General features: G+C 46.3%; 9 protein-coding genes across 16 annotated transcripts; 2 read left to right on the top strand and 7 right to left on the bottom strand.

The window, feature by feature from the left end:
• Positions 1–35,483: 35,483 nt before the first annotated feature.
• On the top strand, positions 35,484–42,644 carry PITX1 (paired like homeodomain 1; the record flags this gene model as incomplete). The annotated part of the gene is made up of 3 exons (XM_084215713.1): positions 35,484–35,646; positions 38,394–38,599; positions 41,317–42,644. 3 exons carry the CDS (start codon positions 35,484–35,486, stop codon positions 41,854–41,856), a joined length of 909 nt encoding a protein of 302 aa, XP_084071839.1. The 3' UTR covers positions 41,857–42,644.
• A 33,943-nt stretch (positions 42,645–76,587) lies between these two features.
• Positions 76,588–100,868, bottom strand: PCBD2 (pterin-4 alpha-carbinolamine dehydratase 2). Of its 2 annotated transcripts, XM_084215690.1 has the most exons (5): positions 100,772–100,868; positions 97,996–98,127; positions 93,340–93,397; positions 80,014–80,094; positions 76,588–78,578 (listed from the first exon to the last, which is right to left on the bottom strand). In XM_084215690.1, exons 1-4 carry the CDS (start codon positions 100,853–100,855, stop codon positions 80,027–80,029), a joined length of 342 nt encoding a protein of 113 aa, XP_084071816.1. In that variant the 5' UTR covers positions 100,856–100,868; the 3' UTR covers positions 76,588–78,578; positions 80,014–80,026. The 2 variants fall into 2 exon arrangements, with proteins under 2 accessions (XP_084071816.1, XP_084071815.1); XM_084215689.1 differs by lacking the exon at positions 93,340–93,397.
• Positions 100,869–102,101: 1,233 nt separating this feature from the next.
• Positions 102,102–105,142, bottom strand: TXNDC15 (thioredoxin domain containing 15). The gene is made up of 5 exons (XM_084216110.1): positions 105,021–105,142; positions 104,566–104,933; positions 103,894–104,057; positions 103,574–103,704; positions 102,102–102,950 (listed from the first exon to the last, which is right to left on the bottom strand). Exons 1-5 carry the CDS (start codon positions 105,070–105,072, stop codon positions 102,754–102,756), a joined length of 912 nt encoding a protein of 303 aa, XP_084072236.1. The 5' UTR covers positions 105,073–105,142; the 3' UTR covers positions 102,102–102,753.
• A 1,863-nt stretch (positions 105,143–107,005) lies between these two features.
• On the bottom strand, positions 107,006–119,248 carry LOC311159789 (UPF0461 protein C5orf24 homolog). 2 transcript variants are annotated; one of them, XM_084216112.1, is made up of 3 exons: positions 119,118–119,248; positions 111,344–111,773; positions 107,015–109,483 (listed from the first exon to the last, which is right to left on the bottom strand). In XM_084216112.1, exons 2-3 carry the CDS (start codon positions 111,768–111,770, stop codon positions 109,443–109,445), a joined length of 468 nt encoding a protein of 155 aa, XP_084072238.1. In that variant the 5' UTR covers positions 111,771–111,773; positions 119,118–119,248; the 3' UTR covers positions 107,015–109,442. The 2 variants fall into 2 exon arrangements, with proteins under 2 accessions (XP_084072237.1, XP_084072238.1); XM_084216111.1 differs by having other exon boundaries at positions 107,006–111,773.
• Positions 119,249–120,519: 1,271 nt separating this feature from the next.
• Positions 120,520–143,495, bottom strand: DDX46 (DEAD-box helicase 46). 2 transcript variants are annotated; one of them, XM_084215669.1, is made up of 24 exons: positions 143,406–143,495; positions 140,914–141,096; positions 140,504–140,644; positions 139,497–139,611; positions 139,163–139,328; positions 138,716–138,867; positions 138,286–138,399; positions 137,521–137,686; positions 137,033–137,153; positions 136,514–136,689; positions 135,976–136,097; positions 135,090–135,168; positions 133,214–133,296; positions 132,215–132,379; positions 131,725–131,887; positions 130,648–130,841; positions 129,976–130,113; positions 129,136–129,285; positions 128,303–128,500; positions 127,497–127,715; positions 126,824–126,968; positions 126,123–126,196; positions 125,588–125,666; positions 120,520–121,292 (listed from the first exon to the last, which is right to left on the bottom strand). In XM_084215669.1, exons 1-23 carry the CDS (start codon positions 143,420–143,422, stop codon positions 125,619–125,621), a joined length of 3,129 nt encoding a protein of 1,042 aa, XP_084071795.1. In that variant the 5' UTR covers positions 143,423–143,495; the 3' UTR covers positions 120,520–121,292; positions 125,588–125,618. The 2 variants fall into 2 exon arrangements, with proteins under 2 accessions (XP_084071795.1, XP_084071794.1); XM_084215668.1 differs by lacking the exon at positions 120,520–121,292 and having other exon boundaries at positions 124,797–125,666.
• Positions 143,496–143,617: 122 nt separating this feature from the next.
• Positions 143,618–149,987, bottom strand: CAMLG (calcium modulating ligand). The gene is made up of 4 exons (XM_084215940.1): positions 149,823–149,987; positions 148,256–148,710; positions 147,289–147,354; positions 143,618–145,550 (listed from the first exon to the last, which is right to left on the bottom strand). The coding sequence occupies exons 1-4, from the start codon at positions 149,983–149,985 to the stop codon at positions 145,359–145,361; spliced, it is 876 nt and encodes a 291-aa protein (XP_084072066.1). The 5' UTR covers positions 149,986–149,987; the 3' UTR covers positions 143,618–145,358.
• A 3,892-nt stretch (positions 149,988–153,879) lies between these two features.
• On the bottom strand, positions 153,880–174,895 carry SEC24A (SEC24 homolog A, COPII coat complex component). Its single transcript, XM_084215994.1, has 23 exons — positions 174,765–174,895; positions 169,563–170,084; positions 168,045–168,203; positions 166,302–166,379; positions 165,812–165,978; positions 165,023–165,195; positions 163,942–164,044; positions 163,011–163,137; positions 162,535–162,644; positions 162,040–162,152; positions 161,269–161,387; positions 160,570–160,625; positions 160,040–160,246; positions 159,625–159,745; positions 158,896–159,054; positions 158,229–158,402; positions 158,034–158,144; positions 157,487–157,662; positions 156,364–156,501; positions 155,578–155,682; positions 155,347–155,439; positions 154,738–154,841; positions 153,880–154,340 (listed from the first exon to the last, which is right to left on the bottom strand). The coding sequence occupies exons 1-23, from the start codon at positions 174,811–174,813 to the stop codon at positions 154,226–154,228; spliced, it is 3,279 nt and encodes a 1,092-aa protein (XP_084072120.1). The 5' UTR covers positions 174,814–174,895; the 3' UTR covers positions 153,880–154,225.
• Positions 174,896–174,983: 88 nt separating this feature from the next.
• SAR1B (secretion associated Ras related GTPase 1B) lies at positions 174,984–189,780 on the top strand. Of its 2 annotated transcripts, none has more exons than XM_084215524.1 (7): positions 174,984–175,219; positions 179,626–179,696; positions 182,563–182,682; positions 183,482–183,547; positions 184,081–184,184; positions 184,335–184,466; positions 185,996–189,780. In XM_084215524.1, exons 2-7 carry the CDS (start codon positions 179,642–179,644, stop codon positions 186,110–186,112), a joined length of 594 nt encoding a protein of 197 aa, XP_084071650.1. In that variant the 5' UTR covers positions 174,984–175,219; positions 179,626–179,641; the 3' UTR covers positions 186,113–189,780. The 2 variants fall into 2 exon arrangements, with proteins under 2 accessions (XP_084071650.1, XP_084071651.1); XM_084215525.1 differs by having other exon boundaries at positions 174,984–175,281.
• Positions 189,781–206,526: 16,746 nt separating this feature from the next.
• Positions 206,527–280,486, bottom strand: JADE2 (jade family PHD finger 2). 4 transcript variants are annotated; one of them, XM_084215667.1, is made up of 13 exons: positions 279,426–279,568; positions 276,675–276,791; positions 272,962–273,019; positions 270,482–270,567; positions 259,378–259,535; positions 242,681–242,850; positions 232,888–233,099; positions 228,208–228,375; positions 227,589–227,705; positions 221,680–222,141; positions 217,236–217,353; positions 213,234–213,362; positions 206,527–211,053 (listed from the first exon to the last, which is right to left on the bottom strand). In XM_084215667.1, the coding sequence occupies exons 3-13, from the start codon at positions 273,017–273,019 to the stop codon at positions 210,188–210,190; spliced, it is 2,544 nt and encodes an 847-aa protein (XP_084071793.1). In that variant the 5' UTR covers positions 276,675–276,791; positions 279,426–279,568; the 3' UTR covers positions 206,527–210,187. The 4 variants fall into 4 exon arrangements, with proteins under 4 accessions (XP_084071793.1, XP_084071791.1, XP_084071790.1 ...); XM_084215665.1 differs by lacking the exons at positions 276,675–276,791; positions 279,426–279,568 and adding an exon at positions 280,225–280,486; XM_084215664.1 differs by lacking the exon at positions 276,675–276,791 and having other exon boundaries at positions 279,426–279,830.
• Positions 280,487–286,206: the final 5,720 nt, after the last annotated feature.

Here is a 286,206-nt window from a genome sequence, read left to right as displayed (position 1 = left end):
TGGTGCTGTGCCACCCTGCCCCTCACAGCCTCTGTGGGGTTGGTCTTCACCAAGGTCATGCACCCTGAAAAATCACCTTTGAGAGAATGACACCGAGACACACAGAGCTGTTCCTCCCTTCCCTGGATCTCTTTCTTTCGATTGTGGTGCACAGAAAGGAGCAAGCGAGGGCTTGCTGCTGACACGGTGATGGATGGCTCCGGGCAGCGGCTGCTGCGAGGGATGAGTGACACCCTCCCAGGACACAGAGCTCGTGGCAAACAGCCCAGGCTGCCAAGCTCCGCTGCTAAAGAGGTGGAGCTGCACTGCACAGCAGGGACCACTCACAGGCAGTTTGATTTCAGCAGTCTGAGGCCACTGGAAAGGCACTTTCTGGGAAATGTGAGATTTGTGGAGAGCTGTGCTCGGATCAGCCATCAGCAGGGACAGGGGTACATCACACAGCATGGTCTTGTCAAGGGGAGGTGACAAGCAGGCTCACATAACCCATGAGAGAGGGGTTGTAGCAGCTCACAATCCTTTGTGATAGCTATAAAGCACCATCAGTCTAGTTCACTGTGTGCCAAACACTGTGCGGCCTTTTTTTAAATAAATATAAACATGATCTTTAAGGAACAGCCAAGTATTCACAGAGAGCATGGGGATGGCATTGATTTACTAACAGTTGAAATTTCAATTCAGATTGATTTCCATTAAACATGCCAAAGGATATGGGGGTTTTATGGTTTTTTCCTGAAAATAAGATCTCCATGTCATGCGAGATCTAAGAATTCACAAAGAAAAAGGAATGACTGTGCTCTGAAGTTATTTACTTCACATTTAATTTCAAAGCTATTTAACCTGTTGTACACAGGAACTGCTTCAGACTTGATTTATTTTTTGCCACTTTCTTCAGAAGGCTGTTTTAGCAAAACAAAGAACACATAAGAAACGAGGGATCTTTTCTAACCATTGAATGACATTAAAAAGAAAACTGAATAAATTAACCTATACCCTTTTCTTCACACCACATGCGAACAAAGAACTTGTACAGGAGCCCCCAGAATCCAGCCCACACCTGGCATGTGATGGAAGAGCATCTCATTTACCCACTTTCTGTACTTCAACCACAGCAAAACAAAACCAGAATCTCCACACTAAACACTCTGCAGTGATGGAGAGCTGATGGCTGCTCAGGAGGGAAAAAAAAAGTAAATTAATAAATAAAGCTCTCTTTTTTGTTTTATGCCCATCCTGAATCTGCCGTTTCCAGATATCTTTGGGCTTGGTGAGTCATTCTTACATTGCAATGCCAAGGGTGACAAGCTGAAAAGCTTAGGGCAGGGCTTGGAGAGATGAAAACCAGCAGCAGTTTCACCAAATGCAGCTGGGTACCAAGACTGAGGGATAATTTTTTGCCAAAAGAATGTTGCCTCGCCAGCAAGCCAGGCAATGGCACCTGGAGCAGGGCAGCACCACCACCCTCCCTTGCCTCCCAGCAGAGCTGCACAGGAGGGACCCTGGTCCTTGGGGCCATCACGGTCTGTTTCTGGGTGCTGGTGGCTTTTTACTGTCTGGGAAAAAGCAGATTTGCTCTTGTTCTTGATTCTGGAACAAGGAGTACGTGCAATACCCCACCCATCACCAGAGCCTAAGCCTTGACCGTGGAACACCCATGGTTCAACAGCTCTGGAAAACATTCATTTACAGGGAGAAGAAGGTTGTTTCTGGAATAGAAATCCATTCCTACATCTTACCTCATTATTCAAAAAAGATTTCTGATTCGTGCTTAGTTCAACTCTGCCAGCACTCCCCAAAGCCACATGATCTCCAGGTCCCACTCCTTAGTGCAGCTACTGCAGGCTGAAAACCCAAGCCCTGCCCCAGCAGCTTTTTTTCTCAGCTGCTTTGCAAACATTTGCCATCCATCATTCATTACACTTACAACAACCCTGCGTGCTCCTTTTTAAACCACTGCCAAAGTCATCTGCAGGGGAACCCCAGGCAGGCAGGTACAGGAACACAGAGCTTCCTGCTTGTCTAGAATGCTACAGTACTTTTCACCCTGAATTCCCATCCATTGCACCTTGTCCTCAATTTTCAGGACCAGTCTTTGCTCTGAGACGTGTTGAATACCCATATGGTACAAATATAATTCGTGGAAAACCATAACACGTCTTCATTATCAACACCATCACTTCAGAAGGACACAGCCAAGTTTATGGTAAGATCCCATTACAGCATTAAACACAGATAGCTCCTGTACAGCGGCAAAGGAAGAGAAAAGGGGTAGAAACCAAGCCATTTAATCGAAAATGCACTATCTGATTGAAAAAATCTGTTTCTTGGGCAGCTCTTTGGGCCCAGGTTAAGTTAATGAAAAGAAGGCTCCCCCAGTACATGTGTGACTCTTTAGGCGACAGTAATCAAGCCGAGGTGCATTTCCTGGGGATTGGGAGCCAGCTGAGAGGAGCTGCCGTGCCTCGGGTCATTAAGCACAGCCAGGCAGTTATCCACTGCACCACTGCCATTACTGCCAATTCCCCTCAGCAGAAAAAAGCCCCTGTCCGGCTCAAAGGGGGAGAACCCTGGGGATTTTGCCCCTCTGCAGCATTTATGGAGTTCATGGGACGTCAGGAACCTGTGTGCAAACCTGGGTGACCGAGCAAACCACCCCACTGATGCTTCTTGTGGCAACACAGTTTGCAAATCTGGGCTTTTCACCAAAATAAGCAGTTTGCCACACTGAGGAATCCATAGACATCCTTTTATTTCCCTGTAGCCACTGGAAAAGGGTGTTTGCTTTCACCATCCTAAAGGCAGAATGACGTGGTTCAGTCATCCCTGAGTTTGTTCCTTTAAAGAAGTGCTGTAAGATCCTTCAGAAATGGTCTAGGAGAGGCAGCAACTGCTAATTTAACTATGCTTTTTTAATAAATACCAGAGTAAATAGACATAAATGTACGGGGTTTAAATAGCAACAGCCCTAAGGCAAAAGTAAATTATCTTTATCCTCTTTTAACTAAATGGTTTCTGAGGGGTCGGGAGGGTTTTGCACATAAATATGTATCTTAACAAATATTCAGCAGAACCCTTTGAATTTATGTCCTGCTTATGCAAAGAGAAAAAGGAGTCTTCCAATTCCCAGCACCTTCAGAGACAAAAGGAGGGGCAAGCACAAGGTTGCACAGTAGGAAAGCTGCACTCAGCACAGAAAATAAATTGTTCTCTGGTGCCAGTGTGGGTCCCAGTGAGACCAGGGACCTGCCAGGGACACAGCATAGCGGGTTCACACACCATGCTGTGTGAACCATGCCCAACCTGCAGATGGTATCAGCACTTGTACTCCTCATCTATCAGTGTGAAATCTGACATGATTCACAGCCCAAACATCACTCTTCAGGCTATAATTAAGCAGAAGTCTTGTTGCTGGTTTGCAATCTGATTTTAGGAAGGGGAGTGATGAGATTGTGGTTGGAGTCTCCAAGTGGCTTTGATGGGAGCGTATTCGCATCACATAATCGCATCCCAAAACTGCAGGAACAGCTTCTTAAACCTCCAGTGCCATTTACACTGAGCCTCATTCAACTTTCACCACGTTTATTTTTATCTTCAGAAAGTAAAATGATGCTTCACAAACAAAATTATAATTAAGCAACCCATTTGATCCTGCAGCCTCCCCAAGCGCTTTCCTCACTCCCACCACTCCCAGCCCAGACTCCAGAGGCATGAAGCGGTGCAGCACCTACTGCTCTGCAGAGGGGTGCTGGTGCCACCCTGTGATCCAGCCCCAGCTTGGGCATCTCTAATAGAAATATCTCTGCACATCTACTGGTTTTCACCAGCTCTTCAAACTGTGTCTCTGCATTTCAAGTCTAAAAGTCTTCACAAACATGAAGGGCACATGGAGATTTTATAATGTGGGTGTGAGCAGAAAGGAAGAGAGGTGAAAAGGATCTTTGTTTAGGGCAACCCCTGGCTCCAGAGCACTGTGTGTTTACCAGCCCTGTTTGATGCAGTCTCTAGTCCTGTCCCACGAAATCTGAGTGCAATCCAGTGGCCCCTCAAAACTCCTGGTGTGAATTATCTGTCCTTCAGGAAAGCCTGCTGATAAATCAGTCACTGGAACCCATTTTCTTTCTGGTGCTCAGTAATTGTTACAGTCTCTCCCTATGCCCGTGATGGCTGGGTTTCTCATTAGCATCTCAGTGAGCTGAAAGATGTGTAAACAGGTGTAGCTACAGAATTTCCTACTGGGTACACATCTGAGGAGACTCCAAAGCATAAATTACTCTTTCTAAAGTCAGTTTTAAATCATTCTCACTAACAGTCATCTCCTGCCCTTGATCCCTGCTCCTAGGATGGCAGTAGGAGTTTCACATATGGTTTGAGTGAAGCAGGAGCCCTTCAACAGCTCCACATCCACCTGTTTCAGATTGTGTCATAGGTATGTGCTTAAGCATTTCATTAACATTTCCCTTTTTTAATGTTAACCCGAGTGGTGCTAACTCCACACATGCATCTGGAAGTTTGCAGCAGAAATGCAACTTGCACCCAAACCTGACGCATTCCAGAGGCAGCAGAGTGTGAAGCCGGTGGGTGAGCAAGGCAGCTCTGAAATATTCCTCCTGAGAACAGGATGTTTTCTCCTACTTAAGTGAAATTAAAACTCTGTGGGTGCATGATGTGCAGTTTTAAAGATCCATCCCTAAATGTACAGATTTGGAGTATCATCATGCCCCTGTGAAACACACACTCTGCTCAAGGATCTCAGCTGCATTCCAAGGCCATATCCACGTTACTGCTTTCTCCTCATCAAAGCAGAACTGCACCCCACCTCCTTTATTTTGTGAGCTGGGAGGGTCCTTGCTATTTCATAATTGCTTTAGGAAAACCAATAGAGTACCTGTGATGGAAAGAGCCACCCATTGCTGAGCCTTTGTTCCACGAGCAACGTTACCCAGCAGCACAGCTCCAAAGCCTGGCTGGGAGCTGAACAGGTTTTAGCATGCTTTTTCATCTCATTTTTTCTGTCTCCTTTCAGTTGGAAGCTCAACTGTCAAGATTAAACCATCCACCTGTGTGGCATACCCCAGCATGGCTGAACTTGATAGATCTGCACAGTTGGATTCTGCAGCAAAGATCACAGATCTGAGACGTACACACTGAGAATAGTCTGCTAAGCTTTCCCTCCTCCACTCCTCCCCCCACAAAAGAGAAAACCCAAACCCAAACATGTGTTTTTCCTCGTGGTGCTTTCTTTTTAAGGTATCTCCTGTCAACAATGTCATGATGGGAATTCTCAGGGAATTCTCAAAGGGAAACCTTTGAAAAACTAGATTGCTGTTGTTGTCTCATGTCTCACACTCAGCATATTGCAGCAATTGAGGACAGAAATGTGTAAAAAATTATTTGCAATGGGGGAAAAAAGAGAAAAGTCAGCTATGCAAGACACAGGTAGGGAGGGTGTTCCAAGCCTGAAACCTCCAAGCACAGTTTGGAAATAATGAAAAACTCTGCAGAAAAAGGAACAGAACTGCAGGAATGGTGCAGGGTGAAGCGGGCTCGAGCACCAGGTTGTGCAGCAGGGAAGCCCAGAGGTGAAGGAGGTGAAGGCCTCTGCACAGATGATTTGGTGATTGTGAATTTTAAAGTAAGACATCCACCTGTACACTGCTGCCCTCCTTCATGGGAAAGCATGAGAGAAGTGACACAAACTGCTCAAGGACCTTAAACCCCCCTGAAAGGAAACTTAACATTCAGCCTTCTCAGGTCTGGGTCTGGGCTTGGAGTAACTCGTATTTCTCAGCATTTCCTCCACAAGGTGTTTTCTCCATGTTGTTCTCAGTTGCTGCCACACCACCTGCTATTCAGTTTTAGTAGTAAAACCTGGTGCATTCAAGTCCACCTTCACACCTGTGGTATAATGCTCCATGGCATCGAGTTCTGTATCCGATCTCCTTTCCATTCCCCAAACCAAGCTGCTGCCCCTTTGTCTTTTATTCTTACCTCATCTGTTGAACAAATGTCACAGCCACAGTTATTAGAAATATTTGAACCTGACAGCTGCAAATACTCAGAGGCAACTATACAGAGAACTATAATTAGTTGGAGCATTTAATTTTGTTTCTAAATCACAGAGATCCAGTATTGGAATCTCTGCAGACACAGACAATCAATACAGACAGTGTGACTTAGCGAGCTTTACGGTCATTTAATTTCCATGTATGAAAGGATAACTAATACACCCTGCCTACAATGACATATATTGTATTGCACGAGAAGGGATTTTGCTTCACTAAAACTCAGACCTGGATACATCCACTCACACCAGCTTTAGCAGTGAAACCACACTGAGTGCAGCAGTCAAAAAGTACCCCTGGGAGAGCAGAAAATACAGGCTTGGGCTGAAAAAAATTAGTGCATAATGATTACTTAGTGATTGCTGCAGGGTGCTCTAAAATCATCAGCTGGAATCTGTAATGTTGCCTAAAGTAGGTATCTCTCATCACTCCTGTCTTATGGAGGGTCAAGGCACAGAAGTGCCCCTTTTGCTGAAGGCAAAGAGATGAAGTTTGAGTCTACAAGCCCCAGACTCACATCTCATTATTCAAAGCCCTTCACAGTTCCTTGGTATTGACAGTAAATAAAAATTTCTGATTTGTTGCACTTCCTGCAGTTTGATTTCTCTGACTGGATGCAATCTTCTCCAAAGCTTCAGACCACCACCCCACTACCCCACCACCTTGTCCATACACAATAAATCCAGGGGTTTTATTACCTTCCTTTCTCCTACAGCCAAAGAAGCAGCAGTTGTTCTCAGAGCAGAACCTCTCCAAATAGCCCATCTTCAAATAATTCCAATCAAATTTAGGAGTAGATCCCAGTTTCCCGATTCAAGACATTCTTCTCTTTGCTTTTTTCCAAAGAATCCTTTCAGAACTGGGATATCACAAGTATCTTGTCATCTCTGTTTCTGCATTCATGACTGATCTAGCTGTGTGTAAAGTTACTTTGGGTTTCTAATTGTGATATTAATTCATTTATTTGAAGAGAATATAGTTGAAGTAATAAAAAGAAGAAGACAAAGAAGCAGCAGCCTATAAAATCATTATACCCTAGTAGTTTTATTGATAAGGATTAGGAGAAATAGCAGGAAGACAGAGAAGGAATAATATTTAGTTCAGATAATAAAATTATATGAGCTGCCATATTCATAATGTTAAACAAGACCTGAGGGAAGCTTAACTTGAAAGATTACACAGGTGGATTCTTTTCCTTTGGAGAACATGAAAGATTATTGTAAATGTCTTTTTACGCAGCTGCCTCTTCAAACACAGTCACAAGAAATTAGCCAAAGGCCCATTTTTCACCACATGGTCTGACACACACAGCAGCGTGGGGATGGAGCCCTTATTGCTGCCTCAGCTCAGAGCAGGGCTCAGGGATGCTATTCCAGCACATCAAAGGTTTGGGGGGGTTGTGTTGTACCAGCTCCCTGCCCCTGTCCTGCATCCCCTGGCTCAGGCACCACAGTTTGGCTCAGAGGGCACCACAGGCATCATGTACTGATGGTCAGGATCAGGGGATAAATGTCTAATGATATATTAAGATAAATCATGTAACCACTGCTCTTGGAACAGGCACTTGGGTTCTACAGGCAGCCAGGTAATACTTGCAGGCAGGGGTCTTTCCTTTCCCCAAAAAAAGGAGCACCTATGGATAAGGCACAAATGAGAAGAGGGAGAAAACAAGTCTCCATGCCCTCCCAAAGATGCTGCTGTAGCTGGCTACCAGTGGGTTTAATTCATTTAACAGTCTTATCCTGGTTGAAATTAGCAGTTTACCCCCAGAGACTTGCTGCTCAGTAACCAATTTCTTTGGGATCATATTCTGTTAAAATGCTCCAGCCAAGATCTCTTCAGGTGTTCTGGTCCTTGGTTTAAAAGTCGTTCAGTGATACACCAAGCTTGGCAAGCAAGCAAGCCTCATTTAATCTGAGAGACGATGCCTAAAATTTAAAAAATAAGGTGGAGAAAAATAGCAATGTTTCTGTCCTAGGAGCAGGAGGCATTCCCAAATAGTCCTTGCTCCGGGCTCGGGAATTTGTTTTGATTTTTACCTTGATGTTCACTCACTTTAAGCACCAAGATCCAAAGCCTATATGAGAGCAATAACCATTCCAAGACATTTACAAATGACCCTCTTAACTGTTTATGAGACATTATCTGAGGTAAAGCAGAGTAGGAGAAATAAACTTGAAGTAGGAAGAGCTGGCTCGCCTCCCAGATGGAGCATGATAAAGCACCAGTGTCAGTGTTTCTTCTCAGTTTTATGGCAGCCTTTAACTGCTTGGTGTTTAGGATTTTTTATCAGAAAACGGAAAGAAGAAGGAATGGATCCAAAGCAAAGAGGTTTTCACAAACAATATTCTCCAAATGACTTTATTGAGCAGATACTGTGTTATCTGGCTATCAAGATAGCACCATTTATTTTTTTACTTGCCACAACAGCCTGCTGCTCAGATTCCCAGTCCTGGGATGTACAAGGAATTCCTGAGCACAGCAATAAATTTTCAAAGGGATCTGGATGACCCCACTGCTTCTCTCCTATTAGAAAATATCCTGAACAAAGTTAATCTCTGGTCAGATTTAACTCATTAAATTGATTTCTATTGTCTCTCTTAAACAGTGTGCTAGTTTTCAGTTCCCATATTTAGAAAACCTCCCTGGATTTTGTTCATCTCCCACAAAAGTTTAATGAATGGCCCTTCATGAAACCATGGGAATGGAATACATTTTTTACACAGAAAGCTCTCCTGGTAGTTGAAATTGCATGAAAACTGCCTCACTTCTACTTTTTCTTAGCCCAAGGCAGAAATAAACTTAAATCACAATTTTTACTGCCCCTTCAAAACATTTTCAGCACTACTTTGAGGAAAGAAGAAAGGGTAAACCTCAGTTGTTCCAGTTTGTTCAAATTTTGAAATGTAAGATACAAATTAGAGCACCCATGCTGGGTTTGGAGGAAAGGTAAACAGAAACTGAAGGCTCTCAACTGGGATTTCTGCTTTTAACCACCTGCTTTAGGCAGCTCTTCAGCAAGGAAGAGCCTAAAATATGTGACAAGGCTCCAAACAAAAAAATATATCAATGAACCAGTGGCATTCAGTTCTGAAAGCACACACTAGTTTGCTATTAAAAGAAAAGACAGTAAGGCCTCACATTTACAAAGCTGGTGGTTGGATCTTGACTCCCTTCTATTGCTTACTCCTTGGTTATGAATGAGTAAAACCATTCATTTACACCATCCTCCACAGAACAGAAAACTGTCAGGTCTAGGGGAAAGGAAAAGTATATACTCCTTATACAGCAACAGAACACCCTGTAAAGGAAATATGTTCATTGTATTGGATATGTTGGATTAAAAGCTTCCCAGTTTTATGAAAACTTTATTGAAATGGTTGTCAAATTCACAGAGTGAACAGTTTTGACAAAAATGTCTAAATCCATTTAAATAACATTTTTTTTTCTCATGCTTCTGCAAAGAACTTGGAAATGTGTGAAAAAATTGATGGAAGAAATCCAGCAAACGGGGGAAAAAATTAAAATGTTTCAGCAGGAGAAAACTAAAGGTCATACTTTACACAAACAGAGGGTTTGGCTTTTCCAGGGTACCAGTGCTCACAACACCTCTGTCATGTGTCATGAAATGCCAGCAGGACTAAGAGATGGACGCTGGGAGGAGCAGAGCTGAGGGAGGTGCTGGAAAGATCTCTCATCTTCTCAGGCTACAGCTGAAATCAGCTCACGAGGACAGAGCCAAAGAGCTGAGGAAACTCCATGTCTCGGCACCCATGGAGCCAGTTTTTGTTTGGATTCAATATCACAGCCTTCTGCCAAGTCCAATGAAAATTTATCATCAGCTCTCTGAAAACGGGTGTTCTTCTTCTCCCTAATTGATTGATTTGGTTTAGCTCCCTCAGGCCGAGCTACTGTTCAGAGGCTAAAGAGGAAACTATTTCTCTTTGAGAATTTACCTGAAGATAAAGCATTTCCTGGGCTGCTCAAACACACAAGGAGCTGGAGAATCCAAGATCCAGCCATTCCCAGGTCATTAACCCTCCCAGCTCTGCTGTGTAACACAGCCCCATGGCTGATGCTGGCCTTTCCCTGGGGCAAGCTGCACCCCTGGGAGCAGGGCAGCATCCCTCCTGACCCCATCCCAGCACAGCTGGGCTCCAGCTGTGACCCAGGGCAGCTCGTTCCAGCTCTGCAGTGAGCTGTGAGGCTCAGGCTGCCCTGGTGGGCACACACAGAGCCCACAGCCACGGCACTGGGATGCCCCAGGGGTCCCTGTCAGTGGCACTGAGGCAGAGCTACTGCTCCAGCCAGGTACCACGTGCTGGAAATCCTGGATAAATATGTAAAATCCCCTGATTTCACAGGTATTAAATTTCCAGGCAAAAAAAGAAGACGTGTCCAGGGAAACCACGCAACAGCCTGAACTTCAAGTTTTCAGTTCCAGGGATTTGAGAAAACCCTGAATCAAAATTTCCACTAACACCATTTAAAAATATACCCTCCCCAGCCAGCAGGAACCCAAGTGAAGAGCTAAGAATTACTTGAGTCCACAGCAAGGCAAAAAAATTCATTGCTAGGTCCTGAAGGATCAGAATGGTTTTGGGCATCAAAGAGAGAAAAGTGATGCCACCCTGGCAGAGGTGGGACTTCCCTGTAGACACCACACATTTTAACTCACTCCAGCTTCTCTCACATTGAACCAGAGCTGGTCTAAGTCTTATTACAGCACTACTCAGGTTTATACTTGCAGCATGTCTGACCATGTTTTTCTTTTTTGCTTTCACCTTCTAGTTGCGTTTTTCTCCAGATGAGAATAAAGTTCGTGGCAATGCTCATGCAAGCCAACATCTTCAAGCTGAAATGACTAGAAAAGTTCATTTATTGAATACCTTTTAGCTGCAAGGGGGTAAGTTGTTCCTCCAAGTCCAGCCAGTAAAAGGTAAAGAACCAAATTTCTCTAAGAATTTCAATTGCAATCTGTTGCCTTCATTATTTACTGGTAGAATAAAACATAGCATCCAAGTGTGAGGTGGGCAATAAATCCTTATACTTAGCACAATTCCATTCCAAGCAAACCCCCAGATCTGCACTACTTGTGAGCGCAGCCTAATGGTTGCAAACATTATTTGAAGCATGTTAGCCTGTCTCCACTGGAAAAAAAAAATGAAGTACTTTGTTTGAGATCTGTGAGTCTGCTCTGAGCAGGCTGATGCCTCTATAAAACCTGTCACACTGCCCAGAGCCCAGTGCTTGGGTACCAAAAGCACAATGGCTCTGTTAATGCAGCCCTGAGCCCAGGATAACTCATTTGGAACAGCAACACTCTGTCTGTTTTGCTGCCTTTGGCTTGCTGTTTGCTTGGGTAGGTCTGGTTTGGGGGTATCTGCATCACAAACCTCTGCTCATATCAGATGTCTTTCCCAGACTAGACATCTTTCCCAACACAGAAAAGTTAACCTCAGCAAAATAAAAAATATTGGAAAATCTATTTCACAACATGGTGCAACTTTACAAGTTTTCATTCATATCATCCAACACAAGGATTTTTGGACATGGAAGTGTTATTTCCCCTTTGCCTCTTAGAGAAAAAGGAAAGGGGAGCCCATATGTTCAATGTGCTGCTCATGGATTAATGTTGAGAAGAGCAACTTGTAAAATAAAAATGGGGTCTTAAAAAATAAAATGGCTTGACAAGGAAATATTTGAGCTGTCTAAAGCAGATTTATTTATACTTTTTGGCAAAGATCACATTTTAATTGGGGTTATTACTCACATGAACCTGAAACTATATAATACTATCCAATAATATAGAGAATCTGACACCAAAATATGTCCCAGCACACGTTATATTTGCATTTGCCAGACATGGAATCCCATAAATTGTTGTCTGATAAAGGTCTGAAGTTCAATGGACAAGACTTTAAACAATTTGCAGGGGATTATGGATTTTGACGTACAACATTCAGTCACGGTTATTTGTAATCAGATGGTCCAGTGGGAAAGGGAATTAAGCCTCCCAAGCAGAGCCTGGCCTGAGGCTCTGCTGAACTTGAGAACAGCCCCTTCCAAACCTGGGCCATCCTCCACAAGAGCCTGACAGCCTCAGCTATTCAGACCTCCCAATGAAGGTGAAGCTGATCTAGATGTCTGTGAAGATGAGGCACAAATCATCTTACAGCATCAAAGATCCAAAACCTGGGATGTGCAGTTTGCTGCATGCATGATGCTATTGGGGGACAAAGGAGATGGAGATTTTATGGCAGCTGCTCATGTTTCCCATAAAATTCAAAGCTCACACAGGGAGACTCAGGAGGAAGCAAGGAGTAATTGTAACTTATTTCCTGGGGAAACAGGGACCTGAACTGGAAAAGGATACAACAAAACCACTGCAGGAGCAAAAAGAAGCAATAGGGATGAAAATGCTCCTTGGGGCATAAGCCCAAATACCCAGAACTCCTGAAAGATTCAGTAAGCTCTGACACAATAGTCACCATCACCATGCTCCCTGCAGCACACATAGTGAAAAATGTTCTGGCTTGTTATGAAAAGGGCGGGCTGGGTAATCCAGCACTGGTACCTAATGCTGCTGAGGGGGAGCTGATCCCAGTCAAGGACCCCCAGGCAATGCAAGAGAGATGCTCAACCTCCCTGGGGCACCTTTTTTTTCCAGGTCATGTCCAAAACTCTGAGGAAAAATGTCATGGAACTCTCCATTTTTTCCCATACTTCATTTGGTTTAATTTAGGCTGGGTCTTGTGGACCTAGTGGCTCCACCAAGGGGGTGATCATGGGGGAATGGGGACAAACCTCACCTTGGAGAAGCACAAACCCTTGGCAGCCATGCCTACTGTGAAATCACAGTTCCAGGCAGAAAGACCAGCTCTGGGGCTCAAGTTTTGAGTTCGGTTGTACTGAACCTCTACTAGCAGTCATAATTGGGGATTGCAGATGATTGCCAGGAACATGTGCAAAGAACCCAGTAAAATCCACATGTGTCAAGGTTTGGAATCATGTCATCATGGAACATTTCAGGAAGGAATGCATTTAATGGGGTGAAATAGAAGAAAAGGAATATAAACAGGTGTTGCTTTCAGACAGGTCTCTGCACACATTGAGAGCAATAAACAAAATACAGATGAAAAGGTGGACCTGGATGAGGAGGTGCACTTGGAAACAAGGACTCTCATTTAAGTACCTTAGAAAATCTTTGCCTTGGTCTTGCACTGTCATGGAGCTGTAGTAAAGAACAGCAAAACATAGCCTTGAATATCTTGGATGTCAGCTGAACACCAAGGTTATATTCAGTTCTTTACAAAATTTCCACAGGATCTTTCTTTTCCCCCTCTTTCTGTGGAGAGTACTGAAAACAACTTAAAAGAGTGTGTGCAATAAGGCCAAAGCTTTCCAAGTGAACTGAGTGCTGGCAAAACAATCCAGGCTGAGAGCAGTGGGAATTGCTCTGGTCCATTTAGTAAGAGTAGAAGAGCACCACACCAGTAGTACAAACAGCCCTGCATCCCACTGCCAGGAATCTCTGCTGGCCAAGGAAGGAAAAGAAAGAGAGTCTCCAAAGATGCCATCCACATGCTTATACTCCATGCTTTGGCAATATCTGGTTCCAGGTACTTCAATCATTTTCATGAATTAGAAAACCTAGTACTCACAGGCTGATCTTCCTTTTCTTCTTGGGAACTTATTTCCTTGAAAAAAAAAGGGACCCATTGTCTTCAGAGCGATTCTGTGAGCTTCCACAGAGCGCAGAGTGGAGCTCTGCAAATGATTAATTCTACAGAAGCCCACAGGTTAAGAGTCCAAAAAGAGACTGCAAGTCAATGAAAATTAATAAAGCTTGGTTAGTATGTGTCTTCATTTTTGCCAGTCTGCTGATTTAAGCAAAGTCAAAGTTCAGGTTTTTGTTCCTCGGTAAACTCAAAACACCAGGAGCTACGCCAAGAAGCCTTGAATTCACATGGAAGGGGAGCTCCTGGTTTTGCACTGCATGATGGCAAGGGCAAAGCAAGTGTTAAACAAAAGACGCTCCTTTTTTTCAAACAGCAAAGTCATTTCTCTCAATTTCTGCTGTGTAGATTACAATGTATACACATTTGAATCCTCTGATGTGAGAACTGGTCCTGTCCACTAGGACAGCTCAGATTTGGGTCATGGCAGGGGGTCAAATAAAACAATAAGAAATTAAAGTATATCCTGAGAAATAAAAACTGTATCCTTTTATTATTTGATAACAAAATTAGTCTAGTATAAGAGATGCCTGGAACTACTCTTGACAGCTACCAACACCTACGACAGCTACCACAGAGCATTTTGAAATGGGATACAGTGACATCTCTTTTACTGATGGGCTCCTGAGGCGAAGAAAAAGGCAAGAAGTGACAGTCCACACACTCACCCTGGAAAGCAACTGAATCTGGGGGCTTTGCAGGTGTAAAACCACCACAGAAGATTGACACATCCTCCTCAACTTACCAGAGCTCCGTGGAAGTTTTCTGGAGCAAAACTGACACCTGTGTAATTTCTACAGCATCTGTGCTGGGGATGAGATTGTGTCAGTATAAAATTAGTACAAGAGATAGGAGTCAAGCCTCGTAGGTAAAAGCCTTGAAATTCTTGTCTCTGATCCACCTGCCAGCATGAAAAACAAAATGGTCAGCTAGCATGAAATTCAGCTTTTTAGCTACTTTTGGCTTAAAAAGTGAATTTATAATAAGGGATTCTACAACTATTAAATGATTAATGTAGGACTTCCAAGAAGTCACGCAGATGGTGCCGCTTGAGGATTTTTTAATACCACTTGAGATTTTCACTGGGACTTTGGGATTTCCTGACAAATGACTCAAACTTTCAGGAAATAATTTCATTATCTAGAAATGGCACTAGGGAGAAGTGCACACCTCTCAGCCATCTGCATGTTGGGACATGGGTCACCTTAGTCCTTCCTGGAGCAGTGCTGGTTCCCAAGGGAGGACACCCAGGAGCTTTCACATCTGTGGTGCTTCCAGCCATTGCCCATCTTCTTACACAACTCTCCCTGTTTGGGGCCTGCAGTCAGCCTGGAACAAACACAGAGCTCATTTCCAAACTGGCTCCAGTACCTGACTTCCTCATTGGTGCCATAACAGCAAGGCATTCCTCACGGAGTGCTATTCTTCTTTCTGTTTTTTTTTAACATTATTAATTGTCCCCATTGACAGTTCTAAACGGTTGGTTGGTTTTTTTCCCCTCTGATAAGACAAACACATTTGAATCAAACAAGCCTTGACAAATGCTGGGGATACACATTGCACTGAAATAATGAGGGAGCTCTTTAATACAACACCACAATATGTATGGGCAAGTTGCTGCACTGGAGCAGTATGAGCTTGTCAGATCACAGTGAGAGAGTATTCATTGAAAGAATAGGTACAAGGAAGAACAGCAGAAAGTATTCTGCTGTACAAACATGCAGCTAAGCAAAACCTTTGGAAAAAACAGGACACATGCAACATTGAATTGTTTCTGTACAAAACTCCCTGATGTCAATAAAAGTAACAACAATAGAATTATTTCCCTGACAAAGACAAAAGCACAAATTAAATCTCAAATTTAGTCAGGTCCAGATACATAAAACAGAGAAAATTAATTAAGAGCTGTCAATGGATTTGCAAACCATAACGTTGAAATAAGCAAACAGAAAAGTGACAGCACGATGGTTGTTAAAATACACAGACTCACAGCAAATTCAGATAGATGTACAAAGTTACACTTCCCAAACCACCCACAATTAACTTGTCTGTATTCCTAATAATGTTAATTTGCTAAAATCAGGAAAAGGAGAGCGTGACAGCCATCCTTCCCACCCGTGTTTGCCTGTGTGTGCATAACAAGGGCAACGGCCTTCCTGCAGCACAGGGCAGCATGACTCACACTGTCAATATAACTTCATCATTAAAAGGAGGTGGCAGTTTCATGCTATTCAAAGCATATTTTGAAGGGCAAATGCTCTGTGGGCTGACAGCAGACCTGCCTGCAGTCCCAGGCAGCGTGTGCTGAGCTGTGCCTGTGGAGCTGAGCAGTTCTGCTGGCTGTGTGACAGGAGGGTGAGATGCTGTGAGCCTCTTCTCCACACCATGTAGGAGCAAGACCATGGAGCTGTGCCTGCCTGGTGTCCCTGGCACTGCCCTCTCCCTGTGTGACAGTGACAGCAGGAGTGCACAGCCCTTGGTGGGTGCTCTGGCATGAAGAGGCTTGCAGGGAGCTCCTGCCCTCGCTGGAGGGGTTAGCAATGGAAAGCTGTGAGACAGGGCTCTCCCAGGGCACTCCTTGTCTGGGGCTCACACAGATGTGAAGTGCAAGGAGCAGTGTCACCACCACCAGAACGAGAGGGGGTGGCTCTGATGGAAGGCTCTGCTTCAAAGAAGCTCTGTGTTTGTGACCACCCCTGGCAAGAGGAGGTCCTGGCAGAAGGAATGGATTCTGCCTGAGGCAGCTCCTCTCCAGCACAGTGACCACAGGCATTAGCCATCACTAGGCATGTACAAGTGGTGGTTTGCACTGAGTTCTCCCAGGCTGGTTTGATTGGACCAGAGGGCTCCAACCTGCTGGATTCGTGCCTTCAGGAGGAAGGTCATGCCCTGCCACCATGACCAGGGTGATTCTGAGTGTGACCTGGCTGCTGCAGCTCTGAGCCAGGGCTCAATCTCCCCTCCCAGCCCAGCTCCCCACTGCCTTCATGTAAAACACAAGAATCTGACCTCCAGAGACACTTTCTGGAGGACAGAGATCATCATCCAGAGGCTACACAAGCTGTGACCTTGCCCTTGGGCATTTGCCTGCTCCAGCGTGTGTCTCCTGTCACTGATAAAGCACATCTGAATGCTCCTCACATGCTGAAGGAGGAAGGCAAAAACCCCACTGCTGAGATTTCCAGTCCAGCATTGGCCCAGCAGTCCTGGAGGGAAAGGGCTTGCATGGAGCCAGCTGCCCCACTGCCACCAGCCAGGGCTCCCAGTCACCTGCTTGCTCCTGTTTTTGTCGTTGCTGCAGGCACTGCTGCTCAGGGGAAGATGATAGCTGCAACCCAACACAGAAATAATTAACTGTGGGACACCGAGGGGAACATGCCATGATGATCAAGAGCCTGCAGCCTGAGGCAGCCCAGCGTGTCAGGAGAAGGGAGCAGCATCCCTGCGAGAGCTGCCACTCAGCGCTCTAATTTGTAGCGGCTAGGCATCCCACACCGGCCCGCCCTCCGCCCGCTGTCAGGAAACAGCTCCGAGTGGGAATTTACACTGGGAGGAATTAACAGTCTGCCCTGGGCTGCGAGGAGGCGTTTCGGGTTTCACGGCCGCCGGTGGATGGAGCCGAGTGCGGCAAAGGGGGACACTGAGGCTCGCAGCATCCCGCAAGCTGCGGAAGGGCTCCGGGGAGCGCTGCTGGGCAGAGCTTCTCCAGCTGCAGACACCCCGGGACACCCCGGCCGCCAGCTTTAACACCAATAATCCCGCAAATAGCCACTGGGGTTTAACTTCTCTGGGGGAAAAAAGACTCACGAAAATGAAACAGCATGATGGTGTCTCTGCAGTAGCTCAGCAAGTCCTGCTGCTCAGGGAAGAGGGAAGAAGCGGCTCCTGACTCTCTTTTCCCTGGGATGGAAAGGAGATGAGAAAAGCTCTGGAAGAAGAAAAGCAAAGCAGGTCAGAAACATTGCTGGGTCCAAGAAGATGCATGAGATGGGAAAGGAGCACAAATGACAGCCCAGCCAGGTCATGGGGACTGGTGTGCATCCTGCACCCCACAGGGACAGCTCTTCTGATCCAGCTCTGTGAGCAGCACTCCAAGCAGAGTCCCTCATGGCAGAGCACTGGCAGGGAAGAGGCTGGAAGGAGGTTTGGAGCAGAGGACCATGGTAAGGCAGCTGGGATAGAGAGCGAGGGCTGAGCTATAGGAGAGGAAAGCAGAGCCAAATACATCTCAGTCAGCTGGAGGATAGCAAAGGAGACATGATAGGAGCCTAAAAGTATCTGGAGGTTGTAAACATCAAGGAGGGAGAGAAATTATCTGCAGTTGTATAGATGGCATAATTAAGAGTAATGGGATGAGATTAGGAAAGGAAGAGTTCAGGCTAAATATCAGGAAATATTTCCCAATGATGAAATGTGTATAATAATCCTTCCAGGGAAGACATGGGAGCACAGCAGTTTAGATGGTTACGACTACCCATGACTAAAGTCTGGGCTGTGTGCTGTCAGGCGTAATGGATAATGTAATTTTTTTCTCTGGCCTCCAAGGTTATTTCCTTTCCATCTCTGCAAGAGGAATATTTTATCAAGTAATACATGCTTTGAACGTGAGGCTCCTTTTGTCAGAGACAAAGAGGCTCCCAGTTCCCAGCCCCACCAGGAGCGTCACTGCAGCCAGCGGATTAGGGATGCACCCTGCTCTGCTGGTCACACCTCTTGCCTCTGGGGCACAGACACTTCTCCCAAATTCCAAACAAAACAAATACAACCTGCACTTTACCAAAACAAAAAGTGGACCTGGTTTCTTTTGCACTGATTGTCAGTTTGCAGTTAGATAACATGAAATGCATAAAAGTAAAACAAATTACCCAAACAAAGTGCTGGAAAATAGGGAATGGAAGCATTGCAAGTTTGCAGCAAATTTCCTTGTTCTGCCTTATTTGTCATGAGACAGATCTGGACTGACAGCATCAAACTACTCCTTCAGTCAAATCTAGGAAGCTCTTGTACCCCACAAAAACTGTACCTGTCCAGAAAACAGGATTTCCGGTCATTTTCAGGGGAGGGTTTCCATTCAGAACTTAATGAGGAAGAGTCAGTCATCCAGACAAGAGGAAGGCAGCACAGAAAAGCCATCCATTGAGATCTGACTCACTGCATTTCCAGTTGTAATTAGGGGGCTGGAAATGCAGCAGCAGTCAGTGACAGAACTAGAACAATATCACCTTTCATAGCTCTTGAGAAAAGCATCAGGTACAGTTCCTCAGCCTCAGCAGTGCCAGTGGGGTGACAGGACTGGGACAGGGAATGAGGGGACAGAGACACAAATTTTCTGAGGACAGGTGTACTAAAGCTTCAGTCATACCATGTTTCTCCTGCTTATTTACAGTGGACAGCAGGAGAGCAGCACAGGTCTGAGCTCCAGCATTAAATGGAGATCCCAGATGCTGAGCATCAGTGATGAGGCAGGAAGGGAGAAGTGGATTTCTGAGTTTTTTAGAGCCCCAAGGCTGGGACACGGTGGGAGGAGGAGGACTAGGGAGCTGTAATAAATAAACACTCTTTAACACTGGATCTCAGTGATAATAATCCATCAAATCCTAAAGGTTTGCCCTGAGCAACTACCCAGTTTATGTACAGTGGGTTACTTCCTTTGTACAAAATCTTTCATGCATCCTTATTTCCCATATACTGTTTCACCTCATGTTATACCTTGTAATCTTGGCTTGTAATGCAGTTTAGAGTTATTATATGTCACATAAGGGTTGAAGCCTAAAGAGACCAAACCGCAGCAGAGCTCAGACACACCGTAGCACTGGGAGGAGCTCTCAGAAACGCTGAAGTGAACCCGCGGAACGCTTTTCCCACCTGCAGACTTTAACACCAGCAATTTCCACAGGAGTGAGCCATGACCAAGGACCCCAGCACATCATGGGGAGCAAGAACAGAAACAACTGGAGGTTTCTCCTGGCAGAGTGTTGGTTCAGCCAAGGCCAAAAGACAGCAGCAGCTCTGCGGGCAGTGTTGATGAAGGCAATGAGGCTCCGGTGAAGAAGCATATCTAATACTTCATAGTGTTTTAACTAATGAAGATGTAACAATGTGAAACCAAAGGCTTTGCTGCCCGGGAGGGGCAGGATTGGAGGGTGCAGTACACAGCTGGTCCCTGCATCCCAGCCCATACCCACCCCTCATCCCCCATCCCTCTGAGCCTGCAGCAGCTTCTCCCACTATCAGATGTGAGTCACTGCCAGAGGCACCATGCCAGACCTGGTGAACCAGAGGTCTTATCCGGTCTGGAGGATCTGAACCTCCAGTGTTTACTTAAGAATGAAGAGGAATAAACTCTGGTTTTTAAAGCTAAACATCTAAATGTACTCACTAATCTGAAGAGGTACAGTAAGCAACTGTAAAAACACACCTTAAATGCTTCTTGGCAATTTTTGCAGTTCACCCAGAAAGACGTGTCATGTTTCAAAACATAAAACTCCATCTTCCCCAAATCCACAGGGAAGTATTCTGCTTTTCTCTTTTGCAGGTACCAAAAAGGTGAAGCAAGAAAATCTGCAGCTAGGTACACCTTCACAGAAAATACCAACCACTGTGAGCAACACAGAGGCAAAAATACCTCTGCAAACAGGACATGCAGGTGGATTTTCTCTGCAGGTCGGGGGAAACAAGGCAATTAAAGTACCTGACACCCTCATCTGTAGTGCTTGATTTTATGACCAGGAGCCTAAGCCGATACTTCTCCCTAATAGCCACATGTGATGCTTTTTAAAAAATATTTCACTCCAGCCACAGCATTAAAATATCATTCAAACACATTCTGAAAGTTTTGGGTTTGTTTGGTTTTTTTTTTCCCTGAAAACATGGGCAGTTACTGAATTTAATGTTTTGTAGAGCAAAACCACAAGGTTTCATTCAGTCCTCATATATAATTGTGGTAGACACTAAAAAATCCCTCAAGAGCTCCAGCACACACAGAGCCAGACCAGATCTTCCAAGTTCCTTCCACACACAAATCCTCCTGAATAAAAAATATTAATATATAGTAAATAATAATTGCAATACTTAGCACTTCCCACCCGTAGATCTCACAGTAATTCACTGAGCTGGATGAATGCCTTTAATTCTCTTGCTCCCAGGCAAACAAGGACTTCTCTTCTGCAAACATTTTCCATGCAGGTGTTTCATTTTAACCTTACACCTAGTTTTGGTGATTATGCTGTGGTCAGCCTGGGAGAGCTCCAGGTTAGTCTTCTTCTGTAAATGCTCCCCTCAGGAAAGCAAAATTACCAAATGTGTTTTTAACCTACAGACATGGATGATTCATCTGCTTTCTAAGCAGCAAATATTTGCACCCAAACTCAAAATCAGATGGGCTTTAAGGTCCCTTCCAACCCAAACCATTGTATGATTCCATGATTCTGTGATCTTTGGCAGGATGGTGCTCTCTGGAGCATGAGGACAGCCAGGATGGGGTGGCAGGAGTAGCACCATGAGTGCACAGGGGAGCTCTTTGAGGAAGCTCCTGAGATGCAAAGCTTTTGGGTGTAACACGATCCAACAGGTCTTTTCATGTGCAACTACCAAATCCACTTTGGGCATCCTCACCTCGATGCCTTGTTCTGCTGTAAGATACAGGAAAACATAAAGAATTATGGTTTTTCACATCAGCTCCACTGGACACTCTCAGGCTACCTCTGGAAGTCATCTCTCCTTCCTGCTCACTGAATGTGGGAGACCTTGACGATAGGTTTGGCAATTAAAAATCATCTAAGCACAGCTACATATGGTAGGTCCATGAATAATGAGATGCATATTTAGGAATTAGTGCAGAGTTGGTTGCATCCTTCCTGGAATCACACAGAAAGTGCAAACTCCCTCAGAAACACTGCCTCTAGTGCAAGTCCAGCCTGTCTTCAACCCCATCTGCAGACACTGGTGATGGGATGTGCCGGTGCTGAGCACAGCCAGGGCAAGGAGTGGGAACAGCAGGGGATCCCCCTGGCCCTGCTCCCTGGGTGACAGCTCAAGGCTAGCACAGGGCAGCCTGTCCCAGAATGAGAACACTCAACTGTTCAATCCATGCCTGCAATTAGGAGGCAATAACTCTTAGGGGGGGAATGTAGCAAAATATTAAGCCATCAGTTTTCATTTGTATGAAGCCCTGTGTTTGCTGCCAGAGCTCTATCCCATGTATAGCTCCTGCCAAATAACGTGCATTTACCTCATTTCCACCCACAAGCCAGCATAGTCACCTATAAAGATTAATGCTAGGGACCTGTGCACAGACTGGAGATGAGTTTCAGATGGATCATCAGGCACTTAAATAGTTTTAGAATGGCCTTGGAAGTCATTAATCTTAATAGATACAGCAATAACAATAGAAGACAGAGAAGGTCCCATGGGGCAGGGGAGGAGGTGGTCCTGGCTCTAAGAAAGTCTTGTTCCACTATTTAACTTCAGGAATCAAGACTGGCTGGGCCAAAGTCCCCTCTCCTTTCTCTCGCCTTGGCCCAAAGCCAATCTCTGGGGAAGACGGAGGAATAAAATACAGTGACAGATACATGTACTGCACCTCTCTGTCCTCAGCATCTCTTCAGGAATGAGTACAAATTTAACTTTGAGTACAAGCTCAGTCCCTGTTACAACCAAAGCTAAATGAATCTCAACTAAAGGTATGCTTGAGTATCTATATTATACCCATATTGGGTCTAAGAAGCTGGTTTGAGTAGATGCCAGGGTCTAATACAGGGCACATGCAGATCCAGTGTGGCATTCAGACTGTGAATGAGCTGAGACACTGCTGTGCTCTCAAAGCATCGGTGAATAATACCAAGCACAACACAGTATTTGTAGTCAGAGGTAGCAACTACCTTGTGAGAGCACAGGAAGCATCTGGGTTAATTTGAAGGTATATGGACCATTTATCCCCTTCCCCAAAACCCAGAATGCATGGAACAGAATGCACTAGAGATATTTGGATCGATGTCTAGATCTTAAGTAACTTTTCCCCAATGCCCAAATCCCCAAGACTCTGTTCTTTGGCAGTCAGTCCTCCAACAGATCTCTGGAACATCATTAAATGTGTGATTTCACTGGCAAGTAAACAACTGACCACAAGCTGAAGAATCAAAATATCCTGCAAGTGCAAAGATGAGAAATACATCAATATTTCATTGATGGAGATCTACTCCCATTAACATTTACATTGTATAAGAAAACATCTCCAAATGTCATCCTGAAGAATAGCAAGCAGTTTTATTGGAGTAAATGTGGCCTTTCCAGTTGTCACAAACAGGGCTATAATTATTTTTTAAGAGAATTAAGCTAAGTATTACCACTCTCTACAAAACTTTGTTTGTTTGTTTCTGTTTGTTGTGGGTGATCCTTGGTTTGCAGCTTGTTAGCAGCATGTCACCAGGGAATAAACACAACCACACACACAAAAGAAACTTCTTTCCCAACATCTTTCAAGGCTCTGGCTGCTGCTAATTGCTGACCACACAATTGCTGCAGTTTGGGTTTTTTTGTTGCATAGCTGTCACTATTAGTAGTTTGGGCTGCATTAATATCACGTGTGTTTATTACTCAAAGATGGCAATGATGTGAAAATTCAGTGATTTTAAAGGAGTGAAGGGATTTCCTTGCCACAACAAATGTTTCCTCTGTTTCCGTCTAACCACAAGGCAGAGATGCCCACCTCATTCTTTCCACAGAGGGTTTAGGTCTAGCTTTATTGATCCAGGGCAGCTGCAAGAGCCTTTCATAAGCATGATCAAAATGCCAATAAACTCTGCTCTTGTATAGCTTCTCCTATTTGTCCAACACCTTTTTCTGCCTTAACCTGCCCACGTCCTGGCGAGAGGTCAGCGTAGTTGGTTGCAAGCACATAAACCTCATACAACGTGCTGGAATCACACCAGGAGACTGGGCAGGGCTGGAAAAAGGACTTCTCCCAGTGCTCATGCTTAATTTCTCTTGCATAAACTCACATTTTTTAAGTGTCAGAGCTGCTCTGCTTTTCCTTCATGATGGACACGTTTTCCATCAGCGATGTCAGGCTGTGGATGAGGTTAGGGGGAAACGGGGACAGCACTGGGTCTCATCCCACTGCTCTTCCCATAAATCCGAGATGTAGACTTCTTTCAGTGGGGAATAAGAGTGAAGCAGGGAGGAGACTGAAGTTCTGGAAATATTGCCCTGAATGGATGATCTTGCAGGCCTGACTCACACCAAGCTCCCAGCGGAGTGGATGGGAGGACTGCTGGACTCATATATAGAGAGAAAATTTCATTATTGACTCCCTTCCCCCCATATGCTTAGGCCTGTCTTGGGAAGGACAATATTTTCCAAACAATTTGTCATTTCTTTTTCTGAGCTCTCCTTTCCATTTGGCTCCAAAACAAATGTGCGTGCAAAGAAAGAAGCTTATTCTTTTACAGTTTGCCTCTTCTGGGAAGCTTAGAAATGTTACAATCCAGTCATGTTCCAAACATCCCAGTTTCTCCCAGAGAAGCAATGTGGCCTTTTAGACACTATTCCAAGGATGGACTAACAGGGAAGACTGCAAATAAAGGAATGGGTGAGTTTGGAGAGTCATTTCTTCACTATATTTGGAAATATGGAGAGACGTTCTTTTAATGAATGTTTGTGATGGTTTAAAAAAGAAAATGCAAAGGTTTCTTCTCTTTATGTAGGAACAATCTGTGTCCCCATCACACAGAATACCATCTTGGCTGTGGAAACAATACTTTTGGGAGCAGGCTTGGCTTGGAGGTGATTTGATGCTGGTTTGGTTGGCATTGGGAAGGTCACCTGGTGGTGAGGTGCCCTTCCCTCCCAACCCCTACAGCACTGGACGCTCCTCGCTGTCATTTGGGCTCAAGCCCTGGTGTCCCCTGGAGATGACATTCTTCTGATGTCATCTCTGGGGGAGAAGCTTTGCAATGACCATCTTTTAGTCTGGAAGCTGAGAAAAGCAGACACTGAGACTAATTAATCCATCTCTGAACCGAGTGGGTAGGAAATAACATTATTTAGGCGCCTGCTTATACCCACAGCTTCTATTTCCACCTTACCTCAGTTCACTCCTACATCTTGCCTCGAAGCTACATTTGTTTCTCTAGCACCTGAAGCTTGCTGTCAATGCTGTTAGTGCTCAGAAATGTCTCAGTCCAACTGACCTGTGTGGCTGAGGAGCTCAGTCAGGCTTCCAACCCGTAATACACATTCAGTGATGTGCAAGGGTGTGTCTCCCAGACTAGGAGGGGTGGAATCTGTAGGCAATCTGTCCTTGCAGCCAGAGGCCACAAGCCAGCCCCACTACCCTGCTGGGTGGTCTCTGACCAGTTGTTTGCCTCTCCAGAGGTCTTTTGATCCCCTCTAAAAGGGGATCCACTCTGAGCTTGCCCTTCCAGAAGGAGGATCCTGGGCTGGGGGATATTCCATCATCCATATTCAATCTTTATGGAGGAAGGACCTTGACAGCCACAGCCCAGTATTTGCCCTATTCACCTGCCCATAGTCATTACTCAAATTACATGAAAACCTTCAGAGAATCAGAATCACAGGCTGGGTACAGTAGGAGGGGACCACTGGAGATCTTCTAGTCCAACATCCCTGAAGAATTTCTTCAGCACCCACCCACAGACCTGGGCAAAGCCTCTCCTGGTGCTAAGGGAGCTGTGCCCTGGCGCTGGCCCATCTGCAAGGCTGGTAGGACTCAGGGTGTCTCCCCAGCATCTCAGGCAGGCAGGCAGCCTGGGAAGCTCCCCTTCATCCTCAACATGTAAACATCTGCTAGAGAAAGACTTTTCTCCTAATAACACATCATTAAACATTGATTTAAAGACAATCATCTTCCCTCTTTTCAGTTTCACAGCACCTTTAAAACAGCTGTTAGGCTGCAGAGGAGATGATCAGCTGAACAGGAAACACATTGTTAGCTCCCAGCATTAAAACAGTAGAATGCATTAATTTATGAGCTCCTACTCCCTCTCCAAAAGTTTTATTATGTTAATATCACCTTGATGTGCTGGTAGGCCCCAGTGCCAAAGCCTCTTTCACACAGTATGTGCCATCCTAAATTACAGGCTGGTGCCTCCTGGAACTGCCTCTGGAAAACTGGAGTAAACCAGTAAGCGCTGAAGTTAATATTATCTTACAGACTAACAACCAGCTAATGCTCGACATGTGAATCCCATTTATTTCTTCTCTCTATAACAAATGGCAAGTGTGGGACTGCACTGTTCTTGATTTTATGCTATTTATCTTTCTGATCCATTCCATATTCATTGTCCTTCATTTTCAGCTACAGTTATAGCCTGTGTGTGACCTGCTCTACTTAGGAAAGCCCTAAGCACACCCCTGCTGTCGTGTTTGCTTGATCACTGCATGACTTTTGTGTTTTTCTCTCAAGAAAGAAACTTCCAGGGGGTAGGTATGAGAAGTGCAGTTTCTGGAACTCCAGAAGCATCCCTGGAAAATTAAAGCAGACCAAGGGCCTGGGAATGAGCAGTGACCTCAGTGTGCTGATATGACCCAGGCAAGCATCTCCTGGAGCCCTTCATCCTCCAGACCGGGCAGCCCTGGCCGCTGCCCGCAGCCTTCCCCGGGTGCTCAGCGCCGTGCTCCCAGCTCCACACTGAAGTCCTGAAACAAGACCGTATTTCAGGGGGTGGAAAAAGAAGTAAAAAACGAGGCCATTCCTTGTACCTGTCCCCTCGGACAAAAGCCCCAGCCGGGAGGAAATGGAGAGGGCAAGGGCCGCGTAGCCAGGAGCACGAAGCCGCCCCCCGAGAGAGGCTCGGCCGGGCGGGAGCCGCCGGAGCGGGGGGCCGGGCTCGGGGATGCCTTGGGCGGCAGGACGGAGGTGCGGGGCGGCCGGCGCGCCGGTCTCCCGGTGCGGGCGGCGCTGGCCCCGGCCCTCCCCCGTCTGCGGCACCCTGGGACGGGGCTGACGTCAGGAGGAGACGGGGAAATCTCCCAAGAAAACCCTGAAGCGGCGGCCGGGGCGCGCACAGCGCCCGCCGGGCCCGGCACCCCGCCGCCGCCGCGCGCACCGCCCGGTGAGTTCCCCACGCGCGTCCCCGCCGCGCCCGGCCCGCCCCACGCGCGCATCCCGCTCCCGGCCCGCCCCACGCGTGTCCCGCCCGTCCCTCCCGGCCGGCCGGTGCCCCGGCCCGCCCCACGCGTGCATCCCGCTCCCGGCCCGCCCCACGCCGCCAGTGCCGCGCCCGTCCCGCGGAGCCGTCCTGCCCCCGGCCCCGCTCGCCTCCTCGGGGCTCTCCGCGGGGCCGCGGGCGCGGCCGGGGGTGCGGAGCGTTCCGGGGGTGCGGAGCGTTCCGGGGCCGCGAGACAAAGCCGAGCCGGGCGTGCGGCGGCGCGGGGAGCGCCCCTGCCCGCGGCCTCGCCTCGCCTCCCGCCCGCGCTCCCCGCTCCGCTCTCCGCGCAGTCCTTGACATCTTTATACCGTGTATAAATTCTTTCGGGGCCTCTGCGCTTCGTCAGTTCTGACAAATGCGCTGGGAAAGGCAATTCCAGAGGGGTTACCTCATTTTATATTTTTTTTATGTATGTATATATATTTAATTCTTTTTTCCAAACGCACCAGTAACGTTTCCAGCCCCCAGCGCTGCTGCTCGGGACGCTCCGCGGCTCGTCCCGGTGCGCTCGGCGGGGAGGCCGGTGGCGGCAGCGCCGGTGCTGCAGCGATGCCCGGAGCCTCGGGCGGCCCCGGCGGGGCTGGGGCTCCCCGGAACGAGCCGGGGGTGTGGGTGATGCGGCCCGGGGCTGCGCGGTGCCTCAGCGGGGCTGTGCTGCCGCGGTAAAGAGACAGCTGCTGCCGGGGATGCACAGGGCGGGCGGGCAGAGAGACCCTGGGCCGTCGATGAATTTTCCTTCTCAGGAAAATAATATTCTACAGCTCCTGTGCTTTCCTCTTTTTGGTTTGGGTTGTTTTGGTTTTGTTTTTATTTTAATTTGAAAAATAGGCACCATCTTTGGGAAGTACATGTATCGCGGTTTCCACGCAGCTCCTGTGGCGGAGCAAAGTCCTGGAACGGGGGGGAGAAATTATTTTTCTCCGCGTGTTAACCCTGCTTAAATGGACTTGAGGAATGCCCACCGATGTTATCTTTCGGGTATTTCGGTTTTAGTCTCGCGTTAAATACTTTGTCACTAAGCGAGTTTTCTATTACTTCTATTATTTTCTATTATTTCGTCCCCTTTTCCCAAATTTTGACAATCACACTGCAGACAAACACAAAGCCCCAGTGAGAAATTGAACATAAAATGATACGTAGTGCTTGAATTGAGAACCGAGATGTTGTTTGCTTTTTTTAATAACAATTTAAATATATATATTTTCCACTTAACAAACCAAAGTCCATGTTCTCCAGGTTATTCCCTGCGCCAGCTCCAGCCTCCTATATAAAAACTGACTTCCGAATATTTCCTGAGGTCTACTTCACTGGCGGAACTTCCCCAAAAATCCGTCATTTGCCTGAAATAAGAACAAAGTCCTTGGAAATCCCGCGCTGGAGCCGTGGCCACATTTCCCTGGGAAAGTTTTAGACGAGTTAGAGGCGCCTGAGACCGAGGCAGATTTTTCCTACCGAAACCCAGTGCCGAACAATAACCTGGTGGTTCTGCCACCTCTCCTTTCCTGTGCGTTTCATTGTCCATGCATGTGTTATTATGAAAATGTGTATTTCCAAATATATATATTTATATTTATATAAATAACTCCTCCTTATCGGGCTTAGAGAAGGGAGCACGTTTCTCCCAGAAAATGACCGAAATTAAACAATTCATTATTTCCCTCCCGTGATGAACCGCTCGGATATAAATTGCTTCTAAATAACAAAAGGGGAGGAGAAAACATTCTCTAGTAAAGCGGAATTCCTTCGTTAGACCGCCTCCTAAACGTGCTAATAAAACTAATTCGTTTTATTTGCCCTGAACTTTTATATCTAACCCGGCGCGCTGATTAGCACAGCCCTCTGGAAGGCGGTGTGTTCCTATCTCTCCCGAGATGTGCCCGTTAAGATACGGCCGTTCCCACAATGAAACTGGAAAGAAAAGTGTCCCGTGCCTTTATCTCGGCGGTGTTTGCTCCTGGGCCAGTGGAGACGAGCGGAGCTGCGCCGGGAGCAGCGCGGTGCTGCCGGGCAGCGGGGCGAGATCAGCCCTTTGGGGGGAAATAAGAAAAGAAGCCAGAAGAAAAAATTGGAAGGAGAGAGGAGGAAAAAAATATGGGGAGGGACGAGGAGGAGAAGGAAAGAAAGTAAGCGGAAAATTTTAAAATAAAAAAAAAAAGTGTAAAAGGAGGGAAAATAAACAAAATAATATAGAAGATGGGCTGAATGTGCTCAAAGGTTAATTATTTCTCTGATTTTGCATTTTAAGGCAGGAAATGTGCAGGTCTTGCGAAGATTTGCTGCTGTTCTAAGCACATTAAAGAGTCCAGCACATTATTAGAATATTTCGGTCCTTCAGGAAATGTCCTCTTGAATGGAAATGTGTTTCCCCATCCAAATGCTGGAGCAATTAAGAGCTTGCTCGCACAAAACAAGGTGGGGGAAACCCACAAGGAAACCTAATGTCGTTCATTCTAAATGTAACCTCTTTTTTCTCCTGAAGAAGTCTTCAACAAATGCCAACAGAGTGTTCGGGCCTCTGATTATCCTGTTTCAGAAGCATCTTTTTGAGCCCACAAAAGAGCCACATTTTGGGATCTAAAGATGCACAGAGTAATATGAGCAGGCTTCCTAGCAAACTCCGGTGCCCCTTCCTCCGTCAATTAATCAGAAAAGCATGTTCGCTCTGCCCAGGGAGGGAATTGTGTGGCTATATTGTGATTTTCCCCTCTTTTTTCCCCACCTAGGGAAAAAAAACCCGTATTCCTGAGCTGTCCATGCTCCGACGCTGTCACTGCAGTGCACTGACACTCTCCCACTCACATCAGGTTTATCAGAGACAAATCCAAACCGCTGCTAGCAGCAAATTCATATTTTCTTGCAGCAGAGTTCAGTGCCTGTGGTCTGACGGATGCGAGGAGGGCTGGAAGGCAGCTCCTGGCAAGGGTGAGACTGTGCCGCCAGGGGTTTGGGGTTAAAAGTAGTTGTCCCACGTCGGACATCTACAAAATGGTTTTATTTTCGTGGTACTGGTAGAATGACGGACGAAGTGAACCAGCACCATCCCACTCCACCCCCGGCTGCTTCCAGCTGCAGAAAGGGGAATAAAAAAAAAAAACGTTTCTCCAGCCGTCAGTCGTTGCATTTCAAGAAAGCCTTGGGGTATCATTTGTATCTGTCAGAAAACATTAAGCCTTCAACTTTTTCATCCCGAGTTTTTTCAAGCGCTGCCGCTGGCCGCCGCGCCCGGGGGAGCCCCGGAGCGGGATGCGGCTGGCGGGGCGGGGAGGCAGCCCCGGGTATCCCAGGTGCCCCGGGAAGTGTCCAGGACCAGACACCTCCGTGTGTGTTTCCCCCATCGTGTTTCAGTGGCGGGGAGAGCCAAGGCGGTGGGGCAGGGTCGGCCGGACCGAGGGGAGCGGGATGGGGCAGGGAGGCAGTGGGAGGCCAGGGGGGCCGGGAGCGGCCGCTGGAAACCCTCCCGCAGAGCATCCGCGGCGCGGAGGGGCCCTGCGCTCCCGCGGAAGGCGGAGGCTTGGCCGACATATGGAGGGACGAAGGCTACGCGTCCAAAAAGGGCTGTTTTCGTTTTGCTCTACTTCTTAGGAAAATTGCTGTCCTGGCTGCGTAGAGGAGGACAGGCCGGCCGGGAGCCAGCGTAATTTTCCACCTTCCCCTCCTGAGCGATTTAACACGCACTTCGGGCTGGGTTTCTTCCCTCTCTCTGCTTCCCACTCCACCCCGCCCGCGGGGGACCCGGCTCTAGCTCCGGCAGAGGTCGGGGGGTTCTGTGACTCCTTTCGCCGTTTTAGGGTTTTGCTTCCTTTTCCCTTCAGGCCGGGGCCACGGTCGCGCGGGGAGAGCGGAGCTTTGCTCTGCATGGGGGCATATACGCGGATCTCCACCTTGTGCGTAAGGGTCACGCTTTTCATTTGGGGTGATGCTGTATTCGGGCAGGACACCCCTGGAACACTTCCCCAACGGACACCACCCCCACGGTACAGTGCAACAACAGCCGCTGCCCCCTCAGTGCGCTCCGCGGGCACCGCGGGCACCGCGCCGTCCTGCGCACACTCGAGCGAGCGCGCACCGCCGGACCCTGCTGCTTCCGACACGCGTGGTCACCCTTGGGCCAGAGCCGCGCATCAGCAAAGCGAGCCCGTGCCCCCATTTGGATGGTTCCGTTATTAAAAGTTGTTTTCCTGCAGCAGGTCCGGTCTCCTGGGTTCAGCAAAGGGGGTGCCGAGGGAGGCTGGCGGTCTTGGTTTGGCTGGGATCGCATTGTTTGGGTTTGGCTTGGCTTGGTCTGGTTGCATTCGTTGCGGCTTGGTTTGGTTTGGTTTGGTTTGGTTTGGTTTGGTTTGGTTTGGTTTGGTTTGGTTTGGTTTGGTTTGGTTTGGTTTGGTTTGGTTTGGCTGAGTGGACTTGAGTTTGGTTGAACTGGGTTGGGTTTGGTTGGACTGAGTTTGTTTGAATTGGAGTTGTTTGGACTGCGTTTGGCTGGGTTTGGTTGAACTGAATTTGGTTGGGTTTGCCTTGGGGGGCTTCTCCCTCGTCTCTTGCCTCACTGAAGCTCTGTTTCTCACAAGGCTTCCCTCTCTTCTCGGGTAGAGGTGTGCTTGGAGGACGTGTCTTCATTTTTGTAACAATTCCCAATAATTTATAGACTGAATCTGAGTCTATACAATGGTAATAAATCTGAAAAGGAAAAGCTGGCAGAGACCGAACTTCACCACCTGATATATGGCCCAGGTGGTTTGGCATTGGCTGCAACCACCGCAACCAGCCGGGGATGGGAGCGCTTTTCTGAAAGCAGGGACCCCCTCCAGACACCTGGGGGTGAAATGGCGCTGTCCCCGCGGGGACAGTGAGAGTCCCGCTCTCGGACAGAACGTCTCTTCTCCATGGGGCTGTCACTGGCGTGGCCAGCGCTGATTTGGTTCTAAGCGCCATCCTTAGTTCTGGGGTTATTTATAGCAGGAGGAAGTGGTGCGGTTTTATTTGCGGGTTTCCAGCGTTTTACAGATCCCTGACGCAGTCCCCAGCCGGGGGTGCCGGGAGCGCGGTGGCTGCGCGGGCGCGGAGCGGCGGTGCGCTCCGGCCACCCCGCGCGGAGCGTTCCCACGCCAAGCTGTCCCGCTACCCCGGGTCCCCGCCGGAGCTCCCCGGGTCCCGCTCGCCCCTGCCCTGCGCTCCCTCCGCCTCTGCCCGGCCCTTCCCACGCCCACGCAGGTCGCGGCTCCCCAGGGACGTCCTGGTGGGATCTCTGCGGCCGGGCTGCTACGGCTCCTCCTCCTGCCCGCAGCTCCCCAGCCCCCCGAGGCGGTGGGAGGAAGGGGCACCCGAGCCCGATGCCCCCGTCCTGCCCGACCAGCGGGGCCGCTGGGCCTCTTCCAAATCCCGGGGAGAGCAGCCGGCTCCAAGTGGGACACCAAGATTTGCCTTGGGTCGTGGCCTGGCCGAAAGGTGTGACGTTAAGTCAGGGAGGCAACGAATGACGTCACGCGAATGGACCCGTGACGTAGCGCCCAGTGGAAAGAGTTGCCGGCGCAGAGATGTCCTCGCCATCCCGAAAGGAGAGCGCGCTGGGATGGGAGGGAAGAGAAGAAAGCGCAAACCTGGAGGCGCGCTCTGCTGTCGTGACATAGGTGTCGGGAGCAGCAACGGGAATAACCAGGAGGATTTGGTTCTGTGCTGTAGGACTGTGCCCTCTGCACAGAGCGCTGAGTGAGAGGATGCCCTTAAATCCACGAAAGGCATATGTGACACACAGAGAAGACAGATTCATGGTATGGATTAGATGGATATAAGATTAGATTGGACAGACCTATGATATAGATTATATAGTTACATTCTCCCACTGCCGACCCGCGCTCAGGTGAGCAGTGAATGCCCGCCCACGCCACGGCCCGGGGTGGACGCTCATGGAGACGGTCAGGGGAGAACCAGGAGCTGCTCTGGCTCCCGAGGGCTGCCCCGGTGACACCCCAGGAGGAACGGAGGGCTGCGGTCGCCTGGGAAGACAACCGGACCCGGCGTTACCGCGGTCGCTGCCCGTGCCCGGGCAGAGCCTATCTTTGCGCCCAGCCGGGAGGAATTGAACCTAGAACGAATATTTTAAAACTAGAAAAAAAAAAAGGTAATTCGGCGCATTATTTAAAAAAAAAAAAAAAAAAAAAGGAAAATTAAAAGGAACGAAAAAGGGCTTCCTCCGGTTCAGAGGCTGCTGTGAGCAGTGGGTTTAAAATAGCCGGAGCGGAGCCAGGCTGTTGGCAGACTCGTGGAATCATAGAACCATCAAGGTTGAAAAAGACCCTTAAGGTCAACGCCTCCCTCCAGCACGGCCCGCTGCTCTCCGTCCCCCTTCCGCCGAGGGTGGGGGAGCCCCCGCAGGCCCATCCAGGAAATAAAGTGAAAAAAGGGGACGGTGAAGGGTCTCAGACACGAGGCACATTTGCAGTATATTCACCTCCCTCCTCCTTGGGAGAAAGGCCGCTCCCACCTCCTGCTTCTCACACTGGCGGAGGTCTCCATCCTTCCCGTGCCTCCTGCATCAGCTGAGCCCCTTGAGGCTCAGAGACCCTGGTAAATATTTGCATTTTAAACCACGTCCATCTTAAACAGCCCCGAGGTTGTCTGGTTCACCTCGGGTGCTGAAATTCCCAGTCGTTTGCAGACTCCTGGGCGAAGTTCAGCCGGGAGAGGCGAACAGGCAGAAGGACATCAAGATGTCACTAAAAAAAAAAAAAATCAACAAAAAGAAAGAGAGCTCGGGAGAGCTGACCCTCACAGCACCCACATGTGCATCCCCCGAACGGTGCTAAAGACCAGAGGAGAAGGGATTCGAAGCTTTGGGTTCCCCACGCCTGGGCTCCCCAGGCCCTGAGGGGTGCTGCCGGGGGTGCGGGGCGGGCCCGACTCCATCACCTCGGCGAGGTCGGAAAAAGCCGGCGCGGCTGGAACACTGCTTCCCTCCACTTTTCCATAAAACAGTTCAAAAGTTCTCTCCCACATCTTTACTTGATTTGAAAGCAAAATAGAGTGTCAGGATAGATCAGTTAAAATGAGCCGAGAAAGTGGAGAGGGGAGAGGGTCCTTTCCCTAGGCAGCCAGAGCCGGGGTCTTCCTCCCATTTCCCTTCTCCCCTTTCCTCTCACCCCCGGCACCCGCGGTTCCCACCTTCCTTCCCCCGTGAGTTTTTCAACTTTGCCATAACACCGAGGTGTATCCAGGAGGACTAAGGCCCTATCCCGGCCTGCGTGGGCCGCACAGGGGACGGGCCCTGCTCCACCCTCCCCTGCCTCGGGACGGGGTGCACCGGGGATCGATGCAGGAGAGGGGTTCTTCCGAGGAGGGGTGGGGGTCTCCCACCCTCCTCCCCACCGGCTGCCCAGGCCCCCGGACTGCCACAGTCGCAGAGACCCCTCCCGAGGGTCACTGCAAGTTCGGCTGCAGCAGGAAAATTATTTGTTATTAATCATGTGCTGAAAGATGATGTGATGGGAGAGATGGCACTGCCGCTGCTCCCCGGGCTGCGCTCCCCCGGCTGCCAGGCAGGGCCCGGGCAGCGTTCTTATAACTCCCGCAGCCTGTAAAATAATGTTTAAAAAGGTTAAAACCAGTTCCGACAGAGCCCACAGCCCGAGCACCCCTCCAGGAACATCTTCCCCGTGCGACTGAAACGTGTGGTGGGGTCGCTTAGCCCCGCGCAGAGACCCTGAAGAGTGCGCGGGTGCGCATCCCCTGCCGGGTGCGGAGGTTCCGCGGGTCGTGAGGCCCTGTCTGGAAGGGTGTGGGGGTACCCGTGGGGCTGCCGTGCTGCGCGGGGGGGCAACCTGCGCGCTGCCGGCCGGCAGGGGATTACGGAGGGGGGCGAACTGACGGGGTGCTGGGAGCGGGCGGGGGTCCCCAGAGGATTGTCCACCTTTCCATTCGTTTGTGAAATATTTTTAATACATCACCGGGCTTGGGGGAGGAGGCGGATGAAAACAAGAAGAGGGAAGGCACTCCCGAAGGAGCCGCGGCCAGGCGGCGGGGGCCGGGCAGGGGCGGCGGGGGCCCGCGGGTCTGGCCGCGGGCGCGCAAGGGGCGCGGATGGCGGGAGCGCGGAGTTAGGTCCCGCGCGGCCGGGCTGGGCCAGCGCTAGATGGAGTGATGCATGAGCGAGACGGGGAGGTTTTAACCTTCAGGGGGAGGAGCCCCGTTTAACTACAGGCATTTGTTCTAGGGCAGGTCACTTTAATCTCTTTAGCTTTAAACTGTCCAACTCGCAACTCGCGTTTCTCTATAAGGGATCTTTACCACTTCCCTGCCTATGCGGCCGGAGCGCCGCACCTCTCCCCAGCAGAGACAACCGCCTTCCAGGCACTGCCCAGATTGCTTCCGACACCCTTAAAATAATACTGTTAGTAATAAGTGGATTTGCTTTTGGTTTTTGTTGATTTTTTTTTCTTCTTTAAAAAAAAAAAAAGCTCCTTGTTCCTTTCTGTGTGGAATAAACACCTGCAAACTCCCCCAGGCAGCCCGGCGCCCCTGCCATGGATTCCTTTAAAGGTGGAATGAATTTGGAGAGACTGCCTGAGAGCTTGAGACCCCAACCCTCCCATGACATGGCTTCCAGCTTCCATTTGCAAAGATCCTCGGAACCCAGAGACCCGATCGACAACTCAGCCAGTGAATCCTCCGACACGGAGGTGCCAGGTAACCCTCCCCCTCCCGCGCCCCCCGCGGCCCCGGCCCGCTCCCCCCGCGCTGCCTCCCCCTCCCCACCGCGCCTTCCCTCCGCGGGGCGGCCGGGGGTGCCGAGCCTGCACCCCCCGCGCTACCGGAGGCGATGGAGGGACAGGGCTGAGCCAGAGCTGCCGGTGATCGCGGCGGCTCCATCCCAGCCGAGCCCCGGGAATCGGAGCGGGGGGCAGGGGCTCTCCGGAGCTGCCTCCCCCAGCGTGCCCGGCGCTGACAGCCCGCCGGGGGGACGCATGGCTCCGTGGTCCCATCCCAGGAGCTGCTCTCTTTTATTTATTTTATTTATTTTAAAATAAAAAACTGTCGTTATTAATTGATGGGGTCGGGAGGAAGGGGGGGCTCTTCGGGGAGTGCGGTTTTGCCGGATGTTTCTGAAATAATGTCAGCTTTTGCCCGGGTTTATTTTCCAGCTAGGGTGGTGCAGAGATGGAAAAAGATCTCTCTGTCAGGGAAAAAAAAAAAATTAAAAAAGAAAGAAAGGGCAGGCAGAGCCGGAGAGGCAGCGTGGGGCCAAGGCAGGCAGCGCGGGCCGCCGCGGAGGGGATGTGCGCGGCCGCGGAGAGGTTTTGCGTGGGGGCTGAGCGCTTTCCTCGCAGGAAAAGGGAAGGATCCCCATGCCCTGCTCACCGTGTGCGAGGGCTACAGGGAACGCTGGGCTCTCTCAGATTGCATTTAATTAAAACAACAACATTTTTAGAATGACAAGGGAAAGGTAGAAGACAGGAACAAAAGCTTAAAGAAGGAGTGTGATACTCCTTCTCCAGCAAGACTGTTTCAGAGGGAGTTTATGTTTTATATAATTTTAGTTTTCTAGTAGCTGTTGTTGCTCTTGGGAATTTTAGCCGAGAGAGTGGCTGTTGTAAGAGTGGGTCCCGAAGTGGCACTCGGTGATAAAGAGGGTTTGGGTTGTGCCTCCCGGCCTGATTCGCAAACAAAGTTAGAGACCGGCGTCTGGAAGGGACTCTGAGATTAGAGGGGATTATTGGAGATTAGAGAGGGAGATTTGCTCCATTTTGCCCTACCCCTGTGTGTGACCCCTCGGTGCTGCCGGAGGGCTGAGGAGCTGCCTGCTTTTCTTCCCCGAGAACCTGCAAAATACCTTTAGATTTTATTTTTTTAAGGGGAAAAAATAGTTACAAAAGCCGATTAAAGATGCCTTGCCTATGATTTGGAATTGTATCACAGCCCTGCACTGGGGCCGGATTTTTAGGGAGGACCGGGAGAGTTAAAGTCAGAGCTGGACGAGGGGCCCGGAGCCCACCGGGACCACTGCCGCCTCCCGATGGCCCCCGCTCCCTCTCGGCCCGGTTTGTCCGAGCCATGCGCGGCCGAAAGCGGGAGGATTTGTTTTGGCGGGGGTGATTTTTGTTTCTGTTTCGCCACCACCGCCGGGCCATGCGGCTGGGCCGATCTGGGGACCAGGGGCCTGGGGCGATGAGGTCTGGGCAGAGAGGCCTTGGATTCGCTGCAAACCCCGCAGAGCCATCGGCCCCTTTTGGGGTTCATTGAGCAGCTGAAGTTCGCTCGCACCCTCACCCCTTTCCCCGTGCAGGGTTCCCAGCAAGGTGCGATCCAAGGGTGACTTTGCAAGGACGAGTCCTCCCGGGCTCTGGATTCAGCGCGCGATTATTTTTAGACTCCCGCTTACCTCGTAGAGGTCGGGGCTGTAGAAATGCCCCCGGGCCCGCCGGCGGCGGGAGAAAACCCTCTCAAAGAGGGTTAAAAACAAACCAAAACAAACCTCTTTAAAGGAGGAGAAAAAAATCTCTAAAGGAGAAAACTCGCCGCGGTTTTTCCCTTCTGCTGCAGCAGGACCGAGGCCGGGGCTTGGCCGCGGCCCCCGGCCCTGCACGGCCCGGCCGCACCTTCCCCGCGCCTGCGGGGCCCAGCCCGGGAGCGCTTTGGTTCAGGGCCCTCTGACCCTCTCCGAACGCTTCAGCCGGGACAAAGCGGGCCGCAACCGGGCTGGGAGAGCCAGAGAGCCCGTTACGAAAGGGGAGAGGGGATTCGCAGGGCCGGTATTGAATTCCTGCTCCCAGCCCGCGCAAATCCCGGCCGAGAAAACCCTCCTGGGTGGTTTCTTTTTTCTTTCCTTCTTCCGATAGGATTTTTGCGGAGGGCTTCGCTCAGCCCTGTGTTAAAATAAATACCAACATCCTAAGAGATAAAGAATAAAATAATTATGAAAAGAGAATGAAGTGTGGGAGCGGAGAGGGGCCTTTTGCAATTAATTGCTCCTGGGTTTTCCACCCTTGCCCTTCCAAAGTTAAATATCGCGGCCGAGCACAACAAAGACAATGGAGCAAAGATCACGCTTTGGTTTGGAGGGAGCGAGAAGGTGCCGTAGAAAGGCGGAGCGGCCGGTGATACGGGGACCCCGCTCCCCACGAGTGCGGTCACCCGTCGGGCCCGCTCTGGGGGTCCCTCCTGCTGCGTGCCGGGGTGCCCTGGGCCCGGCAGGGCTCCCTTCTCCTTCCCCAGCCGCGCCGGGAAAGGCCGGGATGGGCTGCGGGGCGCTCGCTGGTGCAGGGCCCAGCGGGACACGAGTGGGTGCCCCCACGCGTGCCTCCGGTGGGGTGGGCAGCGCTGGGTGCAGGGCGGGGGTGTCTGCCTTCGTGTGCCTGTACTGGGGAAAAAACTAAAGCAAAAAACCACCAAACAAAAACAAATAAACCAACCATCCCCAACCCGACCCCTCGCAGAAAAAGAGCGTAGCGGAGAGCAGAAAAACGAAGACGGGGCCGCCGACGACCCGGCGAAGAAGAAGAAGCAGCGGCGGCAGCGGACCCACTTCACCAGCCAGCAGCTGCAGGAGCTGGAGGCCACCTTCCAGCGGAACCGCTACCCCGACATGAGCATGCGGGAGGAGATCGCCGTCTGGACCAACCTCACCGAGCCCCGAGTCCGGGTAAGAGGGGCTGCAGCCCCGCCGGGAGCGAACTCTGCTCTGGGGCCGCCGGAGCGTGGGGGGCTCGGGGAAGCCGCCCCTTCTGGGGGAGCGCTGCGGCGGTTTGCGCTGGGCTGGATTTTAATGACCAAAATTGGGGCCCGGGTCGGAGAGGAGAAATTCAGCTCTCGGCCACGGAGAGATGCCGCCCGGAGCGGGTAGCGACCGTGGGCCTTGCGCTGGGGACCGGTTCGAAAAGCGGGCGGCGAGCGGTGCAGGGAGCGGCGAAAGGCCGGGGTGGGGAAGGGTCTGACTGCGGGGAGAAGGACTCTCTGGACTGGGCGAAAAGCGTCGCAGGGATGGAGCAAAATCCCATCCGAACAATTTCCCCTTGCTCTGGTTATTCCCAGTAATCGCCACGGCCATCTCCTATCAAACCACTGCCCCTGGCTATCGCGGCAGCGGGATGGCGAGCTCCAATCCGCACGGAGCGGCTCTCGGTGCCGGCCCCTCCCGGCCTCGCGTCCCCCAAGGCCGCGGGCTCTTTGTGGAGGCCGAAAGCGAAGGGCAGGGGCTGGGGAGCGGTCGCAAAGTCAATACCCGCTGAAGACACAAACTTGTACCGCGAAGGCGCTAGATTTTTACACGCTTGGGAGCTTATACCACCATATATATATGGATATGGTGTATGTATACACATACAGTAAATATATATATGTGTGTGTGTGTGTGTGTGTACGTATACATATATATATATATGCGCCCCTCTTAGCCAGACTCGAGGGGCTCCGTAATGGCGCACACGGCTAGAAACATATATGTGATATGTGTGCTTGTGTATGTATATTTATATATATATGTATGTATGTATGCGTGTGTGCGCACGCTTCGGCAGTTCCTTAGAGAGATTAACGAGCGAAAGATCCTGGCAAAGAACGACCGGGCCGAAGCGGCTCGGTCTCTATGGATCTATCGCTGTGTCTCGGTTTGTCCACCTCCCAAGTGCTTTTTTCCACCCGAGACATTTCCCCGAGCGGTTTCGACAGTGGTCGCACACCGCGGGACCGTGGGATAAGCACAGGAAAAACGGGAACTGCGGAGCAAAGCCCCACCGCATGGAAAATCCACTTTTTCTTTTTTTCTTTTCGTTTTTTGTTTTTAACTTGGCAATTAAACCTTGAGTGACCAAATCGGATTACAGAGATTCTGCTTTAAACATTTGAAAAGTAAACACCCATCTGAAACAATTGCGTCTGAAAGCATTGTCTTAATTGAGTTTAAAACAAAACAAAGCCTGAACATTAATACTAGTTGAATATTTCAGGGAACAAATATAACTAAAATATGAGTTGCAATTAACATAATTTCGTTCTCCTTCTGTGTGGAGATGTTTGGGTTTGATGTTTTGAGATGGCAGATTGCAAATCTAACCTTAATTTGCTATGAGGGCCTTCCTTTAAAATGTCTAGGAGCCATAATTAAAACTATTACCCTCATTTTCAGGAAATTCCTGTCTGGAAGCACCTTCCGAGGAGTATATTACAGGTTTTGAACATGTTGGCTTTCGTTTCCTATTTATACAGGATTCTTTTTATTATTGTTATTTTTTAAAATAGACTCCGCCATCCGTTCCCCCACGGAGTTTCCATCCTTGAGCCCGGTATTTAATAATAGCTGTGCCATTTCTGCGCCGGGAGGGGAGGCCCCAGGAGCCGCCCCCCGCCCCCACCCCGGCTCCGGAGGGAGCGCAGCCTGCGCGGGGCCGGGCCCGGTGTCCGCAGGGAGCTCGTGGGCCCCGGCTCTGTGGGACAAATCCGGGCTGCGGTGGGGAGGATGCTGCAAGGGAGGCTCGCAGACAGGGCGCCAGCAGCAGGCAGCAGGATGCAGATTTTTAACCAATTTTTAAAGATTTTTTAGGCTGCCCGGCTTCAAGCAGAGGGGACTTAAATGCTTTCCGAGGGCTATATATGTAGTATATATATGATTATATATATATTATTATGTATAAAAACAATCAGAGATTGGAACGGTTTTCACATCAAACATCAGGACCAGCCCCTCTTCCCTGTTTCCTGGTTAGGGCTGTAAATTCTCATTAGATATAAAGGCAGAGGCTGCATCTATCCGAGGGCGATGCGAGGACTGAATTTTATTTTTTTTTTTAAACCTAAACATACTAATCTAATCCCTTTTTTTATGATCTGTAACAGGGGGCTTTTATTACACAGCATTAGCGTTCGGAAACGCGGCAGAGCCGGGGCGAGCCGGCCCTAATCAGAGCGGGCCGTCTCTTCGCTCCCCGTCTGGCTCCGGGAAAGGGGCGCGGGGGCCCGGGGGGACGCGGGGGCCGGGGGGACGCGGGGGGCCGGGGGAACCCGGGGGCCGGAGGGACGCGGACACCAGCGCAGGCACCCTCGGCACAGGGAACAGGGACGGCTGCGCGCATCCCGGCCGGCGCATCCCGCAGAACAGAGAGGGATGCGCGCAGAGCCCGCCGTGCGCGCAGGCACCCTGCGGAGCGGGACCCCGTCCCGCGGGGCGGCGGGCGGCGGGGACAGGCGGTGCGGGGCCGCGGAGCCTGCTCTGGCGTCCCGGGCGAGCTGGCAGGGCCGCGGGGAGCAGGCGCTGGGCTGCGGATACCTGCTCTCCCCTGCGCGCATCTGCGCACCGGCGGTGGGGTGGGGGGCTGCTGCGGCCCCGCACTCACCGAGACGTGTCGCTCCCCCCTCCCCACGCAGGTTTGGTTCAAGAACCGCCGAGCCAAGTGGAGAAAGCGGGAACGGAACCAGCAGATGGACCTGTGCAAGAACGGCTACGTGCCCCAGTTCAGCGGGCTGATGCAGCCCTACGATGACATGTACGCCGGCTACCCCTACAACAACTGGGCCACCAAAAGCCTCACCCCGGCGCCGCTCTCCACCAAGAGCTTCACCTTCTTCAACTCCATGAGCCCCCTGTCCTCGCAGTCCATGTTCTCGGCGCCCAGCAGCATCCCCTCCATGAACATGCCCTCCAGTATGGGCCACTCGGCCGTGCCGGGCATGGCCAACTCCGGCCTCAACAACATCAACAACATCAGCGGCTCCTCGCTCAACTCGGCCATGTCCTCGCCGGCCTGTCCCTACGGGCCGCCGGGCTCGCCCTACAGCGTCTACCGGGACACTTGCAACTCCAGCTTAGCCAGCCTCAGACTGAAATCAAAGCAGCACTCCAGTTTCGGCTACAGCAGTTTGCAAAGCCCCGGCTCTAGTTTAAACGCCTGTCAGTACAACAGTTGACGGACTTGACACAAACCACCTCCGACAAAGCACCGCCGACAAAGCAAAGCAGAAGCAAAGCGACGTTTAACGGAAAAGAAAAAAAAAATTAAACCCGATGATGATTAAAAGCAAAACCCAAGCAAGTGAGAGAGGGAAAAAAATAAAATAAAGCTATAAAGCACACACACACACACCCCGCCCCCCCAAAAAAGCCCCAAAAACTCCGCGGACTTCGACTGTCTAGGAAAAAACAAAACAAAACAAAACAACGATGTAACCAACAAAGCAGCGCTTTAAAAATATTTTTTAAAAATTAAAAAAAATTATATAACTCCATCTAAAACCGTAAACGGACCAGAAAACTTTTGCAAGAGACACCGAAATCTGGTACATGGATGAGTTGCAATTTTTTTCTCTGGATTATGCGGGTTGTATGTGTTTACTTGAACTTGCACAGGAGCCGGTACGGCGGCCGCTGCCCCGCGGGGAGGGCGGCAGGAGGGGACGCCTCGGTGGTAAGAGCTGGTGGGACGGTTCTTGGCCGCTTGTCGCACGGGAAGAGTTTGGTTAATGTTTACCACTGAGAAACAGAATCACACTCGGAAAAAATAAAAAAAAAAAAAGGTTGGGGGAAGAGGGGAGGGAAAAAAAACCAAATCGCAGAGTAGAATCTGCAGGGGGAAAATGGTTGAAATATTAGGTATGAAACTATTAAAATAATAATAATGACAAGGGTCAACCACTTATATAAGGTTATATTTATATCTACCGTTGCATTGTGCCGGATCATTGTCCTTGGCCGTTGAATAAACTGTTTTTAAAATGCATGATTCTTGATGTTTTTTCTTTAGTTGGAAGCTCTAATCCAGTCATTCCTGATACTAAGCAGCTCAAGGTTCCTACCTCTTCATCCTTTCCAAAAGACTGCAGTATCCCCGGTTGTGAGAGAGCACAGAAACCCTTCAGCAATGCGAAAACTGTTCATCTTTTTCCCCATCCAAAGTCGTATCCTGATAATGAAATTATCATTCATCTTTATTCAAATGCAGGGGGTGTTTTTTCTCTTTGAAAAGTAAAACGGAAAACCAACCCCCGTTTATAAAGTCTGAAAAAAAGACGAAAAATGGTTTGTTATGAAGTGATTTCAGATACTGCATCTCTGCTAGAGAAACAGAGAGTCTCGGCGTCCGGAAAGGTTCTTAGCAAAGCTGAAAATGTTCCTTGCTTTTCTAAATGTGAAGGAAAAACAAGGAACCAAAAAAATTTCTTAAGGTGTTATTATCTTAAGGTGTTATTATGTAAATATAGATACTTTTACAAGTGCTTGTTGGAAAAAAATAAAAACAACAAACAAAACATGGAAATTATAAATATGATTTTTATTAATACGCATACAAAAGGCATATGAAGTTTAATTGCAGGCATATTTGTTGCTTATTTTTGTCGATACTTATTACCTGTAGATGACAAAGAGACATAAAATGCACACGGTACTTCTTTCCCAGTGTATTTCACACCTGTGGTAAACGTTACGCTGGATGTTTCAATTATGCTGTTGTGGATAAGGATGCAGTATATATATTGTTTTATAAGTTATGTTTTGTGATTTTTTTTTTTCAAAATTAAGAGCATGGGAATAAAAAAGAAAACTTTAAAAAAAAAAAAACTAAACCGAAACGAAATCTAGAAATGCCTTTAATGTTCTTTTGTGGCTGTGTTTAAAAGAGCGACTAAACAAGAAGAAAAGCAACTTGCTGTCCCCTGCTCCGTGGTGACATTTTGGGGAGCCCCCACCCCGATTTCCCCGCTGGTTGCGCCGTTTCCCCGCGTCGCCCGCAGCGTCCCGCCAGGGAAGGAGCCCCGACCGCTGCCCCCGCTCCCCGGGGCAGCCCTGGCAGTGCAAACCTCCCCCAGGTCCAGTTTTACGGCGGGCTGTTACCGCTGCTGGCCGGAGCTGGGGATCCAGCCCTCCTTGCCGCTGCACTGCTGCATCCCACCGAATCCCAGCGCTCCGCGCCGTGGCTCGGGTTTTTCCCTCCCCAAAGAGTTCATCCCCGCACCCTGCAGCACCCCGTGGGTCGCAGCCCTGGCACTGCTCCTTCTCCCGCAGTCGCTCGTCCCGCTTCGCTGAGGCGCGTTTTTCTCTTGTTTCTCCAAATTCCCCGACATTCTGAATTTTAAAGCTTGTTCGATTAATTCTCTCTCTCCTTTGATTGAAACCCCTCTGATTTCATTGCTATTTATTTACTATTTATTAACTATTGCCATTACAATTAATGTTTTGCCCCAATTGCCATAACTGATGTAACGAAATAATGAAATGCCCGCAGCCGGCGGCAGGAATAGCCACGGCCCAAACGCGCTGTTTGCGCGGCCGCGGATGGCCCCGTTCCCCGGGGATCGCAGTTCTCTGTGCCCCTGGGGCTCCCACGCCAGTCCCGGGGCTGGGGGCTCCGCAAGGGCTTTGTTCTCATCACGGGGGCTCAGCAGAGCGGATCCGAGTCTCCCCGGCTACTCCATCCCTCTCCATAGCCACGGGAGTGCCACCAGAGCAGCACAAGGACTGATTTCCCCCCATTTTCCAGGCGGGAGGGGACCTGCCAGCCCTTCCCTGGGATTTTAGCCAGGATTTAGGTGTTCGTTTTCTCCTGTTCCTGGAGGTAGTAGCACCATTAGCCCTGAATCAGAGCGCGGCGTTCACGTTTCGCCAAACCCTGCCCCGGGTTTCAGTTGTTGTCGGAGTCCTGAACCACCCAGCCCCTCCCGAAACTGTCTGCAGGACAGAGCTGGGGGAGCAGGGACACAGCCTTCTGTGCTGGTGTCCCCCACCAGTGTCCCCCCGCCCCGTGACTGTCCCACGGAAAGCCGATCTGCTGCTGCTGGGCGACATTTGGGCATCTTGACACATTTATGGCTCAGGGAAAGGAAAATTCCAGGGAGACACTGAGCAGAAAGCGGCTCCTTCACCTTCCCTGCGCGCTTTTACGGATGCCCTGCTTCCAGCAGCCTTTGGGTCTCCCCCACAATGGTTAGAGCTTGAATTATTCGGGGGTTTGGAATGTTTGAGGCACGGCTTTGCGCTGCCTTGCCCAAGCACATTTTCCTTAGCGCTGTGCCTTTGGAGGTGCCCAGGTGTGTGCCCACGCTGGGGGCAGCCGAGGAAGGCTGTCATTTAATGCTTCATTACTCCCCGAAGTCCCCACGGGGGGGAGGGCAGTATAACAGACCGCTCACCGCCACCCTTCTCACTCTGCTTTTTGAACTCCCCTGGCCGGCATCTGGCTGGTGGGTGTTTCCACACACCGGAGGCGATGGTTTTCCATCCCTCGCCCTGCACATTCCTCCCGGTGGTTTCCAGTGCGTGAAGCTCGAGCTGGAGTTCCTGAAGCTGCATCACTTGGATCTCGAGAGGCTCCATCCCGGTGGGACTGCAGAGTCCCCAGACTTCAGCCAACTGATCGCAGGCTTTGTCAAGGCGAGCAGATCCTTGGAGCCAGAGAAATACCGGAATCAAGTTTTCCATTTGTTCTGGGTGTGCTGGCTTACCTATTAGCATTTCCAAAGCAAAGCTGCCTGGGGAGAGCCTTGCCTGCGTTTGCTTGGGGATGCTGCGTGGTCCTGAGAGGTCCCAGACCAAGCCAGGAGTGGCTGCGCAGCGGAGCTCTGGTTGCACCAGCCCAGATGAAGTTCACAAATACTTTATGCCTCAGACTGAGCAGTCCGTTCAAGATTAAATGTCTTCTAATAAAAAGCTGTGGTCAGTTTAATTCTAAATTGCATACTTCTCTTTATCTGTGGCCTGGAACTCTGCAAACTATGCAAAGTCCCATTTAAATTAATAGGATGCTTCAGTACTGATTTTAATGGGGTTTTGTATAATAAAAATAACACCTAGAAATGCCCTAACATTTTGCTGCAATCTTGCAACAAAAGTCAGTGGAACTGGGATAATAAAAATACAGGTTTTATATGAAACCTATGAAGGGTTTGTCATTAACTTCAGTGGCACAGTTTCAGGCCTTATTGTTTTAGTATATGCTTTTATAAGCAAAAATTACTCTATCAATTAAAAGAGAATCTGTGACTTTTCTGTTTCAGTCTGGCAACTTGTATGTGAAATATTTAGTTTGATGTTATCAAAACAGCCAAATATACCAACTTATAAACCGGCCCACATACAAAGACTGAGAACAAACAAAAATACAAAACTACACAGTGTTTTTGCTCAGTTTGCCCATCAAACAAAGGTGAGTTGTTACTTCTAAGAAAATACTTCATATCCCTCCTTTAATCTATCAAAGAGAACAGTTCTCTGCTCAGCCTCGTAGAAAACAGTAAAAACCTCCTTCAAAGTAAAATATATTTTAATTAACAGAGCTGCAAAATAAAATCCACAGCTATGCAGCAAGCCTCCTCTGTGGCTCACCATTGTGTGAACTGCTCGGACAAGCTGCTCTTATTAACAAGCCATGGGCTACGCTCTGTTCCAAACTGATTAAGCAGTAGGGCTGCAGGCAGATTTTCTATCAAAAATGTTTCAATGGCAGCCTGCCTGTTCTTCTGCAGAGTGATGGGTTTTTTTACAGGAAAAAAAAAATTTGTTTATCCCCAACTCCAATTTCTTTAATGAAGAAAACATACGCACAAAAATTTTATTTACCAAATAACTTCCCAACAAATAAAAATTCTCATAGGAAATAAAAGCAAGAAAAATGAAAGAACATATGTATTTGATTTTTTCGCCTTCTTCACTCAACCATTTCTTGCAAAAAGCCAGGTAACCATGTTCAGCCTCTGCTAGAGACAAGAAAATTTGCTCTCAAATCTTCCCAGGAGATCAGTGGAGCTGAGCGAAGGCTTGTGCCCGGGGGCAAACCCCACCGATGTAAATGAGCCCAGAACCAGCTCCTCCCGACACCTCTGCCGATGCAGCCCTGCAATCCGCGGCAGCCTGAGATTCCTCCCCGGAATAACATGTAAAACAGCACTCGCTCCGGGTTGCTAATTCAAGTCTTGCAGAGCAACTTCAGACCTCCCCTGTCAGAAAAAAAATCCCAGAAAATCTGTGTGTTAATATGCAAAAAACCAAAAATGACCTAGTATGAGCAGGGACAAAGTAGTGGCTGTCCCCCAGAAGCACAAAGTAATTTATATTACAGGGTTCAAAGTGATACATGCCTGGGTACAGGAGATTAGCAGTGGGATTTTCAAAAGCCCTATGTGAGTAAGGACCCGATTAAAAAAAAAAAAAAAAAGATTCACTGAATAAACCCTGGTGTGAGATTTTCCTAGAAGTGAGTTAGGCACCTGGGATTTAGACACTAAGGGTGAGACTTTTAGAGGGATTTAGATGTCTGAAGATACAACTAAGTACATAGTGGGATCTTTGAAAGCACCCAGTACCAGTGTCTAGCAGAGGTTTCTGCTCTGGCTCCTTCTGAGGCTCCACTAACTGCCTGGGTGAAACTGTGAGAACCCAAAGCCCTTCCAAAGGCTGGCTCTTGGCATTTGGGCGCCCTCAAAAATTCCCATTCTCCCTCCACTCCCTTCTTTTCTTTTTTCCCAGAAAGTCTAGAAGGAGAGCTCACTCTTTAAAGAGCTAATTCAGGAAAGTACTTAAGCACACAAGGAAATTACTCAGTGAAATGTTTCTAGGCACTGAGGTGAAGCCCTGGGCCCAGGGAGGCCAGCTGGAGATCTGTCACTGGTTGCAGAGCAGTGGGGCTGTGCTCCATGGGTGACCACAGCACCCTGCTCCTCTGCTGTTAAAGCCAGCAAATTAAAGTTGCTTAAAAGCATTTCTGGGGAGTTGTGCTCTCACCATCCCTGTTTTAAGTCAGATCCCAAATTCAATCTTATGGTCTCACAAAGCAAGACCCCACTCTAAACAGTTACAGGGACAGGTTTTGAACCTTTGACAGAAAACCTGGAAAGCAGATGAGAAGATTTGGGGCCAGCCTGCTTCCCCCTCCCAGGGTCTGGGAACACAGGAATCAGCCTCCCCTCCATGCTCTGAAGGCAGCAGCTTTGGGGAGCATCCCAGAAGTAGGCTCAGAAGTGGACCCTGGGGCTGGAATGTCCTGCACAAATCTCTCTGCACCCACCTAGATACCACGAGCTGAACCTCACCAGGCAGAGGCTGGCACCTCTGCTGGTCACATTTAGAGGGGTCATCATTTGGAAAATTCAGAAACTGCCAATCCATGCTCCTGCCTGCTGTCCTGACCTGGACCCACCCTATTATTTGTCCTATCCCCACACACCCCCAAGCTCTGACATCACAGACACCCATTCATTCCAAGGCTCCCCCCTGCTGTGTCTATTGATCAGTTTTACATTTCTCCCCATACACCTCATTCCCCACCTGAATATCTCATACCAATAATAGTCTACTGCAGGTCTACCTGGAGATGTGATTTAACCACTGGTGACATACCTCCCTCTGTTCTATATATCTACACCAATCTGATCTCTGATCTGAAATCAGAACTATGAATTACATTACTTACCTCCATGCACCCATTGAGCTCCCTGCTATAACTCCTCTAGATGGACATATTTCACTTGTTCATCTCTCATTTAGCCAACCCTGCTCCCCCATTGCCAACAAAACCATATAACTTTACAATACATAAACCTGACCCCTCCAGCTCTGACATACTTACCTAATCTTCTTCCTTATGGTTTAACACAGTTTGGTATCAGCTAAATAAGAATGAATCACATATTTCTACCCATTCCCCTAAGATGCAAGGTTAAGATTAAGTTAAAAACAGGGGTCAAGGTTTGTTGGAATTGGGTAGAGATTGGTTTAGAGTTGGGATATAGTTGGTTCAGCATTTAGCATTATGTTTGGTTTGCAGCTGGGTTTGGGTGAGGCATGGGTCAGGTGTAGGATAGGATTGGTATCAGGGACAGTGGGAGATCTCAGTTTGTGCTAGGATTAGGTAGTGGATGCAGTTTTGGGTGAGGTCAGGGGTTTGGATTAGTGCTGTGTTCAGACACTTTTCGTTTAGATTTGCATTAGTGCTATGTTAGAATAAGCATTAAGCTAAGAGTTGTGTTTGTGTCAGAATTTAGAATTAGTGTTAGTTTTAGGATTGATTTGGGAGTCACATGTCAGCCTTGATCATGTAATCTTTCTATGCTTATTTCTTGTGCAAACAGATCTGTTCTCTTTCTGTCCATCTAATTTTCCCTCCTACACACCCCTGTAGGTGTTCATAGGTGAGTTTCATAACACTTAATAATCCATTTTCCCCCTGTTTTCTCATTTACCTGACCTCTTAGCCTATTTTGCATGCATTCATGTCTCACACATCTAATCTATCTCTCATATACTAATGGCTCTCATCCTTTCTTACAGCACTAATGTATTCACCCCTTCTGATTTTACCTGTCATGCCCAAGACATCAATGCAGCTACTGCCACGATTAACGATATTTTTTCTGTTTCTTTTATGCATACTCATTAAGGTAGAGCCTGTGACTACTTACCTACCTAATTAATGTGATGCAAATTTCAATTAATCTCTCTGGATTTCCATAGTACATCCCAAACTATATATTTTCATCTCCCTCCTTGTTCCATCCATATTCATTTCTCTGCTCACTCTTACCCACTCTGATGAGCTTCCTGGTACCCACTCATCTGAATGTGCACCCACATCCTTCTTCATCAATCATCCTGTCCAGGATTTACTCTTCCATTAACCATCTTTCTAATTTGTACCATCAGGCTAATTTCTCAACACTCCCAGCTCATGAATACTCCTCTGTCTCCTTATCTACCCAATACCTGGTTCAACCTGTTAGCTTGCTAATTGTTCCAAGCTTGTTTTTTTCAGCATAATCTCTTCATTCTGCATGAATTTTATATGCAATATATTTACTCCATTACTATTTTACCTCACTCCTCCTAAAGTGCTTTTTTTTTGCTTTTTCCCATATCTACTCCCCTCTCCTGTCTGTACACTTAATTTTTTGTGTGTGTGTGCATTGACCCCATGCTTTCTCCACTCCCTATATCTTGTGAGACATATGTCCCCTATTTCACAGTTCTCTGTCTGTGTGTTTGCAGGGAGTCTTGATCACCAGATACCCTCTCTATGGGAGCTGCTCATCCAATATTCTATTCATTGCTCATCTATTAACTCTGCTATTGTTCTTCCTTTATCTGTTCCTCCCTCTATCTACATTCCCCATAACCAATGCCCCATTCACCCTATCAGCACATTTTTATTGGCATGTGTTCATTCCATTCTTCCAGCCATCTTTCCATTCCTTTACCCACCCAACACATATTCTGTCTGTTGTCAGCTTGTCCCTCTCAATCTAATCTCCTTCTCTCTTGGCCTTTAATTTATTAATTTGTTCTCTACAGCTTTATCTAGTCAATATTTGTAGCTAATATGAGCTCCTCTGATAATTCAGCCAGTATATACAACCATCTCTTCATCCACCCACCCATCTGATTTCCACTTGGCTGAACTATCCTCAGAATATTCCCAGTGTATTTCCAGCACTTCCAGTGGATCACCTTATCCTTGCTACATCCCTTTTCCTATGTTAGATATGTTAGCACCACTGCTGCTCATGTCACTGGAATTTATGTGGCCAAACATCTCTTTACATCCCCAAACATGTCAACAGGCACAGCAACAGTTCATGTTTCCATTTGTTCCCTACATTCCACTGTTTCCTACTCTCCCTGTACTTATTTCCTTGCTACCTATCACAGTTACAGACTTATAATACCTGCTTTCCAGATTTCAATCTATCTAGATTACATTTACTCCACCTAAATTCCCAGCCATCCAGCAATTACTCTACCTACCTAGTCCAGCTTTTGTGTTTGTGTTCCTTATTTATGTGTTCCACACCCATGCAACAAACAAATACCTGACACACAGACCCCTATTGCTCATTTTAACATGGCCATCAGGCTCAGGTGTGCTGCAGTCCATTCCATGCCTGCCTTCCTTCCTTCCTTCCTTCCTTCCTTCCTTCCTTCCTTCCTTCCTTCCTTCCTTCCTTCCTTCCTTCCTTCCTTCCTTCCTTCCTTCCTTCCTTCTTCCCTCCCTCCCTCCCTCCCTCCCTCCCTCCCTCCTTTTCCTTCCTTCCTCCCTCCCTTCCTTCCTCCCTCCCTCCCTCCCTCCCTCCCTTCCTCCTTTTCCCTTACCTGGATGTATGTTTTAAAATATTTTGATTTATAACAAATCCAGCCAGCCCCTCTTCTGTCCCCATATTCATCCCACAGGGTCACCACGCAGCTTGTCAGCCCCTCATTCCCAGCTCCACTGCTCATCCATCCATCCATCCATCCATCCATCCATCCATCCATCCACCCACCCACCATCCATCCATCCATCCATCCATCCATCCATCCATCCATCCTCCATCCATCCATCCATCCATCCATCATCCATCCATCTATCCATCCATCCTCCATCCATCCATCCATCCATCCATCCTCCATCCATCCATCCATCCATCCATCCATCCATCCATCCATCCATCATCCATCCATCCATCTGCTGGATAAACTTCCTGCTCACCCAGGCAGGGCTTGCTCTAACACAGCACATCCCACTTCTATTCCTGACATGCATCATGACCACCCTTACCCCAGGCTAGGCCACCCAGTCCATGTCCCATGCACAGGCTTTCCCTCCACCATCACATCTTCTGCATTAATACCAAGTTATCCACCCTCTGCACAGACCCTGTAAATCTATATAATAAGCCAATTATTCTAATTTATCCATCCCCTATGTACCTGTGTACCTCTACCCATTTAATTATGTACCCTATCTCAACTGTCCATCAGTTTACACCATAAAATCCAGCAGCCAGCACATGGGGCCATCTGATCTGGATGCCCAGTGCCCTCTCCCTCATTAGACAAGAGGAAATTCAGTTCCACATAACTTCAGCACTCTCAGTGACCAGAGTACAGAAAGCAGAAATCAAGAATGGATATCATCTGAGTAAATGTCATGTAACCCCACAAATCTCAGAGCAGAAATAACAATCAGTTGTGAACAGGTAGAAGTTTGCTTCTGACATGCTGGAGGGATCAGGGCCACTATGCTAACAAAAGGAAGAAAAGTGCATGTTGGGAGCAGACAAAATAATCATCTCTGTGTCTGTGAAAAGTGTGATTTTCACTGAGTGTGGGTTTTTGTCATCGTACTACCAGGGTAAGAGAAGTCATATCAAAGGCTCAGCTCTCCTCTCTTTCTTGTAAGATTTGTTTCCTGTTTTCCTTTGGCACTCAGAATCTTTCCCTGACCAGGAGAGTTTAAACCTGCCTGCAGCCATTGTGGGGGAGTTTCTATCCAGTAAAATTGGTGTTGTCTTCTTCTTACATGTTTTTTTTTTCCTGCTCAGATTCTGGACCCTCACCTGGGTTCAAACAAAAGCCATAGGACCAACCTGCATGACTGAATGGGGGAAAACCTCTGCAGCCCTGAGTTTGGAAGTGTTCAGACCCAGGAATTTGAATTATCAGGATGCTGAGCTGTAGGATTTGGTTTTGAATGTTTTGCTATTATTTTATTCTCAATTACTCTCCAAAATCAAACCAGTATCGCTGCCAAAAATACTTGGGATCAGTGAACCATCAGGTGGCAACGACTGACAAAGCAGATTTGGAAGCACGTGGAGTTATGCTTCCAAGTGCCATGGAGGGAGCTGAGGGCTGGGATGTCCCAGGAGCTTTCCCGAGTCCTTGCAAGCCGCACACGTGGCAGGAACTGGGGGAGTGGAGGGCAGGAGTCGGGAAACTCTTGGGAAAGTGTCATAAATACCTCTCAGTACTCCCCGAGACAGCAGAGCCCATACATGTGCTGCTGGTTGCAATCACCAGCCTCTGTGAGAAATTGTTTGTCTTGGTCTTTGCATTAGGTAAATGCCCAACCCAAAATCGCTGATAACAGCAGACACCAAAAAAAAAGCAAAAAAAAAAAAGCCAAAACCAGCCCAGAGACAAGGTCTCCTTGGGCCCCCAATCAGCAACAAAAAAGGCAGTAACCAGACAGCCATTTAGTGAACATCTCAAAGCTATCTACCGTCTGCTGGAGGGGCTTTAAAGGCATCAGATTTGTGTGTTTGGCTCAAGCCAAGTGAATTGTAGTCTAAAGCTTTTCCTTGAATTCAAGGCTGTGTTTACTGCAGTCAGGGCGAGGGGAAGGAGGCAACCCCAAAGCCCTCCCTCCTCCTCTTCCCCCACCCTGCAAGCCCCAGGCTTGAAACTTGATTTGAAAAAAAAAATACAAGATTGAATTTCAGTTTGCAGGATTAGGGAGATGACTTTTAGGGGCTGCTTGTTGGAAAAAAAGGAAAGCAAAGCAGCTGGGAGGGATTAGGCTGAGCTGGCGTCTGCACTTTCAACTGATTCAATTTTGCTCCACAAGACATTGTATCTGAGCCTTTCTGGAGACTATTCAAAGCAAATCATTTTCATTTTACCATTTGGTAAGTGATCAGAGTCTATTTTTAGTGTCTTGGAAGCGTCGGGGGTTTTCTCTCTATCCTTTTCTTTTCTTTTAATTTCTTTTCTTTTCTTTTTTTTTTTTTTTTCTTTCACCACTTTCTTCCACAATTGAATATCTGCATTTGGGGCATCAAGAACAGGCATGTTTGGAGGGAATGTTTACCACAGCCGGCAGCTTAAATTTATTTTATGCCTCACTCACAGAAGAAAGGGCACCAGAGAGAGAGGTTGGACCTGGCAGGGCTGTCAAACCACTCTCTCAAAAAGTCTCCCAGAGTCCAGACTCTGCACCAGTTTGGGTGTTTTTTTGGGTGATTCCTTATGATTTTGCAGATCCCAGCAGTTGTACTGTTAGCAGAGCTGGGGTCCCCGTGCCCAGGAGCTGTTCAGCAGGGGGGGACCCAGGATACATTCGAGGGTACAAGCTGATGTTTCTCCGGGTAATCCCCACTTCCCGCTCTCCCTGCAAGGGTAATTTCACAACTCAGAGGTGTTTTGTAACATCTTTGGTGCTTTTGTTGCATTTTTCATTGAAAATAACAGAAATTGGAAAACCTTCTTGAAAATAAGAAAAGGAAGAAAAAGTCTTACACTTGGGAGAAAGGCTTCTCCTTTCAGTTTAAATTCAGCTTTCCCACATTTTGTTTTTCCTTAATTTCACTTTACTGCAAACAAAAGAGTTTGAAGGGTGGTTCTTTCTTCCTTTCTTCCTTTCTTCCTTTCTTCCTTTCTTCCTTTCTTTCTTCCTTTCTTTCTTTTTTCCTTTCTTTCTTTTTTCCTTTCTCTCTTTTCTTTCCTTTCTCTCTTTTCCTTTCTTTCTTTCTTTCTTTCTTTCTTTCTTTCTTTCTTTCTTTCTTTCTTTCTTTCTTTCTTTCTTTCTTTCTTTCTTTCTTTCTTTCTTTCTTTCTTTCTTTCTTTCTTTCTTTCTTTCTTTCTTTCTTTCTTTCTTTCTTTCTTTCTTTCTTTCTTTCTTTCTTTCTTTCTTTCTTTCTTTCTTTCTTTCTTTCTTTCTTTCTTTCTTTCTTTCTTTCTTTCTTTCTTTCTTTCTTTCTTTCTTTCTTTCTTTCTTTCTTTCTTTCTTTCTTTCTTTCTTTCTTTCTTTCTTTCTCTCCTTCTCTGTCTCTCTCTGTCTGCCTCATTCTAGGAGCTGTTTGGTCTGGTACATTGCTTCACAATTTGAAATCCTTTTTCCAAAAAGGGGCACAGGCTGGGTGAGGGTCTCACAGCATCCTCTGGCCCTCCACAAGCACAGCAGCTCCCTTAGACTTTGGGGAGGACAAGGGCTTTTGCAACCAATGGTTAAAAGCCTTTCTCTTGCTGGCCTTGCCACAGATTCATTGTGTGCCTTTAGGGCAAGTTATTTATTGTCTTTGCACCTTCTCTTACATAAAATGCTTGTAGCAGAGAACAGAAAATGATAAATGCTGGAGCGTTTTCTACCTCACACTGTATTGCAAAATATCCCTTTGCTCCAGGAGCACGAGTGCCTTCTCTGCTTCCTAACCCAGAGATGGCAGATAAAAAATGCAATATCAAATGCTGCATTTCCAAATAAAAAAATCCAACCTTTGGACTAGAGTCCTCCAGGATGAGTATTTTTCCTTCTTTTGTTATATTCTCCAGGAGCTTTTTTCTATTAGTGATGTGTATAAAGCACTTGCTTTGTGTAACAGTGTGCAGATTGCATCTGCACCAAATCAGGTGGGTGTAAATCAGTTCAGTTTGTAAAACAGGGGAGGGCACTGTCCATCCCTGAAGGGCATCCCTGGGCAGTGTGGGTGTTTGGAGGGACACCAGCACTTTAGGACACACAGGGCCACTCACAATGAGCACTGACACTGCAAGATGTGACTCAAAAGGATGGAGCAAAACAACAAGGAGGAATGCAATAAAACACCCCCTGTGCAGGGGGGAGAACTCTGTGTAAAGCCCTGAGAGCAGCAGATCCAGAAAATAAGCTGTGTGTGAAGGCAGGGACACCATCCCCTGCCACGAGAGGGACCTTCAGGAAGGTTTGGTGAGATGCCTAGGATCAGCTACTCCTTAACAATGAGGAGAAAACCTCTCCTGCCTTGTTCTTACTGTCCTGGGCTGAGCCTGCAGCCTGGCTGGGTGTTTTGGCCACAGCAATCCTCCACCCTGCAGAGCAGGCAGCAAGAGCTGAGAGCCATTGTAAGAGCAACAATCCTTTATTCACAAGCTGGAGCAAAAAAGGGATCTGCAGGCAGGGGGAGAGAAGGGGGTGGGGGGCAAAACACAACTGATCTTGTAAAAGAGACCCTTAAAAAATACCATACATGAAGGCCCTTGCTCAAGCTTTTTGTTTATCAGTCTGCTGCCAGAAGAAGAGAATGCAATAAGTGCGTGGCACACGGGGAACTGGGGGTAGGAGGGTCCCTTCTAATAAAAAAGAATGGACCTGAACAAAGAAAAAGGTTCTGCTAAACTGGTGGTGGCAGATGGCATCAGTCCCACCATGTTCCCTTTCAATTGAGGGAAAATATAGTAAAGCAATTTAATGAAAACGCTTAAATAAGCAAACAGTGCAGTTAATTGAACCCATATGCATTAGGAAGGAAATCTAAAGTATACTGATTCATTAAGTTTTATATAACTGTAAACCCCCAGAACCTAAGACAGAGTAAGAAGCCATGATGAAGTGCCAGCTAGAAGGGGACCTTCTACCCAGCTTCACTTGGATCTGTTTTGTTATGACAAGAACAAGTGGTTTTAACAAGTACACCATAAATCAGGAGTGTGCACTCCAGCCCAGAGCCTTCCAGGTACCAAACTCTGCTGCAAACTCACATTCCTTTTCCTCTGGTAGACTTTCATTTTCCAAGACAGAAATAACTGGAACTTGGATGCTGCCATCTGAAAAGAAAGTAAGCAGGGAAGAGCTGGTTCTTGAGGTCTATATTACTTGTTTTTTTTTAATTCAAGAAAACTTGGTGTTGCATCTGGGTGATGCTCCCTGAGACACTTTTAACTGAGGGCTACATGTCCCTCACACCTGGCTTTGGCAGGTAAAACAAACTCCTTTTCTTGGCAGTGAGCAGGGTTCCCCAGCTGTGACTTTTGGACAGAAACAGGATAGACAGAAAGCTGGGACTGGAAAGGCAGCTGCTATACCCACAGTTTAAAAACTACCCATAGATAAAATCCTGGGGAGAAAGCAGCTCTGGCACCCTTGAAGCAAGTTCAGGAGTTCCCTTTGATTACAAGAAGGGCAGAATTTCAGATAAAGAGATCAGGAAACCTCTGGGGATGTTTGGTTCAGGATTTGCCCTGTGTGATTTGGAACTGGAGGTATCAGCTCTGTTAGCTGCTTTCTCTGGGCTTTCCCTGGCTCATGAAACAAGATCCATCCAGTTTTCAGAGAAATCTGGTTTACTGCAAATAAAATCTGGCAAGTGATGATGAGCTGATCCCAAGGCACAACTGTGAGCTGGGTTTTGGGTTTTTCAGTGATGCTGATTCAAAGTGTCATCGCAGTGAGCAAAGACCTTCATCCTCAGGGATTTGGGTCTGAAAGGAAGGGGCCCTACAGCCAAGAGAAGGGTCTCAAGGAAAGGGCATCCAGAGCATCCAGGCTGGTCCAGCAGGTCATCAGTAACCTGTGGAGACACTGAGGCCGTTCCCATCCATATTCACCTGCTATGTACAACTCAGCAGATGGAGGATGTAACAGGAGAAAAAGCTACAAGGGCAAAAAATTGCAAGAATTAATTTTTCATTCATAAAGGTTGACAGTCATTTCACAGTGCAATTCTTCCTACTCAGGACTTTAAAAAACCCCAACCACTTAAAAATAAGCACAAAGAAAACAGACATCTTTGATGAACATGCGGAACATTATGGAAAAAATTATTGATTTTTAAAAAGCATTTAAAAAATGATCAGTTTCAAGGCTGGGTCTTCATAGAGACTTGCAAATATATTGATTTTTTTGTCTCTCTACAGGTGGTGCCGTGGGGATCCCAAGGGATGGGGAGTGATGGGGGCACAGAGGTGCTCTGGGTGACCTGACCCTGCCACCCAGAGCACTTCGGCCGTGCTGCAGAATAGATGCAGCCCCATTGAGAAGGGAACAGTTCTGCTGGTAGGTGACTACTGCAGCCCCTGTTTGAATTTCCTGGATGTCAGGCACAGTTAATGTCAGGGAGACAGAGGGAGAGCTGAATTGTTGGCCCCAATTCAACAAGGCACTTAAGCACAAGCTTAACTGTAAGTACGCACTTAAGTCCCTCCTTATATAGCAGAACATATGTTAACACCTCGCTGAAGCCTGGGCTAAGTGCATGCTCAAAGTTAAGCGTCTGCTTAAGAGCTTTGTTGAATCAGGACTGTTGTTTACTTCCAACAATTGATGTCTCCTGGAATATCCACAGTTCTAGTTGCAAACCCCACGCATCTGTTTTCTCTTAGAATTATTAATTGAGTCATTCTTTAAAAACACACAGTCCTTGACAATCTGCAATTGCTGCCTTCAGGAGAGCAAGGAACCAGCAAGGCAGGAGCATTTCCATACAGATGCCTCATGCCCTTCATTTTTCCATTTTATTCTAGGGAGTTTAAGGGAAAGCAACAGTGTTACAAAACAATGTGGAGTCACCAACAATAGAAATTATCTTAATTTAACTTGATTACCAAAAAATGTGTTTCCAGTTTTAAGAACTGTAGAGATTGCTGGAATATAAACTTGTAAATGACAAATTGCTCATGTAAATGTGTCAGGGTAATACATATACACATAAATCTCATAAATATAAAATTGGTCTGATAAACTGAATAGATGTATCAGAAAATCTTGAGCTGTTGGATATGGCTCAACTCCCACATCAGGTAGCAGAAGGGACATTTTAGGGAAATTAAGGTAATTCACAATTTGTGTTGTTTACAGTTATTCCCATTCCCAAGAAGATGAGCCCCCAAAGAAATTATGCCCCTTGAAAAATGGACTGTAATGAGTCTGGGATGTCGGGATGCTCTCAGGAATGACAGACAGGTAGGGCACAGAGCAACGTTTTGGTGTCCACTCACCTTTTTTAAGGTTTATTTTCTTTTGCCTGGTTGTTGGGCATCTGTCCTGAGCTCTGCCCCCCTCTGGGAACAAGGCTGCTCCCTCTGTTTCTCCAGGCAGGTGTCCACATCTCCACTGAGGTGCCAGGGCAGATCTGGGGACATGCTGAGGCGCCACAGTGTCCCCAGAGAGGGGGGTGGCCATCCCAGCTGCAGCTCCTCTGCCCGGGGCTCAGCTCTGTCACCAGCTGTCCTGGCCCTGCTGCACTTCCCAGCAATGCTGGAGACTGAGACCACAATAGAAGGAAATCACTAAAGCTGAATTGCTCCAAGTAAGTCCTCAGCAGGGTTTGACTGGTAAATATTTAACAAGGAGAACTCCCTATCCTCTCCTGGTACGTATTAAACTAATACATTTATTTTAACAAGGGAAACGGTTTCCCCAAGCTCCTGCTCAATTTGAGCCCTTGACTTGCACAAAAGCCTCAGTAAGGCTGGCTTCCTGGGGCTCAGTAATTCACTGGGACTAAACGAGAGATGGCTCTGAGCCATGAACTTGGAGTCTGGAGGTGACAGGACCTCCCCAAGGTTGGGGAGAGCTCAGTATTGGGGTTTCCATCCCCAGCTGCCTTCAGACTGGTCCAACACCCACCTCAGGACATCCCTGCCACCACCACTTCAGCCATCCTGTGGAGCCAGGTTGACTGCATCCCACCACAGTTTCCATGTGTTGGAAGCAGCTCTCATGCCGAGTTCTCCCCACAGAAGCCTTGCAAAGCGCCAGCTCCACCAGCACCCATCCCACACTTCCTGGATCCCCAGTCCTCTCTGCTGCCTCTCCTGTGCTCAGATGGAGCCAGGTGTCATGGACATGATGCTGGGAGAGCAAGCAGCTCCCATTCCTTGTGCCCCACCTGGTGATGCTGAGGGTCTATTTCCCCTTGGCTCTGCTCTTACCTCCATTCCGTGAACCAGAGGGGGACTGGCACCCCCTGAGCAGAAGTGTTTCACTACCAGTGATCCTCTGAGATGCCCAAAGCCATTTCTGCTCAGGAAACCCTGCTGAGCCATCTCCTCATGCTTTCTGACCTAAGCAGGACTCACTCACAAATGCAGCCCCACAAACAGAGCTTGGTTCTCCACCAGACCTGCCCACAGGACTTGGGTCTGTGTCCCTTTGTGCTCCGAGCAGGAAGGTGGTGCCCAGTGAATGCTGCCTCTTCAAAACATGCCCCAAACAGCTCACAGGACTGTCCCTGGTGCCACAGCCCACCCGTGGGCACCCACAAACTGCATGGCTGCTTTCCATGGCATTGCTGCTACTGGGGCCCCAGAGATGTCCATCCCCTGCAGGCAGTGGAGGCTCCTGGTGCTGCTGCCTGCCATCCCAGCTGGCAGAGCCCAGTGCTGCCCTGGAGGGCTGCAGGCAGGCTCTGGGGCTGCTGGACTCTCTCTAGTTCCCTCTAATATTTTACTATACTAAAATTTTATACTAATAGTTTTTCAGACTTTCCCTCAAGGAAATAAGAATCTCTGGAAGCAACTCCCAACTTTGCATCTTTGCTCGGAGCCATCCCATGACTCCAGCACTTCCACTCTGACTCACGGGTAGAGGGCAGGTTTGAACAACTGTGGCTGCTCCTGCCAAGGCAATAATGACTCCTGGCATCACAGCCCAAAAGTCTCTGGGAAACTTTCCCTGCTCAGCTTACCCTGGTTGCAGTGTGTGAGATGATGTGTGACATTCCCAGGAGAGATGCAGGGAAAGGGAAGATGTGGGGCCTTGGTGCATTGGGAAGAGCTCCCTGGTTCCACAAACCATCTTCTGCACCCTTTGGCATCCCTCCCCATGCCTGATGGGTAAGTAGTGCTGGGAGATCCTTTTAGGTGATGCTGTGAGCATGAAAACATCCAACAAAACTTGCTGTGGCCTGAGCATCTGACTTCTTTTCTCGTGCCACTATGATCTGACACATTTACCCTTTGTCACCACTAAAACGTGTCCCTAAGCATCCCTTCCCCAAATATTCCAGTCTGCCTTCAGTTCTTCCCAATATTTAATAAACACCCCTCTTGAGAAGGGCTGAGGGGAGACAAGGAATGTTTGCAATGTTCACCTTACCCTCACAAGCAAACAGAAAGCCTGTCCCCCATCCCATCCCCACCTGTCCCAGCCCACAGCAGGCAGCGAGGTCTTTCCCACTGCCAGCAATATCAGTAGGAAAATCCTTTCCACTCTGCTTTTCTGGGATTGTGATTCCAGCAAGCCTTACAGCAGCTTGGCAGTACAGTAAATAAGAAACAGATTTCCAAATGTTTTGATTTACCATCTTTTCTTTGTCGCATCTAAGCCTGGGGGCCAAGGACCTGACTCCAGAAAGTCTCCATCCAGATCACCAACCTGCACCCAGAGGCAGTGACCCCAGGGTGAGCCAGGACCTGGCATGGGCTCAGCCTGCCTGGGGATGTCCCAGAGGAGAGCCTGCCACGCAGAGCAGCAGCTCCTCAGGCCAGCAGAAATCCACATGTCTGTTCAGAAGTGCCCAGTTCCAGTGCAAAATGGAAAACTGGACAGAAAAGAAGCCTCTGGAGCACATCCCATGCTGAGGGTGGTAAGCCATGAAGCATTCACTGAAGTTGCTTCTGCACTGGTCTGAGCTGTTGTGCTGTTCCTCTCACCATTGTCCCCAGCTGCATTTTCCTCACATGCTCTTTCACACCATCAGTATTTTAATGTCAGTCTCAAAGCACTGGGACTGATCCTCTTCCCACATTAGCATCAGTCCAGGACAGCTTCATCAGCTGGAACAGGCCCTGGTGCATGGGCATGCAAAAGGGGCAATGAATGGCAGGATTCAGGTACTGATCCCTTTTATAACAGAAAACCCATTTTCAGGACTTTACCTAATCTTCTTTTAACTGGACTCTCCACTTGTTGAACTAGGGGAGGTCCCACTCAGCTCAAACCCTTCCCTAAAATATTCCTTGAGATGGCTCCAGGTAACACAACTTTATGTATCAGAGCATGATGCTACCTGTGAGTGACACATCAAACACAGCATCCATCTGAAGATTACCCCTTGTGCAGAGTGAGGCTGGACTCCACTCCATTGCACAATTTTGGAACCAACTTTGAGCCCTTTCTCAACTGGAAAATCTCTGTGGGATGCAGTTATCTTGCAGAAAAAACGCTGTTGTCCCTGTCTGATTCACCCAGGTGATGACTAAGCTCATGAAGCATTTCTCAGCCCATGTGTTATTCACAGATCTTTCATCCAACACCTCCCTGCACAGGAAAAAACCATAATGCAACCTAATGATCACAGTGGGAAACCTCTTCTCTGTCCATGTCTCACTGCCCAGGGTCTGCAGCCTTGGAGAAATAAGTCATGACCCCTCAAGGAAGTCCTCTGGAGAAGAGCAGTCGCTGGGCTGCATTTTAAACCTCCAAACTTTATCCTCATAAATTGATTTTTCTCTTTTGAATAGAATATTTCACACATTGCAGGTTTGGGTTTTGAGTACGTCAGAGTCAGTTAATGGGCTCAGATTAGGCCCAGCCTGGTTTCACCCCAGCCAAAGTGGCAGCAGTAAGAGATGCAGCCTCCAACACCAACATGCCTTTGAGCAGAGCCCTGCAGTCTGCTGGGCAAGGATGACTTGCAAAGTAGGCAGATAAAGCGTGTGCTCATGAATTTCATAATGCTGGCACTCAGATGCCATGGTGCAGGGTAATCCCACGGATCACGGAGGGAATACTTTGAGGCAGAGCTTCAAAGCAGTGTCTAGATGCTGCAGGAACTGATGCTGGCATGGATTAATTTCCCAACTGTCATTTTCTCTACTGTTTTCTTAGCTACTACAGCCCTTGTTTTAATCTCAGGTGTCAAAGCAGAGCAAAGCAGATCAGAGGCAGTCAGTGCCGTGGCTAGAGGGGACAATCCCTGCTTCCTATGCATGTGTGAGCTGGACACATCAGCATGGAATTTGTCACCCTCCCAACCAGGCTCACAGGTGCTTCTCATGCTGTTACCCCTTGTGCAGGCACTTAAAAACCTGCTAGAGCCTCACAGCAGCATCACAGCTCTGTGTGTGGAGGTGCTGCAGTGTGGTAGGCACGGGCTGGAGAGCAAAACCAGCATGGGCAGCTTCTGTGAGCAGCCCAGTGGTGTCCAAAATCCAGCCATGGACACATGCACACAGTGTTTGATCACACACCCATAAATGAGACAAGAGAGTTATGGTGGGCAGCGCCCTGTACTAAATAGGCAGAGTCCTATTGGGTTGTATATAGGACAAAATCAACATCACCCTGGTGAGAAACTTGGGAAGTAATTAGGAGCAGTTTTATAGGTGCCAGGTCCTGCTGAGCAATAGAGCAGTAAAATTGTGTCTGAGTGTTCTGAGGGATGGATGTGAGGATGGAACACACAGGCCAGGCTCACGCTGCAGGTGGGACAGTGCCTGCCCATCCCCACCTCCTCTGACACCTGAGAGCTCAGGGCACTTTAACTGGGACCCAATTCCTCTCTCACTCCCATGCTGCACGTTCAGGAATGGCTCCACCTGCTTTGGAGCTGATTCACACAAGGAGCTAACCCAAAATAAAGGGCCATGCTCCCAAAAGGCTGGACCGAAGTCCTTGAGCAGTTAAGCTTTGAGGCTGCAGTGAGGGAGTGGTGGTCCCAGGGTGGGCATGCCCTGGGTCCCTCTGATCTGATCACCAAACACCTCCAGGCTGGGCACCAAGAAATGGGGGTGACTGGGAAGAGCAGGGTGTTTCCCCAGATCCAGGCTTTGGGTCTTTGCAGTTCAGACTCAGCAGAAGTCCAGGATGCCAAAAGGAAGCACAGCAGTGGGACCCACCCAGCCATTGGGTCCTCTCTCCCTGAGTCCTGCAGCCAGTGCTTGGCTGACCCAGCACCAGGGCCTGGGCAGCCACCTCATGTTCCCAGACCAAGGCAACATTTTTATCACGCCAATTTAAACCATTAATAATTGTCTGCCCAAACCCTCCCAAGCTTCCAACATTATGTAAACAGAAGTGAATTAAAATTATTTTTTTCCATCACTGTTTGAAATGTGCAATGCTTTTTCTAAACTGCCCCATGAGCAGAAGAAAGAGGGGGGTCTGAAACAGTTCCCTGGCCTCCAGCCAGGTCCCAGCAAGTACTTTAAATCTCACTTCAAGACAGTCAGAGCAAGGGTTTAAGAGGCTTTGAACACAAACAGCGTTAGGTTGGTTAAGTCCTGCTTTGACCAGTGGCGAGCAACGGAGACATAAACAGATTTCATTTGAACCAGGCTTAATGTAGCTGGGTTTACAGAGTCCCAGCTGATTTGCACATACATCAGGGGTGGTGTACATTTAGGGTGGCAGCGTGGTCCCACGGGGAGGGCAGCCATCCGCGGAGGTGCCCCGGCGCCGGCGCTGACCCCTCAGCCATCCCCACCACTCCTTTATCTGAAAATGGAAAGAGTTGGCCTACTTCACAGAGCAAACCTGGAATCAATTAATGTCTAGCCTGCATTTAGGAGAGGCAAAACACTATATAAACATTATGTATCATTTAGATTCTGAGGAAAAGCCATCGCCTGACAAAAGGGGCCTCTCCTTTCCATTCTATGAAGTCCGGTTCACACTGGTGCAAGCCTCCTTGACTTTTTTGGCCTGGCCCTAATTTTCAGTGGCCCAGATTGCAGGAGACTTCAACTCACCAAGTACAATAATTTCCCTCATTAATAAGTGGGGGTGTCCTTGCTGAGAGCCCCCATTTCTAGTTTTCCTGCTCAGCAAGTCTGCCCAGGACAGGGCAGGGGCAGCGTCCCACTGTCTGCTGGGCACCAGGCTGGCTGCTGGCTCCCCCCAACACCAGAGACACTCTCCAGAGGGCTGCTTCTCCCTGCCCTGCCTGCCCAAGCAAAGGAGTTGAGCAGCATCCCAGCACAGCACTTCTCTGAGCAGCCTGTGCCAGCGCCTCCCCCACCTCCACAGGGAAGAATTTCCTTCTAATATCTGATCTAAATCCACTCTCCTTAAGCTTAAAGCCATTCCTTCTTGTCCTGCCACTTCATGCCCTTGTAAGCAGTCTCTCTCCATCTCTCCTGTAGCCCCTTTAGGCACTGGAAGAGGATCTAAGGTCTCCCTGGAGCCTTCTTTTCTCCAGGCTGAACAACCCCAGCTCTTGGTCCATGGTCAGGTTAGAGGTTTTACCACTCTACCTTTCAGGTAGCTCCTTTTGATGCCTGGCCCCTGTATTCATCCTGAGTTACTCACCACTGTCATTGCATTTTCCTGCCATTAACATTTTATTTTCAGTTTAAAATGTACCACCTTTATGACAGGTGTCCCTTCACATTGGTTGCTGTCCTGCAGTCTCCTGCCCTTGCACACCATTGCTTCAACCTGTCTGAGCCCTTCCTATAAGCACAGGAAGGCTGAGGATTGTTTTTTACTCTACAGAAAAGTTTTCTCTCACCACTAAAATAATGAAAACCAGGATAACCAACAACCCACATCCTGAGCAGTGTGCTGCTGCTGCAGGTGCAGGGCTGCTGGTGGAGCCAGCCCTGATAGCAGCACCCAGGGATAGCAGCAGTCCTGGCTCATGGACTCAAGGTGACCCTTGTCACTCACCCAAACACAAATGCTGCAGGAATTGTCCCTGTTCAGTGACAGCTGTGGTGTTGCCCAAACAGAGCCAGTGATGCTGATAACTCAGTCATGCCCTTTGCAGAGGGATTTGCTAATTTAAATAAGCAAAGGTCCTTTAACCTTGGCATCATTAGCCCTGAAACCTGCAGTAACTATTTCTAGGGACAGTGTTTGCTCCCCACATTTTGTCTCTGTCCTTGAAACCAGCACAGGAGCAAACCTGCAATTCGGAGAAAATTCCAAACAATACTTTTACTGTCACCCTCCGGCCACAGAGCTGGGCTACCCCTAGTAAAAGAAAATTTTAAGAGAAGGAGAAAAAGGTTTAAATAAATAATTGGCAAGAAAAACCACCTGGGGATTGTACAGGCAGAGTTATGTGGGCTGTGACTCTGGAGGAGTGAGCAGGGTCTGCATGGCTTGGGGAAGATCAGGTACCCCACACTCACTCTCACTGGACCATATGTTGTGGAGATGTCAGAGAAAAGCAGGTTTTCATCTCATCTCTCCACCAAAAGGGCCACATCATGAATAAGAGCACCACATATGTTTCCATCATGTTGGCAAAGTTTTAGGAAGTATCCCTCATAAAACACAAAATGATTACAAATGAGAACATGAAAAACAAATTCAGCAGGAGCTTGTGTCACTGGTTCCTCCCTCACCCTTTTACAAGGAGCTGCTGTTCTCAGCTCTCAGCTGGCTTGGGGAAGGCTTTGGGGCACAAACACACAAATGGGATTGGAAAGGCAGATTTTGGAGAGCAATGCAGAAGAGCTCTCTGGGGTTGGTGCGAGGCAGCCACAGCCTCAACAGTGGCAGACAGCTCTGCAAGATTGATCCACTCTGCTCTGTAGGGCTGCAGCAATAATTTTGCTTAGATACTTTTCATGTTGGGGTCTCATTTATTTTATGGCTGGAAGCCCTAATATAGTGCAAAAGAGGATATTTTCTAGAAATTCTGCCCTGTGAGGGTGGTGAGGCACTGGCATAGGTTGCTCAGCAGAGCTGTTGATGTCCCAGCTTGGAAGTGTTCAAGGGCAGGTTGGACAGGACCTGGAGCAGCCTGGTCATGTGGAAGGTGTCCCTGCCCTTGGCAGCAGGGCTGAAACTAGAGGTTCTTTAAGGTTCCTTCCAACCCAAACCATTCTGGGATTCTGTGTTCCTCTGGCAATGCTGAACTCCCACTGATTGTGCAGAATCACAGGGAGTGGTCATAAAAACTGAGAAAACCCCACTGATGTTATGGCAGCAGTGCCATCACAGGCACAGCCTGACAGCCAGGTCACCGAGGGCAGGAGCCATTTGCACAGGAGCACAGCAGCACAGGAGCATCCCTGCTGCAAGGCACACACCCCTCTGCCCCCACCACCCCGCCAAGAGAGAGCCAAGCCCCCGGTGTGCATCCCCCAGGCACTCTGCTCCCTTGGTCCCCCCACGTCATTTCTCGGTCCCTGCCGCAGCACAAGGACAGGACACGGAGCTGGGGGCGAGGTGGAGCTGTGCAGCCAGTCCTGCCCTGCTAATCCCCACTGCCACAGGACTGCAGGGTCAGGGTGCCTCAGCCTTCATCATCCCTGCCACATCAGCCTCTGCCATCCCAGTCACCGTGCCAGGCCTGGGGGTGCAGCTCTGTCCTGGCACAGCTCGTGCTGCACGCAGGAGCCGCTGTGCTCACGGGTCTCCTCTTTCCTTCTCCGATTACCCCGGGCTGTGTGGGTGTGTTTGCACCAGAACTGCCACACAAGAGGCCAGGCAGGTTGTTCCAAGGTGCTAATCAGCACCAGGGCACAGGACAAGCTGCTTTGTTCCCAGGTGTCCCAGCCCGTCGCTTTGCTGACCCGGAGCAGCTCTTTTGCTGGGCTGAGGCTGCTTGATCTTAGAAAGAGGGAGCTGGCAGGAGAGCACTGGAGGCCTGGGCTCCAGTCCCAGCCTTGCCACAAGGTTTCCAGGAAAAGGACCTGGGCTGTGATCCCTTCCCAGCCCTCAATGGCAACATTCCTCCCTCCATCAGCAGCTGCCCTCAGCACAGGGCCGGAGCTGGTGGCTGCGCTTCCACTTATTTAGCTCACAGAAAAAAGAGAAGGTATTTCCAGAATTATTTTCAATCATAAAGGCTTATTTGTCAATCATTCTGGCTTATTTCAATGAAGGTTTGAAGCACAAGTTGTAGGCAGAGCTCTAACAGCCCCAAGGAACACATTCTGCCTAAAAGGAGTTTAACTTTTCATCCTCTCACGATCTGGCAAAGATTTTACTTTCATGACTTCCACAGTCTCTCCCAACATGCCAGTATATTCCCAATGGTGATGCTGCAACCTGCAGGGAGAGAAGAGCGTGGTAAAAAGATCCCCAAATGCTGTGCAAAATTGGAAGGGCCACATCTAAAGTACTTGGAGAACTTGCCCCCTTGGCAGCACCCCTCCATCCACCCAGCAGAGCAAGGAGCAGTGGAGTCATCCCACGTATTTTGAGATGAGCTGCCTGACTCTTTAATATCTTTACTTTCTTTAATATATTTCAAAATTATTTTCTCCCAAAAGATCAAAGGAGGCAATCCAGGAGTTGCTTCACAACGTGTGCCATGTGCACACAAAAGATTTGCAGAAGCCCCAGTCCTGATAACTGATAGGGAGGAAATAACACAGAGACTCCTGACAATAACCACAGTCACCTGGAGTTTTGGGTAAAAGGGAATTTTTTTCTATTCAGGGAATTTTTTCTGGAGTCCAGGCCAGACTGTGGGTTTTTTAAACAAATGGGTATCAAGCTGTGATCATAGGTTTGAATCACATTAAGGTTAACCCAAGATATGTGAAACTCAGCAGTCTCCATTTGGGGGATTTGTGGGAGGCTTTTCCCATTACATGGTTTGGATTTGCTGCCTGGGGTTAGTTGTTCCCCACACAAGATCCAGAGAAGTCCGTGGCTGAGGGAAAGCCCAGAACAGCCAGGACCAGAGCTGTAAGAAGGAGGCAAGTCCTCCTCACCTTCCAAACTTTAAAGCAAGCACATTCTCCAACCCCACTGTCCCCATAAACTGGAATGAGCTCTCAGCTCTCTCCCAGGAGTGCTGAGGGGAGGGACATGTCAGCCAGAGCACGATGATGGAGACTTGCTCAGGGCTCTGCACCCAGGGAGACCCAGGAGCCCATGAAGCCCAGGACATGCCAGGGCCAGGCACAATGGACAGCAGTGAAAAGCAGTGAACTTTCCAGCAGGAAACTGATCTCATTTGGGATGAACCTTGATCCCACACTGACACTACATGGTGCTGGAAAATGACATTAGTCCTCCTGATGGGAACCAAACCTGTCTATTTCCATATGATGGTGCCTTCCTGAACTCTCAGCACTGCTCATGCTGAGAGCAGACACATTCTCCCTAGGGAAAACAGACTCAAAATATCCATTTGTTCCAAGAAAAAAATTCAGTACCTCTGGAGGCTATCTTGTTCTGTGACTTGGAGTCTCTCTTGTGAGAGCTGCTGCACCACTCAGTGTGTCATCCTGGAGGCCCAGGAAGGGCAAATACAGGTCAATAAATGGGATGGTGAAACAAAACCTATCCAGAATGATGATATCAGAGTGGCACTGAGTCTTTGTGATGTCATCCAGCAGCTCACTGAACTCTTCAGTGATTTCGTGCTGTGAGAAAGAACAAGAACAGGAAGAAAGCATTGTCAGCAAGAAGGAGGTGACACTTGGGGCTGTCACCCCACTGGCTTCAGACCAGCTTCTGGCTGAAAAGGGGGTTGTCTGTGATCCCCATCCCCAATGCACTTTTGGAGAAGGCAGATGTGCCAGGCAGGGCAGGAGCTCCTGGGTGCTGATGGCATGGGGATGCTCATCCCAAGGGAGCAGCCTGGGGTCTCCCCAGTGCCCACCCAGGCAGGCAGGACCTGCAGCCCTGCAGGGATCCCTGCCCTTGTGTGGGACCCAGACCACTGACCCACTCAGTACTGAACCAGGGACTCTCTGGCTCAAAGGCAAGAACATCTCCACCAAGGCATCCTGAACTGGTTATTCTTAAATTACATTTACCAAAAGCAAGAACGAGCAGAAGAATTGGGGGAAGCAGGGAGTCACGTTGCTCTAATCATTTACATTTCAGCGACAGCTTTACTGCTTTTATTTCAAGTCAGTTTTGCAAAAGCCCTTCATCAAGCCGTGCAGAGCTCTCCTGCAGAATGTGTTCCAGGTCCAGAGCAGCATTTTGGATATGTCACTTCACTGGGCTGCGAGAGCACAGGAAGGAGCGTGACCTGCCGTGAGTGCTCACAGAAAGTGAGTCCAAGGCATTCTGGACTGGGTTCTCAGCTTGCCATGACCTAAAAGGGCTTCTTTTTAAACTTCCCTTTGAAGTTAAACACAGACAAAGCACAACAAAACTTAGCAGGAGCTTTCCCCCACCTTTATGATACTTAAAGTTCTGTGTGCTGTTAGGACACTCTTAGCTGCACCTGTGGTGAACCTACCAAGGAGGTGTGCAGGATCTACAGCCTGGATAATTATAAAAGTGAGCAAGGAAAGAAATGGAAATGTTTCCTCTGCTGAAAGCAGCTCATTCACATCTTTCCCTGCTGAACAACACCTGACATCTGCAGACAGTCCTGACTGCCCACAGCCCACCTGCTCCAGCGGGACGGGGCTGGTCACTCATGTTCTGAGCACAAACAGAGATAGAGCAATATTTCTGGTGCCCTCAGTGCCTGGCTGCTCCTCCCCTGATGCAGGAGGCAGCAGGATGAGAGACAGGAGTCTGCAATCATCTCTCACCTCCAAACCTGCTGAGTTTGGTTGGAACTCCTGCAGGAGCCAGCAGAGATCTTTCCTGCTGCCCTGCACACCAAGGTCTCTGGCAGGCACAGCCTGGGACTGGCAGGGCCACAGAAGCCATTCAGCCCCCCAAATCAGGGGGCATTTTTGCCAGGTTATGTCATGACATTGGGCAAGTTTGGGTTGGGGCACACATAAAGAAAACCAGCCACCCAGAGCTGGGGGTGGCAGGGGGTCCATAAAACTCTCCCAGCAGTGCCTCCCATGCAGGACCATCAGCTCATTTGGGGCTGCCAAGGATTCTTTACCTGCTTCAGGACCTGCTGCAGAGTCCCGTGAGCTCTTTTTAAGAAGGAGTTTTGTGGTTCACAGTCTGCACAAGCAGTAAACTACATCAGAATTAAATCCAAATATATTTTTAAAATGCAGAAAAGTTGATTTTTTAAGGTTTTCTTCTCCCCACCCCCCTTTTTTTTTAACAGAAAAACCTGGCCTTTTGAAAGTTTATTTTGAAATTGAAATAAGGCTGAGTGGGGCCTACACTGAAACAGGGATTGCAGCTAACAGAATGTCTCTGTATGGAATACAAAAAGGAAATTATTTCCTCAAGGTGGAAATTTATTGCTCCAAGGTGGAAGGCAGAATGTTTTAAAGAGGTTTTTAATTAATAAAGGGAAGCGTGCCAAGAATGTGTGGCGTGTTTGAGCTCTCTGCATTAAATACTGCAAACCTGTTGAGGGCTAATTTAGGCTTCGATTAATAAATAACAATACACACAGAGGCATAAACAGCCTCCTGCACCTTCAGCAAAATGCATTTAGATGGCTTTATCACATTTTAAGCAAATTTTAGGCAAAGAGGTGATGTGTCTTAGGGTGGCAAGTAGCTCAGGGCACTTGTCTCCTCAGGTCAGGACACAAAGCCAAGTATCAAATGCCCCTGGAGCTGGAGAAGAGCAGCGTGGTAGGGCTTGGCAGGATATTTATAGCATCCCTGGAACAGGAAGGGACTGTGAGACACTGAAGAATTTTTTTGTTTGGCATTTTTTCCCGTATTTTAGGCATTCTCACCCAAAGCCAGGATGCAATTTCCCAGTGGTCCCAGTCCCTTAGGTGTTAAGTCTCCCTGACTTCCATCAAAACCTAATCCTGCATGACCCAGATTTTCAAAGGCATTTAGGCTCTTAAAAGTGCAGATTTGTGCTGAGTGGGATTTTTTTCAAAGCACCTCAACATTTTAAGTGTCTCAGGGGGGAATGGTGCCAAATCTTATCCTACAGGTTTTCTTCCTCATGGTCCCCAGGTAAGGCATCTCCTGGCACTGGGTTCCACCAGTTCAAAGTGTGAGGCTCCAGCAACAAACACACACTTACCCTGATTTAAATTTCTCCCCACTTTGCAATGCATCAGTTTTCTCTCTCATAGACAGTGAGCCCAAACTGGAGCATCTAATCCCCCATGCCTAAATCATTCATTATTTCATGCACTTCTGCATGTCCTCCCTTCTCCCAGCGACACAGAATAATTAACATATAAAAGTCTGGTGATAAGTGAAGTTTACGATCCAAACTAGAGGAATGAAGGCTCAGAAGTGAACATTATAAGAGCCCTGTGCCCATAAACATCCCACTTCTGGTGGGCTACCCAGCCAATTAATTACAGGCAGAAATTCTGGCTGAGCATTCATTGCCCACGTAAGCTCCTTGCTGAAAAATAAACCTCCAGAGCCGTCAGGAGAAAATGAAGTAAAAGATGGTGTGCTGGAGAGAAAAATACACACAGACCAAGAATAGGACATGACTTGTGTTTTATAGAGTTTTGGGTTTTTTGTGTCTACTCTGCTGTAGTAGAAAAAGAAAAACCCCACTCCTTTAGGGAAAAAGAAACTGTGCAAGAATACAATGGCCAAGCCATGGCTTCTCAAAAAATCAGGAATTATAAATTTTCACCTTTTTTCATGAGCTAATACAAGCATCAGCCCCTCTTGGGCCGGGTGGCCCCTGGCACCTGGGTACAGGAGAGCCTCACCTGGCTCCTGGGTTTGGATCCCCATTTCTGGTGAGGCTTAACCACAGCAAGCTCCACACTCGTCCCTTTGCTGTCCTTGAGGAGCCTGAGCATGCAGAGGGGCTGGAAACCTTTGGCTGTCCCCTCCAGGGGACTGTGTGCAGTGCTGTGAGCAGGTGAGACACCCCACACACGTGGGGCAAAGGCAGTGAGGAGCATGGTCTGAGATCCTTGAACCCCAGGATGGTTTGGGCTGGGAGGGACCTTAAAGCCCATCTCATTTCACCCTCTGCCATGGGCAGAGAGGCCACCCACCCACTAGAGCAGGTTGCTCAGGGCCCCATCCCACCTGACACTGAACACTTCCAAGAATGGGACAGACACAAATTTTCTGGAAAAACGGTGCCAGTGTCTCATCACCCTCAGGAGGAAGAATTCCCTCCTAATATCTAATCTAAACCTGCCAGTGTGAGGCCACCCTGCCCTGTCACTTCAGGCCCTTGTCCAAAGTCCCCCTCCAGCTCTTTTGTAGCTCTTTTAGGCACTGGATGGGGCTCTCAGACCTTCTCTTCTCCAGGCTGAACAGCCCCAACCCTCCAGAGCAGAGCTGCTCCATCCCTCTGAGCACTCTGTATTTATCCTGAGTTACTCACCACTGTCATTGCATTCTCCTGCCATTAACATTTTTTATTTTCAGTTAAAAATGTCCCTCCATACCCTTTATGACAGCTGTCCCTTCACATTGGTTGCTGTCCTGCAGTCTCCTGCCCTTGCACACCATTGCTTCAACCTTCCTGAGCCCTTCCTATAAGCACAGGAAGGCTCAGGATTGTTTTTTACTCTACACAAAAGCCTCCTCTGGCCCTGTTCCATCAGGCCCACACCTTTCCTGGGGTGGTCACAGTGCTGCAGGTGAGGGTGGAGTGGAGGGGACAGTGCCTAGATCTGTGGCTCAGTGAAGCAGCCCCGTGTGCAGCCGCTCTCTCAGCCCAGCATGGGACTCTGTACAGCCTCAGCCAAAGCTCCTCGGTGTAAACAGCCAGAAAGATCTGCGCCCTGCAGAGAGGGCGAGATGAGCCCAGACAGCTGCCTGAGGCTGCCAGACCTCGCACACTGAGCCAGCACTTTCACATTAAATGTCCCAAACGAGATCTCTCTGCCCACAGGGCCGCCCCAAGTGCGAGGCAGCTCGCTCTGCCACGGTCACCATCAGGGGCCACTGCCCAATGTGGGGGTTCTGCCCACCTGGACACACATCCTGCACCCCACTGGCTCCCTGCAGAGAGCCTGCTCCTGCCCCAGAGCTCCTGGAAAGCTCAGTGCTCGTGGCTGGGTTCCTTGACATTAGCCAGGCCTGGCTATATATTACTGGCATATACAATTAAGGCTCAGAGGTTTGCATACAGTAGCTGGCTTTTGCAAGACAAGGAAATCAAGGAGTGTGACCAAGAGGGATGTTTCAATGTGAAAATTGAGTATTAAAAGGGTGCTTAAGCCAGCTCAGCCAAAACCACAAGGGGGAAAGGGCTGCCTAGTAAAGGAGCAAACAATTGCATTTTAAGAATGGGAAGTATCAAACAGATGAGGGGATTTGAAGCTGAAATGCACTTCACACAGACTCTGGGCCAGTGCAGGCAGTGGCACAGGGGAGGACAGTGAACTGGCAGTCACCCCAAGTGCCCACAGGGGCCAAACCCCCATGCCCTCCATCCACCCCCTCCAGGCCATAGCACATGGGAGCACACCTTGCAACAGCCCCAGGTAAATGTCATACAGATTTAATAAGAAAATTGGGGGCAACACATCCATCACAGGAAGGATCTGAATGCTCCCTGTGCCATTTCCACAATGGCTCCATGAAACAGCTGGGTGCTTCTTACCCTTCCCCAGGTGACAGCTGGGAGGGGGAACTTGCTGTTTGATGTCACCACCTTATGAGGTCACTTCCAGAAGAAACCACACAGGCAAATGCTGGGGCAAATTCCCGGATAGACAAAATTCTGGCATTAGCACAGGCTGATTATTCTTAATTTACTGGGTTTGCATTGCTGAGCAGTTCAGGCACACCTGCTCCCATCAGGAGAAGGAAATCAGCTATGCTGGTGCTGTGTGGAATGGGGATCATCCCTCCTGGCATCCCAGGGGAACAGCCTGCCCCGTGCCAAGGTGGCAGCAGCCAGCAGTGAGATGGAGAGCATCCCCCCTTCCTGCTGGCCAACAGCAAAAACTGCTGAGCACTCCCACGAGGGGCTGTGCCTTTGAGCTTCAGGGGGTCGTCCTCCCTTCTTTCCATCATGTCTGGAAGCAGTGCAGGAGCCCAAGCACAGACCTTTGCTCTCACTGGGAGCCTTCCCAAGGCTCCAGCATCCCTGCTGTCCATGTGGGTTCTCTGACTCTGACCAGAGAACCTCTGGCAGCCATTCCTGGGCTCTTTGCAGAGCTCACTTGCAAATGAGCTGCCAGTTCCTCACCAAGGAATCCAACTCAGTGACAGATCTTCACCCTTTATGTAAACATGTCGGTGGGATAGCTCACATCCATGACTGCTCCTTGCCTTGGATCTTGAGGAGAAGGAGCATTAACAATTGACAATTTACTTTGGTTAGCCAACAGCTCTGTGCTGCAAGTCTGGACACTCTGAGCTCTTGTTCCAGGACACACACATGTTTCCTGAGGTGTAACTTTCAGCAAGCCACAAATATTTGTTTCTTGGAGCAAACAGTGGTGAAGAATTGAAACTAGCTCATGCAGAAGAACTCATTAACTTCCTTTAATTGACAATCTCCTCATTAACCTGGGGCTGAAAGGGCCAGAGGAAATGCACACACCTAGAAGAAGCTGTGGAAAGGGCAAAGCTTTCAAAGTTGTTTTTTGCAGGATTGAAAAGCCCCTCAGAGGAGGGAAAGGCAAAGCAGGGCTGAGCACCGGGCAGGCTACAAGACAGCACAAGGACAGTGGTGGAGGAGGGATGGGGCAAACCCAGGAGCTGTGCTCATCACCCAGATCCATGGATGCTGCACCCCTGCACTGAGCCATCTGGTGCACACAAACCAACCAAAATTCCAATGGGATCCACCCTGTGGTTTTACTCTGCGGAACCCCCAAGGCTCCAGACAAGGCCAGTGAAGAGGCAGAGATGACCAGCACAGCAGCCCAGACATGTCCAAGGGATGCTGTGATCCCTCCAGCCCCATCCTGTAGCCAGGGATGTGTCCTGGACATGTTAAAATTAACCACATCAATCCATCCCTCCAGGAGAGCTGGCTGGGTGAGGACAGGTCCTCATCAGCCTTCTCCTGCCCAAACTGTCCAGGTGAGAGGTTAATGAACAGAACCCCCCTCTTCTTCAGCCACTCCAGCTCCAGCCTGGGCAGCCAGGAGGATGAGGAAGGGCAGGAGGAATGCTGCTGCATCCAGACTGAGCCATAACTCACAAATTTTGCTTTCTAATGTGTTCCTGCAGAGCTGTGGAACCCCATTCCCAGAGCCCCATAGCACATCTGATGCCACTGCCTCCCATTTCAATATGATTTTTGCAGTTTACTGGACCTGAGCTCCCACTGTAGGGAAAGAAAGGGATTATTCTCTGGCCCTGTTTCAGAGCTGGTGCTGTGAAGCTCGGATCTACAGCCTCGCAGGAGCCAAGCAGTGATCCCAACACACAGCAGACTGCAGGCATCTCCCCTACTCTGCTCTCTCAGCCTTGAGTTTTTGCTTTTTAATTTCCTGTGGCCAGAGAACACTAGTGGAGGGTCTCCCAGGGACAGTGTTTCCCACACACCATTGTCAGGGTTGGTGGGGGTGACACAGTAAGTTACATCAGTCTCAGCACAGGGGACTTGCCAGCAAGAAGGCTGTTTCTGATGGATTATCCAAATATTTCAAGCCACAATCAGCCTTAAAGAAAAAAAAAAAAACCAAAATACCCTAGCACTCCAGGGGAATATTTAACCTGGTGACTGGTGATCTGAACCTGGAAGCAAACAGGGAAAGGTGACTGCAGGAGCAGCAACACTCAGCCTTGGGGTGCAACTCTGTGGGCTTTGGGGAGCAGGTAGAAGCTGCCTGGGAGGAGAAGCCAGCACAGCAAAGCTGCATTTTGGGCAGCCCATTTTTGAGCCCTATCTTCAGGGAGCAGCACAGCTCCAGCCATGCAACCACCTGGGAAAGGCCCAAACCTTGTACACTGGCTACTTTTGCTCAGAGCAGAGCAAATTACACTCTTCTCAAGAGGAGCCTTAGGCTGAGTTTCCTGGCCCCAAACCAGCGCCTACCACTAAATCCTTGCTGTCCAAGTTTGCTGTGAAATTCCAGCTCATGGACACTGTGTATCCCTTCCCCATGACCTATTTTTATATTATTATTTACATTTCACAGCCATGCTCACCTTGCTTACAGGTCTGTGGGATGCCCCAGAAGTTATCAAGAAATCACTACGTTATGGTTAAATGACTAAAATTATGGCTAAACAAGCACAGACCATAAAATGAAGCATTTCAAAGCTTCATTTCAAAGCTTCATCCTTCTCATTCCTGAGTATTTTTGCCTCTTTGCTGGTCAGGATTCTCAACACCCCTCGCACAGCTTTGTGCCAGACAGTGCAGCTCTCTGAGCTGAATTAGTTGATGGGGATTTTTTTCCTCTGAGTATGTAAATAAATATCAATATTCTAAACCAAAGACCTCCCAGTAACTAAATATTATTTATCTTAAATTTGTCTTCAAACTAAACAGCTTTGTCACATATATACAATAATAAAGAAGCAAATTACAAAGGAGGAATTTGATTTTATTGGTTTTATTCAAAGCCCACGCGTTATATATCAATTCTGAACAACACACTTTACACACTTCATTAGAGATGTTGTCAAAACTTTGGGTGAAGCTCATTTCACTTCCCCACCACTAACAGGAGACATCACAGCCTGGTTGTTTTAGTTTCATTCGCTCTTCACAACAGCAACCATTTTCAAACCATATCAGGGAAATCCTCCATTTCACTGGGGAAAGGCACTTGTGAGAAAAGAACAGCTGAGCACGTAGTCTGAATTTGGGTCTTTTTAGGTATTAACTTGATATCCCAAGCAGGGTTACTGACAATAAACCCCAACGTCTTGCTTTCTGTGTGTGACCAATTAGCACGTGACGGTGTGTTTGCTAAGGATTTACAAAAAATATCATTCTCATTTTACCGACCCAGTCACTTGGGTGGCAGCTCGTGGCATTTCGCATCCCAAAATATCTGAGAGACCACACACCTCGCACGGAGCCCCGATATAGATTTTGGCAGTGGCGCATCTCCCTTCTCGGTAGCTGGTGGCAGTGCCGCCGGTGTCATCTGAGCAATGCGCTCCGGCATTTGGGAGGTGTCAATCTCCCGGCAGCGCCGCACCCGGAGCTGCTGGCAGGGCATGACAGAGCATGCTGGGGACACCCAGCCGGGGCACTGCAGGGGGAGAGGCCCTCCTGCAAGCCTCAAGCAGGATGAAATCTCCCTGCCGGCGCTGGAAATCTGTCTCGGGGAGGATCATAGGATAAAAACAAAGACATTCAAACGACGGAAGGAACTATTTTAAACGTTGTCAGTGGGATCTGCGACTCCTGCAACAATGTTTGCAACGAGTAATTCTAGCTATGAAAAAAAAAAGTGGGTGAGCATAGCTTCAGTCAAGCCCAGCTTAGCAAGAATCCTGCTAATGCCGCTTCCTTCACCGCCGGCAGCCCTGGCCAGGGCTCCGGGCACTTGGCCAAGATCCAGCAGGTACTGGAGCATTACAACACCAACAGTGGCTCGGTCCTGCAGGGAGCTGAGCACTGACCTGGCCAAGCACTTCAGCACAGGTTTCATTTAATGGTGTGGGAGCTGGGAGCTCACCTGGACTCTTTGTGTTTGCGGTACTGGTGCTAAAGTTTTCAGCAACTCCAAGATCCAGTCCTGCACCTGGGAGTGTCCAAGCCAGCCTGGATGAGGCTTGGAGCAAACTGGTCTAGTGGAAGGTGATCCTGCCCACAGCAGGGGGTTGAAATGAGATGAGCTTTCAGGCTCCTTCCAACCCAAACCAGTCTGTGGTTATGTGATTTTATCCTCTCAGACGGGGAAAGGCTCTCAAGCAGCGACTCTGGATACAGCTGTTCCTGCCAGTTGAGCTGCAACTCCAAGGACACTTCAGCAGCAGCTTGCACTGCTCTCCCCAGTGTCCCTGCACTTGTCACTGGTCACTGGCAGAGAGCAGAGATGATGGTACCAAGTGAGAGGGGACTGACCTGGCCAGGCTGCTCTTACCCTGAAGTGCAGAGATGGCACAAAACCATAAGAGGGAAGTGCCCAGGCACAGGGGAAGCTCATATGGCAGCTGCCACCAGTCCCTGTGAGTTTGGGGAACACCAACACACATGGGGGGCCTCCTGGTTTCATTCCAGCACAGTTTAATTTCTAAAAAATTATTGTTCAGAACTTATTTAATGCTGGTTTATCCACTGCATCCTCCTGCAGAACCAGCAACGGGAAAGGACAAGCACAGGCATCCAAAGGGGTCTCAAGACTAAGGTACTGAAGGTCAGAAAAGCTCAGCCACTCCTTTTTCAGAATATCTTCCCTCTACAGGAAATCAGGATTACAAGGAAAGAGAGATACAATTTAAAAACAAAACATAGGTGGACACTGTATTAAAGCTATTTATATCCTGGTTAAACTGAGGCAGCAGCTTTGTCAATAAACTGAGCCAGCTTCACGTCTCTCTTGGTCAGCCCACCACAGTCATGGGAAATCAGAGTTATCTGAACCTGTCACAAAGGAAAAGAAAGAGGTTACAAAGGCATTTTGATCTCTGACATGCAGGCAGAACAGCAGTTCATTGGGAACATGGTGTAGTGAGCTGGTTTTACTTGGTGCTCCTGGCAAGCACCAAGCTGGACCCTCCCTGCTCATGTAAACCAGAAGGTGCTGTAGGTGAGGAGGATTTACAGAGCCTGGAACCTCACCAGATGAGCCTTTTTGCAGAATAACACAGGCTTTGTATTCTTGGGTTTCATCCAAGAAGAGGTATCTGATTAAATCATTCACTCTTTAAGTTTAATTTCCATGGATCAGTTTCATGAAGAACCCAGGAAAGTGACCAAGCTGCCAAGAGCTGGATCAGGGGCTCATATTTTGTTAAGAACCAGCATCCCAAAGGTGAAAAAATTCTTAAGCTTGCTGAAGATTCATTAAAAAAAAAAGGTACAGGTGACACAGCTGCCTCACAGGTCAGTTTAGACTGAGCCAGATGACAACTTGGGCATTATTTTGTCTTGCCTTCAACTGAGATTTTGGGAAGACTCAAAAGGAAAAGAGAGACAAAATCTGAATACTCTAGAAATCCAAGAAAATCAGGATCAGTTCATTTACCAGTGATCATTTAATGTCCCCTGAACAGGGTGACATGAAGGGCTGATGTGGAAGAGTCTCTGCTGGGAGTTTCAGCTACAAGGAGAGGTGGGATGTCTTGCTCTGAGGGTGGTGGTCTGAGCTACAGGCTGCTCGTCCATATGTCCTTTCTTTTGGTATATTTTTAGTGGCACTGCCATATATTCACTAAATGCTACAACAAACAATGTGATACAATGCAATGAGAAGTATTAGAAAATAAAACTGAAGGGAGAGCAGTAATTTCTCCCTTCACACAGCACCTTTCATTCGAGGGTTGCAGTAATCCTTGTAACCCCTTGTAAATATGAGACCACCATCAGTTAGGTAATATTATAAACAAATTTTATAAGCTGCTATGTTGAGACATAGGAGCCTACAATTTCTAAAAAATCAAATCTGAATTGAGACTGCCAGGCTCCCATTTAGGTACCAACAGTCTGCTACCCTACACTGCTCAGTTCCTGACCTGCTGCACAGGAATGAGAGCTGGAGAGTAGTTTTAAAACAGTAATTTATTCAGGTTGGCTAAATAAGAGTTTAAAGGCTTCTGCTGTATTTTTAGATCTCAGCCAGAGAGGTGAAGCCACAGGCCCCAACCATACAGCTGGCAGCAGGAGCAAAGAGCTTCATTCTTGATTCCTCACCACTGCAAACCTCAGCATCTCTTTAAAATCTCAAATCTCTTTATAGAGACACTTCCCATTCCCTTACCTTGTAGACAAGCTACAAATAAAGGCAGAGAGAATGGGCCAGTGGTTTGGTCTCCTTAACTCCACTGCTGTGTGAGTAACTAGGGCTGGTGAACGTTACCTTGCTGTAGACATTAAACCATTCCGGGTGGTGATTCATCTTCTCTGCTTGTAGAGCAACACGTGTCATAAATCCAAAAGCCTAGGGAAAGAGAGAGCAAAGAGGAAAACACTGGATTGGCAGTGGATTGGCAAGATTCACTCCAAAATCTCAAAATCTCCTCAACATGCCCCAGATGGCTGCACCTCGGGTTTATGTGTGCTAAAGAAGCATTTGAACTTCTCATGCCACTGGTGCATTCTCAAAACAGCTGAAATGATCCCCTGCAGACCTTGGTAAATCACCCTGCTCAATGTGACTTAGCCCAGGACTCAAAGCTATTGCATGCCAGCAGTGATTTTACCTCTGGCATCAGCAGGGATTTTAAATATCCATCCCAAGTCCCCCATCCCCTACTGCATCTTAGAAATTTGCCATTTCTAATTAAGCACCATGCCACTGTATGACCAACACTGCTTCCAGAAACCCATCCCTCCATTTAACCATTCTGCTATTTATTTTACTGAGGAGAAAAAGGCAGCAGGTGGGCTGCCCCTCTGCTTAATGAGACATATTTTCCCTTTAAATGAGTTAAAAGAGGTTTTCCAATCCTCTGTCCCTACATGCTCCCCCAGGACACACGTTTTATCAGAGCCTCAAAAGGAAAATAATAGCAGGCCCTTGCCAAAATACTTAGGAGCAAATCACTGCACTATAAAGAAAATGAGAAGATCCATGCAAATCAAGACTGTAATTATGCAGTGGGGCCCAAAGGGCCTGGGAGCGTGAGCAGGACGCCTCTCAGCAGCAGGCTTTGTTCAGACCAAGCTCCATCCATCGGGTTCAGGACCTGAATTAACATGCAAAGCTGGAGGAACATCCACGTTACAGTCTGGTTCAGATTATAATACAACAAGCTCCACAAAACCATACCTGATTTAGGTAGGTTTTTAGTGCTAATTTATGGAAGAGAATGTATATAGCCCACATTCCACCAAGTGATGACCATTTCAAACAAACATGTGGTCAATGAATAACATATAATGGTTGATAATAGTTTCAAGTCTTTTTCCCTCTCACAAATTGCAAAAACCTTTAAGGAAAAAAAAAAAGAATTGGTGCCTGGATGAAGAATGACTTTGCTGGTCGCTTTGCCAGTCAAATGAATGCAAACGTTATAATCAGAGAAAATCATTCCAATGAGGTTTGTCATTTGGAAATCACCAAACTGTCAGCAATTAAAAAGCTTTTTTTCTTTGACCCAAGAGCTTTCCAAAATTCAGGAGAATCTAACTTCCCTTGAAGCTCTCGCTCAGTTTAGTTTTACTTTGAGTGAACAATTACTTTTAAAAGTTTGCCCATGTTTCAGCAGCATGCTTTGAAGTACAAAGCTGCAAGTTGTGCATCAGATGTTAGCAATGATTTGGAAAACTTCTCCATTAATAATGATGATTTAAATCTTTTTAGAGTGTCCAGGGTCTCAATAAGAATGTTATTTCCAACACAGCAATCAATACACAGATATATTCTCAAAAGTTTAAAACAGTGATGTGTCTGCAACCAAATTTTCTGTACAGAAACAAATGGCAAGGGAAAAAATAAAAATAAATGTATAAACCCCCCTATCAGGTTTGTGTATGCTCTATTGGTGTCTGTTCATCCCAGAAACTCCCCCGCCCATGTACAGACCCAGGTCACACTGCAGTCACTGATGGTGAGACAATAATCATTGCTCCAACAAAAGCATACTCAGAGAATTACACAAGCAAATTACGCTAAAAAATTAATTTGCCCTATAGACCTTCCTCCACAGCTGAGATGACAAATCCTCCTCATCAGTAGACCACCAAATCCCCCCAGTCAGTGCACCAACACGACATCCCACTGCCCCCTCCCCGCAGAGAGAAGAGTCTCCAACTGGATAAAATGGACATTGGTCACAAAACTGTTCATCCTACCAAAGACTGCTCAACTTGAGGCCGTCCAGCTCATGAAAAGAAATAAATTCCAGCGCAGAGGACTCTCCCCAGGACATGTTCTGCTGCCTGTTGCTCCAGGTGCCCACAACTGTCCCAACCAGGGCAATCCAGTGTCACAGTGAAGGATGAAGCCTGCCCGCCTTCGTGCGTGCCCTGCTCTGCTCAGAAATGTTCTCCCTCATTGCACATTACCCACAGCAACTTACTCCTTGCATTTCAGTTTACTTTAATTACACACAAAGTGTAACTCTCACAAAAAAATGACCTATGGTTCTACTGAGCAATTTCACCAACACAATCTCCATTAAGGTCTTAAATACTTCCTTTACTAATTAAATGAATTGGAACACTATTGTTTATTAATAACCTTTATATTTGTAGAGCCTTAACCTTTCTTTGGGAAAATACAACTGGCTCTGGAAGGAAAAGATCTTTAGGTTTGATTAGATATGAAAACACTATTACACAAAATCAGTTTGGACATTTCTTCACGTTTTGAAACTTGATCGGTAATTTGGTCTAATTGGTGATCAAGGAAACTATCTTGTGATCAATTAAAGTAATTACTGCATTCCGGCAACACAACCAACCTTAATTTGAGCAGGAGTCTGCACTTCTTCAAATTTAATTAAAAATAATGAAAATTATTATGCAGTCTGCAGTGCAAGATCATTGTCAAGACTGCAGCGGTGGGCAGAGTTTATCAGACCATCACACATTTCTTGATGAAAGTGGGACAACCACTTCACTCATGACAGAGAGACCCAACACAGTCTTGACTTTCACTCTATTAATAACAGGGAGGTGCAGTCCCTCGGCCCCAGATGAGAACTTTTCCTGGGTTTTCCCTCAAAAATAAAAAGACAGGAGAAAGAAAGGGTTTGTGCATTTTCTAGAAGCCATAAAAAAGTATTAAAAGAGACTTTGATGCAGTAAATATTATGAAGCATTCTGGTTTTTCAGTAATAGGCATATTAGACACATTTTTAACCTAACCCTTTTAGGACATTTGGGCTAAAATAGTATCCAGACATTCAGGGAACTCCACATGTAGACCACAACACCCAAGGGCTGGCAGAGTGCAGACAAACCATGCAGAGCAATATAAGTAAGGAGTGAAGCAATCCTGCACAGGCAAGATGCCTGGGTGTGCTGGTATGTCTCTTCCCTTCACATCTTTTAAGATCACGAAAGAAGGAACTAAAAACTAATGGTGTTTCAGTCATAACATCACATTTAAAATGTTTCTTAAATACTAGCAGCCCTAATATGCCTCCATGAGATAAAAATCAGGGCTATTCTTAGAAAAACAAGCTAACCTAAATAAGTGAAAAAAACCCAAGGTAAACTATAAAAAAATTCAGCTGTCTCATAATGTTTTGTGACTGGTCAAGCTGCTCTTGAAACTGATATAATCCACTGTCACAAAAAAAGACTCAATGTTACTTTTGTTGCCTGAGAATGGGAAAACCAGGGCCAGACACTTTGCTGTCAGAACTGGGAGGAAAGATGAAATTCCATGCGCTCCTCTGCCCCGCCCAGCGCTGCACAGCTCTGGGAGAACCGCGGGATCCCGGAGCTAATCGGCTATTATTCTTCCTTTCACACTTCTTAAGCAAGGAATCCATTCATCTTAATACTTTTTAAACAGGCTGCTTTTGTACAATGCTTGCCAACATTATCTTGATGAGTTATACATCAAAGGCTCACAGGTCGCTGTGCTGCGCTCATACATCACCCACCGCAAGTCCCCGTGATGGATCACCCCGTGCATCTCCAGAAGAAAGCAGCTGACAGTACTTGACTCCAAGTGCAAGTGGAGATATTTAAGCAAAACAGCTGAAAGGCTCAACAACATATCCATGCACACTTTTTTTTTTTTTGTTTGTTTGTTTTAAAATGAAGTGTGCACTCAGGCTTCTTAAATCCTCTGGACGCGCAGCCAAGGAAAGCATGTGCTAATCACAAGTACATTAAGGTTTCTGCCTCCCATCTGTCATTATAACGCTGGAGGTAGCATTAACCCTGACCTTCTGCAGCATGAGGGCTACCTGTCTTCCCTTCCCCTGCCTCCCAGGCTGCATCTGTACCATCTATCAGTGGGAAATTAATGAATGACTCAGGTTACAGTGACACTGTCACACAGGAGATGACTACAGCTCGCACACTTGCTCTCCACTCACCTGAGTAAAAAGTACCCAGGGTACAGCATGTATTCTCCTTAGAGCTTGACATGTGTAACAATAAAATCAATCATTAAGGTTCACTCCCAAACTCCAGAAGCTTTCACATATCCAGCTGACATTACTACCTAACAGTGAGCTAAAAGCCAGCAGATAAAAGGAAAAAGCTCAAGATATTGCAAGTCAGCTGCTAGTCAAGAGCGCTCTCACAACATTTTCTCTTGTGCTCTCAGGAAAAAATTGGACTTTGTTTTATTTTGATTCTATTTACTCCATCACAAAATACTTTTATCGTATAAATATGCATAATTCACGTCACAAAGCTACACTCTTTATCTGAAAATGACAACATAGTTAAAACACAAAAAAAGGATTCTAATTAGTATTTAGGAAGCTGATAGCAGCACAGAAGGAGAGGTACCCAGTCCCAAAACCACAGGAATCCCAATATTGGGATTCTTCCCTGTTGGCATCATCAATCTGCCTGAACCACCCTCAGGGACCCTGGATCCACATGGCATTAGATATTTTCCTCCTCCTTTTTGTCTGTGTCTGGATTCATATACAACATAATCAGGTGAACATCTTCCCATTGCTTCCCCCTTTTTAACATCAACCCATGAACAGTGAGACAGTAATTAACAATGAAAATAATCATGCACCAAAATAGAGCTAAACTCAGGTTACTCGTGTCCCCCATCTCTCTGCTGAGGCCTCAAGGCATGGACAAGACAGATCAGGTATTGTGCTACAATTCCCTACTCTCTCCATTGTGGCATGGGCAGCCAACAGGGTCTGAAGGTGAACCTGATGAACCGCTGGTAGAAATTTGGTTTACTCCTCTTCAATAGCTTGAGCAACAAAATATTGAGAACAGAGGCAACCTTCACATTCCACAGCATCACCTGTGACTGGGGAAAGCAGTGCTCTTAACTCTGAATGATAATAATGAGGGGAAAGGATGGAAGAATAATACTAAAGACACTCTGGCATGGACTGAGATGCCATTTCCATCTTCATAGCAATATCTGAAACTAAAAACTCCAAACTCCCACTACTCCAATTTCCAACTGAATTGCCAATGCTTTTCTGCATTTACAATGTCCTTTGAAAGTCCAGAGCTGACCACTCACATCCCCCCTACTTATCTGCATACATCACTCACACAAAAATGCAATGCTGCTTTACACTCTAAAAAAAGTTACCTATTTACATTCCTATTGCAGCTGTAAACATTGCTGTGTTAGATGTGCAGCAGAGAATGTGCAAACCTTTACACCATGTTCTCCAAAGAATGCCGTTTCTGTCTCCCAACACTTGTTTACAATTATGTCAGTGAAGAAACCAGCTTGCCAGCTCTATATCAAACATTTCTGACAGCAAAAGCACAAACACTGATCTATTCTAAGTAGTTTGCCACTCCATGTAATCTTGGAAAAGGCATTCTTGCCTTTGATTCTAAAAATGTTTATACTTCGTACATTATGCAAATAGTTTTTATATATTAAGAAATAATGCAAGCAAAGCTCAAGTTAAATTAAATTCTTCAACAATAACCTTGCCAAAGCACTGATTTTCCTATTAAAAAAAATTATTCCAATTTGTTGATCTTACATTGGATGAAACATACTGTAACAATCTTCATAATTTATGTCCTGTTGGGACACTATGATTTAAAGTAACATAATACAGACCAGCATCACTGCTAATCTAAACCACCTGACCAGATAAACAACAGTTTCCCCTTCTCTCTTCACTGAGAGTATTTCTGTTTATTGTCATATGATTTACCAATTTGAGGAACATGAAGGATAACTGGAGGCAGAGAGGAGTGGAGCTGGGAGGCACAGCCCTGCCTGGCTGGGGACGCTCCTCACCCAGGTACCGCTACAAGGTCCAGAGCTGCAGGAGGTGACAGAAGGCAATTCCAGGAATGCTGTCCCAGGAAAAGCCCATGCCACTTGTGGCAAAGGGAAGTTTGCACTTACTCAGCACCCTCTAGAGCCAGTGCAGCACCAGACACAACACAGCTCTGACAGTGCTGGAGATGCAGCTCTGCAAAGGAACTGGAGCTCAGGGCTCCATCCTCCCTGCTCAGCAGGGACCGAAGCTGTGACACCACAGAATGAGAGGGAACAATGCTCTGGGCTGGAAGGCACTTTAAACACCACCTACTTCTAATCCCCAGCCATGGGGAGGAACATCTTCCACTATCCCAGGTTGCTCCAAGCTCCATCCAATCTGGTCTTGATTATTCCAGGGAAGGGGCATTCACAGCTTTTCTGGGCAACCTGTGCCAGGGCCTCACCCCTCTCACAGGGAAGAATTTCTTTCTATATCCAATATAGACTTGATGGAGTAGAAGAGAGAAAAGATGGAGACGCCTTAAAACAGCATAAAAACTTTCTGGAAATGATAAAAGTTTCAATGCCAATACAAACATATTACAAAATGCTTTCATTTGTTTATAGGTAGATAAGTACGATAGTTGCCCATAAAACTTTTGCAAAATGAGTAGATACCCTAAGTCCCAACCACACCTGCAACTAAGTCATGTGGTATTTGTGAAGCATCATTTCATATCAAAGTATAGAAAATAAATGCTTTAATTTTTCCTTTTTTTCCCCCAGGTCCCTCAGCACCTATGGACTAATTAATATTCTTTTATTTATTAAAAATTGTAGATCTTTGAATTACATTTTCCACGAAAAAAAGAGGGAAATACTCCCAGGTGTAAGGACTGAATTAGAGCATGGTGGAAACTCTCCCTCAATGCAGCTCTCCATCTCCCAAGCCATTTTTGTGTGCTTTGTGTTAAAAAATGGAATATAAAGGTTGCCCTTAGGAGGTTTGCACAAAAAAAAAAAAAAAAAAAAAAAAGACTTTTTAAAATGAGCTTTTTGCACCCTACCTAAAAACATAAAATAACACAGTGAAGTCCCCATTAACTGACCACCTGCTAAAGTAATCAGGCACTTAAAATAATAAACTCTCTTGGCTGCACAACTGAAAGAACAATGATAATTTGACTTGCTAAAACTAATGTTTGGTCCAGCAAATCAAACCCTTGGCTGTACTGTAATAAAGCCATCACACAAACCACAATAAAAATAAAGTAGTAACAAGGTGTAGAGAGCCCCCAGTTCCAACCTTCTGAATTCAGGCACCTGAGCCCTCTGCTAAGGCACAGGGCAATGAATCATCCTTGACAGCACAGTGCCAGCCCATGACATGAAGGTATCGTAAACCAGAGCAAATCAGAATTAATTTAAGTAACTGTTCCCCTTCTTAAAGTTTCTCAAACCCTCTGACTTTTACAGAATCCAGGTATGGTACAGAAGAACAGAGAAGTTCATTATCCCATCATGCCACATTTTGGATTAAACAGATTTGACTGGAGCAGAGCAACATATTCTGCAATTTTCCCCAATGTTTGTTTTTACTCATATGCAAAGGAATGATTTCATGCTGTAGACATGAAAGTGAAGTTCACATGCCATCCATGCTGTTGATAACACAGGGATGCTCAGACAAAATTCTTCTTGGTCTTTTGGCCAAGATTGCATACACTATCAGTTTAATATCCAACATCTTCTCTGCTGAGCATCCAAGGGCAATCATATCCTGCCTCTGATAATCCTCTAAATATTTGCCATTTATGATCCTAAGAACACATCAAAGAGTGGTAAGAAAGGCTTTGCTTTATGATGGATTAAGAGAAGATGTTGGTCTCATGACTATTTCATCTTCCACTATCCCATCAGCTTTTTTGGTTCAGTTTGTTTTTTTAAAGACAAGTTCAGCAATTCAAACACGCAACAGAGAAAACATGATGGAGATGTGAGGAATTTGAACAGGTCTTCCCATCATTCTCCTGGCCAAGCCAGAAGCTGAAAAGATCTAGAGATCTGCAATAAAGCAAACTAAGGACCATTTACGTCGGATCTGGTCAGGGAATCTTTTCACTCAGCTGAGCTGCTGGTGTCCTACTGCACTGTCAGAACGAGTTTTAACGTTTGGACACCTTTTCTAGCAGAGTTCAGGGGCAGTGAACTCAGGAGGAGACTTACCTGGGCCAGCACTGGTAGGCCGCTAATTTATATTGCACCATAAAATTCAAATGTTATTTTGCAAATAAGACATTTCAAGTCTAGAAACAACAGATCATTTGAGGGAAAAAGAGTAGGACAGACCAAGAATTTTCCCAGACAAGATGGGGCATCCTTCAAGCTCCACACAGGCGGGTCCCGTGCCTGGCTGGCCATGCCCACTGCTCCCTCTGGGATCTGTAGGTCACCTTGACCTGAGCTTCACCTCCTGTCTCTGCTGTTTGGAAGAATGGCTGGGGCAGGTCACAGAGAAAAGGATAAAAGCAGCTACATTAGGCTGTGTTATTAGAACAAGGCTCACCTAACTGCCAACAATTCAGGTACTCAGCCTTCATTTAACATTATCCACTGTCTTCAGATCCCTTCTTATGCTCCAAGCACACGCCTGGAAGTGACAGAGTATGTTCGATGAGCAATATTTTGCAAAGTTTTGGTTGGTTGTTTTTTTACCGGAACACAAAGGTTTCTCTGGGCAACCCACACTGCTTGTACATTGGTCCATCTGGAAATGGAGACGCAGGCTCAGGAGGGGAGGCAAACTAATTCTGAGTCCTCCAGTGAACACCAAATTTCTTTTAGAAATTCATATGAGCAGACCACCAAGGGAAACCCTTTGTACAATTCTTGGGGGTTTTGTTAGATTGGGCATTACAAGACGTGCACAAACCCAACATTCTGGGCTTGTACAGTCAACAGCATTTTTGCTCACTATGAGCACCCCCCCACTGTAAGCAGAGTAAATGTTCCCTCAACCAGAGACACCTCGGACATACACAGACATATATCTAATTGTCTGTTGTTATTCTCACCCCAGTCCAAGGAAAATCATGGTTGAACATGTAATCAGGACTTTTCCCTCTGATCCTAGGAATAAATAACCTTTTACTTCAAAGCATCCTTAGCAATAAATAAACCAAACAGTGCAGTGCTGACTCAGCACAGGGCTTCCCACTCATCACTGTGTTCCCACTAAACCCCTCCAAGACATCACACCCAGCTTCTTGTTCGTCCAAAATGACTTTTCATCTCAGCCAAACAAAACTAAAGGAATAAGGGGCAAGGGGACGAGCAAAAAGGAAACTCTCCCCCAAAGAGCCACGTGAAGTGAGTTTGCAGCTTTATAAAAGAGGGCTAAAAAAACCTCCACATGCCTCGCCCTGATAAACGATGGCCCTGCCAGTGGCTTTCCAGAGCAGATGTAACGTTTTAGCCAAACGTGATTGTTTGTGAAAGAAATAATTCTGATCAAAACCCGAAATTGCAGCCAGCAGAAGAGCTGCACTTCGTCACGCTAATCCGGGCTGACGGGGAGCGGCGAGCGGAGATTCCTACTGCGAGAGGAGCAGATGCGAAAGGTCAGCGCTGGCCCGGCACTTCAAACCCCTTAACGTGTAAAACAGCGCGCATTAAAGCTGAACCGGCTCACGGCGGGATTAACGGATGTCCGCTAAGTGGGTTTGATGTGCTCTTGGTGAGTAATGGTTAATTCTGAAATAGGGGCGTCGTAGTTTTATTTTAGTTTATTCTGCCAGCCGGAGTCCAGTTTTAATTACGGCTGCAGAGAATAATATGGCAAAGCGCGTCGCTCCTTTGTGGGAGTATGGGAAAGTGAGAGCTGCTGGTGCTAAAGGCAATTTACAGTTTGAAAGTGTAGGCAGGCCTTGCTCCAAAAGCAAGGGGATGCAAAAGGTTAAACAACCAGGACTGCATGTAACCAATATCGTTCCTGTCCCCCCATAAAAATAAATGTTATTGCATAAAAGAGCTTCAAGAAACCAGTTTTCCTTAACTGAAAAGATGAAAACCTTCATCTGAGTAACCATCTTCTTCAAAAGAGGCAGTCATACTTGCATTTTACCAAATGAAGCTATTCAACTCAATTCAAACCCACTAACTTTTCCATTCATTTTTCAAAGGTGTTTTATCATGGGAAGCCCAAAATGTAGCTAAAATTAGATTGACTTTCTCCCATTTATCTCTTTGAGCACTGTCCATATGGCTGATAGGACATTATTTATTCTGTTTAATTGAAACAATCAATCCGTGCAGCTGAAAAAAAAAGATAAACTCTTCTTTTGCTACAAACCTACAAGACAGCTTGTGAGCTCCAAAAGGCATTTTGACAAATAATTTCTTTTGCATCTTCAGATCGATGCATGCAACAAGCATAAAACAAATGCTGTAATAATTTTTACTTGAGTGATAATAAATCTATCTGTTAAGAAAAGCATTTGTATCGGAGTCAACTGGAGAGCAGCCCAAAGGTCAACTGGGCAGAATTTAAGGAGTGGAGTGCATAAAAGGAGATACAACAGGTCTGCTGAGGGGAGAAAGTCAGCAATTAGAAACACCACACCCCAATAATTATAAACAATAAAATAATGGCTTATTCTTGGGAGAAATATGATTAGCTCATCAAGAAAATGAGTATGCCAAATTACAGTTAAGTCACAAAAACAATCAAAATAAAAAAACTGATGCAAACTCTACCACAAGAGGATGGGACATTTTGCATGATGAAGGAGATGAAGGACATATGACCATGCATGAGTTCTCAATTTAAAGCTAATTATATTTATTTAAATATTATTAATATTGTGACATTTTAAATAACTCTGGTGGCCTGACACCACTGGCAGTGCCACAATGAAATTATAATGGTGATGTGGGTACTGTAACAGCACTTGTCCCAGGCAGGTGGGACACAAGGGTGGTGGCATCTGCACACACAAAGCCTGGCAAACAGGAGATGGGACAGTCAACAGCACAACGAGGAATCATCACCTGAAGGGGCTACAGGAGAGACAAGGAGAGACTTCTTACCAGGACATGGAGTGACAGAATAGGGCTTCAAACTGATAGAGGGCAGGGTTAGATTGGATACTGGAATGAAATTCCTTCCTGTGAGGGTGGGGAGGCCCTGGCACAGGCTGCCCAGAGAAGCTGTGGCTGCCCCATCCCTGGAAGTGTCCCAGGCCAGGTTGGACAGGGCTTAGAGCACCCTGGGATAGTGGAAGGTGTCCCTGCCCATGGCAGGGGTACAGAATGAGATGAGCTTTGAGATCCCTTCCAACCCAAACCATTCCAGGATTCTATGGGTTTGTACATGGCAGGCCATGATGGCTGTGAGAAGAAAATAAATACCTTATTTCCCAACTGCCAGCTCCAAGGATTTAATTTCTTCTTAGACACAATCAGATCACACATTTCCACCATTACAGACCTCCAAGCTTTTGCATAACTCCTCATCACTGACTGCCAATTAGCTGGAAGAATCACTGGACACCAGACATGCTGACCAGAGCTCCAGTGTCATCTCCTCCTTCTCCAAGGCCAAGGAAGGAGAATCATAAGCTTCCAAACAAAGAACCTCTAATTTAATTTCCCCCAGACCCTGCACTGCCTTTGTCCCACAGGCAGTGGCAGACAGCACAGGCAGGTGGATCATGTCCAGGTCCCACAGCTGCACCCTGATCTGCCGACTCAGAGGCGAGACTCTTATTTACTCACTCAGTCCCAAGAATAAACTCAAGGAAGGTGTGACCATCCAGGAATCATATATTTTTACTGTGCTCTGCTCTGAGACACTTGATGCGGTTCATTGACTGTGTTTTGGCCTGCAGGTTAACCTCTGCCAGTCCCAGAAACTTCACTATCAGTTTCTAATAAAAGAAAATGTCAACAGGCAAATACACCCGAAATTCATTATTTTCAGATACAAAGATATTTCCAACTATGTAAACCTACTCATAAATAATTCTGATTTATTGTAAATCGGTTATTGTATTCATAAACGCTGGGAAGTTAGTGAACAACATAACTACCAACATAACTACCAAAGTTATGAAATACTTTCATAACTTTGCAGGTGCACAAATCACAGCATATGGGAGAGGACTCAAAGGATAATGGAAAATGAAGCAGTTTCAGAAAGCCTATATGAAAACCAGCACCTACCTAGCTGGATAAAAAAATAATTTATTTTTAGTCGACAGGCAATCAAATGCAAAACTCCAGCAGAAGGAGCTGGCAGAGCACTACTACATTAAAAACAGCAATTCCCCCAAAAATGTACGAAAATAGGTCCAACTTTCGATTAGCAGAAGTGACAGTTGGGCTGAGGCTGCTCAGGCTTTGAGGTTAAACACAACTGACACAGGCTGCACCTGAATCCAATCACTCCCTGGGCTCTGAGAAGATTCACACGCGAGGACTAAATTTGTCACAAATGGGTTGGTTTCCGATCCTCCCGTAGCCAACTTGCTTTATTCTGACCCCCGTTTAACAAATCAACTTAATGGGCACTGGGAGTGCTATAAAACTTAACAATGGAGTGATTTTAACTTTTAAAATATAGTTATGAAGCAAAATGTTGGAGAGCTCCTTCAATACTGGAAATCAAATTAAAACTAGACATTTTTTAACAGTCTTGACAGATATAATCCTAGTTACCATGTAAATTTATGGTAAGCTGCTGTGATATTAGCCACAGGTGCTACTTTTAATATATGGCCTGCATCTGGCTGGGAATAAAATATCTCAAGAGGACTGAAAATGACCTCACTATCAGACAATGGAGAAGAAAAAAAAACCACAAGACCGCTGTGGCATATAAAAAGCTGGAGATGTGGTCCACAACCGAATATTTACCATAAAATTCATTTTAACTCTGCAGATTGTAAGTTAAAGGATATAATGTTTTCAATACATACAAGGCGTGGACGTATTTTAGACAAACAGCCAAAAGATTAAGTACATAAAGTGGAAACGAAATACACTGCCTACATGTATAAAACCGAATTTTCCAACCTTTGATGAATGTAAAAAACAAAGCAACGTGCCAGGAGTAGAAAAAGGAAGAAGGGACCCAGATTGTATTGAAGGCACTGGCACCAAGTACTGACATTGAAAGAAATCAAGAGCATGCATTGCATATCCCACCAAATTTGTTTGGATGTGTCACTGGCATCATACAACAAGGATCATCCATTTAAAGGGACAAATCTGAGCATGTCTCCCTACAGCCAAGAGAAAAAAAAATTGGCATCACCAGGAGGGAGAAAAAAAGGCACGTACCATAACATGCTCTGTCTGACTTTTTCCTCCCAGATTCCAACCAAGAGAGACAGCAAATCTGGAAAGGAAATGCAAAGTGAGAAAAATAACTTATTTAATACTCCTAGATTTTTTGCACATCTTTAAATATGTTCTCAAAAGCCAAGACACAAATTGCACTGAGACCCATGTGCCTCTACTCTTAGTGCACAGCATTTCCGTACAGTCCCCTCCACTCAGACTCATCTTCCACCTCCACCCTTTGCCCCAAAAGACAAAAAATGTATCTGAAATAGCTTTAAAACTCTTACAGCATTTGATTTCCTGTCATTTTAGAAAATGACGTTAGAGGTCTTATGGAGACTTCCTACACATTCTTTTTTTTTTTTTTTTTCAAAAACAAACTTAATTAAAAACTTACCCTATAAAAGAAAGCAGCTGTAAATTCTGAACCTGACCATCAGCAAACTTGCCCACCTTTGTAATTTCCTAACTGCATTTGCTGCCTTGGTGTGATTACCTACGGAAACGCAATCACACAGGCAGTTGCCCCTTAAACCCTCTGGTCAAATCCAACCAAGTTTGACAAGAGACATGGAAGTCTCAGAGCTAAGATGTTCCTGCAAATTCAGGGAAAGTGAGCAGCTGGATACAGGACCCAAACTGAGCACTTGGCGTCCTGCACTCACAGCCTTTCACAGCTGCACGCCCAGCCCAGGACTGGGCTTGAGATGAAACTGGGAGAAATTCTCATCTCTAAACCAGGCCTGTCCCCTCTTCCAGATCACTGCTCCCACAGTGAACTGACCTGAAATATTGGAGAAGTTACCAGCATGATCTGGAGGCATAAATTGACTTTCTATCCCAATTCCTAATCTTATTCAAGCAGACTGGAAGCAGAGGGCTTGTTCCACGGGAAGAAAACCGTTTTGTTTCAGTAACACAAAGATGGGAATGGATGACAACATCACTTCATGATGTTCCACCATGGCCTGAAAGCCTCACCAGCCACTCTTCTCTACCCTGCAGCCTGGCAGAGAGGCCCCAAAGAAGCTCCCTGATGTGAGGTTTGTAGAGGCTCACGAGCACTCAGATGGATAGCAGGAACTGGGAACTTGCCATGGAGTGCTCCCAGCCCACCTCCTCTCCAAAACCTCACTCACAGCCAGAGGTTTCAGCCAAGCACATGTTCCCTTGGAAAAGGGACTCAATCCAGGGGTTTTGAGCAAGTGCACCCCACTAAGGGTCCTGGAGGTAAAAGACTCCAGTGTTAACTCATCACTGCCTACCTGTCACTCCACAGTGGCAACAGCTCAGGGAAATTGCAAGGCACATGGAGAACAGAGGCATTGGTGCCATCAGCACAGCTCTTCTGGACAGCACTCTCCTCTACAGCTGAATTGCATTTTCCCCCCCACCACTGGTGTACTTTATTTTACACAAGATGCAGAACACCCACCAGGAGCCTGCCTGACATACTGGGAAGACACAGCCAATGCCATCCAGTCCCCCAGGACTGGTGCTGGGTGGGCATCCACAGCAACAAAACCAACCAAGAGCTTTCAGCAGAAACCCCAGGCTGGTTTCCAGCTTATTTCAGAGAATTGTACCACCAAAGTCCATTTCTGTGAAAATGTATCCTCAGAATAACAAACACCATCAGTGCTTTCAAATTCTGGGTTACAAACTAATTCCCTGAGCCAGAAGTGTCATTAGCTTGTCAGCCTTACAAAGGCAGCTCACTGCTGATAGCTTTTAACTGAACTAATCTCAGCCTGAAAGCTTCAGGAATCCAAATAACTCTTGTTTCACAGAAGTTTCATTTCATTCTCATGCTGAAAATAATATACATAAACCAAGCTCATGTCTACACATTTGCACAACTTTATAATAAAAGTTGTGTTTATATTCTTAACATCTGTTGACATACATAGACTTTGTAAACCTGGCATAGATTTTGAAGCCACAGAATTTTCCATGCATCATGAACATTATCTGCAAGAAGCAATAAAAAAAAAAAGCCATGAATACATTAATCATACCAATATCATCTGCAAAACATAAATTTGAAATACTTTTCATGTCAGCTCAACTACTTTTTTTTTTTTTTTTTTGTGCATTTTTGGGGGTGATTTTTTTTCCACACCTGATTTTATGCCATCTGTAAAAGGGCAGCAAGAAGATCGCTGAGGAAATGACATTTCTCAGTCCTTTGACTTTTACTAAACACTTTAAATCCTGTAAATAGAATATTTTTTACATTAAATGAAAGAAGTTGTACCTACAAGTTCCATTTTTTCATTGCAGGACTAAATTCTCCCAAAGTAAAAGGCAGGTATAGCTCCACTTTTGTCATTTGTTTCCTAGGTTGTAGTAAACACAGTGTTTACTAGCATTCATTATAAATACAAGTATATGTGCATAAATTAATTAAATTAAGCATACATGCATAATTTAAATTTATTTTTAGCTTTAACTTATCGAAAGGCAAATACCTGCTCTAATGCCAGCTAAGGATCTAATGCCCTTGGGATCTGCATGTTGAGCCTGCTCCTGGACCACAAGCACAAGGAATGATTTCTGCCCTCTGCAACAGCAAAGGGGACACTGCAGTAAATCTGTAAAAATCAGCAGGGGAAATTCTGCCCTCAGATATTCACATCTATGCTTGACCCAAGCAGAGCTGCCCAGAGCACCCACCTGCATGGCTTTGTCTCCCAGCTGCAGGCAGAAATTTTGTTTTGAAGCCAACTCCCAGCCTCTGCTCTCATTTCTGCCTTACATCCATGAAAGCAGCTAACAATGAAAGACTGTTCTAATATCTTCCAAAAAATTCAAGTGGTACTTTTTTAAAGTACTCTTCCCATGACTACAGGTACTAGAAATATTGACATATAGTTCATCATTTACCCACAAGCTAATTTAAATATACTCAACTTCCTATACTGGTATGTGCTTCATCCACCTTCAAATCAGGAAGACAGGGATATCTACCTAAGCTGGTAGGTAAGATAAGTCTACACCGTCAGAAAAAAAATACAACTTTGTAAATTTTTGTCAAAGCAAGGTGTTTTCCAGATATCTGCTGGTGCAGAACACTGATCTGTCTCCTCCCCTGTCTGTTGGCATCTGATCAAACTGAGTTACTCATTTACAGTGGACAAAACCACTTTTTAAATAATTTTGAGGGCAACTTCATTTCTAGTTGTGCTGAACCAACAAAGACTTTGACCACAACCACGCAGAGATGCCATTTCATGAATATTCAAGTCAGAAAATCTCAACTCTTCCAAGGGTCACTTCCATCCTGCCACATTCCTGGTTGCTCCAGCCCCCAGCTGCCTGCACATCTCACCAAGGCTTCCTGTGAGCTCCCTCTCATGGGCTTCTCCCCTTCACTGCCCTTGGAATGAACTGATTTGGTTCTATTTGTTCTGTATTAACATTCAGGTTAAAAATGTACTCATGGCTCTGGATGTGCTCCCTGGACCAGCGCTGTCCTGCTAATGAGCTGGATTTTTCTGCAGCTGTTTTCTCTTTTGCTTTCTCCCAGCTCACCTCACCCACCTTCTCTCTACTGCCTGGGCTTTCCTTAATATGACAGCTACTGAAACAGTAAAAAAAAAAGGGCCAGCATTACAAATTGTTGTTTATCCAGCTCACTGTGGTTTCCTAAAACTTCTTGCTCTGGGTTTAGGCACAGCCATATAAACAGCTCACAGCACAGCTCGTGGTCCCTACACACACCAACAAACCCACAGCATCCCCAAACTGGAGCTTGTCATGTCCCTCCATAGTGAGGAAAAGAACCAGCTTGGTGAAACCCATCATCCCAACCAACCCCTGGAAACTCTTTCCCTCCCAAGAAAGAGCTCACCCCTCCCTCAGAAATGAAACAGAAAGGAAATGCATGTTCTGGGAATGTGAGTTTTTCTAAGCAATGTCATTTTTCCTCAGAAGGGAGTTTTCAGTGGAGTGTAGCTGAGCAGGGATCTCAAGACAAATTCAGTATTTCTAAAGCAAGTTTTTAACTAATGTCTGAGACAAGTTCTTATGAGTGTGAGATGAGGCTCAGGATCCTGTTTCCAAACAAAAACCCAGTGGGGTAAATAAAAACCAGTACTGTGCACTCTGTGTGCCAAAGACACTGCAAGATCAGCTATCACAACTCAATCAAGGATATACCAGAACTTTGTCTTCCTGTTTAGAAGGTGAAACGTTCTTGTTTTCCCCACCTTGCTTGCCAAAAGTTTCTGTTCTTTCTCATATATACCTATTTTTCTCACATATTTCCCTGACAAAAATGATCCCCACTGCCCATCAGTTATGTATTTCCAGCATCTATTTATGAGTGCTAGTAATGAAAAAAAAAATAAATCAGGATCAAATACTGCTTTGTCTGATTCCACAATCACAACCTTGACCCCAGCCTAAATATTAGACTTAAGAAACTGTAATATTAGAACAAATCTACTTATCAACTACAGCACGGAATTAATTTACTCCACCTAATGAGATCAGAATCTGAGAGCAAATCATCAGGGCAAATCCAAGAGGATTTGGCCCCACCAGGATACTCCCAAACTTCTGAATATAAATATTTTCCCATCAAGACCATATGGAAATTAAAGCAATTACATTTCCTTTATATTAAAAGTGGCATATAACAATCATTACCTGATTAAAATTTTTGAAATTGAACTCCTTGTAGATGGCATCTCTTTCTCCCAGCTCAGACCAGCCTGAAGCTTTGAGATCCAGTAAAACTTGATTCCTTTCCTCTGTCGTCAACCAGTGAGACTGGGAGGACTATTGAGGGAAAAAATAAAGGCATGGCACAAGTGAGGCTGAGGTTCTCTTTTGTACAACAATAAAAAAACCACACAATGGAATTGTGGTTATGTATGGTGTAAAGGTGAGGATATGGAAAATTCACTGCGCTGTCTCTTGTAATTTCACATACCAGTTTAACCTAAACCAGCCAAACCCTGCCATTTCTGTTTGGGCAGGTAAGTTTGGCCAAGTGCTTTTTGTACAAAACTAGGAATGAAGATGGACATCAGCATACCTGTACCCTTGGTCATCTGAATTATCCAGATGCTGTAACATCACATTTAATTTCCAAATGTTCTATTCTGTCTGGTAAGTAAAGGATGATTCACATTATAATGTACAATTATAAGGCTAAAAGATATTAGGAGATACCAAAAGAGAGAAGAAAAACAGGAGATTGCCCTCTACCTACTTTGTATTTTACTATTTTAAGAAAGTGGGAATGGACTTTCAAGACAGCACATGCTATGGAGTTCTACAAGGAACAAAGAGCTTTGTAACTAAATCAAAAGAATAAAAAAGTCAATACAGACACAATTACAAAAAGTTTGAAGCTAGTGGTAAAAGCACTAGATTCTGCAAAGCAGCAGTGTTTAAGTATGGATCACCTGAAGGGACAGGAATCCTCCTGATGCCACTGGGAGCACAGACATGACAGATTTACACTGCTTAAATATCCGAATCAGGGGCTGAACCACGCACAAGGGCAGAGTCAGACACAGAGGAACGTTCTGTGGGGCCTTTGGAAGAGGTTTGATTCCTTCTCTAAAAGCAGGGGCTGAGAGCATGAGCCCTTTCTCAGAGCTCATACGAGAGACGGGAGCTGGCTCTCAGGCTCTCATGATAAATGCGATGCTTTCGCGGGAAGAACCTTTCTCCCCAGTGCAGCCACATTCAGATTGGTTTAGTCTTTATTTCAGCAGCTGGCTCAGCTTCGTGAGATCCTCCAGAAAGGCAGTTTTGCTCCAGAGGCTCACTCAGACATGGGACCTGCTGAGCAGCTCAGGAGTTTCACCTCTGCCAGCCGAGCCGCGGTGCCACCAGATGGGGCTGTGAGTCTGAGCAGAGCCGGAATTAACGCAATTAATGCGACCCGAGCAAGGCCTTGAGATGCACGAGGGCCAAGGAGCAACATTTTCACCAATAACATAGGATAAAAAGCCCCAAATGGAGCAAATCAATCTAACAGCAACACTGCTGCTGTTTGTGTTTAGGGGGATACAGAGATGTAACAAGAGATGGGGTTTACAGGCCCCAAACTGAACAAATTTAGGCTCTTGACATTTCAAACGCAACGTTAGGCTTGCAAGAACACAAATTTCAGATTTGTCATTGCTATAACTGCATCACAGGCATAAATTTCTTACATTCTTCTTTCTTTATTTTTCAAGCATATACAAAATCACCAAAGCCAAAGGCTGTCTTGAAATGTACCGTTTTACCTGGCACGAGATGAAATTAGACTGCAAATGCACAAAAAATCATGAGGGTGGTGGTTTTTTTTGAGACAGCAAAGTCCAGGACTGCTGGACTTTGCTGTCCCAAACACAAAGTCCAGAGATGTCCTGTGCCAGCTCTGGGGACACTGTGGTGCCTTCCTGCCACCTCACCTGACACATGGCCATCGACACTACAATGGTGTGGCTTGAAATTCGATCTCAGAGTTTTTAGTAGGAATATGGAGACCGCATTTGACGAAGGCCCCGGTGAACACCGAGCACGTTTCGCATTGTGGGGGCCACGTCCTGAGTCAGCCCCTTGACGCATCGCCATGTCCAGCAGCAGAAAGCAGCAAGGACAAAGATAAAACCCTGATGGTGTTTCCACACTCACAGCTCCCAGCAGCTCGTCAGGGGCACAGCCAGAGCCCAGGGAGGCAGGAATGGGCACCGGGTGCCAATGCTGAGCGAGCACCCGAGGTGCTGCACCCCAGCCACGCTCAGGGGCCGCTGGGTGCTGGGGTCAACCGAGTGATGGATAATGTTTGTTCGGAGGAAGCCCAGGCAAAACAGTCATTAAGTAAAATAAAAATAGAACTAACTCATGCCTGAGGGGCGAGGGTTGAACCCTGCACGTGCTGTTCACTATTAGCATTGTGAAAAATAAAATAATCAGCCATGAGGTGGGATGGCAGGGGGACACAGGGAGAATTATAGAATGATTTGGGTTGGAAGGGATTTTGAAGCCCATCTCGAAACACCCCTGCCACGGGCATGGGCACGTTCCATTATCGCAGGCTGCTCCCCGCCCATCCCGCCCGGATGAACACCCCCAGGGATGGGGCAGCCGCAGCTCCTCGGGGCAGCCAGTGCCAGGGCCCCACCGCTCCCACGGGGAAGAATTGCTTCCCGATATCCCATCTAACCTTCTAACAGTGTGAAGCCATTCCCCCTTACCCTTTCCCTCCACGCCCTTGCCCCAAATCCTCTCCAGCTCTCCCCGTGCCCCTTCGCGTGCTGAACGGTGCCAACCAGGCTCCCCGGAGGCTTCTCCGGGCTGAGCGATCCCAGCTCCCCCAGTTCCGAGGGAGCAGGGCCGGGACTGACCCGAGCCCGCGGTCTGTCCGTGTGCCTCCCCTCCGCCCCGCGCCCCCGGCCCGGCGCGCTCCCCCGGCCCTCACCATGGCCGCGGGGCTCCCGCCGCCGCCCGCCGCCCGCCGCGCTCCCAGCAGCGCCCGCCGCAGCACGGCCCCGCCGCCCGGCATGGCCCCGCCGGGCCCGCCCCCGCCGCGCCCGCGGGAGGAGCCGCGGCGGAACCGGGGGAGACAGAGCGACGGGGGAAGGGCAGCTGCCTCCGCCGCGACAGCCGCCCGGGGCCGCGGGTGGTACCGGCAAAGCGGCCAGCGGTCAGGAACGGGGAGGCTCGGGTACCGCAGCGCTCGGGGCAATTCCCTGGAAGGAGGCTGGAGTGGGGGGACACCGATCGCTTCTGCCGTGCCTGCAGTGAGAGGAGCAGAACTGGCCTGCAGCTGAGATTGGAGCATTCAGATCAGATATTCAGGACAACCTTGTCACTGTCGGGTGGCCGGGCATTGGACGGGCTGCCCAGGGAGGCGGTGGAGTCACCAGCCCTGGAGGGGTTTCAGAGGCGCCGGGATGTGGCGCTGAGTGATGTGGTTTGGGGGTTCCGGTGGCGGTGCCGGTGGAGGGTTGGTCTGGACGGTCTAAAAGGTCTCTTTTAACCTTGATGATTTGTGACACCTACCCGGGAGGAGAACGGCCCAGCAGAGCTGCCGGCCGCGGGTGGATTCTGTCGCACAGAGAGCGGGCAGGTGTCATTTCCACCCCACGGGACCGCACTGAAACAGACCCGTTCTGTTTGTAAACACATCCCTGTTTAGCAGCGCAGACATGAGCACTGGGGACAATCTAACCCTGGGCCTCCCAAACGAACCAGATGGCAGAGGCAAGAATGCTCCAATTTATTGTTCACAATCTTTATTAATAACATCCATCCCAGCTTTATCTTCAGTAACACTGAAGTTTTACCAGTGCAGTGCCCTTTTTGGACACAGATGTACACGACCTCTGATTTCCAGAGGAAAAGACAGAGCCAGCAGAGAAATTAATGAAGAATTACATCGCAGGGATATGAGCTATTTGCCAAACAATAAGTTTTAAGACTGTCTTTGTTTTATGTTAGTTTAATTTGCTCTCTAAACCACCCTATTAGGGTACTCTGACAAGCCTCCACCATGATAAATTTTATGCAATCACATAATCCAACCCCACACAACATACCAGTCCATACCTTATCCAAAGCCTTCCATACTAATCATAATTAGTATAATTAATAAATTCTTTATGTAGCCTCAAGTGGAGAGTGTGGAACTAGCAAACATGGTACTAGAAATTTAAATAAACATCAAGACTGGTCTTGCTAATTTAGGCAGGTGAGCTGTAGTTGAGACATTGCATGTTTTTACTTCTGAAAGAAAGGGACTTAAAAGGTTACACGAAAAACTTGATTTATTTTTTTAAAGGACAATTAATACAATTTCATCCAACAGGAATGTGGCAAATAAGTTGTATACACGCAGAGAAATAGTGAGGTGAGCTTGGGAAGTGACTAAATCTCATGAAGAACTGTTACTATGTCAAAACTCAGAGCAAAGCGAATGAGAAAACCAGCACTGAACCCCAGCGCCAGAGGTGGGAACAGTCACCTCCATGGGAGTGAAAAATCATCTAAAACATCTTCATAGTTCTTTTTATGGACAGTCAAACTAATGTACCAACATCTCCCTTCACCAGTGTTTGCCTCACAGTGCCACACACAGACCAATGTGCTGTAAAAATCTTTCCTGATCTACAAATTAGAACTGTAACACTAATTATATCAAAGTCCATTAAAAAGAAGTCAATCAGAGCAGCTTAATAAATACTTTAGTTCATGTTTTTTCATACTTGTTCACTTACCACTAGAATCGCCACAAATGTGCTTGTCACAGATTCAGCAGTTCATAAATAAGGCCAATTTTTAGTCATTATTATAAATTACAGCCAACAAATTCAATAGTTCATTCTTAGGTACTTCTAGTCCATAAAAATTCCACACTTTGCCAATAAGTGCAAAATGTTGTCCCTGTTGGAACACCTGAGGTTATTCCTGGTGTTCGTGCTCTTGTCCCGGGATGAGCCAGCGGATGCTGTCGGTGCGAACAGTGGCGTACATGACGAAGGCAGCCAGGAAGAGCACAGAGAACAGGAGCAGCCAGTCTATGCCCTTGGTCAGAACACTCGGCAGGGGCCCTTCCCAGTCTTCCTCTGTCACAGCCACGTCACTTCTAGCTTCTATCCCTAAAAAACAAAGTACTTGGTCAACATCGTAATCTCTAAATACAGAGAGGCTGCCTCTATCTGGAGCTTTGTTTGTGGTCTCAGACTAAGGCTCAAACACAGGTAGACTAAAATTTTGGTGAGATGGCCCTTGTACATCCCAGGATATGATTTACTGATCTAAAAACTTAGTGATTTTTAGGTGTATTTGCAAAACAGAAGAAGGCTTGTTCTGTTCTCCCACAGGAGATTATTTCAGGAATACAATTTTTGTGCATTTCTGGAAATGCAGATCCAGACAGCACTTCAGTGTGGATTAGAAGAGAGCTAGCTGAGTGGCAAAGAGAGTTTAATTTATTTCATTCTCAATTAAATCTTTGGGCAGGAAGATATGCTCCATCCTTCTGGCAGCCTCTCTAGCTAAACCCCACTGTTCTCCCTACTCTGTGACAGCAGCCCAAGGAGCTCAGTTTCTGCTCTCAGCACAGGCTGAAATCCAGCTTACAGCAACAAATGATTAAGCTGTCCTCACAGGGTCTTCATGACATTCATTTTAAAGAACACACACAGGGACAGGAAAGCCCAGTTTGGACCTTAAAACTAGCCTGTTCTTCCCACTGGCAAACCAGAGCTGACTTACAGACCTGTCTGGTTAAAGATGAAGTCTTTCAGGGTTTCCAGCGTTCTGTCTGTATGATTAAATCTAGCCATAGGTTTAGCACCTTGGAAAAGGAGGATATTTGGTACAGCCACAGTTCCAAATCTAGTTGATAAACTACAAAAAGAAAAAACAAAGCATGAATGAAATTAAATCTTCTAGAGGAAGAAATAAAGACAGTCACAATACTGAAAGTGTCAGTTTCACTAAACAAAACTGTCAGTTTCTGTAGAAAAAAAAGTCACTCCTGTTTATAAAACTCAAAACTAATGAGCTTGCAGCTAGAGCATAGGGAGCGTGAGTTACCTGCTGTGCTGGGATGCATCCAGTGCCAGGAAGCGAAGAGTAGGAAATGCTCGGGGCAAAGAGTTAAAATGAGGTGCCAGGCTGGCAGAAAAGCGGCACCATGGTGTGTAGAACAGGACCAATGTACAGTCACTGCTGTTTGGGTTCAGGAACTCCATCAGGTCCTTGGAGAAAGCATGAGAACAAACATGGACAATTACATATTTAACAGTTAAATTCTATGTAGGGATGCAGCATTCAGCAATCGATTAGATACTTGGCAATACTGATCAAGCAGCTGCACCTTTTAAAACAGGTGGAGAATTGTATATGTATTTTTTAAAGGTTGTTGTAGAAGTTTATTACTTAAAAATATACATACACATAACCATTACAAGAAAAGAGTCGGCACTAAATGCCATTAACGATTTCCAAGAGAAACACCAGTCCACAGAGCAGGAAAGCTGGCGGCACCCTGCAGGCACTCAGATAACACACACAGGCACATGAAGCGAGCCATAACTCCATTTTTTTTCCTGCTCAGAATGGCCCCAAAAGCCTCCTTGCCCAGTCATCTATTTCCTTCGGTAGAACTGAGGACGTTACACAGGGAAATTCACTAAGTCAGGCACTGAAAGCAGCAGGCTGACAGGGTCACACCAACAGCGGGCAGTGAGCGGGCCCCCCGCCTACCTGGGACACGTTCAGGATCTGCAGCGTGAAGCGCTCGATGCCCGTCGTGTTCCTCTCCTCGCAGTTCACCTTGGGAGCCTTGGCGCCGTCGGTGCCGTTCTGCTCCTCAGCGGGCGCGGGCAGCACGGGCTCCAGCACGGGCTGCTCCCGGGCCTGGGCGGCCGCGGGGCCGCTCCCCGCCGGCCCGCACGCATCGCCCGCGGCCGCCCCATCGCAGGCCCCGGCCGGGCCGCCGCTCGCCTCGGCCGGCACCGCCGACAGCAGCACGGGCTGCTCGGCCAGGGCCCCGCTGCCCAGCATCGCGTCCGCCATCTCGGCCGTGCGGTACCGCACCGGCTCGGGGCCGCCCGCGCTCCGCTCGGCCGCTCCTGCGGGGAGACAGAGGTACGGAGGGAGGCGTCAGCGCCGCGCCCCGCCCGCCCCGCGACCGCGCACCCAGAGCCCCCCGGCCGCACCTGCGGGAAGGGTCGCACCGAGCCAGGCCAGCGCCAGCAGCAGCCGCCACATCCTCAGCCACAAGCCCGGCCCCGGCGGCCGCCGCCGCGTCTCCCCGGACAACGACCGCTTCCGCCGGATCCCCGGGACACTTCCAGTTCCGCTGCCGTTCGCATTTCCGTGGGAAGAGCCCTCGGGGCGGCAGGGTGGTGGTGGGGCTGTGGAGCGGGGTGAGCTCCGCTCGTAGTATACAAAGCGGGTGGGTCTAACCGGGTTTTCTCGCGGCCCCGCTGAACCCCGAATTAGGAGTGTTCAGCCTGGAAAAGAGAAAAGTTTCGGGTGACCTAATTACGGCCTCCCAGTACCTGAAGGGAATTTATAGGAAGGATTGGACAAGACTGTTTACAAGCGCATGTTGTGACCGGACAAGGAAGAATGGTTTAGATTAGATATTAGGAAAAAATTCTTTACCAAGATTATTTTCAGAAAAAGTTTACTGTGAGCATGGTGCACCCCTGGCACGGGTTGCCCAGAGAAGCTGTGGTTACCCCATCCCTGGAATGTGTCCCATCCCTGGAAGCGTTCAAGGCCAGGCCCGACAGGGCTTGGAGCAAGCTGAGATGGTGTCCCAGGTGTCCCTGCCCATGGCAGGGGTGTGGAACAAGATGTTCTTGCAGGTCCCTTCCAACGCAAACCCTCCCATGATTCTGTGACCCCGCCTTGCAGGGCTGAGCCCGCACGGTGAGCGCAGCCGCTGCCCCGGCCGGCTGTCGGGCTGCGGATGCTGCTGGAGGCATTTCACTCTTGATTTAAATTAGCTCAGGTCGGAAATTCTTGCAACGAGACAAGTGCAATCCCACGGCTTCGGCAGGCTGCTGTGACTGAGCAGTGAGTGCCTGGAACTCGTCCCAAAGCTCTGGTACAAGCGTGTTGCAGCCCCAGCACTTCCCCACAGCCGCAGCTGCCTGGTGAAGGATTTGCCCACTCCCACCCTCGCTAGGGAAGCACGGTCCCGGTCGGGAGTTGTTTGCACACAAACTGTGCCTTAACCTACAACAGGCTGGGGTATGGGTAAAACACGGCAAACTAAAGGCCTATTTTTAAAACTAAAAAAGAGTTCTTGTCCAGCAGCTTATCAACCAAAGCTCCCAAATAGAAAAGCATATTCCTTTTTAGGAAATTGTATTTTTCCGGTTGCAGAATTAGTTTTTACTTTATTTCAGTTTAATAGTGAAGCCTCAAGACTATTTGTGACATTTTGAAAATGAATACGTTACTTCAAGGGCCGCTATCTTTTTTTAACACATTTACTTAAAACTGCCAGCAGTGCACAATGAGATTTTGCCAAAACCCCGCATCTGTCAAAAACTGATAGTCATGACCGAGGGGAGCATGAACCATGCACATGGGAAAAGGGCAGGAAAAACCATGTACATGTGTATAAATGAATATGGGGGTAATTTATTACAGAAACTGGATTTTTAGCTTTGTTTTTACTCCAACTGTGTACTTCTCCAGCTGTACTTCTCCTTACAGCACACATTTTCTCGCTTGAAGCTTTTTCTTTCAAAGTCCAATTTGCATAAGCACTAATAATGAGGACATAATAGTCTAAAAATAGAAAACATGAGGTTTGCACATAGAGGGAAAACATTTAATTAGATCAGCTGATACAGAGCAAGCCTGAAAGCAAAAGCACAAAGGGAATCCAAACTGGTGCAGACCAGCAAAGAACAAGCTGCCCCATTCCCCCTTCTCCTTATGTTTTAGTCAAAACAGCATTTTCAACTTGAAAACAATTTCTTACTGTGAATTTAATCCTAACATAATCTCCTTCCTGCCATAGCACAAATATTCCTGGACTACAGGGATAAATATGTCTTATTCATCGCAGAATAATGAATTATGACCACCATTCCTTGAAAATTTTATTTATGAGTACTTTCAATTTGATTTCCACGTGCAACAGAGGGAAAAGTTAGCACCTTGCAACTTACAGTCTTTTTGCCTTAATGTAAATACATGTAACGTGTCTGTAATAAGTAGGTAATGCTGTCAACTGGCATCTTCAGCCAGAATTTAAAAGGTATTAAAAAAAAAAACAGGGAAAAATAGTTAGGTTTTAAAGTATTAACTTTATTAATAAATATACATCCATATGATGATGTAAATACAGATCATGAACACTACTCCATTCCCATACACATAATTGCACACGAGTAGCTCAAGTTCATGGACATAAAAACATACACAGTATCTAATCAGGCTTTTTACAGCAGAGGACAGGGTGCTGATACTAGGTATTTAACAGATTACTGTTACCCCCAAAGTAAACCTGTAGAAAAGCAAATGATGCAAGACTGAAGGAACAGAAAGTGGTTCAAATTTCAGAATACGATTTTTCTATTTCAAAAAAAAGTCACAAGGACAAAGGTCTAGTGTCTACTAGAGTCATAAATATATTTAGCGGTGTTAAAATATATGCATTAAAATAGAGAAGAATAAACTTTTTGTAATCAGAAATGAAGTTTGCAGTTCCAAGTATTCATGATTGTTATCAGCTGTTTTAACTGTCAACTCTAAGGGGAGCGTGAAACATTATTATACATATAACAAAGACCAGCAGAGCCACAGCTAATGAAACCATTGCACAAATGACTTCACATTGCTCTGCCTTTTAAAGCTCTTCAAAATGGGGAAGGGAGTTAAATTCTCATCTGAATTACTCTGTGTATTGTAGTTCCTGGTAATTCTCTTCACAGATACATCACTTTTCACTGACAAGGCTTGGTTTTGTCCTGACTGAACATTAAGATCCTTCAGACAAAATGAAAATATATTCATTCAGAAGAGAGATCTTTAATGGCTCTAGCTAATTTGATTACTTTAAACTAAATCCAAGATATAAAGAACATTGCTTTAATGACAAAGCTAAGTGCTGATTTTAAAAATACCATCTTTGATACCAAAGTCAGCTGCTTCTGATGGTATCTGATTTTTTTTCTGCCAAAATATGGTGCTAGCATCTTGAATCTGTCCAGTGCAAGACTTTATAGTAGCAAAATTATTTGGTTTTAAAGTTTAAGTAAATTTAATCAAGAAAATGAATAGTAGTTACTATATGTATCTTAAACAGTGAACTTTATAGCATCATTAAGGAATAATAGCAAGCTAATACATTTCATTTATGTATAAATAAGACATTAGAAACTTGATAATTAAAAGAAATTATTAAAACCTAAACTTGACATGTCGGTCTTCTGAACAGTGTTAACACACAACAGTGATCCTAGCTTATGAATAGCTGAATTATGATATATAATATAAAATAAGCAATTTACCTTACAAGTAATGTTTTCATACTATGGGGGGAAAATGCCAGTTTTCCCATTGGTACTAATAAAGTTTAAGCATTAACATGCTGTTTCAGTGTTTCTCATGGAAAAAAAAAGTGTTGAAAAAAGCACAATGTATTCTGCAGAGTATACATAGGAAGAACAGAAGTATTTGAAAATTCCATTTCTAGTCACTTTGAATCTCCTCTTTTTTTTTCCCTTCACTGCATGGCACCAGTAAACTCTAGTCAGATATAAAATAAAGCAGAATTAGGAAACACCAGCAGTGCACTTCTGATCTCCTTCCTAAATCCAGAGCGCCAAGCAGCACACTGCAGGCTCTCTGAACACTTTTCTATTTGATGCTCATCATTTCACAACTGACAACATTAATTAGTTTTTACTGGGATTATATTTCATCTGATATAATTAATAAACACTGTAATGAACAGAAATTGCTTAGGTGATTTCATTATTTCATCAGCATACTTGAATACAAATTATACTAGCAGAACAGCAATACATCTGCATTATCTCCTGACACACAGCACAGCACCATTGAGTGGATGCACAAGTGAGGAACGGACAGGAGCAAACAGGATCAACAGGAGGAGGTAAGGAGTGGAGTTTCTCCAAGGTACAGTGGTGACATGCAACACGTTCCTTGCCAGCGAGGTGTGACACTCCTGCAGTTACACATTCAGCTGAAGAGGACTGCTTGCCCAGCTGAGTTCAGGAAAGAACTTAAAGCAGTCTTTTGTTGAAAAATTATCTGATTAAAAACAGCCAATACAACACAGATCCTGAGGGTGAATGAACTCACATTAGCATTTTGCATGTGTCAGAAGTTACATCTTCTGAGGAGACTGCTAAATTTCAGACTTGCGAGTTTGTTGAGGAACAGAACGTACAACTGGATTTCAGAGCTTCAGCATGAAGAAACTATTCCTTAGTAGCAATTTAGCTGCCATTAGTTCATCTATCGACTAAGGAGCCATCCAGTATAAGTTGAGGTTCATTGTCTTAGTTGCCAGTCCATACACAGTTCCCCAAAAACAATTCAACACACCTATTGTAAAGTACAGCAAAAGTCCAGCTCAATATGTGTTAGGCATCACTGGAACACCTGAAGGCTTGCTGCTTTTTTCCTGATAAAAAAGGTATGAAACATGACATCTGTTTCTTAAGTTGTCATCACTGAAAGCAAGAGGTCTAGTCAAAATGACAGCAGGCCAGATTAGCATTTATGTTAACAAAAATGACCATCATTACCCATTCAGCACAGGCTCAACCCAAATTTTATTCTCCCCCAAATCTGCAAACTCTACATATTCCCCCTCCCCAGGAATTCCAAGCTATGAATTTATCATAAAGTCATTTTATTTGTGAAATGACTTTAATGTAAACTTTCTTCCAGATTTAAAAAAAAAAAAAAAATTAATTTCGAACAAACAATATGTAACACTGAGGACTGATTATTTTTTTCTTTTGAAGTCTGGATGAAAGTATTTTACGCACTCACACATTCTCCCACACGTAAAAAAAAAATTATACACACCCAGTTGAAAAACTGAATATTTCTTTTGGGAGGAGGGGAGGTTTTAGTTTGAGTCAAGAAAGGTGTTTATAGTTAACCAACAACATTTTTTCTGGCTTGCATGCATAGATGAATTACTCCATATCTGGGATCTAGCAGTGCAGTAAACTGCATCCTGTTTGCATCAGCTATACAGTTTGCTTTTATAAATCATGAAAATGGTGTCCTTTGGTAGATATATAAGCTTCCATAACTTAAATATAGTATAAATGTCTAACAATGAAATAACTATTTCCAGGAATATCTGGCAAAACTGAGTCTAAAAATTTGGCAACAGCGTCTATTTAAAAAGTTTAATTTGTAAACATTATAGGTTATTACTTTAAAAGCTATTAAACTGTCGCCATCTAAGCACAGATTTGAAAGGCAAAAGCCAGAGTAAATAGCTATTTACAGATTTAAGAACATACTGTTTAATATTAATCAAGTGCCTAACTAGAATGAACAGTACTTAATTTCTTATAAAATATTTCAAAGTCCAAAGAATTATTCATGGTTTGGTATATGTAGTACTAGGCATTTCAAAATTACCCAGCAGAATCCTGTAGCAGTGTACCTAAAAGAACAGCTCTCACCTAATGGCAAAGTAACTTGTCTTTGTAAGGCTCTGTGCAGCTGTAATGCACTGTACACATGCTCAGGTTTCTTTAATATCTTCCAAAATGTTTTTGGAGCACTAGTTGAAATTCACTTAATGCTACAACTCCAGAAATAAAAGTCACTGGAAATCACTTTAGAAAAAAAGGTTGGGTTTTTTTTTTGTTTAAGTTTTAAGTCTATTGTAAGTCTATCTGAGGTCTGTAGAAGGTCCTGCAGAAGTGGAAAATGTGGCTTGCCACTTTATCAGTTTTTCTTACCAAGTAAGAACTTAACTGGCTAAGTTGCTTATTGTGGGACAGGCCACATCATGAAATATCAGCCAGCTAATTTCTGTCCTCCTTATTTCAATTATTTAATGCATAACCACACATTTAGATTTATGAGAAACTGAACTTAAAACTAGGGACATGGACATTACTTAAGTATTGACACCAAGGCATAATGTATAATTTTAGACTTCCTTATGAATTATGATTTTAAATCAACAGAAGCCTCTTTAAACCAAAGCCTTCCCAACATTCTGTTAAAGTTATTAATTGCACCCGTAGGTTATGGCATTATTGGAATAAAATCTAGAAGCTCAGACTTAAGCAAACATTACAAGAAAACTCAAGAAACATGCCCAAAATCAGCATAAAGCAGATTAGTAAGGAGTTACTCATTCCCTCCCTTCATTCATTAGGCTGTTTGATTTTGCTGCTAGTTTCACCAGCAGCATGGACTCCTCTGTTATGCACCATAGGGTAAGGAAAAGCTGCACTGCCACAAGTATAATTTAGATTTGCAAGCCGTGATAGAGCTTTAATGCTACCTGGAGGTCTGCCTGGGCTGACTTTGTATCCTGCTGCTTTAGTTGTACCCAAGGGTCTGCCTGGACTTGTCTTAAATCCAGCTGCTTTGGTGGTCCCCAGGGGTCGACCTGTGCTGGTTCGGTACCCTGCTGATTTCGTGGTCCCTGACGGCCTTCCGCGCTTCCCGGAGCGGTTGAGGTTTTTCTTTTTCTTTAGTTCATCTTTTGTCTCTATATTCCTGCCACTTGTGGTCTGCAAGTGGGGGTCGTTCAAGGCATCTTGTCTCTGGCAGGCAATGGGTTTGTGGCTGACTGCGTGGCTGTACTTGCTCTGCTGCGTGGCATAGAGGTCAAACTGATCCGCAGCCCTCACATTGTCTTCGTTCAGGCAAGAGCTCTTGCCGGTCCCACAGAAAGCTGGATTACTGCTGGCAACAGGGTGCATCATTTTCTACCAGAAAGAGGAGAGGGAAATATGAAACAATACATCATAATACTGCAGAATGTTGCACAAAAGAGAATCTTTCAAAAGCTACCTCTGTTTCATAAATTAGTTCAAACTACTTTGTCTATTTTTAGTAAATAGTACTGATGTCAGTAAATTACTTTTGAAATGAGTTTTATTAAACCTTCACTTGAGGTTCTACACAGTAACCTTTACACACAGTTAAAAAGGAGAGTTTAAACCACGTATTATTCACACAGGTACAATTAGAGACGAAGCAAGTTAAAAAACAGAACAGCATTTCAAAAACGAGGACCTACAATATTTGCTCATCTATGATTCCAAAACCTTTCTAACCAAGTATCATCTAAATTTTAGTTGTTCTGCCTCTAAGATTGATATGTGACTCAGCTGTAAGCCAAAGAAAGACAGGTTGTAACTCTCTTGGTATAGTAAATAGGATCCTAAAGATTTTTTTGTTTGCTTAACTGCAGCAAAGAATAAAGTATGAATCAATTTTCTTATTACATGTCACAATTAGTGTCAAAGAAAGAAACACATAAGGCATTTGGCAACACAATGGTGCCATGGTTGGGAAAGCAGAGGGATGAAATGAATTTGTAACGAAGTACAAGATGCTGGATTGCAGAAATGCCACTGCTGTCCTAGTTAGGAGAGCACGTACAAGCTGCTAGCAATGCCAGCAGAGATATGTTGATATTGTTGGCTTTGCCAACAACTCTGGGAAATAAAGCAATTATATCTTCTATTCAACTATACTGGTTCTACAACTTAAGTAAGCTGCAAATACTCAAAGTCTAAGATAGTAATATTTAGCCATGCTGAAGACAATATTAAGCCAATAAATATCTGTCCCTTCAGAGTATTTCTATGTCTTACAGACATACTTGATACACCAAAAATTACTTCTCATGTTAAATTTCCCAAGTAGATAAGGTCTGGAAGATTTATTATCTTTTCCCTACAATAGATATGGAATATCACCTACAGCAACATAATTTAAACTCTACCATTGATTACTGAATTTACTTGGCAGTTACAAATGTTTCCTGCCAGCCAGAGAGAAAGCACACAGCACAGTCTATTTATCCTGGAGTAAATCCCCGTGCTCTTTTCTCCTGATTACAAAGGATACATTCCCTGTTGGAACACTCAATCTACCCTGGCTTGTCAAATGCACATTAGAGTGTTCATTACTCTTGTGCAAATATATGAATATGGGTTTATGTCAAATAGTGAAATTATGATAGCTATATAGTTTAAATATTAGATGTTCTAGCAGAGATAATCCAAGTGCTACAATCCTGGTGCATTGCATGGGGTACAGTAGAACAAAAGTGAAACCATTGTTATTGCAGCTGTTAACGTCCAAGCCAAACAACTAAGAATAGTTTGCAAGCCCTGCACTTAGCAAAGGACAAAGGAAATAAGCTCAGGTCAAGAGACCAGACAGACTTATCTGTGCAGCAATACAGAAGGAAGCTTAGGGTTTTCTACAATTCACAGTCAAAAAATGTTACCTTTATTTAACCCCACTAGAAAAGTGCCTGCAATTATCATGAAAAATACCTGAGATTTTTCATGATATGTAACTGCAAACATGAGGGTTCTGTAATGTCCTTTTGCTGCAGAGAGTGTAAAGCCCAGCAGCTCTGAAAGGCTGTTCAGCTGTTTGTTGATCCACTAGAGACACTTGGAGTGCTGAGCAGCATTCTTGTCTCAGCACTCATTTTAAACACAGGAATACTGGCTTTGGCCCCAAAAAACTGCTCCAAGCTCAACTGCCACAAAGGATCAGCTGAGCTGTCCAGTATCCAAGGAACACAAGGAACACAGAGCTGGGAGAAGGCACTGAATAAAAGCAGAGGCTCCTGCTATTTCTCATGAGACAGACTAGGCTCACACTCACTTCTGTGTTACATTGTTACTCTCTGCTTCTTCTCCTCATTACACTTGGGGGGATTTTTCCATCCACCTTTCTGGGGGAGAACCATCATAAGCACTCCTAGACAGGGAATATATTCTGCTGTAGCTTCATCACCATATGCATGTGCTTTGTGTCTACTGCAATACCACTGAAAAACACTGACTTCACACACAAGCCCAGGCTGATGATACTTTACCTTCCATCTGGCAACAACCAGCATCACTGGAATGGATGAATGAAGAAAGACAGTACAAATCAGTAACTGTTTAAAATTTCTTTCTAGAAGAAGCTTAATAAAACTCCCAATCTCAGTGGAAGACTGCCAATAGGATTTTTAAATCCATTTCCCCCCCTCTCTGCACCATTTTTCAACAAACCATGCAAATTTCAAGTAGTAGCCAAGGTTCCTCTTTTATCTTCTTTCAGACTTTTTTTGAAAAGTTTTTTAAAGGAAATCTGTAATCAAGCCTAATTACCCTAACATGGAATCTCCAGCCTAATTTTCCTTCATTCACATTACAGTAGGGAATAAAAGAATGTAGAGTCTATCCGTGGAGTGGAAGCAGGTTTCTTGGCAGGGAGATATACAGTACAAAAGAAAATTGATATAAAATGCAAAGCTATGCCAATTTAAAAATTACACTGCAGCTAAATTGTACAGCTAAACACATACAATTTTGTGTGCAATCATTCTTGAATAAAACCCTCCAAAAAGTTTCCAATAAGATAGAACTTTCTCATTTTAAACCTGTAAATAGACATGTAAAAATATTTGCAACAGTTTACTTAAATCAGTTTTTAAACTGATTTAACTGACTGGCTGAGTATCTCTGTATCAACAAACAATTAAGATGAGGCACTGCAACAGGGAAATTAAGTTGTATTTCAAAAAGATTAGCTGGAAAGTGACTGTGGAGTATTTTCTGTACGGATCTTTTAGTGCCTGGTAATTTATATCCATACAAGTGCTGGGGAAGGGAGGAGGCACTGGATAAGCTGGCTTTGGGAAAAGAGAGGCAGCTTCTCATGCAACAAAGCACAGAAGTTCCACCATTGCTAGAAAGAAACAGGACAATCCAGCTGGGACACAAAGCTTTGCTACAGGGGGATGTCTGGACTTGGTCATGACCCCCCTTTATCCCTAAAATACAGCTCTAGCTCACAGCTGCTAAGACTCCCAGTATTGTTATGGCCCATCTCTCTCTCCAGGCTTTCCTCCTGCAGGAAATTCCCATTCATGACCTATTCACTACACAAAATTGTAATATCAAAGCTACTTAAATCACATTACATAAAAACATCCTCTTGGGCTGTGATGTGATGCCATCTTTGGCTTTCAAACATCATACCTTGCCTTCTTCACGGGGATGATTTAACTCCCAGTGTAGACAAGATGAAACCTTTGACAAGCAGGGAAGTTCAAAAGGCCCCCCAGAACAGGCACTTGCTCAGTTGTTATTTTATACTGAGTACTGGACCTGAGCCCCATTATCTGCACTGAGCAGAATAATCAGCTCCAGCACAAGCAGCAGGCAACTGCTCTGTTCTCACCCACCCAGACTGCCTTCTGTGGCCTGGTGAGCACCAGAACAGACCTGACTCAGCAAGTGCCTCTGACTTCTGCTAAAACACACCTGAATCACAGCAAAACTGCACAAAACACGAAGTCCACCTATATTACAGCTTTCCAAATGATGAATACCAGGAAGGGTAAATTCCTCACACCAACAGGGACAGTTTTGCTTTTAATGAGGGTTAGTGTACAACACCTACTCGTTTTTCTGAGGTTTTTCACCACTGAGCTTGCAATAGTTTCCACAGTATAGATGGGGCTGTGGGAGGCTGTAGCAGCACATTTTCATCATCATCCAACACATACAAAGTATGTGACTCGCTACTTAACAACACAAGCAGCCACAAGCATCATTTGTGCACAGCTCTCTGAAGGTCACTGTGGCCAGTGAACGCTGCAGGAGCAGAGCACAGGCCTGGCTCTGTTCAGGATCCCTCATAAAGGACGCTCTATGCTGAGCTCCACAGCCCCGGGGAGCCTCACAGGGCTCCTTTGCTTTGCAGGGGGGTAGAGCAGCAACAGCAGCAGGAGGAATATTTTCCCTTTCAAGACCACAACAGAAATATGGTGTCAGTTCTGTCCTTCTCTCTTGGGACAGCATGTATGAGAAACCCTTTCATCACTCACTAAGAGTTCTATCAATTTAAATGTTTTTCACATGTCCCCTTTTTGTCAACTTCTTTTCTACACTTTAACTTTTGCTAAAGTAGGGCCTTACCCAGTTTTTAAAACCCTGTAACTCCTTGCTTTCTCAAAGATGCACCTTACCTGGAGTAGTCACATAAATGTAAATATTTAAAAAATACTAAGTATTAAATTCTATCAGTGGCACAACACACACTGTAACACCTGAATCTACAACTGAAATCTTATCTACTTGTGAAGCTTGATAACCAGCTTTTCCACACTGTGCTTATGAAGCCCTTTCTGCAGTTGGTGCATAATATGTATTTTCTCACCATTTGACACCAGGTAAAATGTCAAAATATAAGAAATAATTTCTTTACAGTGGTGACTTCCTAGAGTTACTACGTGACAATATAAGACTGCAAATCAATAGACAACATAATTTTGGAATTTTGGTTATTTTTAGAAATTAAGAGCTCTCCAATCAATACAACTTACAAGTGTGGTCCTTCCCCGGGTGACCCAGAGTCATTTTCTTATATAACAAGTTAAGAGTGATTTGGAGCTGAAACACCCACCCCCTTCAAATTCCCCTTCCCCAGACGTGCCAGGCAGAGTGGGAGCCTTCCCTCACCAGCATCTGTGCCTCCTGCTCCTCACCAGAGAGCTGCAACCTGGGTGCAGTCTCTGTGCTCCCAGGAGTTCAAGTCTTTTGACTCAGACACCCCAGAAGAAACAAAGCTCTCCAAAGCCTAAGCACCAGCTTTGAATTACAGACAAAGCTCAACTGCTCTCACAAAGAGCTGATGTTGGCAAGCACCACTAGGCTAAGTGTAAAGTAAACTGAACTTTTAGGGTTCACTCCTTATTTGATTGCAAAACCAGGCAAACAAGTAATTGTTAGGCTTTCTAACCCTAAAAACCAAATAAGCCAGATCCAAGGGCAGAGTTTCACTAGATGCTAACATTAGCAAGGATGTCAGCTGACTTCTTCCCACCCCAAAACTAAGATCATATATGATGATGATGAACAGGACACCTTGAAAGACTTAAGACAGCTTCACAAAAATTAAAGAAGATGGCATTGATGATTTAATTATCTGTACACCTCCAGTCGCACTGACACAACTGCCAATTTGGTTTCATAATCAACAGAAAAACCACTCTGAATCCGCCCTTTTTCTGAACAGGACAATCTTGCCCTTTCCTCTTCTCCCACATTCCCACTCCTTCTGCCAACACTAACTATTGTGCAAGAGCAGGACAAATCAACAGCAGGGATCTGATCCAGGTGAAAACTAATCCAACAAGAAAGCAAAAGCAACAGTGTGCAGGCACGGGGGCAAGAGAGTAACAGAAACCCACACTTCCATTAGCACAGAGACAGTGCCAGGTGAGCCTAAGCCACATTCCCCATTGGCTGCCACTGACCCACTCCCTAGTACAGTTACTTAAAAAAACCAACAAAATCTCAAAAAGATGGTCGTAGTGGACTTCAGAGATCTGGATGACAGGCGTGACAAGTCCCAAACACAGCACAGGGAATGGAGGTTGGAGAAAAACCCCAGAGCTGGGGATGGAGCAGCACAGAATCGAGGCAGCCATTAGGCCAGACAGACTGGCTTAGGAGAGTAGGTGAAACTGCACCCTCATTATTCTGCGGTTCTGCAATTACCAAACTTCAAGGCAAACCAAATATGCATATGAATGATGGAGCAGGTAGAGGTGGACTTTATAAAGAAAGGATTATTAGTGTTTGTGAATTGTCCATTCACCTCAAGGGGCTATTCCCAAATAAAAAGGAGCAGTCCTTGCCATAGCCTAGAACAAGGGCTTTGAGGAGCTGGAGATGCTTATTCATCTCTGTGGGTGTTCTCGCCCACCCTCTTCTCCCCAGGGCTGCAGTCTCCAACAATAGCTCCAGAGGTAAGAGGTGCTCATTCATCTCAGTGGGTGTTCTCACCTACCCTCTACTTTCCCTAGCCTGCTACCACAAAAGGACTTTGAAGCTTTAGAGATGGATCCAGCATCTCCTTCCTGATGTGCATTTTCACAGTGCTTCTCTGTGATGGGACCATGCAGAAGGCTCTGGACACCTGTCCACCCACCCAAACACAGCCACGGCAGTGTCCTTGTGTGAGACTACTGAAAGACAAAGTTCACTTGTTGAATCTGTTCAACAATGGCCAATAGAAGAACATGTTGGACTTTTTTTTTATTTAAGGCTGCATCTAAAATATGAAAGATATGGGTACAGACACACACACATACACAAAATTCTAAGAGAAACTGTGGCATCTGAAGACTGAAAAAAACCGTAATTTAAGAATATTTTAACAAAGTACCCCTCCTACCCTTTCATTTTACATAAATAAAAAGCACATGGATTAAAACAACTGTTAATCCACAGAGAACTGCACAAAAATTTAAAGCGCAACTATTCCCTAATTAATTACACCAGAAGAACTATGCACCAACAAGAATGCACTAAACTATCCACAACTGAACACGAGAATACACAGCACTGACACGCGTCATGTCAGAACGCAAAGAGGCACAGAAGGGACACAGTGAGGCTCTCCAGGTACCCGATGTGCAGGTGAGCGAAGGCATCCGGTACTTAGGTGTGTCAAGAAACACATCCATGGGCTGTACGCACACATCCAGATGCCCCACGCGAATGGGAACATGCTCTAAGTAAACAGCCCCGCACACACACCAGCCCCACGCGCGGAGCTGAGGCTGCAGAAGGGAAGGAACAATTCCCGGCCGCAGGCTGGAGACAGGAGGGCCCAGCCCCATCTGGAGCGGCCAAGGGCCGGCTGAGGGGACAAAGGGGAGGCACAGCTCCCTCCGCCTCGGCCGCAGCCGGGAACTCCGTGCCGGGGGTGGCCTCGGTGTCCCGTGTTCCGCGCGTGGGGCACGGACAGGGCCCGGCGCCGGGGCCCGGCCGGGCGGGGACAGCGGGGCAGGCGGCGATGGCGCAGCTCCCCTCGCGCGGCCCCGCGGGGCCCGGGCACCGCACCCTGGGGCGAGCAGATCGCGGGATCGCCCTCAGCGGCGGGAAGGGAGCGGAGGGGGTTGAGGAGAGCCCCGCTCCGCTCCCCTCCCCCGCCGGCCGCGGCTCCATCTTGCCCGCCCGCCCGCCGCCTCCCACCGCGCGGAGCAGGGGCCGGGGCCCGCGGGCCCGACCCGCACCTACCTGAGAAGCTCGGGGCGGCGGCGGCGGCGGCGGGCGGAGCGGCCGCCTCCCCACACCGCGCCGGGCGGCTGCAGGGAGGGGACGGGCGCAGGGGAGGGAGCGGCGCTGCGGCGGGCGCGGGTGGCGGGGCGGGCGGGGCGCGCTCCCGAGCGGGGCCGCGCCGCGGGGGCGCGCGCGGGGCGGGGCCGGCGAGGCCCCTCCTGCCGGCGAGGGTCGGGGCCGCGCGGCCGCCGCCATTTTGTGGGGCGGGCGGGCAGAGGTGAGGCCTGTGAGGGCACAGACGTGTGTCCAATGATTGAGGCACCGCGCGTGGCACTGCACATCCCTAGAGGCGGGTAAATGTTACTGGTGCTTCCATCACTGCCGTTTGGATAGAGGAGTGTGGTATCTTCTGTGCCAGAAGTACACACACAGGCTCACTTGGGTTGGAAGGCACCTCTGGGGTCACCGAGCCCATCCTATGACCAACACCACCGTCAAACGGACCGTGGCACTGAGTGCCACCTCCAGTCTTAACTCAAACAGCTCCAGGGGCAGTGACACCATCACCTCCACTCCTCCACACACTGCAGTCCATTATGGAATAGTCCCCTTCAGAGCTGTTAGAAGGATGCATGACATGAGTTGTGTCTCCCCGCTGACTCTGCAGTGGAACAGCTGCCGTTCCCAGGGCAGGGACCACCTCTGGGACTGCTGGTTATTAAATACTTTGCTTTGTTTCATCCATCCGTGTCCTGAAGAGTTCAGTCTTGGAGTAGCACTTCCTTATAAACACAATTTCATACCTGCAAGCAGGCACAGCAACTGCAGGAATTGCAACTTCAACTGTTTACAAAAAGATCCCATAGAAATATTTTAAGTGCCCAGCACATTTCACCATCCAAGCTGCCCATGTGGTGGAGGGCTGTGACCAATGTATTTTTTAATGCACATTTGTTAATGACTATAACAGATTCCTGCCCTGCATGAACACCCTTGGTCCAGGGTCTGAATGACCACATTGTCCTTCAATGACTGACACAAAAAAAAGAACCTGAAAATATTATGTATTATTCAGATGAGGTTTTAGATAATAAAAGCAAAAAAGACCAGGAAACAAGAACCTGTAGCTTTCACAAATGGTTAATTCTGGTTTTAAAAATATTTTCCTCTCCTGCTGTTGTTTGAGGAGCAGACTGCTGTATTCCAACACTAAGATATTCCATTTCTACAATACTTGGAGCTCTTCAGGCCGAAAATTGCTGTGAAACATCCTGCCAAGATGATGATTCGTACTCTTGCCATTTCTTCCTAATGCATGCAGGAATCCTCACTTGCAATATAAGAAAGCAGCAGGGAAAAGCAGCATTTATTTAGCTTAATTTAGCAAATGATTCAGTTTATTTACAAAGCTCATCTTTCTGCTGTTCAAACGCCTGTTGGAAATGCCAATGAAAAATGGTTCAGTTTGATACCTTCTCAGTGTCCTGTTATTTGCAATATATTTATTTTAATCTGGAAGGTGATGAAGTCAGGCTGGCCTTATCCTCCTAGTTTCTGCAGAAATTTTGGTCTCAACAGAACACAGAAGCCATCAGACCCTAGAGGAGTGGAAGTGCAGTGTGAGGCAGTGAAAGGCTCCATCCCAAGCTGTGAAGCTGGAGCCCAGCTGTTGCTGGCAGAGCAGAGCAAGATCTAATTTTCTGACCTGGGACTGGCCATGGCTCTGTGATGGCCAGGTTGGTGTCACTGCCCTGCACCAAACTCCAGGCAAACCCACACTAGCTGGGCCAGCTCAAATTGTCATCTGGCAGCAACAGGGCCCAGTCCCCTCGGTCCCCTCGTGTGAAACTGTGCTGGTAACAACAGGGACCAAACTGCTCTGCCACTGTCTTCTTTTGTCACAGCTCCCAGGGCCTGAAGCACTCTGGTTGTGGATCTACTTCCTCCTTTTCTTCCTCTAAAGGACTGACTCATTAGCAGTATCAAATGACTGCATTAATTATCTGTAAGATAAGTGATGCAAAGAAATGTTGAACCTTCCCACATCCAAACCACAAAATGCCATTCTCCTCCTCACTCAGTGGAGATTTTGCCGAAGGATGCGCATTTTCAAGGAGAGGAAGGGCCTCAAAGCACAAGTTCCTTCTTCTGCCAATACAGGAGCTTCTTGCCAGTCCTGGGCTCCAGAGCATGCTGAGCAAACAGGGAGAAGTCAGTATGGGAACTGCCACAATTCCCATTTATTTATTTATTTATTTAACTGAATTATCAGAGCTGGTCATTTCTACAAATTCGCTTCCTAGCTAACATGCACAGGCAGAGGAAATGTAGGTTTTAATGAAAATCCTTAATCTTAACTCTGAGTGTAACATTTTCCTTGCTTGGCCATTCATTTCAGAAGAGTTGCCATGGGGCATTTATTATTTTGAGAAATGTTTGTGATTATGAACTTCATACTTAGAATGGCCAAAGTATAAAATAACTTAATCATATGCTCACTCCACAGTAGGTTATTAATAATTTCTTAGCTCACTAGAACAACTTAGATCTGAGATGTTAATTAATTTACCTCTGCTTATGCTGGTCAGCTTAACAATCTTGTATCTCTCAGTTTGACTAAAGAAAAATATTTAAATCTGTTTCAGATGAAAAGTCTCAGAGAAACAATGTTTGGGTGGCAATCACTCAGACTAATGGTCATTTATTTAAAAACAATTGTTTCCACTGTAGCTAAAACTATGAAAACAAATCTTCCTGCCTAGCATTGTATAAACATTGTACAAAATGTACATTTTGGGACAAATTTGAACCCAGCTGTGCCCCTTTTATTTTTGCATTTTTAGGTTGCTCTCTGCCTCCACTCCCCCATACAGCCAGCCACAGTTAGCTGGAAGCCAGAATTTATTCTGCAAACGCCCAGGCTCTAAGAACACAAACTTGTTTAAGCTGAGACCATATTTGGAAGAGATCTGGGTCAAGGAAAATAATCAAAGGAAAGTGCATTCCTGGAGCACCACGTGAGGAGGCCACAGAGCACACAGGGCTCGGCACTAATGCTCAGGGACGACCCTCAGTGCCTCCCTGCCACTGATGCTCACCCTGAGCACCATCTCAGCAAACTGGGGCAAAGCAATGGAAATGAGCTGTTCAGCAGCACACCATCAACATCATGACCATGGCAGAAACTTCTAAACTAATCCACCTCCAAAGGCTCCATCCTCACAGCCACAGGTACCTGGCTGTAACCCTACCACTACTTTGGCTGAAGTAATGACCATTTCCTACAACTGTAAATGCCTGAAGGACTAAAACACCAAAGTGTTCTCTCACTCCCTGAAATTCCAGCATTCTTTGTCTTACTTTAGGAAGATCCTAAATCCAGCCTTTGGTGTTTGTTTTATATTTGGCTGCCACAATTCCAGAATTTCAGGAAAACTTTGCTCAACGAATTTTTTTTTTCTTCCACTTGGAAGACTTGAGCATGAATACTCCCTACAGATGGTACTTTTAGCCTCTGAATATTTTATTTAATTAGCAGCCAAATGCACATTAACTAAATTGCAGTGCTTTAATTGTACAAGTAAAATCTCAAGCAGCCAGCACAGGGAACAGCTACAGAACATTCTGGCTGTGATCAACACTCACTGTCCAGGTTTATGTTTATAGCATAAAGTGAGCATGCAAAAGAGGCCTTGAGCTGCCTGTTTTAAACAAAAGGTGGTACCATGAATCATACAGTTCAGGGAATCTAAGTCTGAACTGTGATAGCACACATCTTTTATCTTGGTGTGAATTTTTAACCCCCACACAAAATACTGGATTTAGTCTCTCCTGTTTTCACGACTTGGGCATTAATCCTTCACAGGGGTGGTGGTGAGGGGTTATTGCTGTTTGAATCTCTGGTGGGTCACTTGCATGGAGAATGAGGCAGCTGGGCTAGGAGCAGGGGACTCACCCTGCCTCCCCTCCCTGGTGTGAGCCTGCTGCACAGTGACACCACCACCACATTATGTGACATGAAAGGAAAAGGTAATTCATGATCCAGTGCCAAACAGTTTTATCGCTTATCCACCCAAAACATCACTGTTCACTCACTGAGAGCATAAAGGCAACCTTGAAAGCTGGTAGCATTATCACCTGGGCAGGTAATAGAGCAAGCTCTGCTTATGTGTATTTAAAAGGAAAAAAAACCCCAAAAAATCAGCATCCCTGTGCTCTTCCCACAACAAGCAACATGAATCTAACCAGGGCAGATTCCCTGGAAAGCAGCCAAATCATGATGTTGATAAAGATCTTGTCTAGATCCATGGACACCCTTGTGAGGAACTACATAGAGCTTTTATTATTGAATTCTAGCTTTTCCAAACTTTTATTCTCATCTGTTTCCATTGTTTATTTTCCTGTGTATTTGTAAATTTGAGAATTTCTTTTCCCCCAGCTTTTATGCATTTTGTTCCCATTTTCACGTATCCAAACAAGTTCACTGTGACTTTCTTAACTGAGTCTGGGCTGCTTGGCATTGCATTTCCAGCACAAAAACAAAAGTACCAGCTGCTGTTCACATCACCCTTCTCCAAACAGCGTGAGGTTAACTGTCATAGGAAAAACCACAGAAGCAGTGCAAATGCAGAAAACAGAGGAGCTATTCAGAAAGACAGTTTCTGAAAAATATACATGGAAATTGCTTTTATTTTTGCCGGAATTAAAAAACCATAAGAATATTGACATTGCATTTAAAACCCCCAGGAAGTTAAAGATTATACATTTTTGTATCTCTGAAACCCAATAGAAGAGTCTCCACCATGCCTTTTTTAGGAGATATCAATGTATGAAAATTTTGAACTAAGATTTTTAAACACGTGTCAGGCTGTCCAAACTCCACAGTGCTCTTCATTAAATACACAAAATGTGTAATTTCTGGGAAGGAACACTGTCCAAAAGTTAGACAATTAACAAAGAATTTCTAGGAAAGACATCAAACCCCAGTCCTTAAGGGAAGGAAAACATGTATTTAAATGTAATCACAGAACTTTAGTTTGGGATTTTTGTTTTCAGTTTTGAGAAGTGTTACTGTGTGTGCTGCTTCTCTTTGCTCTACTCCATGTATTAATACTGGCAAGTACTACATTAGGAGTGTTCTTATCCCAAAAGTAGACTGTTAAGCTGGTACAGTCATTCCTTTGCTTCTTCCCGGTACTGCAAATAAAGTACACTGACAGGGTAACAGACAGTTGTATGCAAACACGAAGAGTCACTTAAATTACCTGAAGTTTGGAAGGAAAAGCTGTGAATTTATACAGCCATGATGCAGATTGTATGATTTGTCCTCAGCAGGGTTAAAGCAATATATACACAGCTGGTTTAAAATGACACATTTCTACTCAGTGTGTCAGGTAAGAAAAGCTTTCTATGAAAGTTCTTTTGAAAGTCATCATCTTGAAAGTTTTGCAGCTGCTAGGATGAAACAATTGAAATTGCTACTGCTTTGGCTCCAGACAAGCAGATAGAAGTTAACTGCTTAGGAGTAGAGTCCCTCATGAATCCTACTGGTTATGGGAATGAGCCCTCAAAAACATCCGTCTTGCCTGTCCCAGCAGCTTATTGACTGCAATGATAGTATTTGTGGAATTCATTCATAAATATCACTATACATTTTTACTTAAAGCCATGTCCTAACAGTAATAAAGATGACAATCCTGGGGGAATAAACACATTAAATGTATATATAAGAACAATATAAAAGAGTGACAAAGTTGTATTTAATTACAAAAGAGGTTTCTCTTTTTTTTCTGCGAATTCCTTTTTAGACTAAAACAGGCTTTCATTCTTATGTCACCAACTGAGGGGAAAAAACCCACAAATCCTAAAATTCCGATGTTTACAAAAAACCAGGAAAACTATTGTCATACTACAAAACGTTTCACTTTACAACAACCCCAAAGAGTCATCTATTACCTGGATGATAAAGAAATATGGGGACATGAGAAGGATAAAATTCTCTACTCTGATCAACGCAAGCCTCTCTGACCTTAGGGGACATCTGTACAGGGAATGAACGTGTGTGGAACCAGCCAGAGAGATGCTATAGATCAGGAGAAAAAGCCTGCCTTTATTTTGGTGTTTTAGAATTTTTCCAGTAGAAACTGGAACCATTTCAACAATATGAAGCAGGTACATTCTAACAACTTCCAACACAAATCCCAACACTTTCATTTTACTTAAAGTATACTGTCTGTCAAAAAAAAAAAGTTGGTTTATTTCATATTCTTTATGATGAAAAGTGTATAAACTGCACTTTCAAATTAAATCATGTTCCACCAAAACTGGTCTGGCTTTAAGACTGATAACTTTACTGGAGAGAATTAAGATCCTTTAGCAAGTATCAATTTTCTGTTAAAAAAATGTCCGCAAGATGAAATAAAAAATTTTCTTAATTTACAATAAGCAGTGTAAACAGCAAAAACAACAGAAGCCACAGTTTCACGCACCAGCTGCTAGCAGACAAATAACTCCAAGTGCTCATAGAACCTTGTATCTTCCTTTGTTGGTTGGTTGGTAAGAATTTTGCTGCAAATAAAGAAGAGGATAATCACAGTTAAAAGTGAAGATGGATAAATGAATTGCAATAAAACCCAACTAGATTTAGCTGGGTATGTTGTAAAGCTACAGCAAACCAGATCTCTCAACACATATAAAGTATCAAAATGAGGGGAATAATCTTCTCCCCTGCCTAATGGTGTTGAAATTAGGAAAGGTATTGGGACCCAACTCTTTGAGGGGTTTTCATCCAAAAAGCTCTGTCAATGTGTTATCTCCATCTGCTGGCTGATAGCAGCCGTGTTCTGGCTGATCAACCCAGTGCCATGGATTTTTAGGCTGTTCAGGAAAACTGGTTTTGAGATCTATAGGTCCCAGTCCCTGATATTAACAAAACCTTATGCCAGAGCATCAATATTTGCACAAGTCAATCTCATAAAGCATACATTAATTCCCTTTCCATCTGCATCTGGATATTGCACTCACCAATCTGATGAGCTCCTCTTTTATAAGTCGTGTGATTTCTGCCTTTGCTTTCTGTACAGCAAGTTCATTGGCACCTGAAGATAAAAATATGTATTATAATCTTAAACACCTTCTGTATATGAAGCCTAGAGCATAAAAACTGCTGTCTACTTTCAAAAGGACAGTAAAATTTGCTGAATGTCCTCAGCTATTTGGTGAAGAACATTCTATTGGTGAAGAACACAGAATTCCAAAGCTTGACTGTGTTCTCTTTTAATGAAGATACTCTAGTCATAAATGATACATAGGATTTGAGGTTTCTTGAGAAAAACTCAATTATCATGACATTTGCCAAGTTTTTGTTGTAGTAGTTGATGCAATTTCTTAAACCTTTCACAGCCTAAACAGAATTCTGTTTTCTTCCTTATTTCACACTGGCACAGACCTCTTTGTGCTAATGGTTCTTCCTGTTCTTTTCCTCTCCTCCAAACTGATTTCATACATTAGCTGTTGTTCTGTGACAGGTAAGGAGAAGCCTCTCTGTGATCCCCAAGGATAATTTGATAAGTGTATAAAGATAAACAAGTGTTTTTCAGTAATTGCAAAGTAACTGCAGTGAGTCTGTAACTCAAGTGTCCAAACACTGACTACAGAAATTCCATGTCTAACTACAAAACTAGACTCATAGCTTTAATAGAAACATTTATAAAAAGAATACATACTTTCTATAGCCAAATAAATCTTTCGTTCTCCTTCCTTGGGTTCTTTGCCTGGAGGGAAGTAAGTTCCCCTGATTGTAATGGCAGCTTCAGAATATTCACTGATTCTCTGCAGTGCTTCTTTGGAGGTAACCTTCCATCTGGCAGTCTGCAAGGTGAAGGACAGGAGAGGATCAACAAGGAGAAAGGCAGCACACAAAATGGCAATTCATTAGTCTGCCAGCCTGGGCAGAACCTCAAAGATAAATACAGGCAATTTGTACTTGATACATCCTCAAAATAACAGATGAGTTAGATCTGAGCAGCAATATTCTGAATGGCAGAAATACTCAGATTCTACAAAAAGGGCAAAGAGTTGTATCAGTCATGGCAGTAAAGCCTTTGCAAAAAACACCAGTGTCAGAGATTTGGGTATTAGAGAATTGGGTAGAGGGTGAAGAGATTTTTATCTGATAACGAATATTTGTTTTTCTGATACTCTCTGGAATAAGTCCAAAGCATTGCATTTATACAGCCTGAGAAGTAATCACAGTTAATGTAGCAATTTCAATTAGGTATGGTCAGAAATAGAGACATAGTATAAATAGAGACATAGTATTTTACTGGTGTAAGTATGAAGAGAAGTTTTGTTAAATGATGGTCATTTATAGTTGATTATACCAAAATGGTTACTTGCCTGTGGGAAGTCATTGATCTCTAATTCTTCTTCGTATCTCTTGAAGGATTCATTCTGTCCTCCATCCTGTTTCTCTTCCTCCTGCTTCTCTATGGGTACATAATTGAGCTTGGCATTGATTTTTTCAGCCAGTTGCTCTGCAATGGTCTTGGCAGACACAGTAGGAGCTTGAATTGTGCCTCCTCTCAGGATAGCATTGGTAGCCTGCTGCATCACATCCTGTAAAAGCACAGGTCCATACTGAGAACAAGGTAGCCAAAAAAAGTCCTATATAAACCAATAAGGGCTTCATTAAAGCTCTCTGTGTAATGTAATTGTCTACATAACAAATAAATTCTCCAGACTTCTGCTCTTCCTTCCTTCCTTCCTCTCAACAATTCCCTTCACACCTGCAAAGAAAATATCTTAGTGGTCTTTTGTATTTTCAGCTTAAAATATCTTTGGATATTCCAGAACAATTACACCCAATCCAAACACATTGTACATCACACATACATCTCATGCTTCAGCAGAGAAAGATATTGTGCAACTCTGCCAAAGCTGACAAAATTAATTGTGTAATGTTATCAGTAATGAATTAACTCTTTGCCAGGGCAGACAAAGTATTTATGGTTCTATAATAAGTCTTATAAACAACTCACCTCACTTACAAATCCTATATAAGTGAGTTAGCCCAGCTTAAATGAGATAAACCATGCAGTATGTTACTAGTGTGCAGAAACACTAAATCAAATGGCAACCACAGAACAAAGAACTGAACAACTTCTATTAAAAAACGAGTAAAATTGGTCTGTAAAGAGCCTGACCTTAAAGTGGAAGGGAACCATGACTTGTGCCTCTGCTCCAAGATTCTTCTGGGCATTGATTCTCAAAGCCAATCTTTTAGCAATTTCCAATTTTTCTGCATTCCCAGCTGATGGTGTAGGAGCATTTGATGTTCCTGGTGCTGCCATGTCTTTTACTCTTTTCTTTGAATTGAACATGCTTTCAATTTGTTCATCAATCTAAAGAAAAAACAATTATTTGATCACTGCATTTACTGCTATATAATCTTGTCATCAAAAAGAAACGCTAAGGGGTATTTAGTTTACATGTTCTTAAAAAAATTAATCTTGTATAAATGGTAGAAGCCTGCCCAAAACTACAGCTCAACAAAAGGATGATCTAATCAGGAAAAAGTCTGAACACAGCGTTTACCTGCAAGGTCACAAAAAGGAATCTATCCAACATTAAGAAAGGAATTTAGTAAGATTTAAAATAGAAAATGCTACCATTAAAATAGAAAATGCTACCAATATCTTTAAAACACTTCAAATAAAAATATGTTTGCAACTGAGGACCATTGTTCTATTTCATTTATGCAAGAATAGTATCCCAAATAATTTATGTGACATTTACATAACTACACATATTAAGTGTAAAATACCAGTAAGTCAAAAAGAGACACTGAAAATCTTCCTAGATCTTGATCTTCAGAGCTGTATCTCTATATTTGCAGAATACATGCAGTAGGTAACAAATGTCACAGAGTAACAGAAATCCATGCATTCTGCAATGTATTATGCAACCTACTGGGGAAGAAAATCAAATGTATTAAGAAAATTCATAAGCAACTTAAATCCTATTCCCAAGTGCTTACATCAACAGCTGTATCTTCATCATCTGAATCTTGCAGGCCAAGAGCTGCTTTTTGTAGCTTCTTTCTTTCATTAGCCAAAGCTTGTTCTGTTTCATCAAATTTAAAACCTTTGCCAGAGAATCCACTGCTTTTTTTAATCAACTTGCCCTCCTGAAAACAAAAACATGTATTATACTTAGGAGTTTCAAATCCTAGTTCTCATAGTCATAAAATAACTTTAAGATTATACAAATAATTTTGAAATTCTTTAAAAAGAAAATCCTAGCACATTTGTAAAGTGCTTCAAATTTAAAAGCTGCATTTCACAATGAAATGCAATTTAAAAAACCTATGTCAATTCAGCAGAGACAGTACCCTATTGGGGTTTTCTGTAAGTATACATTTTAAATGCTTTTCAAATTCGGTAAAAAAAAACCTCAATTTTTTAATATCAGAAAAACTCTAAAGTCACTCTTCTCAGCATGAGCAAGATCCTCTGATGGTGAGAGCTCTAGAAATAATCAATAATAATAATACAAGTAAATAATGATAATAATACTTGTAAATAATACAAGTTCTGTGAAAGGGCTTCATTATCTTGTATGTGAATTTTGTTAAAAGCCAAAGTGCCTCTTATACCATAGGTATTTATTACATACCCAGTGACAATATTTAAATTCTGAAGAACAGTTCTTTGATGACATTCAAGATCCCAATCTTGAGGTCACTGACACACTCAACCAAGCACACACGTGTTCCCAGAGAGGTGACCCATGCATGTACACTGGACAACTGGGACACACATGCATGCACAGGCATTAAAGCTGGACCAAGCCCCCTACAGAAGAAATAATTACTTACAGCCTTCTGTTGGTCTTTGAAGTCAGCCCAGAGCTTCTCCAAATCAGCAGGAATTGGATTCCCAGACAATTCCAAAGCCTTAATGATATCACCAGCATAACGTGCTTGATCCTCAGTAATGAATGTATATGCATACCCCTGGTCAAAATTCATTTAAGAGTCAATTAGGAAAAAGCTCTAAAGACACTATCTCTAAATTTATTGAAGCACCCTTGCACAGATGCTGATTCTAGTCAATGAAAGTAACCACGACAGTCATGCAATAACTCTTTTTTAGTTGAAGTGTAGAATGGATAATGTGATTTCCCAGAAAGCTGATACAGACGTAATCATCCAAAGATAGTAAACACTGACATCTCTCCTTCCAACCAGTGTTGTCATGGTTAAAAGTTTGAAAAATTAAAATCTTATCCATTTAGTAGGGCACGTTTCCAACAGTGAAAACCACCCAAACTTTCAGCCACAAATGGGATTTAAAAGAACATTCAGACATCAGAAGAACGCGTATCTTCCAAATTTCAGCTTGCTGAAGTTCAGAACATACTAAAAACACTCTTCCCACCAACAATACAAACTACTTTCTCTGTAATTATCCCTTGGAGCAACTTCAGCAAAGAGTAAAGTAGGGGAAAATGCCAGTACTAACCACACCTGACAAGTGAGTGTACATACTTTATTGCCAGCTCGCCCAGTGCGGCCGGCTCGGTGCACGTAGTCCTCATAGTGGTTGGGACAGCTGTAATTGACCACCAGCATCAGCTGCTTCACATCCAAGCCCCTGGCTGCTACAGATGTGGCCACCAGAAGTTTGCAGGTTCCATTCTTGAAGTCATTAATGATGCTGTCCCTGTCATACTGATCAATACCTGCAAGACAAATCAGTTAATTATAAAGCTCTGCTTTAAGCCATTAGAATTTGTACACAGGTCAAAATACCCTCGAACTTCAAACAAACAAAACCACAAGCAAATAAAACTTCAACACTTTCACACTTTTGAAGGCAAAATACATTAGCCAAAATAACCTCTATTATTTAGAATAACTTCTAATTTTTCAACTACCATAAGATGTTTTCCCCATACCAAGATCCTCAAAATGTTTTTTAATATCATTTTCTCTTTTGTACTTCGGCTGAGACCTCATCTGGATGCTTTGTCTGTTCTCTAAAGACAACAGAAATCTCAGAAGAACAAGAATATTTTTTCCCTCTTCCATTGCTGCATTCCTGCTGAACAATGATTCTGTACTTACTGATTTTATATAACACACTCCAAAAAAATACTCTAAGTTTTAAGATACACTGGGATGGACAGCATTGTAAAGAAATTTGTCTCCTCTTGCTACTTCCATTCTATTACTACTTGATAGAAGAAAAGTAAAGCAACAGCTGCTCTTACTGTGGAATAAAAAAAAATCATGTGCTACTCCCCAAGGGCACTCACTACTCTGCAATAACAAGTAGTTAGCAATATTCCCTGAGAGATGCTAACTCTAAGTAACAGTCCTCTTGCACAGACACAAGATTTGGCATCTGATGACATCTCAGAGAGAACAATGAGGAGTAATTACACAAAACTATCATATCTATTTCAAATTAAGAGACAATTATCCTCCCCAATTACAAAGCACAACCTGCTTAAGAAGAAGTAATAGAATTGCTACTATACAGGAACTAAGTGATTTTTACCTACTGGATACCAACATTCTAGTTGGAAGTAGTTAATATAAGTCCTTAAATTTGCAGATTACCTCCATGGAGAGACAAGCAAGGATAAGACGCCCTCATTAAATCTTTCAACAACCCATCAGCATGTTCTTGCTTATCTACGAATATGATAACAGATCCTTTCTCCTGATAATGTCCCAGTAGCTCCAGTAACTTCAGAAATTTGTTCTCCTCTTCTATGACAATCTGGAAAAAGACATACAAAAGAATATAATTTGTATCTTGAGTCATTGAACAAATCCAGAGTGTACAAAAGTAAAAATCAGGAACAGGAGATGAGTTTTTCAGGTTGTTCCCACAGCTAAAGACAAACGGCTGTTCAGCTTAGTGCTACAAACCAACTTTAAAAATCACACTGCATTTGCAGATTAGGGTGTTAATTTATTCTAAGTTCATTTTTAATAAGGCCACTAAACTTCTAAAAATAAAAGCTCTGGTTTATATTCAACATTGCTGGGAACAATCCTTTGCAAGCAAGTGAGAAGATAAGTGAGGCAGATGTATCATACTCACCACATGTTGCTCCACATCAGAACAGACAACACTTCTGCCTCCAACCTGCACCTCTATGGGTTTACTGAGGATCCTGCGAGCCAGGGCCTCCATAGCTCTGGGGAAAGTAGCAGAGAACATGACAGTCTGACGGTCAGGCCTGACGTTGTCTACAATGCGCATGACCTGTGGTGAGAGAACATTCCCTGTGAACATCCAACTGCTGTAACTCCATTTCACACTCATACACAGCTGTCATCTTTAAAGTCAGGTGGTATCTGCACCTCCCAGACCACAAAACATTCTTTACAGATTTCCTATAGGCACCAAGCTGCTGGCATTGGAAGATGGCAAAACTTGCTGGATTCAGACGGAAGTTGCATGGCAATATGCAATCTGGCAGCAGCTCAGCAAAAATCCTAGGAAAAGCAGCAGAAACCTTACAGCTCAAGAGACAAATAAAAGGAATTTTCCTCCTTTTGGAGAGCAGTACAGCCCCTGATAACTGGAAGAGCCCTGGATGTCCAAAGCTTTCAGCAAGTCAGCAGAATTTCCAACATTTTGTTCTCATCTCTTGCCAAGAGACATCAAAGACTTTATAAACAGACTACAACTACTAATACAACACCTGTAACAAGGAATTACACAGGGATTCCACAACTACTCAAAATGAGTGTGTAAAACACTCAGTGTATTAGAGAAAAATCTAAGCTATATAGGAATTTATTGAAAGCAAAACAGAGAACCACAGAATGGTTTGGGCTGCAAGGGACTCTAAAGATCTTCCAGTTCCAAGCCCCTGCCATGGGCAGGGATATCTTCCACTAGATGTGAGAATAATGTGATGTTATAATAATGTGATAATAGGAGAGTAATAGAAATATCAGTCAGCTTAAACTGCTGTCCATATGCAGCACATCCTTTTGAACACCCACAGGCAGTGCAGTAATAATGTAGCACTGCAAAACCCTCGATGTGAAAAACATCTCTTTTGGCAACACCCCCCATGTCTTCAATTACCTGAGGCTCAAACCCCATGTCAAACATTCTGTCAGCTTCATCAAGTACAACGTATGTGACTCTACGGAGGTTTGTCACCCGACCTGTGAAAGGAGAGGAAAAAACACATGGGAAACAAAATCAAATGGAAATCTAGTTTCCCTTAGGAATATTTTTTTTAAATGTTATACAGTCTCACTATCTTCTAACAAAGACATTAATAATTTTTTTAAAAATTCACTGAATGTGAATTTTAATGTTCACAGTTTAATCACACATACATTCTAGGAAATGTGTAAGTATGCACAAGGCCCTTTTAGTTTGTCAAACTCTTCTCTTGCATACCATCATAGGGCCAGAAGAACCTGTAAAATTCAGAAAACTGCCCTCGCCAAAACACATCATAAAACTAAGACTGAGCTGAAGCAAGGAGCCACATCAGCCAGTATCTGACAGCGGCACCTAGAAAAGAACATATTAGAGATTACAGCGCATGTGTGGAAGGCAAAGCCCAGTGCTAACTGCTGCAGCCTCAGAAAATTCCTTTATACACAATCTGTAATGCTTCCTTGGAATTAAGAATAACTATACGAGGATAACCATACTAGTTCTAGATCACTGCTAATAATAGGCATAAAACAGAGTAAGCAGTCTTTTAAAAATAACTATTATATAAAGATAAAAACCTACCCAGTAACAGTACTGAATTTAAATTTAAAATCAAGAACCACCCCAAACTCTGGGACAGGTTGAAATAAAGTTGCGTTTCTGTGAACATTTTGAAATTATCATGGACAGGATAACTAGCACCCTTCCCAAACAGTGAAGAGATTCCCTTTCACGAGAAGGATTTAACTCAAGGATTTTAGAATCATACTCTCAAACAATATAAACACATTCAGTTCCACACAACTGTGGAGTGACACTACCAAATGCTCTCTGAATGGGAAAGATTTGTCACGTTTTCTACAACTATCCCTCAGACTTGTGCCTATCAAACTACAGAAGAATTTGGTCCTCTCAGCTTCAGCAAATTGTAGCTGAATCCTCAAATTATTTAAGACATTACGCGCTGCATTTTTTAAGATACGGAATTCAATATGAAGGAACAAAGCAAGTATTCCTTATATCTACATATCTATTTAACATCTTAACACTTTCATCCCCAAATAATAACTTCGTAAAATTACTTGGGAACAGCATTAATGTACCTACCTTTGACGATATAAGTCTTGGAAGCCCAGTTCTATATGTCTTGAAGGTACTTTTTTCACAGAAGTTAAATAATGTCAACAGTTTAGTAGAGGTTTTGATGTGGAATAATTTAATAATAAAACTTTATCTAATAAGCATGCAATGGTTACACTAGGACAAAACCTCTTAAAGCTGCAGTGGCTCATTTTAATCAATCTGAATATCTGATATAAGGTCAGTTCTTTTACTTCTGAGCAGGTATTTAGGGAGGGCTTCTTTGTCTGTTTTTAAAGCCAACAGATAAAGGCAGAGTCAGATGCTCTTGTAAAGCGGGGAACTGCTGAGCTACTCTAGCACAGATAACGGATGAACGGGCAGACAAAATAAGCAACTGTTATGTAACCTTTATCTAAATGACTCCAACTTAAAAAATTTGGACCAGCACATTTCAAGTTTAGCAATGATAAACATTCTCAAAAACTCTTCAAGAATGTAGTATTTCCTGTCCTCCCCAAAAATGTCAAATCAATATATGCTTAAACCTATTATTAGTGCTATATATTCTCAATAGCTATATAGTGCAGCCTGAAGAGATATAAGAAAATTCCATAAGACCATTTATCAAAATACATGATCTTTTGAATCTGTTAGAATTACACAACAAATGTAAAAAAATCTCCAAAGGAAAAGGTTTTCTACTCACCATTGTTAGCTGCTAACATGTCAATCATACGTCCGGGTGTGCAAACAATAATTTCAGCACCTCTTTTGAGTTCAGCTATCTGATTTCAAAACACAGTAAACCATCTATTAGTTTTTGCTTTGTGATTTCTTTCAGATTTTTTTAAACATATATCACCTTGCAAAAAAGAAAACCACCTACACTGTAATACATCTGTTCAACTAACATGAATTATGTAAAGATTTTAATTAGCAATTTCTTCAAGTCTTTGGAGAACTTTGCTTCCAAAAAGAGTAACCCCTGACAGTCGGAGTTCCCACCACCTGGAGCAGTTTTAATGAGGATATGACTTCAATACACTTAAGAGCCTGTAAGAAATGTCAGTGTTACATCAGGAACAAGTGATAGTAGACACACCACCTCTTCCACCATAGATGGTCACTCCTGTTAGCTGCTGGGTGGGGTGGAGGTGTGGAAAACCTTGAAACTAATCTCTAAGCTACTTCAAGATGCACTATTTGATAATGCAATAAAGCAAAGTTATAATTTTCTGACTTTTGCTATCTTAAAGGAACTCTCAGAAAAATACAGCTTCCTAGTAACTTTCAAAATATTGTATCCCACTAATAATTCAATTTTAATTTAATGCTCAGTATATACATAAAGACGAACAGTCTGAAATTTTAAAGGATCATACCTGAGACTTTCCAGGATCATTATTGTTTAAGGCTAAGTTACATGAAAAAGCTTTTTGCATTACTACCATTGCCACAGAGAAAATCCACAATGAAGACTGCAAATGTACTGGATTAATGGAAAAGAAAAAACAACTAACTCTGCTACAAAAGAAACACTGACTAATGAAGCCCAAGCACTCTTTGACAAGCCAGGCATGTGTTTTGCATACCTGTTCACTGATTCCTGTTCCTCCATAAACACAGACAACTCGAAGCCCAAGTGTCTTTGAGAATTTCTTGCACTCCTTGGTAATCTGCAAAGCCAACTCACGTGTAGGTGTCATAATGACAGCTGAAAAGCAAAACATTTTCTCATACATTGCAATATAAGAGATGTTGTATTTTCCACAACAGAAATTAATCTTTTGTAGTGATGTTTACAGCAATTTACTTCCTATTTTTAAGAATGTAATTTCTAGGAAAAGATACTTGAGACATTATGAGGAAGGGGTGGAAATCTGGTCCAAGTGTAAAAATCAAGGGAGGAAGGTTTCCCAGATATGTGGACATGGGAGTGCTACTGCAACAACATCAGATAGCACAGTAATCACAAAACAACATTAAAGAGCATTAATTAAAAAAGCCCCACTTATCAATGGACATTAGTAAGCACTTCTCCCTATAACCAAAGAACTGAAATCCCACCTAAAGCATATACGTGATGTTATATTTATTTAAATAGTAACTTTGAAAAGACAATCTTTTTACCTATGGGACCTTCTCCTTCTTCTAATGCTCTCTGATCCATAATGTGTCTGAACATGGGCAACAGAAATGCAATAGTTTTTCCACTTCCTGTTTTAGCAATGCCAATCAAATCCCTTCCATTCATAATTGCTGGGATAGCCTGGGTTTGAATCGGAGTGGGCTTTTCATAGCCATGTCTTCAAGAAGGAAAAAAAATATTTTAAAACAAAATAGAATTTGACAGATGTGAATCATGAAGTTATGCTAAAATGTTTTTACATATTCATATTTACATATATAAAGTGCCCTTCAAAAAATACAGATCAAAATGAGCAGCAAAAGCATGATACAAATGGCAAAGAATAGTTAATAAAAAGAATTCAACACAGAGTGATAAACACTCTGATGACTACAAATGTAACATTTACATGGACATGTTGCATTCATTACGCAGCAAAGTAAAAGGTCCTTCTCAAGGACACAGGACAGAACACAGCGAGCAAAATCAAGGATGATACAGTTCATAAAGTGCTTGCTTACTTTTTGAGGGCAGTGAGAATCTTCATGGAAATACCACATTGTACCCAGGTTTTTATTGGTTTGGGACAGCCTTTTCCCTTGACTGTAATTCCCTCCAGCTCCAGCCTGTACACATTGACCTCTGAAATAGAGTTTATCTTTTAAGAGTCAAACTTGACACTTCTTTACCACCCTGATCGAAAAATTCTTGCTTTGTCCCTTAACATGACATACTATTTTTATCACTACCAGAAAAACAGCTTTTTGCTTGTTATAAATAGACACAGGAGTTAGGTTGAAAGGACTCAGCTTAATTTTCCAAGTAAAGCCTTGTATATAATTATACTAAGATATCAACAATAGAGATGCACCTGATTTAACATTTTTCTATAGCAAGTTGCTCCAAATGCTTTTTACATTGCAGAGCATTTGCTATTCCTTAGCACACTGAAATCCACCATTCTTTTCTCCAATAGTACCCAAGGTGTTCTGGATGTATTTGTCTTTACCTTCTTGAGTCATTTTAGCTAGTTCTGGTACTTCAACATAGAAGTTTTTCCTGAAAGGTTCATATTCTATCTTTCCATGATCCACTGGTTCTAGCAGCTTTCTCTGCTTGGTCTGGTAGCCAGTCAGGGCAGTCTGAAGGTCAACTTCCTCCTCTTCTGAGGAATACTGTAGAGATCACAATTTTTGTGTGCATTAGGATTAATGAATTATGAAGGTGTTTGGCTTTTGTCATTTATAGTGAAACTACTCAGAAGCAACAGGTACTTCTTACTGTATTAGAGATGAAACTGAAGACCTGCTCTTAACTTATGAGTCCCAAATGTTCTTTCCCCTAATGCTTTCATGTTTCTCCCAAACCTTAACTCTCACCATGTTCTGCATCACTTCGATGGCTTTACCAATGCCAGCTACCAGCCCTGTCACTCAGAAATAATCACTGCCACACCAAAGAAACAGAAAGAGGAAATTAAGAGAAAGCAGACTGGTGTCACACTGCAGTCACAGCTCTGAGAGATGTCCCCAGCTCAAATTTGAAGGAGCACCACTAGCACTGGAACTGCAGCCACAGAGCATGGCCTGAAGTGGCTGAGCTCCAGGGCCTGCAGGGTATTTTGACTCAGGCAAGGCTGACCCTCCACAGCCTCCTGAGCAGCAAAATACCCACACCCTTCACAGCTCCTCAGGCCAAACACCACATACAACCACAGAAAGCAAGAACAGGCACTTGACTGTTCACAAGAGAAATACAAAAACATTTCTATTACCTCCATTGCATCTTGGTCATTCTCCATGAGTTCCCCTTTCTTCTTTTCTGACTCAGCAGATGCCTTTTTGGTTGTCACTACAGTTACCACCTTGGTAACAGTTGGTCCAGTTTTCTATAAAAAAAGTTAAAAAAATGAATGCACTATTGTATAAACAAAAACAATCCTGTAAAAAAACATACAGAATATTTGTACTTCTGGATACATTATGCTGAGCAATTTATTTCTTACTTCCCATAGTGAAATTTTATCAGAATAATGCTTGATAAACAGTTTCATAAAAATGCCAGGAAATTATAGTTAAAGCAAACATGCATTAAGTGCATATAATTTGTTGCTTTTTTACACTTTCCCCCATTTTCCCCAAGCCATTTTGCTATTAAAACACAGAATCTTTTAAAAGCAAGAAATATTTAACAAGTGATTTTACCTTTTCACTCCCACCTCCACCTTTCACACTTCTCATATTGAACTTCTTGACCTCTTCTTTAACTTCTTCCATATAAGCATCTAAAGGATCTAACTCCTCATCTTCAACCTCATTGCCTTCTTTTTCTCCTTCTGCAGTTTCCTCTTCATCATCTAATAAGAGTGAAAAAGATGGGGATAAAAGACAGGGAAAGACAGAAGTCCTTAGATGTGTCAAATTATTGTCCAAATAACTACAGCCCATTATATTACTATATAATTTTTCCCATACAAATCTCTCCAGCTGGTTTACCAAAAATCTATCTTAAACCATCTGACACCATGACCAGATTTAGGCTTTTTTACTTTACGATTCACATTCTGAAGAGTATCAGATGCTTTAAACATACTGTAATAAAAATATTACTAGGAACAGAAGTATTCTGTTATATATAAAGAGGTTAAATACCATCATCATCTTCTAAACTCCATTTTTTCCCCTGTTTCATCTCTTCAATTTCTTTTTTTAGCTCTCCTATGTTTTCCATTGCCTTCTTGCGTTGCTCTTCCCTCCATTTCTCCACTCTTTCTTTTCGTTTTCTCATTTCTTCTTCTAGTTTGTTCTGATCAAAATTCTATGACAAAAAACAACAAAAAGTGAAAATTAATGGCCACTGGCTTTAGCCTAAGTTCTTGAAACAAATGTAACCATTGAGTGAGCAAGCTGTAGAAGACTGGACATCCAAAAACTTCCTGGTTTAAATTCTTTATCTTTTAAATTGACAAGTGTTAGAAGTCTCTACCTCAGTGGCCACAGCATTTGTAGCATCTTTGTCTTTCTCTTCCTCTTTGTCATCTTTGTCTTTTTTCTTTTCTTTGGAGATTTCCACACCTTCTGTCTTTTCTTTAGATCTTGATCTGAAAGTAAGATCAAAGGTTTCTTAGAATATTACAGCTTTTCTCAGGGGGAGGATATATACATATGATAGACAGAAACAGAATTATAATCACCCTGTTATGTTTTCAAACAGCTCACAAAACACACTGCTTCCCAGACAATCTTTCCATGTCATAGAATTACTTCCTCTAACTACCAGTAATGTAGACTCTAACCCAATCCAGCAATTCACGTGCTTTTCTCATTTCTTTGCAGACTTCATATTCAGAGCTCTTCCAATTGATACTCCAGTTGTTCTGCACTTTATTTTACACCTCCTTGAAGTCAGCATTTAGAAAAGAGAACAAATTTCCTGTTCGTGGAATTTCTAGAGAAAGGTAAAGTGATCTAGCATTTTGCCATGGAAGTGTGAGCATCCCCCTAAAAACACTGTCCTGGCTAACACATAAAAATTCTTCTCCCTGGGAAAAGCTATTCATGTAATGCAAACACAAAAGGCAGACTTGCACTGAATATAAAAACCATTTATAACAGCTTTTATTGTACTTACTCACTTCCAATTTAAAAGAAAGCATCTAAACCTAATTTGTGCTAGCTAATGACAATAAATATAAAAATTCCCTTTAGCTAATTAAATATCAATAAGTTTTTTCTAGTTTGGACTATTCTGCTACAAAACATATACTTATTCTCAAAGCTTTTGTGATTCCAGCTTGTCATGATTTCTAGAGTGCCATCACTACTTATGCTGTATACAGACTGTTATCATTTACAGACTTCCCACTCATTTTACAGCAGAGCCTAACTATATGCTGTTTTCAATTATACCTGAAAAACTTAAAAGACATAGCTAAAAGACAATGACCTGCAGCAAGCTTTTACACATTTCTAAAGCTAAGAACAGAAGAATACCTGTTTTCTGTTTTCCTGTTCTTGCTTGGACTGGAGGATCGAGACCGTCTCCCTCTACTCCTGCTCCTTGAGCGCCTCCTCTCTCGGCTCCGGGATCGTCTTCTCTCTCGGCTCCGTTCCCTTTCCCTACTCCTTGAACGTCTGACATGCAACAAAATTGTTTTTATTTAGGACATGCTCATAGAATAACTTTAGCCTTATGTTGAGGAACAGGTTGTAAAAGAAACCCACCAATCATCAAGACCACTAAGAACTTACAAACTGCAGCACCAGCAAGCATTTAATAAGCAAAAAGCCTTAAGCATGGTGAAACCCATCATCAGCAAAGGAACTAACTGGAGTGGGAGAATATTCACCAATATTCAGCAGACAGGCACTTTCAGGTACTCTGACTGGAGCTGATGTCATACCTTTGACGCTTCCTGTCCCGCGAGCGAGACCTTCTCTTGTCCCTGCTGCGCGACCTGTCCCGCCTGCGATCCCGGTCGCGGCTCCTCGAGCGCCTGTCCTCGCGCTTCCTCTTGTCCGACGGGGAGCGGCTCCTGGAGCGGCTCCCGGAGCGCCCCCGGGACGCAGAGCGCTTCCGATAATGCCTGCGTGGCACAGAGTGTGAGCACCAGACCCATGTACAGCAAGCACAAAAAAATTACTTGAATTTCTTGGACTTTTTAAATGTCTAAACTTTTGCAATCATCTTGCCAAACTGATTAACATACATACTATACGTATAATATACATAATATGCATACACACTCTTAATGGTGCTGAAATTAGAAGGATTATTTGGTCATGATTTTCTTTTAGTTTTCGAGTACTATTATAAGCACATCATGAGAACACCGGAACATCAAGAACAATTTCCTTTTCAGAAATCCACTGATTTCCATTTTATATATAGGAAAAGCTGAAGGCTCTTTGAAACTATCCCAAAATCTGTCAAGCAAACAAAACTGCTCTTTGTTGCTTTTTATACAGTGAATGTTTACCCACATAAGGTAGGTGAACTACAGCTCTGCTCAATGGGAAAGCTGCCAGACTGGAATTAAAGAAACATAAACCCCTGAGGAAGTGACAGCTGTGGTCAATGCCTTTACCATGCTGACATTAACAGAAATTCTTTAATTTCAAACATCACAACAGAAGCTGTCAGAAGTCAGCAAGGCGTGAGGGGTGTGATGGAGAAGGGGGTCTCCTTTCCTCCCCTCATTAATGCTCTTATCCCAACCACACTGTGGGGCAGAGCAGGGCTAGGAATTTTCTAGGAAACTCTTCAACTGAGTGTAGAAGTCACAGAGGGACCTTGACTGTGACCATCTCCTCCCCCTCCAATCCCAGATTTTTGGACACCATGCCAGAATAATTCCTTTGTTCACACTCCTGTGGCTCTGGACCCACAGACCCTTTCTCCTGACAAGCCCAACAGTCATGCTTGAGAAGAAGGAAGAAGCAGAGAAGGCAAGACTTTAAGCCCCCACTCTTTATTTCACTTCCATGGTAGTATTAAAACAGTTCAGCTCTAAAAATAGCAGTATATTTACATCTAGTCTATGTTATGTTATATATTTAGGCAGCACATACACTTGGAGTCAGTACAGTAGCATACACCCACATCCTGCCTATCAGCAGGATAACTGATTGCAAGGAACATCTGTCAGCACTGAGATTTTTAACTTCTTTTCCATCTCCATCACAAAATGCCATGGGATCTGCTCTATACTTCCTCTCTTTCTAACCTTCTCATTTTAGAGAACTAATCTTGTTTTTAATTTTTTTTTTCCTCTATAGTGCTCAATAAAACCAAAAAGATGATTTCAGATTGCAGAAGCCCCAGTGTGAGGAACATTTCCTCACACCAACCCCAGCACATGCAGCCTCCACCCATCTCCACCCACCATTCACTCTCACCCTCTTACCATTTCTTCACTTTTAAAACTTTTTGTATGTTAGAATAGAAAATTAATACAAGCTTAAACCCACTTTTAACATTATTTTTCGTCCAAACACATGAACCCTGTCATTTTCAGCAGAGAAGCTACACTGTGACAAGCAACTGAGTCCTGCTAGCTGGAGTGCCAGAGCTTGGCTTTCAATTCAGGAGGCTCTAAGGGTGCCCTGTACCACCCACTGCTGCCCCCGCTCATCTGGAACTAATTTAGATAGATCTGTGGGATTGCCCAGCTCTTTGCTAGATCAATAATTTGAGCCTAAGGTGGTTGTTAAAATTTCAAGTAACCTGTCTCCCTCGGCAGATGGACCTGGGAGCAGTTACAGTGTAGTTCAAGTGTATGTGGGGACTGTGGTGTCAGCTTTAGTATAAAAATCTGAATAAACTACGAGACAGAGGCATATGCCCTACAGCAGGAGCAAATTTGAACCGTGGAAGCGGTTTAAAGCCTGATAGGTGTGAGCAGCTCCGTAACACCTGGAGCACCGCTTTGGCCCGAGACACACGCAGCACAAGGGCACATGACTGCCGAGCTGGTTACAACCCTAATCAGGTCTTTACATCAGCTGGGAGAGGGCAAAATAATACGTGCTCCATAAACACAAAAGGCACAAGCAGAAACATCTAAACCAAGCTAACCTCCCTACGTGGCTAATTACGACATTTTGGAACGAGCCCGAGAAGGCCGGAGGTGCTCCGGGAGCCCGGGGTCGGTGCCGGTGAGCCCCGGCAAATCAGGCCCACCCAGCGCGGGGACCCTCGGCCGGAGCCCCGAGCGCCCGGCGCTGCCCTCGGCGCCAGCTCCAGGCCCGGGCCCTGCCGTGGCGGCCTGAGCGCGCCCGCCGCCCGGGAGAGCCCGCGCCACCCCTTGTCCCCCTTACGGCCGCCTCACCGCGCGACGGCCCCCGAGCGCGCTGCGAGCCCCGGGCGGGCGAGGCAGTGGCGCCGCTCCCTCACCTGGACTCGCGGCCCATGGCGGCAGCGCTCCCGCTACACGGCAGCGGCCATTCCGCGCCCGCTCGGCGAGAGCCCGGCGGGGAGCGCCGCCTCTTCCGGCCCGCGCCCCGCTCCAGCGCCCCCCGGCGGGCGGAGGGCGCAGCGCGGGCGGGAAGCGAGCCCGGCCCGGGCCAGCCGCACACAGCGCCGAGGAAGCGGGTAACAAACAGGCTTTTAATAGAAAACAATCGGCAATAAACATGAAACAGAACTATGTACACCAACCGAGGTAAGTTAAAAACGGAATAACAGAGATTGGTTTCCTGGTCAAAGGTCGTTTCTTGATCGCCATTTCTTCATCGAGATTTCTTAATTAAGCACCAGCCACTCCTGATGCTCTGCCCATGCAAGGGTATTTACTTCATTAATGGTGAGGATTAAATATTCATAGCTTTTTGCAGGTACTGGTATAGGGATTTTTTTCCAATTTATTTTTATTACATTTGGGCGTATAAATAGAGAATCAGAACAAGTAATTTTTGAGCAAACTCATTATTTACATATCTCAACCTTATCTTAAATTACTGTAATTTCAATTTTCTGAAATGACGATCTAATTTAAAGCTGCTGAATCAATAGCTGTGCTAATAGACCTCAGTTAGAATTTTCTGCAACCCAGCCCTGTACATCTGTAATGTAATACCATAACAGAACCAGTTAAAAAAACCCCATGAAAATGGTCAAATAAAAACATAAGGTTCTTGTATTGAGGCCACAAACATGTATCTAATTTAAAAGTCAGAAATGCATCACTAAAATTACAGGAGGAAGCATTAACAGAGAATAATCAGCTGAAAGCTGGGCCATTTAGAGAGGTACAATTAAACACATCTGCTCCCTAAAAAAACCTCTGCAGGAAAATACCAAGTTAAATATGCTAAAAATAGGCAACAGCCTATACTACCTGAAAGTCCAGATTTTAAACAGAAAACTACAAGCTGAAAACACTACCAAATTTAGCTTCAATATAGATTTATCAGTGCTTGACCATTTGGAATGACACTTCCTTTCACTGTGCAAAATTCCTAAGAGATTGAAAACAAAACTGTTTCCCTTGTAAGTTTTACAAACACTAGAGCAAAGATTTGATACTGCAGGTTGGATGCCAATATGTAAAATTCTCATGAGACAACTGTTAATATTAAAAAAAGTATCAAAAAGCACAGGTGTGAGCTGCACTAGGATTAGGTTGCTGGAAACTCATAAACAGATGTGATTAGTTCTCTTTCTTACTTTTTGATTAATGACCTTTATAAGCACCAGGACCTTCTTGCTGTTGGTTTTGCCTAGCTCTTTTCCACAACAATAAACAAATTAAATTAATCACAATCACAAGTAATGAATGGCAAGGCAAGGATAAGGACAACAAAGTGGCAAGTTTCACCAACATTCTCCAGAAGCAGCTACTTGGTTCAACATTCTGAATGTGAACATTTGAAGAGAATACAAGGATTTCTTTTCTTTAGAGCTTTCTTTAAAAAAATGGGAACACCACAAAATGAGCAGGTCTTGTTAGCTATAGTCATACAGGATATACACATATATATGGTTCTGCTGAAGGGAATTCTCTTCCTTTTCTCACTGAGAAGAACAAAGGCAGCTTTGTAAATGTTTATGAAGGAGGCTGAGAAGGGCATCATCTAACTAAAACAAATAAATCATCCACTGTCACTTGCATCCTAACCTTCACATTTGTAATATGCAGACACAGTAATTAAATAAACTGAACCAACACAACTAGCAGTCAGGGACCCTGCTCTCCCTTTCCCAAAATTACTGGGTTTAAGGTCCCTTTCAAGCATTCCAACAGGTAAGAATTTTAATGAAGGTTTAGACCTGCCTGCACAGTCAAATATTAAAAGGAACACAGTCCAGAAAGCTTTAGTGTAGCTACTGTGTGGAATTCTACAGCCGTCATGGTACTTCAGAGCCAAAAACCAAAGTAAGTTCATGGCAAAAGATAAAAGTAAAGAAATAGACACAAAGGTCTGTGAAAACATCTCCCATTTTGCTGTAGGTATCCATGGAGCGACTGATCACTTCTGCAGGGATTCCAGAGAGGAGAAGAGCAGCAGTCAGTACTGTCGTTTTCACCTTCTTCTCACACTAGAAGGGAAAGAAAAACCAGTATCAGGTTAGTTCTCCTAATCCAGTTCTGCTTTGGGTGTCACCAATGTTGTGCCAATTTCACACATATTCCAAATCTGTTGGTAGGAGCAGCAGGTTTGGATGGATTCTGTCCAGACATGCTCCAGGTTCACAGCCCTTACCCCAGACACAGATTCCTGCTGTGATGGATCTACCAGAGAGAGGCTGCTAAAGAGCAGATCAAATTCATCCCGGATATTCTGCCTCCTTCACACTATTTCTCCCAGCAGGCTGAGATGTGAGGCTGGGCAGCTGCTCCTGCATGACTGGGAACATGGCCAGACAAGGGAAATCTAGGTGTAAGAACCCAAGCCTGGCATCTTCACTGTCAGAACTGGATTAACCTCATCACATTATTCAGGAAAAAAACAGAATCCCAGAATGGTTTGAGTTGGATGGGACCTTGATGCTCATTTCCTTCCAATCCCCTGCTATGGGCAGAGACACCTTCCACCAGACCAGACTGCTCAAAACCCCATCAATACTGTTAAGTTTTATAACAGAAAAATTATTTAGAGTTGAAAGGCAACTGTTTCTGTTTTAGAACAACTTAATTTGGCAATTTTATCCCCTGAACTCAGAAATGCTCCAAAACCTTTTGAAAGCTGTTCTATCCTTAAGATGAGGAATCCCAAGGATGCAAGTCTGACAGGCAGGAAAATGTGACAGTGGCTGAAAATTCTAATAATTTGATGATACTTGCTGGATATTCTCATTTAATACAATCTAAATTAGACTTTCAAGAATATTTCTATGTTTCATGGGAGGAAAATGAAGGTTAACAAAGGGATTGACCTCACCCACCCATGTGTACCTGCAGTGTGGAAAGGAGCCACCTCTTGAATTCTGAACCTGAAGAGTGGATTTTAAGTACACCAGAAACAAGATCAAGATGATGTAGCAGATGAGCTGGTGCAAATCTAAGGCTAATCTTACTGTTTTGTATTGTGACACATCAGCTTAGAATGATTATTATGATATACTTAACTACAAAACAACTGCTGATTTATTCTGATTTTCTACAAGTAATCTATTATTCCTTTTAAAATGCAAATTTTCCCTTTTAACATGGATTGAACATCACTCAATCCCACTCTTCACCACAGAGCTGACAAAATCATCAACCTAACAAATGCTTCAGGAACAATTACCTGTTGTAAATATATAAAGCAAGTAGTATAGCAAATCTTGCTAATAAGCAGCAAGTTTCACACACAGCTAAATGTCTCATTTCAAGCTGCCATTCAAACCAATACCAGCAGTGGAATGCAGAGCCCTTAAAACTCAACATTCTGCCTCATTTTTTTAGCAAACACTCTCCCAGATTTCATCCAGATACTATATGCAGAACAGCTGCTTAGCAAAGCAAATAATAACCAGGGAAGAGCATGGTCTAGGAGAAAAGCAAGTTTCCTGAAGACATGAAAGAACTACCTGGATTTCCTGGGTAAACATTTTTAATTAGGCTACAGCTACATAAGCTGCTAGTCCACATTTTCACTGCAATTTAAAAAGATCCTGGACTAAATCTGGAAAGATTAAAAACTAGTATAAACTATCAGCACTCGTCATTCAACTCTACAGTTTAAAACAAGGGAAGAATACTTCACATGCATTGGTCCTAAAACAATACAATCTAAACACAAGTTTAAATTGAAAACACTTCAAATTAATCTAATTCTGGAAAAAAAATTACCTTTGGAAAGTACTTGGACAGCCCCATGTAAGCAAGTTGTAGAGTAAGAAATGGTGCAAATATCGACTGAAGGAACAGGAAAGAATATATAAAAATTAACTTGGTCAGAATAGGTAAGAAACACAAAGATTTAATGCTTCCAAAACATAAAAGAAAAGTAGTAGGTAAAAATTAATTTGTGGAACAGAGCAATGTTGTTCTTGAACACTACCAATCTAAGTAGACAAGTTACATGCCAAAAATAAGGTTCTGCCCTCTGTTCTTTGAGCCTAAAGAACTGAAATGGCAGAAGAGAACAGCAGGGTGTAAAACTGAGCCCAGTGTGTAAAACAGCCCAGCGATCCAGGAGCTGGACAGCTGTATGTGCATCACACCTCTGTGCTGTTGTTCTGGCTGGCCCTGGGAATACTGAGGAACTACCTTTCCCAGGCTGATAAATGAGTAGAATCTACTTATCTTGGGACAACTATTATTCTTAAAATCACAAAATTACTTGGGTTGAAAGTGACCTGAAAATCCATCTCATTCCAAACCCATGGGCAGGGATACTTTCCATGAGACCAGATTACTTCAAGCTCCATCCAACCTGGCCTTGGACACTTCCACAGATGAGAACTCCATTCTTACTCTATTACTCTTTTGTAGACCCTGAACTAGAGGAGCAGCTGCCTCATATGCTCACCAAGATGGGAATAAACTTGCAGGGAATTTAAGTGCAACAGCTATTCCAGTGCATCTGCTCCTGAACCACAACAGACCAAATGTGCTCTCAGTGGTTACACAGTGGCTGTGTGGGTAGCAGATTAATCTCATAGAATTCAGTGATTTTTTTTAGGTTTTATACTGTTTTTGGAAATGTAAAGAGTGCTTGAAATTCCCAACTTGGTCATTACCAATCAGCCCCAGATATTTCCCAAGAATTTGCAGCAAGCAGCAAACCCCAGCAGGACTGTGTCCCTAAACTCACCAGGTACTTGCACACAAAAGCCCTGACCACGATGGCGAGCAGAGCACACCCCACCAATCTGAAAATGCGGAAAGAGTCAAACTCCTCCGCCGCATTCCCGTTCTCCTGGCTTGGCTTCTCGCTCATCAGCTGGTTCCTCAGCTTCAGAGCCTCATCAAACCTGGACAGGTACTGCTCCAAGCCGTGTCTGGGTGGCCGTGCTGCAGCCTCAGAGGGCAGCTCTCCCCTGTGACGCTGCCGGAGCTCGCCTGTCCCCTCCGTGACCAGCTCTGGGGCTTTAGCAAACAAGTCCTTGTCCCCTCTGAGCTCTGCCATGCTGCCTGCATGGTCGGTGGAGCCTGTCACATTACACATGGAATCACCAAGCACAATCCGCTTGGAAACTGAAGGAATGGGAAGGGAGTTTGATTTATCTTGCTCGTGCTGAAGCTTTAATTCTGTGTGACTTTCATCATCTAAGGAAGAAAAATAAAAACAGAGTTATGTACGTCGTGTACATGGAACAACACTTCACCTATACTGGGTCAGGATCCTGGGTCTCTGCTTCCCAAAGGAAAAGACAGATTTATGATTAAAGAGGGCATTCTTCATAGAGCAGACACAAGACATAAAGGTGTGCAATGCAGGTCAGAAGTTGAAGCAATGGAGATACTAAAAATACTGAACTTCCTCAAGCAGCAGCACTGCACACACAAACAGAAAGATCCCAATACATGGACTGACATAAAAAAAAAAAAGACCAAGATTTGCAGAAAGTGTATCAACCAGAAGAGCACGAATACCTGACAAATAAGCAAACAGAAGCACTTTAAGCACTTTAGCTTGCTGTCTAGTGTCAGAGGCAGGGCAGTGTTAACCTGCTCTGTATCAAGCCTGAAGATCCATCTTACAGAGACTGAGGTGATGGCAGAGAACAAAAGGCAAATCAAGAATGGTCTGGACCTGCCACAGAGCAAGAATTAACACTTCAGGAGTACTTTTCAGTGTCAGACTGATTCACAGCTCATGGGCATCCTTGTAAACTGAAATCTGAAAACTCTTTCCTGACAAGACAGCCCATTTGAAGAATGCACAAAGATATAACTGAGCTACCTAGGATATGGTTCTGCAAGAAAATTCTGCATGACAACCACAAACATCTATGTCGCTATTCAAATGTGAGACAACTTTGCTATAAAAAGCCAGCTATGAAAGCCAGCAGCTACTAACTAAAAACATGGGGGAGGCTCATCGTTTCTTCAACTAAAAAAACCTACTTGCAGTGAAATGACAGCTTGTAAGCTTGCTATCTAGGGACGGTGCCGGGCCCGAGTCCCGACCTTTCTGAGGGCACAGAGATTTTATGGGCGGGTCCCTGGCGGAGCAGGGCAGGTCGTGCAGCCTGAGGCATCCCTACGAACGAAGGCGGCACGGAGGGACGGGGAGCCAGCCCGCCCTGTCCCTGCGGGCAACCAACCACTCCTGCTCACCAGGGGACCGCGGGCAGCGGTCACGGCCGGAGAGGCCGAGGCGTCACCGCAGCCCCGGAGCCCTCACACAGCCCCGCCGCACCCGCCACGGGGCTCACCCTTGCCCGCCGCGGGCCGGTGGAAGCCCATGATGCGGTTGATCCGCTCCTCCGAGTTCATGAGCAGCTTCCTGCGGCGCAGCTCTGCGCGGCGCTGGGACGCCGAGAGCCCCGCGGGGGGCCCTGGCGGTGTGGACTCCCCTCCCGCGCCGCCGTCCGCCATCCCCGGCACCACAGGCCCGGCACCACGGGCCCGCCCCGCCCCGCTCAGCGCGCAGGCGCCGGCACCGCCCACCTCCAGCCGCTGAAGTGGGCGCCGCCATTTTGGGTAGGGGCAGGAGAAGGGCGGGGCGCGCTGGCAGAGCGCTCTGCGCGCCCCTCTCTGACGTCACGGCGCCCGCACTAAAGATGGCCGCCCCGGCCTCAGAAGTGACGTCACGGTGAGAGGCCGGGCGGGGCGATGGTGGCGCTAAGGGGACGCGGGTGACAGAGACACGCCGGGGCGGGGCTGGCCCGCTGCACAGTCGGGACAGCCTCCGCCCTGGCACTGCACCGCCGCGGGACTGACGGGCACACCGAGCAAACACCAACAGACAACATCGCTCCAGGACGCCAGAGCCACTGGCATTATAGAGCAGGGAGCTGGCTTCTTTCCAGTAAGATCCAGTTTGCACAATATTCATCTTTGTGTGCGCCAAAAGTCCGGTACACCCCTCCTGGTGTGGCAGGTGGTGAAACTGCCACGTTACTCTTCCCTCGCCTGACCAGCCCCAGGACACAGAGCGTTCCCATCAGCACCAATGCCCTGCACGGCCCTGGCACCGCAGAGCTGCAGCCGCTGCCCGGCGACACTGCCCGGAACGGGACTCACCGGAGAGCCCGCGATCCCTGCCCGGAACGGGACTCACCGGAGAGCCCGCGATCCCTGCCCGGAACGGGACTCACCTGGCGAGTCCCCCGTCCCAAAGCCCCGTGCCAGGACAGGTGCCCGCTGAGCCCCCAGCCACTACAGCAGTGGTGGAGTTCAGCAGCAGCAGGGCAGTGTTAGGTGTATTGGGGGAAAAAAAAACCCCAGAGCTGACAAATCCGATTAATATTTCTACAATACTGAGTGAGAGAATTCTGATTTTAAAACCAGTTAAATACGGAAGTCAGAGTACCAAGCTCATGCATTATTTCATCTATAATGGGCCAGAGGCAGCAGTGACAACATTTCAAAAAAATTTGCAAGCATTAAGATGGAATGGCTTTTACAGAAAAGCTGCTGAAATAATGGGATGTTAAATGAAGATACGGGATTACCTAAAATAAAATTGATCACCATCTTGGAATGCTGCTGAAGGCTAAATTCCAACCATCACTGTCAGCTAGCTCCTGTGACCAACATGGTATTTATCTCAATTAAATACATTGTTCTACTTTTATTTATAAGAAAAGAGTGATGGACTGGCATGAGTTCTTTCAATTAATTTTATTGAGTAGCCAAATCTGATAAATTAGCACAGATAAAATAAGCATTTGCATGTGTTATAAATGACTTTTTACAGGAATAAAACAGTGAAAATTACAAACTGTAAAAAGGAGGACAAGTAAATCCTGTCTCAAATTCAGAAGGGGGAAGATTTATAACTTCATACTGAAGATCAAATCTTTGAGTTCAGAGAACAAAGATTTAATATTACAATATTATACACTACTTTACAAAATTAAATTTACTATAAGGATTACATCCATAATAGTAAAAAGAACCTTAAAATCACATTTAATGGTCCCTTAAATTAACAGCCATTCAGAATCTTTGATTAAATTGTTAAGAAATTAATTCTAAATAAAAGTGAATCATTCTAGTTATTGCAACATAGCCTATGTGGACTTAGACTCAAATATATTAATTTAAAAACAATAATGAAAGCAAAGTAAAATGGATGGTAACAATGTTGGCTGAACACTAATGTGTCAAAATAAGAAACAGTTTTTTAAAAAGTGTTTGACTACAAAGAGACACACCTTTACCACACATTTACAGTGGTGGAGTTGTGGTGCTGAGATCTAAGTACCAGAACCACTTTTGCCTACTTTTGCAGTCCATCTTCAGTGTCCTCATTTTTCAATTGTATGTAAAAAGCAATCACAGGTAGTGTGTGTGTTCATGTTCCCTGTACTGCCATTACAGCAGTACCAGTGAACCAGCAGGCCTTCCCCACTGCAAGGGAATAAATGAACAAAGTTCAATAGAGAATTTCCTCCAGAGTAAAGAGAACTCCCAGAGGGTTCATCTGACTCATTTATCATGTTTTGCTCTGTAAAACTTAGGGACTCAACTTCAAACTTGTTAACTGCCACAAGGACTGACATCTTCAGCCATTGGTCTGGTGGACATAAAGCAACGAGGCCATCTCCAGTATTTATGTTTCTTAAAAAAAGGGATATAGTAGCAAAATACAGTCATAGTAAGAAATAGACTTTGGGTGGGCTATTTGATACAAGGATGGTTTTCAACATCTGAGCGATAATATCCCCAAAACACAAGGTTTAGGGTAGAACTTATGAAGTGCAGAGGTTCCATTTATGATTTAAATGAAGAGACCCCTTTGCCCCTCCCTGGGGAAAAAAAAATAAAAATCAGACTGTCAAAACTTAAAAGACACCTCTTCACTATGACTAGAAACTGTGCAATTCTCTGAAAAGCAGTTCAAGTAAATATATCCTGTCTGCTACAGAGGCAGCAGACAGGGAAGCTTAAATTTTCTACAATAATCTTTTCATGCTGTTTAAGCCATTGTTCTGAACTTCACCTTCTTGTGCTCAAGAACAATCTCTGCCAAGGAACTCCTCCCCTGAAGTGAGGCAAATTCTGACAATCACAAGGAGCTACAGCCTGAAATGGGAGCAAATGTTGACCCTACTGACATCTGTATCTCCAAATGTCCTAAGCACAGTACATTTGACCACTCAAAAGTGTTTTACCTCTTCAAGTTACCTGCCCCAGAAAGTTTGAAAGACCTTTAAGCTTACCACTAACAAGTAAAAATGCAAACCAAGATTTTTCCATATGCAACACTTCCATGGGCATTGGAATACAGTAACTTAAATACTTTTTACATTGGTAGCTATCAATGATAGCTCAATCTTGAAAACAGAAGAATTATCATTATAATAATATACCTCTATAAAAGTATTAAAGTAATAATAATACCTCTATAAAAGTATTTGAATTTTTTTTTGTATATAAGTTTTTACTTCAAGTCCAATGTCAGCTTCAATCTGTAGCTCTGCCAGTATCTCAGAGTATATTTAAAGCTTTTATTTGATGCACACTGGCCTTGGACCTGGGCTCATTGCACAGCTACAGCATAAAACCTTTTTATTGAAAACTTCAGGCATGTCTGCAACCATATACAAATCTTCAAATTCAATATAATAATTTTGTTATTGGAAGAAAAATTTCCAATTTCAGTGTCAGAATATTCAGTGTTGCAGACCAACATTTGGTTTGAAGTGCTGCCAACAAACTTGCTTCAGAAACACACTAGATCTGAGGGGCCCAACATTCACTTAAAGTAAACAAGAGCCAAAAGTCTACTGAACATAAACCAAACAAAATCTGAGATAACCTTCCTTGCTCTTCCCTTCCCACACCATTCATATATAGAAATTAAAACTATTCCTTTTACTGAAGAAAAGTGAAGCTTACAACCTACCTAAGTCTATTTTGCTGCTAACTCAGCCAATGACTTTTTAAAATCTGTCTCATGTAGGGCCCACTCTTCCCCACTGTTTTTAAAATTAGAATACTGACTTATTAAAAGCTTCAACAAATTCAGCCACCTTATCCAGGTTAATCTTACCTTTAGTCCTATTAGCCATAATCCAATCCAAGCACTGGATTCTACACTTCACAAGCATTTGTTCATTTCACAATGAACAATTCTTCCATTGCTACTTTAAGCATTAAGTTGAACATTGAGATGCTCTGTCTGTAATCACTGGATACACTTAGAGAGAATTTCCCTGCAAATCATGATCAGTATTGTGAGGTTTTATATCTAGCAGCAACAACAACAACAAAAAAACAAACAAAAAAACCCAGAAAAACAAAACAAAAGTTACAGAAATATACATTTTGAACAACAAAGAACTCTTTATTTTACAAAATGTATTTCACCTTTTCAGTATTGCCTTTGTAAATGTACTTCATGCTGCAACTACTTACAGTAAAAACACGATTTGCAGCAAATTAAAGGTGCTCAACCAGTTCCAACAGTTTGATTTTTTTGTAAGGTACAATATTATGTAGTTGCACATTTGATTCTCAGATGTGGTCCTTTATTTGCTTTAGTTCGTTGAAATCACAGTGAGAACTTCTCATCAACTGCCTCAGGCCACAGATTTAATGAAGATATTACAAGCACAATCATTCTTTACAGCAAAATCTTTCCTTAAAGAAGCCAAACGCTAGTGTTTCATTTATTCACTTGTTGCTGTATATGAAGGAGGAATTCATAGTATGATAAGGCAGATTCTGTTCTGTCTTCAATCATATTTTGCAGAAAACTTGATTTCAATGGACTCTCATCCCTTAAAAACAAAAATATAAGTGTTTGAGTGGAATTAACATTTGCCATGGGCTACTGTGCATGAATAAAGTTACAGGTCAAGTGGCAAGACATTTCAAAAGCTTAAGGACATATGAAAAGAGGATCTCAATTATCCTTTAGTAATGATTAATCCTAATAAACGCTCTTACCAGCATTTACTTAATTTATCTGACATTACCTAAAGATTTTTCCGTGACATTTAGTCTTTTGAAATTCTAATTGGAGACAACTCATAAGTCATATCTGTAGTCAAATCTGTCAGGCACAGCACACACTATTGTTAAGAATGCCATTAAGAAAGTTCAGTATATGATATCCAAGTATGTATTGTTAACAGGCTGCTGAAGAAGCAAAAAAGACTGGTAAAAATCACTTACTTTATTATATATAGTATAGGAAAGAAAGGTCTCTGTTCTCTCAGCCAAGAAATGAAAGTTCGTGTTCTGATGGATTCTGCCGTTTCGAGTTCTGGGAGATGTGTCTAAAAGCCAAAGGGTTTCATTAATACAAATTTTTCAGAAAAAACACTAAAAGGAACACTTCAACTAGCCCAACTCTTTAAGTATAAAGAAAACCTAGACAGATACATTTTGTGATGTATAGTTTCAGTCTTGTCTTCTTTGAAGGGGCTTGAAATAGTCAAGAGCACTTAGTCAACAGCACTTTAGCTGTCAGAATGGTGATGACTGAGCTGTGATTGATTCCTGTTTTGTTGCAGAAACGAAAGGATTTCCCACTAACCCACTGTGCTCACTATTTGCAAGCATTCTTAGTGTGCTCCCACAGGTCTGAGAAACTCATTGTCAGCCTCTTCCTACTGTGTCCTCATGAGAAAAAACTCCAAGAGGTAACAGCAATTATTTCTTTCCTTGGATCTGGATCTATACCACTAGAGGGCTAATATCTGAGTAGTGTGTTTTAATTCTCATGCAAATGCTATTATGGCAGCACTCTATGTATGACTGATGTGCAGAGCAAGCACTTACCATATTCTGTGGTATTGAGCCATAATTTGGAACTCCAAGGACTTGGCTGATAAAACCCTGCCCACAGTTCTTCCCAATCCACAGATACATCACCTGAAAGACACCATAAGGAACGACATTAATCCAACCCAAAACACACCTCAGTAGTCCTGTACATATTTTGGGTTCTCAGAAAGAACACACCAAGTAAACTTGGATACTTCTTTAACCCCCCCCCACCACACAACTTACAGAGCCAGCATCCATAAGATAAGCACCATCCCTACTCAACTTCTCCACTGACAGCTGGAGAAGGGGTGGCTGAGGTATAGTTCTGTCATTTATGTTGAGAGCTCCCTAAAAGAAGGATGAAAAACAGTGGTTCACGTCTTGATGAAAAAAACTAGAACTGAATGCTAAATAAGAGGAGGCTCTATTACACTGAATACTGGAGCTGGACCATTTTTCTGAGTTTAGCTCAAGCCATACTTAAAGTGATAATTTACTTTATTAATTAGTAATTTACTAATAAATCTTAATGTTTTATTTAGAGAGGGTGAATGTCATCAAATGTATCTTAGTTAATTAGTTATAGAACTGGAATATCTGATTTGTTATGTACCAAAGATGTGATTTCTAAAATTGTTCAGGGTTTTACATAAACATTCCCTGTTCTCAAGACTGCTTGATATTTTAAAATAAAGGAAGCTACGAAGGGACAAAAACCACATTATGATGTCTTTATGTATATGTGATTTTATAGCACAAGATAATGACACAAGGCAAAGGTAAAATAAGTCAGGAAAAAACTTTCCCCATCCATCCATCCATCCATAGCAAAGCACAGCCTCTCTCCAGAATTCATCAATCCAGTTCCAAAAAACAAATGCATAAATGCAACAAGTGGGAGAATATGAGACATTACATTCTAGCTGTGCAGCTTTAATATGGAAAACTTGGGAGATTTCTAACACATTTACTTTCACATCACACAGATCTTTAGGATCAAACAGATTATGTACCAAGGCCAAGACTCACCTCATCTGTGAGAGTATCAACTCTGTACAGACTGGGATGTGTCATGAGCATGAGGTAAACAAGGGGCTGGTTTTTCACCTGACACATGGTAAAGATGCGTTCATCCAAACGTGTGTTTGTCCCAGTTTGAAATGCTTTCTGCAAACAATCAGGCATTTAGTTTAACCATTAAAGCAAAGCAAGGTAAGTTGCAGGATAAAACAAATCGCCTCCTGCTTATTTCTAACTTAAGTTTTAAAGATGTACCCTAAGTTTTTTCTCATTGTATTTTACTTCTCCATAGTTCTCTTCAGTGTTTCACATAGAAACCATACAAGTCTCTCTCCCATTTCTGGATTTTAGAATTAACCTTGACCTGGCACCATCAGTCCTCTCTTACAGCTAAGATGAAAGCACCCTGAAATATTAACATACACCTCAAAAATGCTACTTGATTAAATTTAAAAGCATAAATATTGGAGCAGTTTACAGTTGGCTTCAATGTACAGAATCTTAGGTCTGTATTAACAAGAAAGAGATAGTACTGGCTTGTTGGGACCAAAGAAAAACTTATAAATCAAAGTAGGGCTCACTCCTCCCACCTGACTGGATCAAATGCTTATTAAGCCTTTCACATGAAAAAGCTCAATATGAACATGCTGGTTAATTCTTAACCAAGATGTGTGAATCCAAAACTTCTTTTTGAACAAAGAAACCAGTTTGTCCAACACTTAAGTGACTTCTACTATCAGTTCAGGGAAATTCAATTTAAAAATACTTACACTGAGCAAATACTGTGAAATGCTTTAAACCTGTTGCAAGAACAGCCAGCCAACTCCCTCTCTGCTGCACCCAGCTCTCTTCTAATCCACACTGAACTGCTGTGTGGATCTACATTTCCAGAGACACACAAAATTGAGATTCCTGAGAAAACACTATCAGTACCCTGACACATTCTCTTCACTAGTCAGTGTCTTTATTATTTTGCCATTCCATTGCTTTAAACATTTATACTTTTGGTTTTACTCACACTTCTAAATTCCTGCTTTTGAACTAAATCATTCTCCATCAAAGAATTGTCCTTTCAGTTCAGGCTGACCTGCTGAACAATCATCCTCTTGGCTAGCTTCCTCTCCCCTCTTACCTGTTTTAGGAGTGCCAGTATATAAAGTGGGAAGAGGCGCAGAGAGAAGGGAGCTGTGAGCCCGGGCTGCTGGATGCTCAGCACGGAGGAGCGATAAGCAGCTAAAGAATCGATCACTGCATTGACCAAGGCATCGCGAGCATCGCTCAGCGTGGCGGAAACGGAGCGGTCCACAGCTGAAAACACAGTGCAAGGCTCAGATCAGCGGTTCCTCCCTTGGCAGGAATGCAGTCACATACATTAATTCCTCTCACTTTATCATATATGCTGATGCAGCTTAAGCTTTTACTACATTCTAGGGGAAGTGCTTCAGAAAAAAGCTGGGGGCCCACGATGATGCACCAGACTAAGCCTAAGCCCAGGTGATTATACACAGCTCTACTGATCCTTCACCTAAGCCAAGCATTAAAACCAAAACTCTTAGGATTGCAGCTTCAAAAGCACTCTTAGGATGAGGGAGAATCTTTTCTTCTAATCCAGAGGATTATTGCTCAGACCTTTAAGGATACAATCCCCACATATCCAAACAAGCTCTTAGCACACTCACCCATATTGGCTAAGAGCCCTGTGATGGCCTGCACATCTGCCCCTAAGTACACTTCACTCAGGGTTGTGACAACAGGTAAGCACATAGTGTGGACACGAATTCGCCTTTCACCTGCAAGGAAAGACGACTGTAACCTCCATACTTGTTTTATGAAGCAACACTACAAATGCCACTGTTGGCTTAATCTAACCTTACCTTTGCTGGAGGTGTACAGGAGAGCTGACTGAAAAGAAACAACTTGCATATCAGTGAGACTCTCTTCCACTGACATCTGCACAGCATATCCTGCATCTGGATTTACGTTGGGCAATGACAACAAGTCGGTAGATCGTACAAAGAAGTTCCCATGGAAAGTATGAATGGAAAGACCTACAAGATAATAATGAATCAGTTTGGGTTTTATAGCTGTGAAGTACAGGCACCATATACAGAGCTGTCATCAGTGTATACGACTGTACTGGAATGTTCCCTCTCAATGAAAATACATTATCTTCAGAAAACTGACTACTCATCCAAAGAATCCACAAAACCTAGCAGAAAGTGGGAATTAGCAAGGCAAATCAATGCAGAGTAGTAGAAAGTATCTAGATTATAAAACCAGTTCCTTGTTGAAATAGTTCAGGAAAATTTCCAGTTTTGACCATTATCAACTGGAACTTGGATGCCAGAAAACACACTGCAAATACAGTCTTTAAAAAATTGTCTTATCCCTGGTACTGAATTTTACTTTTCTCATCTTAGCCTTTTTAATCATTTGAGGTCACAAAATAGCTAGAATACCACTGAAAACATTCCCAAAGAGCAGCAAACACCCACTTCCCTCTTCTCTACCCCACAAGAATCTAAGAAGGTGAATTCAGACCTTTGGTGCATCTTATCCTCATGACAGCCTCAAACCCAATTTTCCTAGTTAAATATCGCTTCAGTTCCTTTTGCAATTTCTCCACCTGGACAGGGTTGTGTTTATGATGGTAAGACTGGTAGTAGTAGACACTACCTGCAGAATACCTTGATATACAACCTGAAACAAAACCAGTATACATTGGAGAGTGCAGACGGTTGCTGCTGTAGTCATTAAAGTGTTAAATTTGCTGCAGTCATTAAAGTGTTAAATTGTTCAGACCTGCAAATCACTCAAATACAGTTACAGACCTGCCTAGAGAGACTGATGTAGCTACAACTGTATATTCTAATATGAGATAAATTTCAGGTGTGAAATAATTTTCCATTGACCTGAAATTGCTATCACTTGAAAGTTTGGTTAAATAGAAAAAAATAATTAAAATGCTAATAAAACTTGCTCTAAAGGCAATGACACTGAAGGTTATAAAGGCATAAAAAAGGAAAAAACTATTTCCACTACTTGTATCAGTAGCACAAGGATCCTGACTCACTAAGGGAGAACATGAAAATAAGTAGGTTAAATCAGGACTTAAAGATGACATTCTATTCACTGTCACTGCTCAGCAAGGACAAGTTTGGACACTAGATTAATCCAAATCAGGTACATCTACTAAATATTAATGTAGATTCTATGCATTTTCCCAAAATACAAGAGTTACATGCCTCAAAAGAGCTTTATATTACTTACCTAGAGAAGCCAAGTCAGAATATTGCCCACTAAGAAGAAATAAATCCACTGCAACCTGTTGCCCTGAGCAGTCCAAGGCCAGCTTCTTGTAAAAATCAGTCGATGGTGTCAGATGTATATCCTGTTAACACAGTGGAGTATTATTACAAAACACAAAGGAAATTCAAATTGATTCATACATTTATTGCCTGCTTTCAGGGACACAATCAATTCTCCATCATTGATTAAAAATATTTTATTTTAAAAAATCAGGTCATTAATTTGTGTTTATATTGCTTGGTTTTTCTTTTGTTTTTTTCTGCTACTTTAAAAGGAGCAAGACAAGCACAAAATTAACTGAGAAGAGGAAATTCCAGAACCACCTACATGCACAGAACAGAGTTGTTAATACTCCCAACCTTTCTGCTTTCCTAACCTTTGCTGTTGCTCTTTGGTTTGGCTCCTCTCGTGACTTTAGCGCTCCCATTCCCAGAGATGGGAGCTGTGTCTGGAAGACAGTGATTCTACCTCCAGTGGGGGATATCAGCTTAAAGGCAGCCTGTAATGCAGGCCCCAGAGCACTCTGAGTTTCCAGGGACTTGGTAAACATCTGTGGCAATGTCTTCAGCAGATCTTGAATTAGCTACAAGTGAGAAAACAGTATTAGGCCTATGAGTCTTCAAGGTTTTCTACCTTATATGGACCAAATAACTGAACACAACCAAGTATTAACACTTCTAATATTAAAGTAGCAAAGAGAAAGTCCTAGAAAAATTGAAGTACTGTCTTGTTTCACGTTGGCAAGAATTTACAGTGACATAAATAAAAGACCTCTTTTTTTTTTTTGCCTCAAACCTGGCATTTGAACAGCTGGTGTTAATGAGCATTACTTCATCAAAAAATTACCAAACATATCCCCAGTTGTGTAAACGTCACTAGTTATGTAAGAAAGTCCTTGCTTCTTACCTCTTTATTTTCATTCAAATTTACTAATAAGTTTTCTGGCATTGGTATAAATACATCTGAAAGGGAAAAAATATTTGAGTTATCTTTTAAAAATGCATCAAGCTTTCCCTGACTTTATTTGCCAATCATCATACTTATTGGAAAAAAATACACAGTATCAGTGTATTGACCCATGTAAACATAATTATGTGGATTTCTTTTTTTTCTCATAAGCATTCCTGTGGCTAGAATCCCATGTTAGAGCAGCAATCAACAAGGCTGAAGGATAATCAAGACTATTAAATAAAACCACATAGCAAATATTTCCAGTGTTCATTCTACCCTGCCCAATAATATCCAGTGAAAGGTGATTTGAAACAAAAGACAGAAGGACTAGCACTAAGCGCCAGCCACAAGAAAATCTACAGAAAGGTATCTAGTATCAGTATTTGGGATTTCAAGAGGAATCTAGAGATTTGTACAAATTAAACTAGAAGGTAGGAAAGCTGTCTTCATGTCTGAAGTCATGAGCAGCCACAGCATTGCTCAGACATCAGGGAGATGTCTTCATAAACAAACTCACACATATGGTACTTCTAAAGTCATTACTAGAGAGACTAATGCTGTGATCCAGAAACTCCCACCAGATATATATTTTTAAAGGCTGTCATAACCAGAAGTCACTAATAGGAACTGATCACAAAAATTATTTTTGCATACCTTCAATATCTGAAACTATAAGCATCTGAGGCTGAGAGAGACCTTCTTGAAGACTGTAGAAATGGATTGTGCTGTCAAACGTTATGAAGCCTATTTTTGTTCTAGTGTTCCCAGGAAGCCTGAAAATGAGACATATGGTGTTCAACAAGATGAAATTTCATTTCTGCAGGCTTTTTTTTTTTTTTAACATCCACTGCATCTCTCTGTGGTTGTTACCAAGCAGTTAGTGTAACAGCTAGACTCCAAGAGCTTCACTAAGTCATTTCAGAAAGAACAAAAACCACAACAAAAAAGGAGCTTATGGTAGAGTCACCTAGCAGGCAGGTGAAAACCTTTTAAGAGGGTAATCAGAAGTGGAAGAAAAGGAATAAATAAACTGCAAAATCCCAATTAGTGTTTATATAAGTTCAAACAGTATGCATTTTATGAGAAGTTTATTAAACGTATGACTCTTTTCAGCAAATACTTATCTAGATTTCAGCTTTTAAAAAATACACTTCAAAAGATAAACACGATGCTTATACTCTTCTGGGGATTTATGAAGCATATAGGAAAGAGTCAGACTGAAAATCAAGCCTCAAAGTTACCTTTATACTGGTGTAGCTATGATGGGAAAATTTATGCTTTTATGGCACATTTTAACACAACACTGGCCATTGTTTGCCCACACTAGAAAATTGTCTTCCACACAGAAAGGACTGGCATGTTGGTGTCTACCACAAGTTTCTTAAGACAAATGAAAACTGGAGATTTTAAGAAAAAAGTACTTACGAGTCAAGATTGTCTAACAAGGTCTGGCAGACTGTGTTCAAGTATCCTGTCTCGATTGCATTGTGAGAGACATCAAACACAAAGAGGTACACGGGTGGCTGAGGGGGACGCAGCTGAGCAAAGAAAAGATCACCTTTAATTTTCAAACAGCATTTGTTACATTAGGTTTATTCATTCTATTGCAAGTTTAAACTGCTAAAACAGCACGCAGATGGTAGCTAAAATTTCTGGATGCATTTGCCTCTTATTTGGTAATACCAGAATTCTAGTTTTCTTCCAAAGATAGCTACATATTCCAAATACAGAACAACTTTGACATCATAAATGTTTAGAAGTGAACTCTCTGAGGTCCTCCCCATGAGTTCTCAGATACACTCCTTAAGCCAACAACTGTTCTATTGAACTGGAAAGCATCTTCTGAAACAAAACTTTCTCTGACTTCCCTCTGAAAATAAAACAAAGGGAGAGAGTAAGTAAAAGTAAATAAAGCCTTACCATGTATTCAGATGGAGCCATAAACTCGATAGTAGCATTCTGGACTTCAGGTCTTTTATGAGGTTCTCCATAAACTCTTGTCACAGGATTATACAGGAATTCTTCAGGAACTATGCAGACAAGTTTATATGTTAGTATTTCACACTAGTATTGGCTGTGCTGCATTTTAAAACAAATATATCAACTCTTTTGTGGCTGTTGGGCAACACATGGAGAACTACACCAAGCAGTGGAGTTCTTACACTTGTGCAAGAGTACTGTGAGGGACTACTTGGGTTCATCATGTTTCTTTAGGGACACCACTGTCACTGGGAAACATTTCTCATGACTCCCAGCATGACTGACAACAATCCCCCTACTGATGTGGCCAACAACACTCCAGTCTCAAAGGCCAAGGTTAATTGCAACACTTAAGGTGCTGCAAGGTTAATTGGGAAAGATTAATTGCAGCACTTTCAAGCACATCTAAAACTTACCATCATTGACTCTATAGCACAAATTGCATTTCCACCTCCTCTGGTCTAGGAAGCTGACAAAAGGGTTGATGTACGTCCGGCAGGAACGGCATCTCACAATAATACTGGAAGTGACCACTGGCAATTGCTGGAAAAGAAAAGCTTCCTGTTTTAAAGCATCCTCACCCTGCAGCTGCTCATCTGTGGTAACAACACCACCCACACGGTGCTGCCTAGTGAGGCAAAGCATCCTTGTTGAAAGAAGGAGTACTTCTGCATCCTCACAGCATCACTGCAATTCCTTAGTAAGACAGGTAGGAACTGAACTCTAACATATTTGACTGTGTGGGTTCCCTTTCCAGGGCTCTAAATTCCTGAATTTTACGCTGATGATTTAAGATCAAGTCCTGCACCCAATACAGATCAAAAAGTGTGTGTGTGGGGGGGGGGGGGGGGGGGGAAGCCCACATCTTTGAAAAATCAATTAAAGTGAGAAAACCCCCCAATGTTTAAGAAAGACACTGCTCTGAATTCGCAGTGTCTTCTGGCTATTTCATGACATCCAAATCCCTTCAACTTTGTCAAGGCTTGAGTTTAGAATTAGTACTAGGTTTGAAATTAATAACTACAACTGATACATGACAACCTCGAATTTAGGTGGTGTCTTTTATTACAGTCCAAATTCTGTACTGCCTTTAAGCTTTTGGTTTTTTGAGGTTTGGGAGGCTTTGTTTTTTATTAAGAAGTGAGACCTGAAGGTTTAAATATGGTAGGGAAAAATAATTGAGAAAAATTACAGCAATCTGTATGGAATAAGGAAATGTCAGTTACTATGGTAATTCTTCTGGGCCAAGATACCTGCCCTTGTTTTATAATTCATTGCCCATTGTCTGGACTCTAGTAAAGGCATAGTTGATATTTCAGCATGTAAAGTTTTGAACATTTCTCATACCGATAAGTCTTTGAAAGGATGAAGCAGGAGCCCCAAAGGAAGTTTGGCTTTATTCAATAAGGCCTGAGTTTGAGGAATGTTAGTCAGGGTACAGCGGAACAACCTACATGGATGACAAAGGGTTATTTTCAGAGGCTTTCAAATAAATTATGATTTCAGTAATACAGTATATTTTTCTAGAGCTGTCAATGGTGAATTTCTGTTTCCAGATGAAAGATCTCTATCTCTGTCAAATCATTTTGTTTCTGTCTGAGCTTGACCCACAATACATACTTTGAGTCCTTATTTTATACAAATGCGCTTTACACAGAACTCAGTGTCTTTTAGTCACTCAAGTCAAGTCAAAGCCTAACAATATTCAAAGTTGCACCAAATCTTTATATTCTAAATGTTATTTTGGAATAAATCAGAACGAGCAATGTTTAAAAGGTGGTTTTAAAAACATAGTAACTATATAAACAATCCCACAATCATTTTCTGAGTCTTGAGCACTCAGCAGCTCCTACAAGGTGCAGATGTATGTGGCAGTTTTGCAAATCCTGTCCAGCTTGTTTGCATGAACAACGTCACAAAGGCGCTGTTATTTCCTTTATCTACCATAAAAATATTTGCAAAGCAGAAGTCCCTGGCTATTCACTGCTTGGTTGGTCTCCTCAGAGAGAATAACTGATTAACCAACTGCCAGTCTCTTGTTTGAAATTTCATTTACTCCATTGTTTTAAATGGTTACTTTTCAATACAGAGGTCACCCATGTTTCTTCAGGCACAACCTTTTTGGTGTACCTCACCTGACTGAATTAACTGCTATTTTTTATCGTCTCATCCATACTCACTGCCAGGCATAAAAGCTTTATACTGTACCTATCTATAGCTGCTGTATTAACTAATTTTTCCTCATACTTTCTACAAAGATGAATTTCCCCTCTTCAAAGTTAAACTCACTTACTGCCTTCATTGTAACAGTGAAGCCCATTTCCAATATTTTCTACTCATAAAATTAAAAAAATATTTTGTGAAATTATGTTTATAAGCAGGAATTTATATTTCTATCTATTTTCATATAGCAAATGCATAATCTTACTCAGGATTGCAGTTGAGCTTCTGGATATCTTCATGCAAGTTGGGGACAGGAGCCTTCAAAAGGGTGGTAGGAAGAATATTTCTTTCTTGAAGAAGATTCACAGGTCTTAACCCTTCCTGCTGTAGACTCAGGCCAGCCATTGGTGCAGTTAAGTGATTAGTGCCCAGGGCAGGCTAGGGTCAAATCAAATTTCACAAATTAGCACCAACTACTTGGATGAAACCCATAGTCTGTTTAAAACCACATCTATATCCCTTTCAGTTTGTTTTGCTCATGTACTAACTACCATTGTATCAGTATATTTGGAAATTGTATCAGTATATTTGGAAATGCTGGTTGTCACATGAACTTGATTTATGCATGTAACATAAGGAAAAAAGCATAAATTGCCTATAAAACTCTTGAAATACAGAGGTTCAGCTGGTTGGTCAGTTCACTTTGAAAGCTCAGGGAAAGAAAAACCAAACACTTCAACTAACAATAACAAAGCCACGGAAGAGAAAAATGTCAAAAGCAGCTGAAAGTTTCAAAAGAAACATCCTGAACAAATCTGAGGGTGGAACACTTCATAAAGAGCTGGCACACAGCTTTTCCCAACTGGTACCAAGGCACAGGCAAAAGCATTAATTCTGGGCTGTGTCTGTTCTCTTGAACAAATGGTGCCCAAACAGGGAACAAAAGAAGCAGCATCCTAGGGATGCACAACACCTACCAACCATCACTTCTCCTTATCCACACACCCTCCCCCCGCCAGAGGTAGTGCTGAGACAGAAACCAGACAACCTTTACCTGGTGGAAATGTTTTGATCCATCTGGATATTGCAAAGCAGATGCATTCATTCCTGGGGCTCCAGGTGGAGAAGTATGTTGGTAGCCTGGAGGTAAGGCAGGGTAAGAATACCCAACACTTCTATTCATCTTAAGATTTGGGGCTGCAGGAGAATGATGTGGAGTTGCTGGAAGCAGAGCAGACAGATACTGAATTGCTGAAGAACTGTATCTTACTGGAGGCATTAGTACAACAGGAGAGCTGCCTGTTTAGTTTCTAAGTCTAAAAAATACAGCTGATGTCAACTTTGCAAAGGGCTCTCACCTCCTTTACATATCAAGGCAAACACATGCTAGTTGTCAATGCTTCAAATTTCACATTTAGCTTCAAGACAGGCATTGAACCAAGGACATATGTTTGTACACAAATGCTTAAACTTCTATCTTTCCCAGACTCTTAAAAGTTCCATAATAATAATAGTAACAACCATTTTTACTCCCAAAGCCTTACCCATGAGGCCACCACCTTCAATTGCATCATAGCTGTTTTGCACCACAGACCCATCACTGGCAGCAGATCTGGCATCACCTTTAAAAAAAAACAACCACAGGAAAAATTTGCACAAGTTATGAAGTAGTTTTAATGAGGTAACTGCAAAAAATATCCTACTTGCTGGATGAATATTAAGATAAGCACAGTTTGAATCTACTTTGGTTTTGACCCAGGATGAAACTGAATTAAATATACTTTGTCCTCTTTCTCTCACACACTTCCCTTGCAGATGTGACCTCAACAAAGGACATTCATAAAACATCACTTTTTTAAGGAAAATTAAAGTCCCTACACTTCTGGTTGAATAATCTTTTATGACACCTTCCAATAAGGGATTTGCCATAGCTTCCAAGTCAACACGCAGCAAAGGGTCTGGGGATGCTCCCTCCTCAGCAGAGGAAGTCTCTTTAGGCGAGCTGTAGTTTTCCAAGTAACCCATAGCTTAGGTTTCCTTAGTAACCTTCAGCTTAACCCTGAAGAATTTTTTCCCTGATAATTCACAGAAACACCAAATTCCCTACACTTACACATTTTGTTCACTACTGCTCACCAAAGAGCAACAGCTCTGACATAGTCACATACCAGTCAAGACAGAAATTCAATCTAAGATAGCAAAAACCTTGAGACTCAGAGAGTGCTCCCAAAGGACAGTTTTTGGTAAGCCAACTATGTCTAAATATGCTAACACAACTATATATTGCTAAGGACAAGTAGGTACTCTATTTTTATTACCATTTTTAATTAAATCTCCAAAGATGACCCAAAAAAAAGGAACTTACATTACACACTGAATCTTCTTAGCAGCAGTCAACCTGCTTCATAGACTAAACATTTTTATCTCTCCAGGGCTCTGGAAATGTTTCTTTTCACGATGAAGAAAATATTTTCTAAGCAAAAGCTGTTTCTAATGCATTTAATACATTCCAAACAAAGTTAAATCTGAATATACTATTCTTGTGCTCACAGAGCTACCACACATGAAAAACTGTCAATCTGAACATGCAAGGAACCAACAGCTTTGACAGAACTGTGTTTGTAAAAATAAAGCTGCCAACTCACACATGGCCCCATCTAGTATGGGCACTAAATGCCAAACAACTGGAGTCTGTCTGATACAGAGCCCTGAGGAGTTCTTAAACAATGGCATATTTGTGCAGAGCCCACAGGAGACACTAAGTCAGGTGTCTGTCTTCAACAGCTGACACTTCACAGCCTCTAGTAACTTCCTTCAGCAAGCTAACAAATGCAAGATGTGTATTTCAGTCATTTTACACAGAGAAGAATAAGGTACAGCTACATAAATAGCAAGGTCCACATTTTCTCTCTCCTTGTAGAATGAACAATACAGGGAGTCATACATGGACTTCTGTCCTAACAGTAGTCAGGGATGCAGAGAAATGAGATCCCTATCACTTTACAACACACAAAAGGAAAAAAGCTATGCCAACTACAGCAGACATGGCCATGTAAAACAGCACTTGGAAAGAGCACTGTTAATTTCTTAAATTTTATAATGTCTGTTTACAAGAATTGTTCTTCTTTCCAGGTCCTTACCTACTGTTTCCGGATTAAATTATTAGTTGTATTAGTATCAATTTTACAATTGAGTTTCTAATAGAACAACATGCTCAACTTTAAAGGTTGCATATTACAGCAAGTTGCAGTGTTTGAATTTAACATAAAGAGCAAATTTTTTCTTACCTTCTTGGTTTACAGTTGATTTTAGCACAGACTGTGCACTAGGTGGTCCTGCTACTGCTGCTGGTGGCCTAGGGGGACCACCAACTGGTGGAGGTCCTAAAGGTGGCCTTGGAGGGTGGAGGGGAGTTAAAGGCTGAGTCACTGGTGGAGGTGCAGATCCTATAAAGAGATTAACTTTTAGGAAGAGTTTAACCCAGCTGAAAAAATCACAAAAGTTTTGTTACAAAAATGCACAGACTGAATTCTAAATGTTCTTGTTATTCAGAGGATGAACAGCATGACATGCATAAGTCCTAACATGTGGGTAGAGGTCTCAACTTCAAGTTCATTTCTTATTCTGGGTTCCTGCATTTACTGATCTCTTTCAGCTTTTTGTTGCTATTGTTGGCAAGAACTTCAAGATGTACAAAAAAATATCCCAATTCTATAACCAAGTCTGGAATGATCACCAAACAAGTTTAATTAAAGTGATCATTGTTATTAAAAAAAAAAAAAAAAAAAAAAACAAAAACCAGAGAAATGGCTCAGGAGGATTGAATGGATATAAAAATTATTTATTCGAAACACTTGCTCTCATTTTATATGCCACTTTCCAAAATTTCTCTGCATTTTCCTCACTAATTCCAAACTACTAACTGTTTATTCCAATTAAGTGCCAGAAACAGTTTAATAAATTCTGCAAGCTTAAGACATTTTGAACAGCATAAGAAAATTAGGCATGTGTATAACAAAAAAACTAGCATCAATAAAAATATCTAATGAGGCTAAAAGTGCTTAACAAGAAAAATTATTTGCTTTTACATGGAAAATATTTCTGTACGTAAGTCCTGTTTGTATGTCAGTTTGGCAAAGAGAAACTTGAGTATTAACTGTGTTTCCATAATAATCACAAGTTACACAATAGAGCTATTTTGTATTAGAAAAGCTTTTATCATTGCATATACCAGCAGTAAACCAGTAGGAGCAAAGTCTCCTACTTTTAGAGAACTTTCTGAAGACTGACAATTATCATTAGATGTGAAAATTACAAGTCTGGGGGAAGGAAGCTTTCCACTGAACTGACCTCTATTTCAATAGCACAGAATGCTTTTCAGTTTCCAGGCTGTGCTCCAGTTATTTGTATCAACCTGACAGGCTCTTCAGAAAATTACTTGAATCAAGTGGTTACTGACCATGCTCACTAAATAGAGCTAGTTTTCAATGGTGAAGTCCTGGACTGAAACATACTAATGCGTCAACAGTTACCCCAGGAAATGGTCTAGATCACAGAAACAGCATCACCCACACATAGCATCCCAAAACAACGGGACACCGTTTAGGAGTTACCTGCTCCAGCCAGCTGAAACACCCACCCTGGGCACAGAACTTTCATTTCTAACCCAAAGAAAGCATCCAGGAATTTCTGATGGGTGAATCTGCTTTAACAATCTTCCACAAGCAAAACATCACTGCAGAGTCATTATGTTAAAAGGTCATTGAAAAACATTCATTGGCAGAATATTACAAAGTTCTGATTACCTGGCTTCATGTAGCTGTTCTGCAGTGGAGGAGCCCCTGGAGAAGCAGCATATTGATAACTCCCTGCAGGATTTGTACTTCCTGGTAATGATGATGGTGGCTGAGCTGACCCTGTCCCAGGCACATGAGCCAAATGGCTTGTTTGAGCCCCGAGTGGCTGACTCACAGGAGTCTGGCTGTACTGCCAGTTTGAAAGCACCGGTGGGCTGGCTCCAGGAGGAAAGCTCCCAGCACATGATACAGCAGCTGAGTTCTGTAATGCAGGCGGCAGCACTTGTGCAGCAGGACCTGGCTGTTGTACTGGTGACCCAGAGAAAGCTGCCACTGGTGGTCTATTGAGAGTCTGGCCAGGTCCTTGGAAGTTGTTTAATTGAGAAACATTCTGAGAGCCACTATAGCTGTACTGTCCAGAAGACTGATGTGGAGGAACCTTTGCTGGCATCTGATGGGAGTACGATCCTGGAACTGCAGGGCTGTATCCCTGGCCATCTGGGGAATGCATCAGCTGATTTTGAACAGGGCCTGGAATGAAAAAAAACTACACTCTTTAGGAAGTCAGTGTTGTGTATCACTTCTGAAAATAAAAGATGTTACTGTGAATGTCTTTCCTCAGGATTTTATTAGTCTCCAAGCCATTTTTAATTTAAACCATTAGGTGTGACAGAAGTACTACTGCAAGGAACATGAATTCAGCAGTATTTTGCTATTGACACTTATATCTTTGTTTTGTTTTACAGTAACCTTGAAACCACTAAGAATTCCAGTGCCATCAATGCTCCTGGATTGAAACTCACACAGGATCCCATCCAGTCCTCAGAAACCCCCAAAAGCTCTGCCCACAGAGGAGCACAGCCCCACAGCACCGGCAGTAGCACACTCGAGCAGACCGAAAGCGGAAGATCCATTGCGTAAGAACTCCATTTCACACGACGGCTGACACCAACCCACACGTCAGCTTACCACAATGACACTGCCAGCCAAGTGCCAGCATAGGTCACCACGCTACTTCTCAAGTGACTGAGTTAATCTATGAAAGTTTCTGCAGTTTATTTTAGTATGAGAACTATTAGTACACATACAGCTCATGTGAGTGGTCAGCTGGTCACCAACACAGAATGAAGGGTAGGTTCATCATAAAATAATTCATCAGTCAGGAAAAAAAACTTGACAGGTTGATGATGCTCTTTATGCATATGTTGGTTGGTATATGAAGCAAGTTTTACTCACTTGAAGGAAAAAAATTGAAAAAAGAGGTTAATAACTCTCCAAGGTATAAACAACACGGGCAAGAACATCATCAGATTTCTGCTTTACGGAGGAACAGGCTGACAGAATCCCATGGGATTTCCAGTGCAATGAGAGCTCCATCAAGAAAGGTACTACTACAGATTGCTCATACCACTGCCCCAAAATAGACATGCTGAAGAGAGACTATCAATTTTCAAGTGAATCCTTCCGAGCCGAACACACTACATGCTGCAGGGCCACAGCCAGCTATGACTCCTTCACAACTACCAAAACACTTTCCAGTGTTGTATCATTTGGTTCAGTGACTCACACTGTGGCTCTCCTCATCCCCTAAAAACACAGCTTAGATACTAGAGATATTCCACACACATTGAAAAAAAGATGGCTGGTTCCCTAGTAGAATGTAATGGTTCAATTCTGAAAGGCCAGCAAGTTCACATTTCCAAGTTAAAGTAACTCACACATTTCTGACAATAAATTAAACTAAATACAGAATACATTGAAATTCTTAGTTAGGACAAACACTGCACTGATCATTCTAGAAAACCTTAGGCTCTGGGTCACACACAGCTGTTAATTCACCGAATATTGCATAGGTCCATATAACTACCTCAGTGCCAGTGATCTCATCCTCACTGCCTCTTTGTGCATAAAAGGTACACACCATATTATTATCCAACCATTAATTTCAACCTGCAATTTATCATTCAGTTAGGAAATCCAGTTATACCCTACTGTCCTTACAATGCTGCTCATAGATATTTGCAATTAATAATTCTCTAAAATCAAGAGTGTTTAAATAAAAAGCTCACCAAGATGAAAATGCTTACAGTTATGACTAACCTTCAAAAACGAACCTGCAGTGTATCAGATGGGTTTCCAACAATTGATTTACAAACCCTATTGGCAATTAAACTTGCTAATTTAAAAATGAGGAATTCTTATCAAACATTGTGACTGCATCCACACAAACACTGATATAGCATCATCACTATGAACTGCAGGAAAAACACAAAACAAATACAAATTGATTTGATAACTTGATTTTTCACCTTAGGGTATGACTTTATCCCAGGCAGAAATCAGAGTATTTGGATTGCTCTCTTATGCACTGTTTTCTCTGCTTGAGGACAAAACAGTGGAAGTGAGGTGATATCAAAAACTGACCTACTTGATATTTTCTATGGCACTTTATGCAAAAATATAAATGTTCCAACTTCAACTTTTATTTTTAAAGTCAGAAGCACAATGAAAAGACATCCTCATGTAATAGTTCATGTTTCCAAGACAAGTCTGCACTAAGCTGCCAAAAAAAGCTATAGAAATAGCACTAAGGGACAAAATCCCTTTACAAAGAGGTTCACGGTGCGCAAAAACTTTTCAGGCTGCTTGGTTGCAGCCAGATACCCATCCTGACCTGACCTCTTCACTGAGACCCATCAAGGAGTATCTAGGCTGTCCAGCTTTGCTGCTGGTTTTCTGCGAAGCCAGAAATAAACAAGGAATTCTGTGTGGACTGAAGAACTACTTCATCTGCACAGCAGCAAAACAGCCAACACTTGGAGACCACAGAAATGAATTAGTAATAAAAGAAAGGCCACCTATTTTATAGCAAAAGTCTCCTCTGCAACAATACAAGGCCATTTAATGTTTCTGAGGGATCAGGAATAGCACCAGAATACGTATGAAGGTCGCTTGGTGGTTTTATAAAATGGTCAAAGTACTAATGTGGACTGCCAGGATCCAAGCTGTATTTTCTGCCACACAGAATTTCACTGTCTCCTACTCCAAGCCAGTTACTCAGGACATCACTTCTGCCAGCCCCAAGTTCTCCAAGCTCCAGGGAGATGCAAAGATAAACACTCTGAAAAGTTACATCCCAACAGATGTTGTGGAATCAAGTCACTGGCAATGTCCACTTCATTTGACTCTGACGCATTGGATTCGAAACCCAAGAGCTCCTATAGCACCTCATGACATCAAAGTACCATGATAAGGTATCCACATGAGAAGAGCAAAACATTCTACAAGACTTGTTTCTCCTTCTTGCTTGCACTTCAGATCTATCAACTGGAAAGCAAATTAGACACCTGCAATTAAATGAGTACAGAATACTGGTCCTATTAAAAGACAAACAGAAATGAAGGAGAGGAAGGTTGTTGCTAAGCAACCCAAAGCTCTGTGCTAAACAATTTCCCGGGCAGCACACGGTGCTGCTGTGACAATTTACTGCTTTAGTGGACATGCAAGCTCAGGGAGTTACCTGCAAACACTTCAGCAAGCAACAAGTTGCAAGGCAGGGCTGACAGCTGTAGAACAATTTATCATCCTGCTGACGGTTTTCTTTCCTCACAGGTCACTGTAAGCACCACTCCAGCACTCAGTACCCCAAAACTGTTTTATAAAGCTCTGGTGTCAGTGTAAAGGCCAAGGATCACAGCATCCTCCCAGCATACATTTTAAACAATGCTATGAACAGTCCATGCTTGAACAATTAGAGTTATTTGAAAGGCCAGCAACCCAAACCTTATCTCTAACATACCGTAACAACTGTTTAATTTGCATAACTCTACATTTCAGTTCTTTATTTTTCATACACCTGACAGCTGAATAGCCTGAAATTCCTCTTTCTCAGCTGCCTCTCCATAACTTCCATTATGTGCTTAATCTTACACTAGGGAAATGAGCAAACATAAAGCAATGCCAGTCTGTAAATCATCCCACTCAGTTACTCCATTAGCTAACATTCCCTTTGTACAGTCTCTGCTCAGACCATAAGCTCTCCAGGACAGAGCTTCTCTCTCCATATTATATTCATACTCTTCCCACTCCCTTGACCCTAGAAGCAGCTACACAGTTAATTGCAAATTGTCGTTTTGCTGATGACTTTGAAGAAAAGCAATAAACACACTGTGCAGGAGGAGGGGGAAGAAAAATCAAAAGATCTCATTATAACTGAACTGCTTATGATGCAGCACAGCTACTGAAACACACAAGTGTATAATTAAGGCAGCAAGTGCAGAGGATGTGTATGTGAAATCAAGAGACTTCCATCAGCACAGATTTGCACACATGCAACGAAAACAGACACAGAGACAAGGCTGGCCCTGAATTTTTTATTCCTATATTAAAACGCTGGCTAGTAAGCTCAGTTTCACCTTCCAATATCTCGTTGTAAAGAAATACATTTTGAGGGGAAGAAAGTAATCAAGACTTTCCCAGTTCGCAGCACAGAGCACCAGATAATGTCGGCTTTACGGGAATGACAAGATAAGAAAGCCCCGCAGCGCCGCAGGCTGAGCTCAGCGATAACCACAGTGCCACATGTACAGCCCCGTTCCAAAGGGTCAAACCTCGGCTGTGTCACCCGTGGCACCGACAGGGACCCACCCGGGCTAAGGGACGGTCCGGGCCAGCTCGAGCCGTGCGTGCAGCACAGACACGGCCTTTCTGCAAGACGCTGTCGTTCATTCCGACAGACAGATGTACTCTGGGATACTTCTGCCATTAAAATAAATCAGATTGAAGATTTATTTTGCCTACTGAACCGCTCTGTGCTTTCCTCAGCGACACCTGGGGCAGGGCCCGCTCCGAGAGCACCTCGCCCCCACTCCCACCGGCCCAGGCCGCTCCCGGGGTCCCGGCAGGAGCCGGCTCCGCTGCCGCTCCGGTCTTGCTCTCCGCCCCAGCTCAGCTGCGCTTCGCCCCGGGCCGCGGGTGCCCGGGCTGCACGGAGGGCACCGCCGAGCTCAGCCGGGTGTGACCCAGCGACCCGGGCAGCGAACGGGCCGTCTCCGGAACCCCCTCCCCGCGCTCTGCCCGCGGGCACCAGCCCCGGCCCCCGCTGCCCCGGGGCGAAGGGCGGCCTGGGCCCGGGGAAAGCGCCCTGGGGCGGGAGCCGTCCCCGCCAGGCCCTATCCCGCGCCGAGCCCCGCGAGCCTGCCCCGCACTTACCGTTGCTGTAGGGCTGCTGGCCGGCGGGGGCCCCGGCGGGCTGGGCCATGGCTCGGCCGGGTGCGCTCGGTGCCGCCCGTGTGGCGGCGCCGGCCCGGGCGGGGGGGACGGACCCACCGGAACTGCCGGGCGGCGCGCGCAGCCGCACTGCGGACACGTGGCACTTCCGGGAGCGGCTCTGCGGCTTAAGGGGGCGGGGCCAGGGTCGGGGCTGGACGGGCACGCGGAGGGGCGGAGTCTAGCGAAGACGAACCGAACCCAGCCGAACACAGCCGAGTCACACCGAACCGGGGCGAGCCCAGCCGAACCCAGCCGGACGCAACACAGTCGAGACCACGCCCGCCCATCCGGACAGAGCCGAGTCCATCCGAACGCAGACGAGCCCACCCGAGTGTGTGCGCCGCGGGTGCCGGTGCCGGAAGGAGCGGCGGGGGGCGGAGCGGGCGCTGCCGCGGGTGAGTGTCGGTGTCGGTCGGTGTCGGTGCTGCCTGAGTCCCGGAGCACCTCAGGCTCGGCGGTGGGTGAGCGGGGCGGGCGGTGAGGGGTCTGTTCTCCCCGGCCGGCCCCGCAGGACGCTGGGCCATTCCCGTGTCCTGCTGGGGGCGGCCTCCGGGCCGCGGCTGGGCCTGGCCGGGGGTCCCTGCGCGCCCCGACGAGCTGCGGCCTGCGCGGGGCCGCGGACAGCGCGCCGCGAGGGGCTCGGGGGCGGCCGCTCCCCTCCCTTCCCTCCTATCCCTTCTGTCGCCTTCCTTTTTCCCCCCGGCACAGCCCTGGGTCTGCTCGGGCCGCTGGCGGCACCGGCCGGTCACGGTGCTCGCAGGTGCCGAGCAGCGCTGCCTCCGGGGGTCTGTGATGGTGAGGTGCATTAAGGAACCCCGTAACCCACGGATGCCCTGCAGCCTCCCTGGGCAGCCGTCTGCCGCGTTATGTCGACCTGGCAATACTTGTTAGGAGTATTGGTGTGTCTTCAGAAGTTATTGCTTTTAAGGGTTTTGTTCACATGTTAGTGAATGGTGCACCAGTCCTGCAGCGAGGATGTGCTCTGACAGCTGCACTTTGTGAGCCAGAGCTGCCTAAACCTCTGCATCAGGTGCCCTTAGGAGCTCGGGTGTTGTAGTGCTGTCTTCACAGGTAAACTCTGCTGTCTCAAAAATTAGTTGCTGTAAAAAAATTATTAAAATACTTTAAGAAAGTCTATGCTTTTACCTAATTTTCTAACTATGCCTTTCCTTAGCTCTTAATATGCAACATCCAAGTGAAGTTTCAAATCACAGAATAAACTGTCTTGTAGAATCTCAGTTTATCCACTGAGTTTCCTAGGGATTTTTGCTTTTGTTGCCTGTGGTAATATTTTATAATGTTATGGTGATCATGTGTGAAATTATAACTTTCAAGTTATCATGTTTCCATCCTACTTGAAAAACTAAAAATACACCATTGGCAGTAGGCTTTAAGCCGTTGCTTGCAGGTTGTGGTTTCAGACTGAGCTGTGGCTGAAACTGATGTTTGGTGCTCTCAGGCTGGACTGAGATCTCTTCTCTTGCTGACAGTCCCCACACAGGTGTAGCACAGTGTGTTCCCAGTTCATGCAGGAGCTGTTCACTTGGGTGTCACTGGTTTCTGTTTCCTCATTGTTCCATAAAGGCGTTTAAAACGCTCTTTAAAAGCCTGGTATTGTTTCTTACCTTAACTTCAAGAGTCTTTGGAAGTGAGCACTGTCCTAAGGTTTGGAAGTGAAATGATGACTTTTTAGCTAGGAAAAACGCAAGTTGAGTGTAGGAGGAAAAAATTTTCTAGTTTTCAGAAGATAAAAGAGGCATGAGTGAGTTTGCTTGCTAGTCCATGCCGTCAGCAGCTTTCCCTTCAGGAGGATGGTTCAGTGTTACCAGAGCCACTGTGGGGAATTCCTCATTCTCCACAGTCAGTAAGTGAACCCCTGAACCCATGAACTTCGTCTATGGAGTGGTGGATCGGGCTCCACAGGAGTTACTGGGTGGTGCTTTGCTGATGAAATAACATTGACCAGGGTTGAAGGGGATGTTTTTCAGTGGTACACGTGTCACTGAAGTGATACTAGAAAGTTAACTTTGGTAACTTCGCAGTGGAGACACAGTGAGTTGGTGATATGAGTAAAAGCAGTTGGTATCAAAATACTGTCTTGGTCCGGGACAGCTTTTTGTTCAAAGCTTTTGTCTTCTTCCAGTGGATTATTTTCAAATCAACCCTTGAAATAACATTAAAATAGTACCTTCATCTCCATCATGGCTTGTGAAGAGTGATTGCTGAGTCTTCACTGTTCTGCTTTTGTGGTGTTTTTAACGTGAGCCTGAGAGTTTGAGTCTGTATATGTTCAACAGCCTCAGCTCTTCCCTGAATTTGCTCTCAGCGTAGCAACTCTCAAACCAGAGCAGAGCCACTCTGGCTTTGTAATGCTTTGATTTGACACAGCTCTGAATTATAAAGTTTTCCTGTGTGATAAGAGTAGATTTAATATCGCTATTCAAATATTACCTGTGTGCCTTTACAATTAGCTGTCCATTTTTTTCCCATTTTGAAAGTGTTTTCCTTTAACTGCTGCCAGCTGATATGGAGGTTGTTCTGGGAGGATTTGGGTAGCTCTGTTTCAAGCACCACTTTTCTTATGGTGATGGAAATTGAACCAGTATTAATGCCACTTCATCTGTGTTTGTAGAGTAATCCTGCTCTCACATTAATCATTCGAATCTCACTCCTTAAAGATTTTTCTGTAATGCATGAAGATTGTTTTGGTTGATGTTTTTTGTAAACTTAAGTGTAATAGATGGAACAGGTTAATACAACTGAACACTGAAGTTATTCTCACCTCAGTAATCTGAGCACTTCTCTTACATCACGCTGTTTGCCCTGATTTGCAGGTTATTTGAGTCGATCGTTTCCCTAAGCCCCACAGAGGCTTTTCTCGATTGGTATTTTGCTCAAGCAATAAATAAATCTGCTGACGTGTGTGTTCTGCCATGTTTGCTTATTCTTGACCTTTGATTTTTAGCCATGCAAGGGACAGTTTCAGTCATGACATTGTGTAACTGGGTGTTTATGCATTGACAGGCATATTTGATTGGTATTCTTAAAAATTGTGCCTGTTGCAGCTGCTGTGCTGTTCAGAGTAATGTAGACATGGTTAAAGGTTTATGGGTTAGCTGTGGCGAAACCAAGACACCTGGTGCTTCGTCATCTGAACAGATTTTATTCAGTGCTAGCAAAGGTCATTTAAATATCCACTTGTCTTTCCACATTAGCTCTGTATGATGTACCTGTTGTTGCACAGCAAAGAAACTCTGTCATGAGTGTAGTTGCTATGATGGATGCCTGGATTTTTGGGCTGGTTCAGACCTGTGTTTTGACTCCTGTGTGCTGTGCCCTAGGCTTAGAGTTGCCCTGAAGTCCTCCTGTGATACCCCAAGGCAGCCCTGCAGCTTCTAAACAAGTGTGGTGAGAACCTGTAGCAGTGTGGATGCCTCTCCCAGCTGTGTTTAGCAGTGTAGCCCAGTTTTTCCAGGGCAGTCAGACTCCAGTGTCCACAGGGGTCATGTATTCCAGTAGGAATTAGCTGGCTAAAGGCTTCTAAGGATGTTACCCTTTAGTCTCCAAGAGAGCTAAAATACTCACAGTTCACTGTGTCAGACTGGTGCTTTCAGTGTGATTTAGAGTAAAAGTTTGATGAGGAGCAGCTGAGGGGAGCTGGAGATGCTCAGCCTGGAGAAAGGAGGCTCAGGGGGAAACCTCATGACTCTCTACAACTCCTGACAGGTTGTAGCAAGGTTGGGGTTGGTGTTTTCTCTCAGGTAACAAGTGACAAGACAAGAGGAAACAGCTTCAAGTTGTGCCAGCAAAGATTCAGTTTACATATTATGAAAAATTTCTTCACTGAATGGGTGGCCAAGCCCTGGCACAGGCTGCCCAAGGCAGTGATGAGTTCACCATCTCTGGAAGCACTCAGAAGTCCCGTGGATGTGGCCTTGGGGACTTGGTTTAAGTGTTGAACACAGAGGTGCTGGCCTAACAGTTGGACTCAATGGTCTTAGAGGTCTTTTCCAACCTCAATGATTCCATGATTATCCTCACTTTAGATAATGAGGAAATTAAGATGAAAGCTAGGAAATTAATCACTCATGGCTACACAATGAAACTAGTATGGGCTCTCAGCTCACCTTCTGTTATTGCATCCAAGCTGAAGGAAGTCGGTGGGGAAATATGGGAGTCTGGTGGGATTTTTTAAACAAAACCTTTGCATTTACGGTTTGAATTGTGGCGGCCTGTGCAGGGCAATACAGGAGTCACTGTCTTTGAAGGGTAGTTCCAGTGCTTTGTGCCAGGTAATTGTCTTCCATAACAAGCCAAACAGACAGGTTCTGTGTGGACAAGGATTGATTTGGTATCAAACTTCTCTAGATTCAATTCTGCAAAACTTCTTCACCTCTTACTGCCTCCACTTTGAACCCCAGCAGCTGCCAGGAGTGGCTGGAGCCCTAAATCTGCACTGATACCCCTCTAGTGCCTACTCTGAAGTGCCACCTTTCCCCAGCTGAAAAGTGAAAATCCTGTTTAAAATCTTCAGTGGATCATCACATACCTTCAACAAATTGTACTTTGGATAAAATTATTTTTACTTGCAAAAACTTCAGTCCATGTAGTGTTTTCCTAAGGGAGGGGAAAATCTTTGCTATTGTCATTTCACTGGTCTATGATACAGTTTACCAAAACTTTTTTTTTTAAATTTTTAGCACAGGATTTTAAATTATTTTTGTTACCTGTAAATATTTTACAATGCTTAATGTGCTGTTCTGACAGAATTTAAATGCATTGTGTTTTCTCTTTATTTCAGACTATAAGATTCAGATATGTTCCTATTTGACTGGATTTACAGTGGTTTCAGTAGTGTATTGCAGTTTTTAGGTAAGTCATTATTGTTTGGGTCTTTTCCTTTCTGCTATTCTTGTGTAAAATACCTGTTCACCTCTGTTATCTTCAAATAAGACTGCTGGGTAAATAATAATATTTGGCTTGGTGTACGTTCAGTAACACTCAAACAAAGTTTCACTTATCAATACTGAGCATTTCCAGAGTGTGCTCTCCACTCTGTCTTACATTAACCCTTCCTGAAAAAAAATACATTTTATTTCATGATCATAAAAGGTCAGACTTTTCTAATCATACTACACTTAAGGTGGTGTAATTCAGTTGGCTTTTATGGGTCTTCTCCTGATTTTTCTCTGCTGTAAAGAACTGAACTCAGTTATTTTAATTCAGTTCTTTTGCACATGAAGCTATCATTTCAGAATCCAAATAGGAGGGACTGTCTGCAGAAAATTAGTGTCAGATATTGAAACCTTTTCTCATGTTCAGCAGCGCATTGTTCTGTGATTTTTTTGTTCTGTGCCACAGAAATTAATGTGAAACTTCACTGGCATCTACTCAAGAGCCTCAGAAAATTATTCCCTCTTCAAAAAGTCTGCAATCCATATCAACCCAAGGTGAAAAAACTCCACCACCATGAGGAAAATTAATGCTAGGATACAATTAATGTTAGGATACTAAAAAAAGGATCAGAAGTTGCAGATCACATAGGTAAAAGACACAATTTCCAAGTTAAAAGGATTTTATTGAAGTGGTCAAAAAGCATTTGAGGCTAAGAAGTCATAGCAAGCTGTGCCACCTACCTTTTATCAGTTGAAAGTTTAAAGTTTTGCACTGAATGTCAGACCCTTGGCCTGCTATCAAAATGTTAGCCAGTGAAATTTTAACTAAGTTGATTAATCTTTCTTATCTCTTCTTCCTTAGCTGCACAGTGATTACTGCACACTGGCCTGCTCTTCCATTCCTGTGCAAGCAAAGGCTAATTCTGCTGAAAGATAGAGGAGCTTGAAGCAGCTCCCTCTTTTATGTCCCTCTTTTTCTAAAAGAAACACTTTCTCTTTGCATTCTCAGTTAGAGTTGAAGCAGACAGATCATAACGTTGGGGAAACTGCCCACAGTTCCCTGTGCTGTCCTGTCAGAAGGTTAATGGGATCACTTTAGGAAGAACATCTTTGCACAAGTATACTTCTGGGAGGCACAAAAACATTTTTTAATTTGTATATATGTATAAAAACTCAGGTCTTGGTGTAGCCAGTAGCTGAAGTATGGCTGCTTGTTAGTCTTGTGTTTCTCTGAAAGACAACTGGAAAGCTTGAAATGTTGTGGTGCAACCAGCAACATCTGACTGGGAAGCAAAGACTCCTGGATCTGCAGGCTGAGAGGGGGAAAAGTATTATTGTTTTCCTATAGGTTGGTAGAGTTTTGTTTAACTCATAAGGTGAGTGTGAACTGGAGTCTGTGATGTAAGTTAGTATATGAAAATGTTTGTCCACTTCTTTCTCTGTAAACATTAACACTTTCTCTTCCACTCCCTAGTTTAATAGTTAGTATATATATGGGCATGTGAGAAGGTGAGTTTGGGAAGTAAGAGTTGTTGTATTTGAAAAAGAACTGTGAAGACACTCTGCAGGACCTGGAGTAATAAAGATCATTAATGAAATAAAATGACGAATAGGAGAGAATATTCATTCCTACAAGTTACAAAACATGTCCAGCTGGAATGTGATCCCTGAGATTAGCTCAAAGGCAGAGGGAGAGGTGAGCAAACAGCAATGGTGTAAAGGTCTGCTGAGCAGAGGCACCTCTGCCCCTGCAATGCTGTGGCCTCAGCAGGGCTGGCTGAACATCCCAACGCACATGAGCATAGCACATTACAGAAGATAGGGGTTTTTTCGAGTACAGAACAGGATTGATTTTTTGATTTTAAATTAAATTAATCTTAATGTTTTACTTTGAATATCAATGAGTTTGAAGCAGTGAAAACTAATTCTGGCAGAGGATACAGTGTTGACAAGTTGTAAGAGAATTGCCCTTCGATAATCTCCAATTTAAGAAAATATGGTGTTTGTGTTTTAAAAAAATCTTTTCTCTCCTTCACAGCAACTGTTGCATTTCTGGGGTTACAAGTGGAGGGGGAGAAGAAGGGCAGAAGACATTTTTATAAAGATGACAACCAATGAAAATAAAATTTCTTATTCCTGTTAGGAAAGCATTGTCACATGGGACAAAGTGTGTCAGAAGTATCCTGACGATGCCATTCAAGATGTAGCCAACAGTTTTCCTGGGGGTGTGGGTGAAAGTTACTTTTTGTCCAAATAATGTGTTAGCCAATATTAAAGAATTCATTCACAAATTATGATTATTGATGTTGAATCCACTTTCTCTGTATTATTGTGATTGAGGTCTGAATTTTCTTTTTTGTCTCGAACAAGTGTTTTGCTGTAATTGGAGGTAGGTGAACAGAGTTCAGGTTCAGAATGGTCCATGGTCCAGAACCTGCTGTTAGTGTTGGGCCCGTGCCCACCTCTCCACCCACCACCTTTGAGCAGAACTGTCCTTTTGCTGGGGCAGAGTAAACTACGCTGGTAGCATTTAGTCCTGTTCTGTCATAAGCTTTTCCTAAGATAATGGAATGCATTCCATGATTGACACATTCACACCAATTTGTGCCTCTCCTGCCAAGCATCCTGTAAGCTGCATGTTACCTGGTGCAGCAGGCTTGTGGTGAGTGGGAATGTCATTTGTACAACCTGGATAAAGGGCACTGATTAAGGTGTGGTGGAGTTTGCCTGGTCTGTATTTTGTACCGTGACTGTAACACTTTGTTCCCAGGAGCAAAATCATCTCTAGTGCTGGAAATGAACTCTGTTGAACTGATTAATCACTAGGTCCTTTTTTGTCCTAGGACTGTACAAGAAATCAGGCAAACTAGTGTTTCTGGGACTGGACAATGCTGGAAAAACTACACTGCTGCACATGCTCAAAGATGACAGACTGGGACAACACGTCCCCACGTTACACCCCAGTAAGTTCATATTGCTGTTCCTTAGCTAGAAAGCATTTGAAGGATTGCAAGAAAAGCAGGATCTGATTATGCCAGATCTGATTATAAGACCACCAGTGTAACTGGGGAGATACAAAGGGATTTTTGATATTGCAATCTATGGATAGTTCAAGCAATCTTAAAAAAAAATGTGTGTAGGATAGTTCAGAGTGTTATATTTAAAATTAAGTGGTGAATAACAAGCAGAACAATGAAGCAGGGAGTTTGTCCTATAGATGCTGCAAGAAATAGGGGCTTGCAATCTTTGGGAACAGCTTCTCTGTCCAATTAGAAAATTAGTGTTCATGTCTCAGAGGTTGCTGTGTAATTGTTATCCTGGTAACCTTGCAGGAGAAAAAGTTCAATGCAGGTTGAAAATGTGGATTTGGGAAGTCTAGTAAGGAGGTGAGAAACTGGGAAAGGATGTGAAGAGGAGAAACCTTGAACAGTATTGAAACCAAAATGCCAAATGCAAAATCTTTTTTGCAAACCAGATGTCAGAGCCAACTGTTGTTTGTGTAACATGTAGGGATAAATAATGTAGGAATACCCTGCTCTTCTTAGCATTGTAGATATTTCACACATGCTTTAATGGTTAATAACATTTTGGTGACACACAAATGTGCCATTGATTTTGAGAGAATGTATTACTCTCATGTTCTTCTTGAATAACAAAATACTGGAAAGAACCAAAAGAAAGTAAAATCTATGTGCTAGAAGGCCAGACTTTTCCAAAGCACTGCATAATCTACACCTAGAACATAATTCTGTGTATTTCCAGCTTCAGAAGAGCTGACAATTGCTGGCATGACTTTCACTACCTTTGATCTGGGTGGACATGCTCAAGGTAAGAGTGTGTGTTGACTCACTTAATCTCACTGAACTGGGCTGGAGTTTGCTTCCAATCAGAAACATGGCCCTGCTGCACAGACTGACTTCCTAAACTCTTCTGGGACAGCATAAAAGACATTGGCTGCTCTTTTGCCCATCTCCACCATTTATCATAAATCACAAATATGATTTAGCAAGTAGAAGAGAAATTTTTGACTAATACTGTGAGGAGGAGTTGTTTCTTGCATTTACCTTCAAACTTACCTTTGTTGACATAATTCTTGGGGAAACAAAAACCATTTCCACACATCAGCATTCATGTGGGATAGAGCAGTGATAACATTTGAGTGAATTATAATTTTTTTCTGTTATTTCAAGCTTTGTAAAACATGAAATTGCATTCTAAAGACTGGCAACATAAGCTAAGAATTACAAAAAAAAATCAAATTATAAACCCACACACACCTGTTGCTTTTTAATTACCAATGTGCATCAGTCTGTTATTTAGGGATAATTTCCTTTTATTTTAATTTCTTATTTTCCCTGTAGCTCGCAGAGTGTGGAAAAACTACCTGCCTGCAATTAATGGTGTTGTGTTCTTGGTGGACTGTGCAGATCATGAAAGATTGCTTGAATCAAAAGAAGAACTTGATGTAAGTTTAAATAAGCTTTTGAAAGTTTGAACTTCTAAGAACTAAGCTCAAATACCCAACAGACCTCTGCTGTCACCTGCAAATGAGTAGTAGGGATTTGACCTTCTGTATTTTAAATTAATCAGTCCTCCTTTCTCCATTCCTTTGCAGTCACTAATGACAGATGAAACTATTGCTAATGTGCCTATCCTAATTCTTGGTAACAAGATTGACAGACCTGAAGCCATCAGTGAAGAGAGGCTACGAGAGACGTTTGGTCTGTATGGCCAGACAACAGGAAAGGTATTGCTTAGTTTGTTTGTTGGGTTTTTTGTTTGGTGGTTGTTTTTTTTTTTTTTGGTGAGGTTTTTTGCTTAGGCAGTTAGTTTGCCTTATGTGTTGACTCTGGTTTGCTCCAGCTATACAAAATAAATGTTTTTCTAATTTATAAAGTACTTAGTACATAATAGCAATATATAGAATGAATCTCAGAGTCTCTTTATGTGTGTGTGTTAAATTTATGTCTACTACAACTTTTTACATTGTATTTAATGCCACATTTTTTCAGAGAAAATGTATTTCTATCTAGAATAATTTTTAGTACTTCAACTTTCTTAGGCACTATTTTTAAACAGTTTTCAGAGGCTATAGTTGTAGAGTGAATTATGAGAGAAAACTGAATAGAATCTTCCTCATTTTAAGTGCAAGCTTTAAGAATTTTCTACCTAACATATTTGCCTAAAGCTTAGAGATAGATTTACGCTATTGTAGTCTAAGTTTGTAGGTTGTGGGAAGGAAAAAGTTCCTACTGGCATCCGTAGCAAAAGGCAGATTTCTAGTAAGGATCTTTGTGATACTTCAGCTCCTTTTAATGTAAAGTTAATACAGTGCTCTGCTCGTGAGCATTAGAAATAGTGCTTGATGTCCTTGGCCCTTGGAAAGAAACCTCCCTGCAGCAGACAGAGTCCTTCCACTGTGGCTTCCAATCACAGCTCCCATTAGTTGACCAGCTCTGCTGAGGGCACCTGCCTTGCAATTCCTCTTTGCTTATTCACTCTTAGGTGCCTCCCTTTAAGTTCAGTGCCAGTCATAGTTTAGGTCAGGCAAGAAGAAATCTTTACTTTCTTGTTTGTTGCATTTTGCCCTCTTGTTTTCTGGTCTTTACACCATATGTATTTGATGAAGCATGGACACCACTGTGAATCTCCAGTTGAACAGCAGCTTTATTGCACTGGGCTGATCTTGGCAAGCAAGCACATAGCACTCTTGCTTTGGTCAGTCCTAAAATTTGTAGCAAATGTTTTTTCTATCTGGTTGGAAAACTGTTGCAAACAGAGCAGGGAACTGTGACTGAACACCAAATATAAGCTCAAAAATTCTCCTTGCATGTTTGCTGTTCCATTCTGGTTTCACGTACTTCCCCCTCTCCAGTGTGGATGCACATGAGAACCTGCATGGTGTTCTTGTACTCAAGTCACTGAGGTGAAGGTCACATGTTCTGGTCTCTCTGTGGAGGTGTCAGGCCCAAGGATGCCCCATTCCTGGAAGTGTTTTCGTGCCAGTTTGGACAGGGCTTGGAGCAGCCTGGGATAGTGGAAGGTATCCCTGCCCATGGCAGGGGTTTGGAATGAGATTAGCTTTAAGGTCCCTTCCAGCCCAAGCCATTCTATGATTTTTGATTAATTTATTTTCCACAATTCCAGTGTCAAACAGGGATTAGACAGGGGCGTTCCGTAGAAGCAGATGTCCATGTGGAATAGATGTTGTTTATAAGGGAGCTGCAAGGGCATGTTTTATAAGGAGCTGTAAGGGCCTGTCTGTGCTCTCTGCAGGGCAGCACACCACTGAAGGAGCTGAATGCCAGGCCCCTGGAGGTGTTCATGTGCAGCGTGCTGAAGAGACAAGGCTACGGGGAGGGGTTCCGCTGGATGGCCCAGTACATCAACTGAGCCTGCCGAGACCCAGCAGCACGGCCCGGCCCGGGGCTCAGCGCCTGCTCCTTGTTTGATCACTCAGTGTACGTAACTTGAATTCATTTGACTGTTCAATTTTAAAAATACACATTTTTAGCTAATTATATCATTGATGCTAAATTGCAAGTGTGAGGATTGCAAAATTATTTCAAGCGAGTTTGTAAGTTTAAATACCACAACCTGTGAGCTTTCTAATCCCATGCAACATCCTTTTGCAGCTTTTAATTTAATGAGTCTCCAGCACCGTTTTTGGTCAGAGCAACTTTCCAGTACAGTATGTTTGAATGCACTTTTTAACAGCTGAAAACGATGAACATGTGAAAAATATTTAATGCTTATGTTAAATTTTTTATGTACTTTTTTGAAACTGGTTTTATAACTTTAGAGTATATAACCATCTTTCAAGGAATAATAAATAATTAGCTGATGGATAATTGCATGATGCCTTACAGTTTTCAATAATACACTTTCTTATGCAATGTCATGCAATAAATTTAAATCCAGTTTTTGGCATCTTTAATGGGAAATGTTTCATTTTAATGTGTCTTAACTAGTGAGGCTGATCTGAATATGTGGGATATTTTCCTGAAACACAAGCAGGCCACAAGTAGTTTTGTTGTAGATTAGAAAAAGGTGGGTTTTTTCAGACTACTAAATTGTATTTATTTTAGGATTTTCCATAGTAAAGGAAAAATCTACTGTGATGCCCTTATAATTACCACAAATACAAAAAAAAAAGTCTAAATTAGCTGTGCCAAAGTAAATCTTGAATTAATGACAAAAGTGGTCTTAATCTACTGGTCTCTTGAACTAAACCCCTGATGTGACACAAGAAATACAGTTTCTTTCTGAAGAAATAAGAATACCACTGCACTAAATATCCCATTTCCAATTTCATTCATTTTTGGGTCTACCAGAAGACTTGCCCGTGAAATTTCCAGGAGAAATAAGGGGTTGCCATTGCTGCTTTTGCAAGTTTACCAGCTCACACTCATTGGCCTGAAATGAGTTTTATTTTTAGGACAAGATGGATTCTTTTACTTGGTTTTGCCCTGAAACCTGACCAGTGTGGCAGCTGCTGGCTGCCCAGGGCACTTATTTCTGGGGTAAAATTCAGTCCCTCTTTCCAGTTTCTAACTGCTTTTCCCTGCTTTTGAGGGTTAGTTCCCCAAGGAGAAAGCAGGTTACCTTTGAAGGAAGGGTGCTGCAGCACATTTTATTGATGCTGGCTGGGAGCTGTGGTGGGTGCTTTCTTGTGCTGGGCAAGTTTTGCTCCTAATTTGCCAAATGAGTGTGGGGTTTCAGCCCTGGAGTCATCATTTCACTCTGGTGGGTTTGAGTTTCACTGTGTAGTTTGTTTTGTCCTTGTACAAATACAAACTGCTGCAAGTTGTACTGAATCCTTTTACTGCCTGTTGTATATCTTCTCCAAAATACTTTAGGCCTTATGTTTCCAATATCCATGGCAGCAAATGTGTTTCTGACTGGTTTGATTTCACAAATAACTTTCTTTTGACCTCTGGGCTTGAATCTCAGATCTAAAGACTGTAGGCACAAAGCAAATAAATGAAACTTATTCCTTGCCCAAACCTGAACTGGTATGATTGAATATTGATGATCAGTTCCCCACAGTCCTAGATTGTGCATCTGAATAATTCAGAACCTAACTAATATAAATTGTAAATGAAGTTTATTACTGCAGAATCACATGCAAAACATTAAGCCCAGTTTGTATGTGGTGCAGTTCAGTGTGAGGGCATTGGAGGGCTTTTCCAAATGACCAACATAGAGAATTCTGCATTTTAACTCATGCTCAGCTGTGGAGTGGTGTCTCTGCATAAATCCAAACTGGAGGCAAGAAGTGGCCTCTCACCACTGTGTGGACAGTGTGTGTCTTTACTACCTACAGCCATTATGTAGGGGATGTGCCTCTTGGTTTTTTTCTCTATAGCTTTTTCTGATGATGGTTATAATGCAGAGAACCACAGCTAAATCACTAGATGGTGTAAATATTAAAAGTACTACTTGCAGAGTCACATTGTGGTGTTGATGTGAGGGATTTGGGACTGTGTTGCCCATGCTTATGGAAATGAAGCTGGAAGTGGAGATGTTGTGCTGCACTTCCACAGGCTGAGCCATTGCATGGGCTTGGAGGGATCCTCCTCACCTGCTCTTCCAACCAACTGTGAACAACAGCACTAAAGAAAGGGGTAATACTATTAAAAATTAAAAAGGAAGGGAGGTGATGGTGCTTAAAAGTGTGTGTTAAGAATAGTTCCCAGTGTTGTGGAAACACTCTTGGTTCCCTGGTTCGTGCTCTGGGATGGTGGCTGAAATGTTATTGTAATAAGGGCATGAAGAAACCTGGACCTTGTGTTATCCAGCTGGGTATGTTGTTGGAATAGGTGATCAATGCTCAGTGAAATACATAAATAATCTTGCTCTATTTCATTTCATTCAGCAGAGGAAGGACCTTTCTTCTGTAGTTTACATTCTGTTGTGCACATGAATATGAATGAGTGTTGTGTGTCTTTGTGTGAAGACTTTATTAATAGACAAATATACTGATGAGAATTTTCCTGGTAGTTCTCATCCCCACCCCCTCCATATCCCCCTGGCCATTTATTTCTATTTTATTCCTATGACTGGCCAGTCTTGCTTCAAAAAAAGTAGTGTTCACATTTGGGTCTGACTTATATGATTTTTTTTGCACTCTTGACTATGCAGATTTTAATTGAACATCACTTTAAAGAATGTGAAAAAGAAAACTCATTAATAAAGATGTTATTTATGAATTGTCTCATTTTGTTTTTACATTGCAACAGTTCCTTAAGAGAAATGAATGCAGATTTCTAAGATCCTACTAACTACTTCTGACAGTGGCCTGTATTTCATGGCAGTGACCCCATTTACTGACGTCTCTGGGTTGAAGATTTCTTTTGCTTGGATGTAATTAAAATTGGGGTCTAGTATGTATTGTATAACTGAGAGGTGATTGCTGTATTTCAGTCTTGGTTTAATACATTTTCAGCAACAATTATTGGCATTGGAGATGGGAAAGCTCTCCAAGCTTTCTCATTTATCCTCTGCCAGACCAGGATTATTTCTGTGTTCAGGTCCTGACTGTGATGTGCCAAAGGTGACCTGTGGCATTCACTGGAGTACGGTACCTGCATGCATGGGAGCTTTATTGTGTTTTGATAATTGGATCTGAGCATCAAATAGAGCATTTGGCATTCACTTATTTATAATAATGTCAGTTCAGAAAAATGATGGAGTTGGTCTCCAATCCCAGTGAATTCACAGGTCTGCTGGAGGTCAAATTGTTCTTCTCTTGTTTGTCCTGTCAAAGTATTTGGTTGTTACCAGCCAAAGTCCAGTGTTTCTGTTGACTACAATGTGCTCACATCTAGGTCACACTATTGTGAGTTGTGGACTGAGGAGTTACATTTGAGCTCCATCCACTGGGGTCAGTGGGGATGTGTAACTTCTTGCACTTGGACAAACCACTCTTTGCACTGTTTCTGTTCTGAAATGTGAGTGCACTAAATGTTGAAAATCGTAATTTATATAATAAACTGCAGAAGAAAAGCTAAAGGTGAAAGTGTTCTTTAACATGTTGTCAATGCATTTGTTATTATGTTGTCCCATCCTATGCTGGAAATACAAGTATTGGGAATAGAAAATAAAATTTTGCTTGAAATTTGAAGGAGTTTTAAACAGGTAGTTCTTGTCAAATTATCGAAATCAGGAAAAAAAGTGTGCTCAGTATATGGTCTAGGAGTGAGTTTGGGTGTTCTTGGGTGGGTATAGTTATAGTTCTGTCTCATTTTTGCTCAATTTCTGTTCATGGGTGTATGGGAAAAAATCCTCTATCTGGAAAACTCTTTGAACGTGGAAAAAATTACCTTTTCTTTGTTGCAGTTCTAAAATAAGATGGCAAGATATGATCTTAGAGGTGAGTGATACATCCTTAGACTCCAGCTGCCCTTTAGGAATGGCCCTCTTGGTGGGACTATGTAGTGGGGATTGTCACTGAGTTAAAATTTACCAAACCAAGTGTAGCCCACAAGAGACTGTGTTAACCTACTGTTAGAGAACAATTTGCCAACCCTAAGAATATGTTCTCCTTAGTTTACATTTTTCAAATTATTTTTGTCTGCTTTTTAATTGCAATTAAAAATTTGATGAGCAAGTATGGTAAAATAATAATTAAAAAATATATCCCTTGTTTTTCTTATGACCCTGTTTCTTACTGCACATGTTGCATCATAGTAAGAAATCTTACACTAATACTTTGGAGCCTTTGATGCCTTTCATTTCAGGGCCTCAGAGCTTTCAATCTGCTAATGTTGCCTCATCATCCTTGTGAGTGGAAGGGCTCCTGTCCTTGTTTTACCTCTGTTGCCAGCGGTGGCTGGAGGGATTGGGTCATGCTTGGTCTCAGCCTGAACAAGAAGAGCTCTGACAGCAGCCTTGAAGGAAGTGGTGCCTCCCTAACATGGGCACTGTTTGCCCATGTCTGTAACAGGATGACAGAAGCCTCCCTCACATAAAAGCTACTGGAGATACCTCACAAGCCTTGTGTAAATTAGTGGCACACTGGGCTGTTTTGGGGGGAGCTTTATTCCAGCACTTTGATGCTTAAAAATTCTGAGAAAGAGAGACCTCTATCAAAGAAGAAATTCTGCTTGTGTTTTCAGAGCCATTGTCAGGCACAATGCAAGAGAGAAGCAGTATGAAGTTTACACATGTTGTTTGCCATGATTATTTTGTGAGAAATGAAGAAAACCCATAAAGTTCCTCTGTGGGTAGCTGAAGTTAACTGAGCTGCTGCAAGTCTGACTGCAGTGAAGAATGTGTAACAGATCCTCACACATGTGACTGTGGGATGAGTCTATTTATGTCTCTGTAAACATGAAATTATGAAATGCACACCATGGAGATGGGGCTGGTGAAGTCCTTGGCTGACCTGGTCAACTATCATTTGGCCTGCACCTCTTGAGGAGTACAAAGCAAATTTAAACTTGCTGCAGAACATTGTGCTGCTGGAAGATGTTTAGTGAGAGGAAAGCAGGTTCATGCAATAAAGCAAAAAAAGCATCCTGTGTGTTAGCAGATAAGAGGGAAAATGCTGTGAGTTTCTGTAATAATCTCAGACACCTTGTGGGCATAAGAGCACTTGACAAAGACTCTAGGAAAAAAATCACAATAATTTTTCTTTTGTATGTTCCAGATCTGAAATAAACAGATGTGTGGCTGAGACTTGGATCCCTTCTGCAAAATATAAAAAAAAGTGCAAATCTCAAGATTGCAAAAGAAAGAAAAAGAAATGTGAGAGAAATGGGTCATGGAGACTTTGCTTTAGCACTCATTAGATGGTACCAGACCTGCACAGTACCATGCTGTGCTGGGGAAGGAGCTGGTCCTACCCTGAGTCCTTGGCTGGAGCCTCCTGGGATCCAGCCCATTGCCACAGGGAGTGAGTAGGAGGGTGGCACTGGGCAGGTGCTTGCTGGGACAAGGAGCAGCCTGTCTGTGCAGGCACAGGAGTCCTGCCAGGTGGGAGGAGACCCAAAGCCTGCCCTGGGAACTGGGTGAAAAACTCATGCAAGGAGGGAGAGCAAAACTCCATCCAACCTGGCCCTGAACAGAGACAGGACAGCCTGTCCTGGACAGCCTCTCCTCACCACCCTCACAGGGAAGAATTTGTCCCTAGTATCCAGTCTAACCCTGCCCTCTGTCAGTGTGAAGCTATTCCCCCTTACCCTGTCGCTCCAGGCCCTTGTCTGAAGTCCCTCCCCAGGTCTCTTGGAGCCCCATTAGGTGCTGGAAGGGCCTCTAAGTTCTCCCTGGAGCCTTCTTGGCTCCAGAATGAACAACCCCAGCTCTCTCAGCCTGACTCCAGAGCAGAGATGCTCCAGCTCTCAGAGCATCTTTGTGGCCTCCCCTGGAGCTGCTCCAACAAATCTCTGTCCTTTTTATTTACTCCATTTCTGATTTTCTCATTTTGCAGAAGAGGCAATCAAACTCCCACCTCATTTTCAGCAAATGCTTGAGCACAGTCCTTTCAAAAACAGATGGTGCCCCTCCATTCACACACAACATCCCCCAAACTCCTGCAGCAGCATGTGCCTTCGTCTCCCTCCTGTGCCATGCAGCCTACAGGGCATGTGTTGCAGCACTGCATCTGACCCCTGCAGCCTATGTTGCTGTGTCTCCCTGGGGAATAGCCTGCTCCCAGTCCTGACCTTTAGAAAATTTGGGTTTTTTGAGCTGAGTAAGAAATCAGGTGAAGTGGAAAGAGCAGCTTTCTGGCCCACAAACCTTCCACAGTACTGGAAATGTTCTCAGTGGAAAGCTGTGCCTGTTGGGAAGGATTCAGTGAGGAGCCTAGGTTGGCATGTTACTGATGTAGAAAAGCCAAAGAAAACCCTAAAGCCCCAAACTCAGCTCATTTTCCCCTGCCAATGCACCCATAGCCCTTATTGTCTGTCTGGGCAGCTCTGCCAGCAGTGAAGTGTGGTGATTACTATGGAAATTTTGACTAGAAATTACTTTTAAATGGTTTTCCTATGAGCTTCCTAATTGTGTACAAAGGATAGCATAGAAGAGTAGGATGGCAAGAAAAAAAATGTGTTAAAATTTCACATTAACTGGCTACTTGCTGTTAGGGAAAGCCAGAAATTTATGCCCCAGTTTAAGTTTATCTTAGCGTGCAACCTACTTTTGGGGTACTGAGCAGAAATCATCCTAGTCATAGTTGAAACATTCATTTTATTCCCACTTTCAAGTTATGTTGTCATGCTTTTCTTTGCCTTGGACACACAGAATCATAGAACTGTTTGGGCTGGAAAAGCCCGCTAAGATCAAGTGCAGCCATTCACACAATTATTAGTGTTAATATGATCAGTGTTATATGTTATAGAATAATTTGTGTTAATATGCTGCTCTAGGCCTTGTGCATTCCTCCTGCCCTTGAGATGAATCCCAGCCCAAGTGGACCATGGCAAGGGTTTGCTGGAGCACTCAGTACTACAGCTGCAAGAGATTTGAGCCATGGTTTGATTTACGTCCCACAGGGAACTGCAGCATCAGGTATTTAGGATAAGATGCTGAGTATAATTTGATCTTGATAGCTATGGGGTTAGAAGGACAAATGCTGCCAAAAGTGTTAGCTTCTTTTCCTTATTGGTACTTATTTAGTTGCAGGAGGACAGGAGGAAAATTTTTCAGGTTTTGGTGCATAGGAAAAGCAGGATCAAGCCTTTCATTTTGCACCTTTAAACTCTCAAGGCTCAGTTTTGCTCATGCAAAGTTTGTTCATCCCTCCCATGCTGCTGGTGCTGCATTTGCTGGACTGGGATGATGTATCTCTGAGTGACAGAGGGGATTCTGGCTCCAAAAGACCTCCTTTGGTCCAGCTTTCAAAAATATATAGTTAGGATCTGTGTAAGAGCTTCAGTGAAGTGGATCATTTGGATGGTGGCCTCCTTTTCCCCATGAATTTTTGTAATTAGAGGTGTCTCATTAACCAACAGTTGGGGTTTCTGCCTTGTGGCAGTTTATAGAAATTTGATATTTCCAGGTATTTCAGCTCTATCATTTAGATACTTGACTTTCCTTGCAAGCATTTGTATTTAAGCAGCAGACAGATTGACAGTGAGATGTGGTTCATGTGACTGCTCCTCATAAAAAACCATTACAAAAGCAAACAGAATGATCACTCCAGGTTCACTGAGGAACAGAGCAAACCAAGGCTTAACAGCCATGAGTCAATGCAGAAATGAAGTGCCTATTTATTGGTAAATAAAGGCTGGCTCCCATTCCCTGCTTCCAAGCCCACATGCCCCCGAGGGGTTTGGAAAGTGGTGATGCAAACTGATGAGTCACAGTTTAGAACAATAGTTTCTTCATGTGAAATGACTCAGGATAAAAGAAAACAGGTTTTTCAAGAAGCTGATGAAATTACAAAAAAAAAAAAAAAAAAGCACACAAAAAAACAACAACAAAAAAAAAAAAAAAACCCAGGAGGACATCTTGAACCCTGTGCTGAAAGTATATCTGTTTCTAAAGGGTAAGGTGGTGGGTGCTTGAGATCAGGGGATCAGGTTGTACCTGCTTTCAGCTCATTTTCTACTTCCAGAGCAGGCATGGGGATAACCAGAGCAATAAAAAAAGTGTACGAGCACCATGTATCAAAGAACATCTTATTTAACACTGAAGTGTGGCCTTTGCACCACAGTCCCTGCCCTCTCCTCTTTGCCCAGTGTGAGGTGAAGGTTGGTCCTGCTGGGCAGAGCGCCCTGTGAGGTCTGGTGGGATTCTCTTGGGATGGGAGATGTCCCCTGCCATGGCCCAAAGGGCCTTCATGAACTAAGGGCTCTGCTAGGGACAGTGCTATAAAAATAGCACATCCATATTATAGATGTGTTGTTATCTATAACATCACCCATATTACACATATCCCTGCTTCCTCCAGTGAATGTGGAATATGCTGCTCTGTAGTTTTCATGGCCCCACAAATATCCATTCCAGGTGTTTTGTTGAGTATTATTGCAGAATTTATCACCTTAGAAATCTGAATGCAAATATGTACAATTTTTTTAAAGGATTTAATTACAACAGAACAAATAGGCAAAGGGGAAGGCAAGCTACAGTCTGTCAATGAAAACACCATAATCAGATTAATACAGCAGGCCAAAAACCAGGCTTATTTCCTCTCTGTGCTATTTGTATCACATGATGGGTAGCTAATTTCCCAACAGCCTTCCTCAGCACTTTGTGTCCTACACATTGTTGGGTTTGTCTGAAGGAGGAGGGAGCTCCTGTCTTTCTGGGCTGCTGGCATCTCCCCAGTGCCAAGGGCTTCATCCTCACTTCAGGTGTCCTTGCAGTCAGGCACGCTCCCGGGAGGATTCCTGCTCTCACTGCTCTCCTTCCATCCATAGGTGGCAGCAGGCTTTAAAATCTTTAACCTCTCACCACTGATGTTTTTTAAGAGCTCAGGGAGTTGTGCAACGATCTCCAGAACTACTGTGCACAGAGCTGGGGAAAGAGGAACGGATTCTTCTCAAGGAATGAAACGTCCTTTGCAGCTGTTTACTGAATTGCTGAATTGTGAAGACAAACAGCAGAAAGTCAAACTCGGGAGCAAGAAAGGGCAAACAGGCGCCTGTTTGGGGCCAACATACCCTTACAAAGGGCAGCAATTTCATCAGATAAGCAGCTCAGGAAGACTAATGTGGTTAACAGCTTTCCCCTGCAAAAGTATGTGGACGCAAAAAGCTGTGGCGTGGATTTTAGCAGCTCTGCTGCAATTTGCTCCTGTGTGCCTCTGCCTGCAGCTGGGGATCTCCTCTCTGCCCTGGTGCTGCCTGGCTGCTCCCTGGGTTAGCTGGGGTGGCAGGGCCAGCTCTGCATGCTGGGGACAGAGGGACAGCAAGGGGCAGAGTGGCTGCTCCTGCTCCATGGCGCTGTTAACTTCAGCTCCAAAGGCTGCTCAGGATCTCCAGGGCTGGGATCTCCACTCTGATGCCTCCACCTGCCACAGCAGCTCACTGGCTGTGAGCCAGCCCTCCTCCAGCCTCCCACCCCAGCTCCTTCTGAGGATTCAGGAGGGTGGTCAGCATCACTGTCTCTCCTCACAGTAATTTTAGGTTGTGAGTCCCTGCTCGGGCAGCTCAGCACATCCTGGGGACCATGGTGCCACGTGCCAAGCACACTCCAGTGCCTGGCTGTGGTTTGCCTTCTATTCCCATGTGTGTGGTGCCAGGCTCACACAAACAAATCAGATCGTGCTGACAAGGAGCAAAAGCCACGTGGGCTGGAGGCAGGGCTGGAGGTCAGAGGGCTCCCCAGAATGAGGCACTGAGTCATAGCCGCCTCCCAGGGTGATTAATTGGGAATTTGTTAAAGCATGGAGAAAGAAAAGGTCAGCAGCAGGTGCACTGGCCAAGGGTGAGGGAAACCCTCCACAGAAGTTATTATACTTCCAATTAATCACTGCTCCAATTGAAGGAGACATTCTTTTCCACCTGCCCAGTAGCTGATGGGGTGTAGCTGGAACAGGAGTAATGACTCACTTGGAAACCACAAAGGTGACAGGAATTTTGACAGACAATCCAAAATAAAACCTTGCAAGCTTTACAGGGTGCTTGTAAGATTAAATAATAATAAAAGTATAGTTACAGAAGTGCCTATGTGCACAGGGAGCTCGGTGACTTGGCCTGGAGGGGAGGCATCCAAAGGTGAGAAAGAAAGCCTGGGTTTGTGGATAGATGATTTAGGCTGTGAGGGAGCAGGACCAGGCCTGGTGAGCAGAGGCTGGGAGGGGCCATGGCTCTCCTTGGCAGAGACAGAGCCCATCCAGCTTTCTGCATGTGCTGGACTGGGGGCTGTGCTCCGCTGAACCCCAGGGAAAGGCATCTTCCCCGCATTTACATCCCCAGCCTCAGTTTCTGATCCTGTAGGGAAAAGCACATGCAGACTCAAATTTAACTTTTCCCAATCACATGATTAAATACACGTTTTACACAGCTGGCTCTCACAAGGCAAGGAGGATTTCATGTGGGGGTGCAATGCTGGTACCGGTGCTGGGACATGGGACACCAAGGGTGCCATGGGTGCCATGGGCACCGAGGCTGCCCCATTCCTGGGCAATCATTAGCCCACACCCCTGGCAAGGGGATGGCAGAGCCCCTGCTGCACTGCAGAGCTCTGGAGTGAAGCACAGCCTCTTGTTTACAGCCACGAGCTGGCTCTGCAGGCACAATTACCCCTATTTTGACACCTCTCAGGAGCACTGAGTGACGGCTCTTGGAGAGGAGCAGCAGCTTCACTCAGGCTGCCGCTGACAGTTCCAGATGACAGGAATATGAAGGCTTAATTATGATATAATTAAGTTGAAGTGATCATCTCACGTCTGTTTAGTGTCGAACATAAAATGATCTGGTGATCTCAGTCTAGTTTGCAGTGGCCTTTGGTTACAAACCAGTAGTGTAGGGGTGGGAGTGGGTGCTGAAATCCTGGGGGGAAAAGGGGGTCGGGGAGAGAGGTGCTGCCTGGGCAGTGAAGGCTGCCCAGGAAACTGGGCTTCTGCAGTGTTCTGCCTGTGTTTGGGTGGATTTTTACTTTGCCTCCTCCAGGAACTTCCCAAAGAATGATTTCTGTGTCAGACAGCTGTGAGAACAGCAGTTCTTCCTCTGCTGGAGCATAAAATGCAGATTTGTGCATGACACAGGCAGTGTCATGTGCTGTGCTGCTGCCTGGCCTGGGCTCGGAAAGAGGAAAGCCCTCAGCCTGCATCACCCTTGCTGGTCCTGAGCACCCATCTGCCATGCTCCCAATACCCAGGAACACCAGAAAAAATAAAAATGTTTTCAAGATAACCACTATTCAAACCAATGATGCATACCCTAGCTTCTTGGTAGCTGCCAATGTCATATTTCCTTGGAGGCAAAGTTCAGAGGATGGATCCTATCCAGGATGAGCACCTGCCAGGGGGCTGCAGGGAACCCCCTGTGCTGTGAGCACCCCAAGACTGACCCTTGGTGGTGGCTGGTGCCACACAGAATCACATAGGATCAGAGAATATTCTGAGTTGGAGGAGACCCACAAGTATCATTTAGGGCAGCTCAGCACACAAGTAAAGTCTTCTCTCTCTTCCTGTGTGGAATTGGATTTTTCAGCCTTAAATTCTAGGAATATAGTTTTTCATTTACAGATATTCAAGATATCTTGACTATCTGCAGATGAAAAACTATATTTATAGAGCTATCTATCTATGGGTATTTACCCATATAGATTTCCAAATAGAGATCTCTCGAGATATTCACTATAGATGTGCCTGTAATGTACTTTTATGAGACTAAAAACCTTTGTAATTTCAGGAAAGTGTGGATGCTGGCATTGGTGGGTTGCTCAGCTGTAATTCCTGAGCAGCTTCTGTGCCCGTGGGTGGGAGCTGACTAAGGAGAAGCTCTTTAACCCCACAGCTTCAGCACAGATTTGCTCCTTGGTGGTTGCTGGTGCCATCCAGCCTGGTTTGGTTGTTCTCTCATCAAGTGTAGGGTAGGAAATGTTAGAACAAGTGTCAGGCCATGTTTGTGTTTTAAAGGCATTTCATGTTGGGGTTCAGATCTGCCTTGGGAAAACCCAGAGAGGAGTTGCAGAGAGTGGGGGACATTGACAGCTTCAGTGTCACACTCAGTAGAAGTCCTGCTCAGGCTGGGCTCTGATCTGTCATTCCCACCCTCCTTCTGTCCTGCTGCTCCTGCACACCATGGGCCTGCAATTAATTCCAGATGTTCAGCCATTCCCCTCTGGCTCAAACAGTCCATGCCTTTACCCAGAAAAGATCTCCAAGTGCTTTTTGACTCTGAGCTGGGGATGCAGCAGCTTCTGGGCAGCTGAAACAGGGCTCTGTCTCTGTCAGGTGAATTCTGCTCCACCACTACAGCAAATGCTTCTCTTAGTTATTTTTGCCATTTCTTTGCATTAACCACATGGGAAGTAGCAGCTGTACAGCCAAGTAGTGTTTGTACCTGACAAGAGCCCACGGTTTCAGACTCTCCACCCTTCTCCTGTGGCTTTGCTGCATTGTTTGCTGCTCTAGTGGTTCATGTGGAGCTCACTAAAAGTGACAAAGCTGGGAACCATAGCAGAATTGTTCCTCCACAGGCACCACAAATGGCACTGCAGGCAGTAGGACAATTTCCTCAGCTGCTCCTAGGCTATCCCAGGGGATGGAATCGCTCTGCAGGCACTCAGTGTAGTCCACATGGCAGTGCAAACCAGCCCAGTGGCACTGCACTCCCAAAAATGCTTTCCCCAGCCTGCCCAGAGTCAGCAGTGTCCAGGCTGGAGCATGCACGAGTGGGGTGTTCATCATCAGGATCTTGGCAATGGCCTTGCTGGGGCCTCATATTCCTGCAGAAAAGAGCAATTCCCACCACAAAAGCTGTTCCTTCATGCACAGCCCTGTGTTACTCTGGGTCACCTCTGCTCCCTGGTCCAGGGACTGGCCAGGGAGAGTTGGAGTGGGCTGGGGAAAACCTTGTCTGCAGCAGGCTGAGTGTTGTTCCTTTATGAAGGCTTTATTTATTTATGGATTTATTTTGTCAGCTCCAGCCTTGCTCCCACCCACCAGCTTGTGCCACCAGGGCAGGCACACAGGGATAACCCAGTGTCATTTGAAGGAACACAATGGCTCTGGTGTTCTGCACCATAACCACCTGCCCATGGGGCTGGAGTGCCAATTTGCCATCAAACTAGACTTGAAAAGTCATAAAATTATTGTGGTAACATCTCCACACTGTTTACATCACCAAGCAAAACCTGTGCACGCGCAGGGCACAAGGAATCTGGTCCCCAGGCTGCAGTGGTGCTGAGCAATCCTGGCATGCCTCGGGATGTTTATCCCTGTCCCTGTCCCCTCTGCTGGAGCAGGAGGGTGCCCAGCAGGGCTGTGCAGCACAGCAGCAGGGAGGGGCAGCTCTCCCGGAGCAAAGCCCCTCTCGCTGCAGCAGAGCCAACACAAACTGCTCGGGGAGCATCAGGGAGGGGACGGCAGCCCTGCTTGGTCTTCCTGGAGCCAGCTGGCCCAGATCGACCGCAAAAGCCGCAGCCTTCCGAAAAGCAGCAGAGCCTCGAGCAGAGCTGCGGCTGGCGGTGGCAGGGCAGGAAGGAAGGAAGGAAGGAGGGCCGGGCGCTGCCGGGAACCGAGCGCGCTGGGCTCGGCTCTGCCGGCTGCGATCCGCGGCTCGGCCGGCACCGGCCCCGGCACCGACACCGGCTGCTGCTGCTGCTGCGGAGGTGACTCATGTGTTTCACAGCGAAGATGATGCTCTCCATGCCGCCAAGTGATGCCTTTGCTTTCCTCCCCTCCCCAGGTGAAGGTGCCAAAAGCCTTCCAGTACCTAGAGGGGCTGGAATGATGCCGGAGAGGGACTTTCTGTAAGAGCATGGAGTGACAGAGAAATGGGAATGGCTTTAAGCTGAAGGGGGTAGATTTATATTCGATATTAAGAGGGAATTCTTCCCTGTGAGGTGGTGGGACACTGGCACAGGTTTCCCAGAGAAGCTGTGCCTTCCCCATCCTTGGAAGCGTCCAAGGCCAGGCTGGATGGGGCTTGGAGCAACCTGGGCTAGTGGAAGGTGTCCTTGCCCATGGCAGGGGGTTGCAAATGCACTTTGAGTTTCCTTCCAATCCAGTTCAAACTGTGACTCCATGAAAACTGCACTGAGGGCAGATGATGGCTCTGGGGGATGGCAAAGCAGGGGTTGAGCCCTGCATGGCACCAGCAGCACCACAGCTCCTCTTCTTCATTCGGATGCTCTGCTCTGATGGCTTGGGGACACAACTACTCCTGCTGGAGTGGGAACTGGGCATCCCCCAGTGCTGCTGGGCTGCACCAGAGCTCAGCTGTGTGGGGCACTCGGGGAGTGGGATCAAAGCCAGCATATGGGCTGGGGGCTAGGGAGGAGAGGAACAGAGCTGGGGCTGGGTTGGGGGCAGAAGTGTTTCAGTCCAGTATTTTCTTTCCGTTTATGTTTGACTGTGAAACAAATTAGTCTGTGGAGGATCTGGGCCTGTCAGTCCTCTTGCTCAGATGGGGGCTAAGAGCATCCTAAAAGGGGCTGCAGCACCCATGGGAGGCCAGGCTTGGGAGCAGAGGTCTGACAGCCAGAGGTACAGGCAGTGAACTGGTGCAGCCTGCCCACTGCCCTCGGTTTTTGGTTTCCCCATCCCAAGAGTTCTGAGTTCTGAATTTTAGTCTGGAGTGAGCCAAACTCTAAGAGCAAAGTGGAAATTAAATTGCTGCCTGTGGCTGGCTTTCCACTTGTACCAGATTGCAGGAGCACCCCTGGGGGACAGCCCTGCTCTGAGTGTCATGTCCTACAGGGGGACACAGTCACTGCCACACACAGTATCCCTGGGAAAGACAAAAAATGAAGAGAAGGGGATGGGATATTTTGTCAGCAGAGCCCCTGCTCCTGCTGCTTCCCTTCTGAGGGCTGCAGATGCTCATTCCAGCTGGGTTTAGCCCACAGCTGAGTCTGGAAGGTGCTTCAGTTGCTGCTGCAAACAGGCTCCTTGTTCTTTGCAGTCATTCAGCAATGAGACAATTCCTTGCTTATTCACCCCATCAGTACAGCCCTCCAGGTCCACAAACCTTTCCCCTGATTCCCTCATTTCCAACAAACTGCTTTCATTGATACATTACAGAAACCAAAAGGCAAAATGAGTTTGTATATGCATGACAATTTCACTTCTGCCAGCCCCCAGCATCGCAGCTCTCCAGCAGCCAGCAAACACCACCCTCAGACTGGAAAATCAGCTGAAATGTGATTTCTGTGAGGGCCCCAGTGTGATTCCTCGGGCTGTCAGAGAGTGCTGCCACCTGCCCTAGTGTAAGGTAATTCTGTTTGCTGTAGCAGCTGTTGTCCACTTAATTATCAAGAGGTGAAAACCCTTTGCTAAGGCAAAGACCTTATGAAACGATAAAAAAAAAGCCAGTGAGCAGTCTCAGAAGCCAGTAATGGCATCCTGTGTTCCCCCATTAGGAAGCAGAGAGTTATACTGAGTTTCAGCTCTCAGGTCACATTTTCCAACAGGCAGCTGTGAGCCAGGGGCAGCAGTGACATCTCCCTTGGTGTCAGTTGTGGCTGTGACTTCACCATCACTGAACATCCTCTAATGCTTGGGATGGAAAACACTGCAGATGCCTGTCAGGGGGCTGGTGGGATGCTGGGTGGGAGCTGTGGCTGTTGATGAAGTGGGGGAGGCACAGCCACTCTTGGCACGTGCTGGTTGTGCCAGTGCCATGCCATGCCCTTGCCACTCCCAGCCTGTGCTCCTGGAGCTCAGCTATTAATGCTCCTTTATTTATGCTCCTCCTTCCTCCTGGTGTGTTTGTATGAGCTGGTCTTGGAGCTGTTGTGCACCACGCACAGAGGACTGGGGAGATGCTCACAGGCTTCAGATCACAGCAGTGACCTCAGTCCTCACAGCTCAGCAGACATCTTGCTCTTGCTGTACCAATAAATGTGCCCTGTGGCTGACTGTGCCCTGGCATCCTTGTGACTCAGCCTAAAATCTCAGCCACGGGTGCTTTTGCTGCTAGGAGAGAGCTGGTGCTGAGCAGGTGGTGCTCGTGGCACAGGGATGAGTGTCCCCTGCCTGCCCCTGGCCACACAGTGATGCTGCTTGGCCCTGTGCTGCTCCAGAGCTGCTCCCTGTGGGGTGGATTAAAAAACCTGATTGGAACCAGCTCATTCCTCATGGCTCTCCAGAACAGCCCTTCAGGGGGTCTGGAGCATGCCAGGTCTGCATGCTGGTCTCTGTGTCGAGGACTCCTGTGTCCCCCAGCATGGCACCTGGCTCAAGCTGGCCTTGGGAGTGCAGGGCACAAGGGCTGGCATCCTTGCTGCTGTGCTTTATGCCCCAAACTTACTCATTTTAAAGCTGGAGCTGCAAAAATTGCCAATTTCCCTCTTTTAGAAATGCTTTATTTATCCTGCTTTCTTATTAAGGGCAGGAATTCATCCCCTGCCTGACAGTCGCTCTGTGGAGTGTCAGTGTTATTTGTGGTATCCCACACAACAAACACCTATTTATAGCTGAGCATTCTTGGAAGGGGTTTTGGTACCTTGTTGTCTGCAGGGAATTTTCTCTCTTGCAGGGTACTGCACTCCAGCCTGCACAGGGAGATGTTTGGATGGAGGCAGAGCACGTGGCAGCTCCATTCCCACATGGATGGCTGGTGTCCTCAGCAGCTCTCTCCTGAGAATAATTTTCCTAGGAGTTATGGCTGCAGATGTGTTATTTTGCTTTCTTGACCTGCCATTTTTTCCCTTGGAAAAACTCCATTTCATTGATCTGACCATTTGGAGCTCATTGCAGGGTTGCTAATGACCAGGTGTAACAGCAGTATTTTAACCTCTGCATTTTCTCCTCGTGCTCAGTGTCAGCATTATAAAGTACCACTTAAAATGTAAGCACAGGCAGTCAATTACTTTAATCTTTATTACATCTGAATGCACAGCAGCTACTCCTGAAGAAAAAACACTGCATCTGATCCTCAGCAGAGTGGGTTTAGCTGGGAAACACCATCCCAGCACCTTGGGAAATGCCAAAACCCCACTTTGGGAAACTCCATCCCAGCACTGCACACACCAGCAGAGCTCAGACTCCCCCAGGGCTCATTCCTCAGTGCACCCACAGCACAAACAGTACCACCAGCACCTGACTTCTGATTTTGGAAGGGAGCTGCATTCCTCTTGCCACTCATTCCCCTATAACCTCTGCTGTTTGCATGATTTATACCTGATGGCAGACAAGGTCCAGGATCTGTGCCCATGGCACCCTCTCATGGATGAGGGATGGGTATGGGCAAAGCTGTGGGCCCACCCTGTGCCCCCAAAACTTGCCTGGGGGCTGGGCACCTCCCCACCATGGCTTCCTGCTGGATCTCCAGCACATTTGGCCATCTCAGGAGAAGGAAGAGCTGCCTGCAACCAGGACCAGTCCCAACTCATCCCCAAGCTAAGCTGCCGTGGAAAAACATATCTATTTAAATCTCCATGAAAAAAAGCCTGGTTAGACCCTCCACAAGTTGAGTTTTCAGTTGTGCATTAAACAAAGAGGAATGAGTTTGTCAGATAGAGTTTGGGATGGGCAAGACGGCAGAGGCAGTGCTTGTGAAACCCTCTGGATCAGGCAGGGTTGAGACTGGCTGCAGCGGGATTTTTCCCTTGTTTTGTGGGTTAGTCATAGGTTTGTTTATTTTTTTAGGGATCTTTTTTCTTATTCATCTGTTGCAATCACAGCAGACACATCATTTCACAGCCCTACATGGAAATCCAAGACCAAGGAACTATTTTTAGTGCACAAAATGTCTCTTCTAAATGTATTAACTTTGGAAGAGTAAACATTAAATATGGTCTCATCACATTAGAGGCATTTATGCAGAAGTACAGCACCAGCAGTTTTAATGGTTAGGGGAAATTATGTTATACCACCAGCACTTAATCAAACACAATAAAACAAGGTCTTACTGCAATTCTTTCAGGATAAGCTGAAGGAAAATTAATTCCTTTCCACATCCGCTGCTGATGATTTACTGACACTGGGGGGTATTTGACCCATTAGTATTTATGGTGGCACTGGCAATCTGTATGCAAAACATATAAGGACTAGCCTAACATTTATTTTGCAATTAAATTGAAATGATTCTTTGGCTACTCCCTCCAAAGCGAGGCATTCAGCACCATCTGTGCTGAGGCTACTACAGGCAAGCCCTGAGTGAGCACCAGAGTGAAGCCCTATGTGCTCTAGCTGCCTACATATACATGTTTGATAATAGCTCTGTGTAACTTTACTGAGGAATCATTTCTCAGGCTGGGCTGTAGGACGGTGTGGTGCTGCTGGTGGAGCCCCAGTGCCCCAGGTCTGCCTGTCCCTGCCCTGTCAGCAGTGCCCTTCATGGCTGCTGGCTCTCCTCTGGTGATGCTGAGGGGCAGTGAGGTTGCTGCCTGGGTTTGGTACTCAGGGCTGGGGTCCTGGCCTCGTGGGAATTCCTCCTGCACCTCACTCCTTCAACAGGCAGCTTGGGCTTTAGAAGGTGTCTGTCTAAACAGGAAGATGTCAGATATGAGCTGCTGGGCTGTTCTTGGTGAGTTGTCAGCTTGGTTATTTTACCTCCTGTGAAATGGGGTCTCTGGGAGAGGAGGTGACATACAGAGGTGATGCAGGCTTTTCAGCAGCCCAAAATTCTCTTCCTTTCCTTGCAGGCACTTCTGTTCATTCCCCATGCCCATTTCCACGATACATCCAGCTAGACCATCCCAGCCATCTCTGGTCTAATGCAGGTGCCAGCAGGCAGGGATGCATCTTCCCAGGAAATTGGCTAGCTCTTTCTTCCATGAGCCTTAAATATTTTGGAGACAAAATCCTTGCCAGTTTGTAAAGATGATGCCTCATGTTCCCCAGCATCAGATCTCTGAGATCCATCTGGGCTTGGCATCATCCCCTTGGACATTTTGGGGCTGGGCAAGGGGTTGCTGTTTCAAGTTAAACAATAACAGTCAGGCTGGCCTTGCCCCTTGCTGTATGGAATTGAACTCCTGAACATCTCCCTGCCTAGAACAGGTGAAAAACTTGCTAGAGAAGGCAACTCTTGAACTGGCTTTTTGACAGGTTCATGCACATTGCTGTGGGCATCACACTGGCACTGAGGGGCTCTGAGGACTAGACTGGAGTTTGAGTTCATCACTGGGGTGCCTGGAGAGCTGTGAGCAAGAAAACAGCTCAATGTGTTCTTGTAACAAAATCCTTAGTTTTTAGCAATAAACCAATTCTTTCCCTTTTCTTTGAAGAGCTGAATGTGAGGCCATGGTAGCTGATGAACCCCCAGAAGACCCATCTCAGATGGTTGTGCACTGACTTCACTGTGCACCATGACCCACCTGATTAATCACTTAACCAACAAACTGAATGAAGTATGTCTGCTAAACAGCTCATTTTCCTTCAGCAGCTTGGGCACTCGGGCAGTTTTACAGGAGAAAAATGTGTCAGCAAAGGCCAAAAAAAGTGGAAGAGAAGAGACATTCCTTAATGACTTGAATATTTGCTGAAGCAAGGCAGCACCCTTGCCTGTGGCCTCCAAACCAGCCAAGCATGCACAAGATGTGGATCCCATTCAAGTTTTTAAAGCTGTGTGCTGAGCCCTGTGCTCCCACCCCACTCCACAGGTGGGAGGGTCAGGCCACCAACCCCAGCCCATATCAGCAGTCACAGAATTGGGCTGGAAGGGACCTCAGAGACCATTTAGTTCCAGTCTTCCATGGGCAGGGATGCCACTCACTGGACAGGCTGCTGGTTGGTATCAGCAGGATGCAAGGAGTGTCTTACAAACAGGATCACTGGAGTATTTAGGATTTCACAGCTTGCTTTTGCTCCCATGGACAGCAGATCTAGCAGTGTTTCCCTGCCTGTTAAACCAGCTCCTGGTGCAAGAAGCTGTTCCTCTGAGCATCCTGTCTCACAGCAGGACTTCCTCTGTGGGCTTTGCTCCAAGTCTGCAAAACAAGACTTAAATCTCCACCAGAAAGGTAGCTACCTTGAATTACAGAAACTTTCAGGCATGGGGAACTTTGTGAATATCCTCTTGCTTGGGCTTTCCCTTCCAGCTGTTACAAACATCTCCAGCTGTGTTTCCCAAGAGCTGGCTAAGATTTGGCAATGGGAATGCAATGAAAGTTCAAAGATGTGCTACTCACAGGCAGAGTGGCTGCATCAGCAGGGCTGGACCAGCCCTCCCCACAGAGCTGCATCCCTGGGATGAGTTTGCTCTGTGTGACCATGCTCACTACACCAACACGAGGTACACAGAAAACACTGCTTTATTGACTGCATTAGCCAACACATTGAGGAATGCAAAGGGGTTTCTTTTCATAAGCAATGGGCCATGGTCCCAATGTGTATTAAAGCATACACTGTATCTAAACAGGATGAAAATAATGGCAGACAGAGCTATTCCAAGGCAACACAAATAGCATGCATAATACAGTCTCACACAGAACGAGTTTGATAACATTATATTGCTTTAAGGATTAACTAACATGGAAAATGTACAAAAAGGAGAAATAGGTTTTTGCATTAATGAAAAATACATTTTTTCTCTACAAAGGAATTTCTAATACAAGAAAATAAATATTGCAACATAAGCCAAAAATAATTTAAAATTGCTCTTTTCAATATATTTTCAATATTTCTCTTTTGTATTAACAAATGGCACATCACGTTCTTTGAAACAAAGAAAACAGAAGGGTTTCTCCTCCTGCGACATTCATATCGTTTCCTGTAACTGATGTGAAGTGGGTTGTTTTGCATGTGGAATGGTGCAAACTGCAGGGGATTTCCTTAAAGAACAACCAAACCTCATGCCCTGTCCTGTAGCAGCATCTTCCTGCAGCCTGCATCCATCCTGGCTCCATTTTGCATCCAACCTTGGGGTGAGCTCCATGGGACAGCAGGCATCCTAACCCCATAACATAGGTGCAAGTGAAAAAAAAATAGAATAAAATAAAAATGAAAACAAAAAAATCAAAAGATGGGTGTGGGGAAAATGGGAGTGGGAATGGGAGCTGTCCTGGGGAAACTCCCTCAGCCATCAGGGTTGGGGCTGGTGAGGGGCTGTGCTCCATCAGGGAATGATGCTTTCTGCATCCCCATCTCAACTGTGGCTGCTTCTCCAAGGAAACAGGTGCTCTTACAGTGCAAATGTCAATTCCTGCAGTTTATACATCTTAAAAGATAACATTTCTGTAGTAAAATAAACCTTTTTTTCTTCTCTTTCTATTCATTTCAAAATACATTTACATTAACATCAAAAATATTTTCCTTGTGCATTTTCTCTCCAGAACACCAGACTCCCCTGCTCCCAGGACGCTCCAGGCAGGGGATGCTCTGGGGTGGCTGCAGCCATCCTGCCATGGTCCAGCCCCAAAGCTCACCAGAGCCCTTTTCCTCCTCTCTATTCCTGCCATCCCATTCTTCTCCCTGCGCCCCACCAGCTTGCTTAGCTTTTCCCCCCCTCTCCTGATGGCAAAACATGATGCCTGATGTTTTGGGAGTGTTTCAAACTGTGCTATTGCCCAGTGTTGGAGGTGCCAGGTTGGTTGTTCTTTAAGTTTCCCCATTTTTGCTTTCCTGTATTGAGAAGACAAGTAGTGCAGAAGCTGATGAATGGAACTGTGTACAGTGAAATTTGTGGATTGCTTTTTTTTAACCATAATTGAGTGAAGCACACGGAAGCAAGATTCATTAAAAGGCAGCATATTGATTATTGTTATGACTCGTATACTAGGATACTGGAGCTAAAGCTAGCAAGCCTGATAAGATAAACTAAGTCCTATTTACTGTATTTAACATTATCTGAACATACTGAGCCTTAATTAATGAGCAGATTTTCATTTCCAACCTCAATGGATTATGCTAATTTATAACAAAGGTAGTTCCTGTTTTGTTGGTATTTTGCTGTTTTTTTGTTTTCTTTTTTTTTTCCCCACTAATAACTTGTGTCACATTTTTCCCATCTGAGGAAGATTCCTTCCCAGGCACGGTCAGTCTCAGCCAGGTGAGTGTTGGGCTCAGGCAGGGCTGGGCATCCCACCCGCAGCCCCCACCGGTCGCCGTGTCTGGGATCAGCTGGGCTGTCATCGCTGATCTTTGCTGCAATTTTATCAATAATAAGGACTTTGGAAGGCTGATAAAGATGATGATCTACTCTAAAACATCAATCGAAATAGTCTCAGAGTTTCAAAAAGAAAGCTCACAGTGAAATGAGCAAAAAGCATCGGAAACCAAAATGGCGGGATGCGGTCTTGGAGCAGCAGCATCCCTCGGAGCAAGCTTGGAACCTAACGCCGCAGCAGTGTGGTATGAGTGTGTCTTAAGTCCTTGGTTGCTAAATAACTTCCAATTTTTTTTTCATAATGACAAGTTTCCGGTTTCTGGCTGTGCTGCTTGACTGTCAAAATATTTCTTTGGCATCCACAAAATTCTTTGACTGATTTGTTTGACAATTGCAAGGTTTTTTTGTTTAGTGATGGGTTTAACCGGTTGCAGAAGTGTCCCAGGTTTGGGTTGGTTTTGTTTTTTTTTTTTTTAGTTTTTTTTTTTTAAAACATTTTTTATTTTTAAAAAACAACAACAACAAAAGTTTCAGTGAATTCCTTTTTTGTTTTTTGTTCCCTGAGCTCACACTGGGGTCACTCCAATAAAACACGTAGCATGACTTAACTGTGACCTTTGAAGCCAAAACCGAAGTAATGGTGCAATTAAGTGCAAACATGGAAATTCGCCTGACTTATAGGTAACATGGGCTTTTAAACAACATTTAAGGCTTATTGGGGACATTTTATGCATTAAATTATTGTAATATTTATAATGTCAGCTTCTGTGAATCACCCCCCCACAACGAGTCAACAGCTTGTAACCAGGATTTAAGGTTAAAAAAAAAACCAAAAAACAAAGGATGGAGAGGAATAAATTCACCATTTCCATTGTAGGCATTTAGAAGGAAAACATAATGGTGGTGGCAAGGGTTGCCATTTCCCCTCAGTGATGGCACATTTGGCCTTGGGGCCATGGTTTTGGTTTGCAAGGGGGATTTCAAATGTGCTGCCCTGGCATGGCGGGACCACAGCAGCACTGGAGGGAAGCATGGGCAAAAAAATTGCTCAACCTCCCGGGTGACACCAACCCTGACTCCCCATGGTGGTTTGAAAGGACGCTTTCCTCCTCCATCCTGCCCCACATTTCCATTCTCCACTTGCTGATCCATTCACCTGAGTAAATCACTTCAGCGTTTCTAAGAACCTCACTGGGGGCATGGACGGGGAGGACTTTTGCATCCTGGCCCGTGGACGGATCCCAACCAGATGGAAAGGTGAGGGGAAAAATAATGACCAAGAGGTTTTTTTTCCCTAAAAATAGAAATGTAACATTGCTCTCTTCCACCCCAAGCGTTTTCCTCCAACAAGCTTTTTGTGCTTTAGTCATTATTTATTTTAGAATCGCTTATTTCGCTTCCTTCTCTCACACAGGTGGGAATTTCCCCTCCCACGGCTGGCCACTGCCGGACCCTCTACTCGCTCCCTGCTCTGAGGGCAACCGTCCCAGGCAGAAATCTGCCCCTCATTAAATAATGCCCATTAATTGAACTGTCATCCCTGCGGAAAGCACGGGCACCGGCACCCTCCACCCTCTCAGCACCCTCGACATCGGTCCTGGCGGGTGCCGGCTCGCGTTCCCAGGCAGTGGGGTCTGGCAGGGAGCCGGGGAGGGACCACTGCTGTCACAGTCGTCGATGTCGGTGAAGCTGAAGCTGTATCTCAGGCGTATCGAGAAGAGAAAGACAACAGTGCTGAATTTCCAACTATATACACATATTAAAAACCCCCCTCGTCGCGACACCAGGCAGAAATCGGACATGGCAGTTGGAACTGGGTTGAGGCCTCATGGAGCCGGCGCGGTCGGAGGAGTTAGGAGGCCAGGATGCTCATCCTGACGATGTCCTCGCCGGCCGCGTCCAGCTGGCCCCGCTGCGCCCGGCCGCCGCGGGACTCCCCGTCCGAGTCGCTCATCTCGGCGTCGGAGAAGTATCCGTCCGTGTCGGCGTCGAAGCGCCGCAGGGGAGCTCCGCCAGCGCCCTCGGCCTTGGGGGGCTGCGAGCGCCGCGCCCCCCGGGTCTCCTTTGGTAATTTGAACCGCACGATGGTTTTGGGGCTACCTATGGAGTCAGGCACTTTGGCCGCGGGGCTGGGCTCCGTCTGAGCGCAGCGCGGCGTCTCCTCCTCCTCCTCCTCGTCCTCCTTGCTGACGCAGCCCCGCGTCCCAGCAGGGGGATGAGGCTCGCTGGCTTTCTGGAGAGAGCCCTTCCTGGCCACCTTTTTGGCCTCGCCCGTCCCTTTGCGGTCGGTGGGGAGCTTTGCTGCCCCTTTTTCCGACTTGCTCGGTCTGGAATCCAGAGCGAAGGGCTTGGCGGGATCATCCGACAAGCTGCTGGCATTGTTAGTCCAGGGCTCCGAGCCCTCCGGGTGGCCCCCGCCCTCTGCAGAGGGGCTGCTCCTCGGCAGCTTTTTCTTAGTGTTCGTTCTCGTTCTGCTTTTCACTTTCTTTGTGGTCTCGCTCTGCCTGAATGGGGACCTGAGGGAATGGTCCATCATGAAGCTCAGCAAGGTCTCCTCATCCTGGAGGAGCTCCTCGGAGAGGCCAGGGGTGCTGGCCTCGTGGTGGGCGTTGTTGAGTGACCACTCGCTCATCGCCATGTTCTCCGCAGTGATCTGCACCGACTGCGCCAACCAGCTGTTGAAGAAGGTCCCATCGATGGGGAAGGAGGTTGACAAGCCTGGGAAAAGCAAGAGTGGAAGATTGCCTCAGAAGCCAGGAACAGGAACAGCCACGTTGCCCTCTATCACCATCACCCACTCCACCAAAACTCCCTGGCACTGGGGAAACACTCAAAAGATCAGCTCTTAATGCACCACCCCAGACCCAGAGCAGGGTATATCCAGCACTAGTGCTGAACCTGGGGTGCACTGGGGTCACAGCACAACAGCCCAAGCAGTCCCTCACAGCCAGCTCTCCACAAACCTCCCTGAACCCAAACCAAGCTTCTTCCTTCAGTGAAGATGACAAGGAATGACACATCCCAGCACAGGTGGAAACATTCTCATGCGAAGGTGGAAGACAAACAATTCAAGCATAAGTTAAAAATACGGTGACAGAGCAGGACTTGTGCCCAGACAGGGGAATGACAGATTCCCCAGGAAGCAGCTGCTGCGAGGCCACCCCCAGAGCCGGGCAGCCAGCATGGTGATGGGACCACTGCTACATCTGCAGGTCTGAGAACATCTCAGAAGGCATGGAAACTGAAGAAGAGAAGCAGAGATGAAAGCTGGAATGAAAAAAGCTGAAAAACTTCCTGATAATGATCATTGAGAGCAAGAGTGAGCACTGTGGGCTGGGCTAATTGGGTCCAATTAGCAATGGGAAAGTGCACACCTACACAGCCACAGGCAGTTTCAATCTCTGAAACAGAAATCCATGGGTTCAACATTTGAATTGGTTTTACGGATGGAGGAAAAATGAGGCTTGATTTTGGATTTCAGGAAGAGCTTTCCTTTGAAATTCCGAGTCAGTCTAGCAACAGAGAGGCAAAGAGCAGTGGCCCGGGCAGGGTGACTCATGCCCACAAGGTTTGCTGGTAGCAGTGTTAGCCTTACATCACCCTCACCTGTGAGCAGCAACACAGGCTGTGACCCTGCACCTCCTGCAACTCCCCACAGCCTTTTGGAGAAGACAGCACCCACCCTGACAGCAGCCCAGGGCAGGGAAGGTGAAGCTGGAGCAAGGATGAACTTTGGCCATTGTGTGGTACCCAAACACCAAAAAGCCCAGGTTTTGTGGGCAAGGGCACTGCCCAGCTCACCTTCCCCAGCCCTTCTCTGATGACAGCAGCCCCAAGGGATGCTTCAAGCCCTTCACAAAATGCAGGAGGTAACCAGACCTTGCTGAAGCTTTGGGTCAAGTTGCCTGGTATCCCAAGCTCATAGCCATGCAGCTTTCCTCTGAGATTCTCCAGCCTCCACTGTTTGCTGGAGTTTGCCCCAGTAAATCCAAAACTTCTTTAGCACAGAACAGAGCAGAGACAGAATGAGTGCAAAAGCCCCGTTTCCAAAGGTCCAACAGCTCTGAGGTGACCAGCAAGCAGCACAGTCAGGTGAGCAATGTGCAAAGCAGAGCAAGAGGTCCAGACCTCCCACAGAAACGTTCTGCACCCCCTGGAGGGTTTTACAGCATCTCCAGACTGCCTGAGAAACTCAAGGGACCAGTGCTCCCCTGTGCCCTGCCAGCTAGGCACACATGAACACATCACCTTCTGCCTCTGCTGGTGGAAGTGGCAGCACCAGAGGAAGTCAAGCAACAACCCAATTCCATGTAAAAACCATATGCAGTTGTCAAAGACCTTGTCCAAAACAACCTTTTAGGCCATGGGGACCTGCTGGAGGTGGCTGAAGCATCTGTAGGGCCAGGCTCCTCACCCCCTGAGCAAATTCAAGAGATGGATGTGCTTTGTGCCTGACTCCTGCGTGTTCCTGCACCACTGGCACAACCAGCACGGCCATACATGCCACGGATGGTACAGAACAGCTCACAGCCCACGTGCTGTACTCACCATCACTGCACAGCACGGAAGGCACAGGGGAGCAGCCCTACCATGGGGTGGGTAAGTCTGATTTTATCACCTGAAAGTGAAATCCCGCTCCAGCAGCACATCACAGGTTTTGTAACACATTCTCCCAATCCTGGAGCTACAGGGGGGAATTTTAAATCCCCTGCCCCGCCAGCAAGCATGTTTCTGAGCCAGTCTCTCTAGTAGGAGATAATTCAGGCTGATTACCACAAAAGGGAGATGGAAAGTGTAACTCCACCATGTTACATGCAGGAGGGATCAGGGGCCGGGACTCCTAACCCTGCTCCCCAAACCAGGGAGCCTCCAGCTCTGTGCCATAAAATCAGACTTACCCAGTTGTCCCAAAACAGTTTCGTTGACCGATTTCCTTTTCTCTGTCTTCTCAGGACTATTTTTTCTACCATCTCTTCCTTTCCTTCTTGGGTCACTTTTCTTACCCTTTGTCTTCTTCCCAGTTTGTTCTGGCATTTTTTAGGAAAAAAGGAAAACGCCGTGTGAGACGAGGCATCAGGGAAGCTGCGGTGAGCGAGTTCCCCTGAGCACACCCCTGCAGTGGAGACCTGCAGCAGACCTGCAAACAACTCCAAGCCAAAGGGAGAGCAAGGGCCATTCTTTGCCAGCTGTAGGCTAAGGTCTCTACATCTTAAGAAAATCTTAATCCTATAGGTTATAAAAAAGGAGATTTTAGCCTTGGAGAAGAGTGGCCACAGGAGCAGCCCCACTGATGCTGCAGATTCTACAGGCACGGACTTGGACCAGGACTATGGGGTGAGAACCCACTAGGGAGTAACCCCAAATCCTGCTCAGACACCTTGCAGGAGCCATAGTGACCTACAAACCTGGTGCTGTGTCACCCATCACCAACAAGAGCATCTCCAGAAGTGATTCAGCTGCACTGCCAGACTGACAGAGCAAAGGTACCAGCGGTTTTAAAGCCAGCCTTGATCTGACCTTTTGACAAAACCGTGCAGGGGTGAAAAACCCCAAAGGGATATAGGTACATGAAGTAGGAAAGATGATCAGGATTGGCTATGAAAAGGTAGGGATCTAACTCCTAGCTGTAAAGACATTCAGCTAAAAATTAGCATTTCCTAAATGGCTTTGAACTTCTACTGGATTTATTCCACTTGGGTAAACAGGACAAATACCCAATAAAAGTACAATTTGTATTGCCAAGTAAAATACTTTCAGCAGTTTTTACTTACTCTGTTAGGCCATTCTCCCCATGTTTAGTCCATGCTAAATCTTCTGTTAGTTTTCAGAGAGGGAAGGATATTGCCCTTAAACCAAAATGTGGGTGGCTTATGGAAATGGAGGCAAAACAGGCAGTTTTTCAGAGTCTGGCCCATAGGCTCAACAATGATCTTAAGGAAGAAATCAATCTATTGTGTCAGCCAGCAACAAACCCTCAGCAGAGAGGCCATGGGATGGACGGGTCAGAGGGAATAACCTCGGCTCTCCCCCTGCAGCAGCAGTGGAAATGTACTGGGTGGACAGGGGAGGGAATTTGCATTGCACCTGCCTGAGTCTGAATTAACAGAGGATTTACAGTCCTGGAGTTGCCAGCCAGGAACCCCTCCTGACCAAAGGACTTACAGAAAGAAAGAAATGCAAAAGCAAATTTGGTATTTGCTATGTTCCTGCCAAGTAATGGGAGGAAGGCAGACACATTTTTCACTTCGCTTACAAAATCAAAATCTAACTTTGTTTAGACAGCACAACGGGGCTAAAGAGAAACCCGAGCAGCACTTTTTGAAGAGGAACCTGTCAAAATAGTAGCCGTGTTTCAAAGCCAGACGGTGTTTACTTTCCACTCAGTGCAAGAAAAATACAGGGAAGAGAGGAAGGTTCATTTTACACGGGAAGTTCTCACTGATTTTATTAAGAATCTCCTGCTTAAATGATCATTTGACAGCGGGAAAAATAAACCCCTCCTGTTCTGAGTTTTGTGTGGGAGCCGGTCCAAAAAAACCTTTGTGCCAAAACCATCTTTGGAACAACCCCAACAGATCTCAGTCGATGGCTACTGTAACAGCAGCTAAAAACTGCCCTCATCCTGGTGAAATAATGGAGACTTCTTCCTTTCTCCCAGGAACCCCAGGTATGGAGAGCATCCTGGTCAGGAGCTGTGGGGGAGGATGCTAACAGAACCATTCCCCCTTCCAAACCAGGAAGTGCTTTGTAATGCTGGAGAAGGCAGCAGTGAGTTATCCAAAGCTTTGGTTCCACTGGAGCTGGCTATCTGCAGCTCCTGGTGTGGTCTTGGCAAGGGAACTCCTCCTGAGCTCAGGACCCTCCACAGACTGATGCAGAAATGCACTCAGGTCCCTAATGTCCCCCTGGCATGGGAAGGACCCAGATCTCCAAACCACCTGGAGATGCCAGGAGCAAATTCCTGGAGCTGGGCTGTTTCCCTGGCAGCAGGAACTCATGAGAGCTGGGTCCCAGAGGAAGCAGTCAGTCCCTGCTCAGGCTCAGCCAGTAAGTCCAGCCCAGGAGAGACAAGCAGCTCAGCTCGGTCGGTTCAGAGTGGAAACACCAGCCAGGCAGGGCAGGAGAGAAGAGCATCTGCATCACAAGGTCTGAAGTGATCCCTGCAAACCATTCCCCACCCAAGCCACCCTCCCACTGTGGGTTTGCCTCTGATCACTCACCTTTAGGCAGAACAAACATCATGGGCACAGCAGCCATGCTTTTCTCAAGTGCACCCATATCATTTTTGGGAAGGGCAATTGCACAGCACTGACACTGGGCAATGCACACAACCCTAAAACACCATCAGCAGAGCCTCAGTGCAGCTCCCCATCATTGGCTGGCATCTGCACCTCACTGGTGAGGCTCCCAGCTCACCTACTCTTGCTCTCCCTGGGAGGAACTGCTGGCTCCCATCCCACTGCTGCATCAAAGAGAGGGTTGGACATGAACCCTCAAGGCATTTTGGGGAACACAGGTCCCCAAGGGCATTTCCAGCTATCTAACATCTTGCCTGCAAGAGGGGAGAGTTTAAAAATCTGTCCTAGCAAACTACCCTGTGCCTATCTCCTTCTGAGAGCTGTGAATGCTAGGCAGGGTTTGCCCAGCTGAACTAAAGAGCATCCTGAAGTCCCCTGTGATGCCTCCAAAACCCACAGGAGCTGGCAGTGACAGCACATGGCAGGTGATGCTGCTGGCAGGGACAGTGAGGTGGGGATCCAGCTCAGGAATAATGTGCACAGAGTACCCTGGGTGCCAGGGAATGGATGTGCAATGTGGGGTCCCCAGTCAGTGCAAACACCACTTGTGTGTGTTCAGGCTGCTGAGCTGCACCTCTGGTCCAGTAAGGACAGGCAGAGCAACACAGAGTATGCCAGGGACTGGGATTTACAGGACCCACATCACCCCAGAGCACACCCTGGGGCCCCAGCCCTCCTGTGCCCCACCGCTGCCTGGCCTTGGCTATCAAGGGGAATTTGCATGGGCCAGAGTCACAGACATCTCAGCACACACATTCCTCAGCCTCCAAAACTTCAGTCAAAGGAGACTTTTGTCAAGGAAAGCTCAGCCCAGACAGTTCCTGAAGAAACCCCAACCATGTGATGGCTTCAAACACAACTCCAAAGCCACAAACACAACAACCGTCGGAAGCAGCTGCCAAAGCACCAGATGCTGCTGCTGGAAAAACTCTTCTGCAGCCACAGGCTCTGCTCTGCCCTGCCACAGGAGGCACAGGAGGAGAAGGAGGAGGGAGCAGGAGCTTGTGCAAAAGGAAAAAAAAGTAGGACAAAAGGAAACCAGCTTTATTTCAGCTCCTTAATAAAAGTTGGCAGAAGCTTTGCAGTCAGCAGCATGATCTTCACTAAGGGGTATGTGAAGCAGGGAGCTGCAGCTGACCAGAGCTAAAGGAGCTGGTCTCCTGGAGCAACAGACTCCCCACCAGCAGCTTAACCCTTGATTCTTGACAGAATGCTCAAAGGCATCTGCAAAGAGCCTGAAGCAGGGCTGCCAGCCTGTGCCAGGGAGCCAGCTGCAGAGCAGCCCTGTGCCCAGGATGTGCCATCTCCTCCCAAGCCGTCCCAGCTCACAAAAGTCACCAAATACTGTCTTAACACCCCCACCTAAGCAAATGCTTGGTCCTTCTGAGTGATTTCTGGGAAGGGGAGGATCAAGAGGGATCTGTGAAAACAAGTAATTCCAGCACTCCAGTCACCCAGAGTCTGGCTTTATTGAGTGTTTCTGACTCAATATGTGAACCATGCCAAAATAACACATCAGGGGAGGGGGCAACTCTGGCTTCCCTGGCACACAATTTGGTTCCAGTGGGAAGCATCTGTGAGAGTGAGTTTTGTGGTACTGACCTGGGTAAAGATCTTTCTCAATAAGCTTCATCTGGAGATGGAAGATCTGCTCCTGCAGTTTACAAATGGTGTGCTTCATTTTCTCCCGTCTTGTCACCATGTAACAGAGATTTCTAACCTACAGAAACACAAGAAACAGTGTCTGGTTTAGGCAGGGTCAGAGCAGGTCCCCTCAAGCTGTGCTGCTGCTCCTGCTGCCCCGGGAAATCCCCACTCCCTGGGATTCCATCCTTTTCACCTCACCATCATCTGTGCTGCTCTCCTCCCACGGCCCTTTGGGTGAGCCAGGGCTGGCAGAGAGGGGCTCTTGATCCAAACCCTGTGGTACATATGGAAAAACCATGCAGTGATTCATTCCAAGCCCAAACACTCCGTCCTGGCTCCAACAGCCAGGACCCCATGGTGGGCAGGGGAGGCTGGGAAGGAGATGCTGCAGAAGGAGCATTACAACACAGTCATGGACAGGGCCAGCACCAACATCTGAGCATTGTGCTGAGTCCTTGGCCCAGCAGCTGCATCATGCACATGTCCTGTTCACACCTGACACGGCCACCTGCACAAAAAAATGCCAAATTTGACGAAGCAGCTTGGTGCCCTGAGTCAATGCACCAGTTCTCATACGCAAATTGCACCTTTAGCAGGAAGGGATAAACCCTCTTCCCACAGCCAGTGCAGGGAAGGGACTGAGCTGAGATGGGGATGTCACAGCCTCACAGAACTGCCCTAAAGCAGATGCCAGGAAAAAGCATAGAAAACACAGCAAAATACCCTGGTGATGCTGACCCAGGTCAGCAGCTCCCTGCCTCAAATCTGGCCCCTCCATATGGTTATTCACACTGGCTCCACAGCTATCACTGGTGCATTTTGTCCCAGTTCAAGAACTTTCATTAACCATGGCAGTGGGGTAGGAATAAGATGATATTGTAAGGTCCCTTCCAACCCAACCCATTCTACGATTATCTGAAGCTCTGAACACAAACAGCAAAGCACAAAATATAACTGCTCACGTGAGCCCTGCAGCAGCAGCAGCTAAACCCTGCTGCTGATAAACACCCCCAGTAGCACAAGATGACAGAATTATTGCTGATAACTCCTGGCACCTGGCACTTGATGAGTTTCAGTGCCATGCTTCTGCCAGCCCCACGTAAGGGTGGCTGGAGAGCCAGGCTCTGGCACTGCTGCCACAATGGACATCAAGGCTTTTGGAGCAAGCAGAAGCTTTCAGCTGCAGAGCATAAAATGCTAATGGCAGCTAACAGGATTTGACAGCATTTACTCAGCTTTTTGATGCTGCCTGTAATAAGGTAAGGAGGAGGTGGCCTGAATAGAGGAACATGCACATGGGTATGTCCACACTCACATGTGACCCTGATGTTTTCCATTCCTCCCCCTCCTCATGCTCGCACCCTTCTCTGCAGAGAATACTTCCAGGTTTGGGGGGACTGTCCCAATGTGGCCAGGAGCCTTTGTGCCTCTCACAATGACACAGCAAGCCAGGACATCATCCCACACTTACCTCAAATCTGCCACCACAGGCTGTGAGGGCAGCAGGACAACTGCAGGCAACCCCTCCTCACTTAAGGACAATTTGGGAATGTTTAGAAATAAAGGAGAAGAAGCTGCTCTTTTTTTTGTTGTTGTTGTTGAATCCCCTAGCTGTAAATACAAGGCAGGGAGTTCTATAGCATATTTTACTATGTTCTCTTTATTTCTTTCTGGATTGGAGAAAACATCAAACTATTTCTTTATGAAGAAAACAACTGCTTCTGGCAACCTGACTCTCCAAGAGTTTGGCCATATCTCTTCCCTATGATTTGATATTCCTGGAAGAAAACATTACTTTAGCTTTGCTTAGAGACTGCTGGTATTTACCCACACTTACACAGCTCAACACCACCCAGTGCTGCTTCCCCAAGCCAAGTTTAGAGGCTGGTGTGAAAGCCTGGAAACCACAGCTTTTTGTTAAAGTTAATTTAAACACGCAGTCCTTGGAAAAAGCTTTTTTAAAAAGGCAAAGAGGGTTAAAAAAAGGCCAAAACTAAAATGGGGGGACTGTATTAGGATTCCCAGGTAATAGCTTTAATTTGCTAACACTGTGAAGTACAGAAATGTCAGGGATTAAGAAATGACAGATAATCACCATCACTATGGCTATCCCAATATCATCTGCTCTCTGCTTCTGCCTCCCCAGCTCCTGGACCCCTATACCATGACCAGACCCAAAATCACTTCTGCCAGATTAATTGCTGAAAATTGCTAAAATCCAACATGACGTCCTGTGGACACCCTCTGAAAGCCTTCAGAGCCTTCCAGGCTGCTCCTCTCTGATCCCAATTTGATGTGATTCCTCACTGTTTGCAAGTGAAACAGGGTGGCAGTGACCTGCCAGGTGCAGGATCAGATACCTGGGATGCTCTGCCCACAATTGGATTTAAACCCCTATCACTCATCTGAGCACTGGACTTTGATCTGGCTGGTGTTTATTGTTCCACCCTTGGAAGCAGAACAAACAAACAGCTCTTCCAGGGACAGGCAGTGAAACCTGGCAGGGAGTTGCTAAGCAGAGGCTGAATGCTGATGGGCACACCCCACAAAGCCTGGAGGCAACTCTGGAAAATGAGAAATCTGGTAAAACACATAGTTTTGACAGAAAGAAATCAAAGAGAAGCTGCCGTGAGCAAAGCATGGTACCCAGGGATGCACAGTGGTTCAGTGCAGCTGGAAAAGCCAAGCTGGGAACAAAAGGGAGCAGCAGGAGGCAAAGCAGCCTGCTTTAGATTTACAATATAGAGCAGATGAGGGGAAAAAGTGAGTTGAACTTGTCACCCCCGGATCAGGCAGATGCAGCCTGTTGCTGGAGACCCACTAATTTTGGCACCAGCCCAGCACAACACAGAGATGGAAACGTGGTAAGTAAAGGCAGGAACAAAGGGGGGACAGAGTGGCAGAGTGATGGCAATGATGACCACAGGGATGAAAGCCACAGAATCACAGAAAATAGACCCATAGGTTCAAATCCAACTATTTCTACACAGAAGGGTCTCAGGCTCCAGGATTCACACGGCAGGTGGGTGCAGCAGGGGACCAGGGCAGGCAGGTCCAAAGCTGAACCCCCACCTGGACATGAACACAGTGCCCACCCACACTGCCCTTCTCCCCACAGGTTCAGTTATGCTGCAGACCCACAGCAGATTGAAGAGAGGGTTCAGGGACATGTAGGGACAGCATGCCCACCACCTTCACCTCTGAGGGAACAGCATGTCACCTACAGCACCCTCAGTCCCTGCTCAGGAAGCCACAGCATCATATCCACCAGGTCAGAACAATGCTATTCTCCTGCTTTCCTTCCTCCTTGCTCCTAGAGACTCCCTAAGCTGTGGGTGGGTGGGGACCTGGGCAAGGGCAATGGATTCACCCCTCTGGCAGGAGCAGGGACCAGGCAGGGCTTGGGTATTAATCGAAGGAAGTGAAGGAGCTTGGGCTGTGCATGCCAAGCTCAGCATCCCTGCCCTGCCTGTCCTGGTGCCACTGCTGCAGTGAGCTACGCCCATGTGCCTCCCCAGCAGCAGCACTACTGTCCCCTCTCTGCCATCTCACCCCAGCTTCTGTGCGTGCTTCTTCTTCCCCTGTGCCTCTTCCTCTGGCTGCTTCTCACCTTCCAGCTGCTCCTCCTCTCCAGCCTCTGCCCCATCCCTGCTCCAGCCCTCGTGCAGCCGAGACAGCCAAATCCACAGGCAGCTGCACAGTGTGGCAGCAAGCCCAGCCCAGGGAGCTCTGGCACCACTTGGGCACTGCTGCTCCACCAATGCTCCCTCTCACCCAAAAAGCTGCTGTGGAGGCTGCTGCTTCCTCTGCTCTGGCTGGGAGGATTCGAGGATGTCCTGCACCACTGGGAGCTGCAGGTGCCTGCATCCTCTGTCTGCATCCTCTGGCCCGGCTCTGCCTCTGCCAGCAGTTCCCTGAGGAGCTGACCCACTTTTGGCTGCAGCAGGGCAGGGCATGCCCAGTCCCACTGGCCCTCTGCTTTCACTCATCTTTGATGTTTAATGTAAGTAAATAACGATGAGTTCCCAAGCCTTGCTGCTGCAGCGCACCTGAGGGCAACACAGGATAATTCTGTGAAACTATTTAGGTATAGTGGACACAAGCTGCAGCATCATCTGCTTCCCATCCACCCAGCCCTGCCAAAGCACCTCTCCCTGCAGACATTTGTTCTTTTGAACCCCTGGATGAGCCCAACACTAACTTATTCCATCAATGTCAGTGTTTTGGCAGTGACGATGTGCACACACCGAACACTGCTAAGTTTCTGAATGAAGATGAAAGAACAAAACTGTAAGGGGAATCAAACTGAGTCAGGGGGAGCAGGGCTCGTGCTGTCTGTGCGTGCCAGCAGCCCTGATGGAGCCCAGGGGTACACCACCGAAGGAGAAGCTGCACTCACCCTCTCCAGGTCTTGCCTGAGGTGCATGAAGAGCTTTAAGCGTCGGTAGAGAACATCCTGCTCTTGCTGAGCCAAGTTGTCCACTTCATCCGTTTTTGGTGTCAGCAGCGGTTTGTTGGAGTTTGCTTTCCTCTTCAGCTTCCAGTACTGGTAGACAAAATCCACCAGTGATTCACTTAAGTCAAGGTTCTCTGCCACCTCTGAAGGCTTCACGAGCTCATAGAAGTCCTCCTCCAGCTGCTGGAGCTTCTGCTTCCGCAGCGTGACCTTCTCCAAGTCCAGCTGGGCTTGGTCGGGCTCAGTCCGTGCCTCCTCGGGCAACTTGGTGGCGCCGGTGCTGTGCTCGAGGCAGAAGGACTTGAACTTCACCTCGTCGTTGTCTGCAAGGATCGTCCGCATGTCCAGGTTGTGGTCGAAGGCGCAGGTGACGTGGAATGCGGTGACACAGGCGGGCATGGAGCACTGCAAGAGAGGGACAGGGCTCAGGAACAGGCTGAGGGGACACCCAGCGACACAACAAACCCAGGGTGACACCTGCCGTGCAGGGATGGATGCTCCACCACAGGAATTCCTGCTGCCCCGGTTGCAGAGACGCAAGGGCCCAACACCATAAACACAAGCAGAAGAACCCCAGGGCTCAAGAGGTGGCATTTTCCCACCTAACCTTCTTTAATCCACCTCTGTAATGGGCCCTGCTCATCTCTCACCTACCACAACCAGAAGCTTCCAATGGTTCTTCCAACAAGACATGTCAAAAGCCAAAGAACAGCACGTGCCAATGGGATGCTCCAGGACTGTCAGTGGATTTGTCCTGATGGAGAAATGCTCACCTGTATTTCACCCTCAAGCTACTCCCCCCCTCTTTTACCACATCTAAAGCCAGTGTGCCATTTTTACTGGAAGCATACAGACCATGGTAGGGTTTAGGAGTGAACATGGGGTTTAAGAAGCAGCCAGTGCTCCTAAATGCCTTCCTCCTCAGGAAATTACACAGCCTCTAACTTGTTCCATTTAAAAAAGAAAGAAAAATGTAACTGGAGCAAACCAGCACAAAACAAATGCTTTAGAACTTTTACATTGGCTCCAATGTTGTCAAACTTGCATCAGATCGATTTTTAATTTTTTTTTACCAAACTTACCTCAGGCTTAAATTACTTTGGATCCCACAGGAAACAAATCTCAGCCTGGTGTCCCACAGAAGAACTCCCACCAGCCAGTGCTGTGCCCATGTCCATGTCAGCACCTTTTCCCCCTCCACTCATCAACTCTTTTTAATGGCTCAGAGTGTCAGGTAATTATTTCAACCATAATCCATAAGAAATCAGTCTATTCCAGCTGCTAATGACCAGTTAAACTGCAATAATGAGACCTTTTAAGTGGGCCATTACTGTAGGCACTACTTTGGGTTAATAGAAGAATTGTTCTTGTGGGGGATGAAGATGCACTTGTGGCCTGAAGGACCAGGTGGAGGCATGTGAAATTTCCTGAATATTGATGACAAACCATTTCGTTTTACTGGGGCTCTGCTGCACCTTAATTCTCAAAAAGAAAAATATATTCTGGTCGCAGTTGAGGAACAGAAGTTGTACAGCTTTTTATCATCACCCCATCCATCAGCCCTGAATCCTGCTCAGGGACCCAGGGGCAAACTTTTGACGTTGCTGCTTTTAGATATTTTCTTTTGACTTTCTTTATGAGTCTGCTGGAGCTCAAGAAGCTGCCAGGACCAAGAAACGCATAGGCAAGCATTGTCCAAATCCTTCACTTCCAGAGCTCTCCAGGCCCTGCTCCAAAGCCTCAGAGAGCAGGGGAAGAGCTGGATGCAGCCCTGGCTGTACCAGCACGGCTCTGGGCAGCCATGCTGGGCACTAACTCCCACAGGCACCACAAGAAGGCAGATTATGAACTCCACCACCACGTTCATCCTGTTTAAAAATGGCCATTCGGTCCTAATTTCAGCCTGAAATTGCTCACAAAAATATCAGGTAACTTGCAAAACTCAACTCCTTCTGCTATGCTGCTGGCACTCGCTTGGAGCCTGGCATTGTGAGGGACCCACTGATGCTCCCTGTGCCAGCCCAGGGCACTCACCACCACAGTGGGCAGAAGGTGCCTACCCTGCCACCCTGGCCTTCCCCTGGGACAAGCCCTGTCACAGCCACACATGCAGCTGAAGCACCAGCTCTGTTCCCAAGTATTTATTTTTGGCAGCGAAGGAGGGACAGAGGGAGCCCAGCCTGACTTGCAGCTTCCAGATTTACTCAGGGCAGTCACTATATCACATGCTGGCTTTTAAAGCACACACAGTGCTGTCCCTTCCCTTCTGTTTCTGCCATCAGTGCTAAAAACAGCATTAACAACACGCCCATGTCTTCTGCCAGGACAGTGTCCTGCTACCAGGAATGACCATCACTCCACCTTAGGAATAAAGCAAATCCAGTGACACTCATCCTGGATCTCTCTACTCCAACAGATGGCAAGCAGCACTCGTCAGAAACTGTGCCCAAAATGCAAACAGAAAATAATTAGGCAGTTCAGCTGACAGGGCAACAAAGAAAGATACCTGGTCGGCTACAGCCACTGAGGGACCCTGGATAAACTAACGATAAAAACATATTGATCCATCCCAGAATGGCACTGGAATGGAGCCACCTGTGGCAGGAGGGAGGGATCTGCCACACAGAATGAACCAGGCTCAAAGACTGGAGCAGTCCCTGCTTCGTTATCGATTGTGCTTCATTATCTTACAGCACCTTTCATTCAAGCACTTCAGCACATTTTGCTTATCCAGACAAATCCATTCCAAAATAAAATTCCGAGAGAAAGAGAGAGGGTAAAAACTGCCCCAGAGATTTAACATGGGCTCCTAATTAGTCCTAAAATCATTCTTACTGGGAAGAAACTGAGATGATTTGAGTTGCCAAGGTCACTCAAACAGAAGTTTAGCAGCTTGCAGTGGTGCTCTGCTGTAGTTTGGGGCTGAGGGGAAGGAAGCAGCTCCTCCAACAGACCTGGAAGGGGAGCTCAGGAAGGAAAAATTAATTACCGGTGCTGAACACTGGCCAAGCCATCAGACACAACACTTCTGCATCCTTAAAAAACTACCATGTGATTTTTCGTGACCACAGATGGTCTGGAGCCTTCTCAGCTAAAAACAGCAATTTCAGCCTCACAGACTGCTCGGGGGATGAGGGGCAGAGCATGGATGGGACTGGGGCAGCATGGGCAGCACACCCTGCTCTTATCCCTGGTGCCACACGCTGCCTTTTCAGGGCTACAGGCAGAAGACAGCCCTGGGAACCACCAGTTATCCCAGCGGATCAGGAGCAGGGGCACTGCTTGCTTAATGGGAGGGGGTGGCAGTGGGCAGAGAAGTGATGATGAACGGGGGAGTGATAAAGGACATTTCCAAGGGCTTTTTCTCCAAAAAGCGACAGCAAAAAGAAAGCTGGAAGATGATGACTTCTTTGGAGAAGCTTGCCAACAACCAAGAGAGCCCTGGCATTCTGTGCTGCCTCCGTGAGCTCCTCCAGTCACTCTGACAAGCAAGGAGGAGTCCCAAAAATGCATGGTCAGGACTCAGGCTGCACCAGAGCCTGGCTCCTGGCACTCTCTTTTCCATCTCAGAAATGCAAACAAGAAAATTCCTCCTGCATTCTGAGCTCTCTGGCATCTCCTGATGTCTGACCACAAGAACCACCATGAAGTAATGACTTCCCCCTAACAGGACTCAGGCAAAGGGTGTCTCCAGAGCTGCATCCCTGCACAGCATCCAGTACTTTAGGCTCAGTCACAGCTACTGGGCTCACAGCTCTGTACCACAGAGCAGGGGTTGAGGCACGTGCAGCAGCAAGGGCAAAGGCATGGACAGCAGCAGGGAGCCCTTTCTCAGGCTTTTCTGAGTTTCTTTCCCTTTTGATGGTCATATTTGGATGGGGGAAAAACACCTCCACACAGAGGTCACTACAAAGACTGCTTGTGTTTGTCTCTGCAAATGTGGCTGAGGTGGGTGATTTCTCAAGCTGCAGTGCTGCCTCTGAGATGCCCTGCTCGGATGACAGTCTTCTACTCCTCCAGCCTGCCTCCCAGATTTCACCTTCACAAAACCCTCTTGGCCACTTGGAAAACCCTCTCCTGGAAGCAACTTCCTTCTTTCCACAGACCTGCCCACCTGCAGCACCTGACTGCTGCTGCCAGGAACAAACACCCAGTGCTTTTGCAGAAAACAACATCCTCCTTTCAGAGCTGGGTCACAAACCCAAAATGCTGACAAGGGTAGATCCCACCTGTATAAACAGGCACTAGCAAAAATATGCTCCATAAAATATGCTCCATAAAATATGCTCCACGAAATATGCTCCATAAACATAAGCTTTCAAAACAGAGCTCTGTACCATGGATGAGTACAGAGCGTATTTATTTACCTATGGGTGTTAATTTACCCCATAAATCCTTACATAAAGGCACTGCCTGCTTCTTTGCCACTTCTCCCCCTTTTCCTTGAAGCAAAACCACCCTGCACACGGTGGGGTGGCCTTGGCAAATGCTCCAGTGGCAATCTCATGAAGACTTAACAAACCATGAGCTGCCAGCCCATGAGGCAGCAAGGCTCCTGTTCTGTCTCAGGTGACCTTTAATGTGAATCCGTTCAGTACTCAGGATCTCACAGCTCCCGTGTCATGATGGCACTAAGAGGATGAAGCCTGAGAGACACTGAATTCTTTTTGATGCTGCCAAGCCTGTTTGCTTCCTTCCCTGCCCCTCTGTTCTTTGAAAGCAGTTGCCATTCTGACACACTATCTCCATCTGGCAGGGTGAATAAGCACCCAGAGCCATCAAAAAAATGAGTCAATGCGACAGATTTAAAGAAGTATTGTGAGATTTCATTTCAAACTATGGGGATTACTTTTAAATAGCTGCCTTTAAGGTATTAAACCCAAGATGACAGCACAAACACAGCTCAGCACTGCAGAGCTCCTATCCCTGCTGTCCTTCTGCCACCAGCCAGCAGCTCCTGGTCCGTGGTCACTGCTGCAAACACCGACTGCCTGTGGCTCCTGCTGAGGTACTGGAGCTGATCACCTGGGGTCAGGACACATCCCTAAATTTCTCTCAATTTTTCAAAGCTTAGTGGCTATTCTCTGGGGCCACCAAGACATCACACTGGCCAAGCAGGTGGGAGGGGGGGAATCATGGGGTTCAGCAGGGGCCCCCAAATGCCCTCACACCAAGAGTGCTGCAGTATGGATGGGAGCTTCTGCTCTGCTCCCCGAGAATAGAGATCGTGGTGTGGGAAGCCGTGTCCCACTTCTGCAATAGAAAAGCCTGGAGAATCCTGCTCTCTATCTGAAAACAGAATTTCTGCCTCTCCTGCTGTGGCAAGAGCAGGCAATCAGGTATCTGCAGTGGTTTGCTTAGGTGTGGCACATCAGAAAATGTGGAAATATAATAAATGGTAAGTACTTTATTTTCCCAGCCAGCAGGTCAGTGAGGACTACCCAACCCTGGTGCACCCTGATATCCCCACAACTGAAAGGCTGACCCCCTGAGGTTTGTGAAATACTTGTGTTATGTATCCCATGAGCATCTCACTTTCCTGGCAGCCTCACAAAGCCCTTCTCCTGGAGGTTTCTCATCTAAATCAAGGTCATTTGCTGTCCCAGTAATTAGAGTCACTACAGCAACACCACTGTGTAATGCAAATAAAGTTAATCTAGATTTCTAGCACTCAGTGCATTAAATGATTGCAAACAACATCTGATGATGCCTGACAGGCTCTTGTCATTGGGTTTACTCAGAACAGAAATAAGAGTCATTCAGACCATGTCCTTCAGCATCTCAAGACTCTCCAGTGGCTAATACAGGTATAACCCCAGAGCTCTGAGCTTCTCCAGTGCCAAGTTACATACCTGAATGCATGTCCCAGTGCACTCCTTGCAGAGGCTGCAGGACAAAGCCCATCTGCTTGCTGGGATATGTGAGATCTTCGTAATGGGTTCCATTTTTTCAGGACATCCAATGCTAACCTGGCCAGAACATAGAACACAAGTTGTAAATATTGGCTATGGTCCCAAATCTCCTACAAAGGGGTGTCTGTGGCAGTTTGAATGAGGGATGGATTATACTTCTTATTTGTCAGGGTAATTTGGAAATAAACCCAAGCCCCAAAAATCAGAAACTAATCTGGATGACAAAGAAGGAAAAATTTATGTTGCTTTTTCCTCTGCATGAATTCATAATCTGAGGTGTATCTCAGATGGGCATATGAAATTAGCTTTAAGCTCAAAGGTATGCCCCTCCCTCTGTGGCCTTGCAGCCCAATTCTCTGCCCTCCTTTAATTAGAAGCTCCTTGGCTGCTAATTAAACACACGATAACTGCCCTTGCCCGGCGCTGTGGCTCTGGTGAGCCAAACTGCATTTGTTATTTACACATTTGTTATTTACACCGTTAATGAACACCCTGGGCCAAGACCTGAGAGCTCCCTGTGCCCACCCAGGTGCCAGGAGGAGGCTGGAAAAGCCCTTACTTCAGGTATCCATAAGGCACAGCTAACGTGGACCCATTTCGTCCCGCTGCGGGTGGGCTTCAGCGCTCCCCCCCTCTTGGGGCACAGCAGACACTTGGGCTGGACACCGAGGGCACAGGTCCGGCACAGCCAGCTCCCAATGGGCACCTTCAGGATGCCATAGCACGCCTGTGGAGACAGCAGGGACAAGGGTTAATCCAGCAGCCCAGGGTGAACATCCTCCCAGCCCTCCTCCCTCACTCCCACCCTCCTCCCTGCCGCTGCATCCCAATAAACAGCGCTCAACGCAGCACAGACAGGGAGCTGATGTTCTTCCTTACTACCTTCCCTGTTTTCACATGGATGCTCATGGTGGATCAGTGTGTCCTGGGTGTTAATTAAAAGCTAAGTATAAAACTGTGCTGTGCACCATGCCAAGCACAGCCTGGCTCCAGGCTGGGGGTGGGCAGAGCCCCCACCACCGGCAGCTCTGCCCGCTCATGTCCTGCCTGTTCCTGACCCGTGATGACTGGGAAAAGTCAGAAATGCTGTGCAGAGAAATCTTCTGAGGTCACTGAGGGCTGAAAAGCCACAAGCCCATGATTGAGAAAGTTGACCACACTGGTTAGAGACCCAGCACAGCCCAAAGGGGAAGCAAAAATAAATATGGAAAGGCAAAAAGGGGAAGCCAATAGTAATGAATGTAAATGAGATGGGAGGAACCAAAAACGATAATAAATCTTAAGGATGACACATCTGAAGGGGGCACAGACAAGTCTCCAGCCAAGAGAGTGAGAACTGAAGGAGCTGGGCTCCCTGGAGCTCCCTGACCTGCTGTGGTAATACAGGACACTGAGAAGCCAAAGTGTTTCATAAATATTTTTCTTCCGTACTTGGGGAAGAGCCAAATGATAAGCTATATCACATAATGATAAATACTTCCCACTTTCACCATGATTTATGACTGTATTAAACAGCCACTACTAAAACTAGACAGTTTTTAACTGGCAGGTCCTGATAACTCACACTTAAAGGGTTTTCAGAGGGCGACACACTGCCTCGGGCACTAACACAGGGCTGTGTCCCTATTTAAAGCGAGGAGATGTAATTAATTCTACATCTGGCTGCTCTGACATCCCTGCAGAAGGCAAACAGCCAGTGCTGACAAGGACCCCCAGCACTGGTAGCTGCAAATTGAGCCCAGGCATTCACCAACTCCACTTCTTGAAGTTTAACCCCCAAAAAGAGCAGCTTTTCCTCCTGCTGCTGCAGGTCATTGTCGCTGCAAGTAACAGTGCTGTGGGTGGGGACAGGAACAGAGGGGGCACACGGAGATGTGTGAGCTTGGCATCGGTCTCTACTGGCCCAGAAGACTACAACATGACTTGAGGTTGCCCCAAATCACAAATTGGTAGTGGTTTCCAAGTGGAAAAAGCCATTTTGTGAACAGATTATTGCGATAACAAGGAATTAAGAGAGGAAATATTATTGCAGCGAGTCTACACGGTTCAAAGAGACTTAACTGTGTTTCACAGTGCTTCCAAATCTGATAGATAAATCATTTCTGGAACACAGTTTTATAAAATGTGATTTATTACCAGTCAGGAATCAGCCTGATATGTACTAGCAGCGGAATGAACTGGCAGACTCATCTCAAAATCCAGGGGAAAGCAGGAATTATGACCATCTCTAGCAGACTCATGGATCTTGGTTATTTATTTCTAGTGATTTTAGAGTAGCTGAAGGTGCAATCCTGCTCCTGAGAAGCAAATACAGGTCATCTGTCCCAGACAAGGAGCAGCTCTAGAAACAAGGTGCGTTATCAGCTAAACACACTCTTCCAAGCCCAGCACCAGGCAGAAGGTGCTCCGGAAATATGAAGCCAGAGGAATGCTGAATAGGAGCAGCACAGCTATTTTTACTGCTGCATCTATTTGGGGTGCAACATCATTGAGAATGAGATGCCAAAACCACAGGGAGGATGCCAAGCCATAGACGAGCTTGGTGTGGCCCATGGAACAGAGGGTGGGCTCAGCCATGTGCCCACACCAGGGAAAGGGAATTCAGTGATGACAGGCCCATGGCATGGTGGCTGGAAACTGAAGGTGGATCATTCCCCTGCTAAACAGAAGTGTGATGCTGTCACTGTGAGAGCAATGAACTGTGATTTAGCAGTGGGGGACATGGTTCCACCTTGCTGACAATTTTAAAAGGACAACTGCATGTGCTTTCTAAAAGCTTCACTTCATGGGAATTAATTAATAGCAAGCCTCATGGCCTGTGTTATACAGATGAAGTGAGTACAAAGATATCACCTGGCACCATAACCCACCACTGTGTGTCCTGAGCCCCTTCCCAGTGGGATGCAGGAGGACAAGGCATGGCTCTGGTGAAGCCCACGGCACCAGCACCCACAATCCTGCAGGAAAGCATCATTCCCAGCAGGTTTTGCATGTGGTGCTGGCAAAGGCATGGTGCAGGTTAGATCCTAACACCCTGCACTGTGGCTCTGCACTTTGTGGCTTAAGGTGTAAATTGGGGCAGAGATTAAATCACAGGCAGCTTATGGGCTGGCACAGGGCTTAGGGCTGGACTTTGCTCCCTGAAAACAACTGAAAATCCCTCTTTTCTTTCAACTGCCTTGAAATCCAGGCTGCTGTGGCCCCTTCTGCAGCACTGGAGCTGCTGCTTTAAGTGGAGCCCACACAGTGCCACGGCTCCTCCTGAGTCCCTGCTGTGGCTCATGCCAGCTCACAGCCTGACATTGCCACTTGGGCTCGTTAAAAAAGAACCCAAGACAAAAAAATACCTCGAACCCAACCCTGAATCATTCTGGTATTTTGTGGAATCTGATTCACTGATGGAAACCATTCAAAACACCCACCACCCGCAACTATAGATATCTCCAGTGCTCTCCCACCTCCAGGAAGCACTGATGGAAAAGCTGCCCAAAAGATGAGCAAATGGCTCTCTTTAGAACTAAATAAAAAAACCCAAAACCGTTCACACAGAGGGTGAAGCCCAGGTGCTGCTGCTGCCACCCCAGCACCACACAGCTTCCCCTTGAAGCATGAGCAGTAAAACCTCCCTGGGTCCACGAGGGACCCAGGAGACCCTCACGTGGCTGCCTTCCCCTTGTCAAGGTTTCCCCAAAAGCAGGAGGCCCAGACTCCCCCCAGCAAGAGCCTGAAGCATTAGCACTCAATTCTAAAAATAAAATTATTTTCCTCCAGGCAACAAAATAAAATGAAATCCCACACTCACACACTGGGGGAGCTGGGACAGAACCCTGTAATGTGAGACTGCACTGGTGGAGATGGAAGGTCCAACCACTCCCCAGACAAAGCAGAGGGGGAGGAGGAAGCTGGGGGGTCTGTGCAAGCCCACCCCTCTGGGGAACACAGGACTGCAGACCCACATCCCACCCAGCCACCTGCCAAGTCTTGCACTCAGTGCTGGTCACCTGAATGTGCTAAAGATCCCACTGGGGCTCCATAAATGGGGCAAAGAAGAATTAGCATATTAAAGGACAAGGAGACATAAAATATCCCAGAGACCAGAGAACAAGGAGGAAGGAGCACTTCAACCTCTGGCTGTGTGCTTCTGTGGGCACTTATAAATAGTTTGGGGTAAGAAACTTGCCCAAATCTCAGGCTGTCCCAAATCCATGGGACTTGGAGCAACCTGAGATAGTGAAGGTGTCCCTGGGTTTTCCTCTTTCTGGATGAAGGCTGGGATTTCCCACGGATTCCTCAGCCACCATTTGTGGTGGAAACTGATCCTTCTCTTTTGGTTGCAAGGTGCTTTTGCCTTTCTCATTCCCTGAGAGTTCATTACTCCTTGACTGGAGCAGTGACAGCCACTGCAGCCCTCACTCCTTCAGTGACTGTACCAGTAATAATTTCAATCTTTCATTTTCAGAGGTTTCAGCAAATTCAGATGGCAATGCTGGGAAATACGAAGATAGAGGAGATAAGGTAGAACTTCCTGTAAGTTTCTACTTTCTTACTCCCAAGCTGGGGGTAAGAAAGTAAGAAAAGCAAGTTTGCTGTCTGCCAGCTATCCAAGACCCCACTGCTGTCCCCGCTCCAGTGGAGCTGCACTTGGGATCCATGAGGAAAGCTTACCAGGTGTCTACAGCAGCCCAGGGGAAGGAATGGGAGGAACCCACAGGAGGAGGGTACCAGAGTGAGGTGAGCAGAGCCACACCCCATCCTGGGGTTCACCTGGTGCAGGCAGACATTGCACTTGTCATAGAACACCATCTCACTGCCATCCTCCTTCCAGGGCTCACCTGGTGCACTTGTCACAGAACACCATCTCACTGCCATCCTCCCTCCAGGGCTCACCTGGTGCACTTGTCACAGACACCATCTCACTGCCATCCTCCCTCCAGGGCTCACCTGGCTGTATTGTCACAGAACACCATCTCACTGCCATCCTCCCTCCAGGGCTCACCTGGCTGTATTGTCACAGAACACCATCTCACTGCCATCCTCCCCCAGGGCTCACCTGGCTGTATTGTCACAGAACACCATCTCACTGCCATCCTCCCTCCAGGGCTCACCTGGTGCACACACACGTTGCACTTGTCACAGAACACCATCTCACTGCCATCCTCCCCCAGGGCTCACCTGGTGCACACACACGTTGCACTTGTCACAGAACACCATCCCACTGCCATCCTCCCCCAGGGCTCACCTGGTGCACACACACGTTGCACTTGTCACAGAACACCATCTCGTTGCCGTCCTCCCCCTCGGGCGAGCGGCACACGTCGCACACCACGTCCTCGTCGTACTCGATGCCCAAGCCCTCCTCGGTCTCGATGGCCATGTTCATGTTCTCGTAGCACATGGTCTCCAGCTCCTCCAGCACTCGCTCCAGGGTGATCTCGTCCAGCTCGGGCTTTTCTGCAAGGCAGAAGGCAGGGCGTGAAGGCAGAGGCACCGACGCAGCTCCGGCGCGGGCGCCCGCCCGCCTCGGGGCAGCGTTTTGCCAGGGGCTGAGCATTTCAGATGGCAGCTTGAGAGCAAATCCACAGCGAGGATTGGGGAAACGGCTGCTCCTAACTGGGGATGCAGTTTATGTTTCATAGACAGTAACAAAATATTGCTGCTGGCTGAGAGGAAGGAAACCCATTCAGCTGAAGCAATGCGGATAATTGGGGCTGACAGTTTAAATGTTCAAGGAGACGAGTTTTGAGAAGATGCTTTCTGCAGCGAGGGCTCAGACAAGCTTTGGCAACACAGAGTCAGCGCTTTAATTGTTAAGACTGAAAATTGACCATTTTAGGGCAAATTAAACAGAAATGTAAAACCGAAGCCAAAGGCAGAAACTGAGCATAAATGAGGGTTATTTTTGGGTTTGGGTTTAGTGAAATCAGGAGGTCAGACCCAAGTGGGTCTTTTATTCCCCCCACACCAGGATCTTTAATGGAGAGAGGTGGCAGAGATGCTTTACGAGAGCTTTCTCCACAGAGACAACTAGGAATGTAAGATCAATAAACAGTAGAGGTTTTTCAGAGCAGCAGCCTCTAGCAGAGAGATACCTAGCTGCCTTTAGACAGGGCATGCTGCTGTCAGGAGCTCAGCAGCCCCAAAATGGTGCCACACAGAAGGCTTGTCCCAGAAGTGCTGCCTCCCACCTGCACACAAAGATCCTGGTGCCACAAATGCAACGTGAGGTCACCCCAGGCAAGGAAGAAAATCCGCCAGGAGCAGGAGTGAGGCTCTCCATGAAGGGTTAGAGGCAGAGTTAAGCCCCCATCACACTGTCTCCCAGTGAGCTCTATGTCATCAGAGGAGAAGGGATGGGGACAACAGAAGTACCAGCAGGATGCAATACAAAACAACTAGACTTCGTAGATCATTAGTGTGAAATATCCACAATTGGCCAGACAGTGGAAGAGCCTGACCCAAACTGCTGTCCACCCTCCTTGCTCCAAAGCAATGGAAGAAAATACCTCATTTATAAGCAGAGATGGAGAAAAAGGGCTTGAGGAAGAACCCATAAGGAGCAGTTACTAATTAAATGTTCAGTGAAAAATTTGGCATCCTGGTCATCTCTCAAGCCACAGTGTGATGTCCCTGTTCTGGGCTGAACTCTGGGCTGCTCCAAAGCCCCAAGGGATGGGGTTGCAGGGGAACCAGCACCTCTAGCTGGAAGGGGCTGGCAGAGGCTGCATATTTCCCCCCATAGCCACTGATCAACTGAAAAAACTCCATCAAGGGGGAAAGCATCACGTAGGCGAGCTCGGCAAGCAAACACACCATTGTCTGCCTTTTTAAGCTTTTCCCCAATGTTTCACTGGCACGGTTTCCCTTGGCTTGACAAGTCCCTGCAAACATCCAGCCTGGCATTTTACACGTCTATGTCGAGTCTGAGATACCATCTAAGACAGACAACACTGTTCCCTATCACAGCCCTTTCAGGAGCTGGGGCTGCTGTGCTGCAGCGTGCCAAGGAACCTGCTGGTACCTGTTGGATTCCGCAGCAGCCCCGCAATGGGCGTGGGATCTGAGCCCCAGGCTGGCACAGGCTGCCTGGGGCCTCTGCAGCTCAGCAATGTGAAGCATCCTGCACTAGCACAGCGAGTTCTGAGCACCAGGGCTGGGATGGAGCCACCATCTTGCTCTTGGCACTGTTCCCGTTGGATGTCATGGAAACATGGAAGGGTTGAGCTTGGAGGGGACCTTAAAGATCTTCCTGCTCCAGCCTCCCCTCCAAGGGCAGGGACGAATTCCTCTAATCCAGGTTGCTCCAAGCCCTGTCCAAGTGTTCCCTTGAACACTTCCAGCCACAGCTTCTCTGGGTAACCTGTGCCAGGGCCTCCCCACCCCCACAGGGAAAAAAATATTTCCAATATCTAATCTAAATCGATCCTCTTTTAACTCAATGCCATCCCCCCTTGTCCTATCATTGCCTGCATGTCACAGAGAAAGTCAGAGCACTATTTTTGCCTAAATGGAGTCCCTTTACAAACACACCACCCGAGGCACACTTGCTCAACATGACTTTATGTGAGCATTAAACCAGTCCAGCAAGAATATCCTCCTCTTGGTCAGGGTTTCAACTCCCCATCTGTGACTATGAGCCTGGGCACCAGAGTGCCAGTCTGGAGTTACTCCAATCCTCCCAACACTTCAGGCTCTGCTCTTCTGCAAAGCAAACCCATCATCAAGGTGTTCCCAGTGCTTTTCCCCACACACTTTCCAGAGCTGCCCTGTGCTCATGGGAGAGGGCAGGCAGAGAGCTGGCAGCTGCAGGCAGCATGAGGAAGGAAAGGGAGGGGGTTTTCCACAGGAATCATGAGCTCAACCTTGCCCAGGGTCAGGATCATGCTGGCATTGCCACCGTTCCACTTCACCTCGAGTGGAAAGAAGCAGCAGCACCCATCCCATCTCCTGAATTTTCCACCATCACCTGCTTAACCCTGCGGAGAAAGCTTATGCTGATCCCAAAATTCCTGTGCCAGAGGAAGGCCAGAGGCAGAGGGAGAGCAGTGCCTTGGTGGGTTCCCTCATCAGCCTCTGTGGCATGCAGCTATTACAGCCCTACATGGGAGTATGGATCACACACACACACACAGAGGCACTCTCCCTCTCCATTTAGGTGTAATTACATTAGGAATGTGTTTGCCAAGCCTCATCCCAAACACCTCAGAGCTCATTGAATTGACAATTGCACTTGATGGGGATGAAGCGATTAATCGTTTATGAAACACTAAACAATGGGGCCTGGGGGTGAAGTGCTTTTTCCATTTGTGCTCCATTTATCTCCTTCTGTATCACATGAAGTTTGTGCTACTCAACTCCATTCATAAAATTGTCATCTTTTTGGCTGCAAAAGCTCTCTATTGATCGTGGCCAGCTCAACAGCAAACAAAAAAAATCCTACACCAAAACACTCCCTGTGTACGTGCACAAGGGACACTATTACTGCCCCCAGAGAAGGAAAGCAAAGACACAGACAACTGATCTTGGCTACAATTAACAAATCCAGCCATGTCCACATTTGGGACCATCCCCAGGCCAGCAGACTCTACCTGCTGACCAAGAGAACAGTATTTTCACCTGGCTAAGGTGTGCCAAGGTCTTACGCAAGAAAACAAAGCTTTTCTGAGCCCCCACAGAAGACAGCAGTGACAGCCATAAATTTCTTCAGAGTTTGTCTGGAGGGACACAGGCAGAGGTGAGACTTCAATCCTGTGCCAGTATAATCCCTGGCCATTTGGAGCCACGTTCAAAACACCAGCACAGGAGGGGTATGTCCCATCAGCCCTTCCAGGAGCCACCCACACCCTTTCCCCACTAACACTGAGTTCATTAATGATGATGGGCTTTGATGTGGCCACCCAGCCTCCCTGGAACACCCCAGGATTGCCCCACAATGGGAAGGGCTGTAATCCAGGGAATGCTGCCTCCCACGGCTGCTCAGATGAGAAGATCTGTCCCCTCTTTGCACAGGGCAGGATGCTGCAGGGCAGCACCTTCCCAGCTAAAAGAAGCACCTGAAAATGGGACTTGCTTCAGAAAAGGAGGAGAAGAGGTGACAGATAATGATGCACTACAGGAGGTCTCCAGATCTGATTCATGAAAAGAAAACATGAAAGAACTTTGCTCCAAGCAAAAAAGTCTTCCCTGTGTGTCTGTGTCAGGGTCTGCCACGATCCCTGCAGCTCCACAGCCATGCAGCATCCCCATCACCCCAGGGGGCTCCCAGCTCCACACAGCTCAGCCCTCACAACTGCCCACACAGCCCCTGAAACAGAATTTTAACCTCTGTCCCAAAGGAACTGGGGTTACTGGGCTGGCCCTGCAGCCACAGCACCGTGCTGGGAGAAGCACCAGGCACGTTCCCTCGCACAACGCCGCCCTCCTTACAATTCTTCCTGTAATATTGTAATTTACGTGGCACCAAGGAGCAATATTCTTCTGCTAAATGAATTCTCAGCTACTCCTTGTCGTGGCGTGAGCCAACTCACTGCGAGGGGAGGGAAGAAATAGCTGGAGAGCCACCTTTCACAAAATAGAGACCTATTTCTGACTGAACCGTGCTCCACTAATATCAATTTACTGAAACAAGGAATCCTTTCCCCCCGTGGAGAGTACCTGGAGATAGAAACAGCTCATGAACAAACAGCTATCGGGACTGCAGGCTGCGCCATTCGCTGATTCACACACTATAAACCCGGGAGTCTACTTTTCAGGAAATATAGATATAAAAAAACCACTCAAAATTACTGCTTTTTAAGATTATAATAAAAAAAGGGAAAGCAACTGTGAGATGATGCAGGCTTGTCTCTGACTATCTTTGAAAGCCTCAGGTGAAAGAATGACAGGTCCCTGATGGGATGGGGTGCTCACACGTGGAGCAGGGACCACACACTCCAGCAATCTCCTTCCAGCTCACCCCAGGCAAGCCACCTCAAACCTGTCTGCTCTGGCACCTGTGGGGACACCAGCCACCCTGCCCCGGGCTGAGTGCCCCCCTGGGCATCCTCCAGGGACGTCAGGGGACACAGCCAGCCACCTGAACACCACACCAGACCACTGGGACTCCCACAGCCTCCTCCAGCCCACTGCCTGCAGACACACAACCTTTGGGCGATGCAGCAGTTGTACATTAATCTTTTATCAGTGTTATTTATAAACAGACCCCGCGTGTAAAGTGTGACCGACACACAAACAGTGAACTGAGCATCCACAGTGAAACCTCCAGACATTTTGTTACAAACACAGCCTGCTAATGCACTTAAAAGATTTACAGGAACCAATTATCACCCTTTCTGCCACCCACCGACATCAATTATTGCTCAAATTTAAGATGATGACAAAATGTTTCAGAAGCCACTTTAGAAGCTGCCGCCTCTCTGCAGCGATGCTTGGCTCTGACAGGGCTGTCCTAGAGCACTCCTGATGAAAGCCCCCTCACCCCATCAGCAGCAGAACTGGAGTACTGCTGGAAACTACTGCAATTACTGCCAGGAATTTATGGCAACAGCAAAACAGTGACTTGATGTAAAAACTGATTGTGCTGAAAATGTGGAGGGAAAAATGTCGTAAGGGTCTCCCACTGATCTCCAACCCTGCTAATCTATGCATTAATACATCACATACAAACAATTAATACATTCATTTACACGTGGTATTGATTATCTGTATCTCTAAGGAGATAAATAAGCTCGGATCCAGAGGCTTGTGGTTTTTCACAGAGGGGAATGGCTTCAAACTGACAGAGGGCAGGGTGAGATTGGATATTAGGAAGAAATTCTTCCCTGTGAGGATGGTGAGGCCCTGGCACAGGGTGCCCAGAGAAGCTGTGGCTGCCCCATCCCTGGAAGTGCCCAAGGCCAGGTTGGATGGGGCTTGGAGCACCCTGGGCTAGTGGAAGTTGTCCCTGCCCATGGCAGGGGGTTGGAATGGGATGAGCTTTAAGGTCCCTTCCCACCCAAACCATTCTACAATTCTATCCTGGGATGTCCTGCACAGTGGGACATGGACACAGTGGTGGGCAGCAGCTGCTTGGGAACAGGCTCTGCCTGGGGAGCGCCAGCTTGCTGCCTCAGGGTGAAAAAGGGGCTCCCAGAATCCCAAAAGGATGCAGTGGGATGGGAGCAGCCTCAGAGTGTGACACCCAAGACTGCCAGGGTGGGAAGCAGCCACACTGTGAGGAGCAGGACTGACAGCAGCCTCTGCTCCACGGAGCACATCTTGCCCAGGGTGCTCCACTGACTCCAGCTTATTTCACATCTACTTGACCAATCTCACCTCCACCGAGGGAGGGATCATCTCATTAGCACACAGACATATCTCAAGTATGCAGCGATGAATTCCCCCCGGAGCTTCAAAAGCAATCCATGTGACCTTTGCATGTTCCTGCCATAAAATACCAGGAACACCTCCAGCTCCAAAGATAGAAGCTGTGGTGGGCATATGTGAGCAGAATACACCATATGGATTAAGTCAAGGGAATACTTAGAAACTTCGACTCTGCCTTCAGCAAAATTGATTCCGACAACAATTTTAGCAATTTCTTGAGGATTTTCCGTGTGTTTATGAAGTGTCGATCACTGCAAAAGGATCTTTCAGCCTTGCTCTTTGAAGTCTCTCTAGCTCCACTCTTACAATAGCTTTGGATTTAGTGGAGATCACAAAACACAGCATAAAATGTTAATGTAAAAATGAAGACTTATGGCATGGCTGCTGTCTAAAAGGACAGGGCTGTGCTGCCTGGAGTGGCACGGACATTAATCTGGCTCCGGGCTCTATTCTTCTTCAGATCCACTTTTTTTGCAATCTCATATTGCAGCAGCAACAAATAAAACACTTAGGCATGCCTGAATACTGACTTCATCTCTAGGACACAAAGGTTCTTTAAACAGCACATTTCCATCGAGTACAGCAACAGCTACTGAGACATCTTACTAGGGGGTTTAAAACTATTTAAAGCTGTTTTATGTTTAAAACTTTTGCTTTTCATGTGAAACCTTTGCTTTCTGGAGCAATTCCACTTAATTGGGAGAGGAGTCAGCAGGCAGAATGCAGAGAGCTGGAGCTATCTGGAAGTTTATCTGATCTTGGTGATAAAATTCCATCCCTGGGGTGACCTAAAAAGGACTGGAAAAGGCATGTGCTGTGTGCTACGTAGACCCACGAAAGGCAAGCTGGATGATCTCATAGGTGTTTTCCAGCTCTCCTCCCCGCACATCCTCAGGAGCCAGTCAGAGATCTGGATGCTTCTTTGTCATTAAATATTTTGGGAATGACATATTGTGCCCCTGGACAGCCCAGTGACAACAGTTTAGACAAACACCCATGAGGAATTTAAACTTCTGCCTACTCCTAAATTAATGCTGGGAGATAACTCCTCACTCCTCTGAATGGGAGGAGAGGCTGCCATTCTCTAGCTAAGTCATGTTAATGATCTTGGAGATTAGCAAAGCAGGTTTGGAAATCTCAGCGAGCCATTAATGGTGTCATTAATGTCAAAGGCTTCCGGGAGAAAGTGCTATTTATGGACTGCCTTGGACCAACCCAGGCAGCAGCAACCCTCTGCCTTGGGTGCTGAAGGGCACCCAGATCCCACCCTGGCTTTTCTCATCTGGGAAGCAGAGGGAGCAAAGCTACTCTGGCCTAGGAGCTGAGCAGCAACAGATTTGCTACAACAGCTTTCCTCCAAACCCCATCACTTCCAAGGCAGGAAGATGCATCCCCTCAAAGCAGCCAAATGACCTCCAGGCTCCACAGCAGGCATGACTGCCATGGCTGGTGTGACCATGGTCCTGGAGCCAGGAGCACCAGCTCCCATCCTGCTTCCCACCTGCCAAACCCCCCAGCTCCCCACAGCATCAGGGATGGGGTATTATCAAAGCCACATCTTTTCCTTTCCAAAAAGGAAAAAATGTACCAACTCTTGCACTGCTAGAGAAGTTGGGAGGACTGGGGGAGGGGGAAAGAATACCAGCATAATTTGGGCTGGAGCTGTATCCACAGTGGATTTCACATGCCAAACACTGCTTTGCAAAGCTACTCTCTCCCCAGTATTTTTAAGGCTCAGCCAGTAATGACAGTGCTCCCCCAGTGACAGGAATGGGCTGGAGAAGCAGGAATGGGCAGTGATGTTCTCTGCACCACCACTGCTGGGATCACCTTGGTCCTTATCACCATCCAGAGCTGGTGATGGCAGGAAGGCTCAAGGGCTTCCTCAGATTCTGTGGTTTCATCCAGCCCAGCCCTGGACAAACATCTCCTAAGGACAATCCTTGGAAAAGGCTGATAAATGATGGGATGGAGGGAAGGAAATGCAGCTTGCTCAGAATGGCTGAGGGTCAGCAGCAAAGCACTGCCTGTGTGCTGACCTGGGACTCCCTGGGATGCTGAGGTGCCAGCTCACACACACCTGCACAGAGCAGGGCCATGGCTGGGATGAAGCTCAAGCTCCCCTCCTAAACTCAACTTGCTCCCAAGGCACTGCTGCTGGAGCAGCTGCCACTCCACCCCAGCACTCGTGGGGGTGGCACATGCCAGCCCAAAGGTGACGTGGGGACAGCCAGCAGCCAGCTCCCGTCTGGCCTGGGGCAGGGACCTTCCAATGATCTCAACCTTCCTTAATCCCAGGAGCTCCACATCTGGAAACTGCATTTGAAACCTAATACTTTGAAGAAATAATAAAGCAAGGCAAATTTAATCCAACTGAGCTGGAGAAGCCAAATCTCTGCCCACTTCATTTCTAGAGACTTATGAAACACACACAAGGGGAAGTGGAAATAGAGACAACGCTTCCCTGGAGCCCAGAGACAGCTCTGAAGGCCATGCAGCGGTGGAGATGGCAAGGGAAATGTAGCAGGGGATACAGTGAAGGCACAGCGAGGTCAGAATGATGCTCAGTGTGGTTGAAGGTGGATTCTTGATGCAGCAACAGCAGCTGTGCACGGTTAGGAAGGGTGGATCCTCTGCAAGTCCTGAGCTGGACTGAGGCACTTGGCTTTATCCAGCAGCACTCTCTGCTCTCCCCAAGGACTTCACTGTGGCTGCCAGTGCCTCAAAACCAACGTGTGCTAATGACAGAGCTGAGGCTGCTAATACAGGACCAGCTAATGAGGGCAGAACTGACTTGTGATTCCTCTGTGATGCTACAGGCTCCACAATGTTGAGATTATGAGAAATCCAATATCCAGGATACCTACTCCAGATAATCAAACTGTGAGGGCAGCTTCTGAAACTTTCTCAAGGTCATGGTAACAAAATTTCATCGTAAATCATGAGTACACCAGAAAGACAGATCTTCCAAAACCAACATCAGTCAATGTCATGGCCAACTTCTGAGCTCACCTGTCCTCCATGCAAGCTCACTGAACTGCATCTTCCTGACCTCATCCTGAATCCTGCTGCAGCCCTCAACCAGCTGCCTGGGAGAGCCACACAACCCTCCTGCTCCACGGTGCACTATCCCATCTGCTCAAGCAACTGGTAAAATCCTTTTCCCCACTCCTGAAAGGCCTTTGCCACCAGGACTAACCCTTCATGTGGGCATGCTTCAGCCTTCACTGACCTCACAAGGTGAATGCTTTATTGAGGTATTACCCTTACCTGCAGGGCAGCAGCCACACCACAGCAACCCTTCCCTAACAAGGACTGGAAAATCCCTCCACAGTCTGGCAGGACTACACACACCCATGGGTCTGTGCCAACTAATCTGCCCAGCAGACCATGCTAAGCACTAGTGCCAATGGTCAAATTCCAAGCTCAGGTACTTGCACTCGACCAAAATCCACTGAAGGATTTGAAGAATGTGCAGTGATATAACAGCAGGGATGCAGGCCATGTTATGCTGTGATATCTAGAGATGCCTGGAACAGGAACAATCAGGAGCAGGATTTCTCACATTTCTTCTTCAAGGCCTTTAGTTCCACATGCTTACTCAAAAGCCTGAATGCCCACTGTGGGACACCCAGGCCAGAAAGAAAAAAATCCAAACCAGCAATACTCACCCATCTCCTTGAGCTCCATGTTAACAAGTTCCAGCCAGCAGGCATCGAGCTCGTCCAGGTCATAGCGGCTCATTCCCTGCAAGTATGTCCTTGTAGCTTCTGAAATCTCAGAGCCAGGCAGGCTGCTGGGTGAAACCTGTGAAAGTGAGCTCTCCAGCTGGGGGATGATCCTGGAAGAAAAGAAGGGGAGGTTGAGAAAGAGCTACAACTCAGAAAAATATTCTGTTTCTTGCCATGGAGGGTGAGACCACACTGGGCACCTGACTCTGTGAAGGAAAACAAAGCCACTGCACCTGAAATCAGTCCATGAGCCAGCACTGACAGACAGCCTCAGGAAAGCAATTACAGCAAGAGTGTTCCCATTCATCCACAGAAATTACTCTCTACATGAGAAAAATAAGCTGCAACAGAGATGATGCTCCACGTACTGACAGCAAGCCCCCCGGGCATTAACATCTCCATGAACACCTCCAGTGTGCCATACACTGCAGTGCCACAGCCACGCCGTGCTGGGCAGCACTTCAGCACACTTGGCACTGGGGAACATCCCATGGTGGCCTCTGAGATTTGTTCTGAGTGCTCTCTAATCACAACCACAGGGAAGGGGAGAGGAGCTGCCTCATCTGCTGCAAACTCCCTGCACGGAGAGCAACCAGGCACTGGCTGTCAGCTCTTCTGCCTTTCCTTGGCAACTCTGCAGCAATATGCATGATACTTGCCATGCACATGTCAACAGTGTCACGCCTAATGACATGCAAGCAGAGGACAAGCTGGAAATGAGAAGCAGCCTGTGGTGCCAGCTGACAGATCTCAGTGAAGTTGGGAGCTGGAGCTTGCTGCAGGATTTGCACAGCTCACATTTCCTCCCCTGAAATCCACCTCCTGGCACAGATATCAAGCCAGAAAGATGCTGCAAAGAAACAGCAACCAAACATACCCCACTGCAGCACATCAGCCCCTTCCAAACAGCTCCTCCCCAAGCAAAGCTGGAGGACAGGACCCAGCCCTGCTCTTGCACCAGTGCCAGCTGGGAAGGCTGCTGATCCCTGGAAGACTTTTATCTGCCTTCTGTCCTGCTACGTAAGCTAATGCCAGAGCATCGAGTGCCCTGTGCTCTGTGATGGGTCTGGGGCAAAGCCATGGTGTCCACCACAGAACCAGATGAGTTGTGGCACCAGGTGCTCCAAGGTCTGCATGTGCCAAGGAGAGACAACTGAGCCCACCTGTCCTTGGGAATGAGACCCCACCTGCCTTGCCAAGGTCGGGAAGGAAATCTGTGGCAGGGCGGGACAATGAACCTGGAGTTTCTACAGACCCAGACATGCAGTGTAATTGCTGTCCTCTGTGGTCACAAACACTGGAGGTACTTCCAGAGCCACCAGCAGGAGAAGCAACAGTTTATGGCTCAGGCAGGGAAACATCAAGAAATGGGTTCTTATTATCTCTTCTGCTTTACTTTCCCCACCAGTAAATTGAAAAGAAACATGTGACCCAATGTCCTGAGCACATCTCCAAATTTAAGTTAAAGAACCAAAAAGAGCCACATGGAAGGGCAGCTCTCAGTCCCCACATTTTAGAACAATCTCACTGTAATCTAGGATAGGACTGGGGGATTCACTGACTTCTCTAATGCACACATTAGAGGTATGGTCCAGCCACAGCTTCAGGATTGGCATCTAAGGAGCTCCCAAACCCCTAAAATCAGAGAATCACACAATAGATAGGTTTGGAGGGAACCCTAAAGATCATCCAGTTCCAGCCCTCCCTGACATGGGCAGGGACACCTTCCACTACTAGCCCAGGGTGCTCCAAGCCCCATCCAGCCTGGCCTTGGACACTTCCAGGGATGAGATAGTCACAGCTTCTCTGGGCACCTGTGCCAGGGCCTCCCCACCCTCACAGGGAAGAATTTCTTCCTAATATCTAATTTAAATCTGCCCTCTGGCAGTTCAAAGCCATTCCCCTCTAGTCACTACTACTACATTCCCCTCTGTCTAGTCACTACATACTGATCTAAGAAGTCCCTGTCCAGCCTTTCTTATAGCCCCTTGAGCCACTGGAAGATGCTGTTAACAAAAAAAGAAAGCAGGAGCTGCTGGTGCAACGTGCATTGGTTCACATCAGACTGAACCTCTCCTTCCCATGAGCCCAAGGCTGGGTCATCCCTCACAGAGACAGAACCTGGGTGTGGGAGCAGCCAGGCTGGGCACTGGCTTTTGGAGAGAAAAACCAGTCCTCCACCTGCAATGACCGCTTCTGTAGGGAAGAGCTGCCTGAGCAGCACGAGGTCAGGGCCATAAGCCCTCATTAAGCCAAGTTACACAAGCTGCTCACCCAAAAGCCCCTGCAACAGGTGATGCTCTGATACTGAGCCAGCCACGGATGCTCGGGATGGCAGGAGCAAAGAGCTGCTATTTTTACCCTGGCATAAAACTGCAAAGATGAATGCTCTGTGTACCTATCAAAGGGGTATCCTGAACAGGTCATTTACTGCACTGGCAGCACTGAAATGCACTCAGTGTGATGAGGATGCTGATGCAACTGGAGCAACCCCTCGGGGTTACCTCACACAGCGCATACGGTACTGCCCACCAAGAGTGGTGTGTGGGACCAGCCCCTGCCTGAGCCTGGGCACACCCACTCCCACCTGGGCACACAGCTCCACCTCCTTTCTGCAGGTATCTCAAGGAGCAGTTTTGCTGAACCTGATGCTCAGAGACAGGAAACAAGTGACTGTCCCCTCAAGTCATGTACCCACCTCCCCAGCACTCCCACCCCCCCCAGACCTAGATTCATTTCAGACTCTCAAACCAGGATTCATTTCAGACTCTCAAACCTGGATTCATGTTTAGACTCTCAAACCAGGATTCATTTCAGACTCTCAAACCTGGATTCATGCTTAGACTCTCAGGTCCTGGCTGTGCACAGTCCCTGGTGATGCAGAGCTCACAGGGAGCTCAGAGGCTCACTGATGGCAGCAGCTCCACCAGCACTCGATGTCCAGCTCTTTCTGACACTGTAATTAAATGCAGTTTGCTTTGGTTTAATGGGAACTGGCACTTAGAGAGTGACATTTTGCCTCTCACCACGTCACTGATGATGAAGATCAAGGTAATGAAGACACAAACATCTAACAAGCTCACCAGCACTCTGTTAAAAGGTTTGAAACATGCCAGTGCAGTGATGGCAGGTGCCTCTCCCTGTCTGGGAACACACAGGGATCAGGGAGGGATGATCAGGTGCTGCAGCACCCAGCAGACACTTTCCTACAAGGAATAAGCATTAATATAAAAAGTATCTTCTTAAGAGGGTCATTTAATTTTACTTTTGAAGTTTTCCTCCCCATAACCCCATGCTGATCTGTCAGCATGGGCTGGGAGTTAATTCAGGCTTGGGGATGCTGGGACATGTTCATGCCATTTTCTCACCATTTCAAACACCAGCAAACAGAGAAGGTCAGAAATGAAGAAACTGAAACAGCTGCTAAATTCGTTTTTATACAGTGAGAAACTTGTATAACCCTACAAAGACCTGCTGGAAGCCTGGTCTAGATCAACTCCCTGACTCATCTGCAGCACTCAGTTAAACACAAGGGTTTTATGGCTTGTAAACAATTCAGCAAACCCTAAGAGAGCCTGTGCCTGCTACCATGAACATTGCTCCCACCCCGAGGGGAGCTGGAGGCTGCCAGATGCTGAGGCTCACATGGGGCATCCCAATGCCCCAGAGGTGCACAGCTCCCACTGACTCCTGGATCTGCTTTGGTGGATAAAATCACACTCCTAAAAAGCAGCCCACTCCTTCCTGACACATGCTGCCACACCTGCAAAGGGCTTCCTGCTGCTGAGATACAGAGATCAGTGACTGCAGTGACAGTCCCTTAGGCTAGGAGGAGCTTTGGAAGGAAGAGATCCTGCAGTTTAAGACAAGAGAGCAATCCTTTGGAAAAGACCATGCCCAGCCTCACAGCAATACAGAAAACAGACCAAGCTGGGCACCCTTCCTCACCTCCAGCAGCTTCAAGAAACTGGAGCCCAAAAAGCTGTAAGCTTTGAGCTGTCCAAGCACTGCACTGGAGACACAGCAAGAGAAAGGGAACAAAGCACAGAGGCTGCCCTCACCAGTGTCTGTCCATCTCCTGCTGGGCTCCAGGAGCTGGGGATGTCATCAGGGCTCCCCTTCTGTGCAGGGACAGGTCTTAATCTATTGGGAAACATGTTTCCAAATAGCTGCTTGGTGGACAAAGAAATATCCAGGGTGATGAGGAGTCTGCACATGAGCCACCAACCCACCTGAATTCCCTGCACCATCATGGCAAAGAATGACAGAGGCAAAGCCTCCACCAAGAGCCAGACCATTCACAGAAGCTCAATTACTCAGGAGGAGCATTTACTCCTTTATTCATCCAGAGACAGCATTTTTTAAAAAATCCTGTATCAATCAAAGGCTCGTTTAAACGAAGGGCTGAAAATTGGGATCAGCCTGAAAATCACAACAAACCTGAGGCCATTAGTCTGAAAGTGGGTCTCAAGGGCACTTGAGGAAAAGGAGTAAGTGGACCCCAACACTCTTGAGGATCACATCTATCCCTGGAGAAGATTACACAGTAATAAAATATACTCAGCAAATTCCCATGGTTAATCATCTCTGTAAACTGAACGCTTCACTTGGCTGAAGGGAGAAGGCTTTTTTTCTATATGCTCCCTTTTAATATATCAGAAATAATTAATCCTGAACAGTGTTTCTCATCTAAAAATACTTAATTTTATTACAACGAAGACATTAGTCAGTAATCTTTTCTTTACCTCCATTCCAGTCTAAATTAGTCTTGTCCAATGTCCATAAATAAGTCAGCTTAAGAAAGTCAGTAGAAAGATAGCTCTGCCAGCAACCTTCAGTGCTGATACTGTTCCTACCACCAGCTCTGCTTATGGGGGAATTCTCCTGTGGCACACAACAGCTTTAAAAGGGCAATTTAAAGGGATGATTTTCACTTTCTGTTTATTAAAATAGTATCTAGCAGGCCATTTGGGCAGGATGCCCCACTTTCTTATGAACTTAAGCTAACAGATTTTATACATGCTATTGCCTCTCAACAGCAGAGCAGAATTGAAGCATCTAAGTTAGAAAAAGTGCCTGGGGATATAAGGGTGAAGGATGGGGCTGGAGATAGTGGTGGATGGTCACAATAATGAGCCACAACCCACACACAAGGGTTTGTGATCCTCAGCATTCCCACACCCAGATTTACTGACCATGTTACTCCTACTTCTTATATTTTTATGGCTTCTAGTAAAGGCTATAAAACCATGAGCCAAAAACTATACTCCCAAAGCTGGGCTCAAAGATAAAAAGGAAGGCCAAGAAGATAATATATATTTAGGTTTTCAATTAACTGGCCTGAGGTTCAGACCTGCAAGCAAGCTGGCCTGAGCAGCTGGATGTGTCTTTAGGCTCACCCAGGTCTTGGTGCTAACAGGTACCTGTGCACTTCACCCCTTCCCTTCCTGGCTGAGGATACTCCAGGTAACATCTGGAGCACCCTGGTCACCAGCACAGAGAGTTCAGAGCCCTGTGGGCACCCTGCTGTCACCCCTGCCACAAGCCACCTGACACCAGAGCCCCTGGACCCTGCAGCAGGGACCACAGGTACCCAGAGTCTGTCAACACATCCTCCTGTGGATGGAGAAGAGATGGCTGGAGGCAGCTGGCCCTAGAGGGGGAGGGAGGGAGGTGACACAGCGTATCTCAACAGAGCACTGTCACCAAACCCTTTTATTTTAAAACAAACAAGAACCTGAGAAGAATGAGATGGCACCGCTGGGACCACTTTGTGTAGAAAATAAATGATTTGCAGTATTTCCTTATTGGCTACTGGAGCCAAAACCCCCTCAAGATTTGGCAACAGCCTCTGAAAATCCATGAAAAATCATCATACATACATACATCAACAGAGCAGCCACAGGAATGGGAACCTCTGCTCTGGGAAGGGAAACCTGTGATGGGTGATGGCCCCATCTGCCACCCACACTGCACCATTTGTAGGCTGCCAGGGGCTGCAACAAGCACATTCCTGGCAAAAAAGGTTGATGGAGGGAACTTAGCATCAGCCCTCCCCATGTACATCCCTGCTTGAGCACACAGCTCAGTGCCACGAGCAGCTTGTCCCCACTGCCCCTGAAGGGCACAGTGGGTGGCTGGGCTGGCACTGCCCTTTGCTATAACCCAAACCTTCCTTTAAGTGCTTGTCCCAAAAACCTACACAGGCAGTTACACACACAGCCCAGCCATGAAGCTCCATTTGGCTTTTGCTGCTGTACTGAGAGAACAAAGCAGCCGAATTTGGCCCCAGGAGGACCCAGGAACAGGAGCAGCTGTGCCCAAAAAGCACCCCCAGACCGCACAGACATCAGTGCCTAACGCTCAGCTCTGTGAAGGTCCCTTTGTGCTGCCCAAGTGGCACTGAGGACGTTCAGGAAGGGGTTAATGCTGCTTGCAGCAGCGTCCTGCCCTCGGGTGCCAGCAGCCAGTGAGTGCAGCTCCAGGTGACGTAATGCCTGGGTGGCTGTGCAGGCTGCACTCCCAGCCCTCCTGCGCTGGGGATGCGGCAGGGACACGGCATGGCAGGGACCCCAGCATGGCTCAGGGACCCCAGCATGGCTCAGGGACCAGCCCAGGACAGGGGGCTCCCTTCAGCTGCCACTGCTCTTTCCCAGCTGAATTCTGACACTATCCAGAAATGTTCATTATCAGCTTTTAAAGCATCCCCAGCCCTGGGGAGCATCTGATCCCTGAGCAGCACAGCACAGCTCCTCAGGGCACAGCCAAATTCCTTTCCAGGACCATTCAAGGGCTCTCTCTTTGGGCTTGGAAATCCCCCTGTGACAATTCCATTCCCATGCAGAACGTTAAGGATTGGGTAAGGTAGCCCCTCCTGAGCTGCTGGCAGTTTAGGATTTACATAGGCAGGTTCTGGAAGTTTTACAGAAATGCAGCTGAAGCTCCCAATTACAATTAACAGGTGCAGTAAGAAAAATGCTAAGTTGTTCCCTCCCCATCTGAAATCTCCTTCTGTAACAGCCTGTAACCATAGTGGGTCCTTCCAGGCCCCTGGAATAGCATAATCCTCTAAGGAGAAAGTGATTCACTCTTCTTTGATGTGATAAAAAGAGGAAAACAAGTGAACAGGAGGCACTAAACAGCCATCTTGTGAAACCCAGACAGCTTTTCCAATTCCATTCCTGAGCTGTTTATCACCACATAAAAAGCCTGATACCCAGCAGACTAGAGGAAGACCAGTGTTGATGTCCCTGTCTTTCTCACATTTATATTCCAGCCTAAATCTCACTGAGATTTAGCTCAACAAATGAATTATTTAAGTTGCAACTCTGATTCAGTGCCCAGAGAATCATTTTGATGTAGATGGGAGCGGGGACCTGGTACAGAAGGATTCAGGTGCAGAGCAGTGTCTGCTTTCCCAAGGCAGAGGAGAGCACCATAGCACAGCTGGGTTCATCTCCACAACTTCTGGGAGAGGAAAACCACGGCTGCAGTGCCTGGGCAGTGGTTTGCTGGTGGGCTGACTGGAACAACAACACGCAGATGTTTTTCTGGCAGACTAGACAAAAGCAGTGTCTGGGCTGAGAGCAAAATGCACACATAATTTCTGATGCTGGGCAAAGATCTTCTCCGTTTTCCTTTCCCCCTTTTCCCTCTGTGCCATTCAGCTCTAACAGAGGTGTGGAAGGCAGCAGGGGGACTGTCCCTCCCTGCTGCTGGGAGGTGACACAGCCTGTGCTGCTCTTCTGGCCCTGAAACCCAGCAGAACACAGCAGCATCCAGATCCAGGGCACAGCACCTGCTCCCTGCAGGCAAGCAGGGCAGAGCCAGCCCCAGCACCCACAGGTGCTGCTCTCCCCCTTTCCAAGAGCATCACTGACCCACCCATGGTCCTCCAGGGACCCGTGTCACACAGCAACCTTCTCCAAACCCAGCCTGCAGGCTGCCAGCATCCTGCTCATTTCCATTTAAACAATGTATGTCTTGGAATTGCTACTAGAGAAGCCAGGGACACTTGAGTGTGTGTTTTCTGGATATAAAAAGACAAAAAAAAAGTTGCTTCTTTATGTAACTTAAGCCAAGCTACTAACATTAAAGCATCTGGAATTAATTATCCCAGCCAGATAATGTTTCCATAATTACTTCAGTAATGCAAACAGCTCCACTTGCCTTTGTATCCACCTACTAATGGAGAGCAGAAACAGAAGACATGAGCTATGGTGGCAGCTCTGCACCTGCCATGGTCTGAGCATGAGCCACAGCAGATCAAGAACTGGACAAATCCCCCTGACACTGTTACCCACAGAACTGAGTGTGGCAAAGCTCAAAACACAGACATGGGCACAAGATGACAACTCCCATCCAGCAGCACAGTATCTTCACGTGGGTCTCCTTAAAGAAACCCAGCCCACTGAAAGCAAAGCTTTGAGGAATTTGAAAAGGCAGCATCCAGACTCTTTTAATGTCTTCTGGATCACTGAACTAGCACTGAACCCTGAAGCACATGAGAACAGTTCTGACACTCCAAGCAGCTCACAGCCCATCCCAGAAAACAAGGAGGGATCCATCTGCCTCTTCCACCATCCCCCTGCAGCTACACTTGTTTGGGTGCACCTCATGAAACCCCAGAATGGATTGAGCTGGAAGAGACTTTTAAAAGTCACCTAATCCAAGCCCCATGCCACGAGCAGGGACACCTTCAACTAGATCAGATTTTTCCAGATCTTCTTCAAGTGCACTGAGAGAAACCACCTACAGCTCTCCTCCACCTCCCCAAGGTCCTGGCCACATAGTGAAGCTCACTTTCCATCAACACTTCACCTAAATTCAACAGGATTACCCACAGCAGCACAAGATCTGAGCAGCTATTCCTGCTGCTGGGCTATCCCTCTCCTCCCATCACTCTGGGGAGCACTTCAAAGTAATGGTTCCTTCCATTGTTCAAAGGGGACCCAAGGTGCACTAAATCACTAAGAGGTGATTTCATTAGTGCTGTGGTTGCAAGCCCAGCAATCAGAGCTGCTGGGGTTTGCCTGGCTACACGATAAATCCATGGTTCTGGATGGAGAGCAGAGGCAATGGAGTGAGATGTGGAGGCTCCCAAGGCTGTACCAAACCAGAGTTGGTCCCAAGAGCTGTAAACCTTGCTACAGAGCAGCAGGAAATCAAGCTGACTCATTCTATACATTTGCTGCTGAAGTACACTTGACTTTCTGTGTGCTTGATCCAGTATAAACCACAGGCATCCACTGGGAAGATTAGCAAACATTCAAAATAAAAGTCCAAGTGGCTCAGAATGAGGTAAGAACAGGCTGGATTAACACATTTCCCATAGCAAACTAATAAAGGTGAGGACTTGCTGAAAGCCCACACAAGAACCTGTCAAGCAGAGAGTAAACCAGAAATGATGACAAGTAACAGGCAGAGTAAATCACACTTACTCCTTTGCAAAGCACTCACAGGCACTGGGCATGAGCCAACAACCTTCTGCAGCACCAGTGCCCCCTTCTGCAGCACCAGTGCCCCCTTCTGCAGCTCCAGTGCCCCTTCTGCAGCTCCAGTGCCCCTTCTGCAGCTCCAGTGCCCCCTTCTGCAGCTCCAGTGCCCCCTTCTGCAGCTCCAGTGCCCCCTTCTGCAGCTCCAGTGCCCCTTCTGCAGCACCAGTGCCCCCTTCTGCAGCTCCAGTCCCACCTTCTCCAGCCCCAGTCCCACCTTCTGCATGGCCCAGACCCTCTGCTGCCCTGGGTGTGATTCATCCCATCCTAACCCAGGTACCTGAAGCCCTGGCAGGACAGACCACCCTGTGCACAGGCCATCCCTCCCCACTGCCTACAGGGGACAAGGGATGCCTGAACAGCTCAGACTGAAACCTCCCTTTCCCAGTGGCAGAGCTGGAGACCGAACTCACTGATGTTACATCACTGGGATTATTTTGCAGTCCTGGATAAGTGCCACTGGCCAGCCCGTCCTCAGCACAGCCAGTTGTCACTGTGGGGGTCCCCAGGAATGGGCAGGCAGGGAGCCTTCCTCTCTCCACACAGAGCCCAGGGCTTGTGATCAAAACATTTAGGCCTAGGGCAATTGGGATTTTCATTTCTTTTGATCAGAGCACAGTCTCTGAGGGAAGGGTACATGCATTTCTGGAGCATACCAGAACCCAGGCATATTCAAGGGCAGGCAGCCACAGAAAGGGGATAACCAACCCAAGAAATAGCCCTTTGTAAAATCGCCAGCATGCCATCTGCAAGCTCCAAACTCACACATTTTTCATGATGAGCTGGAGGGAAGGGAAAAAAAAAACAGGGAAAAAAAAAAAAGAAAAAAAAAAGGATTATGTTAAAAGAAAAAAAGCTCTGCTCCAAAAGCTACTCAAACTGCTGCAGAATCCTGCCTGCCCCTTCTGCAGCAAAGCCCAAGGGAAGCAGCTGATGAGTCAACAGCCAGCCTGCGTCGCCGACCGAGGAGAGGAAGTCCAATCTCAGCAGTGAGAACAAAGTGTGCTGGTTCATGGAGTACACACTGAGAAGGCAGCCTCGGGAAGCCCTCCCCGGGCTGGGACTGCAGGGACACAGCCTGGCTGCCAGCCAGCACTCCCAGGGGACACGGAGAGGTGACGTCCAGGCATAGCTGGGACATCTGCATCGTGCCACCCTGCTGCCAGGACAGCCTGGCCACCTCTCCTCAGGCTACCATGCTCCACACTGCAGCACAGACTGCTCCTGGAGGGGTTTTTTCCCTTTGCTGGGTGTTCTGGATGCAGCACCCAGCCCTGTGAGGAGGAGCTGAGGTGTCATTTCGGTGCAAGATGGGGGCAGGGATGTGTCCCAGTCCTACACCCACTGCTGGTGCACCAGTTCATTCCTCTCCCTATCTCAGTACACTCAGTACACGTGCTGCCCACGGACAGACCTGCCCCGTGTGCCTCCTCTGCCAGTGACACTGGCATCACAAAACCACGACCTGCCAGCAATACATATCCTTGGGAAGAGCTGCTGGAGCTCCTGGAGCCGTGGGGGCACCTCCTGATGGGAGCCCAGTACAGAACGACACAGCCCGGAGGGCACGAACACCGAGCGGGCAGTGCCACACCACCCCAATCCAGCCAGCCCTGCACCTGGATGTGCTCCCAGGAGCACAGCAGGAGCTGCCTGGCCTGTGTGTGTGGCCATCAGAGGAGGGCAGAGGGGACTGGGGGAGGAGGACAGGGCAGGGACAGGGCCATCGTGCTGGCACGGCAGACGGCGTTGGAGCCGGTGCCGCCGCCATCGCCGAGCCGGTACTGGCCGGGGCTGTGCCTTCCTGTTAGCACAGCACTTTCTGTTTTCTGTTAAAACAGGGCCACAGCGACGATGCAAGTATAGATCTGCAATGCCAAGAATATCTGGGAAGCCTGCCAGCAAGAAGCAGCCTTCCTGCTCGTCCTCCCGCTGTGTGCAAATTCACAGGAAACAGAATCTACAGCACATACTAATGTGGCTTAATGCGAGATCCAAGAGCCACCTTGAGATCCTGCTTGCATCCCTGTCAGCCTGGGGAAGGAGCCACATGCCAAGAACATTAAATCATTAAATAAAGGAGGAAATAAAACCTGCACAGGTGCATAAAATCCCACGTAGGTGCCGCTGCTTTACGAAGTGATGCTCCGCTGTGCAAGCTCAACACGCATCGCCACCAGAGGAAAGGGACAAGCCCAGGTCCCTGGCACATCCACTGCTCAAAAATGGCTTCACAGCCTCCCACGAGCACCCATATCAACCAGCAAAGTCCATGTCCTTTGGGGTTTATTATGGTGTGACTCTGGGAATACAAAAACTCATCTGAGTTTTTCCTATCTTCCCATTTACAACAGGAGAGGCACCCAAAGCCCCTGATGCTCCCAAACTGCTGATAACTCTTACCCTTACTTTACCTTGTTTAATCCTGAGGCTGTATTGAGATGAGCAAACTTTGCCTCCAACACCCAAGTGCACCCCACAGCAGACTGGGACCCTGCATCTGGATCTCCTCATGCTGGAAATCTCTGTGCCTCTGTTGACACAACTGTAAAATAACTGCAGAGTTCACACAGGGGCTGTAAGGCTCAGCTCTGGTCCAAAAAAGCCAGTGGAGGTCCTTCCACCATGGTCTCTAGCAGAGGTGGAACATGGTACCACAGGGATGCAGGGTCACCACCACCCACACTGCAGGTGGATGACCAGGAGACACAGGGCAGGGGATGCCAGCCTGCCTGTTAAAAGAGAAAGCTGCCCTGACTGTTCACTCCTCTGATAGCTCCCATCTGACTGGAAGTGGCTTTTATCTCCACACAGGAGCCTTTCAAGCTCTGGGCAATTCTCAGGCCAATAAAATTCTCAGGTTCAAATAAAACCCTTTTGAATAGCCGTGAGCCAGAGGTAATCGAGGAGAGGAAACAGCTGGTCTCACCTGCCTCTGGTGACGCTGGCATCCAGGTGGCTACCAGCAGCACCCTCCTGGGACAACAAGCCAAGATATGCTGCACCTCTTCCTTCCCTGCTTTCCTCACCACTGCACTGCAATTTGTGCTAACCTAGAAAGGACCCTGGAGTTTAAGGTGGCTCTTAGTGGAGGCTGCTTTGAGACAGCTGCTTTCTGAGGAAAGCATTCCTTAAAATACAGCTCTTGCCTTCTGCCTCTACCCCAGCTTTTGACATTTTACAGCTCCAGTAAAACAAAATGTTTTAAAAATCTCATTTTCAGCTTTAGAGGCACAAAACCCAGAGCCAGTTTCCAAGCAGCCAGGAGGGAGATGGAAAGAGCAGCAGTGGCTGCATGCACGGCACCTTTCGGACAGCGAGCTCCATCCCTGCTCCATCTCTGCTCCAACTCACGGCACCTTTGGGACAACGAGCTCCATCTCTGCTCCAAGTCATGGCACCTTTGGGACAATGAGCTCCATCCCTGCTCCATCTCTGCTCCAACTCATGGCACCTTTGGGACAACGAGCTCCATCTCTGCTCCATCTCTGCTCCAACTCATGGCACCTTTGGGACAACGAGCTCCATCTCTGCTCCATCTCTGCTCCAACTCATGGCACCTTTGGGACAACGAGCTCCATCTCTGCTGCATCTCTGCTCCAACTCACAGCACTTTTCAGACAAGGAGCTCCATCTCCTGAGCAGGAAGCAGATCCCACACACCCCACACACCCCAATCTGCTGGCTGCCCATGGCTCAGCCCAGGAACCAACTCCTGAGCAGGAGCACCATGGGCTGGCTATTATTGTGCAGGCAGTGCTTGTCTGCTCGCCAGCTCCTGGGGCTCTAGTGTCTTCTCTCCAGCCTCCCCACCTCCCTCTAGGAGTTTCCCAGGGAAGTGGCTGTCAGAAGTGACAACATCAGGACTGGGTTAGCACAGGCATCCCCCCCAAGGGCAGGATGCTCTGTTACACCTCTGAGATGGGGGAAAGCAGAGCGCTGACAGTGAGGAAGAGCATCAGCCACTGGGCTCCACATTTCCAGTCCACAAAAAACATCAATGCTGGGACTTTTTTCAGCAGATTAAAGGAATTTGGGTTGTCCATACCCGACACAGAGGGGATGCTCGGTTCAGACAAAATTTTTTGAGTAGAGAGAAAGGAAAATTTGGAAGCAAAGGAGGGAAGTGATGCTGAGGCCATGGGGCAGCAGCCACAGGGTGGGGGGCAAAAGCAGCAGCTCAGGCAGGACCAGCAAGGTGGCTGCTCCTGGGAGGGAGACTGGGGTGAGCAATTAAACTGTTAAAGCAATTAAACAGGGGAGGTAAATGGAGCTGTAAGGCCTTTAAGGCTGCTCTCGTAAGGCAGATGAAATAGAGTCATCTCTTGTGAAAAAACATTTGACATTTCTCCAAAACAGGGCGAGATGCAAGAAGGAGCTGTCTAACCCTGGAGATAGCAAAATTACTGCAGTCTGCACTGTCCCTGCAGTCCAACACTGCCCTTTCCACCTCCCATTCTCACATTGGTGGTCCAAGTGGGAAAACCTTGAGGGCAGGGATGCTTTGGGAGGGAGAGCTGCTCAGCAGAAGCACACCATCCCTGCTATGCCTTCTGGCGTGCATTCTGTCCTGATTAAAAAAAAATCTGGCAGTGTCACTGCCTGTCCCCCTGGGAGTGCATCATGGCTACAAACCAGGTGCAACCATTAACACTGCTGTAAAATGAGCTCTTCATTTCCCTCCCATCACATTGGGGAAGGCAAAATATCCCAAACAGAACAATATCCGAGGACAAAGCCCTCCAGGCCATGCTTGCTGTCCAGCCAGCAAAGAGAGATGGTTCAGGCAATTGAGACACAGTGCAAGACAGAGCAACAGGAGAAGAAAGAAGAAGAAGCTGAAGCTGTGGGCAAGCAGCACAACCTCCAAGCAGCCCAGGAGCACCCTGGGATGAGCAGGGCGTGCAACAAACTAGAGGGGCTGCAGAAATCCACCTGGGATGAGCTGGGAGTGATGGAGTCAGCAATGAGTATCTGAGAGGTCACAGAGAATGGGACAGATTTTAGAATTACAGACTTACAAAGGACTTTAAAGGGGTCATCTAGTTCCAATATCCTGCCATGAGTAGGGACACTTTCCACTATACCAGGCTGCTCAAAGCCCTGTCTAGCCTGGACATTCTTCCAGAGATGCAGCCACAGCTTCTCTGGGCAACCTGTGCCAGCACCTCACCACCCTCACAGGGAAGAATTTCTTTCTAATATCTGTGCTTTAAAAATAAAACAACTCTTTGTAGAGCAAGGCTTGAGCTCAAAACAATGTTGAGTTACTGAAGAAAGAGCTGGAACTATTTCAGGAGGCAATTCATCAAGGATTATGGAAAAGTGCCAATTTTGAGAATAATCAAACAAGTAAAATAATCCAAAGAATTAGGAAATTCTTCGGAGGATAACACTGGAAGAGAAACTGACACTGGAAGTGAAATTTCACACTCAAGGTGAGTGGGCAGCACCAGGATGTCACCTCCAGAAACCAAAGGGGGACCCCACCACCACCATCATGGTGCTGGGGGTGCCAGAGCAGGACAGAGCGGGATGGGGACCTGGGAGGGAATGACCTGTTCCAGGCATCGCCGAGGAATACCCACTCATGGAAACATGCAGCAGAGCTGCTCCAGCACCCCCAAATCCAAGGCCTTGGAGACAAGAAGAGAGGCGCATTTCCAGCCTGTCCTGCCCCCCAGGAGCAGGCTGTGAGGTCTGGGATGCCAAATCCCACTGCTGGGAAGCAGCACTCCTGGCTCTCCACGGGCACTGCCAGCCCAGGCAGTGCCAAGCTATCACTTTTCAGCTGGAAATAGCCCCGGCACGAGCCCTCAGCTGGGAAGCAGAGCACTGGCGAGGCCAGACTGCGGTTAGCTATCAAAGACAACTAAAAAAAGATATTTCACACACAGGCTTTTTTTTTTTTCCCTTCTCTTTTTTTTTTGGTTGCCTTTTTTTTTTTTTTTCCCAAGGATTAAATCAACTCAACAGCCCCCTTTACAACTTCCCTTTTGATGTGTTCAGACTCATTAAAGTTTCATTTCTTTCTCTGTTTTCCCCGGGGGAGGAAGGGGAGCGTACACAAAAGTTTATTTCAGAAGCGGGGTCGGCAGCTGCAGCAGCAGCAGCTGCTGTTGCTGTGGGACAAGCAGAGCCTCCACCAGCCTTTGCTCTGTGCCCAAATCCCTTGGCAAAACACATCCCCCAGCAGCCACCCTGCTCCCATGAGCAGCCCCCAGCATCACCCTGGCACGCCGCTGCACGAGTGTTTCTGCAGGATGCACACACGGTGTCACACGTCACAAAGGGAACACATGAGAGGTGCAAAGCTCCTGTAAACCCTGTGGGGAGTTTGGGGTCTGATCCTGCAACTTTTCAGATCCAACCCTGCAAGTTTTGGGGTCCCTTCCCAGCCTTTTCCATTCCCCCCCTTGGCAGCACCAACCTTTCCCCCACAGCTTTGGCCACCACCCTGGGATAATCCCCCACACACGTCAAAGGGAGTAGCAGCTCCCCCATGTTTCCTTCTCGCCTGAGCAGCTGTTTGAGTGTCTATTTTAAAACTCAGTTCCCTATTTTAAAATAGCTAATGAGCCCCCGATCTCTGCTGACAGACGTCGTCTCTACAAGGTCTTGGGAGATGCTTCTGCGTTTGCTGGGCTCCTTTTCCCAAGCCCTGAATCTCAGCATGCCCAGCACGTCTCCAATCTGCACAAACATGGCAAAGAGGGAAGTTTTTAATTTAAGGGCCAACTCCTGCTCCCCTACCGTGAAATACCAGCGGTACAACCACGTGCTCCTCGACAGAGAAGCATCAAGCAGCCAGGCAGAGGCTGGCATTCTGTGTGGTTTTCTGCTTTTTTTTTAATCATTCCTACAATTTTATCAGGTCTTTTTTATAAATCTCCTGACCAAGAGCAAACAAGGAGCTGTCCCAGCTGGCCACCAACCAAGAAAAGCCATGCACATGAGAGAGACTTCTCAGGACGTGGTGGGAGGTCCCTGCGCAAGCCCAGGATCCTGAGCATCACCTCTATGGTGTGCACCCCACCAAGGCAGGGGGAACCCCACAGAGAGGACCAGGCAGAGCACCAGGTCCCCAGCCAGGACCACGTTCCCCGTGGACAGAACCAGACGAAGGAGACCCTGCTCACTTACCTGACCACAGGCTCAGGGATGGCCTCGGCACTTGCTGGTACCTGGACACCCTTCTCCCACTCCTGCCTCCAGGGATCAGCCAGCACGTAGTACTCGTCAGGACTCAGCTGGAAGGAGTCAGGGATCTTCATGGCTGTTATCAGATCCGTCCGGAAAACCTGCACGGGAACAAACCATCCTGAGTGCGGAGTCAGGCAGGGCTGGGGGCCCGGGGAGGGTGGCCAGGGAAACTGCCCCCAAGGCACAGCACTGGGGGTGTCTGCATCACCAACTTCAGGGTGGCAGATTAAGCCCCTGCAGGGCAAGTTTTGGGCAGGAGAACACGGCAACAGGCAGGCACTCCTCTCCAGCCACGCAGTGCCAAGAGCCCAAGCGCTGCAGCTGCAACCCATTCAAGGTCCCCCATACTGGGCAGTCAGGAAATCCAGCCACAGGGTGTGAGCTTGGACAAGATGCAGACCAAAAATTAAACTGAAGAAACAGGCTGCTTTATCTTAGGGGATTAATGGTTTCAGCACAACCACACAAATCTACTCGAAATGCCAAGGGATGTACAGCAACTGGGCTTCTCCACATTTGGCCTCACAGGCCACAAGAAAATGTTCTTGTCTTGAATGAAGGTGTGGGAAAGACAGAGCCACTTTGTCCCATGCACCTCCATATCCTCCTCATGTCACTTCACCATCCTGAGCACCTTTGTGTCCCCTTCAGGTCACTTCACTGCCCCAAGCACCTTCACGTCTCCATCACATCCCCTCATTGTCCTGAACAGGGACAGACAAAAGCTTAAGACAGAAATTATCCAGATAAAATGTGATCTGGGTGCTGCTTACATATCCACAAACACAGATTTTTCCTGACTCAATAAACCCCTTGTGAGATCAACATTGGTCCCCTCCTGTAGGAAAATCCTCCAGTCCTTCAGTCAGTGAATGGGCTCATTCTGCATCTCACTCGTGGCCCTGCAGCATCTTCTCCCAATATACAGGGATGAAAAACTCATTCTAAAAATATCCCTCACGGTAAGTAAGGTTTTCCTTCCAGAGGGCTGCCTGACAGCAATGACTCGAGCAATCCTGCCTCTTGCAGCACAAAAATAAATTGTAAATGAAAATGGATGATTTCTCCTCTCTACCATCTGCTATTAGCTGGAATAATAACTGCCAGTGCCAGCAATCCTGCCTGGACACCATCTCGCTCCATCCCAGCTACTTCTGCATTCCTTCCACAAGGCTGGGATGGATCAGGTGTTTTCTTTGGATATTTATTGTTTAATCTCTTCACAGTCTGCTCTCCAAATGAGAATTGCTTTGTCAGAATCACAAGAAATAATACAGTATAGTTTTGCATTTTTTGACACAAAGATAACACGCTTTGGAGAGTATTTGGGAACCCAAATCAACTGAAATGCAGGAAACTACACATTAAGTAAGACCACTGAGACCAGTATTTAGGTCAGTTTGTTTAATCCTCAGAGCCTCAGCTGCTAACCCAATTAGAGTTAAATACAATATATAAACAACCTTTGCTATGTTGGGACCTCTGAATTTCACTGGTACTCTCCTCCTGATGCAGCTGTTTGGAGACATTTTTAACTATGTCCATATAAACCTGATTTGAGTTGGTCAGACACAGTCTTGGCACACCCTTCAACAAACATAATTAACAGCCTGTATATTACAGTCAGCTCAGTTTGGGAAAGATCAGGGTCCTTTAAGCCTCTGTGTGTTACAAACCCATGGCTACAAACACCACAGTAGCCTTTTAACACACTGCCAGCGTGGGAAATTTAAAAAATATTAAAGGAGGCATTAATTAAACAGGAGAAGGATATGTGGGATATCACAGTCCCTTTGGCAGTGTGGGTCTGTGTATCCAAACAACTGCAGGAATCCCACTGTAGAGTGTTTTCTAAAACAAAGGGTAGAAATGCACCCTGTTCTTGACAGCCCTGTGCTGACAGGTCACAGCCTGGGTCAACATCATCTCCTTAACCCAGTTTCAGTGCCCAGCTCCAATGAGGACAACACAAACCTGAGTAATCCCTCATGCCTCAGAGCTCCTGGCTTGGCTGGATGAGATGCTCCCCTGTGCCTGAACCACACAGGGCTGAGGCCACCATAGGGTCAGTGCCACCTCCCTGCTCTGGCCACCAGCCCCACACAATCACTGAAGCACAGAATAATTAAAGTTGGAAAAGGCCTACAAGATCATCAAGTCCAACTGTCAACCCAGCAGTGCCAAGCTCAGCACTAAGCCACGTCCCCAAGAGCCACATCCACATGTCTTTTTAAATCCCTCCAGGGATGGTGATTCCACCACTGCCCTGGGAAGCCTGTGGCAGTGCTTAACCACCCTTTCAGTGAAAAACTTTCTCCTAATATTCAATCTAACCTTCCCCTGGCACAGCACAATACTGTTATAGACAATACTGTTTTGAAGACAGGGATCCCTAGGGATTTGTGGGCAAAGGCAAGCAGGAATGGTTCCAAAGGTGCAGGGCACCCAAAAGCTTTTCTGAACGACCTGGACTGGATCCTGCTGACATGTGAGTACCCTCCTCCCTCAATGCCAGCTCAGATGCCTCCTGAGGACACCTCCTTTGATGCTCTGGGGTGCAGGAGCATTGCATTCTTCTTTTATGCAGGCAAATACACCCAATTCTGCCAGGAAGCTGCTCAGGGCAGTGCTGGCAGTGCGGGACAGGACGGCAGCATGCTCCTGCTTCCACCTCAGTGCACAGACCTGGCAGCCAGCTCCAGAGCAGTGGAGAACACTGGGAGTGAGACTGGGAGTGGGACTGTCCTTTGCAGGACAACCAACCATTGGGACAGTCCAGCCACATCACTACCCTGCCCTGAGGCCTCCGGGCACCCACAGCAGCTGTGGCCTTCCCAGACCCTTATCCCAAGCAAAAATCACCATTTTCCTTTGCTAGGTCACAAGCCCTGTCTCTTTGGGTAACACCAGGGCTGGTCACCCATGGAACAGTGTCAAAACCCTGGCCCATCACCCTCCTCCTTCTGATGAAGAGGGAGAGGGAGGAGCCTGCACAGCAATGGGACCAGCCCTTGGTATAATTTCTCCCCTCTGCACGGTGCACATCCCAAGCCCGTGGTTTCCTGCATTAAGTCTTCCCCAAATTCATCCCTTCTGGCCTTTCAGCTCGCATCAGAATAGAAGCTTAGTTTTAATTTTAAGCCAAATAAGCACGATTGTATCTATTTCCCTGAAGATAAGGCACATTGCAGGCTGGATTTGCAATCTCACTACTTCATTTATTTAGTCCTTCTTGGAAAACAGATAAGCTCACCCATCCGACGGCAGCACGCGCGCCCGCACTTTATCACAGCGACGCCTCTGTCTTTTCATGAAGAACTGGATATGCTCAAATTATTAACTATCAAAGCAGAACACTTTAGAAATGATAGAACAGCACAGAAATTGTAAAGGAAAGCAGATCAGTTGTCTGGAAATCTCCCAACAGCTAATACGCTCAAATTGTAATCTAAATGTCTTTTTGTTTTGAATTGTCTGGGATTAGGGTTGGGAAAAGACTCAATTATTCTACTCAAACTCTTCTGAATTATTTATGAAAACCAAATAAAGGATAAATTGGGCACTGATGAACCAAGGACCTGGCGATGAAGAGAAAGTTGGGTACCAGAAAACAAGCAATTTTCCCTCAATAGCAGTGTTTACTGTTTCTCCCCGGCCGTGGGAGCTGACAGATTGTCTGCTGCCCTGCACCCACTCCCCCCGCCACCACCACAGCCCTGGCCAGGCTCTGTCCTCCCCTTTCAGCCCTGAATGGGATCTCAGTTATTGCCTATCGATCTGCCAGCAATGGGAAAGGCCAAACCAAGACGCTCCTTTATTACCTCTGCTTGCTCAGGAACCTCATGGAGGTTTAGTGATGCTCAGAGATGCATCACACCAGCGCCCAGGGCCAGCCTCTCCCTTTGTTACAGTCAGCTTTAAAGACAGGGAAAAAGAACATGAAATTTCAAAATCCCAAGATATTTTTTCCTTCATATTTCCAAAAGAAATGGACATGGAGTCCACACCAGGTCGGTGCGGTTGTGCAGTCTCAGACTCCAGGCAAATAAAGGAATGTGGGGAAAACCTCAATCTCCCTTGTATCCCACAGGCCAGACAAGCCTGGACTACCCCTAGGACATCCCCATCCTTGCTGCCCACCAGTCTGTGGTGCTGGACTGACACACCAGTAGAGCCAGTCCTGGCAGTCCAGCAACATGAGAAGTCACTGGGACACCACAGCCATGGTGTTCCCCAACAATACATCAGTACTTCTGTAATTTGCTATTTTGAAGCAAAAGCTGTGTTGCTTTCAGGTCTCAAAAAAAAACCAAAAACCAAACAAACCCTCAGCTCATTAAATGTAACATCTTCTGATGTTCCCATCCCAATGTGTCACTTGGATCCAGCCTGGCATTGGAAGGATGCTCCTGCAGGTATGGCAGAAACCTGCAAGGCAGGGGTTGGATTTGGCTCCTCCTTGAGCTCCTGGCACCTTTTGCATCAGCTGCTCCATGCTGGTGAGGATCTGCTGCTTCTCGCACTGGACACAGCCCTGCAGTCTCTCCCTGTGTCCTGTGACACCTGTGAGGCATCTCTGGGAGCTCTCCATGGACCAGCATCAATTTGTCCAACAGTTGGACAACCTCAGAGAAAAACACGTATCCCTGGGAGATGCCAAGGCACACAGTGCCTCACCACAACAGGAAGGACGATGGACATGCCATGAGGCATCGCAAATGCTGCTTCCCATCCCTCCCTTAGCTAAGGACTCCCAGGCTGTGCTGCTTTCCAGCATTCTCCTCCTTCTCTGCCTCTGCCCCACCACCACCCAGCCCCTCTGAGAGCCTCTCCACCACCTTCCCATGCAATTCTCACATCAATTTCTAGGCTCTGTGATTCGCTCACAAACCCCTCTAATGAAGTGGCCAGCAATCTCCCTGCCATTCAGTTCCCACTCCATGTGCTCTGTCAAGGACTTGGCTTTCCCAGTGACTGCACTGTGGGTCTGAGCCTGCCAAATCTCCCCTCTGCCCCGACAGCCCACCCGAAAACACCAAACTCTGCTCCCGCGCTAACGACCTCCCTCTCGTACGAAACCGGCTCCTGGGCGAGAGCCAACGAGCCGGATCTGCTTTGGGCTTTACATGGAAATGAAAAGAAACACTCGTCTAGCGCTGGCTTTAATTAGCTGGAAAGCAGCAGCCAGCCCGGGGACTGCTGAGCCGGATCCGGCGCAGCCGAGCGCGCCCGGCACGGCCCCGGCATCCCCGGCACGGACGCTCGGCTCCAGGCCTGCTGCAAGCCAGCCCAGGAGAAAACAGCTCCAGAGGGAGCAGGCAGCTCAGCCCAACACAGATGGGCTCCAGCAGGCTGGGTCCCTGCACACCAGGCTTCCTGAGCTGGCAGGAATTCTGTTATGCATCCTCCCCTGCATCTGCACCCAGCTGACTTTGGAGCTTTCAGACCTTGCTTTTGGGGAACAGGAATAAACTCAATCCCTCTTCCTTCAAATCCCAGGAGGAGATGCCATGTTTTTAATACACAATAACATCTCTGTCCCTAAAAAGTTTTAGTGAAAAGAACTCTTTCCAAAGCAGTGGTACACAATGTGAGAGAACAGAAGCCCAAAATGAAGTGCGTGCAGAAAACACAGAGCTCACTAGGGTGAGGGCGGGCAGGAGAGGTGAGGAGGGATGGTCACAGCCTGCATCTGAGATCTCACCTTTGAATTCACTCCCTCCATCACCCAGCAGAACCGTAATCGTCCCTGATGCCCTCACACCCACAGCAGCCCCGTGGTGTCTCACAGTGATGACCCCTCCACAGCAAGCAGGGGCGGTGGGTGCTCTGGGTGCTGCTCCCAAGCAGGGCAGCAGCAGGTGACTGCAGGCAGGGTGTGGGGCTGCTTCCTGACACTGAGATAACAGGTTTTCTTCAGGCTTTGGCTCAACACTCTTTTCTCCCCCTCCCTGGCTGCAGTCCTGGCAGCTGATTCCTGCATACCCCCAGCCACAACCATCTTCCTCCATCCACACTGGCACCAGGGAAGTCTCCAGCTGCCTCATGCACAGGACTCCCTCCTCACTGCCAGCCAGCTCTCTTAGCCCTTCACTCTCTCAAGCATAAAATTGTTTGTTATAGCTCATGAGTCACAAGGATTTTTAGAGAAGGAGAAAACAACGGGAACAATGGGAGCCCTGAGAATAGGTTTTGGTTGTACAAACTGTCTTGGTATATCGGCTCAAGATGGCACCTCTGTGGGTGCAGCCCTGGCTGCCCCACCACACTCCCCTCTGGACCTCCCAGTGCTACATCCCTGCTGCTCCACCACATTTTTCCAACCCTTTCCAAAATGAGAAGTGAGTTGATACTCGGTAGCAAGGTTTTGAAATGTGGCAGTGCCAGGAGAGTGTTTGCAAGGAGATATTATCTGCCTCTGGGGGAAGAAATCCTGAACTCCCATGTCCAATTGGGGAGCCAGCCTCCTATCTCTTCATCTAGTCCTGTTTCCTCTTGAAATGCTGGATGTTAAAGATTCAATGAACAACAGAACTCAAAATAGGAACAAGAAGCATTTTTGTCCAGCCCTTCTCAGCATTCAGAAGACAATGGTTTTAATCTGTTATCCCCACGCTGGCAAGGGAAAACTGACAAAGCCAAACTGCAGTCAAACCTTTCAACAGAGAGGGATTTTCTCCCCATCCAGCCCCATAAAAGCATGTCCAGTCTTGCTTGGCCACATCCATTAAAGCTCTTCTCCAAGCACAGGTACAGGAACTAAATTCACATTGCACTGGGTCATTATATACCTAATGCAGGAGGCAAAAACCATGATCCAATGCAGTAAGAATTACTTTTTAGAAGGGAAAAGAGTTAAATCCTTGTAAAGAGATATAAAATGGTGCCTTTCAAAACACGGAAGTAATATCTAAACAAGGCAAGCAGCAAATAATGTAAATTGTATAAATTTGTGGTTTCCCCTTCATCCTGAGCCCTGCCTGCAGCTGCAGTCCCCTCTCCTCCTGAAGGTCTGGAGTGAGGGAGAAGGGCGGCGAGGATGTCCGGTGGGATGAGCAGCACCTGCACAGCACAGCCCAGACTGTGCAGGGCTCTTCAGCTGAGAAAGGATGGCTGGAGGGCTGCCAGGCAGGTGTTCTGCACAAAAAAAGCAGGCTTTTGTCCCTCCAAAATATATTCCAGCAGTGCAGGTGAGCGCTGTGGATCTCAAATAGCTCTGGAGGTAATGACTAACACAGCAGCTAAGGCAGTGACTCAGAGGCAGCATCCGAGGGAGTCCCTGGGCTGCTGATGGCTGGGAGCTGGCAGATAGAACCAGAGACTATCATTACACACTTGCCTTGTTCTTAGATTCTCTCCTTAGACACTGACAACTGTTCTCTGTCAGGAACAGGAGAGAGGCTTGAAGACTGCAGTCAAACCGGCGAGGCTCGTGCTCACATCCCCAGCAGCTCTACAGCCGGGGGCAGGATTGCACTGATGTGCCACTAACAGAAGCAGAAATCTGTGCTTCAGGCATGTGTTACTCCCTGCTGCAGATCCAGATCCATGGCAGGGATAACCTAAGCGAGCATCCCGTCCTTCCAGCTCCCAGGGTGGAGAGCATGACCAGCAGCTCCTTGCAGGGACCCAGGGAGATGGGTACCAGCCACTACGCTCCATTTGCAGACAAGTTAAGAGACAAACGAGCACTAATGAGATTAATTAAAATCACCAGATTGGTACTGCTATCACTGCAGATGCAAGAAGCTGCTGGCAGCTGCCCACGTTCATCCTTGCCTTCAGGCAGAGCAGCGCAGCAGAGCCATGCCCAGGGCACCATCAGCATCAGGTTTGAGCCTTGAAGGCTCCGCTCTCCAGGCAAGGGGCAGGGAAGGACAACTGTCACCTCTGCAAGGGACAGAGCCAAGACAGAGGCTGGTGCCTGGGACAGTCAGGAAAGAGCCCAGGCAGAGCCCCGTGACAGGCACAGATAAATATAATCACCCTCCCTGGCAATGGCCCCTTTGCGGATGTTTACAAACAGCTCAGTACTTTTCCATGTTAAGAAGCTTGTTTTTCCAGATGCCTTGTATCCGATGGTTTTTAATGTGTATAGTTAATCCCTTCTCACAGAGTCTTTCATAATAAACATCACCCCCTGACCTGACTAATAACTATGTAACACTAATGCTTTCGATTTTTTTATCTCCTGCCCGGGCTGTCAGGAGGAATGCCTGTTTCTCTGGGACAGCAGCTCCCAGAGAAATGGGGACATGACTTGGAGAAGGGCAGGACAGGTTGGTGGCCATTTGCCATTTCCCCAGCCTATCCTCCAGTACGGCCATCCCTCAGGACATGCCTGCACCCACTGCAGCTCTTGATAAAGCTACAATGCCTAAACCTGGAGTTGGGTTAGTGTTTGAAAAGATGTGTCCAGACCCAAAATGGCTGGGGGTTCAATACCTGCTAATGCATTCATCCTGCTCTCCCCCTATTGTTCTCCTGTGGTTTCCATCTGTCAGTGATGATGAGATCAACACCCATCCACAGCAGGATGGACAAAAGAAAAGATGATTCACTATTTCATGTGAAGTCGTTTGATAGCGGTGTAGTTTGTGTTTTTCATCTCTCAGGACTTGCTCCAACAGGACATGATGCAGGTCACGGTCTATGCCTGAAATCCCCCAGTGTTCCTGGGAGGATGTGCCAAACCCCACAGTGTTTGGACCAGACACGTTCATGGGCGCTCACAGGAAGACCAGAAGTTGGGTCACTCATGGAAAAGTTCAGAAGATGCTGTTGGAGAGGAAATTCATACTGGAGTGAATTCCTAACCATCTCTCTGCACGGCTGCAAGTCTTGGGGTGATACTCCATCCACTTCCAACAATGCCCTGAGCCCTGAGTTTCAGCTGGCTCTGATTTCCAGCAGCCCTAGACATCAGGAAGTGCAGAGGCAATGCACAGGGAGGGGAGCACAGCTGAGATCTGGGCTGCTCCATCTGCCTGCGTGCCCACCACGCTTTTGAAAAAGATGGTTTGTCAGCTTGAGCATCCTGGCCAGACTCCAGCTTGAGTAATCACACTTGGCCTCCCCAAATTCCCCTAGAGTCTCGGTTCACATAAGCCACAGAGGTTCACTTTCTGTCCCAACTGCTGCTAAGCTGGGACCTGTTCAGCTTTTGCTCCACTTTATCTGTTCCACAGCTACATTCCACTGAGATCCCTCCTCAGGGGATCATGGAGCAGTAAGCAGAGGGAGGAGCCCTCTGCAGGCATCTCATGTCTCCCCAGGTGCCATGGACTAATATCTGGTTTTCACCCCAGCTGTTGTAGAGCAGCAACTTGGATCCAGCTCTTACCACACTTCATCAAGTCCAGAAGCATTTTCACTTGGCATCTTGGACTTAGTAGCAGCCAGGTAAAATCCTAGATGGCTGATTAAATTAACTCATATTAAAGACAAAAATGCGTCTGCACCAGCAAGGCAGAAAGATGTCCCAACTCTTGAAGAAGGATTTTACTGGGCAGCAGCAGGGTGGCAGCTATGACACCGTTGTGACATGAGTCACATCTTCTCACATCTAACATGAGGCATCTCTGTGGCAGAGACTCCTGACAGCAGCTAAAGGGCTCACCCAAGGCCTTTATGGACACATTAGGCACAGGGATGGGCAGTTATTTCAGAGAGGGGTAACAATGCCACAAGAGGAGGAGATATCCCAAATGCTTCACTTTCCAAAGGAGGGTTCAGCTCACAGAAATCTCCCCTGCACCCACACTGAGAGACACATCTATAGCCAAAACCCAACACTACTAGTGCTAATATTCAATTTTCCAACAGCCTTGTTAGCAGTCAGTGACATCTGCACCCCTGGTTCTTGCTCTCTGGAGTATTTCCAACTAACTCAGCTGGTAGTAGCAGCTTTCCAGTCCCTCTCTTTACCCAAGGCACAAATAACTTCAACTCTTTCAGTCTGCGTCCTTTGCCAACACAGATATTTCAATGTAAACCTATCAGAGCAGTAAGAACCAAGTGCAGCTGTAATTCAGGCAGTGACCACAGGAAAACCTCAAAATCTCTACTCAGCTTGATGCAAAAGGAGGATGTTGCAGAGGTTTGTGCTCACCAGGCCACAGTGTCAGGAGAGGTGAAATGGGGAGTTCACATGAGCCATGCCAGCTTCATCTGCTGCTAAACTTAGCCAGGTTTGACTCCAGACCCCAATCCAGAGGGAAGGGAATGTGAGAACAATGTCCCTCTGGCTTTGCTCACGCTGCTGCTGAAATGAAGATGACCACTGCCAAACACTGCGGTTGCTACAACAGCAGCTCATGCCTGGTATAGTTTCCATGGCTAGTGGAAATGTATCCGAGGCACAAAAGGAAAACAGGACACAGCACCACCCCTTCCAACAGTCCTGGGGACAAACAGCTCCTCCCACCCAAGGCCCAGAGCCTGCACTGCAGAGCCAGCAGGTGAACCTGGGCAGTGGCCCCAGCACTGCCCAGAGCAGCGAGGGGAAACCCTGCAGCAAGGTCAGACTGATGGCCTCAGCCGAACGTCCTTGAGCCCCGTGACAGGGGAAACCAACACAGCACAGTCTGCAACTCAGCTGTGCTGTCTCTCATTTCACAGCTCTCCACGCCTCCCACTTGTTCATGGGAGGAGTCTCCACATCACCCTCCCCTGCCATCAGTGCTGTGACCTGTGCCATTAATGAAAGGGCACCCAGGAGGGCACCCAAACCAGGGAACCTTGGTATGCAGACACCCCAATTCTGTAGGACCTCCCAATCCCACCAAACTGAACTCCTCTTCACTTGCCTCTCTAGGGATGGAGTGGGCACAAGGACCCCCACCCTCCACCAGAGATGTTCACTGTGTGTCCCCAGGGGGGCTGGGGTGACACAGCTGTGGGGAGCTGTGGCTCTGCAGCATGGGGACACCTCGTCCTGGCACCCACTGCCCACAGGAGCCATGGGCACGCTGGTTGCCATACCTGGGCAAGTGCAGTCCCATGGGAAAACTCTCCTTTGGGAAAAGCCTAAAAGCCCACATACCTCAGAGGGCTTCTTCTCCTTCTGCCGTGACCAGGGGGATTTGGTGTTTGGAATTTTGGAGCATCTGGAGGTGGATGTGGTGTGACCTGCAACAAGGCAACAGAGACAGGTTACCTGGGAAAGAGTCAAAGCTTCTCCTTACCTCACCAGCCCCAGCTAACACACTTTGGGTCAGCACTAAGAGGGAATAACAGCTTGATGTGACCTTTTTTTTGTGCAGTTATCATCACCACTGCTGCCACCCCCAAAAGGGAAGGGTAGCTAAAGCCTGAAATGTGCTGGAACCGTACACTACCGATCTTTACTTCCAACCCATTTGTGTCATTATCACTTAAATGTAAGACTCTATTTGTTAATAATAAATAACAAACTGATTACGGGAATTTCTATATGATAATGATGACAGTTCGGTCTTCTGTATAGGAGGACCCCTCCATGTTACAGTATATAAAAATGTTTCTGTGAGGTTGCAACAAAATAACTGCCAAGAGGCCTATTTAACACTGATTTTATCCTTGGGGGGCTAAATAGGAGGAAACAGCACTGCGCACATCAGCAACATCCAAACGGGACTGAGCCAGGAGCTGAGCTGACTCAGGGGTCAGGTGATGGTACCACTGCAGCGGGAAACTGCTCTTCCACCAGCTCAGGCAGCTGAGCCCAGGTAAATTTGACATGCCTACTTTTCCTGGCAGGGGAAGAAGCACCAGCTCAACCTGTGTTCTTTACTTGCAGTGCATTTTCTTGTACTTCGCAAAATGAAGGCCAAACGTGGGACCATCACCTGTTCCCAAAACACGGCTTGTTTTTTCAAGTTGCAGGCCAGATGTCATTGAAGAGGGTTCCATACAAATGAAATTCTTTATAACACTTCAGAGCATAACAGGACTGTGCAAAGCCCAGAGCAGACATCCCTAGGCTGCAGCCCCATGGACACGCTGCTTTACTCAGCAAGCTGCTCCAAGGAGTGCAGCAGCTCCACAGCTTTCATGGAGAGATCAGCCACTAATTTCCACCTTGCCCCCTCTTCTCAAGCTACAACGTGATGCTGCAGCTATACAGGCTTGGAAACACACCACAACTACCCTTTCCTGGCAGAGGCATGAAAAAGAAGGTCACCACTCTGTTTACAACCAACCTGCAGGAGAGCATTTGTCAAAAGCTTAGATATCACCTGCAGCATAAATATCCAAGGCCCATAGAGATAAGGCCATGTTGTTTAATACCATGATTAAAGATGCCTTACCCCTGAAAGGCAGGGAAGCCAGCGAGCACAGCTCGGCTCCGTAAGCCTTTGAGCATCTGGGGATTAGGAGACGGGAAGTTTGGAGCATGGCTTCCAAAACAAACTCCTTTCTGAGATAGAGATGTTTCATTTTACGAGAAGCAAGGGTGTTGACAGAGGCTGAAACACTTTCTGTAGGCACAGCTCAGCCCCCAGGCCCCCTGGGCTCCGGCAGGATGGGGGTCCCCGCTGGCAGCCGAACAGCAGGTTCCCGTCGGCAGTTGTGGTGCAAACTCCACTCACACTGACAATTTTTTTGGCTGAAGCTGTGGGAACAGCAGCCAAACCCAGCAAGATCAGCCTTTCCATAACCCCCTGTAATCTCTCCATCATCCTGTTAGGAAAAAGCCCAGAAGTTTAGTGTCTTTACTAAAGTCCCTTTCGTTCTCGGATATCCAGCAGCCAGATCCTGTAAAGTGTGGAGAGCAAATTCCCAGCACGGGCCAGATGAAATTACTGTGACTTTTGTAAGAAACCAAGAGCAACTAGTAAGAAACTCCAGAGTCCAGACAAGGGATTAGGCTGGTGCCTTGAGGGTACTGAACACCGAGGCACTGCGGTATGTCTGCAGCGGGTGAAACCCTGGAATAAGTGGGAGAGGAGAGTGCTCTATTTATAGCCAAAATTCAGCACATTTGCACGTGTTTATTGTTGAACACATGCTTCTGTGCCTTCCTGAATGAGGATGAAGTGAGGTAGATGTTGAAAAGCAAGCATGGGCTTGCAAATTTTGCTGGCTTGAGCCTTATCCCTTTTCCCACATCACTCTTCAGCTTGCAAGAAGGGAACAATGCGGCTCCAGTTTTACTCTGACTCCAGTAAAAACTTCCCTTTCCCCTGGTACAACCCAAATCAAGAGCAAACTAGTCTCAGGCTGCGGCTCACAGGAAAGGACAACTCATCTACAAAGGGTGTTTGCTGCTTCGTTAGCAGATCTGCAATCAGCAGCTCTCCTCGCCCAGACTCCTCACACGAGGGAGACACTCTCATCAGTTAAGAGGAGCCACAGCCAAGTGTTTAAATAAATTGATATCAGCTTGCTGCTGCATTTCTGACAAACACAGCCCTGCACACTATTCATTGTGCAGAGACTTCCCAGTAAATGCAGTTTCCTCCACTCTTTGTAAAGTAATTATTCAAGCATTTTGACTGCTGGAGGTGAATCTTGTTCAAAGCTTTGAATTAAAGGTCTTACTGTCAGTGGTGTCCGAGTTATCACTGCTGATGGAGTACTTGCGTCGTTTTTCTTCCATCTGTAACAAAAGAAATTGAGCATTACACTTCATGTCCAGAAAACTCATCTCAGCACCAAAGCGCTGCTATATGAATATCTGTACACCCTCCTACCCCAGCACCAGTCAGTCCTTACCCTCAGGACAGACAACTACCCAGAGGCTGAAAAAAAAGGCAAGAAAACAATTCTCACAGATTTTTTAAAAAATTTTAATTGTCCTTCTACCGGCTTTTCCCACTCCCAGTAGTTACAGAGGCTGCATTTGGATCACTCAGCTGTGCATGGAAATTTGTCTGTGCAGGATTTGCACCCAAATGTCTCTTCCTCTGCAAGAGCACTGCCAAGGGAGGAAGCACCAACAGGACTGGGGGATGTCCTCAAGGGACCATGGTGCCGTTGGATGGGAGAAAAGATGTCCTGGGAACCACCTGCCCAAGCTGCAAAGTGAAGACAGGAGAATGGAAACTGCACACTCTCGGAATGTCTGCAGGGGGAAGTACGAGCATCCCAGAGCTGAAGAGAACCCCCGTGTACCACAAGCCTGGGGTTTTACCCTCTGACTCATCTTCCCATTCAGCCGCTATCTACTTCTTTTAAGAGCTCGGGAGTATCTGTCACACAGGAAGCTCCTCCCATCACTGCTCCCTGCCCTGCCGGAGCTCCCGGGGCGGGCAAGCGGCTTCTGCTCAGCTGCCCTGCCTTCTCCATCCTCCCAGAGCCGGAATCACAGCAGCGGGTACCACTGCACTGATGAGGAGACCCGCTTCAAGCTCAGCTGATTTGCTCTGAGGCTTTGAACAAGCCACAGGAGTGTCTGAAATCAGCAGGTTCTCCTGAACTCGCGCCTTGGGAACGAAGCACTCGGAACTCAAAGTAGGTGCTTCAGGAAAAAAAAAAAAAAAAGAAAAAAAAGAAAAAAAAATTAAAAGAAAGGTATTTTAACTTCTGAAAATCCAAATTTTACCAGTGTGGCTGGTGGCTGACCAACGTGACTGCCAATAGAGGGCTTGGGCAGCTCTGAATGGAAAGGGCTACCTGTGGACCAGACAACTATCCAACAGGCTGGAAGCCAGAATACATCCACAGAAAACAGCCTTAACCTCATGGAAATCTTTCTAGTACTTTCTGAGATGTTTTCAAATAATCTGAATGTGTTCATATGTTATACCCACTATTGCTTCCACAAATGGTAACTGGGAATGATAATGAAACACTGAGTTTGTGTGGTTTGGTTGCAGCAGGTACAAGAAGCACACAGATTGGGATAGCAAGCCAGAGCATGACATTTCCCTCCAAACATCAGGAGATGTTCCACATAAGCATATAAAAACCTTGTAACAGCTGTATTTTACAATATATGTGCTATCACAGCATTATAAAGGAAAATACTACAAAATATCCTAAACATTTTAACTATCAGTGTTGTGGTAAGGCATTGCCCTGTCAAAATGTGACTTAAAACACTCCCTAAGAATATGGCAATATCAATACTTTTCCCCAGTGATTCAAGGGGAAACAGATGTTATTAAACCAGCCTTGTTCCAAATAGCCATTAGATTTTGCTTGGGGGAAATGAAATTGAAGATAGCTCTAACTGCAGCTTACTTACTTTTAGTGAAAATCCTACCTCAACCTTTGAAACTGGTTCCTACTGGTCTGAAGTGACAAACAGACATTTGGAGCACAAAAACAGGGCAATGCTTTTATTGATTCTGGAGTTCCTAATCACGGAGATTAAATAAGCCAAAGCCAAGAGAAGGGATAAAACCACCTGAGGTGAAGCAAAGGAATGCTACTGATAGCCAGTGAGATTTCCCAGGTTTCCCGTCTTTGCTTTTACAGCAAGGCAGCATCACTGACATCACTCTCCTTCCAAAGCAGGGGAAAAGGTTTGCAAGCAGTGCTCAGGTAGCAGGAGGCTGGCACTGGTTTGGGCTGATATAAATGAGGAGATGCACTGATCATCCCTCTCACTGAACTTGGTCCCTGCATCCTGCTTCTGTCCTACAGCTGCCTGCAGAATTAACACATGCACTAGGTAACAAGATGAATTGATATTCACATACAGAAGTGGTTCACATTGCAGGTAAAAATAGCATCTGTACTTCAGTAAATCATTTTTGCCACTGTTTGGCAGGATGCAAGACAGCATCCTCCAAACCAAACTGCATTAAATTTGTGAATGAAATTCTGGCTTGAGTGAAGTACAGACATCTCTGAACAGCAGCACTGAAAGGCTGGGCAGGAGATGGCACACAAAGTATTGTGTGCCTGAAAGGAGCAAAAGTTTTGGCCAAAACCAGGCCGTTCCAGAAAATGGTAACATTCCCGGCCATGCTAAGAAGATGCTGCTCTCTGAGGGACTCATCTGGAGCAGCCAAACAGTAGTAAACCGCATGGCACTTAAGAGAGGAATTTACTGTAGAGGGGTAATTGGGCCATTTCCCAGAGTTATAAAGTCTGATGGTGGCTGAGCTCCCACCACCCTTTTGGCACCCGCGGGGGATGGAGGGTGGCTGGGGGGTGGGGAGGGCTCACTGCCCACATCCCTCCCAGGGCTGGAGCTCCAGCTCCCAAAAGCTCTCAGGAGCAATTCAGTTGGTGAACTACTGAGCAACTTAAGTCCCCACAAAATATCGTCTCTGCTCCAAAATTAATCTTTTGTTTACATTAAAAGTTAATTTCACCTTTAACTGACCCATTCCCCACATGGCATCATTAATAAAGTCATAAACAAATACCAAAAAAATTTGTAATACTTTGAAAAGGTCACTGTTAGGTCAAACTTGGCCCAAAATCTAGTTTTTACAGAGCCAGAAACCAAGTGAAAGGTTTCTATGTAGGCTTGCTTAAAAAATTCAAACAGAAACAGATGTGGGTTTCTTTTATAAACAAATGAACATCCCCCTGAAGTGTCTGCAACTCAAATCCACAGGCATAGCCCTGGCTAATGCCTGGAAACCAAAAACTGAACTGCTTGCAAACCAACACATGTTTAGCATTGTCTTTGTTCAAAGCTGAGAAAGGCAGATAAATGCTAAACCAAGGAAGATGATGGCCCTTCATCAGCCTAAACAAATGTAAATCACTATGTCCTTGGACAAATTAGCACCACGATTGGTGTTAAAATGGAGATGATGGCCTCAGGCTGGCTGGTCCTGCCTCACAGCAGGGGAAGGTTGGAGAGGAGCTCTTGGGAATGTAATTTTGCCCAGCCCATGCAACCTGGGAGAGGTAAAGGCAACTACTGCTGGCACACGGAGATGCCTGTGCCCAGATCTGAGCTCAGCTGGGCACTCTGCCAGGGACAGGCACCCGCTCCCATCCACACTAAACCGAAATGCCTCATCCAGCCTCCAGCTAGTGCAGAAATCTTCCTCTGCAGACCCCTCCACCAGCCCTGTGCTCTGGAGAACCCCCTGATGTTTCCCAGCTCCCTGCAAACTCTTCTGCACATCAACTCCACGTGCGATTTGGAGATTTTTAGCGGCATCCCAGCACCCTGCGCAGAGGCTGTTTCCACAGTTTCCAAGAACGAACCATTCTGAATTGTGGCAAGCAAATAGAGAAATTCATACATTCCTGCGCTCCCCACTTCTACAGGGAACAGGCACAGAAACCTGCATAAGTTGCAGCAAAAAAAAAAAAAAAAAAGGAAAGTATTTGGTCATCACCTCTTCCCAGCTCCCGCAGGTTGAGGGATGCGCCGCGCTCGGTCCCCGCGCCGTCACCTCTGACGCTGAGAGCAACACCGGCTGAATGATGTGCTCTGTTTGTGAGCTGCAATGAGACTGCAGAAAAACCACTTCCCTGTTTGTTCTTCCAGCCCAGAAATAGGAACACAAACAGAACATAGTGCCCCCAGCGGCACGCACACGGCTCCGGCCACCGACCCCGCGCCGGGGACCCCGTCCCGGAGCCACCTGTGCCCGCCGGCTGACACCGAGCCCTGGGGCTGCTCCCGACGCATCCCCTCAGCGCTTCCCCTCCGCCTTAAATGCGTTTTTTCCCTCTGTCTAGGAACGCCAGCCAGTTGTTAGAAAGTGTAATAAAAAGGGTGGAGGGCTGGAACATCCCAGTCCGTACGCCGTGGGAGGGTTGTCCTCGCCCCACTGCCTTTTCCCATGAACGAATTCTGGAGCCAAGTGCTGCTACAGGAGGCTCTGAGAGAGCAGCAGCATCCCCCAAATTGGCACAGCCCCAATTTCATAGTAACAGGACAAACTTTTGGACCAATGGACGCACAGCAGCGGGGCCAACAAGACCCGCAGCAAATCGTGGTGCTCAGCCCCTACATCTGGGAGAAGCTTTTCCTGACCTCCCTGGTAACCTGCAAAGTGTAAATGCCAAAGAGCAGGATCCTGGTACCTACAACAACCATTTTCTGGGCAGCAGGAGCCTGTCTCTGCCTGCCGGGGCTCGTCTGTCCCTCGCCTCCTCTACAGGCTGCTGCCAGCCCCAGCTTTCCAGCAAAAGCTCAGGTGCCCAGGTGAGGAGCAGCCATCCCTCCTCTCCTCCATACCAACGCTGCCGTCTTGGCTCCCCAGGGCAAAATTTAATCTCATTTCAATTTAAAACAAAACAAGCCCTCGTTTACTTCCTGTGCTTTGCCTTTCTCCACACCTACAAGGGGCTTTTTTTCTTTACTACTCAAGTTTGTAACTTAACTTGCCTCTTCTGACTCGTTACCTTATAATAATCTATTTTTTCTTTAGCCAGCCCAGACAGAGCACAGGTAACCAGAAAGGTTACTGAGGGCACTGGGGCCACCCCCGCCTTCCTGGGGGAAGGTGCAGGCAGTGACACAGGGCATGAGAAGGGACACCAGGCACAGCTCCATGCCCACAGCCAGCTGCCCCATCCTGCAGGTCTCCTGAGTATCAAAAACTCAGCGGAAATCAACAGGAGCTACAGACACTCCAACCTCCGTGAAAGATGAAAACCCACAGGAAGGTAAAGAGCAGAGCTGGTCTGAAGGACCACCCACCCACCAACTTTCAGAACTTGGCTGTCAAACACTATCAACAGCCATCAATACTTTAAAGGAATTGCATCTCCTAGCCTACAGACCCCCTAACGTGTACCCTCCATCCTTTGCTCCAAGCCTACATTTTCTAACATCAGTTCCAATTTTCTTAAGAAAAACAAATTTAACCTTCGATTTAACCTTTCTACAAGCTATTTTTACTCCTATCTCAAGCTTATTTTAACCCCAGTAGCCAATAAATGCTTAAAGGTCAAACACCATTCCTAAAAGCTGGGCTCCTGACCCCTGGGGAGAAGGCTGAGATCAGATAATTGTTTTTTTCCCCCCCAGGCAAAACCTCCTCATAGAACTGTCCAAGCGGTCGGAGGGTCCTGGCTTCAGCCCTTCAAAACAATTTTCACTGTGGGGGCTGAGAAAGGCACTGAGAATTTTCCCTGTGAACGCCATGCCATCCTTCTCTTCCCACTCCAAAAGCGCTCAAAATGTATAGGTACGGAGAGAGAGAGAAATTTATTTTCCCCTAATTGCGATCGAGGTTGACAATCCAGCAGCCTCCCGCCTTTACAGCGCTTCCCAACTTCCAGCTCGCTGCTCCCACCCCGGGCGCGGGGCAGCCGGGGGGGCGCTCCCAGCCCCGCATCCCGGCCGGGAAGCGGCTCGGCAGGTGGGGAAGGGGCAGGAGCGCGGCGGGGGCGCCGCCGGCTTCCCCGAAGGATGCAGGAGGGAGCCCGGGGAGGGGGCAGGTGGCCGGGGAGAGAAGGAGGGGCGGCCCGGGGGGACAACGGCGCGGGGGGACGCGGGATGTTTCCGAGCGCGGGTGATGCCGTGGGGGGGAGCGGCGGAGCCTCCGGTCTCGGCAGCCCCGGGACCCAGCGGCGCGGTGCGGCGGGGGAAGGCGGCGGGGAAAGCCCCGCGGTGGGGAGGGAAGGGGGGAGGAAGGGGAGGGCAGGCGGGAGCCGGCAGCCGCCACGCCCCCGGGCACCGCCATCCCGGCCCCGCGCAGCGCTCCGCGCCCGCGGCCCCTCCGCTCCCCACCGCGCTGCCCGGCCCGCGCTGCCGCCCGCCGAGCCCCCGCTGCCCGCCCGAGCCCCGCGGGGCGCCGGGGCGTCCCCTCCTCTCCCGGCGGGCAGGGCAGGGCGCGGGGCCGCTGCCGCAGTCATTAATTCGGGGAATAAAGGGGCGAAGCGGCGAACCGAGCCTTGAAAAGTTCTTGTTTACGTCCCCGCCGCCTCCCTCCCGCACTTCCAAAGGAGAGTGACCACCGTGCGCCATCCGCCCCGGGAATGCTGCACATCCCCCGCCCGGCAGCCGGGGGAGGGAGGGGGAAAAAAATAAATAAAAAAAAAAGACATATATACAGCAAAAGCAGGGGGAGCTGCAAAATAACCATCCGCTGCAAACCCAGCCCGCTCCCGCCGCCACCCCGCCGAGCCTTTACCTTGGCCAGGAGTGTCCGCCCGGAGTTGCGCCGGTCTCTGGGGTGACAGGCGGGAGGAGGCGGGGGCGGGGGATGCTCCCGCAGTCCCCGGCCGGGAGAGCCCCCTCGGCGGCTCAATCCGGTGTCATTGCCAGGGCCGCGCCGCCCGGGCCCTCCTTAGGAGCGCCCGCCCGGTAACTCCATGGATGCGGTCCCGCTCCCAGCCGAGATGGCCGCTCCGCCGCGGCCGGGCGAGCCCTGCCCGCCTGTTTCTCTTTCTTTTTCACCCCGCACTTCCTCCGGCGCTCCGCGCCCCGCCGCCGCCCGGGCTCCGGCTCCGGCAGGGAGGCGGGGAAGCGACTTTCGGAGCGGGGACGGATAATGGTGGCGGTGCTTCCACCCCCCCACCCACCCCCCCCCCGCCTCGGCCGCCCCAAATCTTCAATTTCTTCGCCTTTTCCCCTCCCCGGGCGCCGCGGCAGGGCCAGGTGCGGGCAGCGCGGGTCCCATCGCGGGCCGCGCCGCCGCCGCCGCCGCCCGCCCCGCGTCACCCCCCCGCCGGCCGCCGGGGCCCCATGGCGCTGCCCGGAGCCCCAGCGCCGCTCGCCCGCAGCCCCGGCGCCCCGCAGCCCGGCCCTGCACACGCACTCACACTCGCACACACTCACGCTCTCCGCCCCCCCGCCCGCTCCCCCTCTCCGCGCTGTGCACACGCGTACACGGGGCGGCTTCGCCAACCTTAAAAAAAAAAAATAAATAAAAAAAATAAGCTTATACTTAAAAAAAAAAAAAGGGTTTTGGCGCCATATTAATGACGTACTTAAAATTTGCCATTTCTCCTGCGTCAAAAAGACGGCTCTTGCCCATCGCGGAGCGGGCGGGGGCCGCGGTGCGGAGCTGCTCCCTCCCTCCCGCACCCGCGTAGCGAAGTTCCGCGGCCGCGGGGCGTGGGAACGGCGGGGGGGGCGGAGGGGGGGGACGCGGAGCCTCCGCGCCGGCACCGCGGCCGCTCCGGAGGGGCGAGGAACGGCGGGGCTGGGGATGCGACGGCAACACAAGAGCCCCCCCGGCCCGCGCGTGTATGTGCATGTGTGTGTTCCCCCAAAAAAACTTCGCAGAGTTTCCGCGGAGAGGTGCGGAGCGGCGCGGCAACTCCGCGCGGGGTGACCCTGCTGTGCGCTCCCCGCAGGAGTGCTGTGGGCTCTGGGTGGTTCAGGGCTGCCTGTTGCCAGCTGTTTTCCACAGGATTAAAAACAACGACAGCAGTGCTTTCGGGATAGAAACGGCTTCTTAAATTAAAGTAATAATAATAATAATTGGATGTACAGCATACATCTACCCCAACTCCCAGGGGCCCTACAGAAGTTGGCTTGCACTGTTTTAAACCATTGCTGCAGAAGATTAAAATTCAAGGTAAAGACTCTCTTTCAGCGACAATCTGCCATCATCTCTTTTGATTCATTAAGCTGGTCAGCCCTAAAACTGGGATTTACCAATTATAAACCATTAGGAACCAGAGCTACAATAGCCAGATGCTCCCCAACTTACATCCCTGTTGTGGCTTGTTATAAATTACCAAACTTGAATGAATTAGGCTGTAACTTTCTGCCTTGGCAGTCTGTGTTGGATGTTTTCTGAACGTTCCAAGTCCTTTGGCACTTCCAAGGATGAAAGCAGAGTAGGGGAAGAGCATCACTTTGGTCATTCTTGAGCTTGCTGTGGTTCTTAGGACTAACACTGGAAATAAGGTCTTGGAATTTGGCATGAAGCAGCCTTGGTCTTTTAGATAAATCCACCCAAATTAGTCATGTTACTGGGTTTTGAAGAGCAGTTCACCACAGAGCAATAAACATGTCCAGTTCTGGCAGCTGAAATCTCTCAAAATGCTGCTCTTGGGGCACCTGCTGCTTCAGGTGCTCAGAGCCCTCTCAGCAGCCCCCCATGGAGCAGGAAATATCAGCTACTGACTAAAAAGCATTTCCTTGGATTACAAGAGCAATGGGATTCATGAGCACAGCCCCTGTCTTTAAGACCCCGACAGGATTTTGCCTGCAGATCCCACCTCATCAACAGCACAGTCTGCCTTAAGGGATGTTGTGAAGGTCACTGTGTTACCTGGTCGGGACACGAGAGGTGTCCAAAGTGAGGCATTCCATACCAATTTCTGGAGATTTTCTTGTGCACACATCCCCTAATGCAGATCTTAGTTACACTGTCACAATCTGATTCCTCTGTGACACCTGCACAGCGCGGATCTGCTCTGTAAGTCAAAAAGGAAACAAATTTTGGCCATGTTCTCATCTTACCTGCATAACCAAAGACTGCCCAAGGAGCAGATGCAAGGGCTGCAGGACACAGGCAGACTGTGACAAAAGGATAAAACTCTCCCAAAGAAGCAGATTCTTTCCATGCCCTTGCCACAGGCTGTGTAACACTACAAGTCATTAACCCAAACTTTTGGCTGCTGATGGCTGTATTGCCCACACTGTGGTGCGTGGCTGGAAGCCTTTAGCCTGAATTGCTGACATCCATCTTTGTGCAGCTGGAAGCAGTGGGTGCTGTGCTTGCATGTATGAAGTGCTGTATCATGTTAAATGCTCTGAAAACGCAGACGTTATGCTTTTCAGATGGAGTACCCTGAATTAGTCAAAACTGACCTTAATCCATCCATGTGTCACTCTGACCCATCTTCAGAATGAGTGTTTGGGGAGGATTAATGAAGGTGCTGAAGCACTGAGGCAATCTAGTGGAAAGTGCTATAGAAAAAGTCATGAGGAAATTAATAATTCTGTCTTTTGAGGAACCTGCAGGTCCCTGCTCTGGTCCTGTGCAGCATGCTGCAGCCTTACCACCCTCTGGGCCATTTCTCCAGGATTTCTGGAGTACACCTCTGAAGAAGGTTCACAGCATGCCTGGTTGCAATCTCAGTAGATTTTTACCATCCAGAACATGAGCACCTTGCTCTGCTTTGAAAACTGCACGGAGGAACATTGGAGCTGTATTCTCTATTGCTGTGAAATCCAAAAGTGAACAGACATGTGAATAATGCTCTGGATAATGTGCTCTGCCTAGGCTCATGTGCTGAACAATAGGCATTGCTGAGCCCCTCGCTGACCATCTCACTGCACACACAGCCCTGCAGAAGGAAAAGAGGATCTGCACATGCAACTGAAGTCTTGTTCTGCTTCAGCAAAAGGGTGTAGATGAAGTTGCACTGACAAGACTTTGGACATTTCTGCTTTTTGAGTACTCCCCTCAAGAGATTTTTGGCTACCATATATGCACACTTAAACACAGTTTGTGTACAAATGCATAAACGTGGCACACACAGCACCTGATGGATGGCTCTCCAGAAAGGTCATGTATATGTTATATACAACACTCAGTTTACATAGTATGACATTTATGTAACACTTATGAAGAGCTCTGACAGGGTGTTGCAGGGTGTTGTCAGTTGGCATTTGCTAAGAGAGGAAATAAATCTAATAATAAAAACAACAAAAAAAAGCATTTTGGAAGAAACAATACTGCACAAATCCTTTAAAAGGACAGAATTGTCTGCACAACAAAGGCTTGGCTGATTGATGCTAAAATAAGCAGTTATGCAACAAGTAAGAAATACGATCTCCAGGGAAGAAACCAGCAACATTTCTCTTTCATCTTCATTCACCGGTGCTTATTTTCACAAACCTGAAAGGAAAAATATAGGCAGCCTTTCGATGATGAGCACACAAGTAGAATTAACAGATGTTTTGAAGTGAAGGACAGAGCCTCTGTGAGTTTTCTATGAGTTCTGCAGAGTTAAATCCCATCACCTGCCCTGAGTCCCCCAAAGTGCTGCAGAGCTGTCACCTCAGGGCTGCTTTCCCACCTTGGAGGAGCATCCTGCTGGAGTGATTAGGTGTGAATACCTGAATTTTAGGGGTGAATTGGCTCACCTCGGAGCTACAAAATTGTTAACGCAACTTCAGGAGAACAAGCATATGAAATAGTTACTCTTCAAGACTTTGATTGGAAAAAACATCCCAGTAAGAGTTGAAACCAGTGAAAATCTCAGTGCAGACAGGAGAGAGGGAGGAAATCCCAGCTGCCATGTTGGCATCAAATTTGATTACCTTAGTACAGGAGAACCGGACGAGTGGGACCGGTCCATGGGAGTGCAAGTAGTCCCTAAAGAGAGCAAAAATCCAGTGTCATTTTGAAGATCTTTAGAACTATTCTGTTTTCTGACATTAGCTAGGGAAAAGGCCACAAGGGAAGCTCAGCTCCTTTTGCCCATTCCTGCTGTGACACCCACCCAGCCCCAGTGCTGGGTGTGGGGGACATCATGGAGCAGGGAGCTGCTCCCATGACAGAGAGCTCCTAGAGACCCCTCAGAAACACCACACAACTTGAAAACAGCACAGGAGACACACAGCAATTAGTTTACTGCCTTAGATGCCCTCTTTTGAGGCCTCTGGTAGCCAGAAATCATCAAAACAGCCTCATGGCTACTTTAATTCCTTTGGAGGACCAGGGCAGTGCACAGTCATTCCAGGAGGGCAACACAAAGATGATAAGAGTCTTGCTGCATCCATATCCCAGCTGGGGTCATCCAATATCCCAGCTATAGTCAGGATATTTAATTTTTATTAAAATATGTGTTAATTTGGAGAGTGGTAAGCAGATGCAGCAGAAGGAAAATGGACAAGCTCTGTTCTAAATTACAATGATAATAATTCACATTTTTGGGAATGAACTATGACAGATCAACAGAGAGATGGCTGCTATGGTCATTATATAAACTAATCCCTTCCTAAACTAACCCTTTTTCTTTCTCATTCATTCTGCATAATTGTTTTCCTCTCTGAAGCTAAGGAAAACCACTATATTACAGGAGAAAAAATTTGATTTGGCAGATCAGTGGATAGTGAGATTTTGTTTGCAGTCTCAATTACCTTCAGTAGCTGGAAATTTGGTATCAAAATAAACTGTAAATTAAAAAAAAAAGGTAGATCTAGCATTAGAAATGTCCATCCCTTGACAGATAGCTCAGTAATTCTCTGTGTTCTAGCAACAGCTGCTTTAATATCTTTCAAAGAAATGGCAGCCTCACACTGTCTGGAGGGATTACCTTTAAGGAATGCATCCGTAAGTGGCTTTGTGCAAAGATACTCACGTTCTTGTGGGGTTTGCACTGCATTTTTTTCTGCCAAATTTCAAGATTCCTTTTTTGTTGTTGTTGCTGTTGATTTTCCTGTTTTCTCTAAGTTTGCTGCCATTGCTGAATGCATCTAATACATCTCACATTTCATGCGTTCCCCAGAGTGGAAGAGCTGGGGCTTTTAGAGGGCTCTCAAAGGTGGATTGGGGAAAATGAGGAGTCAGGTGAACAGCTTCAGTGCCCTTCCTGGCTCAGGAGAGCTGCTGCAGCTCCTCCTGCTTCTGAGGGATCCTTGGGCATCTCAGCAGACTCCCCTGCAAATTCCTTCCTGGCTTCCTTTCCTTTGCTGCCTTTTTGCTGGCTTCTCACACTTTCCACATGTGATGTGGTGAGGGGATAACACAACTCCTTGGACCACACAGGGCTTCATATGAAGACATTTGACTGCTACAGGCAAAACTCTGTGGTTCTGGGTGATGGATGGTGAAAACAGAAGTGGATTTAAATAATTCAGTTGGAAGGGACCTGCGAGGAACATCGAATTCACCCGCCTCAGTAGCTCTGCTGTTCCTTGGGAAAGGCTGTCCCACAGGCAGGACACCCCATTGCAGGCCCTTGTCCTGCCCAATCCCACCCTACAACACAGGAAAGAAGAACTGGGGTGTAAATGTGCTTTACTCCCTGAGCAGGCCAGCAGAGCCTTCTCCTCCTGCAGGTGTCCTGGCTTGGGAGGGAGGTTCACAGTCCAGTGCCAGTGAGTGTCTTTGTACCTGCAGATCCCACCAGAGAACATGCAGTCACTCTCCCAGTTCAGAAAAAAAAGGAGGCATTAATGATCCCAGTCACAACTCAATGCACCATTTGAGTGAATGGTACATATGCTAAACAATACATGCATCAGGACTGCATTAATCCACATTTTATATGGATTCCCTCTAGACATTCAGTTTATAACCAAGTTGGCTATTTCCCTGTATTTCTCTGGAGTTGGAGGGTGTGAAAAAGACATTTCCATTTCATTGACTAAGTTCCCAAGGGGAGAGTTTATGAAAGTGCAAGTGCATAATTTACTGCCTGACAGGATGAAGATGGTATCTGGTTTTAAAAAAATAGTGCACCCTGAAAAACAAAATTGCTAGAACAGACATTTGTTTTCCTTAAGTACCATATTTTAGAAGCATTTAATTTAGCTTAGAAGCACCGTTAAAAATATATGCATTGTAAATTGCAGCTGTATAACACGATATTTATCAGATAATGTCACTGAATAGTCTCCTGTTGCAATATAAATGCCATGGCATTTATAGAAAATAAATGTTGAAGTAGTTAGCTTTCTTTTCAAAGTGGAAAACCATTATCTCATCCAAAAGTCATAAATAAAATTATGAAGGTTTGCTTACAGGGTTGGTTTTAACCATAGGGGGGCTGACATGGACACTCCATCAGTGTTGCCATGCAGCAAACCCAGCGTGGATGAGGGAAGCACATGGAATGGGAAACAACATCTCAGAAAGACCTGAGAGTGGCCAGAAGGACAAGTCAGCTGCTAATGCATTTAAGGAGAAGAGATAAAGATGGAAAGTTGGGGATTTCTTGATCTACAACTTCACATGATATTTATAATGAGATTCCTGCAGCAGTCTCCTGGCTTCATGAATT

Source organism: Fringilla coelebs (genome assembly GCF_963513975.1).
Source record: "Fringilla coelebs genome assembly, chromosome: 15".
Classification (NCBI taxonomy): Eukaryota; Metazoa; Chordata; class Aves; order Passeriformes; family Fringillidae; genus Fringilla; species Fringilla coelebs.
Note: the sequence above shows the minus strand (reverse complement) of the source record. Positions and strands in the feature narration are given on the sequence as shown.

Coding starts and splice junctions, on each gene's coding strand:
- PCBD2 (XM_084215689.1), bottom strand. CDS start 100,855: ATGCCGGGCGGCGGGGCCGTGCTGCGGCGGGCGCTGCTGGGAGCGCGG. Junction 98,128..100,771: donor GCGGGAGCCCCGCGGCCATG/GTGAGGGCCGGG, acceptor TTCCCTCAATAG/TCCTCCCAGTCTCACTGGTT. Junction 80,095..97,995: donor ATTTCAAAAATTTTAATCAG/GTAATGATTGTT, acceptor CTCTTTCCCTAG/GCTTTTGGATTTATGACACG.
- DDX46 (XM_084215669.1), bottom strand. Junction 139,329..139,496: donor CAAATGCTGTGGCCACTGAG/GTAGAGACTTCT, acceptor TTTTTGTCATAG/AATTTTGATCAGAACAAACT. Junction 131,888..132,214: donor CTGATGTGGAGCAACATGTG/GTGAGTATGATA, acceptor GTCTTTTTCCAG/ATTGTCATAGAAGAGGAGAA.
- SEC24A (XM_084215994.1), bottom strand. CDS start 174,813: ATGGCCCAGCCCGCCGGGGCCCCCGCCGGCCAGCAGCCCTACAGCAAC. Junction 166,380..168,044: donor ATCAACTGTAAACCAAGAAG/GTAAGAAAAAAT, acceptor TTTTTTTTAAAG/GTGATGCCAGATCTGCTGCC. Junction 159,055..159,624: donor TTCTGACTTGGCTTCTCTAG/GTAAGTAATATA, acceptor GTTTTGTTTCAG/GTTGTATATCAAGGTATTCT.
- SAR1B (XM_084215524.1), top strand. CDS start 179,642: ATGTTCCTATTTGACTGGATTTACAGTGGTTTCAGTAGTGTATTGCAG. Junction 179,697..182,562: donor TAGTGTATTGCAGTTTTTAG/GTAAGTCATTAT, acceptor TTTTTGTCCTAG/GACTGTACAAGAAATCAGGC. Junction 182,683..183,481: donor CGTCCCCACGTTACACCCCA/GTAAGTTCATAT, acceptor GTGTATTTCCAG/CTTCAGAAGAGCTGACAATT.
- JADE2 (XM_084215665.1), bottom strand. CDS start 273,019: ATGGAAGAAAAACGACGCAAGTACTCCATCAGCAGTGATAACTCGGAC. Junction 259,536..270,481: donor AGGAGAAGAAGCCCTCTGAG/GTATGTGGGCTT, acceptor GTTCCCGTGCAG/GTTTTCCGGACGGATCTGAT. Junction 217,354..221,679: donor TCAGGCAAGACCTGGAGAGG/GTGAGTGCAGCT, acceptor GTGTTTCTGTAG/GTTAGAAATCTCTGTTACAT.
- TXNDC15 (XM_084216110.1), bottom strand. CDS start 105,072: ATGTGGCGGCTGCTGCTGGCGCTGGCCTGGCTCGGTGCGACCCTTCCC. Junction 103,705..103,893: donor GATGCATCCCAGCACAGCAG/GTAACTCACGCT, acceptor TTCTTTTTGTAG/TTTATCAACTAGATTTGGAA. Junction 102,951..103,573: donor CTTCATCTTTAACCAGACAG/GTCTGTAAGTCA, acceptor TTTGTTTTTTAG/GGATAGAAGCTAGAAGTGAC.
- LOC311159789 (XM_084216111.1), bottom strand. CDS start 111,770: ATGATGCACCCTGTTGCCAGCAGTAATCCAGCTTTCTGTGGGACCGGC.
- CAMLG (XM_084215940.1), bottom strand. CDS start 149,985: ATGGCGGACGGCGGCGCGGGAGGGGAGTCCACACCGCCAGGGCCCCCC. Junction 148,711..149,822: donor CCGGCCCGCGGCGGGCAAGG/GTGAGCCCCGTG, acceptor TTTCTTCCTTAG/ATGATGAAAGTCACACAGAA. Junction 145,551..147,288: donor TGTCCAAGTACTTTCCAAAG/GTAATTTTTTTT, acceptor TTTCCCTTCTAG/TGTGAGAAGAAGGTGAAAAC.